This window comes from Sinohyriopsis cumingii, chromosome 3 (assembly GCF_028554795.1).
Source record: "Sinohyriopsis cumingii isolate HCF-2022 chromosome 3, ASM2855479v2, whole genome shotgun sequence".
NCBI classification, from domain to species: domain Eukaryota; kingdom Metazoa; phylum Mollusca; class Bivalvia; order Unionida; family Unionidae; genus Sinohyriopsis; species Sinohyriopsis cumingii.
The window spans coordinates 7388926-7647419 of NC_142963.1; the positions used below are offsets into that span (position 1 = coordinate 7388926).

Below are 258494 nucleotides of genomic sequence, written 5' to 3' on the forward strand. Positions count from 1 at the left end.
ATTGGACGAGCGATACCAATTTCATTTAGGACAAACTAAACATTAAAAGAAGTGGCAATCCCACGTCATTTTGATTCAGCACCAAGTAGACCAAGGGACAAATGTGTGTGTAAAGTTTCATGACAATCCTTATGTGGTTTAGTAATGGATAATAAACTTGTGCTAATGGACAAAAGGCTGTCCTATAAGTTCTTCTAGTCTGTAACCAAAATTAAATCTATTCCATTTTTGATTTATTATACTGTAATGGAGCCAAGCCTGAAATTTTAAACTGACTTCAAAGGTACCGATTATGATGTAAATATCTGTAACGGCTTTCCCTCTTTCAGGACAATTACAAATATTGACTGTCATTGAGTTTAGTTATTAGGTCAACAAAGCAAAACTAAATACAAACACGGGCAAAGAGACAAAAAATGGTGTAAACAACATTTTTGCACCTGTTTATTTTGCTTGACACCAGCAGCAGAGAGGGTGAACAGACCACTTAGGGGAATGGTCACCCTTGTGTTTTACCCCAAAAAAATAGTGACCACTCATAGAGGTCAATTACCACGTCTACGATTATTGTTTGTCCCAAACAGAACCGTAGACGCCCCTCTCTGCTGCTATCAATATTGGGAATCATCGTCTGAATCATGGGAATCTTCATCTGTTTCATCTTCATCTGAATCTTCGGAATTTGTTCTATGTTTCAAGTAATATTCAAGTTCTGATGGTGGTTTTTCTATTTTGGGATTTATGTTTTTTCTTTTTCTGTAATAGTTCATCAAACTTCTGTATTCCTCTTCTGCTGATATTAATTAAATTATTATGTTATAATAAAAATGGTACATCCAGAATCTCATACTGCAAGAACAGCTCGAGAACGATTAGAAGCAATTAAAAAATTTCTTCCTGTCAAAGACTCATTTAGAAAAAATCTACAAGCGCAACAAGAAGCAAAAGTTGAGTATGAAGAAGACACTAAAAAACTGTTTAAGCCCGTCACCGCAGCTACTGAACAAGTTGCAACTGTCATCAAAGAAGATCTTCTTCCGGTATCAAAACAAACTGCAGTGCAGGCTGAAAAAACAGCAAGAAGAACCAAACAAACAAAAAAGATTTTACGAGACCTTCCAACTAACATAGCCGCAGCTCAGCCTCCACCTGTTGATGAGGAAATACTTGAAGGTATTGGAGAACTTCGTGCTGAAGTCGCCGATGTGAGAAAAAAACTTGCATCTAAATCCAAACCAGCAGGAGAAAACGTAGAATTAATTGCAAAATTTAACGAAGGAGTTGTTGAGGAAATTAGAAAAACTGAAAGAGAGAGATTACCTGAAGCAATATTAAATAGTTTATCTAATAAATCTAGTATTTTAAAACCCCGTTATGAAAAAACAAATGATGATAATTTCATTAAATGGATATATCGCGTATATTACAACAAAAAACAAGCTAGAGGTCCAGAATTTGAAGGACTTAAAGAAGAAGTAAAAAGACTTTATAGAGAGAGACGGGAACAACCAAAACAAGGAGAGTCCTCCCAGTATCAGCTTCCTCCACCTCTGCAACAAATAGAACAACAACAACAATCTTCTTCGCCACAGCAAAGGTTGATGTCGGAAATTAAAAAGGCTAAAGAGTCACTTAAATCACCCTCCTCGAAGAAAATTTCTTCACCTTTACGTAAAATTTCTGCACCGGATATAACATTTACACCGACAGGTTCACCACATGGATTTCGAGAAGGTTCACCCCCGGCCACCACTGAAGTACTTGCTCCGGTAATGCAACCACCAGTATTTAAAACACCTCAAGATGAACCTAAAACAGGATCTGGTTTATGTCCTGATAATATCATCAATGACGTATCACGGTTAGAAGTTCTCATAGGAGGAAAACGAGCTGGAAATAATTCACCAGAAATAACCAATGAAGCAGCTGATATTTGTCGGCGACTATTTCAAGGTGGTATCATGGATATCGGCGTTTACCGAGAACTTATTGATGAGCTCGTTGATGACTAGTTGTTAGATAAATGGTAAATAAAATAAGATGATTGTCATGATAATCATCGTAAACCCACACAGGTTAGAGCGGTAAACTCACGATTACCAATCTATGAAGCAATTTACGGAAATGGACTTGGTGATGTCATTCGGGGATTATTCACGAGGATAGCTCCCAAAGTAGCACCTGTAGCAAAACAATTATCGATGAAGGCTATTGATATTGTTCGTGATAAAGCTCCTGGTGCAATTGTCAATGTTGCTGGTAAGGCGTTCTCGGCGATCAAAGAAAGACTAGCACGATTATTGCGACGAAAACAACAACCACCGGTGAAACTGGCAAGTACTGAGGTGATGCCTGCAGATGTTAGTAAAATAATAAATCAGGCTGCAAATCAAAAACTAGCGGCGATATCTGAAGAAGCAGAAAAAAATATAACAGCAAATTTAATAGCAGGAAGCGGTCTTCGTCGACGATGATTATCATTTGGAAAAATGGTAACTATAATAAAAATGTTCAGGCGCGAATCAGACCCAGCATTTGATATGGAGGCGCCTGTCCTTAAGTACGAGTCAGTACGTGATTATCAGTTTTATTCTTATGACGCAATACAACCAAATCATCAGGGGAGAATCGAATTACAGGTTCATGATACAAGTAGATATTTCTTGCCCGCTGAGGCGTTTATTGAAGTAGAAGGTAGACTTGTAACGAATGTTGTAGCTGATACGGCATATGCTGCTAATTTACGTGTTGGTTTTGTCAACAACGGGATTATGGCACTGTTTGATAGCGCCACATACATGATTGATGGAAAAAATATTGAATCAATTCAGAAGGATGTCGACGTTGCTACAACAATAATTGGTCTGGCGAGATATTCTGACGACTTTACAAGATCAGCTGGTCCAACAATGATGTTTGCTAAGGATATCACCGACAACGCTGATCATATCAGGTATGCTAAAATACGGACACCGCAAGGTACTGCAGTTGATCCACAACCAGTTGACTTTGAACACGCAACCAGACCAGCTGCTGAATTTGATATTGTAAAGGGTGATAGCGCGACTTTCAACTTAGGATTTGCAACACGCCAAGCGGCGCTGTCAGGAGATAATAGAAATTTTTCGTGTGCAATTCCATTATCTCATATCTTTGGATTTTGCAGAAATGTTAGAAAGGTCATCTTTGGAGCTAAACACACAATTGTGCTCGTAAGAAAAGGTAATGATAATGATGCAATCTGGCGAGGTGGTGGTATTGCCGATGGTAAAGTAAATATATCAAAACTTTCATTGTGGATGCCAGTAATGACACCATCTATTACTGAGGAACAAAAATTACTATCTTTTATGGATCAAGGCGGTAAATCATTGCTATCATGGTTAACAGTAACCACAGATGCTGCTCAAAGCAATATTAATGGTTTATTTACATGGCATATAGCATCACAACAGGGTGTTTCTGCACCACGACATATTTTTATTCCATTACAAAATATTAACCGGATAAATAATCAACAACGTTCACATATGATATTTGACAACCTTGGAGTTAATGAAGTTTCTTTACGGATAAATGGACATCAAGAACCAGCCGAGGATATACAACTAAATTTTGTTCAAAATCATGTAGCGCGCGCATATCATCGTTTAATGTCATTCATGGGACGTGATCAAAATATAGATACCGGGTTGCAAATATCACAACTAGATTTTACAGGTCTATATCCGATTTATTATTTTTCACTAGAACATCTTGATTTATCCAAACAATCTGTTGTTGATATACACTTTCGAGCTCATGTTACTAACCCTCCTCCTGATATACCCGGTCCACCAGTTGTTCCCGGCTTCTACAGAGCGATCGCGGTCATACTTAGCGACAAGGCCATGTTACTTGAAGGTGGTAGTGGTCGAATGAGGGTTGTTGATGCACCGGTGGAAAATCTTTAATCGTGCTATTTAGAAAAATATATTTTATATAAAAATGTCGTATGGTCATGTTAATGTTACTCTGACCCCGGGTCAGGTAAAAAAGCTTCAATCAAAAACCGCCAACAAATGCGGAACTAAAATATCACTAAAACGAGATCAGATTAGTGGTGGTCCAAACAAATTATCGTTGACAAATAATCAGATTAAACATTTCAATAAAGCCCTGGAATTAAAAACTGGAGTTCAATTTCGTCTCTCCCCGAGCGCCATCAAAGACATGGTTAAAACGGGTGGTATATTTCCACTACTTGCGGCCATTCCGGCATTAATAGCTGCTGCTGCTCCAGCCGTAGCAAAAGCGGCCGCATTAGGTGCTGTTGGAACAGCCGCTGGAATGGCACTAAAGAAAGCAACAGGGCAGGGATACAAAAAAAAGGGACGCGGTCTAAGATTACCGGGATCTCGTTGGGGGAGAGGCCTAAGGCTTCCAGGATCATTTCGTTAGACGCTCCAGCATCAAATTTTGATTTACTTGATGCTGCTAAAAAATTAAAAATATCCGCCTTTAGAGGTGTTTTTATGCGAGATCAATTACCGAAACAACCAAACAAACTAGAAACAGGTATTATTAATCTTGACAAACGTTCCGGACCCGGTACTCATTGGGTATCATACGCGGTTGACCCGCGTGGAATTGTTTATTTTGACTCGTACGGGTTAGCTCCACCTGTTGAATTTATCAAGTATGTCGCACCACTCCACGCAACAACTAGCGGTTATAAAGTTTGGTATTCAACGCTACCCACACAAACAATGACAGATCCGCCAATATGCGGCCGTGAAGTAATTAATGTACTCGACGCAATATCAAAATCATCCAGGCCGCCACATAAAGTCGTGCACGATTATACAAGCAACCGATTTGTTGCGCGTAAAGCATTTTAAACAACGGATCTTATTATAATGGTTGACATTTACGGAAGATCTTCTACTAGTAAGAAAATAAAATCCGACGTTGATCTGTCAAAGTATGCGACTAAAGATGACCTCGCTGATATTATGAACCTGGCTGGAGTTGGCCCAGATGAAGTTGTTATTTTTCAAGATCGATATGGTAAACTAAAAACCAGCAATATCAAATGGAATGATATAGTCCGGCGAGTACTCGGTGCAGTTACAGATAATATTCCCGTGTTTACTGATAGCGGCAAAATCAGAGATTCAAGTGTTTCATTAGCAACCATCAGAGATGAAATTGCAAAAAGTGTTGCTAATCGCGTGAGAAACACCGGTGACACAATGACGGGTGAACTCAGCATGAACGGAAATAAAATAGTAGTTTTAAGAGATCCAACATCTGACGAAGACGCAGCAACAAAAAAATACGTCGACGTCAACTATGGCACCGTAGATAATAAATTATCCACGTTACGGGCCGAATATGATGTTCACGTAACCGGTTTTTCAAGATTCCGAAGAAATTTTCAAAAAATCGATGAATCTATAGATAAATTCTTCGGTACTCCACGCGCCATTGACATGAAACTCGTTGATATCAAAAATAACCTAGACACGATCAAACAAACACAGCAAGACGTCGTAGCGGGAATTCCTGAGATTGTCAGTAAAACCAATTTGATTAAAATTCCAGCTGCAATAACTCCCGGGCATATTACAAACATCGTATGCACGGTATCATCGGGATTTGCAACATGGTCGCAGCAAAATAATACTATCAAATATACCGCAACAGTCACTGGCGTGTACAGGCTGTCTGTGTTTAGTGCTGCAAAATTTGAAATATTTACAACGTTTCCATGGCGTCATTCCACAGACAGGTTTTCCGGGGTTGTATCTGTTGTATTAAATAGCGGAACCGAAGAAATATTTATTCTGGAAGCAGATGATAAGAAATTAACCGCAACATCCTTCTGGTGGTGTTTGGAATTTGTAGCTGAAACACCTCAATTGGTTACGGCATAAAAATATATATGGACCGGTGCACAATACAGATACAATCAAGCGCGTGAATGGCAGGCGGCGCTAAAAGATCAAGTCGATCAATATACAGTAAAAGTAAAAAAATATCGACGACGATTGGTTATCGTTGATGTGATTGTTTATTCAGTATCCGCTGTTGTTGCTGGAACCGGTGTAATATTATCAGCGTTGACAACGATGGCACCAGTAGCTGTAACTATCTGTATTTCAGCAGCAACAACTATTGCAGGTGTGCTTAGTATCATCACAAAAAAAATATGTACTTGTACGAACGAAAAATTATCCGATTACAAAATAAAATTACATACAGCGACGGTAGCATACTCGAAATTATCCTCGTTGTTATCAGCGAGTCTCAGTGATGGAATTATATCTGATTTCGAATTTTCAATGATGACCAAAATATACGACGAAGGTATTAAAGATACAAGTATCAATAATGACAGAATTACTCCAGCAGATCGTGACCAACACAACTCCGCCAAAGATAACGATGATCTCGGTAAGTTCAATTAATCCTGAATTTAGTGTTAATTTTCCTACTGCAATTCCAGTAAAAGAAATAGCACTAGCACAATTACGGGTATATTACAGCTGGCCAAATATCAGATCAAAATCATTTAATGGTACACCAGCAAATAATTCGCTTGTATTTACTAACAAGAACAAATCCGATGGAACACCTGACTGGGTTGTTGTTGGAATACCAACCGGCAGTTACGAGGTCGAACAAATCAGTGAGGAATTTGCGCGTAGAATAAAATCAATAACGGGAAAGGAATCAAAAATATCAATTAATGTTCATGAGCCGACGTTGTCCTCGACGGTTGAAATAAACTCGCCTGATTATGCCGTTGATATTTATCAATCTTCAATCAGATCCGTGCTAGGATGGCCTGAAATATCACCACTGATAACACCGATACCACCAGAACCGAAAAAGTCTGATTATGTCACGGATAGACAATCATATCATGAAATTAATCCATCATACGGGGAACAACTACGTATTATAAAAAATAAATCAATGCTTCACAATTTTTCCTTCTTCGGTGAAATTGAGTCATGGACTTTTAAAAATCCGGGAGAAACAGGATATTTTTGGGGTTTTTATCGAGAAACGATTATTGAATATTTTCAGGAAATCAATCAAGAGTGTAAAAAACAACTAGATCAACTAAATCAATATTTTAACGAACATATTTTTGACATATCAGCGTCATCGCGTGAAAAAATCATCACGCGTGTGGAAATATTAAATCAGCTTATATCAGATATGGAATATATTAATAACCGAATAGTTCAGGCCACGGTTAGTCTTTTAAAATCACCTGAAAATCCTGATGTATATAAATGGTTAGAAAAATATAAATTAACAGAAGCCGATGTACCAAATTATAAATTTCCCGGGTATAGTGTAACCGAGTTAAGAAAATCTGTCAGTGATGTCATTGATGAGTTTTTTCCTAAAATACTCGATGCGTGGAAAAAATTAATTCCACCTCCAACTGTTCTCAGATATGATAATGATCCACATGGCGGCGGAAGACACGTATCTCCGCGGATCGTTAATATAACACCGACGGTCGCGGTCAATCTGGTTTGTGACGTAATCGATGGCAGCTATCAAATAGATCTCGGAAGATCAAATCAAGCTCAACAAGGATACATCCTGTACACGTTCACACCACAAGTTCCCCCTGGAAGTTTAATCGTGCAAGAACCAACTAATCCCGTGTATTTGCGGTGTCACAATAATATGTTAACGCGAATCAATTTTAAACTCACAGACCACCTTAATCGCTTGATTGACATACGTGAAGAAGAGCTTGTAATAAATCTGTATGTAAAGTCGTAAGGACTTTTGTCTTAAGGATTTCTGTCTTAAGGATTTCTGTCGTAAGACTTTATCGTAGATCTTCATGTGGAGGAGGGTTTTACACGCGAGGATTTCTTAACAGTTAGAAGAACATTTGTAACAGAGATCAGAATCAAATTCGATCAACTTAAAAAAAATAATATTTATTAATTTTCCTGATTTTTACTGAAATTGTACAAATTACTTGATTTTGACTACCAACTACCCCCTCAGAAACATAAAAATGCACGAATTACTTGATTTTGACTACCAACTACCCCGTCAGAAACATAAAAATGCACGAACTACTTGATTTTGACTACCAACTACCCCGTAAAAATCAAGAAAGTTCTAACCTTGTCAAATTGTTCCTAACAAATTTTATTTATTATAAATTAATTTTATTTATTAATAATATTATTTTTACTGAGATTTTTATTTTTTCTTTTACTAAAATACAACGAAATTGCTCAATTTTCCTGATTTTGACTACCAACTACCCCGTCAGAAATCAAGTAATTCGTGCATTTTTCTTTGATTTTGACTACCAACTACCCCGTCAGAATCAAGTAATTTGTGCATTTTTCTTGATTTTAGTAAAAAAAAAATAAATCCTCAGTAAAAATAAAATTTATAATAAATAAAATTTATAATAAATAAAATTTATTAGGAACAATTTGACAAGGTTAGAACTACTTGATTTTGACTACCAATACACGTGGTCAGCGTTGACATGGACCCCAGTTACCAAAACTTTCATTTTCATTATCATCAGTAACGAGGTTACCTTGGATCGTTTCATCAGTAACGAGGTTACCTTGGATCGTTTCATCAGTAACGAGGTTACCTTGGATCGTTTCATCAGTAACGAGGTTACCTTGGATCGTTTCATCAGTAACGAGGTTACCTTGGATCGTTTCATCAGTAACGAGGTTACCTTGGATCGTTTCACGATCTGACATTATTTTTCTTAATAGTCTTATACGGGTACTAATCGTTTTCTTTGCCTCATACTCGTGGGATAATAACGACTTAATTCTTTCTACGGCGGTAGAAAGAGGAACGAACTCCTTCACATGATCATCTTCTACGGTAGCTAGCGACTGAAACATTGCCGATTGAATCCGTTTCATGAGACTGTATTCAGATGATAGTGTGTGTGTCCCCATGGTTTTACGTTCTTGTAAAATCTCAAAGTCAGAAACTATTTTTTCAGGATTAAGTTCATCAGATATATTAATTCCATCTTTTTTTAATTTTTTAATGGCGACAATTACATCATTGATATTTTCATGCTTCATTATATAATATATAAATCTTTAAAATAAAAAAAATATCCCTAGAACACCTATCGAGTGTTTAGCGAGTTCGTCGGGATGTTTCAGGGACAGCACAACCAAGAACTCGTAGCTTGCCACCGCAATCTACCAAGTTCATTAGGCAAATATTCCCTCTACGAGAGCCCCTAACCCGCCAAACAACGGTCTAGAGGCCCAAGAGGGAGGACGGCACAACCCTCATTAAACTCGTAGCTTGCCACCGCAATCTACCAAGTTTAGAGGATATACACATAACATATAACTAACTAAGGACAGCACAAGGACAGCACAGTCCTCATTAAACTCGTAGCTTGCCACCGCAATCTACCAAGCTTAGAGGACATACATATAACATATATACAATGAATGAAGAGCCCCTATCGAGTGTATTAGCGAGCTCAGATTATGAATGAAACGGCACTAACTAAGGACAGCACAGTCCTCATTAAACTCGTAGCTTGCCACCGCAATCTACCAAGTTTATCGGACATACATACAATGAAATGGTTATATACAATGAAATGGTTATATACAATGAATGAAAGAGCCCCTATCGAGTGTATTAGCGAGCTCAGATTATGAATACGGTACTAACTAAGGACAGTACAAACATATACGCTCAGCAAAATCACACCCACAATAATTAATCCAGTGGGTGATACGAAAATATGTATCAACCACAAGTCAATATTGTGGTTGTGAATTTGCTGAGCGGAGGGGTTCTTGCGGTTCCCTCCACTATTATAAAAATCGCAATTATGCGCACCACCGACAAATTGTCAGCCATGGGGATTCGACCCTGGACCGCGAGCGCCACAGTCCAATACCATACTGATCGAGCTATCAAACATTGTTACGAACATATGTTTCGGAAGTTAATATATAGCTAAGGAACCAATATTTACACTAAACAGCGGTTTCTGAATAATAACAGTTTCTGTATTTATAACAGTTTCTGTATTTGTAGCGGTTTCTGTATTTATAACAGTTTCTGTATTTATAACAGTTTCTGAATAATAGTTTCTGTATTTATAACAGTTTCTGTATTTGTAGCAGACCGAAAATCAATAATAACAGTAGCATTAATGCACCAGTCAAAGAACTTTCCAGAATTGTAAGTTCAGTGAACACACAACTGCAGGTCGATTACAATGAGTAACGGTTTCTGTTTCACACACAGCTTCCTACGGATCAATAATATTATCTTTTGTATGATGGGAAAATATTTAAAAACCATAAATAATACTTCTACGAGTAATTAGTTACGATGTAATTAGTTACGATGTAATTAGTTAAACTGACTAATTACGATCATAAAAAACCAACCATCTACGAAGAAAACTATATATTACAAAGTAATCTCCCCTTAAATAAAAAATTCAGTAGTGTATGGAGGACCTACTGTGACATAAATTAAAAAATTAATTCAATGTGGTGATGATAGTTAATAATGTGGTGATGATAGTTAATAATGTGGTGATGATAGTTAATAATGTGGTGATGATAGTTAATAATGTGGTGATGATAGTTATTGATACTGAAATGTAATTTTCTGCTTATATTTTTTCGAAAAAGCAGATCTGGTTATATTATCTGCGACGTATTTTACCACACGCGAGTCAATATCAAAATATGTCGCAGCAGCGTTCATAGACTGAAACATAATTTCTTCACCGGTTTCTATGTTTGTAGAAATTACCGCCCTCTTTCCGATTGTCTTACATCTTCCTGTATTACCACATGCAGAGTTCACGCTTCGAGTGACAACACGAAGGTTGTGTAGGGAGTTATTTTGAGTGTCCCCGTCAATATGATCAATAACAAGACCGTCTTTGATCAAACCCCTGTGACACTCGTATGTGAAACGATGACAATGATAATTTTTCTTTCCAACTACAAATCCAAGATAGCCAGTATTAGAAACATAACCAACTGGTTTTTTTAACTTGCAGTGTCTGATGATACCATTAATATTTGATTCATAGTTTGTTATGACAGGATGTGGGACAAATATATTTTGCTCCATTATAATAATATTATATGTTTAAATCATTGTTTGTCTGAAATCTTGATATATAATCCCTCACGGATTTTATAGCGTTTTCACCGCTATTATTTTTTTTGTCATAATATCTTTTAAGTTCTCTGAACCGTTTCCCGCCGCACTTTCCACATAATTCTGTCTTTCCACGTACTCCAATACCACACCGTAGACATGGTATTGGTCCTAGACTTCCTCGTCGTATGTTTTGTGAGTGCATCCAACAAAATTCCTTTCTACAGGATTTGTTGCATCGATTTACTGAGCCGATCATCAACCATCTACATTGGGACATTGTGTATATATATATAATTTTCTTTATTTAAATATTTGTTTTAATTATATGAACGAGTTTGAGAGATTATCCCAAACTAGGCCTGTTAAGTATAAATTCAACCTTGACAGATTATCTTCTGACTTGCCAGTACGAGATCTGGTTGATCCGAAAAATAAAAGTTTGATCTCGAAAATTCATGACGCTAAGAAAGAATTTTACACGGATGGTGCATCTCATACATGGTCAACGTTCAAGATTATACGAAACACTGACTTTGTCACGGACGCCACAATGAACGACAAGCGAGCGGCAACTATCATTAACTACATCGCTGAATACGAGGGCAATCAAAAATATTTCTTCAGAGTAAAATTTATTGTATTAACAGAAACAGATAGTTGGATTATCCGTGACAAATATGATCCTGTCCTTGGTAATAATAAAACTATCATATTAAGTAAAAATTCCAGACCGGGTCTATTGACTGGTATTGATAAACCGTATTATGAACGAGCGTATCCTGTAACGGTAGTTATTTATGGAATTTATGAGATAAATAAAAAACCCAACGTTGATAAACTAGCGCCGATGAAATTATCATCCTTGACCTTGTCAAGGTTAAATTGTGTAGCTGAACGAGTAATAGAACACTTTACAAACGCGATGCGTGGAAATGGATTAACTGATTTAAGGCGTGAAAAAATAAACTCGTGGGCTGATTCAGTTAAGGATACTGGTGCTACAATAAAAGATGTTGCTGAGTTAGGAAAAATATTAAAATTTCCAATAACTGTGGCGACAATAACGGGAGAAGTACTGTACCAATCGAAATATAAATCGAAGGGAGCTCCAATAAATATTATCGATCATAACGCGCACGCATGGACTAACGCAGTAACAATATTTCCACGTGATCGAACTGTTAGATTTTACCCCACAGAATTATCTGTGGCAGATATGAGTATGTTTGATTTTATCAACGAAATAAGTAAAACCGATCCTGTATCGGTATGGTTATTCAAAAGTAATGAGGAGGGTGAATTTGATCAGTTTGTCAAACCGAACGGTGAAATATATCGCACAGAATCCCTCCATGACGAGATGAAAAATCTTGCGACGTTTTTACAGTGCAAGCACGCGGAAAATACTGACAAATTACTAACTAATTGCTTTACCGTTCCATCTGTTGCGGCTCATTTCGCCAGAGAACGAAATTCATGGAAACCAACACGATTTGATTTACTCGAGGACGTACGTGCAAGTTGCGTCGAATATGGACATGGCGGATTATGGAATACCAAATACAATTACAATGATGTTATTTCGGTTGATATGGTTGCATGTTATCCAGGAAGTTTTCTGGGATACGGAGATTGTTCTACGTACTTTGAAAGATTTGGTCACCCTACAAACGAGATGACGCGGGTGGCAATTAATGGACCATTACCTGATTTTGATCTGACTGGATTCGCCTGTATTGAGTCGTTCGAGTTTAACGAAAATCTTCACAAGATTTGTTATGTTTGGTTTGGCAGACATTTTTGTGAAAAACGTTGGGCACCTATAGTTTTGTTGCGATATATGCTAGATTGTGCGATACTGACATCGTTGGTGGTCAGTGAGGCAATTATATCATATCATGCACAGACCAAAGTTTGGTTGCCCATGTCAGATTCTGAAGTTATTAGCGAGTTTAAGGATGATATTCCTAATAAACTCAAAACCGCAAAAGATCTCGGTAGAAAAATTATAGGTAAATTTACTCAAGGTGGTGCATATGATTATAAAAGACATCACGCACGATTAATTTTAGATGATGCCGAGTACGATTTTATAATCGCTGATACAACGGCGAAAAATACATTTGTAAATCGAGAGAGTGTTTATTTATCCGACGGAACAAAATTAGGTACGATCGTTAGTTACATAAATGACGTATCCCCGCAATATACTCATCTAAGATCTTCCATGTTGGCTTATGTTTCTATAAATTTATTATCGATGATTAATAGATTTCCCAAGACCGCAGTCAGAGTCGCAACAGATTCGTTTTATATTTCAAGTAAATATTTAGAACCTGTTATGAAATTTACAAGTAATGATGAACGATGGGGTTCGTGGAGAATAAAAAAGGAACTATTACACAATTACACAGAATCAGCAGATGTTCCAGTGAGAGATGTTTATCGTGGGGGTAATAAAATATCAGAAATGTCGAAAGCACCATCGTTGAGTGATCCAATAACCAGATATAAGACAGTATATCTCAATGGACCTGGTGGATGCGGCAAAACAACTCGAACGATTAATGTTTTTAGAAATTCAGATATAATCGTGCTGACACCCACACATAGACTCGCACGTGAGATGAAACAGCGGCAAGTACAATCGTGCACGTATCATAGTTTCTTTCGGTGGCGCGGGGATACATGGACTCCTCAACGGATGGGGGAAAAATATATACCTAAAATAATTATTTGGGATGAGATATGCACGGTCTCATTGGATACATTAAAAACGTTTCTTGATTGGTTGTTGACAAAAAATACCGCCATAATAATGTGTGGCGATCATGGTCAACCGCCGCCCTTTGTTGGACCATCTCCACATGATTGGTTAAAAAATTTCGTTGATTATTACGAAGAAATAGATGATGATCATAGAGCTCTTGATGCAAATTTGAAGGAGTTTAAAAAATTAATCAGATTACAATCAAACAAAATTCAGTGTGAAATAATACGTGGAGTGATCTCAGAGACATCAATGAGTGATTTTTTGAACTCATGGAGACCCACCGATTTGATCGTAGCAAGTAGAAAAATAATCAGAGACGCTTTACAACAGCAGTTATTTCAGCTACATAAAGAACAATATTCAGAACTATCCGTACCGTTATGTTATAGACCATCAGATACACGAAAACAGAATATTAATGTTGATATTCCAGGACAGACAGAGTCAAGGAAACAGATTCTCGTATTAAATGATATTGTCGCCGTTGATATCAGTGTGGTCGAAGATGCATTACACGCTGACAAATCTCCATGGGTGTTGGGATACGCCATGACGATCCACTCGTCTCAGGGATTAACTATTTCTGATACACGAGTCTGGATTGTAGACGATCACATCGAGTGGTCAAATTTAGTTTATTTAGCGGTATCGAGGGTCAGAAATATATCTCAATTACGTAGAATCATAATTCCTGAAATCGTTGATAAATTTAACATCATCGATGATGATATAATAAGAAAAAAATTAATCGGATACAAACAATCTGACAAAAAAAATAAACGCGACTTTGATCTTGATGTTGAATTTATTATTGAGTTAAAACAGCAGCAGAACAATCATTGCACCAGTTGTAATTGTATAATGTTATGGCGGTATTCGAGTAATGATTCAAGACAATTTACCGTAGATAGAAAAGATAATAGTCGCGGTCATACACGAGACAATACCATGTTAACCTGTCTTGAGTGTAATCGATGTAGAGGCGCTAGCGCCTTGGGTGCAGGCACTAGTGCTAGTTAAGTGATCGAAATCACCGGAGTGATCGCGGTGGTAGTTGTGTATCCGCGGGAATTATTTGTAGTTGTTCACGTGTAAATCCACGTTGAGGAGCAGCAGAATCTAATCTGTAGATTGCAGGTCTGGAAACGCCTACATTTCTTCCAGTGGATCTTGTCACGGTAGATATTTTGTGTGTGGTAACACTCCAAATAGGATCAGTTGCTCTCGCGCTACCACCTTCAAGTTCACCAGGCTCATATAAATATCTGACTGTGACATCACCTAATATTTTTTGTTTTCCAGCATCTTTTCGTTGTGTTGGTATATTTTTTTTTGTGACCGCGCTAATGGGTTTCATGTTGGTTGTTCGTGTGATTTCATTATTTAATGCAGCTATCACGATTGGTAATCTTGCAACCCATTCACGAGATCTTTTATCCTGAATAAATTCCCTCGCGTATTGATATCCAAATAACCGTTCAGCAAGTGTTCGATTAAATCGCTCAACAATTGCTTGATCACGGTGAATTGCAGTATGACCTCGTCGTATTTTGGTATTATGTTGTTTCATCAGCGATGATACTGGACCAAGAAATTCCTTACCAGGATCAACCTGTAGTAGCTGTGGCCATCGTAGACCACCTTGTGGTCCAAGTCCTCGTTGATAAATTCGTTCAAACGAATCAGCTACTTCAGATGATGTTTTCGCTGATAGCGGCTCTGCTTCTTTATATCTACTTGCAACATCAACTACGGTTAGCGCGTACTTGTAAGTTTTTCCACGCACAGTATCATGCGGTAAAAACAGAATATCAGCTTGATGAACTTCATTAGGAACACTGACATCGAAATACGAGTACTGAATTTGTTTAGGACGTGGTAGATAAATTTGCCATATTGCTTGTTTAGATAACCACGTTTTAGCAGTAGAATGTTTAACCGATGCTGCATCAGCGAGTTTACCAATTGCTGCTTTGCCTCTCCAGTATCCTCTCGGTGAATAATAAATTGATTCCATTATTAATTACCAGCCCCAATCGCTAATTTACCTTTCATCGAGGATCTTACTAACCAATTAGCTAATGATTCTCTAATATTTTTATTTTTTATAGAATTTAATGAATGAATTAATTTTACATCTGCAATATGCCTATCTTGTAGATTTTTACTTTTATAAGCTACATCATGAGCATGACAAGCTCGATCAATAGCATTTATTGGTTCCTCGCCTGGTTTTGGTTGATCTTGATTATCGAGCCTGATATCAAGTCTGGTACCAGGACCGCAATAATTATATCCTGGTAGATGTTTTTCTCTGCTGTATTTAGCCCATGGAGCACCTGGAAACTTTGACATCAAATTAGCAATATCACCACCGCGCTTATTAGGTAAAAACGAAAATTTCTTTCTACAGCATACAGAACATTTTCCACCGTACGCTATTTTTTTATTTTTTGTTGTAACTGTAGCTAAATCAATAGTTGGAGTTTTAACTTTACAGCGTAAACAATATAAATTCATGTTATAATATATATGGATATAATTGATTTCTCAGCAACTCGGCAGCGAGAGCCAGTTAAGCATCATCCTGCGCTACCGAACTCCATCAGAATGATTATCATAGGACCATCTGGATCGGGTAAGACGCAATTATTACTTAATCTGATAATGAGATGGTTGAAATGGGATAAGTTGTATTTAGTTGCACCATCCGTTGATGATCAACGATGTTATGATGTACTTAAAGATTTCAATGAAAACGCGCGATTACTGGATGAGGATAATGATGTTATAGAGTTTATAACCGATATTGATGAAGCACCATCCGTAGATTCCATAGACGGATTTATTAATAATTTAGTTGTATACGACAATGTGATGCTAGATAAACAATCAAATCCAGCCAGAATATTTTCCCGAGGGAGACATAAAAATACAGACGTGATCTATGTTACTCAACGATATACACAAATTCCGAAGGTGATCAGAGACAACTGCAACATTTTAGTTGTGTTTAATGGCGTAGACACACACACGTTGCGAAATATTCATCAAACTTGGTGTGGTGGTGACATGGATATAATTAAATTCAAAAATTTCTTCTCACGAGCGCAAGCTACTCCACATGGATTTATAACAATAAATTTACATGATCCAAGAACAAGATATCGTGTGGGTATTGATAAAATATTTGGGTAACAGGGGTGATGATAAAATTAAATTGAATTAAACAGATATCATTAATATAATGAACAACTGTGCGTGGCTGCGTCAAGGAACAACAGATAAATGCAACAAAAGGTGCCATGGAGAATATTGCAAGAAACATAATTATCTTATAAAGAAAAATCCTCATGCTGGTCCACGAAGATGTGTTGGATGTAACAACGGCGTTAGAGGATTATATCAGATTTGTAAAAATTGCGGTGGAGATCGATACAGAAGTTTGATGATATATTATAAACACAGAAAGAACATAAATCCCAAAATAGAAAAACCACCATCAGAACTTGAATATTACTTGAAACATAGAACAAATTCCGAAGATTCAGATGAAGATGAAACAGATGAAGATTCCCATGATTCAGACGATGATTCCCAATATTGATAGCAGCAGAGAGGGGCGTCTACGGTTCTGTTTGGGACAAACAATAATCGTAGACGTGGTAATTGACCTCTATGAGTGGTCACTATTTTTTTTTGGTAAAACACAAGGGTGACCATTCCCCTAAGTGGTCTGTTCACCCTCTCTGCTGCTACACCTATCAGTTTTCCAGAAAGGAAATTTGTGAGCAAAAATATTTACTTGAACACATGGATATTTTTGCTGCGACTACTGGGCATGCCCCAAATTAGAAGACAAAATAAATGGGAATTTATGACAACACACGGATAATACCATTCAAATGTTGCATTATAATAGTGTTACATGTGTTTGCAGGTGTTTTTTTAGGCTGCCAAACATAGCTGTCTGGTATAATTATCTTATGAGATTCTCATAGTATCAATTAGAGCTCACTCCTTTAGAACCTCAGTAAAATGGAACATAATCTACAAAAACACATACTTTAGACTAGTGTTCTTTTGGTCATTTATAACACCATGTTGAAAATTATATTTGCCAATAAACAAAAATACCTTTCCCTAACCAAAGATGAAAATGTCCCAAGTATGGATTTGTTAAGCACAAAACCACAAAGTATAGTGCAAAGTGAATGTCTATGTGTGGGCAGTCTAAGTACAGTCATATGAATTTTGTTGTAGTACATGTATATATTCTCTTTGCTGGGTCAATTGTAATGAAACACAAGTGTATCACAACAATGCAGTTATAGCAACAAGTTTATTAAATATCTGCAATATCCACCTTGGAGATTAATGCAATGTACATAATAATAAGCAATTATAAACAAGCATAGGAAACAATGTAAATTCATCATTATTTAGAAACATTACATAATACCAACATTGTACAATGATTACATGGCACATCATTAATTAAAAATGAACAAAGATTTTGTTATTTTTTAAATGTTCTATTATTTATCAAATCATAATATTTCTTGATAGTCACAGAGGATGAGCACAAATAGTTACTCAAGCAAATATTAGGATCATGTAAATCACATAAAATAAGCAATCCTGTACCATTTGACACATGTATACTTGGACATAAAAAATATGACTGTTTCAGGAATTTACACATTTTATGAAAGTCAGCATGCCCCAGACTAGTGACTCAAAAACTGAACTTGCCATCTGGAAATCTAAGATTGCCCCAGACATAATATCCCAACATGAGTAAAATAAAAGATAAAATAAAATATGGGGTATTTTAAGGAAACTGTGTTGTATTTATGTAAGTTTTCTTTTCAACTATTTCTGTTGGGATCTTAGAACCATATGCTGATAATTACAGTTATCAGAAAATACATATGTAAATAATACTGGTAGGCAGATGAGAAAGGCTCAGAATGCTGATATGGTTACAAGATAAATCAGACATGTACATAGATAACTGGATTGGTAGAAAAGGGTTTGGACATAGCTACAAAAAAAAAACTGAGAGGGAGAGAGAGACGTTTAGGTAAAACACCTTGAACTAAAAACTGAACCAGTACAAATATTCTAGCCCAGGATACTCATTAATACTCCACTATGTTTGGAACTTTATTGCATGTCTTGTAGCATCCTACTGGTTATTTTTCTTTAGAATAGGTTCATTAGAGCTTCAAACTTCATCAAGTTTTGCCTAGGTAAGATAGTGGATTCCTCATCAACTACACGAACAAAAATTTAAAGCAAGACTGTTTGTAATTTTTATATACTCGCAACTGAAAGATCTGGGAATACTTTGAATATTCTCTAATTATTATCATCTAGTCACGTTGAAATCAGCAACATGCATCAATGTATTTGACAAGCTGACTCATGAGATTGAGACACCTTTTTTATCCATATAATTGTTTGCCAAGCAGTAAGTACCAATTATTGACATAAGAACACTTTTTTTTCTTCCATTTAATTGTTTATCAAGCAGTAAGTACTATAAGTGATTCAGTAGTTAAAGCTCATAACAGTTTTGCTTGCTTTTTCTATAGTAAACAAAAATATTGAATTTCTTCACTGGATACTGTTTCTTGGTATCTGGCAAATAAACAATATCACATGTAAATTAAAATGCAATCATTATTAAGAAATACTTGACATGAAACCAATGACAAATCTGTAACAAACATCATGATTTGTACAACAGCTGTTCTTGTCCGTTTTATATTGCTTGTTTCTCTTTATCTTAAGGATGGAATGGTCAGTTTGCTACCATGGTTACCATGGCTATGCTGTTCATATTCTTAGCAGCAGCATTTAGAAATGGCAGATTATTACCAAAATTTGTTTCCAATGGACATTGGTGAAATGATATGTACCACATATTGATATGTATCAAATTACACAGCTTATGATAGAAGGATTGTCAATGGTAGGGTGGTGCAGTCTCAGATTTGTCAACATACTGTAATTACTACCTTATGATAGAAGGATTGTCAATGGTAGGGTGGTGCTGTCTCAGATTTGTCAACATACTGTAATTACTACCTTATGATAGAAGGATTGTCAATGGTAGGATGGTGCTGTCTCAGATTTGTCAACATACTGTAATTACTACCTTATGATAGAAGGATTGTCAATGGTAGGATGGTGCTGTCTCAGATTTGACAACATACTGTAATTACTACCTTATAGGTCAAACTGCAAAGAACAATGATACTAATCTACCCTAACATATTGTGCCTATAAATCAGGGTCTATGTTGTTTGTTCTAATGATCACTCTTAACAAATTGCACAGACCTAGATCTGCTGGCGCATTATGCAATGGTAGATCTGGATCTGTGCAGTTTGCAGTTGGATTTGTCTCAGAAGCAAGTATATGTGGTATTGGTACTATGCAGACTGACCTCCCCTTATCATCTGTTCATATACCATTATATTTCCAGTATGCAGACTGACCTCCCCTTATCATCTGTTTATATACCATTCTCATCCTTGACAAGATACAAAATATTTCCCTGCTATAGTGTTTGGGACCACCTGATGACATCAGGTTAAAAATTTATTAATTGATGAATGAAATGGCCATGTTTTGTGCATTTTTTATATCCCTGATACATTTCATTGGTAAAATTGGTTTTTGGGTAAAACAAATGGAAGGGTATGCAAATACTATATTTGTCAGTGATTCTAATTCAACCATTTTGGTCACTTCAGTCTGCTTCATTTGATGAATGCAGGACTTGTCTTGATCATCATGCCATTTTCTTTGCATTGATGAATGCAGGACTTGTCTTGATCACCATGCCATTTGCTTTGCATTGATGAAAGCAGGACTTGTCTTGATCACCATACCATTTGCTTTGCATTGATGAGTGCAGGACTTGTCTTGATCACTATACCATCTGCTTTGCATTGATGAGTGCAGGACTTGTCTTGATCACCATGCCATTTGCTTTGCATTGATGAATGCAGGACTTGTCTTGATCACCATGCCATCTGCTTTGCATTGATGAGTGCAGGACTTGTCTTGATCACCATGCCATTTGCTTTGCATTGCATAAATGCATTAAAACTTTCTTATTACCAATTTCATGACTTCGCTTGGATTTTGGAAGGCATTAAGATGAAATCTTAAAACCAGAAGCAACAGTGCAATTTCCTCTCACATGGAAAATTTCATTATAACAGGGATGGGTGCAGAAGCTGAGAATTAACAAACAAATCTCTTGCATTGTATTTCCTGCAGATGCAAAACAACTGCCATGGCAACAGACACTAATTTCTGTTTGTGAAAAATAAACACTATTAACAAACCCACTCCCCTTCTAATTTCTCTCTGTGAAAACTAAACACTACTGACAAACCCACTCCCCTTCTAATTTCTGTCTGTGAAAAATAAACACTATTAACAAACCCACTCCCCTTCTGCAAATTAACATCAGGTGACTAACTCAAAATCTGCCACATTGCTGGTTCCATGTTAATTTTTATCCTATTCAGTCTCTGATAAGATGTACCAATATAAGGAGACAGTCCAAACTTGTATGATTTAAGTACTTTACTGTATCTGCATCTTCTTGGATTGAGTTTGGATGCCAGCACTTCTGGTGTGTCATGCAGTGAGTAAGCTACATCCAGTTCTGATTGGTATTTATTGTTTGTCCTGGACTGGAATAAATAATAACTACCAATCAAAATTTAATGTGGCACACTTCAAAAATTGACAAACCGGAAGTCTAAACCTCTATATTTGATCCAAGTATACAATATACAAAGCAACAGAAACACTTTGTGTAAAAATTGCTACTAAATGATCAGTGCACAACTTAAATTGGACAGGGGAGCAAGTTTGGAATGTCTGCCTTATGTCAGTATATGTTATCAGACTTGGTGGCTGTACATGCTGATGGTAAAAAATTTTTAGCATGGCATTGGTGAGGGACGTTAATGTGGAACCATGTGAGTTAGTCACCTTCTGTTGATTTGTAGAATCTTTGATTGGTTGTTTTCAATAGTTGCTCTTTTTTTACTGACAGAAATGAGCGTCTGTGATCACAATGACTCTTTGTGTGATAAATTCTCAAATTAAAGAATAGAAATGTGAACATGTTATAAATTATTTATGACTGCTGAATATTAAAGTGACTTGCAGAGGATAGGTATAATTTTGCATTGAATCTTTACCTTGTGTATCATTATATGGCACAATTATTGACACAATGATGAATCATTTCACTACTAGAAAAGAATGAATAAGCATACATATTATGCATATCCAAATGAAATGCTTTACAAGGGAAATAATCAACAAACTGTGGCAACTTAACCTGCAAGAGTTATATGACCTTACACTTTGCAGAAATTGTTCACAAACTCAGCCATCTATGTTGAAAAGTTTCTACGCAACTGAAAGGTATGAAGGACAAATGCAAATAATTGAAGATAAGTAAGCTACACTATCATAATGGAAATACTGAAACATACATTTTTCTCCTTCACTAAAAAAACCCCATAATCTCATTTTGTCATAGACCAAGAGGAGACAAATATGATGGCTTTGAAAAGTTGATTTTATCACTATATACAATGTTTATTTTCATTATTTATCAGCTATCAGCGTCTTGAAAACTCTAAACAAAGTTATGCTCTTTAAAATACAAAAACTAGAAATGTGTTCACTGAACATGAATGCCCCTCCACAGTGCCTGAAACTGACCTCAACACAAAACCTAATGTGCAATGAATACACAAGGTAAACAAATATAGGCCCTATCAATACTTCAGCATAAAAAAAATAACTTGCCATACAAAATACTGCAGCAATCATGACTCACAAACCCAATACAAATGTACATTACAAATCAATATTTTACTAAGAACACTTGATACTGCAGTCATGCTGGAATAATGAGGCTGTTATATAACTGTCATATACTTAAAACACAGAATACTGTAAATCAAATACTTTTAACTGGATAATGGCAGATTCCCCCTGAATAACTAGGTACTACAGATATAACATTAACTCTGCAATTTCATGACCTGTGATATATCAATTACAGACTCAATAGTAACTGCCCTTTTTCAAACTGCAATGCAACAATGAATTTGATACAAAGTGGGTGTGGGTAACTTCAGGAAGCAGATTTAACACGTGGAATGACACTGTAGCTCTTGTTACCATTATCATTTCCCTCTGGGCTCAAGAATCAACAGGGAAGTAGTTCACCCCCTGCATTGACTATCTATTAAGTTTCATGAAAACTGCATCCACGAGACTTCAATGGATACCAAAACCAGCATGTAATTGATGATTACATAGCTCGCCTATACTTTTAGTAGTCCCCAGCAGCCATTGCAAACATTATCATGCAGAGAATAAACATCTGATGAATGAACTTTTTAAAATAAAAATTTCAGGAAGTCACTGAAGAATGAAGTAAAGGTCACAGAAACCTCTTTCTTCAAAAAGAATGTACAACTTGTCAAGATGAATCCATACGCCAAGTTTTATTATTTTAGGTATATAGCATGCCAAAAACTCAAATGGCCATGAGCGTGATGCAAAAACCAAAGCCATTGAAATAAGGGTCAAAATGAGACTTCTGTTGCAAGGGTTTGGTAGTAACAGTATCACCAATATGAACATGGGAAATGAACATCAAACAGCAAATTTATCCAGGTCAGTGAAGTATGGACCATAATGACCTACTGAAATGAGGAAGTAGTGCTGATTAAGATGCATCCCCAAATTTCATGATTCTTCATAAGACACCATGTACAAAGAATGCTAAAAACTTAATCTAAGCAAGCAAAATGTTAAATATAGGTCACCATGACCTTTTTTGTTATAGATGTATTCCTAAGAGACACGTACATATCTAGTTTAATGACTGAAGCATAAACAGTCAAATTATCAAACTGAACCAAAGTCAACAAAATGTGAAATATTGGCCACAGTTGCCTACTTTTAAATGAGGATACATCTACTTGCCAAGTTTCATGATTTCATGTACAACAGCAGTATGCTGTAGATAAAAACCAATCTAGTTATGTACTAAATGCAAGAATGGAACATAAGCCAGTAAAATGTGACATACAGATCGCAATGACCATCTGCTTAACAGTGTGGTAATAAAAGATATGTACACAATTTCCTAGTTTGATGATTCTGGCATGAACAGTGTTTTAAACAGGACCCAAGTCAATGAAACCTGAAATATGAGTTAAAATGACCTACTTCTGTAATGAGTCCTACACTCTTCAAGGTACATCCCCTCAACAAGTTTCGTTTTGTCAAATGGATGTGGTACTTATCAATGTGCATCCCATCATCAAATTTCAGGATTCCAGGTACAACAATGCATAGTGTGCAAAAAAACCTGAGCTAAATACAAAAACCTGACCAAGACTGTACAAACACTTGACCAAGATTGTACAAACACTTGACCAAGATTGTACGTCTAATTTACATATATGTACTAAGATATTCCTGTCCTCTGGGGTTGCTAGAAAACTAACTCCAAGCTGTTGCCTAGTCAACAAAGAATGGTTGTCATACAGTGAGGTTTATTTATGCATATGCTGATGCAGGGAGTAGTACAACAGAGGTGAAATAAAAAGTACAGTGTACACTGGGATTACTGTACAGTAAAAATCAAAATAATATCAAAAGCAAGAAAAAGCTCAGAAAAAGTAATAAGGATTCATATGAAACAGAGGTTTGACAGAATATACATAATATTTTAATACTGTTCAAGACCAAATCTTGGTGTATACTTTAAAAATAAAAATGGAAATCAGCAAAACAAACACATCAACTAGTAATTGTAAACACTTTTAAATTAATAAATAACAAATATTCTCAAAACAAAAACCAAACTCAACAGTACTTATATTTTGTATCTGGCTATCATTGTGTGCATCATGTTCCCACTCTATGATACTGGGTTCAGTCTTTGGACCCAACACATGCTAGGCTGAGTACTTCCTTATTCTTGTTCTTGTGTTTTACATCTCTCGTTTTCAACATAAAAGACCTTCCCTAGATGCTACCTGTTGTCAAAAGTGATTTATACAATTTGTCAGACTATTTTTATTCCATGTTACAATTTACTTTATCCAAATAAACACAGAAAAAAGAAATCACATGCTAAATGACTGCAAATGAATTAAAAAAAAAGAAGTAACATTTATTAAGTCAACTTAGTGTGCAAAATCTGAATTTTTACTGTGAACAAATGAAATTCTACTTTGAAATAGAAGTATTTAATGCATATGGGTAATCTCAGAACAAAAGTACTGCAAACTCCACATAAGACACCTTTTCCCACTAATGACCTTGACATTGACAAATGTATGATTAGGCGTGGACCTAAGAAATGTACTTTTTTCAAAAGGGTTGCTAAAAGATTTTTCTGTTTTTAGTAATGGCAGCCATAATACCATAGCATCACAAAAGAATGTACAGCATTAGAATTTACAAAACAGATCCCTTTTTGATAATTCCACCTTACATGTATCTACAGAGTAAGAAACTTTCATGCTGACCTAACAGCATCTTCACTAGCCAAGGTTAACCCTATCTACACCTTGATGGATCAAGCAGATATTTTAGTGCTTTGTCCTAGCAATATCTATTGGATTTAGTATGTAATACAAACTAACCAATAGCATGTAACAGCGGTGCAATGTACATCGGCTGAAAATGGTGGAGGCAACTGACTTCAAAATCATACTTTGTAAGTTTAACATTGAAATTATGATTATGTATCAGAGGGAAGCCATTACTGGTGTATTTGAGTGAAAGGTTATTTGCACAAACACAGACTGGCAGTAGAAAATTGCTTATTGTATTTACACAAAACATGGGCTGGCAGTAGAATTTTTTTGTTTGATTAGTCCATTCAAGTTGTGCGCTCCCTTGCCTCAATCATGTTGGAAGTGTTTAAATTTGAACAACTTAAGTCTGATTGGCTTGCTGCCATATCCAGTGAAATTCACAGATCTAATGCACAGAACTATATGCTTGATCCACCAAGGTGTACATAGGGCTAACATACTGGAACCTTGGCTAGTGAAGGTGACCTAACAGAGGATATGGATGAATGTATGGACATACAGACATGCACACTGACACCAAAATGATTGCTGTGTCTAGTTTCCATCATGCTTGACCATACGCTGCACAAATGGTCCTACAATTAGCACCCATCTTAAAAACTTTCCAAATATTATGTAATGGAATTGCCCAAACTTGTATCACTTTTACAAATTGAATAAAAAATAATATCAGGAAGCAATGTGACCTAACTGAAGACTCCAGTGATCTATGAAATATACTCTTATTAATCATTATCAAATTAATTACTGTAAAATCCAAGATTCTCTTGAACACTTTCAGTGTAAAATTAATGTATCAGATTAATTATTGTCAAATCCAAGACTCTCTTGAACACTTTCAGTATAAAATTAATGTATCAAATTAATTACTGTAAAATCCAAGATTCTCTTGAACACTTTCAGTATAAAATTAATGTATCAAATTAATTACTGTAAAATCCAAGATTCTCTTGAACACTTTCAGTATAAAATTAATGTATCAAATTAATTACTGTAAAATCCAAGATTCTCTTGAACACTTTCAGTGTAAAATTAATGTATCAGATTAATTACTGTCAAATCCAAGATTCTCTTGAACACTTTCAGTATAAAATTAATGTATCAAATTAATTACTGTAAAATCCAAGATTCTCTTGAACACTTTCAGTATAAAATTAATGTATCAAATTAATTACTGTCAAATCCAAGATTCTCTTGAATACTTTCAGTATAAAATTAATGTATCAAATTAATTACTGTAAAATCCAAGATTCTCTTGAACACTTTCAGTATCAAATTAATGTATCAAATTAATTACTGTCAAATCCAAGATTCTCTTGAACACTTTCAGTGTAAAATTAATGTATCAGATTAATTACTGTCAAATCCAAGATTCTCTTAAACACTTTAAATATAAAATTAATGTATCAAATTAATTACTGTCAAATCCAAGATTCTCTTGAACACTTTCAGTAGAAAATTCAGCAAAAATCTGTTTGGAAATATCGGGCAGAAATGGTTTCATATTGTGTGAATTGATATGCATATAGTATTCAGAGATGACAGCCTACTTCTGTCACCATGAATTAATGACTGCCTATGAAAATTCAACAAAAAAAAATCGACCTCCACTTATAAAAAAGCTGACACATTTCACGCTCATACAACTTACCACTTTGATAGTGGTTACAAAAATATAATAAATATACCCTGAAATGAAACCAATCTCAAATAACAAGTTTGGTCATTCCCATTTACTTTCTTTAAAAACAAAACTTATCCACAGAAATCCGACCACATCCCGACTCAAACCACATTCCTGTTTTTCATCAGTAGTTTTCACTAATAAGTTTAACTGTCTATCACTTATTATCATTTCTAGAGTTATGTAAAAGATTCAAACTTTGATAAATTAATCTCTTGAGAAAGTAATCAACAGGCATTTTATCTGCTTTAAATAAAAAAAACATTTCATTCTTTTTATTTTTTTTTACATAAGGTCATTTTCACACATACTAACACATGCATATGTTTTACATAATCATGAACAGGGCACAAACAAGTATGTACTTTATTAGACAATCAAGTACACCTAACTGTACAAGGAACACTCATATAAATATACCATGTATATCATAGTATTAATTGCACTTTGCAAACATGATCAAATGTGAACAGTTGAAAACATTACAATAATCAAAATATCAAGCATTTATTCTTAGTGTAAAAGGAAAGACCATTTAAATGCTAGACAATACTGAGACCACTGGTAATACCACTCTGAATAGCTTGTTACAGACATCAAAAGCACAAAATATACAAGATAACAAAGTCAATGCTACATGTAATATTTTCATATTTATAAGCAACAGTAAGAATTTTGATGAGCTGTTACCTTATGAAAACATAGGCTTGTTTAGAAATTATTGCTCTATTAGGTAAATGTACTCAGTAATTATACAGACAAAACTTGAAATGTACTCATTAATTATACAGAAAAAACTTGAAATATACTCAGTAATTATAAAGACAAAATTGGGCTGAACATCTCTGGACATCGGTAGTAATTTTGAGCTATCTGGTTGAAATTGTTCCTATTTGACATGTTGTTTTTTCTACTTTCAAATAATTTAGCTGAAGTAAATGTTGTATAGGACGGAAAGGTGTTTTTCCTTCGACTCAGTCTATCATATGTACTTGCTTGTAAGTCAAGTCCAACTGCAAACAACATAAAACTGGAGCATAAAGCACCTGCAAATCAGGCTCTATGTTGTTTGTTCTACTGATTACTCCTTACGAACTGCACAGATGCATTATGTGATGGCAGATCTGGGTCTGTGCAGTTTGCAGTTGGACTCATCTTATAAGTGAGCATATAATTTATCAAATTTGGTATGATATACATGTACTCAGAAATGTAGCTAGAAAGTCATACTATGAAGTGTTTTGCTGTGTATTTCAACCTGGTTGCTAATGAACCCACATTGTTGCCACCCTGGATGCAATTTTTGATACAGTGTATCTTGAAAAACATTCCATTCAAGTTAGATCAAAATTTGCTCCACCGTTCTAGAGAAAACAGGTTTTTCATAGACTTGCTATGGAAGCCACACCATTGCCAGGGGAGCTTAGCTGAACATTAATATTTTGATGAAACATGTTTGAAAAGTTAAATAAAACTGCTCAGGCCATTATAAAGAGTGTTTCGTGTGTTCTTTTATTTTTAACGTAGCTTGAACAATCTGAGTTATATCACTATGATGTCTGTAGTGTGGCAGTTTATAGTGATGTCTAGCACTGGGGCATCATGCTGCAGACAGGTAGCATGTTGTCCCACCCAGTCACATTATCCTGACACCGGGCCAACCAGTCCTAACACTAACCTCTTAATGCTGAGCGCCAAGTGAGGCAGCTGCCAGTACCATTTATATGTCTTGGTATGACTTGGCCATTTTTTGAACCTGCAACCTCCTGCATCCAAGGCAGACACTCTAACCACTTAGGTCAATGGAGCAGTCCCATTATAAAGAGGATTCAAAAATAGGTTTTCCATTTGCTTTCTAAGAAGAGACATACTGTTGTTAGAGGAGCAAACCCTGACAAAATTTGATAACACTTGTTTTAAGAAACATTTCTATCAAGTCTGTTCAAAACTGACCCGCGGATTTTTGAGAGGATGAATTAGTAAATGTGGTCTGATGGAAATACCTGTAGATGTTGTTAGTTGTATGTAATTTTACCAAGATGCAAGGTATGTTGCCTTTATCTTGAACCCCATACACCTTATGGGTGGTCATAACATTCTGTAAACTCCAGTAAACTAACATGGAATTTATTACCTTACAAAGCTTACATAAACATTTGTTCTGAACATTAGACTCTTCTCAGCTGCCATTGCTGGGCGTGCTGAAAATTGTGTACAAACAGTTCACTAATTGTAGCAGTTACCTCCCCTGCACTCAATGAAACCTTGTCAAATTACCAATGAATCAGTATTGATTAAATAAAGTGTACCCTCTTTTGGGGGATATAAACCACACAGTAACTCAATTCAAGATATATTAAAAGTATTTGCATTTTAACTTCTGAAGTGGACACTGTATATTGTCAGTAGTCATGTCACTTACACTCTGCCTACAAGTCATATGATCTAGTTAAGACCCTGTTTGAGTTCTTACACCCACAAGAACAGTTTTAAAATATGCCTGGTTTTATATCTTACTAAATGAGCAATCATTCCAATAATTTTGTTTCCAAGGTAATGCAAAATCTTATCGACATCTACGCTAACAACAATGCCTTTATATGCTGTTCAAGTGATACCAATTCATTAATCATATAAACAAAATCTCCTGTGAAGGTGACAAATTCAATAACTAATGAAAACAATATCAAATGCAGCTAAATCTGACAACATCATACTTGGAAAAAAAACAATTTACCTGTCTTGATCAAAGATGAATGAGATTCTAAAATGGCCATATTTGCTGGACATGACTGACAAGTTAGCTCAAGTAAATATTTGCTAACTTTGAAACTGGACATAAGATGTCCATTAATATCCATGGAACTGTTTTGTTTTATTATGTTTTTCCAGTTGTTTAAACAATCTACAGCTATAAAGCACATGACAAAAGAGGCGTGAAAGCTTATTTCCTGGACTTATCAAACGCTTCAGCCATGTAATTAAAACCAATACTGTGCAGTAGTGTGTCACTGCCATTAGAACAAATTGTGTAGCTTAGGCCCTAATTTAAAAGAAAAAAAGATACACCACTCCCTTGATAACTTGCAGACCTGTTTATAATGCAGAGTCAGGAATGGATCCCATTTTTAAAACTGAAAAAATACATCTCAATATAACGAATATCTCAACTTTTTAATAAGTCATAAATTTTGTTTCCAAACAACATTATCAGTACACTGTAAATAACAATATTAAATGAAATTTTGATCAATGAAAATGTCAGTAACACCTACTAGTGACAAGACTTTAATAAATAAAAACCAATCCAATAAATTTTGTCAAGTGAAATTCAAATTTTAGTTCTATCTTTTAATCTGATTTCAGTGACATCATCATAAATGCAATATCCCCACGTTTTCAAATGTGAAAAATGTAAATTTACCATCAATGTTACTCCCGTCAGCATTTCTGTGAGAACCTAGTTAAGTGCTGACTGCTTTGATCTATGACTTATGTAAGTATTTGCTGTACAACTTATGGAACTATTTGCTGTATTACTGCACTCAGTTAAAAGAAGAGCCATTTTGTATTACAATGTTAATTATGTCTTTTGTATCAGTCCAAAAAAATGGGTAGAATAAAAGAAAAGTTAAAATGCATGAAATCCAACCTGTATAAGAGCTAGCAGTGATGGTCATGTGTCAACTCATTTCAACTGATCAATGGAAGATTATTATAAACATTATTATGTAAGTAATATAATTCAACTACCTTAAATATATTAACAACTCATTTACAACTGTATACAAAATAAGCAAGGCAAAATGAGCACTTGGTGAATAAAACTCTGTTTCACAGATGGAACTGATTATGGAGAAACATGTGCCAGAGTTTGTAATGAACTTAAAATTCTGAACTGGCACAGAGTTTTCCTCAAGGATGGGAAGAAGGTCACTATAACTTGCAATGAAATCATGGCATCAATAGTTTACTAATAGAACAATATAAAAAAATTTAATTTTGACAAAGGAATCTTGTTTTGGCATGAATCAACAACAACAAAAAGTGACATAACACACAATGGAGTAATGTTGTTAATGATCTTTTAGAGGTTAAGTATATTGAAAATAAAGGTAATTTATTTACAAAAGTAAACACTTTTATTAGAAATAGCTCTGTATTAAACAGGTCCTGCTATATCTCCCCACCCCATTTCCCTCAGTTTTCTTAATATCCAGCAGGGATGGCATCTCTTCTGATTTTTTGTGAGGTCCCTCGATAGATCATGCTCTCACATATAGTGCAGTCTGTCTTTTTGGAGCCCATTGTGAGCAAGAAAGGGAGAGGTGTACTATCAACAATAGATAGCTTTTTTATCATCCTCTAACACATGCTTAAGAACTCATCAAACCGAATTTTACTGCCGAACTTGACCAGAATTGCATGTTAACTGAGCATATATATATTTTCAAGGCATCAAGTCTGTTTGTTCCATCTATTTTTACAAATAGTAGAGTGGAGTATTCTTTACCATACATAATTGTTTAAATAAATCATTTTGGAGAAACCTAATTGCATGTGGAAGGAAATACTCAAACTGAAGCAAAAATAAATCCAGAAATGAAAATGACACATTTTTTGGGGTACATTTAATAATTAATAAAATAAACATCTTCATTTTTGTTATAACAAAGTATGCCTCATTGGAATGGTTCCATTTAAATTTCACAAATATGTGGCTAAATTTTATTTCCGGAAAGACGCCGGGAAGAACCATTACAAATGGGATTTCCTGCTATTTATATGTTACAAATAAACCGTAAAAATTAACCCTGTTATACAAATATAAATAACAATCTTGTAGACATTATGGTTATTGATCACATACAATATTTCAAATATGTATTGTTGTTGTGATAGGTTTCTTTCACTACTGGTAGATAAACTTGCAACTTGGTATACAATCATGAATATGCGTATTAGACCAATCTCACATTTAGCATGCAAATATTCAAACAAAAACGAAACATAATTAAAAATATCACCAAATATATTGGCAGGCCTGAGAGCCATACTGCAATTCCTATCAATTCTATCAAAATTTGCTCCACCATCCTAGAGAAAAATCAAAACAGGTTTTCATACCATTGCTATGGAACCACACCACTGCCACAGGAACTTGGCTGGACATCAATACATGTATTTTGATGAAATATGTTTTAAAAAACACTCCTACAAAGTTAAGTAAAACTGGCCAAGCCAATGTAGACCTAAATCTGTTGATGTATTAAGCATTATCCACCAGCAGATCAGGGTCAGTATTGTTTATTGTACATAAGATTCCAAGCTAACATGGAAAACCCTGATCTGCTGGTATATTGTTATTGCAGCCATGGGTAAAATCGTTCAATTTCTGTGGTTTTCTAAAAATTGACACTTTTATTAGTACTTAAATTTTTTTGTTTGAGGTTCCACTGTTTCCACTATTCATTGTATCTTTAAATTTGTGGTTTGCATGAATGACAAAAACGATGACAATTTTTGTTCCCAATAAAAAACAGTGAACTCAAAGGATGATGAGTATGCAATCCCGTCTCAGTGATCTACCACTATCTCCAACATATCAGGCTCTATTCTATTAATGAAAATTAAAGACTGGGGGAAGAATTATTTATTTTTCCCCTTGATATGAAAAAGGTTGAATTTTCTAAACATGGCGGTATTTAATGAAGTAGGGCTTGAAAAAATTAACCATGATATTTGTACATTTAGTTGATTTTTCGGTGCAATGTTTTAGAACTAGTATGAATCCGGCATTCTGAAATATAATTGCTTGCAAAATGTTAAAGTAATTGCCTTTTGAAAAATTCACACAGTTAAAGGTCCAAGCAATCTAAAATCATTTAAAAGTTTTTCAGTTACTGTCTATTTTTTATGCATTATTCTCAGCTGAATATCTAACCCAGTGAAAGAGTCATTACATATAAATGTAAGACTGTCACCAACTGTCCACAAAATCTGAAGTTACAACTAATAAAATTTACACAGGATGAAGATCGTACTGTCTTATTAATAAATACAAAAAGACAAGTGTACATTGGAGAGAACATTTTTTTGAATGACACAATTATTAAAATCACATCATCAGAAAGCCTGCACGTCTAATTTTACAGCAAGTTCTAAATTGATAATTATTATTTCCTAAATTCTTGTCTACTTTTATTGACCTAATCACTTTCATTGACTGGACTGTGTGGTTGTTAATACTGCAAAGCACCATTTGTCATTCGTTCCAAGACTGATGTTGCAACCATGTAATTTTATGTCCAATGTCTCCCCGAGAAACAATAAATGTAAGCAATAAGTGACATCATAAGGAAATAATCATGTCACATCAAACTGCATTGTACATCACTATTTTACTGCCTCCCCAAGTAACAATACATGTAAGTAATAAGTGACAGGAAATCATGATGTCACTTCAAGCTGCATTGTACATCAATGATTTTACAAAAGCAGATATTCTGAAGTAGCAAAATTTGCAAATTCTTAACTAAAAAGATCTCTGTAACTAAAAATTACAGTTATAAAGTTTAGTGTGACTTTTATATATTATGGTGTATACACCTTTAAAGCATACCAAACATTTGGGACAAAACAGCAAAAATAGTGACAGTAATGTAAATGTTTTCAATGACCAACTGTACATTGTTCTCATTTCTAATACCCAATCACAGTAAAATACTGATCAACAGAAGGCAAATTAATTAAACCTTTTTGTAGTTTATATGGTTGTTTCTTTGTGTTATGTGTTGTGGATGTGTCTGTATGCATGTTGTGGGATTTGCACAGAAATTGTTGTAATTGTGGTTAAATATGGTTGACATGGTGGGTCATACTTCAGAGCCTTTGGGGAGTACAACATCAGGCACATGACTGGCTGAGATCCCAGGTGTAAGAATTGGAATGATAATGTCGTCCATGTTGGGCATCACTAACACATGCTGAAACAAAACAAAAGTAGACAAATAATCAACAGTCAGAGTTGATTAGGTAGGATTCATGCCTTTCTGAATTAAGTAGAATTCATGCCTTTCTGAATTAAGTAGAATTCATGCCTTTTAGAATTAAGCTTTGTTCTCAGAGCCTTTCTAAGGTGTTGCTAGCTTGGTCAGGTGATAAGACCAGTTTTATTCACCTAGGTGAAAGAGAAATATTGTGGATTTATGATCTTTACTTCTTCATTTGTTTGGTTGTCTCAGGCTGTCATGACATTTTGATGACATCAGAATAAGCTTTTACAGACTTTCATGGTATCATTAAAATATTAAATTTTAATTATTTTTTCTATCTTCTTTCAAAAACAACTGGATAAAAAAAACAATCAATAAAGGGATTAGCACCATGACAAAGAAACCCAATGGCAGTTCTAACCCCAACCATGATATCCCATGATACAACTCTTTTGCAAATATAGCTGCCAGCTTGCAACCATGTTCTCTTTTCAGTGCTTGCTCCTGCCAAACTGAACAGTTCCAAGATATTTCTCATTTCCCACACACTCTAATATTCCATCAAACACAATGTATCTAGTGTTATTGCTTGCAAGTACATGTATCTCTAAAGTTCCACCAATACACAATGTATCAGGTGTTATTGTAAGTATCTCTAATGTTCCACCAATACACAATGTATCAGGTGTTATTGCATCTCTAATGTTCCACCAAAACACAATGTATCAGGTGTTATTGTAAGTATCTCTAATGTTCCACCAATACACAATGTATCTGGTGTTATTGTAAGTATCTCTAATGTTCCACCAATACACAATGTATCAGGTGTTATTGCATCTCTAATGTTCCACCAAAACACAATGTATCTGGTGTTATTGTAAGTATCTCTAATGTTCCACCAATACACAATGTATCAGGTGTTATTGCATCTCTAATGTTCCACCAAAACACAATGTATCTGGTGTTATTGTAAGTATCTCTAATGTTCCACCAATACACAATGTATCAGGTGTTATTGTAAGTATCTCTAATGTTCCACCAAAACACAATGTATCAGGTGTTATTGCATCTCTAATGTTCCACCAAAACACAATGTATCTGGTGTTATTGTAAGTATCTCTAATGTTCCACCAATACACAATGTATCAGGTGTTATTGCATCTCTAATGTTCCATCAATACACAATGTATCAGGTGTTACTGTATCTCTAATGTTCCACCAAAACACAATGTATCTGGTGTTATTGTAAGTATCTCTAATGTTCCACCAAAACACAATGTATCAGGTGTTACTGTATCTCTAATGTTCCAACAAAACACAATATATCAGGTCTTATTGTAAGTATCTCTAATGTTCCATCAATACACAATGTATCAGGTGTTATTGCATCTCTAATGTTCCACCAATACAAAATGTATCAGGTATTATTGTATCTCTAATGTTCCACCAAAACACAATGTATCAGGTCTTATTGTAAGTATCTCTAATGTTCCACCAATACACAATGTTATCTGGTGTTATTGTATCTCTAATGTTCCACCAATACACGATATATATGGTGTTATTGTAAGTATCTCTAGTGTTCCACCAATACTCAATGTATCTGGTGTTATTGTAAGTATCTCTAATGTTCCACCAATACACAATGTATCAGGTGTTATTGCATCTCTAATGTTCCATCAATACACAATGTATCAGGTGTTACTGTATCTCTAATGTTCCACCAAAACACAATGTATCTGGTGTTATTGTAAGTATCTCTAATGTTCCACCAAAACACAATGTATCAGGTGTTACTGTATCTCTAATGTTCCAACAAAACACAATATATCAGGTCTTATTGTAAGTATCTCTAATGTTCCACCAATACACAATGTATCAGGTGTTATTGCATCTCTAATGTTCCACCAATACAAAATGTATCAGGTATTATTGTATCTCTAATGTTCCACCAAAACACAATGTATCAGGTCTTATTGTAAGTATCTCTAATGTTCCACCAATACACAATGTTATCTGGTGTTATTGTATCTCTAATGTTCCACCAATACACGATATATATGGTGTTATTGTAAGTATCTCTAGTGTTCCACCAATACACAATGTATCTGGTGTTATTGTAAGTATCTCTAATGTTACACCAATACACAAAGTATCTGGTATTATTATAATGTTCTAATACCACTGACACAAAGAACTCAACTAATTCAAACATTCTTTTATCCTTGACCCCTACATTCTCACTAATAAGGGGCCCCAGATGGCTGAGTCGTATAAGGCACTTACTTTTACAGATCACTGACATACCAACACTTTTAGCATAGGAAACTGGAAAATATGCAAGGTCACCATTGACATTTGAGAAAGCTTTTCAGTAGTTTCTTATTGGTTGTTGCTAGGAGTTTTCATCGGTTATTCCTTCACCAAATAGGCTGGCTATCATGCATAGTGTATCATGAGATGAAAAATGGTGTTAAGTACAACAACAACAACATTTCACCAGTAAAGTTACTGTCATAACAACAGCTAGTATGCATCAGAACATAGGCATAGGATATTTTGGAAGAAACATTTGAGTCTGGAAGCTGCTATGGTAAAAGGATATGCTGAAGGTCTTAGGCTTTTTTAACCTCCATGGACATGTGGTATTGGCAATAATGTCATCCTTGAACCATAGTTATTGTTGCTAGTTTTTTTCCCCCATGTGTGATGAGCTTGTGACAGATGGTAAAAGCTTTGAGGAGTAAAGCTAATGGAAGAAAAGTTTTTCAATGTAAATTTGTTTTTAATTGTACATTATGGCATGGTAAGGTAACCATTCATTCAATGGATCTCAAAGGCTCTCTGCCTTATTTGTAAAACAAGCAGCAAATTCAGTAAATTTTGTCTCCTGCTTATCATGGTGAGGTCATAAACATTCACCATAATGAAATTTATGACCTTTAACACCGAGCTGTACATTTATTATGCAGATCAAGGAAATAACCAAGCTTCACTGCCCTGCCTCCAAAGGCATTATAGGAAAACTGCAGAGAAGGGGTAAATATATTTTAGCAAGAGACCTACATATAAAATCTTGACTGCAATATATGAGATACCACCATCAGTATGAAAAGCATATATGTACCATAATTCATCCCTGTACCACAAACAACTTTTACGAAATAAAGTAGAAATAAAAGAAGCCTTAAAATAGCTACCTGCGACCTTGACCTTGAGAATATGACATCAAACATTCAATGCAAGAAATCTGCATGTTGCAATATATAGGCACACCATGCTTCATCCATTTTCCTTAAACAGCTTTTATATTATAAAGCAGAAGGACAATGTGACTGATACCTAAAATATTGACCTCTGACCTTGACCTTGGAGTTAGGACCCCTATCCTAATTTCATGGCAGCAGTCATGTTGCACAATTTTTGTACAGAAATGGTAGGGAAAAAATATGACACCTTTTCTTATGCATGTAATAAATACCATCTCAGGTAAAACTGACCCTTTCAATTAAAAAAACAAAACAAAATAGTTTCTCAGGGTGCCGTGGCATCCAATGGCAGATCTTGAAGAAAATCCATTAAGGCTTATGATCATGGAGAGCATAAACGATGTAAAATGATGCCAACCTTACAACATAAGACAGGTCCTCCCCCACAACTTAACTATTATACTGCTGCTGCTGCTGTTGTGGGGTTAACGCCATTATTCAGCACACGGTAGGCTATACATGGCGGCCAGTATTAATGGTGGAGGAAGAATCCGGGAAAACCCTGGAAAGAACCACTGTCCCACGAGAAGCTACTGGCAAGCTTTCTCACATACCCACATTGGCCGAATCTGAGACTCGAACCCACGTAGACAGAGGTGAGATGGCAATGATCCATAATGGAGAGCACTTTAGACCACTCTGGGCCCTGAACTATTATAATAACATGCATTCTGAATCCCCACATTTTTCATAAGATATTACAATACATTTTTCTCCATCCAATACTCAACCAAAACGCCAAGACTGACTCAAGGGTCATAATTCAAAATCTGTAACCCAAAACATCCAGACTAACCCAATGGTCATAATTCAAAATTTGACACCCAAATGCCTAGACTGATCCAAGGGTCATAATTCATAACCTGCCAACCCAAACACCTAGACTGACCCAAGGGTCATAATTCAAAATTTGCCATTTATGAATCATCTTCTTGCTGTGACTCCGTGTATGACCTTCAGTCAGAAACTATTTGGAAACATCACTATCTGACCACTGACACCCTACTAGTGTCCTCAGGAGGAGGAGCCAATAATAACTCCTCTATAAAAATGGTCACTGCTGGGGTAAAATAAAAACAAAATTTTGTAAATTTTCTCCCAGTGGTTTATGAACAGATGTGGTACAAACAGATGGATGGACAGATGAATCAATGGAGAGTATAAAAATATCCTGGATGCTTTTGAAACTAAAGGCCCTCAGTGGGAGTAAAATGCTTTGCGCACAGTGCCAAAGTAATGGGAATAAAATGCATTGCCCATAGTGCCAAGGTAATGAGAATAAAATGCATTGCCCATAGTGCCAAGGTAATGGGAATAAAATGCCTTGCCCATAGTGCCAAGGTAATGGGAATAAAATGCCTTGCTCAAAGTACCAAGGAAATTGAAGCAAAGTGTCCTACCCAGGGACACACCATGACATAAGTCTTTCATCTAAACAGGATTTAAAACTAGAATAAACAGAGTGTGAACCTGGTACCCTAACTACAGAGTGTGAACCTGGTACCTTAACTACAGAGTGTGAACCTGGTACCTTAACTAGAGTGTGAATCTGGTACCCTAACTATCGAGTGTGAATCTGGTACCCTAACTAGAGTGTGAACCTGGTACCTTAACTAGAGTGTGAATCTGGTACCCTAACTACAGAGTGTGAACCTGGTACCCTAACTAGAGTGTGAACCTGGTACCCTAACTACAGAGTGTGAATCTGGTACCCTAACTAGAGTGTGAACCTGGTACCTTAACTAGAGTGTGAACCTGGTACCATAACTAGAGTGTGAACCTGGTACCCTAACTACAGAGTGTGAATCTGGTACCCTAACTACAGAGTGTGAACCTGGTACCCTAACTAGAGTGTGAACCTGGTACCCTAACTACAGAGTGTAAACCTGGTACCCTAACTAGAGTGTGAACCTGGTACCCTAACTACAGAGTGTGAATCTGGTACCCTAACTACAGAGTGTGAACCTGGTACCCTAACTAGAGTGTGAACCTGGTACCCTAACTAGAGTGTGAACCTGGTACCCTAACTACAGAGTGTGAATCTGGTACCCTAACTACAGAGTGTGAACCTGGTACCCTAACTAGAGTGTGAACCTGGTACCCTAACTACAGAGTGTGAACCTGGTACCCTAACTACAGAGTGTGAACCTGTTACCCTAACTAGAGTGTGAACCTGGTACCCTAACTAAATAGGAACAATTGATCATGTTGCTGCTAGCAATCACTTCAAGACTAGTCATGTTTCAGTCATTTTCACTTTGATTTGCAAACAGTTACATTTGATTAACATTCACGTGTACATTAACAAATTCCATAAGGGTTATGTTCTTACTGAATTATAAGTGAAAAAATACACTTGAACCAAAACTGTCCTCGCATAATGAAACAGAACCATGGACAATTCAAACACCTGATGGCACCATTTCCTGGATATTGAAGAAAAAAGACAGAAAGGATCTGTTTTAGGTTTCTAATGGCTGATACAACAATGATAAAAACATAAGGAATTAAAAAAAAGCAAAGTACAAAAAGTTTCAAGCTAAAAATTAAATATTTTCAAGCATTTAGTATAAGACTACCTTACTATGAGTTTTTTTTACAATGGCATACAATTCAGCAAATTTGTTAAAAAAAGAGGTTGTAACTTTGGCTAGTTATATTTTAGTAGTTCTGAATCTAAATCGGTTACAATATTCAAGGTTGTAAATTTTGACTGAACATATTTTAAGACCTCACCCTAAAACCACCTAATTACTAAAATTTACATTCCCAATCAACAGCATTTTTAAAAAAATATAAATTAATCTTTTGAAGAACAAGCCAATATGAAATCACAATTTTTCATGTGTTACTAATTTTCATGGGCTACCAATTTTGTGCATTATATTGTTGATACAAATCACAAATTTAAGACCACAACAAAACAATGATCCATAATGGGACTCCTTCCCAAACTGCAATTTTTCAAAACCACAAATATTAACATTCATAAATAAAATAGATTTCAAAATTTGTTTCCTATTGTTTTTCAAATTACTTGGTCAATAAATCAAATAAATTTACTTCTTTTGACATAGCATATGTCAAGATATGTTGACAAGTTGTCATAAATAAGACATGAAAGATATGGATTACCTGATGATATTGATTGCTTAATCAAATCTGTAACTTGTGTAGTGAACTGATGTAATTAGTTACCTGAAATTCCTGAGTCAGTTTCTTCTCTATCCATTCTGTAATATGACTCACTGTGACTTCACGTTCTCCAACTTTTGGCCTGGCAACCAGCCAAAGTTGTGGATTTCCACGGAAACCATACCTATAACATGATGCCAATAACCTTATCTATATGCATGATTACTGCGAATGAAATCTGGCGGTTCTAAAAATGTACACATTTTTACCATGGCAATATTTATATTATCTACATGGCTGATTAATACAAATGGAATTATGTCAGTAGGTTCCTATTACAATTTAACATAAAGCATGCATTCTTTTTCAAAGGCAATCTTATTGATATGATCATGGAAACCATATCGATATGCATGATTACTGCTAAAAAAATTATATAATTCAGCAGTCTTACTGATAAGCATAATCATATTGATCTGATCAAACTACATGATTCATACTGCTATCTCTCAATGGGTAAATTGCAAAGGGCCCTGTTCACAAACATCTGCTCCATGTGGCCTTAAAGAGGGGAAAACCCAAAGTTAGGAGAAGATGGGCATTCTGGGGCAATGCCTGAACTCTTTTATGGACTCGTCAATACAAGCAACATCCAATGTAAGCATATGAAGCTGATCAACAAGGGCCATAACTCTATCCAAACTGGATCAACAAGGGTCATAACTCTATCCAAACTGGAATAAATTACATAAAAGCTCAAGAAAGGCATATCCAAGTCTCTGAAAAAATGTTCAAATCAAGCTGCAACAGAATATATAAAAAGGTTCTTGAACATGATTACAAGCAACATCCTGTGTAAAGATAAGATATGGATTAACAAGGGCTATAATTTTGTCCAAAGTGGTGTAGATGAGACAAAACCCAAAACAGGTACATTGAGGTGTAAGCGGCAACACTTTTAAATTCTATCAGAATATGTTGAGTAGTTTTTGATTATGCTGACTGCAAGCAATATTCCAATTTTCCAAGTGATGAGAAGAATCTGGTAGACAAGGACACTGCTGTCCAAAACGAGGCTGACAAGACTAAATCCATAAAGGTCTATGAAACAATGTTTATATCATACAGGCTGACAAGACTAAATCCATAAAGGTCTATGAAACAATGTTCATATCATACAGCATCAGAATATATTCCACGGTTATTGTGCCATGTGAGTCATAAGTATGTGAACATATGATGTTCACTGTCAAGGGCCATCACTCTATCGAAAATGAAGCTGATGAGACAAAAGCATTAAAAGGCACATCTTGGCCTATGAGACAAGGCGCATAGCACATTTCTTCAGAACGTGTTCAATGGTTCTTGAGCTATGCTGGTTACAAGCACCATTTAATGTGACGATATCAAGTTAATTTGGAGCAGCCAAAACTCTCCAAAAATAAAGTTAATAAGGCAAAAAGCCATAAAAGGTACATCCAGGGATATGACATGATGTACATACAATTCAAACTGCATCAAAATAAACCTATCCCTCGATAAGTTGCACACATCAGGGTCCAAAAACATCGACCGCACTATAACCGAGGGATCAAGTTACCGAGGGACCTCCCAAAAATCTGCCAGACAAAAGACATCCAGAAAACCGTAAGGTTGTGGGGGGGGTGGTGGAACTGGGTTGTTTACTGAGCGAATCCTCGTTTTATAATCGCATCAAGAATAATTGTCAATAAAGCACTTTTTCTGAAGAAGTTGTTCATTATTCCGTATAAATCACATTTATTTAATAAATTTCCAACATCTGAAAGATTGATAACATGTTTCCAACTGGTTTCAACAACCAACACGGTACGTGAAAACATTCGTGTATTACGTTATGTCTTTTTGTTTTTTGTTGATTAGTCTGCAAAACAAAGAGAGTATAAAGCTGGGAATCAGATTAACTGTTGATACACTACCAAACAAGATTCCTTTTTATAAAAAAAGCAACATTTCGTGAGACAATCATCTATGTTGAAAATGAAGTTTTGAATTGTTCAATTAGTAAAATATTGATGCCGTGATTTCATTGCAAGTAACAGTGAAACTTCTTATTATCCTTGAGAATATCTCTATGTGTGAATTCAGAAATTCTCTGAAATTTTATTTCCCCAAAATGGTCCATATCTGTGAAACAATGCTTGTTATTTTACGAAGTACTCATTTTGCTTGCTTGCCTTGCTATCTTTAATCACAGTTATGGTTGAGTTGCTTAATTTAAGGTAGTTTAATTAGATTACGTACACAATAACATTTATAAGTGTTCGGTTGATCAACTGAAATGAGTTACCCGACATATGACTGGAGCCGCTGGTTCTTAAGCATGTAAGATTTGTATACCTTTTAAATTTTTTGTTTATTCCACCTCTTTTATTTGTTTCAAAAGACATAATTAACTTGATAATAGAAAAGGAGGCCCACTTTTTATTTAGTGCAGCAATACAGCAAATGTTTCCGCTAGACCGATATCAAAACACGGTTGGCACTTAATTACAGGCCCGGCCCTAGGATATGCGGGGCCCAAGGCAGCAAATGATGAGTGCAGGGCCCCAAACAAAAAATGCATTGCGAAGAAGCGCAGGGCCCAAGGTGGTTGCCTCATTTGCCTTGTCCAGGGGTCGGGCATGCTTAATTAGGTTCTCAGAGAAAAGCTCGTGGACAGAGCTGTTACGGTAGATTCACACATTTGACATTTAATATAACAGAACACATTGCATTTATGATGATTACACTTAAATGGAACTAAAAGATAGAACTTGAACTCAAATTTCAAATGATACAAAAAATTATTTAATTGGTATTTATTTAGCGAAGTTCTGCCTCCACTAGGTGTAAGCGACATTTTCATTGATCAAAATTTCCTTGAGTATCGTTAATTATGGTGTACTAAGAATGTCGTTTGGAAAGAAAATGTAACAAATGTTATGACTTCTTTTTAAAGTTGATATTTCACAATGTTGATTAATATTTCCAGGTCCTATCTACTGTTTTCGATGATAAAACAAGCCATTACTTTCACTGGCCTTGATGCATACAGTCAATTGCAAATCTCCTATTCTCATATCTACAAGCAAATATGGTGCTGAATCCCCCTCCCAAATGTTATACAATGACATGATTTTGTAGATATCGTTTCAAATTTATCATCTATGTAGTACTTATTTAAGCTTTGATAGATGCGCATTGTATAGTTAGCATGGCAGTCAAAGGGAGTCACTTCATGCATGAAAAGACTGGAATTTATCTAAAAGTATGGCAGTCAAAGGGAACCACTTCATATTTAAACTTTGATAGATGTGCATTGTATAGTTAGCATGGCAGTCAAAGAGAGTCACTTCATATCTGAAAAGACTGGAATTGGTCTAAAAGAATTTTAGTGAAAGTGAATCGTTTCATGCCTGAAAAGACAGTGGAATTGGTCCTAAATCATGGCAGTCAAAGGGAATCACTTCATTGTTTGAAAAGACAGTGGAATTGGTCCTAAATCATGGCAGTCAAAGGGAATCTCTACATTGTTTGAAAAGACAGTGGAATTGGTCCTAAATCATGGCAGTCAAAGGGAATCACTTCATTGTTGGAAAAGACAGTGGAATTGGTTCTAAATCATGGCAGTCAAAGGGAGTCACTTCATTGTTTGAAAAAGACATTGGAATTGGTCTTAAAAGCAGAAATTCACATTGAGGACAGCTGGACTTTAAGGTCAGGGTCATTTTTCAGTAATCTCCAATATCCTGACATGCCTGTCTAGCATGAATGGAGGATGCTTACTTTTGTCCCAAATAGCTAGACCACTACATATAAATGACACTCTGCCATGACATAAAGTAATAACTATAAACTTCTGAGTAATGTTTTGTGCACCTATTCAATTCCTTTTAAATTTTATTGACAAAATCTAGGAAAACTGTTGTACTCTGTAATAAAAATTAAGACGTTCTAAAACCAATATCATAACTTATAAATCCATCAATTATTCATACGTGTTTGGGATTGTTCTGGCCGGTCTGATATCATATACTTTTTATGTGACATCAGCTGTACTCAAACTTCAGAACTTCATGCACTGATTGATTTGTAAGGATTTGGTATATAAGTGATGTACTCAAGTAACTGATCATGTAGTGATAGTTTTTTCAGATCACTTGAACAGGACTTAGAACCATTGAGATCAAACTATTTCCTTGAGCTCCAGGAAATGTTTTGACAGTGAATCTTGTATTAACCCTGTATTCTTTGAGAAAATAATATACCATCTATACTCACCTATAAGTCGAGGAAAACTGCCAACAATAAAGATACTGATCTGCCATAATGCACCAAAAGATCAGGGTCTATGTCGTTTGTTCTACTGATTACTCCTAACAGACTACACAGATCCAGATTTGCCACTGCATTATGGGATAGCAGATTTGGGTCTGTCCAAGAAACAGTTGGACTTGACTTATAAACGAGTACATATAGTACCAATATGTTCATTAACAAGAATTCTTTGCAATGCTATGTCTTGCTTGCTCCAATGTGGCATAATAAATGGTCTCTAGAATGTGAAGAGCAGGTCTCTGCTTTGCCTTTGGTGCACAGTATGCTCAAAATTCATTACATCCAACCAGATTCATACAAAGATTCCAAAGAAACTGAACTAACTTTTAAAAAAACTTAACTATCACTGCAGTGTGAAATCTAGGTCATTGTGACCTTTTTGTTTTGTGGTGATTAGTACTCTCCAAGATAAACAGACCCATTAAGTTTCAAGACCATGCACCCAACAGTGTGCGTGAAATGGAGCTAAATGTGAAACTTAATGCAATCACTGGAACATGAAGAGTAGGTCAATGTGATCTATTTTTTGCATACCATGATGAATATGACCATCAAGTTACATACTGTACATAACACAGTGTTAGAAAAAACTGAGCTAAATTAAAAAACTTGACACTGATACTGATGTTATTGGGGAATTGATTTCTAAAAAATACTGCAGAAGGCTTTTGGAAAATTCCTCCATTGAAAGGGCACTTGGCAATAAAGCACCGTCTTTTCCTGTTCTTGACTGTCCTTTACATGCAGGTCTCAATGTACTGTACTTTGTGATACTAAATAAATCCATCTTACCATAATCTGTCTGATGGTGGAGGAGGAATGTTGACTGCAAGAGTTCCATTTAGCTTCTGGAGCTCCACAGTAAGTTCTAATGGGGTGTTAGATACCCCCTCCATGGCCTTCTTGATGTACTTCATCTCTGTAGCCTTCTCAAACAAATTCGACTGAGTAATTTTACCAATGTACTTCATGATTTTCTTGCTGGCCCCACCACTTTGAGCTCCAGACCTGGAAACAATAATGAATACGATAAAGTCTTGATAAAATTTTACTGTTCCTTCATTCTAGAATGACTTAGTAATTCTCAAACTCACTTATAACATGGAGACAAGTTGGATCCCAGTTATTGCTGATAGACAAGGAAAAAAAGGCTTAACATTTAAAATCATGATCAAAGTTAGCAGACAAAAGTTTGATATATTCCTCATTTTATTGTTTAAAACCATGCTAAGTATGCTCTAACTTGGAATCAACACAATGAAATTTGAACATTTAATAAGAAATCATATATTTTGCATTATTATCTTTTACAAGAATATTTTCTCAATAAACAACCCAGCATAATATGATGTAATACAGATCAATAAAAACTTTGGGAATTGTCTACTGGTGGCAGCAGTCAGAAATAAATATCAAATAAAGAAAAGTCTTTTCAAATAAAATTCATGTTTTCATTTTTCATTACTTCAAAAGTAAATTTCAATCATGTCCTCTTCTGTACAAGTGAGGGCTTAATTAGGTACAAGTGAGGGCCTATTTAGCTACAAGTGATGGCTTAATTAGGTACAAGTGAGGGCCTAATTAGCTACAAGTGATGGCTTAATTAGGTACAAGTAAGGCCTAATTATGTCCAAGTGATGGCTTAATTAGGTACAAGTGAGGGCCTAATTATGTCCAAGTGAGGGCTTAATTATGTACAAGTGAGGGCTTAATTAGGTACAAGTGATGGCCTAAATTAGGTACAAATGAGAACCTAATTAGGTACAAGCAAGGGCTTAATCAGGTACAAGCGAGATCCTAATTAGTTATAAGTGATGGCTTAATTAGGTACAAGTGAGGGCCTAATTATGTACAAGTGATGGCTTAATTAGGTACAAGTGAGGGCTTAATTAGGTACAAGTGAGAGCTTAATAAGGTACAAGTGAGGGCTTAATTAGGTACAAGTGAGGACTAATTAGGTACTTATTCAGCAGCTAAGCTAGATTTATTTGACAACTGTTGAAAACTTAATTGTCATTTGGCATGAGAACATAAGATAATTAACAGACTAACATCTGATTACAATACAGGAAATGAGTTGACATAACAGTAATAACTGTGTCAAGGTACACCCTAATTTCTTGCTAAATTCACACACTGTCATCAACTCCCATGATCTTGCCTTTGATTTTTGTAATGGTTTTTTCTCCAAAATTTGCAGTGACTTTTGAAACCAAAACCTTTCAAGTTCTAATCAAATACAATCCGTGGGGTCTTTTGTCTTTCTTTTCTGTCCATTTGTTTTTCAAAGAACAGCAGTAGTAGTGTACTGGGACTGTGCAACTGTTGTGTGCTACCAAATTGTTTTCATTATTACAAACAATATGTTTTTTTATTTTTTGCAAACAATATAGGTTGTTTTTATTATTACAAACAATATAGAGTTGTACTAAGTCTCTGTCATGTGATATTGATGAGGTGTATATAAAGCACCAGTGCCAACATAATGATGGGTTTGGATCCAGCAGTGGTGTTTGCTTAAAATAGATACATGTGTATTGACATTATAAGGGAAGTAACACTAGCTTTACTGATATATGATTTTGTGAGTACTGAGTGTCAGCTTCATCTATTTTTAAAATTGTATCATCAATTTCTTGATTTCAAATGACTTCTTCCGATGTAATAGCCATAAAAATTTAAATCAATTACATGAATATTTGTGTAGGATAGTGGAGATTAAAGTACATTACATGAATATTTGTGTAGGACAGTGGAGATTAAAGTACATTACATGAATATTTGTGTAGGACAGTGGAGACTAAAATACATTACACAAATATTTGTGTAGGACAGTAGAGATTACAATACATTACATGAATATTTGTGTAGGACAGTGGAGATTAAAATACATTACATGAATATTTGTGAAGGACAGTGGAGATTAAAATACATTACACAAATATTTGTGTAGGACAGTGGAGATTAAAATCCATTACGTGAATATTTGTGTAGGACAGTAGAGATTGCAATACATTACATGAATATCTGTGTAGGAGAATGGAGATTAAAATCATGTCATGCATATTTGTGTAAGACAGTGGAGATTAACATACATTACATGAATACTTGTGTAGGACGGTGGAGATTAAAATCCATTACATTAATATTTGTATAAGACAATTGAGAATAAAATACATTACATGAATATTTGTGTAGGACAAAGGAGATTAAAATCAACACTCTCCTTTCTTAAGCATTTTAAATGTAGATACAGAGGCATAGAGAAGTCAATGTAAAGCATTTATCTGTATGGGGGAAGCCATGGTAACTAAACTGGTTGAGTGTCAGACTTGTAATCCAAGAATTGTGGGTTCAATACCTGCCAAGTCCAGTCTTGTCAGCTGCAAACATTGTGTCTAGGAAAAAGCACTTTGCTCCAATTTCCATGAAATGACATAGCTAATAAAAATATATTTTAAAGTGCTGTTAAAACCAACCAACCAACCTTTTCTACAAACAAACAAAATCATACTATTTTTGAACTTTAAAATTTCTGTAAACTTTGTAAAGCCACTAAATCTGTGACATTTTTTAAAATTATTTGCTAAATGACAATACCACTACATTTATTTTTGTTAATCACATTGATAAAACTGTCTTAATTTAAATGTAGACCCAAATATGCCACAAACTGCTGAATAACAGCAACTCCTAGTGACATTAGAATTAATCCACAAAACTAATACTGACCCCTCTTCTGTTATTTGGACAGGTTCATCTTCTTCATCTGTTGAAGATTCAGCACTATCTTCCTCATCTGAATTTATGACAGCGGATCTGCAAACAAAAGCCATCTAGAGATCAAATATCTGCCCAGTCCCAAGCTTATTGTCTAGCAACTCAATTTATATACCTCTTATGCTACAACTTGTTTCCATGGTAACATAAAAAAATATTGAATAAGGAAAATTACAAGCATCAAGGCACTCTAACTTTGTCTGAAATATCTTGTAAGGTTTAAGAGCTATCCTCTTTAAATGAAAACAAACACACTTAGATGTAACCAGCATAGACCCAGATCTGTCACTACATGATGTACCCAGCACAGACCCAGATCTGTCACTACATGATGTACCCAGCATAGACCCAGATCTGTCACTAAATGATGTACCCAGCATATACCCAGATCTGTCACTGCAAGATGTACCAAGCATAGACCCAGATCTCACTACATGATGTATCCAGCATAGACCCAGATCTATCACTGCAAGAGGTACCAAGCATAGACCCAGATCTGTCACTACATAATGTATCCAGCATAGACCCAGATCTGTCACTACATGATGTACCCAGCATAGACCCAGATCTGTCACTGCAAGATGTACCCAGCATAGACCCAGATCTGTCACTACATGATGTACCCAGCATATACCCAGATCTGTCACTAAATGATGTACCCAGCATATACCCAGATCTGTCACTGCAAGATGTACCAATCACAGACCCAGATCTGTCACTACATGATGTATCCAGCATAGACCCAGATCTGTCACTGCAAGAGGTACCAAGCATAGACCCAGATCTGTCACTACATAATGTATCCAGCACGGACCCAGATCTGTCACTACATGATGTATCCAGCATAGACCCAGATCTGTCACTACATGATGTACCCAGCATAGACCCAGATCTGTCACTGCAAGATGTATCCAGCATAGACCCAGATCTGTCATTACATGATGTATCCAGCATAGACCCAGATCTGTCACTGCAAGATGTACCCAGCATAGACCCAGATCTGTCACTACATGATGTGTCTGATTGTCAGTACATTATGTGATGGCAGCAGATCTGGGTTTAGGTTCCCAGTTAGGTGGGAGTTCTACATGGGGGAATACAATATTTACAGTGGATGCATGCATGTATGTTTAATGCCACATAAGCCTAATCCTGCTATTGCTTCTTCTGCCAGCTGAAATATGTCAACATATTTAGGGGACATGGCATTGGAATCAAAAGGGGGATGGCTTAAATCACCATCAGTCTTCATTGGCTACCATGATGGGGCAAAACAACTTACTCTACTTGTTATAGCAAAATAAAATCTGTAAAGTATTACTGTCATAAATCAAGCATCCCCCACCAAAGATTTAATTTTGTAAATTAGGTCTGATGACAATAGACCAAAACATTTTTTGTGCTAATAAAAAAAAACAGTGCCAAGTAAGCATTCGAATGACCAGCAATAATTTATTTTGTTATGACATCATGCAGGACGTAAACCTAGAAAATGAAGACAGCACTGGAGAAGGTGAGGAAGGACCTGAAGTACTTGAATTGGAAGTGAGAGGTGCAATCAAAGAAACATAGCTGAAGAAAGCAGAGTCGATGGCATTCCAGAAGAGTTCTCAAAAATCACAGAGAGAAGGCCAAAAGAGAGCTTATAACACTATGTAAGGACATGTATACAACCAAGTGGCTGGCTGGAAGATTTACAAGGTCAATAATAGTCACCTTACCAAAGAAAACTAAATGCATTATAATGTGCAGACAGCACAACAATTAGCCTAATGCTGCATATATATATAAAAAAATTCATGCTAAAAGGGCTAATAAGACAAACCACTTCATTGGTGAGACTCAGTTGTGGATTCAGGCATGGTTGTGGTTCTTGAGAAGCTACAGTTGTGGTGACAATACTCTAGAACACAATTCAGAGCTTTCCATTTGTTTTGTGGACTGAAGAAGATCAGAATTGACTGAGAGACAGGAGACTCATTGCCAGGAGACTTATTGCATGGAGTCTCATTGCCATTATCTACATGCAGCAAGAGACAGTAATGAGAGTAGGAGAGTTTAATTCAGAACCAGAACAGATGGAACATGTAGTCAGGCAGGGTTTCTTATTATCACCCTTACTATTGTCTATATAGGTAGAAACTATGATGGTTGAGGTGATGGAAGAAGCAGAAGGAGTACAAGTTGGAGGACAACTGATGAAGGATGTAAGTTGACCAAGGTATGGTTGCTGGTTTGGAAGATGGATTACAAAAACCAATGGACTCTGTAAACAAAAATTGTAAGTGGTATGACATCAAGATAAACATGAAAAAGACCAAAGTCATGAGACTATGTATAGAGGGAAACAAGCATCTCAATATCACAACTGATGGTGACAAGTTGAACAAGTGAGAAAGTTCAGATATCTCGGATCTCTTATTATGGAAGATAGCAAGTGTGAAGAAGTGGTGAAAAACAAGAATTGGAATTTGCTCTAATGCGGCAAATGGAGGAGAAGGTAGTGTGAGACCACCAGAAGGCATCTCAAAATAACAAAGAGGGGTGATTCAATAAGGTCCAATTTGGAGCAAAAGCCCTAACTTCATGAGTTTTAATTCTCATGAAAGAAAGGTCTCTCAATGAAAGACTGATGAGATCTCTTAATAGTGAGAACAAACCACCTTAAAATGGTGTTTGCCAAAAAAGGAAACCTTACGAGGTAAGAAGAGATGATTCTGACCCTTTCTTCTCCTTTCAGAAAAATCCAATAAAAAAACTTAAAGACTTAACTGGGCAAAGGAGTCCATCTTGATCATCCTCAGTACAGATAAAAACTGAGACTGGATCTCAATAGGAAATGGAGTTAATTCTTAGCCAGAAACCCAGGCTGACAAAAAGAAACCAAATCATAATTACCTTTGAACCATAAATAACCCCATTCTGCTGTCAAGGCATGAACCTTGCTCATTCTTGTTGATGCCAAGGACCGCAGGAAAACAGTTTTAAGGGTAAGGTTCTTGAAAGAAGCTTCACTCAAAGGTTTATAAGGCCCCCAAAACACATGATAGATTCCATCTAGGCATTAGTGAGCAAGATACCAGACTCTGAAGCTCAAAATACCTGGTGAGATCAGAAAGATGAGGGCCTAACACTATGGCAGAACCTCTGAAGAACTTAACAGTTAGAAAAGGATGCCATATTGCCCATAAAAGTGGACACGGAATATTCTATTTCCTTAAAAAGGAAGAAAATCTGCAACTGTATTTTAAAGGGGGACAGTTAGGACTAACATGTTTCCTACTGCACCAAATGCAGAAGATTCTTCACTCTGCATAGTAAACTCTGAAAAGAGATTGCCTCCTAACCTGGACAAATCAGTTTGCAACCATGTTTGAAACTGGTTCTGTGGATTGATCATCAGAGATGAACCATGTGTGAAGGTGGTGACTCTGTGGGCAGCTCTGGAGGAGAGACTCCCTGCGATGTTACAATAGGTCCCTCCTCTGTGGTAATCTACAGGGCTTGCCTACCAAAAGTATGAATAGGTAGTTGAACCATGACTGTTGGGGTCATGATGGGGAGCTACCTTGGTAGCCCAATAGTGGAGATCCTGACTTGGTGGAGCACCTGCAGAATTAAGTTGAAAGAGGAAGGTGTATGCATACAGAAGAGTCCACTTTTGATTGTTTTCCTTCCATCAAAAGGGTCAAAGGATCAATCACTAACTGATAATGATGGCATTATAATAAGTGGGATCCTTTGGATCTGTCAAACTATGATGTGTTCCTGACCCACAGGGTCAGTAGTCTTTCCCAACACAGGAAGAGATCCAGGCCTCTCTTGGGAAATGGGGTGCGGGTGGGGGGTGGGGTGGTCATCCAGTGAAGACAAGGAGGAAGAGGAGTCTTCTTCCTCCCTCTGTATGTGTTGTGATTTTCTGTGAAGTCACACACTTGGTCATACCAAAGACAACAAAACATCTGTGCATGCACAACCAATACACACCTAGCATAGATGCATGTCCCATAGGATCTTCCAGTGCCCACAACCAATTCACACCTAGCACAGACAGTGCATGTCCCATAGGACCTTCCAGTACCCACAACCAATTCACACCTAGCATAGACAGTGCATGTCCCATAGGATCTTCCAGTGCTCACACTTGCCCCAACCTTGTGAAATAAGAAGCTGTGGAAAATCAAACTACACCCAAAACATAAAATCTGAAAACAAAAAAGGGTAGACAATACTTATCCAAGCACCAGGACTATGAATGGGAATTCAATTCATGAAGCACTGTTCTTTTCATTCTGGCCAAGAAAAACTTATGTGAGCAGGGAATAATTAGCTGGGACTGGCACCTAGATTGCTAGAAGAGGAAAGCAATGCAATAGTAGCAGGTAATGCATCATGACTTTTAAAATTTAAATGCTATGTCGATTAGTCTCTCAAAACCATGATTTTAATTAGTGCTTAGAGTTGCATCTAATTTGCTTTAAAAAATCTTAACAGGGCAGGCTGAAGTTTTTAAGCATTAACTTATTCCACCTTGATCTGGCTGGTTCATTGGTTTCATTGGCATCTCTGAAAGGCTTTCTCTTCAACTTCATGAGATTGATTTTAGTCTCTATTGTCATTTTGAACTTGCCGCTGTAAGTGACATCAAGGTCAACCCAGAAACCAGTTTCATCCAGGTAGGGCTTGTTTGCACGGCGTATCACAGGTACTTCGGACCCAAGGTCAATTGCAGTCACTTGTAACTCTTGTATAATGTAGGGGATCTGAAAAGATTCCATAGAATCTGAGTTTAAAGTGAAATCATTTCAATAAAGTTACAATAAACACAAGTTACATAGTATTTTATAATTTAAGACAATATATATTTCATGAGAATACATGCAATAGCTGACTTGTCGATGGACAACACTGATTCACACATACATGTCCATGGACGACACTGATTCACACATACTTGTCCATGGACAACACTGATTCACACATACTTCTCCATGGACAACACTGATTCACACATACCTGTAGATGGACAACACTGATTCACCCATACTTGTCCATGGATGACACTGATTCACACATACCTGTAGATGGACAACACTGATTCACCCATACTTGTCCATGGATGACACTGATTCACACATACTTGTCCATGGACAACACTGATTCACACATACCTGTAGATGGACAACACTGATTCACACATACCTGTAGATGGACAACACTGATTCACCCATACTTGTCCATCGATGACACTGATTCACACATACCTGTAGATGGACAACACTGATTCACCCATACTTGTCCATGGATGACACTGATTCACACATACTTGTCCATGGACAACACTGATTCACACATACCTGTAGATGGACAACACTGATTCACACATACCTGTAGATGGACAACACTGATTCACCCATACTTGTCCATGGATGACACTGATTCACACATACCTGTAGATGGACAACACTGATTCACCCATACTTGTCCATGGATGACACTGATTCACACATACTTGTCCATGGACAACACTGATTCACACATACTTCTCCATGGACAACACTGATTCACACATACCTGTAGATGGACAACACTGATTCACACATACTTGTCCATGGATGACACTGATTCACACATACTTGTCCATGGACGACACTGATTCACACATACTTGTCCATGGATGACACTGATTCAAACATACGGCTGCATGTTTATGTTAAACCTTATGCTGAACAGCCAGAGAAAAGTTGAAAATATTGCTGGGAAAATTAATTTATTTGCTACATGCCCAAAGTTACATATAAAAATAAAGGAAACATTTTGAATTTTGTGCATTTTCATAAAAATCTTAGCAAATACAAAGAACTAAGATTTTTCAAACTGTGGAGACTAAACTCTATTACCCACTTACAATTACAGACAAAGGTTTTACAGAATTCCATCTGTAGCCTATGAACAGAAGTGATGCATTTCATATGAATTCAAGACTCTTAACATCGTCAGTAATGCTGCCACTGTCACACCTGATATGTAATACATGTACTTATTCTTGCTATCTACTTTAACATGTTTAAGCAGATGCTACAACACTGTAATAACTTCATACTTGGAATACCTGTAGTGGTTAATACTATATCATTTGTAATTTGGTAAGAGTCACCATAGCAAAAAATCCCCTCACTTACATGAATTTTTAGTAGTTTATTCTGCAGTTTTTCCTTCACCTTGTCCGCCCATGTTTGGTTCCTCAAGAAGTCCCAAAAACACCGACCCAGCAAAGCATTCAGCCAGGCCAACTGTGGATCACAAATTATGCCACGTGGCATACTTAATGTCTCCTTCCCTTGAATTCCTTCCCTGTTCCCCAACTCCTTGCTACCACGATTCGCTGTATGGACTGGACTTGAGGAATGTGACTCTCTGCCATCCCTTGGCATGAGACGTCCCATGTATGTGGCAAAGTCAGTCAAATCTTGTTGGCTACTTAAAAATGTTTTATTCTCAGTCGAAGGAGAGGGAGTACCAGAAGAAGTGGATTCCAAAGAATCTTGTTTGTATTTTGAAATACTGTCTAAGCTACAGGACCGCTTATGATTCTGGAGAGGTCTCGCGGACAGAATTCTCTTGATTTCAAGTATATGATTTTTCAGGGGGCATCCTCTTGCGGCAGCGTCCAATCTTCTGAACCAATCTTCTTTTTCTCGATTTGTTCGAGCAAATAAATATAATATACTAGATTCACATTTCTGTTCATCAATCATTTCAAATCCAGGCTCAGAATCCGTTGATCCATTGGTTGTGGCATGTTGCATATTTTCTTTCCTGGCAAGAATGATGCAAATTGGGTATTTTTTACTCCACAGTCTTTTCTTAACTAGGCCTGGGGGAAGTAGTAAAATTTTTGATCCTTTTAGACAGAAATATCTCTGATGTATGAACTGATGAGCTGGTTGTGTCTCATCCCACATGGCACGACGAGGAATGTTTACTTTTGGCCTCCTCAGTCGAAGATCTGTTCCATCCAGAAGCACATGAATAGAGTACGTTTGATTTATCGAGTATGTATCAGGGTTGTAATCAGCAACCTCATTCATCCATCCCTAAAATATGAAAAATAAAATCTTATTCTGATGCCACCCAATTTCTTAGGTTTTTACAGGTGAGTAAACTGGATTCTGTGAAAATTCTAAGGATAAATCAATTAAAACATGTGGTTTCCATGTTATTTTTCTTGTTATGGTAGAAAGATTAACAGAGGTCTGCAGATTTTTCTTGATAAGCTTACAGTGCTGTATCCAGGACTTTGTAAAGAAAATATATTAAAAAAAAGGGGGGGGTCCACTCTTCAAAAAAATAGGTTTAGCAGTAAACATTTAAACATGATACACTAATGTAATAAAAGAGTTACTCATAATTAATTATGTTTCAGCATCAAAGCTACTCGAAATAACTGCAGTTATCACTGCCCAAGCAGAAGTTAGTAACCTGCCTCAGTGCCAATTCATGAACACACACTAACACAATATAAAAAACAGATTCTAAACAACAGACTGTGCTGCAACCACAGTTATAGAAATTATCTGGAAAAAAGCTACAGCATGCACGTGCAAAACTGCTTCAGTATTGCTTTCATGTTTCATTGATGAAATATCATCACTGAATTGGGCAATTACTTAATAATTTCATTTTTTCACAAATATGTCAGACCTAATTAAAATGTGTGGGAGTATTACAATTTGTGCCATCTTGCTCTGTTGTCTATATTAAACTGAAATTTACAATGTCACAGGATATTTTGAAGCAAATGTATGTATCCAAATGAATTTTGGGGTCATATTTGTCACTGAAATTGGATCTGGTAGTCAGCAAGAGCTTACAAGATACTAATGGCATCTATCATTATATCTAAGCCATACAATGTTAAATATGACCTAAATTTTGTAACCAACACAAGATACCTATGGCATCTGTCAATATATCTAAGCCACACAATGTTAAATATGACCTGACTTTTGTATCCAACATAAGATACCTTCGGCATCTGTCAGTATATCTAAGCCACACAATGTTAAATATGACCTATCTTTTGTATCCAACAAAAGATACTAGTGGCATCTGTCAGTACATCTAAGCCACATGATGTTAAACATGACCTATCTTTTGTATCCAACACAAGGTACTGATGGCATCTGTCAGCTTCGTTAAACCATATAATGTTAAATATAACCTAACTTTTGTATCCAACACAAGATACTGATGGCATCTGTCAGTATATCGAAGCCACACGATGTTAAACATGACCTAACTTTTGTATCCAACACATGGTACTGATGGTATCTGTCAGTTTAGTTAAACCACACAATGTTAAATATGACCTAACTTTTGTATCCAACACAAGATATTGATGGCATCTGTCAGTGTAGTTAAACCATACGATGTTAAATATGACCTAACTTTTGTATCCAACACAAGATACTGATGGCATCTGTCGGTATAGTTAAACCATACGATGTTAAATATGACCTAAGTTTTGTATCCAACACAAGATACTGATGGTATCTGTTGGCATAGTTAAACCAAATGATGTTAAATATGACCTAACTTTTGTATCCAACACAAGATACTGATGGCATCTGTCAGTATATTTAAGCCACACATGTTAAATATGACCTAACATTTTGTATCCAACGAAAGTTCATCTTGAGATGTACAACATTGCAACTTTAGTGGCAATAGGTGAAAGAGTATCAGAAGTAGTGTCCAGAAAGCCATTCTCAGACACATGTTAAATAGATGTCTTAAAAGCAGTCATATAAACTCAGTTTTAGCATGTAAATGTTCTTCTTTTGGGGTAGGGTGGGGTGGGGGTGGTGTGTGTGTGGGGTAAAACAAATTTTAAGAATGCAATACTTACCCATCCCTATTGCATAGCTTTTACATTTTCATGTAGAAAACACATAAACACATGATCCCTTCCATGTGAATGCATCCTCCCCCAGAGGGAGACTTGTCAATAAGATAGTCCACCTCACATGCCCATATGCAGAACAGTAATCTTCTTGACAGATGACGAATCCGCCATGATACCAGAGTGGGGTGGGAGGAGGAAACCTGGCAACATCACTGGGTAAGTATTGCACAATTAAAATTAGCTTTACCTGCAGAAAACAAATACATATTAATAGCAGCAATAACTTACCCATTGCTAATGTGCAGCTGAATTTGGGTAGGCTGAGGTGTTAACTTATCAAAACCAGAGAAAAAATGGAATATACTCACCATTAGAGGGCGAGATCAACTTACAGAATGTTGGTGTTCCTCTCTAGGCCACATGTTCTGCAACTATTGGTCCCAGAGAAAATAAAAAAAATGCCAATGCCTTTTGTGTTAACAAGCAGAGGTAGAACAAGGTAGTATGTGATCGCCAAATTGCTTCCTTCATAATTTCCTCCAAGGAAGGAAAAATTCATAATTCTCATTAAATGTGACACTGCCAGTGTCAACAGAAAATGAACGAATCTTGCTGCATCTTCTTGCAGATGCCAAAGTGAATAAAAAGGTCTTGAGCAGGAGATTTTGGCTAAAGAACATAAAACAAGATTGGTTCATATCTGAGCATAAGAGTGGGAGACAGGTGTCTGTTGCACAGAATACTTAATGAGCAAGGTGCAAATCCCAACAGACTGCCAGTTCCAGAGAGAATTTGGAAATGGCAGCTATATAGCCCTTGTTAATTAACACACTGAACATTTTTAATGGGCTCAATTAAAAGGAACAAAGAAAATCAGCCACAGAAGTTACACATGGACAACTAGAAACAAAGTGTTTCATACTGCACCGATCACTGAAAATTTCCCCACCTGGCATCATAGACCTTGAATTGAGAGGTTCTCCATGCCTGAATAATGCATTTGGCAACCTAGCTCGAACTTTTGCTCTGATGGGTAGACTGCTTGAGATAAGCCAAGTGTGAAGCTGGAGAATGTGTGGGCTACTGTATGTGAGGGAGCCCCTCTGTTGCAACAAAAAATCAGTCCTATGAGGTAGGGAGCTTGGTTCATTGTATGTGAGGAAGCCCCTGTGTTGCAACAAAAGATCAGTCCTATGAGGTAAGGAGCTTGGTTCATATATCAACAGGTCTAGAAGAACAGTGAACCACAACTGTTGATACCACTATGGGATATGGGCAGTGGAAGTTCTGAATCTTGCAGAACCAAGGTAGCAATTGGATCAGTGAGAAGGCATATATAAACAAATGATTTCTCAAGAAGTTGGCTGTGTCCTCTGCCATGCCCTCTGGTTCAGGACTGGAGAAATGTAAAAAGGGAAGTGTGTTGTTGAGCCTTGTAACAAACAAGTCCCTTGGTTTTCCCTATAGTGACAAAAGTGTTCTTGATTCCAGTTAGTTTGACCTGGACAAACTGTAGAACATACATGAGGACCCTAGTCAAAAATCTCTCCCTGTTCATCCATGAGTGCAAATGTTGATGAAAATCTGGTCCTTGAGAAATAACAGCAATAGAGAATCTCTGTGTGGTTCCCTAAGGTAACCATATCAGCGGCGACATTACCAACTGGGAGAGGTAAAGACAAGCAGATAACAATGTTTTTACTCATATTATCTCTAGAAATGCCAGGATTATATTTAGTTGACCCCGTGTTACCTGGACTAAGTTCTTGTTTGTGAGGATGTTCATTCCCATGTAAAAGAAGTCCTGTGATGCAATGAGCTCTTTTTTAGGTTGGGAAAGAGATCCAACTAAGTTGCCATAGACCAACAATGGAACAGGTCCTGATGGAATGACTGAACCTGAAGGATGGAGATCAGCCAGTAACCAAAGTACTGGGGAATTGGTGTTTCCAGTAACCAGAGAAAAGGCACTAATATTCCCTTAATTCAGGTGAATACTCTGGGTGCAGAACCAATTCCAAATGGTAGAATCTAAAATTAAAAACATCCAGAAAGAAATTAAATAGTTCTCTTAATTAATATCAGAATTGCTGCATATCATGATAGAAATACATGTTTAATATTGTAATATTTTTTATCCAATTTTTTTTACAGATATAGTAAAACCTGTTATGAGAGACTGCCCTTTCTGCCAACAAAAAAACAGTCTCTAAAGACAGGTGGTCTCTCTTTGCAGGTTTGTACAAAAAGACCAGTTTCCAAGGTCCAGTTTCAGAACAATTTAAAGAAAAATAACCACAATCACTGTACATATATTCTGTTCTTTATTAATAGTTCTTGCTAAAATATTGTATGCATTCATCTAAAACCAAAATTATATAGCAATAAAGATATACTTCTATCATGAAACATGAAATCACATTTACATTTGAAGATCACATATATCAGCATATGAAATCTGTATAAGAACCTAAATTTGTTTTTGTGAGTGGTCTACTCTTTTTCACTTCACTCATTTACAATAATTATTTTATCAGCCTTAAAATTTGTCTTTTTTCAGTTGGAGGTGCATCCATTGTTATTAAGGTTATTGGTGTTAACATTATTAGTGCTCAGTTGTAATATCGACTGTAAGGACAGTTTTGACTGGTCTTCGAAAATGTGAAAAATATACACATGTGTATTGCATATGTAACAATTAATGAAATAAAAAGAAACAATTATCTCATCCAGAAACAGAAACATTTACTCAGAGACAAAAGTGAATGGCTTCATTCAAAGAAGACATACTCCTCGTTAACTCAATAAACAAAGTGTTATCTGGTCACACCAACTTGAATAGACAACAGCTTTGATTGGGATGTAATCAATTAACATCAGGGAAAAAAATAACAAACATCATAAGTCTTGAACACTATCAACTGAATACCATAAATGATTCTCTCTTGCTGGTTTAATAGACAATAAATTTATTCACCCTCAGGTAATATGGATTAACTCTAAAGATGCACAATATAAGCAACCACTATGTCAACTTCAGCAATACAAAGCAATTTGTGACATGTACATTAGCCTGGTTTACGGACTGTAGCATCTATTACTGGTAGCCACAAACCCCATTTTTATAAATTTTTAATATTATTATTTATATTCTTTTTCTGTTTGTTTTTTATCAAAATAATCGTTACTAATCAAGCGGTTGTTGTAACAATTAATTACATATAGGTCAGTGGTGTCAATGTTCTCGTGATACGGTCGTTCATAGGGATGCTGGGTCCTACTCATACATAAGATCTATGATAAGGCCAGGAAGCAGGCTAAGAGTGGGAATAACTAGTCTGGTTCCCTGCTTCGTATGCTCCCTGCGTTGCTCTCCCTTACATGAACAGCAGAGAACAATGCAAGGAGCATACGAAGCAGGGAACCAGATTAGAAAATAATCTACATGTACTTTAGTTTACAACAGAAACTACAAAATTCTATAAGAATACCTACAAAATGTTAGATATTGGTAGCCAGCCTATTTTTGTTTTAGAACATTATGAGCAATTGTTGTACCAGGGATAAAATAAAGGTCGGTGGATTATATCCTTGTTTTTGAGATGTGGTCGTTCATACCAGAGGTGAAATGCATATTTTGCCAAGACATCATGATCACTGGTCGCATTCAGCAGGTGGTCACTCATGGCAGAGCATTTATATAATAAAATTGATTTCTGCATTACAACTGTGGTTGGAAATTACCGGTGGTCGCATAGCAGTTGTCGCTCATAGCAGTTTTTACTGTACTAGGTAAATTAATAACTTCTGTTTTCATCTTCGTTGTTTGTGTGTGCCATATAAGGGCATTGCTGCTTTAGTTGCAAAAGTAATTACATGTAGATCATAGTAAATATGGCATTCACTCAATAACGTATCGTAGAATATCCATATATGGCATAGCAATTCGAATTTGGAAAACAAGTTACTGCAAGAATATTGTGCCATCTGTCATGGTGGACAAAGTACAGTTAGGGTAAGCATACTAATATAATTTACCTGATAGGTTGGTACTACTATCCATATGGTTTATTAGTGACAGGCTGGTATTACTAGCTATACAGTTTATTAGTGACAGGTTGGTATTACTAGCTATACAGTTTATTAGTGACTAAGGTTGGTACTACTTGATATACAGTTTATTAGGGACTAAAGTTGGTACTACCGTATTTCACATTATTTTTCGTACATGCAAAATTAATTATTAACTTCTGTGTATGAACAATTATATGTAAAATAAATCATTATCATTTGGTGGTACTGACTGTATACGAAAAAAAGGGATCGTACCTGAACAAGTTCTACGGAAAACGCACTACTCAACAACCTAATGGTACAAATGTACAAAGTAAATGTATATTTTCTGTCTCATTCTGCTCTCAACTCAAGAATCTAATTACAATAAAAAATAAAAGCAATTAAAAAAGATTTTTGTTGTTATTAGTGAATGAGAGAGATAGAGAGAGAGAGAGTGAGAGAGAGAGAGAGGATTATGTCTCAATGTACAAGTTCGTCTACATTTAGAGCATATGTAGCTGTTATGTTGTGTAATGTTGGCAAAATGATTAAGATGGTTTGAACATGTATTAGTTATGGGTATTATTTATTGATAAATTGTATGCAACAATATGAGACCACGTTGTCAAGAAATTAAGTGCAACTTGTATTTTTACAGCAACAATCTCATTATCAAATTGCAATAAAAAATAAAGAACTTGAAATCATTTTATATTTAATGCGTGCAAGCGCGCGCTTGTATGTGAGAGAGAAATGAAACAAAATTTTGTCAGTGTACAAGACCATATTTATTCAGGATGGTTTTTGTTTGTAGCATTTGCAAAGAGAAAAAAAAGACTGTTACCTGACGACTGTGATAATTCTCATGTATTATGACCCTACTATATTCCATTATCAATAAACACCGATAAATCAACAATTTATTCTTGTTTTAATTACGATGTACATTGTCACAACAACCACATGGCTATGCAGTGTTATTTACACAGTAATTAAACATGCTTAGCGCTTTGAGTTATTCCAGTTGAAACCAGACTGAGTGCAAGAATTGACAAAAGAGGTCTAATCAGCGAGGCTTCCAGTAGGGAAATGAGGCTCTTTTCAGGGAAACGATAATCTGTCAATGTGCTATTGAAGCCATTGTCCATACAGCAGATGTTATAAGGACAAGTGATCATATGCATTACTTATTATTCGAACTCACCAATAATGATAATAGTGGTGTATCTCGTTAGATTAGATCTGCAATAAAATGTTAATCATATCCAAGTCAAAACAGAACAAGTACTTAAAAGATAGTATATGTACAAATTGATTTAATGGAGTCCGTGACTTTCATATTTACGAGAGATAATGACTAGGTTTTTATATGTTATATTGGTATGACTATAATGAAACAATAAGACTAGTTGACCAAAGGTATGTGGTCTTCACTTTAGCATCTACTGATATGTAATTTATGTTGAATAGGAAAATATTATAGGGCTAAATTTAGTTATTTCAGGTGCTATGGTATTTATATTAGTTTTAGAAGGAAAGATATATTTGTGTATAAATTTTCTAAATTCTCTACATAAATTTAATAACAGTATGTCTAGGATAGAGGAGTAACTCTACAGTCACTGTTAGATTTAGAGGCAGAGATTTGGGGTCAATACTAGGTTACCAGCAGCTATTCAAATGCTATGGTGTCAAGTTACAGTCCAGAGAAATTGAAACAAAGGAGTCAGTAGAACAGTTGGAAGATGTGTTTGTAAAGCTAATTAAAATCAATTATAGCAAGTTTGCCATAATGCTTAAACATTAAAATTAGTGACCATTTGAAGGGAAATTTGAATCTCTTTTAGTAGGTATAAGGTGCTTAAAATAGAGTTGAGTAGTTTTAGTTTAATTTTGAAGTAATTTGCTCAAAAGGATAAAGTTTACAAGTAATTTCATATTCAAAATAATATTTTTGTAAATTCTAACACACAGCATCAGTGGAAAAAGAGTGTGTATGGAGAGTACATATATGGCTTTATTTTGGATTACAAAATTTAGATTCTGTGCATTTTGATATGTAGATTAGAGTTAGATAAAGGGTCTGCACCTAACACAGTCAGACCAGAATATTAGTTTAGAATAGGTCTTCAGGGAATGTTTTCTCTGAAGTCCGCTAGGATTGTTTAAATAACCAGGTCAAACATAGTGCAGGGAGTCAGCATGAAGAACTAGGGGCAACATACATCATTAAAGGTAGAAAAAGAAGAAACCCTCTTGCTTGTGACTAATTCCCCATAGCGCAGTGACATCAGAAAGGCGCTACTACAGTTTGGTGGAGAATTTAAAATGGAAATGTTGTGTTAAATTGTATTCTAAAACTTTTACTGGATTTTGGGGAATTCCATTTTATTTTAGACTGTGCTGACTCCATATGAAAGTTAAGTAGCAAAATATTTGTATATTCATCTTTAGGACCTTTCTTTACACTTTATTCTACAATTTTACGAAGTGATCTGTCAGGTAAAAATTTGTCATTAGAGATCTATATGTGCCTTTGAGTCTTGTGATTCTACTGCATCAAAATGGATAGAAGCTGCATGGATTTCAGTCTCATGCCACCTTTTTCGGGTGATGGAAGCCAAGATGCAAAGTTATGGTTGACACGTTTCCAACTTCTTACAACAACTAAGGGACTAAATGACAACAAGGCAAAAGCAACCCTACCACTACTGTTAACAGATAACGCATTGCGCTGGTATATGTCACTGGCACAAAATATAAAGGATGACTTGAGCTTGCTCCAGAAAGAATTTATCATTCGATATGGGCCAGATGAAAGAGTGCAGTGGCAGAGAACTGCAGCTCTGTATCAAACATTACAAGGTACAAACGAGAAAGTGGAAGATTTTATTGCAAATATAGTTGCTAAGGGAACTGAGCTAGAACTACCACAGACACAAATCAAGCATATCATAATCAATGGACTAAAGCCACATATACGACAATTCGTCTTACAACAGAATCCAGAAACGATTGATGATCTCCGTCAAAGTGCAAGACTCGCTGAAGTCACTATGACAGACAGCACTAAAGAGCAACAAACACTTGTAGCAGCTATTCAGAGACTGGAAGAAAAACTTGAAGCAATGTCAGTGGCAGTGTCATCCAAGCCGGAATTCAAACATTCATTGAAAGAAAGGGGACAAGGGAACAACCACACCAGGCAGCAACCAGAGGTTTGTGGATGGTGTGGAAGATTTCCTGGTCACGCAAAGCAGAGATGCCCAGCAAATGGCAAACAATGCCATAAATGTGGAAAATTTAACCATTTTGCAGTAGTGTGCAGATCAGCTTCACGGACTTAGTCAACAACATGACTAGAGAAATTAAAATTCCATCACAGTCAGAAAATGCTGCAATCAAATCTCAGTAGCATACAGGATACAATCACATCTGACATTAACAGAAATCACTTAGCACTGATTATCAATAACACAAAAACAACAGCACTAATTGATACAGGAGCAGCACTTTCATGCATTTCATGCAGACAACTGCAGTGTTTGGACAGTAATTTTGATTTGGAACCACCCAAAATTCCCTTCATCATTGGGGTTAATGGCGATCAACAAAAGCCTGTTGGATGTGTAACTCTAGACCTCAAAATCAACCGACTTACAGTTCCACACAGTTTCCATGTTTTTAAACATTTACATTGTGACCTTATTCTGGGCATAGACTTCTTAGAAAGCAAGAGAGCAACAATAGACTTGAACTCTAAAACAATATCCCTGTATGATGGATTAACAGTGTCTGCCTTAAAAAGTGAACGTAAGCAGAAAATAAGCCTTGCTAGAACGGTTGCCAGGATTGTAGTGCCGACACAATCTGAATGTGAGATTCCAGTGGAAATTAAAAACTGCCCAAGGGACAATATATTGTTACAACCTGTGTCACACTTACCCTCCACAACCCAGTTACTTGGTGCAAGAGCGATAGATAAAGTTCAAGGAGGCAGAGGACGATTTCGTTTACTAAACCCCACAAACAAAGATATAAGCTTAAGACCTGGTAAAACAGTAGCAACTGTTGAAATTCTTGAAACTGATGACATTACACAGCCTGATTATGAACCTAATATATTACCAGAAGAGCCTTCTACTGTGAACTGCACACACACAGCTGACAGTTCTGAAAGGGATAAATTTGTAAAACTTGCACAAGACCTTGGCTTTGATTTGTCAGACTCTGATTTGACTTCAGATGAAAAATTGTATTTCCAGGAATTTATTGGGAGAAATAGAGATGTGTTTGCGGTGGACTTGTCAGAATTAGGATGTACAGATATCTATCAACATAAAATTGACACCGGCAATGAGAAACCTGTTAGGCAAAGGTTCTACAGAACCAACCCCATACAAAAGGCAGAAATTGACAGACAAGTTAAAGAAATGTTAAAGTACGATATCATTGAACCATCTACATCACCATGGCAAAGTCCAGTGGTTCTTGTGAAGAAGAAATCAGGAGAATACAGATTCGCTGTTGACTACAGGAAACTAAACAAGCTTACAAAACCAGAAGTATTTCCTCTTCCACGTTTTGATGACATGATGGATAGCATAGGCCAATCTTCCGCAGTATATTTTTCAGTGCTGGACATGTTTTCTGGCTTCTGGCAAATCAAGCTTGATCCAGAAACTAGAGAAAAGAGTACATTTGTCATAGCCGATGGTTGTTATGCATTCAAAAAGCTTCCGTTTGGATTGTCCAATTCACCCATGAGTTTCCAGCTTACCATGACAAAACTATTGCAAGGTATAGCCTATAAACATGTTCTGTGTTACATTGATGATGTGCTGGTGTATAGTCGCACCTTAGAGGAACATTTCTCTCATTTGCAAGAAGTATTTGATAGACTGCGTAAAGCCAATCTTAAATTGAAACCCTCAAAATGTCGGTTTGCAATAAAAAGAGTCAAATATTTGGGACACGTTATTTCCAAAGATGGAGTAGAAGTGGACTTGGATAAGACCAATATAGTATCAGACTTTCCAAGACCGAAAAATGCACGAGATCTCAGAAGTTTCCTGGGTTTATGCAATTACTACAGACGGTTTGTGAAAAACTATAGTAATATATGTGCACCCTTGAACAATCTTCTCAAAAAGGATGTAAAATTTCAGTGGACTGATAAATGCGAATCAGCTTTTAACAAACTGAAAACAGCTCTGACTTCAACACCTGTCTTAGCTTACCCAAACATGGACAAACCTTTTATTCTCTCAACAGATGCTTCGGGACAAGCCATATCTTACATTCTCAGTCAAAAAGACGACCGGGGCAAGGAACATCCAATTTCTTACGGAGGCAGAGCACTTCGTATATTTGAAACAAAATGGGGTGTATCTGATAGAGAAGGTTTAGCCCTAGTGGAAGGAGTACGGTATTATAGACACTTTCTTGAACACCAGAAATTCACTGTGGTCACGGATCACGCAGCCCTAAAATACCTTAAGGACATTAAAAATCCAACAGGACGCTTGGGTCGCTGGAGTATGTTATTACAGGGATTTAATTATGAAGTCATTCACAAAAGTGGTGTCAAGCATACCAACGCAGACTCTTTATCAAGGATTCCATACAGAGAAGCAATAAACAACAATGACACTGCTTATAGTGACGATGAAACTGACTTGAGTATTTTATTTATAAACAACAATGAACCTTCAATGGTGACCTTGGAATGTGACCCTCCATGCTTCCCCAGCAGGGTACAATCTCAACCAGTCTCTGTGTACAGTATAGTAGACCAGACAGCAGATAAGCAGCTAGTATCAGCTTTCATTTCCAACAGAGGGGAGGAAATCAAACAGGCTCAGTCCCTGTGTCCTGACTTGGCCCCAATTAAGTGCTACCTAGAAACAGGCCAACTGCCTAGTGACTCAACAAAAGCAGCAAGGACAGTGGCTGAAAGTGAGCAATACACCATGCTTGATGGACTTCTTTACCATTTATGGGACAGACGGGCAAAGAAACTTCCTAAAGAAATCCGCATTAAACAACAGTTAGCCATTCCTACCGGATTACGCCATGAAATTCTACATAACTGTCATGATTCCTTAACTGGAGGAGGTCATCAAGGCTTTGACAGAACTTATGCAACAATACAGTCAAGGTACTATTGGCCAAAAATGTATGCACAGATAAAAGACTATGTTAAAACCTGTGAGGAATGCCAACAAGCCAAACAGCCATCTCACTCTACAAAGGCACCCCTACACCCTATGCCATCAGTTGGAGTATTTGAACGCTGGCATATGGATATTCTTGGTCCATTAACAATAAACAAAGAGAAATACCAGTATATCTTGTTGTGTGTGGACAGTTTCAGCAGGTTTGTGGAAGCATTTCCATTACAATCGCAAGAAGCGACTGAAATAGCTGATATTTTGTACAAGGAAATAATTTGCCGTTATGGAGCTCCTACAGCTCTAGTATCTGACCGTGGCCAGAACTTCCTGTCGCATATCATATCGGAACTCTGTAAGAAAATGAATATTAAACGCTTCCATACATCAAGCTACCATCCAGAAACCAACTCTACATGTGAGAGATTCAACAGAACATTAGCCCAATCTATGCGTACCTATATTGACAAAGCGCAACAAAACTGGGTCGATTTGTTACCAGGAATCCTAATGGCTTACCGCAAGACACCATGCACCAACTCAACGGGATTCTCTCCATATGAATTAGTCTTTGGGAGAGAAATGAGAGCTCCACTAGATGTTTCTCTTGCTGATCCTACAAATACAGAGAAGTCAGTAAAGGACACAACAGCAACCTATTTACAAAAGCTAAAAACACTGATGGAAATAACTAGACAAGTCGCCCAAGACAACATCCAGAACTCCCAACAAAAATATAAAGAATATTATGATACGCATGCTCAAGAACCCTCTTTCCAACTAGGACAACAAGTATGGATGCACAATCCAAAAGTACCAAAAGGGAGATCATCTAAATTACACAAGAAATGGACAGGACCATGGTATATCAGTGACATTGGGCCCAATCATACATACAAGTTACGTGATTGTGATAATCACAAACTACAAAGATCATTGGTCCATGCAAACAGACTAAAACAATATTTCAGCCCTGACAACAGAAACGAGTTTTTGGACCATACTACACAAATAGCTACACATCAGGAGACCACAACACCAAAGGACACACAAACATCTTTACAGACTGAAACATATGGTAGCAAACCCTCAATTAAACCAGTCCACAACAAGACAACTGATATTCCAGCACCTACAACAGATTCATCTTCCAAGCACTTGGCATCAGATGAACCTACAACAGCGCAGTCAAAAGAAGAATGGGGTATTGTTGATCAAATTCTAGCCTGTAGTCGGCATCATGGCAAGCGTGTTTATAGGGTTAAATGGCAAGACTTCCCCAAGACTACATGGGAACCTGAGGAAGCTTTACCGCAGTTTTTGCTCCGGGAATTTCATGTAACAAAGACACAAAAAGGAAAGAGAAGAAAGTATGCAAAGTGAAGATTCCAAAGGGACTTGATCAATTAGTTCTTAAAGGTGGACTCATTATATTTGTTTTGCTGTGCTATACTTTCCTATCAACCTTTTCTTCCATATCTATCCTGCACATCTTCCTTCCTATGGTATAGCAGAACAGATGTATAAATCCCACACTTGGACAATTGACAGCTATGTTGCACATTCCAAATGGATTATTCTTTGCAAACAAATAACTACTGTAATTTTAAAAGCAGTCTATGGCACAATGTTTGTGCCAGTTCTTATTCAGTTCAAGAAAATCTTGAAATCCTTGTGATACCTGCAGATTACATTCAAAGCGAAGTGACATTCATGGAACATTATACAAAGTACTGTAGATTGGTGAGAAGTCAGACATTTATGGAACTGTTGTTCATGTGACTTTTGGTAGACAAAGATGATATATAAATTATTAGTGTGATTAATAATTAAGTGTTTGAAATTATTTTACATATACAAGTATCAAGATATTTACATAAAATTAGCATCCATAAGACCTCTTGGGATTATAAAGTTATTTCTGTTTCTAATTGAAAAGATTGTAATAAATCGCAATATTTTTGTACCTTAATACCCTGCACTATGGAATGTAAATTCTATTTAGGGAGTAGATTTTGTAGGTTTGTAGTGTGCAAGGAAGTGTGTGTGAACACTGATGCCACATAAAACATTATGAAATACATGCCTAAATCCACTTTATTCAATAATTTGACAAAAACAATAGTATGTTATAAAAATTTGGGGACCAAATTTTGCTGGGCCGGAGGGACATATTATAGGGCTAAATTTAGTTATTTCAGGTGCTATGGTATCTATATTAGTTTTAGAAGGAAAGATATATTTGTGTATAAATTTTCTAAATTCTCTACATAAATTTAATAACAGTATGTCTAGGATAGAGGAGTAACTCTACAGTCACTGTTAGATTTAGAGGCAGAGATTTGGGGTCAATACTAGGTTACCAGCAGCTATTCAAATGCTATGGTGTCAAGTTACAGTCCAGAGAAATTGAAACAAAGGAGTCAGTAGAACAGTTGGAAGATGTGTTTGTAAAGCTAATTAAAATCAATTATAGCAAGTTTGCCATAATGCTTAAACATTAAAATTAGTGACCATTTGAAGGGAAATTTGAATCTCTTTTAGTAGGTATAAGGTGCTTAAAATAGAGTTGAGTAGTTTTAGTTTAATTTTGAAGTAATTTGCTCAAAAGGATAAAGTTTACAAGTAATTTCATATTCAAAATAATATTTTTGTAAATTCTAACACACAGCATCAGTGGAAAAAGAGTGTGTATGGAGAGTACATATATGGCTTTATTTTGGATTACAAAATTTAGATTCTGTGCATTTTGATATGTAGATTAGAGTTAGATAAAGGGTCTGCACCTAACACAGTCAGACCAGAATATTAGTTTAGAATAGGTCTTCAGGGAATGTTTTCTCTGAAGTCCGCTAGGATTGTTTAAATAACCAGGTCAAACATAGTGCAGGGAGTCAGCATGAAGAACTAGGGGCAACATACATCATTAAAGGTAGAAAAAGAAGAAACCCTCTTGCTTGTGACTAATTCCCCATAGCGCAGTGACATCAGAAAGGCGCTACTACAAAAACATCAAAGGTCTTTCAAACTCATTTTAAAATGCATGTGGTGTTTTGTTACAGTGATGGACTTAATGAGGAGAAATAAGTAACGATAATATTTAAAGGTATGGTCTGTGAAGTCCTTTGTCCATTTGTTAATAAACACCAGTAGATCTAATGACAATAAGAGAGCTTATGAACATGGGCGCCCGCAGGATTTTCTGCAAGGGGTGGAAGGTCAGTCAGTCACGTCCAGGAGAGTTAGGATAGTACTAAGCAGTATGAAACTAAAGCTATTATTTACTAAGCATTTTGAACAGAATCTTGTGACATATTTACAGCTTCATATGCATGGTTAAACTTGTTGGAATATATATATATATATATATATATATATATATATATATATATGCAGTATGATTTTGGGGGGTCATGTGACCCCCTTGACTTATGCTGCAGGCACCCATGCTTATGCATCAATCATTGCATTTTCTCACCAACAATTAATTATTAATTTTGTGAAAACAAAATGGCAATATGCTATTTTGATCTTTATTGCAAACGTAAATTTTCTTAGTAGAAATTTTATGTCCGATAAAGAAAAAAAAATTGTTGAAAAATGCAAAATGAAATGTATGAAAAATTATGATACATTGAAATAATTTTTATTCTGATAACTGGATTGTGTACGAAAATTTAAAGGGTACAAAAAAATACATGAAATACGGTACTAGCCATATGGTTTATTAGTGACTTAGGTTGGTACTACTAGCTATGATTTATTAGTGATTGAGATTGGTGCTACTAGTTATATGGTATGTTATTGATTAAGGTTGGTACTATGTACTAGCAATATAGTTTATTACTGACTTAGATTGGTACTGCTAGCTATACAGTCTGTTAGTGACTTAGGTTGGTACTACTAGCTATACAGTTTATTAGTGACTAAGGTTGGTACTACTAGCTTTACAGTTTATTAGTGAATAAGGTTGGTACTACCTGATATACAGTTTATTTGTGACTAAGGTTGGTACTACTTGATATACAGTTTATTAGTGACTAAGGTTGGTACTACTAGCTATACAGTTTATTAGTGACTAAGGTTGGTACTACTAGCTATACAGTTTATTAGTGACTAAGGTTGGTACTACTAGCTATACAGTTTATTAGTGTCTAAGGCTGGTACTACTTGCTATACAGTTTATTAGTGAATAATGGTTGGTACTACTAGCTATACAGTTTATTAGTGACTAAGGTTGGTACTACTTGATATACAGTTTATTAGTGACTAAGGTTGGTACTACTAGCTATACAGTTTATTAGTGACTAAGGTTGGTACTACTAGCTATACAGTTTATTAGTGAATAAGGTTGGTACTACTTGCTATACAGTTTATTAGTGACTAAGGTTGGTACTACTTGATATACAGTTTATTAGTGACTAAGGTTGGTACTACTAGCTATACAGTTTGTTAGTGACTAAGGTTGGTACTACTAGCTATACAGTTTATTAGTGACTAAGGTTGGTACTACTAGCTATACAGTTTATTAGTGACTTAGGTTGGTACTACTAGCTATACAGCTTGTTAGTGTCTAAGGCTGGTACTACTAGCTATACAGTTTATTAGTGAATAAGGTTGGTACTACTTGATATACAGTTTATTAGTGACTAAGGTTGGTACTACTTGATATACAGTTTATTAGTGACTAAGGTTGGTACTACTTGATATACAGTTTATTAGTGACTAAGGTTGGTACTACTAGCTATACAGTTTATTAGTGACTAAGGTTGGTACTACTAGCTATACAGTTTATTAGTGAATAAGGTTGGTACTACTTGCTATACAGTTTATTAGTGACTAAGGTTGGTACTACTTGATATACAGTTTATTAGTGACTAAGGTTGGTACTACTAGCTATACAGTTTGTTAGTGACTAAGGTTGGTACTACTAGCTATACAGTTTATTAGTGACTAAGGTTGGTACTACTTGCTATACAGTTTGTTAGTGACTAAGGTTGGTACTACTAGCTATACAGTTTATTAGTGACTTAGGTTGGTACTACTAGCTATACAGCTTGTTAGTGTCTAAGGCTGGTACCACTAGCTATATCATACAGTTGTGGATCTATGATGGACAAATGTGCTAATAAGCTATTCTTACCCAGCAATCTTTCCTTTTTTGAATATTTTCAAAAAAATTGATCAGTGGAATCAAAGAGATGACAATATAAATAACAAGCTAAACTTTTCATTGCTTTAAGTATTTTGTAATGTGCAGGAAAAGTGTAATCAATATAAGGCAAGCACAATAATTAATTTGTTGAAAAAAAGTATAATGATTTGATTACATCGAAAGTGAAATGCTTGGCATTTGTATATGTATCTAGTGAGTGATTGGGCATAGTCTGGTAGAGCATTTGACTCGTAATCAAAGCCAGCTATGATCGGTGCCTTCAGTGTGTCTTTCATGAAAGGCACTTAGCTCCCATTTCCTCTACTCTGTATGATGTAGCTAACACATTATTAAAAATGATGTTATCCCCACCCCCAGATTCAAAGTTAATAGGAAACTTACCAGAAAGAGTACCTGGGTCAAGCCCATGTAAGTTTTTTACAGCTAGACTTTACAGTGTAATGTGTGTATCAAATCAATACTAAACCACGTAAGTTTTTTACAGCTAGACTTTACAGTGTAATGTGTGTATCAAATCAATACTAAACCATGTAAGTTTTTTACAGCTAAACTTTACAGTGCAATTGTGTATCAAATCAATACTAAACCATGTAAGTTTTTTACAGCTAGACTTTACAGTGCAATGTGTGTATCAAATCAATACTAAACCATGTAAGAAATTAACAGCTAGACTTTACAGTGTAATGTGTGTATCAAATCAATACTAAACCATGTAAGTTTTTTACAGCTAGACTTTACAGTGTAATGTGTGTATCAAATCAATACTAAACCATGTAAGTTTTTTACAGCTAGACTTTACAGTGTAATGTGTGTATCAAATCAATACTAAACCATGTAAGTTTTTTACAGCTAGACTTTACAGTGTAATGTGTGTATCAAATCAATACTAAACCATGCAAGTTTTTTCCAGCCAGACTTTACAGTGTAATGTGTGTATCAAATCAATACTAAACCATGTAAGTTTTTTCCAGCCAGACTTTACAGTGTAATGTGTGTATCAAATCAATACTAAACCATGTAAGTTTTTTACAGCTAGACTTTACAGTGTAATGTGTGTATCAAATCAATACTAAACCATGTAAGAAATTTACAGCTAGACTTTACAGTGTAATGTGTGTATCAAATCAATACTAAACCATGTAATGTGTGTATCAAATCAATACTAAACCATGTAAGTTTTTTACAGCTAAACTTTACAGTGTAATGTGTGTATCAAATCAATACTAAACCATGTAAGTTTTTTACAGCTAGACTTTACAGTGTAATGTGTGTATCAAATCAATACTAAACCATGTAAGTTTTTTACAGCTAGACTTTACAGTGTAATGTGTGTATCAAATCAATACTAAACCATGTAAGTTTTTTACAGCTAAACTTTACAGTGCAATTGTGTATCAAATCAATACTAAACCATGTAAGTTTTTTACAGCTAGACTTTACAGTGCAATGTGTGTATCAAATCAATACTAAACCATGTAAGTTTTTTACAGCTAAACTTTACAGTGTAATGTGTGTATCAAATCAATACTAAACCATGTAAGTTTTTTACAGCTAAACTTTACAGTGCAATTGTGTATCAAATCAATACTAAACCATGTAAGTTTTTTACAGCTAGACTTTACAGTGCAATGTGTGTATCAAATCAATACTAAACCATGTAAGAAATTAACAGCTAGACTTTACAGTGTAATGTGTGTATCAAATCAATACTAAACCATGTAAGTTTTTTACAGCTAGACTTTACAGTGTAATGTGTGTATCAAATCAATACTAAACCATGTAAGTTTTTTACAGCTAGACTTTACAGTGTAATGTGTGTATCAAATCAATACTAAACCATGTAAGTTTTTTCCAGCCAGACTTTACAGTGTAATGTGTGTATCAAATCAATACTAAACCATGTAAGTTTTTTCCAGCCAGACTTTACAGTGTAATGTGTGTATCAAATCAATACTAAACCATGTAAGTTTTTTACAGCTAGACTTTACAGTGTAATGTGTGTATCAAATCAATACTAAACCATGTAAGTTTTTTCCAGCTAAACTTTACAGTGTAATGTGTGTATCAAATCAATACTAAACCATGTAATGTGTGTATCAAATCAATACTAAACCATGTAAGTTTTTTACAGCTAGACTTTACAGTGTAATGTATCAAATCAATACTAAACCATGTAAGTTTTTTACAGCTAGACTTTACAGTGTAATGTGTGTATCAAATCAATACTAAACCATGTAAGTTTTTTACAGCTAGACTTTACAGTGTAATGTGTGTATCAAATCAATACTAAACCATGTAAGTTTTTTACAGCTAAACTTTACAGTGCAATTGTGTATCAAATCAATACTAAACCATGTAAGTTTTTTACAGCTAGACTTTACAGTGCAATGTGTGTATCAAATCAATACTAAACCATGTAAGTTTTTTACAGCTAAACTTTACAGTGTAATGTGTGTATCAAATCAATACTAAACCATGTAAGTTTTTTTACAGCTAGACTTTACAGTGTAATGTGTGTATCAAATCAATACTAAACCATGTAAGTTTTTTACAGCTAAACTTTACAGTGTAATGTGTGTATCAAATCAATACTAAACCATGTAAGTTTTTTACAGCTAAACTTTACAGTGTAATGTGTGTATCAAATCAATACTAAACCATGTAAGTTTTTACAGCTAGACTTTACAGTGTAATGTGTGTATCAAATCAATACTAAACCATGTAAGTATTTTACAGCTAGACTTTACAGTGTAATGTGTGTATCAAATCAATACTAAACTATGTAAGTATTTTACAGCCAGACTTTACAGTGTAATGTGTGTATCAAATCAATACTAAACCATGTAAGTTTTTACAGCTAGACTTTACAGTGTAATGTGTGTATCAAATCAATACTAAACCATGTAAGTTTTTTACAGCTAGACTTTACAGTGTAATGTGTGTATCAAATCAATACTAAACCATGTAAGTTTTTTACAGCTAAACTTTACAGTGTAATGTGTGTATCAAATCAATACTAAACCATGTAAGTTTTTTACAGCTAAACTTTACAGTGTAATGTGTGTATCAAATCAATACTAAACCATGTAAGAAATTTACAGCTAGACTTTACAGTGTAATGTGTGTATTAAATCAATACTAAACCATGTAAGTTTTTTCCAGCCAGACTTTACAGTGTAATGTGTGTATCAAATCAATACTAAACCATGTAAGTTTTTTCCAGCCAGACTTTACAGTGTAATGTGTGTATCAAATCAATACTAAACCATGTAAGTTTTTTCCAGCTAGACTTTACAGTGTAATGTGTGTATCAAATCAATACTAAACCATGTAAGTTTTTTACAGCTAGACTTTACAGTGTAATGTGTGTATCAAATCAATACTAAACCATGTAAGTTTTTTACAGCTAAACTTTACAGTGTAATGTGTGTATCAAATCAATACTAAACCAAGTAAGTTTTTTACAGCTAGACTTTACAGTGTAATGTGTGTATCAAATCAATACTAAACCATGTAAGTTTTTTACAGCTAGACTTTACAGTGTAATGTGTGTATCAAATCAATACTAAACCATGTAAGTTTTTTACAGCCAGACTTTATAGTGTAATGTGTGTATCAAATCAATACTAAACCATGTAAGAAATTTACAGCTAGACTTTACAGTGTAATGTGTGTATCAAATCAATACTAAACCATGTAAGTTTTTTACAGCTAGACTTTGTAATGTGTGTATCAAATCAATACTAAACCATGTAAGTTTTTTACAGCTAAACTTTACAGTGTAATGTGTGTATCAAATCAATACTAAACCATGTAAGTTTTTTACAGCTAAACTTTACAGTGTAATGTGTGTATCAAATCAATACTAAACCATGTAAGTATTTTACAGCTAGACTTTACAGTGTAATGTGTGTATCAAATCAATACTAAACTATGTAAGTATTTTACAGCCAGACTTTACAGTGTAATGTGTGTATCAAATCAATACTAAACCATGTAAGTTTTTTACAGCTAGACTTTACAGTGTAATGTGTGTATCAAATCAATACTAAACCATGTAAGTTTTTTACAGCTAGACTTTACAGTGTAATGTGTGTATCAAATCAATACTAAACCATGTAAGAAATTTACAGCTAGACTTTACAGTGTAATGTGTGTATCAAATCAATACTAAACCATGTAAGAAATTTACAGCTAGACTTTACAGTGCAATGTGTGTATCAAATCAATACTAAACCATGTAAGTTTTTTACAGCTAGACTTTACAGTGTAATGTGTGTATCAAATCAATACTAAACCATGTAAGTATTTTACAGCTAGACATTACAGTGTAATGTGTGTATCAAATCAATACTAAACCATGTAAGTTTTTTACAGCTAAACTTTACAGTGTAATGTGTGTATCAAATCAATACTAAACCATGTAAGTTTTTTACAGCTAGACTTTACAGTGTAATGTGTGTATCAAATCAATACTAAACCATGTAAGTTTTTTACAGCTAAACTTTACAGTGTAATGTGTGTATCAAATCAATACTAAACCATGTAAGAAATTTACAGCTAGACTTTACAGTGTAATGTGTGTATCAAATCAATACTAAACCATGTAAGAAATTTACAGCTAGACTTTACAGTGTAATGTGTGTATCAAATCAATACTAAACCATGTAAGAAATTTACAGCTAGACTTTACAGTGTAATCTGTGTATCAAATCAATACTAAACCATGTAAGAAATTTACAGCTAGACTTTACAGTGTAATCTGTGTATCAAATCAATACTAAACCAAGTAAGTTTTTTACAGCTAGACTTTACAGTGTAATGTGTGTATCAAATCAATACTAAACCATGTAAGAAATTTACAGCTAGACTTTACAGTGTAATGTGTGTATCAAATCAATACTAAACCATGTAAGAAATTTACAGCTAGACTTTACAGTGTAATGTGTGTATCAAATCAATACTAAACCATGTAAGTATTTTACAGCTAGACTTTACAGTGTAATGTGTGTATCAAATCAATACTAAGCCATGTAAGTTTTTTACAGCTAGACTTTACAGTGTAATGTGTGTATCAAATCAATACTAAACCATGTAAGAAATTTACAGCTAGACTTTACAGTGTAATGTGTGTATCAAATCAATACTAAACCATGTAAGTTTTTTACAGCTAGACTTTACAGTGTAATGTGTGTATCAAATCAATACTAAACCATGTAAGTTTTTTACAGCTAGACTTTACAGTGTAATGTGTGTATCAAATCAATACTAAACCATGTAAGAAATTTACAGCTAAACTTTACAGTGTAATGTGTGTATCAAATCAATACTAAACCATGTAAGAAATTTACAGCTAAACTTTACAGTGTAATGTGTGTATCAAATCAATACTAAACCATGTAAGAAATTTACAGCTAGACTTTACAGTGTAATGTGTGTATCAAATCAATACTAAACCATGTAAGAAATTTACAATCGATGAACTTTATGACTTCATTGCCCATTATTTTCAATAATTTTCATGTGGAAGAATAGGAAAGAAATGTTAATGAATTTCATGACAAATAGGACCTCATTGTGAAGCAATGTCACAAAGACCTCGAGTTTTTCATGTGACTCATTTGACAAATTAAAAATGCAAGGAACTAGTCAGACGTGAGGTACAATTTTTGCACATACCTTGTAAACTCCATCTTCTGATTTTGGTTCCTTAAGCTCTGGGGTAGGCAGAGGAGGTAGGTCCTCAAAAGGGATTTCTGGGATTGTCTCCTTGGGTGGGGTAGGCTGAATTAACCATAAGTAGACTAACCAGCCCAATGATGCTAGCACCAGTCCTATTACCATACCATTTATGAAGGAGGGCAGTGGAAGAACTAAGTACAGGAAGGTTACAAGCCCTCCAGCTACAAGCTGACGAACAGGAAGATGAACAGCATTCAATTTACTGGAAACAGCTTGGGAAGGTGACACTGCATTTCCACTAAATGTCGGTTCTTCCCCTTTTTTAACAATTCTTCTTGGATGTGATTCAGTGGATGTAATTTTTCCTTTCTGGTTCTCGTTTACTAAAGCAGACATAACCACCTTTGGCAAAGATGTAGGCTTTAGTTTTTCTTCCTTGCCTAATGGCTGTCTTTTTCTTACATAGGAATCCTGAGGAAGATTAGGACTTCCTGTAAAGTCTTCTACTGGTTCTACTGAAAAATACTCATCATCACACTGGAAACCCTTAAATCCAGAACACAGGTCTCCTGGACAACTTACAGTATCTGCATCTGCAATTTTATCTGAGATCACAGTGACAGAACCCCCTAATGTTCCTGCTTTCTGTTCCTCTGGGTTACAAATGGAATTAGATGAACTCTCCTTCTTCAATTCTCGCAGAGGTGATGAACTTTCCTTCTTTGAATGGTCAGATGAAAATTCATCTAATTTTTTGGATATGGTATCCTGGATTTTCTCTTTGAAATCAGTAAATGTTCGCTCCCAACTAGATTTAGATTTTAGTGGGGACTGTTCAACATCTGTTGCTTTTGCATTTTGTAGCTGACTAGTTTTAGTATCAATGCTGCTGCTGGTAGTTGTAAGATCTTTTTTCTTGGCCACTGTTGCAGAGATGGTGAGGTCTTCCTGTTCCTCCACCTCCTCCTCAAGCGATCTAAAGCTGAAGGCTTTTTCTGTCAGCCGTGGTGCTGGAGGGCGGGGTGGTGGGTTTGGATTCTTTTTTACACTCATCTTGGGTTTTCTTCCCTTATATCTTCATTTCTGATGAAGAATAAAAAAATATAATGGTATGCATTTATATAAAATTCATTCCGTGTTCCAAGTAATAAATGTTGCATGAAACAAATGCATAAATATGTAGTAACTGTGTCAAAAGTTTAAATGCCAAAAATGTATATACAGAAAAAAAAACTGATGTGTTCTGCTTGGAAAATTATCTTTGATGGTATCAGATCAGGCAAAATTTAAACAATTACAAAGTTTTCTGGTCATGCGAACATATTGGCTATTTACTTAAATTTGACAGAATTTATTAAACACCTAAGAAATATCCTACTACTTTGAAAAATAAGCATCCTAACATAACATAACGAGAAAGCTCATACATGTTTGCAGGTATATATATCCACAGAACATCAGCATAAACAAAAATTTACATACATCCACCATCTACTTCAGATATTACTTTCAACTCTTTGAAAGTTTTTTTTAACAATCTGAACCAAAAAAAACAAGCAATGAATGATATTAATTAAAATATTGCAATAATAATAGTAATAATAATAATAATAATAATGACCTTATTTAAAGATGGTAACACAATTAGCTAAGAACTAATCTACCTTGAGGCCCTCATACAAAGGAATTTATTTATTTTAGCTGCATCTCTGAATCCACTGGATATATTGGGTTTGGAAGAAGGAAAAAGAGTGGGCATTTCTCATCTCAACTGGAATACTATTCCAGAGCAGAGATCCAGAGTATTGGAATTTAAAAAAAAAAAAACTCCTTATTTTGTTTGGGAATTTTATAAACATAAGGTTGAGTATAAGTTTAGCAATAGGGTTTTATTGTACATCAAAGCATGTAGTTGCTGTCAAGTCCGAATTGGTTGATTCTACCACAGAATAGTAGCACTCAGTCACTAATCTTGTAAAACTCTGTTTTTGTTTTGCTTCAACAGTACCAAATCATTCATCTTGAAAGTCTCTCTGTGTATTTGTTTTGCTTCAACAGCACCCAGTCATTCATCTAGCAAATCTCTGTGTTTTTGTTTTGCTTCAACAGTACTAAGTTTTCATTTAGCAAATCTCTCAATGATTTTGTTTTGCTTTAACAGTGCCCAGTCATTCATCTTGAAAGTCTCTCACGTTTTGTTTTGCTTAAAACCTAACTCACTTCAAACAACAACCATAATAAGATTTCTAAATCATCTGCAGATTTAAAAGCTTGTTATAGGTCTATGACCCATATTTGATGAAGCAATGGCAGTCATTTGGTATGTGATGTTATGTGTGAGAAACAAGAGTCCCTAAAAGGGACAAACTCTCTAGTGGTCAAAAAGAATTTCAAGGAATCCAAGATAAATCTGTTCCTTCATTTCAACTGCCGACTACAAAAACCATCTCCGATATTCTTGAGAACCTTGAACAGACAAAACTTGGCCAAAAATATGTGTCTTTATTTTAGTGTCAACATGTTCGCAAGATACCTGTACATGCAGTATAGAATTCTTTATGATGGCCTTTGACCGTGAAACTGAAATATGGATCACTGAACTTCAGACAATGTCAAGACACAACCCATTCAGAGTTTGGTTAAAATGTTTATTAAGTGGTATCCTTCAATATGTTTATCAGATATATCCACAAAATGAGTTAAACGATAAAAATCCATCAGACTGGTTTCTTTTATCCAGCTCACATACTGGTGCAGTTAACACACTGAATCAAAACCTTTGACCTTAAATATAATGAAAGAAGCAGACTATCAATATCTTCACCGAAATACACTATGAACATTTTTTGTTGAATTCAGTAAATACATCTATGCACCATGCAAAGTTTTTTGTTGAATTCAGTAAAGACAACTAGACATCATAAAAAGTTCTTTTTAGAATTCAGTAAAGTAAACTTGACATTAAGAATTTTTTGTTGTTAAATACTCCAATGAAGATATAACCATCCGGTTAGAAGAAGTGATAACATGATTTTCAAGATGGCCACAATATTGACCATACCTGACTTCTCTAGAGCACTATCCTCGTTTAATGTTTTGGTTTTTTTTGTTGCTTTGAATGGCACTTTTAACATATTATTGGCTATATCATACCAAGTAAATTGGAGCTAAGAGCCTTTCCCAAAGACACACTGGTGGCCAACCCTGGCAACTACTGAATCTGCTACTCTTGGATAATGAATCTTACCCATGAGCTACTGAACCTCCCCTATTGTCCCGTAAGACCAACTATGCATCACACAAAATCTTTTAACGAAAACCCATGTCAATACGACCATCTATTCAGATGGCTAACATGCTGATGTCATATCAGACAGGTATCATTTACATTCAGAGGCAATGATAATAAGCCTTTAACTGAAAACATATGTTGTCACAAGCATCCATTCAGGATGACTAGTGAAAACATTTTGGATGGCCACTGTGGTCTGTGTAGATATCGGATAGGCACCATTTCAATCTGAACCAACAAAACATTGTAAGAAGCCTTTTAGTGAAAGTTCATATTGATGTGACTCTCTATTCTGACAGAATGGAGACAGCATTTTCAAGACAGATGCTGTGGTAATAATACTGGATGTCAGATCATCACCATTTTCATGAAAGTCCATGTGGAATCATCCATTCAGGAGGAGAAGCTATACAAAAAAATTTCAAAGTGGCTGCATTGGTTGAGATACTGGTTGTCTGAGTTGTACTATTTGTGTTTTTGACCAACTAGACATCATACAAAGTATTTCACTGAAATGTTGTTATGATCAGAAAAAGTTGCAATAATATTTTCAAGATGGCTACTATGGTGGCCATATCAGCTGTCAGATCAATACCATTTTCATTTAGGACGAAATAGGCTCCATAAAATGTATTTTAGAAAAAACTATATTGATATGACTATGCATTCCAGAATAATAGTAGTAACCAGACAGCCACTATGGCACATTTTCATTTATAACCAAAAGGAGTTTGTGATGAATGTCTGAAATATTTAATGGAAATCTTCTCAGTAGTTTACAAGCAATACTGACAACAAGTGTGTCCTAATGGAGACTGGATGGTGGGCCATCAGGTAAGCTCTATGAGTAATACAGCTAATTAGTACATCATGGTCTTAGTTCTGTGAAAGCAGACCAAGTCTCTTTCATTCTCTATAAGCAAAGTGTGCTGAGTGTATAAGGCATCCAGATTAAAAGTCTGATATTAGTCTGTGTTAAATAAGTATTACACATACCAGTAACATTACTCTCAACTTAGTAATCAGTGACCTGAACTATTTCCTCAGCTAAATACCAGACATTACCTCATGCCAATTGCCTGCCTTGATTAGATCCTAAAAAAGATCAGCCCTGTCATTCTTATCTACTTAGGTTCCATCTGAAAAAGGCTTTACTCCCTCATAAAATAGCTCAATGTTTAACACACAACAAAATATCTAATTAGCATAGGTTTCAGAAATCAATATTCAACCACTGCACTCCTACATTAGTGTACACATGTATTAGCAGGTATTCTTAAATTTCCTTCTGGAGGATAATTAAGCCAAGACTTACAGTGGAAAAATGAATTTAGATACAGAAATTTAGAATTTAAAAAATAAAATAAAAAATATATTTAAAAAAGGATTAACTGAAAACTGATGCATATATCTACTGTATCAATAACACAGCTTCCAAAAACAATATTGTTAAGCTGTACAGTGCAGCCTTGATGGCAAATTACAGAATGTAGTCTACATTACATAAATCAACTAAAGTAATTCCTCATTTTAACACCATCCAAGGAAGTGACAGAGTATACTGCCTAACAGTGACACTCTTTAATAATAAGGTACATGATGCATACAATATTATTATAATTTAATGATATAGGATCCATGCCACACATGTCTTATCACAGGAACTTCATTATTAAGGCCATATAACAAAGGAGTCTAGTATATGCAACTGGCTTTAATGGGGGGCCCTGAGTTGCTGAGTGGTCTAAAGCACTCTCCGTTATGGATCACTGCCAGTAGCTTCTCGTGGGTCAGTGGTTCTTTCTGGGTTCTTCCTCCACCATTAATAATGGCCGCCATGCATAGCCTATCATGTGCTGACAAATGTCGTTAAACCCCACAATAACAACAACAGACTTTAATAGTACTATTACAATCAATGCTAAACACTGTTTAAATATGTTTTATGATTTTTTGTGATAACTACTTCATTTGTAATCTCAGAGAAAAGTGCTGGTAAAAATATTGTATCCAGGGTGATTGCTCTTGGTAAAATATAACCTTATGACACTGATCAGAACTTTCTTGCAATTCAAAACCATAAACCGTTTCCAATCCCAACATCATGTCGAATAAATTAATATAATTATATATACTTGTGATATGACTGCATATGAGAACATTAACATAACCATGCTGGATCAAGGCAGGGATTCATCCAATTGAATATCACCTCACTGGTTTGTTTTTGTTAATGACTGCTACTAAATAGGACACAAGAGCAAGCAGAAAGATTCATGAAATATTACAAAACATGAACATTTAATCTTTTAATGGAAATTTTTTCCAAATTGTGAAATGAACTTAATTACTATTATGAGAAAGAATTCAGCAATGTGTCACAGACAGAAATGAGTTACTCAAGGTTCTTGAACTAAAACTTGGGCAAGAAATTACTATATTTGAGAAAAAGGGGAAAATGTTCTGAATATAGCACTTAGCAGAGATTTAATGAAGAAAACAATAAAGCTTGAAAATACAATGCATAATCTTCATGCATTTGTTGATTTTTCTACACATTTTTTTTAGAAACAAGCACGAGTCCCACAAGCACACATTATAAAACAAACCATGTTACTACTAACACAAACACAATTCTCAAACATGGGCAGATAACTAAAAAAGTATTAATCTGACAAAGCTCAATCCTAAAAGAGGGACAACTCTTATAAGGTCACTAATGCATACCAAGTTTCAGGAAGATCACTCAAACAGTTGAGGAGATAACCAGAGAAATGTGTGATGGAGCAAAGAATAGAAGGATTCAATTTGTAATAAAATTGGAGATAACTTAAAATGCTGATCAGACTGACTAAATTATTTTACTGTACAAGAAGTCTAGTCATTATACACTGTACACAATTTCTAGTCATTATACATTGTACACAATGTCGAGACATGACAATGTATACAATGTCTAGTCATTATACAATGTACACAATGTCTAGTCATTATACACTGTACACAATGTCTAGTCATTATATAATGTACACAATGTCTAGTCATTATACATTGTACACAATGTCGAGTCATGACAATGTATACAATGTCTAGTCATTACATACTGTATACAGTGTCTGGTCATTATAGACTGTACATAATGTCTAGTCAATATACAATGTACACAATGTCTGGTCATTATAGACTGTACACAATGTCTAGTCATTACATACTGTATACAATGTCTAGTCATGATACACTATATACAATGTCTAGTCATTATATAATGTACACAATGTCTAGTCATTATACATTGTACACAATGTCGAGTCAAGACAATGTATACAACGTCTAGTCATTACATACTGTATACAATGTCTGGTCATTATAGACTGTACATAATGTCTAGTCAATATACAATGTACACAATGTCTGGTCATTATAGACCATACACAATGTCTAGTCATTACATACTGTATACAATGTCTAGTCATGATACACTATATACAATGTCTAGTCATTATACAGTGTACACAATGTCTAGTCATGATACACTGTACACAATGTCTAGTCATGATACACTGTACACAATGTCTAGTCATTATACATTGTACACAATGTCGATTAATGTAATGTCTAGTCATTACATACTGTATACAATGTCTGGTCATTATAGACTGTACACAATGTCTAGTCATTATACAATGTACACAATCTCTAGTCATTATACATTGTACACAATGTCTAGTCATGACACACTATGCACAATATCTAGTCATTATACATTGTACACAATGTCTATTCATGACACTATACACAATGTCTAGTAATGATACACTGTACACAATGTCTAGTCATGATACACTGTACACAATTTCTAGTCATTATACAATGTACACAATGTCTAGCCATTACATACTGTATAGAATGTCTAGTCATGATACACTGTACACAATGTCTAGTCATTATACACTGTACACAATGTCTAGTCATTATACACTGCACACAATGTCTTATCATTATACACTGTATACAATGTCTTATCATTATACACTTTACACAATGTCTGGTCATTATAGACTGTACACAATGTCTAGTCATTACATACTGTATACAATGTCTAGTCGTGATACACTATATACAATGTCTGATAATTATACACTATACACAATGTCTAGTCATTATACACTGTACACAATGTTGATCATTATACACTGCACACAACGTTGATCATTATACACTGTACACAATGTTTTATCATTATACACTGTACACAATGTCTTGTCATTATACACTGTACACAATGTCTAGTCATAATGTGACACATATTAAGCTTCTGTAAGAGATATTAAGAAAAGAAAAGTGTCACTGATATGCAAGCAGATTCCAGTTGCAAGGGGCATAACCACATCATGAACTTCTCTAACCGGTTCAAATAATTACGACAGAGGCACAACAACATTTTTTAACCAGAAAGCATGTGTATGACCATATTTGGATCGAGTTTGTGTTTGAGTGAGGCCCAGTCTGATTTTATTCTAGGCACCTAAAGAATTACAAACTCAAAACAGTGAAAGTCTGATGGTCAAGACTGATGTATGGCTGGTGGAATCAACTTGTAGAAGGCACCAAATGTAGGAAATGGAATGTTTATATAAAATCTGGGGATGGACGATAATAGTAAGCAAGAGTCGTAGAATGATGCAGGAATTACATTTTGGATATCTATTCTGTTTAAACTGCATGTAATAAATGATTGTACAACACACAATAAACTTCCTTTATTATCTTGCCTACATACTTTAATAGATTCACCTCATTCACCACTTAAAAAATAATGAAAGCCTGATTTTTAAATTATCATGATTTTGTAATGATTTATTTCTTTATGCAATTGAATGATTTGAGAGCACTTGTTACATGTGTCAAACAATTAAGTAACTACTATAGATGATAAACATCAGTGGTATATGTTTTTGTATATTGACTGTGCTTTCACACAAATCCACATGACTTATGTTAGAGGTAAGTGCCATTTATTTCCAAAACACACCTGGAACAGAATTCTTGTGAGTTATGTCAATAACAATTATTACAGTGACCTTGAAATTGCTGATGGATCCCGAAAATCTCTGACCAAATAATTTTTGATAATCAGCATATTTAACTGAAACAGAATGCTGGCCAGGCAGTTTCATCTGCCAGCATAATAATTAGTGAGAAGCCTATTCACCCACTACTCTGTCTATGTTCTGACCTGAAAGTCCGTAAATCCTGTATACTTACAAATATTACAATTAATACATAACTGATAACAAGTCAAAAAGAATATTTATTCAATATCTTTTGAAACCTAGTAAGCATTTATATTACCCTATCTGTGTAAGATACGATGGTACTGGCCTTGACTTTAAGAAGGAAGGGATGGACTTTGACAATATATCATGAAATAAGGATTGACATCCAAATGAAATTGTAGGCATTCATAAACTCTTAGAAAGGTACTATGGCAAGTTCTCTGAAAAGAAAACTTACACAATAAAATTATTGCTAACTGAACATGACTTCTCCATCTCCAGACATGTTCTTTCAGTTTCTGTGACTTTTACCTTGACCCTAAACAGACAAGTGCCTTTCTTGTCTTAATGCAACCCATCCACAATGTCTTGTCCTGATTTGCGGATATGGTTAGGAGTTATTCTATGAAAACCATTTACCCCCTTGACAGCTCTCTGACCTTGACCTTTGGTCTTCTAAAACCAAAATGTAATACCGTAGGTGTCTAACTTGTCTCTAATTCAAGTGATCTACAAAGCTTAGTTAAGACATGTGGTACAGAAGTTACGTATTTTGTGGCAAACGTTTTACTTCTTCTAGTCTATGACCTTGACCATTCACTTTTGATCCCAATCAGTGTCTTTTAAAAAAAATCCCAGATGCAATCCATTTACAAAGTCTGGTCATGGTATGTGGTATTGAAATCAAGTTCAAAGTGTGGAAAGAGCTTTCTTTTTTTTTTTTCAATCTCCATGACTTTGGTCTCACTTGAGACTGAAATTTCTTACATGCTCAAAATACAAAGTACTTACAAAGTCTGAAAATGGGAGATGGTGGAGAACTCGAGGTACTCTGCAAAAATGAAACTGGGAACAGATAGCAGGACAGAAAACATAATACTCTGTGACTTAGGGCAGGATTATAAAATTGAAGGGAAAACAAAATGTATATATAGTTCATTATGACTAGATGATGAGCTGCAAGTTGCTGATAGAGATTTGATATAAACTATAATACATTTATTAGGATGTACCTTATATTGATGACCATATTCACACTGATTTACCTTGAGCTGTTTAAATTATACAGTTCAGTCTTGATTACCTGCATATCTATTAACCAAATCTAATGTTCAAGCACCAACATCGAGTATTCACTATACATGATATATACATGTACACAAGCAGAGCTTATTGCCATATTTATTGGATGATAAGTCTATGCTTGACAATGAGCCCCCAGCCCAACTTTCTTAAATGTATTTTGGTCAGATATATAAGTCCACCCCTTACTTTTTAAAAACTTTTTATACCTTGCCTCCCAGGGCTTATCACTGGAGAAACATTGTAAAAAAATTCCTGATTATCCAAATGATCAATACATTCCCTGCTAAGTTCTATTTAAGTTCTACTAATTGTGAAAGGAGTGGGTGCTGACACTTTCAATCCCTGTGAAGTAATTGCTCATTACTCATTACATGTACTGCATTTTGTTCATCAGAATCAAAATCAGCTTGATTTGTGTATACTGATAGTGTGTGTGTGTGTGTGTGTGTGTGTGTGTGTGTGTGTGATAAATCTTAATGACTAAATGATTGTCATTACAGAATTCTGAAACTTATAAAGACCTCTGACAACCGTGTGACCTGGCTGAGTAATTTTACATGAAAACTAATGATTCATCATCATTCTATACTCTGATACTGATTGTAACCTTCATTGAACTGCATGAAACTGGTTTTTTTCTGAATATGGAATCAAGCAAAATGACTCCAACCATACCAACACTGAAGGCATGGCAATTGAATATGGCTGGAATAAACATGTACAACAGCATTTGCATCAGACTTATTTTTTTCTGTAGACAGCATATAATCTAAGTAAAAACTGTAAAAATTAGTCCAAAAAGAAAGGCATTAGTAATCTTTATCAACTGAAACTATGTAAAATATAAATATTCCTATTAAAAATGCATACACACGTCTTCCCTCATTTACTTTTTAAAACAAATTTGATATTGTTTAATGCTTTTATGTTATGTTGCTGTGACACAGATTTGGTAGCTAAAGTTCAAATACAGTCCAATCTTGGTGATCCAATATCTGTTTAATCCAAATCAATTAAAATCAAATTTGTAAACAAAACACTCAATATGATAGATTTTCACTTTGTTTTAATATCAGATAGCTGATTTGAATAAGATTAAGGACTATTCTGTACCAAAAAAACATTCAAAATTCTGTTGCTGGACACCTGAATCATCATGACTAATGAAATCTCCCCTTGGATCTATAAGCTACGGACAATTGAATCATCCTAACTAACAAGACCCTCCTTGGATCTACAAACTATGGACTCTTAGATCATCCTAACTAATAAGACTCTCCTTGGATCTACAAACTACAGACACTTGGATCATCCTAACTAATAAGACTCTCCTTGGATCTACAAACTACAGACACTTGGATCATCCTAACTAATAAGACTCTCCTTGGATCTACAAACTACAGACACTTGGATCATCCTAACTAATAAGACTCTCCTTGGATCTACAAACTACAGACACTTGGATCATCCTAACTAATAAGACTCTCCTTGATCTACAAACTACAGACACTTGGATCATCCTAACTAATAAGACTCTTCTTGGATCTACAAGCTATGCACACTTGGATCATTCTGACAAATGAAGTCTCCCCTTGGATCTATAAGCTATGGACACTTGGATCATCCTAACTAATGAAGTCTCCCCCTGGATCTATAAGCTACAGACACTTGGATCATCCTAACTAACAAGACACTCCTTGAATCTACAAACTACAGACACTTGGATCATCCTAACTAATAAGACTCTCCTTGGATCTACAAACTACGGACACTTGGATCATCCTGATGAATGAAGTCTCCCTTTGAATCTATAAGCTACAGACACTTGGATCATCCTGACTAATGAAGTCTCCCATTGGATCTATAAGCTATGGACACTTGGATCATCCTGACTAATGAAGTCTCCCCTAGGATCTACAAGCTACGGACACTTGGATCATCCTAACTAACAAGATATCACCTGGACTGACAAGCAACGGATACTTGCATCATCCTGACTACTGAAGTCTCCCCTTGGATCTATAAGCTACAGACACTTGGATCATCCTGACTAATGAAGTCTCCCCTTGGATCTTCAAGCTACAGACACTTGGATCATCCTAATTAATGCAGTCTACCCCTGGATCTACAAGCTATGGACACTTGGATCATCCTGACTTACTGAAGTCTTCCATGGAACTACAAGCTATGGACACATGGTTAGTTGACTAGCACTGAACAGCATTTCCAACACATTACTGGCTATATCATGCCTTACCCAAGAACACACCTTAGCAGCTGACCCAGGATGGCCTAGAGAGATACTGAACATGTAGCCCTTGGATTATGAATCCAATGCTCCACCAAATGAGTTAACATGGCTCCCTAACCAGCAGAAGATGAAGTTGTTGGAGCATACAGAACATGGTATCTAAACCTCTGAACAACATTATGATGATGAAGTCTGGAACTCCATGCATATTATGGTATGAATCTCATACATTTAGTAATATTATCCCTACAACATCATGGAATAAACCACATGCATTTAGTAATATTATCCCTACAACATCATGGAATAAACCACATGCATTTAGTAATATTAAGCCTACCACATCATGGTATAAACCGCATACATTTAGTAATATTATCCCTACCACATCATGGTATAAACCACACACACTCAGTAATATTATCCCTACCACATCATGGTATAAACCACATGCATTTAGTAATATTATTCCTACCACATCATGGAATAAACCACATACATTTAGTAATATTATCCTTACCACATCATGGAATAAACCACACACACTCAGTAATATTATCCCTACCACATCATGGTATAAACCACACGCACTCAGTAATATTATCCCTACCACAACATGGTATAAACCACATACATTCAGTAATATTATCCCTACCACATCATGGTATAAACCACACACACTCAGTAATATTATCCCTACCACATCATGGAATAAACCACATACATTCAGTAATATTATCCCTACCACATCATGGCATAAACCACACGCACTCTGTAATATTATCCCTACCACATCATGGAATAAACCACATACATTCAGTAATATTATCCCTACCACATCATGGTATGAACCACACGCACTCAGTAATATTATCACTACAACATCATGGTATAAACCACATACATTCAGTAATATTATCCCTACCACATCATGGTATAAACCACACACACTCAGTAATATTATCCCTACCACATCATGGAATAAACCACATACATTCAGTAATATTATCCCTACAACATCATGGTATAAACCACATACATTCAGTAATATTATCCCTACAACATCATGGTATAAACCACAAACATTCAGTAATATTATCCCTACAACATCATGGTATAAACCACATACATTCAGTAATATTATCCCTACAACATCATGGTATAAACCACACACACTCAGTAATATTATTCCTACCACATCATGGTATAAACCACACGCACTCAGTAATATTATCCCTACAACATCATGGTATAAACCACATACATTCAGTAATATTATCCCTACCACATCATGGAATAAACCACACACACTCAGTAATATTATTCCTACCACATCATGGTATAAACCACACACACTCAGTAATATTATCACTACAACATCATGGTATAAACCACATACATTCAGTAATATTATCCCTACCACATCATGGAATAAACCACATACATTGAGTAATATTATCCCTACCACAACATGGTATAAACCACACGCACTCAGTAATATTATCCCTACAACATCATGGAATAAACCACACGCACTCAGTAATATTATCCCTACCACATCATGGAATAAACCACATACATTCAGTAACATTATCCCTACCACATCATGGAATAAACCACATACATTCAGTAATATTATCCCTACCACATCATGGTATAAACCACACGCACTCAGTAATATTATCCCTACCACATCATGGAATAAACCACATACATTCAGTAATATTATCCCTACCACATCATGGTATAAACCACACGCACTCAGTAATATTATCCCTACCACATCATGGAATAAACCACATACATTCAGTAATATTATCCCTACAACATCATGGTATAAACCACACGCACTCAGTAATATTATCCCTACCACATCATGGAATAAACCACATACATTCAGTAATATTATCCCTACCACATCATGGTATAAACCACACGCACTCAGTAATATTATCCCTACAACATCATGGTATAAACCACATACATTCAGTAATATTATCCCTACCACATCATGGTATAAACCACACACACTCAGTAATATTATCCCTACCACATCATGGAATAAACCACATACATTCAGTAATATTATCCCTACAACATCATGGTATAAACCACATACGTTCAGTAATATTATCCCTACAACATCATGGTATAAACCACACGCACTCAGTAATATTATCCCTACAACATCATGGTATAAACCACATACATTCAGTAATATTATCCCTACCACATCATGGTATAAACCACAAACATTCAGTAATATTATCCCTACAACATCATGGTATAAACCACACACACTCAGATATATTATCCCTACCACATCATGGTATAAACCACACGCACTCAGTAATATTATTCCTACCAAATCATGGCATAAACCACACACACTCAGTAATATTATCCCTACCACATCATGGAATAAACCACATACATTTAGTAATATTATCCCTACAACATCATGGTATAAACCACAAACATTCAGTAATATTATCCCTACAACATCATGGTATAAACCACATACATTCAGTAATATTATCCCTACAACATCATGGTATAAACCACACACACTCAGTAATATTATTCCTACCACATCATGGAATAAACCACACACACTCAGTAATATTATTCCTACCACATCATGGAATAAACCACACACACTCAGTAATATTATTCCTACCACATCATGGTATAAACCACACGCACTCAGTAATATTATCGCTACAACATCATGGTATAGACCACATACATTCAGTAATATTATCCCTACCACAACATGGTATAAACCACACACACTCAGTAATATTATCCCTACCACATCATGGTATAAACCACACGCACTCAGTAATATTATCCCTACCACATCATGGTATAAACCACACGCACTCAGTAATATTATCCCTACCACATCATAGTATAAACCACACGCACTCAGTAATATTATCCCTACCACATCATGGTATAAACCACACGCACTCAGTAATATTATCCCTACCACATCATAGTATAAACCACACACACTCAGTAATATTATCCCTACAACATCATGGTATAAACCACAAACATTTAGTTGTTGTTGTTGTTGTGGGGTTTAACGCCATTTTTGCAGCACATGATAGGCTATACATGGCGGCCAGTATTATTGGTGGAGGAAGAACCAGAGAAAACCCCGGAAAGAACCACCGACCCACGAGAAGCTACTGGCAAGCTTTCTCACATACCCACATTGGCTGAATCTTAGACTCTAACCGCTGCAGACAGAGGTGAGATGGCAGTGATCCGTAACGAAGAGCGCTTTAGACCACTCGGCCACTCGGGGCCCCTCTACAAACATTTAGTAATATTATCCCTACCACATCATGGTATAAACCACACGCACTCAGTAATATTATCCCTACCACATCTTGGTATAAACCACACGCACTCAGTAATATTATCCCTACCACATCATGGTATAAACCACACGCACTCAGTAATATTATCCCTACCACATCATGGTATAAACCACACGCATTCAGTAATATTATCCCTACCACAACATGGTATAAACCACAGACACTCAGTAATATTATCCCTACCACAACATGGTATAAACCACACGCACTCAGTAATATTATCCCTACCACATCATGGTATAAACCACACGCACTCAGTAATATTATCCCTACCACATCATGGTATAAACCACACGCACTCAGTAATATTATCCCTACCACAACAGGGTATAAACCACACGCACTCAGTAATATTATCCCTACCACAACAGGGTATAAACCACATACATTCAGTAATATTATCCTTACCACATCATGGTATAAACCACATACATTCAGTAATATTATCCCTACCACATCATGGTATAAACCACACGCACTCAGTAATATTATCCCTACCCCATCATGGTATAAACCACACGCACTCAGTAATATTATCCCTACCACAACAGGGGTCCAGAGTGGCCGAGTAGTCTATGTGCTCTCCATTATGGATCACTGCCATCTCACTTCTGTCTGCATGGGTTTGAGTCTTGGATTCTGCTAATATGGGTATGTGAAAAAAGAAACGTTGTTTCAAAGCTGGCCGGGGTAGAACACGAAGAAGAATTCCAGTTATCTCCCTTATTTCAGCCTAACAATTTAAAAAAATTTGACCATTAATTTAGATAACCTAATTCAAATCCCTATTAATTCGTCAACCTTTGTGTCAACTATCCAAGAGATACCTCTGTGTATTGCATTATTCAATGCCTAGTCAGTAGGACCAATGGAAAATTAAGCGCAAAGAAATAGTTAATTTTATCAACAACCAGAATATTGACGTCTTTTTCCTGACAGAAACATGGCTAAAAACATCCAACACCCACTGGTTACTCCATCAAGTTGTTCCCCCGTAATTCTCGCGGAGGTGGAATTGATGTCATCACAAAGAACTCCATGATCAAACGTCTTAACCACACCACAACATTCAATTTTGACCAGTTTGAACAAGTCCAAACCACACTCACACTGGAGCAAAGGTCAGTCCATTTTTTCTGCCTATACTGCCCTCCTACTAGTAGAAAAAACAAGCTTGCTGACTCTCTCTTTTTGAAGCAGTTTCCAAATCTCCTGGACTATGGAAATTCGACAGGTGGCAACCTGATTATTCTTGGAGATTTCAACTTTCACTTGGACTGTCCCGGAAACCCAAATACATGTACACCAAAACTCATAGATTCCATTAATGTTTTCAACCTTAAACAGTCAGTTAACCAACCCACTCATAAACATGGTCACATTTTAGACTGGATTCTTCATAGGCCTGATGATAACATTCTACGGTCCTCCCTGGTATCCCATGACCTTGCATCAGATCACCTCTGCATTATATGCCATCTTGACATATCAGTCCCTAACCCTCCACCTTTATCTGCTACTAAGAGAAACCTCCGTCTGATAAATAGAACCAAACTAATGCATGACATCCAAGCTAACCTAACAACTTGCTTACCTCCTTCCGCAGAACAACTCAATAACTGCCTGCATTCATTACTTGACAAACATGCCCCAGCTACCAAGTGCAGAGTATCAATTCAAAAGTGTTCTCCATGGTATAGCAGTGTTAGGGACCAGCTTTGCACTGATAAGAGAGACCGCTGTAAAGCTGAGAGGCTTTGACTTTCCACCAGACTCACTATTCATAAGCAAATCTACGAAGCCGCTAAGAAGAATGTCACAAATATAGTCCATCCAGTGAAATCAGCCCACTACACTACTAAGATCATGGAAAGTTCCAGCTGCAAAGAGCTCTTTGAGATTACTAACAAGCTAATGTCAAGGAACAAATCTACACCACTTCCAACTACCTTCTCTCCAGTCGACCTTCTGGACATATTTGCAAATTTCTTCCATGACAAAGTACAAACCATTAGAGACAAGCTTGACACCACAATTTCAATTGACTCGTCGTCACCATATATTTGGGATACAGAATTTGAGAGGCAACCATTAGCAGCATTTGAACCTGTCTCTATGGATTTTGTACGTACAATCCTGATGAAGAGTGCACCAGTGTCATGTGAACCTGATCCAATTCCAACATCACTGCTGCTTGAGTGCTTAGATCCAGTATTGCCTTCACTAACTGATGTTATTAATACCTCCCTCTCATCTGGGGAATTTCCATCATTTTTCAAAACTGCCATTGTAAAGCCTCTGCTGAAGAAACCAACACTAGACCATAATGATTTAAAGAACTACTGCCCTGTTTCTAATCTCCCATTCATATAAACAAATCTTAGAAAAGGTTGTTCTATCCCAGCTTGTATCTCATCTGAATTCATAGACTTTTTAGCAATGTACAATCTGCATATCGCCCTTGCCACAGTACTGAAACTACTCTTCTAAAAGTAGTTAATGACATTCTCTCTGCTTTGGAAAGCGGAAAGATTACAGTCCTCACCCTCCTTGATTTGTCTGCAGCATTTGACACAATAGATCATGATATATTACTTCACCGTCTCCAGCATGTATTTGGTATTCATGATACAGCCTTAATGTGGTTCAAGTCCGACTTGGTCAACAGGACACAAATTGTATGGAATACACTTGAGCCCCAGTTGATCTATGTTGTGGTGTTCCACAGGGGTCTGTTCTTGGACCTGTTCTCATCATTCTGTACATTCAGTCACTCTCAAGTGTCATAGATCATCATCCAGTGTCTCACCAATTGTATGCTGATGACACCCAAATATACAAATCTAGCCATCCAACTGAAGTTGATGCCACCATCCAAGGTGTAGAGAGGTGCATTTTTGATGTGAAATCATGGATGACATGTAACAAGCTGCAGATGAATGATGATAAAACTGAGGCCATTCTGATCACAACACAAAGACTTTCTCATTCACATCCTTTACTTCAAACAATAAATATCAGCAACACCAACATTAAATTCACACAATCAGTACGAAACCTAGGTGTTACTCTGGACAGTACTCTCACATTGCACCAACATGTCATGAACATATGCAAGGCTGCGTATCTTGAGCTGAGATGCATCAGCTCAATTGCAAATATCTTTCAGTTGATGCCACTAAAACACTTGTGTGTTCATTAGTACTTTCAAGACCGGACTATTGTAACTCAATTCTGTATGGTTCATCTCTATATCTGTTCCAGAAACTTCAAAACACAGCTGCTCGGATCATGCTTAGAGTACCACGATCAGAGCACACCTCCCTGCTGCTCTGTACCCTACACTGGCTATCCATTCGATCCAGAATCAAACACAAAATTTGTTCTCTGTGCTACATTTCACTGTCAGACTCTAGTCCAACATACCTATCCGACCTCACCCATGTGTACACACCAGCAAGATACTTATGCTCCTCTTCTGACAATCATATATTCATTATTCCCACTATGAAAACGAAGTCATATGGACAGCGTTCTTTTGCATACCAGGGCCCAGCAAAGTGGAATGAATTGCCCACTGAACTTAGACACAAAGACACAGTGACCACATTCAAGAGGGCTCTCAAAACTCACTTATTTCGACTGCAAAAACAAACTTAAAGACCTAAGAATGTTTCCTACCTTAAATATTCTCAGCATGTTTTTTAATGTTTTCTAATTTCATGGTGTTTGTTTTTGTAATCATAGCATTATATGTTTTTTATCTTATAGGTGTTGTCTAATGTTGTAACGCGCTTAGAGCTTCTAAAGATTAGGCACTATACAAAATCCTCATTATTATTATTATGTGAGAAAGCCTGCCAGTAGCTTCTTGTGGGTCTGTGGTTCTTTCCGGGGGTTTCTCGGGTTCTTCCTCTACCATTAATACTAGTTCCCATATACAGCCTATAGTGTGCTGAAAAATGGCGTTAAACCCTACAACAACAATAACAACAACCTACCACAACATGGTATAAACCACACACATACAAAAATATTATCTCAAAGTTTCAGTTGAATGCAAAAACTGATATGACTTTCAAGAACTGTAACTTGTCAACTTAACATCATAGTAAATGTTCACAAGAATGCCACCAGTTGTTTGCTTATCAAGTAAATAAAGGATCTTCAAGTAAGGAAATGTAGGATCTCCAAGTAAGGAAATACAATAAAGGATCTTCAAGCAAGGAAGTACAGGATCTTCAAGTAAGGAAAAACAGGTTCTCCAAGTAAGGAAATACAAGATCTTCAAGTAAGGAAATACAGGATCTTCAAGCAAGGAAATACAGGATCTTCAAGGAAAGAAATACAGGATCTTCAAGTAAGGAAATACGGGATCTTCAAGCAAGGAAACACAGGATCTTTAAGCAAGGAAATACTGGATCTTCAAGCAAGGAAATACAGGATCTTTAAGTAAGGAAATACAGGATCTTCAAGTAAGGAAATATAGGATCTTTAAGTAAGGAAATACAGGATCTCCAAGTAAGGAAAAACAGGTTCTCCGAGTAAGGAAATACAGAATCTTCAAGCAAGGAAATACAGGATCTTCAAGCAAGGAACAACAGGATCTTCAAGTAAGGAAATACAGGATCTTCAAGCAAGGAAATACAGGGTCTTCAAGTAAGGAAATACAGGATCTTCAAGTAAGGAAATACAGGATCTTCAAGCAAGGAAATACAGGATCTTCAAGTAAGGAAATACTGGATCTTCAAGCAAGGAAATACAGGATCTTCAAGTAAGGAAAGACAGGCTCTTCAATCAAGGAAATAGAGGATCTTTAAGTAAGGAAATGCAGGATCTTCAAGCAAGGAAATACAGGATCTTCAAGCAAGGAAATACAGGATCTTCAAGCAAGGAAATACAATATCTTCAAGTAAGGAAATATAGGGTCTTCAAGCAAGGAAATACAGGATCTTCAAGTAAGGAAATACAGGATCTTCAAGTAAGGAAATACAGGATCTTCAAGCAAGGAAATACAGGATCTTCAAGCAAGGAAATACAGGATCTTCAAGTAAGGAAATACAGGATCTTCAAGCAAGGAAAAACAGGATCTTCAAGCAAGGAAATACAGGATCTTCAAGCAAGGAAATACAGGATCTTCAAGTAAGGAAATACAAGATCTTCAAGTAAGGAAATACAGGATCTTCAAGTAAGGAAATACTCCTTTAAGCAAGGAAATACAGGATCTTCAACCAAGGAAATACAGGATCTTTAAGTAAGGAAATACAGGATCTTCAAGTAAGGAAAGACAGGATCTTCAAGTAAGGAAAGACAGGATCTTTAAGCAAGGAAATACAGGATCTTCAAGTAAGGAAATACAGGATCTTCAAGCAAGGAAATACAGGCTCTTCAAGTAAGGAAATACAGGATCTTCAAGGAAGGAAATACAGGATCTTCAAGTAAGGAAATACAGCTCTTCAATCAAGGAAATACAGGATCTTTAAGTAAGGAAATGCAGGATCTTCAAGCAAGGAAATACAGGATCTTCAAGCAAGGAAATACAGGATCTTCAAGCAAGGAAATACAGAATCTTCAAGTAAGGAAATACAGGATCTTCAAGCAAGGAAAAACAGGTTCTCCAAGTAAGGAAATACAGGATCTTCAAGTAAGGAAATACAGGATCTTCAAGCAAGGAAAAACAGGTTCTCCAAGTAAGGAAATACGGGATCTTCAAGCAAGGAAATACAGGATCTTCAAGTAAGGAAATACAGGATCTTCAAGCACATTTGACTGCAAACTTGACACATTTCAGTTAGATACAGTATATAATGATATGTGACTTTAAAGTGTTTTCTTAAACACAATCTAGCATTGTTGAAGTGACCATATGAAAAAATGACTCCTATGTTTTGTCATTTGCAGGAAAAACAAAAATCATTACCTTTTTGTATACTCCTAGTACAAGACTGTCCAAGGGTAAATAACACTGCTTTTTTCTATTCATTTAACATCTCTCGAATCCATATGCAGGCATTATTTTGTGGAAGTTGGAAAGGTGGTGCTCTACAGTTTCATATTTTGTTTAGGGTTAGATTTTAAAGATAAAGAATTTCCCTGTGTTTCCTCACTGGTTAAACTGGCTATTTAAAAAAGACCTTGTATATCTCAGATACTGACTAAAGAACTTTTAAATCTCTTGATTTTGGTGTATGATTGATGTGTGTAATATGAGTTATTGAGTATACAGCATGGCCTTACTTCAGATGTGCACCTTTCAAAAATGGCTAGCTCTACTTGGTCATTTTCACTTCCTTAACTTCAGATGTAATATTGTCAAAAAAATGCCGATAATAATATTTGTTTACATTTTATGTATTTGATGATTCATTCCTTGCACTTTCAGAAGCTGGTCAAGTCTAGTCTAGCAAAATTTGTTTCACTATTTTAATAATTAATAAAGACTGTGTACTTTAGACTAAATAAGCCTGATCTGTTTAGTACAAGGGAGCAGTCATTTTAGTTAGCTGTGTGCTTAGATGATTTACAATTTCCACAAGTATAATATCCAAAGAAATTTCAGCCACAGTACAAGGAAGTAACACAGATGTATACCAACATTCTCTCCATTGTGCATGTTGTAAATGCAAACAACTTCACCTTACAGCCACCACTCTCTGAAAAAGTTCATACTATCTGTAGAGTGCCCTCTAATATTTCAGTCAAAGATTGTTATATAGAACAAGACATTTGGAGAGCTTTTCTGAGGTGAAGGAAGACAAAGTTATGAAATATTAAATTACCATATATTACCATATATGCTCGCTCATAAGTCAGATCTAACTGGAAAATGCAGAGACTATGATCTGTCATTGCATAATGTACTGGCAGATCTTGTACCATACATTTGTTAGGCATAATCAACAGAACAAATAACATATTCCTTGATCTGCCTACACATTATGCAATGGCATATTAAGGTCTGTGTTGTCTGCAGTAGGACTTGACTTATAATGAAGTGTATATGTTAACACAGGCATTTACTGTAAAGATGTACACTGGTAATATGTTACTCTAATGTATCTTCAACAGCTGACAACAATCAGACATGGTTCTAATTCTGCTGTTCTATTACTTAACTAAATGAACACAAGACACAAGTGGGTGGGGTATCACTCACCTGGCTCATTTTAAAAAAAAGACATACATGTAGATGCCATTTATATTAAAACTCACCCTAGATCTTGATAATGTAAGCTTATATACAAGATCAACAATAAAATCTGATGAGAATATTGCTTACAAAGTAGTAAAGAGCTGAGCTAATCAGATGATGAAATGCCTCATCAATGTATTCATCAAAGTCCGACTGGAACTAAAGCATTTAGATTGGCAACTAACTAACCAATCACATGCCAGACTGCCTCATTAACATGGGAAGAAGTCTTTCATTATTAAATCATAAATCTTTATTATAAAGCTTACTTGCCAAGTTTTATCAAAACTGGATTCAAAATATATCTTGTGCAGTGGTAAAATTTTTAGCCAGTCATTTATTATATATAAAACACCTCTTTCATTTCAACGGCAGTCAAGAACCCCTCAAAACAGATACCTCATTTACATACATTTTAAAAAAGGCTATGAAACCAATGTAGTCCTACAATGAAAGGCATCGACCTGATATTTATGTTTTTTTCCAAAATGTAAATATCAGGGTCAATGTATTACATTTGTAGGACTAGAAACCACTGCAAAGTATGACAGAGTTATAGTACGATGTACTACTTCAAGTGACATATCAGGGTCAATGTACTACATTTGTAGGACTAGAAACCACTGCAAAGTATGACAGAGTTATAGTACGATGTACTACTTAAGTGACATATCAGCAGGTGAGTATGGCCACAACTAAATCTGTTGAGAAATAGAGAAAATTTTGGCATTGCAAAGCGTGTAATTTTTCAGTTAATTTTGTATGATGTTTTGGCATTATATGGGTCTATTTCTTACTTACCAAGATCATAGTTAATACACTAAGGTGTATTGAGAGTTTCTGTACCTCTATCAATCAATTATTAACTTCTCTGAAATCATCAGATTTCTATATTACAATCCTCATGGCCAAAAGCATGGATTCCAATACTGAAAATTAAAATCTCATATTTCACACAGATATTTCCAAACTTGCATCCGTATGTAAGCTAAAACATTTATTAACAGTCAAGTGTCCAGACATATAAGAGTTCCATTTATCAATCGTCAAGTGTCCTGGAATACAGAGTTCCATGTTAGAGATAATCCCATGTAAATGTACCTTTGGCACAAACATGATTAAATTTGGTTTGATTTCCACCTTGATAACAGTCCCCTTATGACATATTATCATAGGCAGAAATGTCTCCAATGGCAACTTTGCTGAAATGCACAGATTCTACCATACTGTATTGATCTCTCTAATCATGTGAAAATTGTGGGTTTGACATTTGCTGATCAATGTCACATGCAGCTGATTATTCTTTTTATAGTGGCGGAAACCATTAGTAGCAGTTCTTTTGTTTTCTGTTACATGTGAATGTTAGAAACAGACTATGAGTCAGAACAGGAATGACATCATGGCTATGAAGAGTGTGCGTGTGTGTGTGACTAGGATTTTTAACATAGCTTTAACAATATTTCAGTCATATTGCTATGATGTCTGCAGTGAGGTAGTTTAAAGTGATGTCTAGCACTGGGGCATCATGCCGTAGACATGTAGCATTATGTCCCACCCAGTCACATTATCCTGACACCAGACCGACCAGTCCTAACACTAACCTCTTAATGCTGAGCGCCAAGTGAGGCTGCTGTTAGTACCATTTTTGTAAGTCTTTGGTATGACTCAGCCGGAGATCTAACCCATGACCTCCCACATCCGAGGCGGATGCTGTAACCACTAGGCCACCAGGCTATGAAGAGGGAAAAAGAATATGATTTACTTTCTAAATAAAACATTTAATTTAATTAAGTTTTGTATGGGTTGTTACTATAAATCAAGAGCATGTAAGATACAAATCCCAATTTCATCTTGATCCATATCAGGATTTGAAAAATGGAATACATCAAAGGCTGTAAATACTTATTAGATAACTATGCGTGTCACTGGCATGTACTATTTTAATATGATTGGAAAAGTTAATCCCTGATGGTTGAGATGGATAAAGTGTGTGTGTGTCTGTGTGTGTGTGCAATTTGGATTTTTAGCATAGCTTTATATAAAAAATCAGTCATATCGCTACGATGTCTGGAATGAGGCAGTTTATAGTAATGTCTAGCACTGGGGCATCATGCAGCAGACATGTAGCATGATGTCCCACTCAGTCACATTATCCTGGCACCAGGATGACCAGTCCTAACACTAACCTCTTAATGTTGAGCACCCAAGTGAGGCAGCTGTTAGAACCATTTTTAAGTCTTTGGTCTGACTTGGCCAGTGATTGAATGCATGACCTTGTGCATCGGAGGCAGATGCTCTTACTATCAGGCCTCCGGAGAGGTCAAGATGGATAAAAAGGCAGAAATTCATGTAGTTATTTCAATACATTCTAATGAAAATAGCTAGTACCTTCATTTACACACTGATTTTTGAGGCAAATTCTTCAAATAAATATACACACAAATTTTGGGTAATGATTAAGTGATGTATGGAACAGATTTGCAGTATAAATTTACTTGATTTCTGCAGTTTATGTACAATATTTGCATACTTTAATTTTCAAAACATGCTGATCTTCCAAGTTTTGAATAAGTTGTATGAAAACTTAAAAATGTTCAATAATAAAACAAACTTTGATGTGCACAAAACTTTAGCCCCCCCCAAAATATAATTATTTTATTTGATCAACTGTGTATGAAAATGACAGGGGTACTGAAAATGACACGAGTAACCATGGTAACCAATTTTTCAGCCTGACAATAACATGCATTGGATTAGGACATTTTTACTGTTATGGTTCCAAAATAATGCTGATTGCAAGAATACAAACTGAAGAAGAAAAAAATAATGTCTAGATAATATCTGAAAAGGGCTGCAACTCTGTCAACATAACTTGTCTATATAAATTATAACCCCTGTCCAAAATTTCCCCTTTATTTAAAGACTCCTAATGAAAGCAACAAATGGTCCATTTTTAAACCACTTATGGTAGTATCATATGTTCTAGCACTTCTAATATTATACCATGATCAGTTTGAAAGTTATGCCTGGGAAATAAACAGGATTTTACAGATAGACTGCACAGACAGACTTAGTAATGATGGAGGAAGAAAATGGAGTTGAACAAATGGGACCATCAAAAAGCAGATTTTCATGAATAATATAGTTTACCATCCAAACAACATTTGATTCTGTCATATCCAGTTTCCAAGCCATGCCAATTTAATACAAAAGTGCTCCAGGTCAGGATTTCCATCAGAGAGGGTTACTTTTGCTGAAGGATGGGACAATTTCAGTACAATGTGGCAATTTTTGTAAGAAGGGGCAAGTTTTGTAAGAAGGAGCAATTTTTGTAAGAAGGGGCTTTATTAAAGTCAATAATGAAATTGAGAATTTAATTTTTTGGGAAGTAAAAACAGACACAAGCACAATCATAAGTTTATCCTAAACATAATAATAAAGTGGAATACATAGAAAACAGCACACATTTAAGGTCTTTAAGTTGTTTGGAGAGAGGCAGAGGGTTGGACAATGATGGTACAGGGGAAGGAGGGGAAGAGATTCCTGCACTTATTCTTTCTAGCTGGATCAATGTATAAGCGTGAGTAGACATATAGGGTGGGAAGATAAATGGCTCAAATAAGTTTACCTGCAAAAAATCATAATAATTGCTGCAGAATCATTTACATAATGGAAAGTTTGAAATGTTACTCTACCTTCAGTTTCATTTTGTAAAATCCACAAAAGAAGCAATACTGTAACTGTTTGAATTGATTTTAACTTAAAATGAAAAATAATTAAATGCCATAATATGACAGAAACGACAAAGCATGAATATTAAGAATTCCACTCCTGCCATTCAAAGATGAATAAAAGGTATTCAAAGCATGAGGAAATAAAACTGCATGGACAGCATTGTAACTAATCAACTCTACTAAGAAGTAAAACAAAAATCAACACATAATTCAACAAATTCAAAGTAGGTTTTTCTTCTCATACCTAAGCAAAGAGCAGCTGAAGCCATCTGTGGGGTAATATGTTAGATAGAGTGTTGATAATCCATCATTTAAAGCTAGGTCCAGGGTCTAGAAGAATCTTACATGATCCCACAACTTATCAGCACGAAAACTAGGACCATCAACAAGTGTCAGATAACAGAACAAGGAAATCAAGTGTGCCTGAAACCACTCACCTTGGAAGTTGACATATCTTAAGCTTGGTGAATGCAAATTCACACACATACTGAAACTACTGAGGGGAAGGAAAAAAAACTTGGATCACATCGTTGCTACATTATCTATTCATGTTGGTGTCATTATCTTTTTTTCCCTGTACTATATACATAAGTTCTCTTTCCTGTATAAAACAGACCAGTCAACTAGGTTTGTCTCCTGGAGTTGCCTGCTCCTGGGGACTTGGCTCTGAGTCATTCCTTAGAAACTGCTCATAGCCCTACCCTTAAAGTTCACAAACTTACTTAACATTGCAAGGACAGTCAATGTGTGCAGAAAGCCTGAGTGGATGAGTGGTTAAGGACACTCGGTACTAATTATATGGAAGAACTGTGAACCAGTCTAGAAATGGGTGAAGAAATAATAGAGTATTTACAGGTTTGGTGGTCCATAATTGGTTAATAATGAAAATTAAAATTTTAGAAAAATATCTTTTGAGAGCTTATCCTATATGTAATGTAAAAAAAATATTGACAAATTTCTACTGATGTAATTTTAGCATTTTTACAGGCTTGAATCAGGAGTACTCAGTACTGAAAGTGGCACCTGATTCATTTGGTGCAGAATCAATAACACGTGTTTCATGCACATGTATGTAAACAAAGTGCCGCGGGTCATATGGTGTTCTCCACACATAAGCTTGCACCAAGGTTAGATGTGCATGAAGAATTATAGGTGTCATTATCAGCACCCATAAATTTTAAGTTACTGAATTTTGAATATGATAGTGTTTCCATATGTTTACCATTGGAGTGGAATTAGTACTGTGAGTCCTATATGCGACCTATACCATAATAGGAGCTTGTTGTTTCCATGGTTACCACGTGCATCCAGGGTATCAATTTGGTGGTTTTTACATATGACAATCATAATGGAGTCTTTTTATCATGGTTTGCGTGTGATTTTGGAGAAAAATTCTATACAAAAGACAGATGGGGATGGTTTTATACACTGAAGAGTGAAAGTAGATAGCTCAGGCCATAGGGAAAAGAGCATAGTATGGCCTGATGGCAGAATTTCATATGATGGTACCCATAGATTGGCCTATATGGTTAAATACCATTTAACACATGCAACAATTCCCCAAAAGGGGGTGGGGTGGGGGGGGAGATTTTATATGTAAACCACTTATGTCACAATCACTTATGTATCAGTACTGATCATTTAACTTTAAAGACACACTCAGCAGATCAAAGCAGAGAACATTGTAAAAATAAGGACTGTACACAAAACTGCACATGCTGCATTGCCTCAACCTGTAAATTGAATTATTATATGTCGAGTCACATTGAATATCAATTATACTGGTCTTATTTCTTATCCTAGAATTAAACTCCTTGACACCTATTCTATGTTCAGCATGTTTCTCATATTGGTATATTACATTTTTGGGCAAACAGTATTGGAACTTTTCTGCATCCATTTTGTTGAGGGAGCAGGGAGGGATATTTTCACTTAAAATAATAGTTTTCAACCCTTCATTCCCAATATAAGTCTGCAAAAGTCCTATCTGTATTGCATTCTTTACACAGGCAGTTTTTCTTCCCCAACCTCTCTTCATACAGTTGAAACATTCTTGATATAACTGCATGGTGAACATACTGCTCTTTCCCACCAAACCAGATCTCTTTTTTATTCATGTACCAAGTCCCATGATAGAAAACCTTTATATTCAGGGTGTTGCAACTTGTGGTCTCAGAACACATTATTCCAAATCTCGGCATTTGATTACTGCATGCACTAAGCGATATGTGTTTTGTTCACCATATATGTTGTTGTGAATACATGAAAACAAGCTTCATGTCAGAAATATGGTTTCATATTTGAAACAAAAGCTATTTATAAAACCTACATTGCTCTGTTCTTACCATCAAGTAATAGTAAGGAATCATTTAGCTGTAAATTAGAGCTTCCCATTTGGTTTGCCAAATCAAGGTGTATTACCTCCCCTTTGACTGTAATTGGGTGATTGCAATGTTTGCTTTGTTTCTCTTTTGTTCAATAATGTATACATTTTTTCAGCTTTATATTAAAAAGTAAGTAATTTAACACTGCTTATAGTGGAAAGTAGCCACAGTAATGATTTTGAGACTTTTTCTTAACTTTTTATGGGCTTTGGGTAAATGTAGGTATATATTTATGTATTAGACAACTTCAATATGCAATTCAGTTCTATTACTTAAATTTAACAAGTAGTGTATTCAGTGACAAGTTTTATCAGTGTCTGCATATTGCATAGAGACATGAACTTGTCTTGGCATAGCAAAGTTTTTCACACATTTCTCCACCTCCGGCATACTTAATAGCCTGAGTCATAACAGTTTGTGCATACACTTTCTGTCTCCAACATCAATGTCAGCATTATAGGAACTTTGGATAGCTTTTTCAAATTTGTCTCTTGCTGTCCTTATGTAACATACCTCATGTTGATGTGTTATTTGGGTTGATACACATTTCCCCCCTTGTTGTGGAGAACATTACCAGGCTTGAAGAAATTACTCTGTCTATTCTTTGCTTATTCACCCTTCCCCATAGTTTTATACAAAAAAGTAGCACTATGTTATTTAATTATTCAGTATAATAAAGCTTAGGAACTCTTCCTTGGCTTTTATACCTTTTTATCAACATTTGAGGGTCATGAATCACATGTGATGATAGTTTAAATAAATTTGGAATGTCAGCATCTCTTGATGCTTCATGGGTGTGTGTATTTGTTTTAGTCACAAAAGGGCAATGGCCTCTTATCATTTTGACCTGTCATGTGGCACACTTATTTGTTTTGTTTGATTGATGTGAATAGGGATGCACTGTATCTTATTTCTGTGAGAGTCAGCAAGAAAAGAAATGCAATTTTGAAATTCAAAACATTTAAAACTTGTCATATAGGCAGTGAGAGATGAAAATACAATGCGTCATGTAATTTGATACCCTGTGATGTCATAGCTGCTGATGTCAGCATGCTTGTGTTTCTTTTGTGTAGCATGCATGCCATAGAAAGATAACATGAAGATACAAAGGCAGAAAACAATTATTTTAATAACAAGAATAAGCCACTAATAAGTACAATACAACACAGCAACATGTAATGCAGATGCAATTTAACTATAGATATTGGTATCACATAAAATGCTATTGCACTATTATCCATGCACAAGCATGGCCAATTCTTTCTTACAATTATGCTCTAATATCAAGGAGTCAAATACAACTTTTTCTAAAAATTTTAAATCTGGTTATAGGACACACGGTACTAATTATACGGAAGAACTGTGAACCAGTCTAGAAATGGGTGAAGAAATAATAGAGTATTTACAGGTTTGGTGGTCCATAATTGGTTAATAATGAAAATTAAAATTTTAGGAAAAATATCTTTTGAGAGCTTATCCTATATGTAATGTAAAAAAAATATTGACAAATTTCTACTGATGTAATTTTAGCATTTTTACAGGCTTGAATCAGGAGTACTCAATACTGAAAGTGGCACCTGATTCATTTGGTGCAGAATCAATAACACGTGTTTCATGCACATGTATGTAAACAAAGTGCCGCGGGTCATATGGTGTTCTCCACACATAAGCTTGCACCAAGGTTAGATGTGCATGAAGAATTATAGGTGTCATTATCAGCACCCATAAATTTTAAGTTATTGAATTTTGAATATGATAGTGTTTCCATATGTTTACCATTGGAGTGGAATTAGTACTGTGAGTCCTTAAGGTGCTGGACTCATAATCAGACGGTTGTGGATTCAATTTTCACCATCTGAACAGCTTGAATCAACTCACAAATTTCTCATGGATTTCTTTGCTCTTATCTTGGCAATTAAATCTGAAGTGTTTCAACAGGAGAGAACATTCAGTTAATTTTTAAAACTTATTTTTGATTAAAACCTGATCATACAAAATATACATTTGCAATTATTTGCGGGAACTGGCACTGTCTGAATATATTAAATGTCTTACTGCATAATACATGTAGCAACATAGAAATGTTTCAGGCATGGCAATACTAGCATCTGTCAAACTGTCAATCAAGTTTTAAATGCTGTCAAGACTTTTGCAATAATACCTTTGAACTAAATTTGAAAATTTGAACATGGCTTTTATGAGAAATATATACTTAAAGCAAAATCTTTTTTTGCAAACAATTAAATGATCTATTTGAAGAAAGTGTCAAGCCTAGATAAATTTATTGATATGCATCATTCTGCATTATCAGCAAATTCCCACAATGCTTCTTTCCTTAGTAAACTTAACAGTGTGCATCAGACACACATAGATCACTGCCATCTCACCTCTGTCTGCATGGGTTCGAGTCTCAGGCTCGGCTAATGTGGGTATGTGAGAAGGCTTGCCAGCAGCTTCTCGTGGGTTGGTGGTTCGTCCCGGGATTTCCCAGGGTTCTTCCTCCATCAGTAATACTGGCCACCATGCATAGCCTATCTTGTGCTGAAAAATGGCGTTAAACCCTACAACAACAACAGACGCACATAAGTATTTTGATTTGGTAGGACCAAGCTTGCATTATATATTTTTTACAATAGTGTATAAAGTTCCTGTTGGGCAGGAAGATGGGGATATATTAGTATATGGAGATCATCTATGCATTCATCCTTATAACATTCATGACTGATGTCTTCATCCTGAAGAGTTGTTCCTAAATAAATCTGTTAATTGGAAAATGATCAATGTTGTGTCAAATTTCCCCCTTCAAAATCTCGAAGATCTGGGAACAGAATAACACTATTTTGAATATTTACTACCCTTTATACTGACACATATTTAAGAATGATGTATACATTTTCCCTTTGGGATGCTAAATTTGGTCTGGTAAGACTAAACTGAGGTATGTGATTGAGGTTGAAGGTCTAAGAAATGAAGCTGGTAATCCTCTATTTTGTGGAAAGAACACATGCATAATATGTAAAGTCCATTCAGACTTCTAAAGAATGGGCAAATTTGGCACTCAAAGGGACACTGGGGAGGAAAGGTAGGGTTTGGACTTGGCAGGCAAGAGTGTGGCTCCATAGGTAGTGAGAGGAGTCCAAAAAATTTCTGTCATGACCCTTCTGGTAACCCCATTTAATCAAAGAAGGTTAAGAATTATTTTTTAAGGGGGGTTGGATATAACAAAGTAAGAATAACAGTTAATGCAATGTTAAACATGTCTGTTTTTTTTTTTCAGCTTAGCAACCAATTCAAATTAGATTCTAGTGATAACCTACATGTACATACACGATTATCCATAATATAAACATGCCATCACTTGTATTCCACTAATTAGGAACTGCCATTTCAATTCACCTGTTAATATAAAGTGATTCATTAACACGGTGTTTTCTCTAACAGGATGTCCTTTGATAATGGAAAGAATTTTTTTTACAGTGTCATTTATGTGCCTGGAAAACTAATGACATTTTTACGTTTATTTAAGGGACTCTGGGTGGTCTAAGGTGCTCACCTTTACAGATCACTGACATCTCACCTCTGTCCTTGTGGATTGAGCCCTTGGCTTCGTACAATATGGGTATGAAAGAAAGCTTGCCAGTAGGTTGGTGGGTCTTTGCCAGGATTTTCCCAGGTTCTTCCTTCACTAGCGTCCATGTATAACCTATATACTGAAAAATGGCAAACTCATAACAATAACATTTATCCAACATTAATACTGACAATATCAATAATGAGAAACTCGATGCTCACATCATTGAAAAATTTAAAACTATCCTAAAAGGTTGGACCTGAGCAAACCAACAGACTAAAAGAAAATTAGCTAACGACAGACCCTGTTTTCTTGTCCACCCTATATACGTGTCAATCCATAAAAAACATACCCTCAACCTCCAAATAAAGGCCACTGCAAAATTCTGGATTTGTCATTCTTGTGAGTCAGTAAGACTTCAGTAGACAATAGGTGTTGCTAGTCCCTCATAGCACTGCTGCGTAAAGCCAGTTACATAGGTAATGTGTACAACCAACTACAGCCTTGCATAGGTTGTTGTCGTTGTTGTAGGGTTTAACGCCATTTTTCAGCACACAAAAGGCTATACATGGCGGCCAGTATTAATGGTGGAGGAAGAACCTGGGAAAACCCCAGAAAGAACCACTGACCCATGAGAAGCTACTGGCAAGCTTTCTCACATACTCACATTGGCTGAATCCAAGACTCGAACCCATGCAGGCAGAGGTGAGATGGCAGTGATCTGTAACGGAGAGCACTTTAGACCATTCGGCCACTCGTGGCCCCCCTTGCATAGGTGATGTGTACAATCAGTTATAGCCTTGCACAATGTGTACAATCAGTTATGCCTTGCATAGGTGATGTGTACAACCAAATGTAGCCTTGCATAGGTAATGTGTACAATCAGTTATAGCACTGCATAGGTAATGTGTACAACAACCAGTTATAGCCTTGCATAGATAATGTGTACAACCAGTTATAGCCTTGCATAGGTGTGTGTGTGTGTGTGATTTGGATTTTTCAGTCATATCACTATGATGTCTACAGTGTGACAGTTTATAGTGATGTCTAGCACTAGGGCATCATGCTGCAGACACGTAGCATGATGTCCCACCCTGTCACATTATCCTGACACCAGGCAGACCAGTGCTAAAACTAACCTCTTAATGCTGAGCGCCAAGCAAGGTAGCTGTTAGTACCATTTTTGTAAGTCTTTGGTAAGACTCAGCCAGGGATCGAACCCACGACCTCCTGCATACAAGGCGGACACTCTAACCACTAGGCCACCAGAGCGGTCATGAGGAAGTTCATCCCCATGTAAACAAAGTCCTGTAATGGAATGAGTTCCAACCTCTCAAGGTTGGGTAGGAGACCCAAATGAGTTATGGTGGACCAAGTGCATTACAGATCCTGATGAAGGGACTGAACATGAACATGGTGAATCAGCCAGTCGTTGAAATACTGGAGAATCAACATTCACTGTATTTGAAGGTCTATGCAAAAATTAAGATACTGCGGTGTGGAGGAAATATGGGTATGAGTAATTAGGCATCCTGCAGGTCGATGTAGATTGCCCAATCAGACAGACAAAGAGTGTTCTGGATTGAGAAGGTTGTCTCCATCTTGGTTTCCTCCAACAGAAACTGGCTGAGTGGGGAGAGAGTGATAATTAATGATTAAAAATTTCCTGCTTTTCTTGGTGACCAGGAAGATTTGGGAGTAGAAGGCAGAAAACCCTCTTAACTGCCTCTTTCTGCAAAAGGGCATGCACCTCTTTCCTTAATTCCACCAGACTGGACTGGAGAAAGGAAATGGGGGTCCTTGATAGTGGGGGTTGTTCCCAAACTGGAGTTGATAACCCTTATTTACAAAGGAGAGGACCCAACCATTGTCCGTGATGCTTGAGTCAAGCCTCCAAGAAAAGGCCTATGTGAGCACCTGCTGGAATGTTTAGGTAATGGATGCACAGCAGGAGATGGGGAAATTTGCTAGAGCTGCTCCCGCCCACTACCTGCCCTGGTAGAAAAGGAAGGTGGGTTAAAACACTTACCCTTGGATCTGCAGTGACATGGGCACCATGGACCTGATGAAGGAAGAGGTAGTCTAGCAAGAATTTGTGGACTGGACTGGGGTTGTGCCTGCTTGAAAAATTTGGCAGATGGTCCCTGAGGATGATTTGCCTGACCTCTTTTCCTTGTCGATTGTGATGGACCAGGAGTGGAGGTAAATGATCGATGTTGGTGACTGTGTAAGTCTTGAAACGCCAAGGTAGGTATGAGGCCCCCAAAGAGGGTCTTGGCTTCTAAAGGATCAGCCCTTAGAAGGTCTTTACTATGGTTAAGCAAGAGCATTGATGAGTCCAATGCAGCATCAAGGCAGATGTGCAGATATCCCACCTATAATGCCATGGCAACAGATAGCGTATGCCAGGAAGTTTTGGCTATAGCCTCCAGCACATAAATGTGGCTGGATTCATGGAGGCCTCTCAGCATACTAAAGGAAGTAGCTAAGAAAAGGTCAGTATGCGAGGCTATTGTTATAAGTAACTTGTTTTTCAATTCCGTGGCATCAATTGTTTTGATGGGAAGGCATGCCCAGGATCCCAAAGAAATACCCACTTTGGCTGAATCAGCATCCAAAGGAGGAGGATTAACAGGCCACTTTGGCAAATGTACCCAGGAGCTTGAAGGAGATAAGGGGTGTCAGAAGAGAGGGAGGATCAGACCACTCTCTATGTTGTCAAGCAATATTTTGGACTTGTAAAAACCTCCCTGATATTTCCTCAGTTGTAGATGAATGTTGGAGAAGTAAGAGGTCTGGTTAAGGTGGTACACCAGAGATCTTTCCCAAACTGGAAAGGATCTTTTTGGACTGCATGCCGGATGGCTTGGGGCACAAGGAGTAACAAACGGTAAACCTTGTTTACTGCCTTATCAAAGAACCAGACCTCCTCTTCTTCCTCATCCACCTGATATAAGGGAGTGGGCCTGAGAGAAGGTGTCACTGCCACAGCTTCTGTCTCAAATTCATTGGAGTCAGTGAGGATGGAGAGAGCATCATCATCCTCATAGTCAAGGACATTCTGAGTTGGAGAGTGGCTGGGTATCAATATGTCCCTTGTTGGAGGGGCATAGGAGTACTATGTGTCTCAGGCCCTGGTTGATCTGGACGTGTGGAGAGGAGACGACAATGTCTAAATACCTTCAATAATGTAACACCTGTAGCCTTCCGAAAAGAAAACCACTTGGTGGGGTAATGGTGGGACAAGAGCTGCAGCATCACTTTGATTGGTATGATAAGGTCCAGTAGTTCATGGGGGCATAATGGACCAAGTTCTCTGAGGTGGAAGGCCCCACATCACATAAGGGTTCATAGGTATAAATGGATAAGGGGGACACCGAAACGGTCCCATCACTAGCCTCAATCCTGTGTATGGATTGTAAATCCTGCACAGTGTGGGATGGTGGAGGGTGGAGAGGGGGAAGCTTGGTCCTGGCCCTATCCCTGTACCATGAGGTCGATGAGTGACAGATGGAGAAGACCTCATCTTCACTCTGTGCGTCATGTGTTGTCTTCCTAACAGAAGGGACCAACATGCTGCCAGATACACAATATGTATTGTGGTGATCAAACCCCCTGATGGGAGGGAGCAACCCGCTATTGTGGTGCTCATCCTCCCTAGAGGGAGGATGCAACCCACTGTTGTGGTGCTCAACCATAGCTGCCAACCTTCCAGGCTCACAATTAGTGAAAATAGGGATAAAAAGTCGTGAATTTGGACATGAATTCGTGAAAAATACCATGACAATAACTCCATCCACTCTGACCACTCCGACTGTCAATACTACACTATATCAAGTTCGCAAAATAAATATAAAACACTACACATATGCAGAAATATTTATTTATCAAGACATTTTACAGTGGCAGACTTGAACCTCCTCAACTGCTTGATCGTAAATTTGTTTTCTAAACAGTTCCGACTTATTGCCTGCAGGTTGATCTTGGGGACTAAAATTGCTGACAAATTTTCTGTAGCTAAGAAGGCCCTAAAGTCTGTCTTATTTTTCCTCACTAAAGAAAATACTCTTACGCTGTCACTGTTGCTGTGAGTAATGCACAGGAACTGCAGCATTTTCGGTTCTTCCACGGAAAAAAGCGATTTTTGAGTCCGGGAACATCTGTCAGAACAAATGTTTAGCATGGTCTCCAGCTGATAAAGGTAGATTGCGTTCGACAAGAAAACTCACAAATAATGCTTCAGCGTTGGTAGCCTGCAGGTCTTCCGCAAATGGTTTAAAATATTCCAGAGACGAAATCTGCAAATTCTTAATTTTCCCAACTTCTACGTGTTTTTTTGCAACCGACATTCTTCCTCACATCGTCTCTGCGTTGACACACTGAGCGCAAAAAGCATGAACGAATATCAATGTTTAATGGCAGAATACACGGCCAATTTTTGATATATTCCAAATTAAACTTCACTTTTTGAGTAATACATTTCTATTTCCTTGGTGGTGAAGACATTTTCAAAATCTTACATGCGAGGCTGAACAGTAACTCAAATCAGTGTTTTGACGCATGCGCGGAGCAAATTTCCGGTTAAGCCCCAGTTTCTCTCAAAAGCATTTGTAAAACTACTCTTATACATATAGATTAAAAGAGGCTAATATGCTTGCTACCGGGCCAACTGTACTAATCGGCTGTAGATCTACTAATATCGTGACCAGCAGTACCAGACCGTTTCAGCAACTGCGAATATCACGATTAGCGCTTAACGGGAAATCGGTTATTTTATTAAAGATTGAAAATAATTGAGGATTGGAAAATTCGTGAATTTTTGGCTTACGGTGTGAATCCATGAATTGCTAAAATAGTCGTGAAATTCACACCAAATTCGTGAGGGTTGGCAGCTATGCTCAACCTCCTTAGAGGTAGGGCACAAGCCAGTATCGCAGTGCTCTTCCTCCCCAATGGGAAGGCACAACCCACCTTTGCGGTGCTCCACCTCCCTAACGGAAGGGCGCAATCCACAGTCATAGTGCTCTACCTCCCCAACAGGGAGGAGCAACCCACTATCTGAAGCATGAATGCTCTTAGGGACATGAGAACTTTCTGTCCTCTCCCTACTGGGGAAGTTGAATGGCTTCTCGAATGTCGAGACCCTCCTTCTGGAGGGGCTTCAACAGCCACTGAACATGTTTGTGCTAACATATGAGATCTGGAAAAAATGCCAGAAAAATCAGATGAAGAAAAGGGAATCTTCTTCCCTTTATTCTTTGATAGGTATGCCTGGAATCTACTAGATTCCGTGTCCTGGAACACCACAAATCACAAATGGTGCAATGGTTTTTCCAAGTGCACCTGGAGCACTTGATGCAGTCTGTGAGTGTATCCCATGAGGTCTTTCTGTAGCTACACTGTCCCACATGCTGTTTTGTCTCTAAATTTTTTAAACATTTTTTTACTAGTGGTGTGGTCCCTTGCTGTTGTGAAACTCAACTTACACACGAATATTTATTGATGAAGTATTTCCTTATTTATTGAAAGAAACAAGATATTCCAGTTCTGATGATTTGTTTATTGAGGTAACTGAGAATTATTAAACACTGTAGAGAGAGACTGCTAACTGTGGTATAATAGTTGTCCATAGGCATAACTTCTCGAACACAAGGGCTTCAGACATATATACAGCATGGCATTTGTGAAAAGAATGGCATATAGGTACATCTACCTTCTGGGCATCAATGAATGAAAAGAATGGCATACAGGTACATCTACCTTCTGGGCATCAATGAATGAAAAGAAAGGCATACAGGTACATCTACCTACTGGGCATCAATGGCGTGCAAAAGGTCAAAGGGACATATTGACTTTTCTCCACTCTGGTAGGATGTTTTCACATCATATAGATGGTATATTTTCTGCATGAAAATAGATAGCTAAGCAATAGTGACAGGATAAGTAATTGCTGCTATTAAATGGGATTTCATTGAAGGATGCAACCCACAGTTAGGACATGCTGACTGGAATTTCACTGAAGGATGCAACCCACAGCTAGGACACAGTAATTGAATTTCACTGAAGGATGCAACCCACAGCTAGGACATGCTGGCTGGTTGTTGTTGTTGTTGGGTTTAACGCCATTTTTCAGCACATGATAGGCTATACATGGCGGTCAGTATTAATGGTGGAGGAAGAACCCTGGAAAATCCCGGAAAGAACCACCGACCCTCGAGAAGCTACTGGCAAGCTTTCTCACATATCCACATTGGCCGAATCCGAGACTCGAACCTACGCAGACAGAGGTGAGATGGCAGTGATCCATAACGGAGAGTGCATTAGACCACTCGGCCACTCGAGGCCCCGACATGCTGGCTGGAATTTCACTGAAGGATGCAACCCACAGCTAGGACACAGCAATTGAATTTCACTGAAGGATGCAACCCACAGCTAGGACACAGTAATTGAATTTCACTGAAGGATGCAACCCATAGCTAGGACACAGTAACTGAATTTCACTGAAGGATGCAACCCATAGCTAGGACATGCTAACTGGAATTTTACTGAAGGATACAACCTGCAGCTAAGACATGGTAAATGGAATTTCACTGATGGATGCAACCCATAGCTAGGACATGCTGAGCATTTAATTGGTGAATGATGCAACCATGTCTGATATTTATTAGTGACATCTGTCCAAACAGATCTAGCTTACAGAAGTTAGAACTAACAGATTAAAACAAAAAGTTGATGTTGAAAATTGCTTGTAATTATCATGTCAATCTGTGTGTAAATAAATTCAAAAAGACAAATATGAATCAATATCATAAAGAATAAAAAAAATTATAATTGCTCTATGGGTAAAAAGACTAAAAAATTAATGGCATATTGATACTGGAAGTCATGTGACAAATTGATGTGTACTAGACTTGAAAAAAACAAACCAAATATGAGAACTGTTTATTGTACAAATGACTATATGGATCAATTTGGAAGAGATACCAGTGAGATCCCATGAGCAGTGAAAAAAGTGCTGCTGATTTATCTTGAGGTGCTATTAAACAAGATAATCAGGAATGATAATGATACATTATATTTGCCCTTATGGTGTTTCCTAGTCCTCTGTGTAGGCATTAGTAGACATGGCCGATTCCAATGATTACTCATCAGGGGGTTTCACTGATTTCAGACAATGTAGGAAGTTTTAGCTTAAAGTCACTGGGCAGACAGCATTATTTTCTTATTCAACTATGACCAGACCGTTTAGTTTTAGAACCCTCTGCTCCAATCTTTATCGGTTTTCCCTAAGTGCAAGCCATTTACAGTTTGGTCCAGGAACTTAAATGAGAACACACATTTGTTAAAAACATATACTTCTTTAAATGGCCTGACCTTCAATATTTTCATCCAAAATCATTAGTTCATATCCTGACTTTAGTGCAACTCCTCCTAAAACATGGTCATGGTGAGAGCTCAAGTTATCATGAAAGAAGAATTTCTTCTTTCGATATGTATATTTAATTTGTATTGTTTGTTGGCTCACTTAATGATTACATGTTCATCTGTATTCTGTACTTATCCAAAATTAAGTTAAGGTGTACTTGATCAGTGACAATTATTTTGAAAATAATACATAGCTAATATTTCCTGATGAAAATAGATTAAATATTCAGATCAATATTAATAGTAAACGCGTTTACTTCAATTTAAGTTAACAATACAGACTTTATTCTGACCTTAGAAACTACCAGAATGGAAATTTCCTGTTAGCTGACAGTATTTTCAGAAAATGGTAATTGCATACTAGGTCAAGTAGAGCGGTATATAATCTTGTTTACATTGGGATTGTTCATTCTTGCCTTAACAGCCAAAGCACAATTATTCTTATAGTTGTGTTCAGTTTTTAATCTGGGTGGATTTATTTATTCAAATAAACATTCACTGGAATTACAAAGTGCTCAATCATAATGTTCTTTTACTAAAACATTAATTTGGAATTATAGTGAATTCAGACAAGGACATTTTGGATTATATTATTGTGATACATCAAAAGACTATGAGCACATCACCATACTCCAGGTCATTGACACATTAGCATGTTCGAGACTATAGTCACATCAACACATTTGTTATCAGACATTATTAGCTCATCGCCACATTCCAGGCCATTGGCATACTGCCACATTTGAGACTATATACACATCAACATGACCACAAGCTGAAACTTTTGTCTACAAACCATTTTAATTTTAATTTTGCAACTAAAATGATCTTCACCATTGACCTTTAAACTGCTCAAATCAGTAGGCTTCTTCCTTACTCCAAGTGCAAGCCATTCTCAAAGTTTAGTTCATGCCTGTGATACAGCACTAAAAACATTGCGTGGAATCGATTTTTCTTCTTTCAGTCAAAATGACCTTGATATTAGAGCTGGGTACCATAGTATACAGTGGTATTTCTAAACATACCACAGTAGGTACCATAGTATACTGCAATTATATCAGGGACCAACAGATGTATGTTCTTATACAGGGCCCTGACACTATTTTAAAGAAAAAATTGTCAGTTAAAGCTGGAAAAATATCTTGCTTTGATTTATGGCAAAATAACACCATATTATATATATATATATATATATATATATATATATATATATATATATATATATATATATATATATATATTCACAGGACAATAAATCAATATATTGTCTTGAGATAAGAGAAAATGAAAATATAAAATTTTCAGAATTTCCATAATTCCTTATCAAAGTACCAGTGCAATGAAAAAGTACCATGGTGTGTACCACCTTAAAAAATACTGTGGTAAACTGGTAAAACTGTGTAACTCTAATATATATATATATATATATATATATATATATATATATATATATATATATATATATATATACAATTTTGTAAAATTCATAAGTTTTTTTCCCCTAAAATACCAAATGAAATATTAAAAATAACTTGCAGTATGGTCAATGAAATGCTAAACAGTCTAAATGTTCTATCACAAGCCCAAATGTATTGAGTAATCCAAATCAGTACCAGTATTATTCCAAATGATGATCATTCTGATGTGCTGATGAGCCAGTAGTCTTGACGTATCACAATGATATAATCCAAAATGTCTTTGAATGAATTCATAGTAATTCCAAAACAGCTATTAAATCTCAGAGTCTGTGCGCTGAAGAATTGAAATAAATAAGTAAATGAACAAATAAATAAATAAATCCTTGAATGATCACAACTAAATTACACTTTAAGACTGGTGTTTATGATAGGAACAATAACTCTCAAGTCAATATCTCTTATATTAAATGCTAAGATGCTAACAGAAATTGAGGAGAACTGAATATTCATTCTAGATCAATCTAACTTTGTCAACAAGGTCAAGCCAGCTAGGCAATCAGGAAATAGGTCATCATCATTTTTCAAGTAAACCAATGGCCTGAACTAAAATTTTATCAAAATGTTTACTTCAATAAGATTACACCTTGAAACTATGAAATGTGTTTAATAAAATGATGTCTAAAGAGAAGTACAAACTCAAAATCATAAAGAGAATTTGTATTTAATGTTATTTACTAAATGACCCTTTCAAGCTATAATCATGAAAATTAACATACATAATACAGATATACTTAACATACACACTCACACATTATAGTGGCATTACAAATGGAGTTAGTTTATAATGATCTCCCTTGGGTCATTACTTGGAATACATGTGATCTTCTACCCAAGGTAGCCATTATGGCTCAGTGGTTATGGCATGGGTCTGGAGATAAAATGGGTAGATTAATCAACCAGCCTGCATTGGCTACCAATTTTTCAGGTTTTTGTTATAAGTCATGGGTTTCTTTGTTCTCAATAATTAAATCTGAACGTGTTTTACAAGAAAGACAGCTGGTTATTTTTTTTATGAAAGGCTATAATAATTTTTTTAAACATTTGTGTCTGCTGGCAATGTATATATGAAATCCCATAAAATAATACATGTAAATGCCATAATATAAAAACAAATATTTCTTGCATTTTAAGACAGCATTACCTTTTTAAAGTGTTTGGCAATAAACGTAAAGTCCGTATAATCACTGGTGTGAATCAGAGACATACAACATGTCAGACCTGGTTGGGCTATTTCCACTCTTAGATGAATTGCATTATGGCTTACTAAATAAGAGTAAAGTACTTTGCCCAAGCCTGCTTTAAGGTATTTGGCCTAAAAGAATTGTTGTGTCTGAATCAAGCAATAACATTTCTGGTTTACTTGTGTAGCCTAAGACTGGTTTTAAATTGTTTTACCAAGTAGATTTAGTCAGTTTCTGTTTGGCCATTAGAGTAATATAACAGCTAACTCAGCTTGGTCATGGAATCAAAACTTGTAATATTGCATAGGAGTCCGGCATACAATCCAAATGCAATAACACTCTCTTGCCTAAATGTAACTCACGAAATTGCGTAGATTCTATTGATGTTCAAACTCATTTTATTCAGTTATTTGGACCTACTGTGACTGTTGCATTTCATATATTTTGTCTTCAGATTTACAACACAGATTTCTCAGTTTAATCCCTAAAGTATCTTATTTTTTATATTTATTTTTTTATTTTCAATTTATACATCCTGTATTCTACATTTTTTCTGCAAAAGAGAAAACTTTGCATAACTTCAGATGTGAAAATTCTCAACACACCATATAATAAGTTACTTCCCCTGCTTTAATGTGCACAATGATGTGTATAGCAGTCAAATTTACATTCTATTCAACAGCTTCTGGAGAAGTCATTTAATGTTTTATATTGCATGTTTTGTAACAGCTGTATATTTGATGGCAGATTAGCATCTCATGTAAATTTCACTGCAGGATCCAATCTCTCAAATTTGGTCAGAGTTGGTTGAACATTTTTAAAAAAAAGGTAACTTATGCTTTTAATATTTTTAGTAATGGTGGTCATATCAGATGGTGGCTCAGAACAACTGCATGGATACTCTTTATCAAACAACTGCATGGATACTCTTTATCAAACAATTGCATGGATACTCTATCAAACAACTGCATTGATACTCTTTATCAAACAACTGCATGGATACTCTTTATCAAACAATTGCATGGATACTCTTTATCAAACAACTGCATGGATACTCTTTATCAAACAACCGCATGGATACTCTTTATCAAACAACTGCATGGATGCTCTTTCTCAAACAACTGCATGGATACTCTTTCTCAAATCTGATCAAATTCTAATTCTATTGAGCATTTTTTGATCCTGAAAATAACAACTGTGAACATATGTTTGACTATGCACACTAGACAAAAGACAGGTCCATAAACTCATTAGGCTTATGGTCAGACGACCTATTAACAAGCCAAGTTATGCTACAGTTACTGAGTTCATCATCGATTCCACAACAGAGAAAACTTTAAACAAATATACGCATCTTTACAAATGTAGAAAGTACATTTATTTCCAATAACTATGTAATTATCAACAATATTTAAAAAATATAAAGGGACTACTAACAAAAATTGAAATAAAAGATAGTTATTTTACAGAAAGGCTAATATAACTTCAAGTGGAGATAAAATTACTGGAATCTTGATATAACAGTAATATGTCTAAACAAGTATTGCAAGTTGGCCTCACAGTGTACCGGTTTGGACATGTGTTACTGTAAACCTATAAGACATCTCAATTTTCCCTATCACAAACTTTTTCATCACTTACCCCTAAAACATTTCACATAAGATGCAAACAGGAATAGACAAATGATAGAAAGTCATGATCATGGGCTGATCATATTAGATGATTTTTTTAAATTGCATATCACACATGCCAACATAAAAAAGTCCATTCAGAAAATCTGATGCAATCAGCCTTTAACTTCATACTGCCCCTCTGTATAATCAGGTACAATCAGCCTTTAACTTCATACTTCTCTTTGAATATTCAGGTACAATCAGCCTTTAACTTCATACTGCCTCTTTGTATAATCAGGTACAATCAGCCTTTAACTTCATACTGCCTCTTTGTATAGTCAGGTACAATCAGCCTGTAACTTCATATTGCCTCTTTGTATGATCAGGTACAATCAGCCTTTAACATCATACTGCCTCTTTGTATAATGAAGTACAATCAGCCTATAACTTCATGCTGCCTCCTTGTATAATGAAGTACAAATCAGCCTGTAATTTCATACTGCCTCTTTGTATAATCAGGTACAATAAGCCTTTAACTTCATACTGACTCTTTGTATAATCAGGTACAATCAGCCTTTAACTTGATACTGACTCTTTGTATAATCAGGTACAATCAGCCTTTAACTTCATACTGACTCTTTGTATAATCAGGTACAATCAGCCTTTAACTTCATACTGACTCTTTGTATAATCAGGTACAATCAGCCTTTAACTTCATACTGACTCTTTGTATAATCTGATGCAATCAGCCTGTAACTTCATACTGACTCTTTGTATAATCAGGTACAGTCAGCCTGTAACTTCATACTGCCTCCTTGTATAATCAGGTACAATTAGCCTTTAACTTCATACTACCTCTTTGTATAATCAGGTACAGCCTGTAACTTCATACTGCCTCTTTGTATAATCTGATGCAATCAGCCTGTAACTTCATGCTGCCTCTTTGTATAATCAGGCACAATCAGCCTTTAACTTCATACTGCCTCTTTGTATAATCAGGTACAATCAGCCTTTAACTTCATACTTCTCTTTGTACAGTCAGGTACAATCAGCCTGTAACTTCATACTTCTCTTTGTATAATCAGGTATAGTCAGCCTGTAACTTAATACTGCCTCTTAGCATAATCAGGTACAATCAGCCTTTAACTTCATACTGCCTCTTTGTATAATCAGGTCAAATCAGCCTTTAACTTCATACTGCCTCTTTGTATAATCAGGTACAGTCAGCCTGTAACTTCATACTGCCTCTTTGTATAATGAAGTACAATCAGCCTTTAAATTCATACCGTGTCTCTGCATAATCAGCTGCAATCAGCCTGTAACTTCATATTGCCTCTTTGTATAATCAGGTACAATCAGCCTTTAACTTGATACTGACTCTTTGTATAATCAGGTAGAGTCAGCCTGTAACTTCATATTGCCTTCTGTATAATAAAGTACAATCAGCCTTAAACTTCATACTGCCTCTTTGTATAATGAAGTACAATCAGCCTTTAACTTCATACTGCCTCTATGTATAATCAGGTACAATCAGCCTGTAACTTCATACTGCCTCTTTGTATAATCAGATACAATCAGCCTGTAACTTCATACTGCCTCTTTGTATAATCAGGTACAATCAGCCTTTAACTTCATACTGACTCTTTGTATAATCTGATGCAATCAGCCGTTAACTTCATACTTCTCTTTGTATAATCAGGTACAATCAGCCTTTAACTTCATACTGCCTCTTTGTATAATCTGATGCAATCAGCCTGTAACTTCATACTGACTCTTTGTATAATCTGATGCAATCAGCCTGTAACTTCATACTGCCTCTTTGTATAATCAGGTACAATCAGCCTGTAACTTCATACAGCCTCTTTGCATAATCAGGTACAATCAGCCTTTAACTTGATACTGACTCTTTGTATAATCAGGTACAGTCAGCCTGTAACTTCATACTGCCTCTCTGTATAATGAAGTACAATCAGCCTTTAACTTCATACTGCGTCTTTGTATAATGAAGTACAATCAGCCTGTAACTTCATACTGCCTGTTTGTATAATCAGGTACAATCAGCCTGTAACTTCATAATGCATCTTTGTATCATCAGGTACAATCAGCCTTTAACTTCATACTGACTCTTTGTATAATCCGATGCAATCAGCCTTTAACTTCATACTTCTCTTTGTATAATCAGGTACAATCAGCCTTTAACTTCATACTGACTCTTTGTATAATCTGATGCCATCAGCCTGTAACTTCATACTGCCTCTTTGTATAATCAGGTACAATCAGCCTTTAACTTCATACTACCTCTTTGTATAATCAGGAACAGTCAGCCTGTAACTTCATACTGCCTCTCTGTATAATGAAGTACAATCAGCCTTTAACTTCATACTGCATCTTTGTATAATGAAGTACAATCAGCCTGTAACTTCATACTGCCTCTTTGTATAATCAGGTACAATCAGCCTTTAACTTCATACTGCCTCTTTGTATAATCAGGTACAATCAGCCTTTAACTTTATACTGCCTCTTTGTATAATCAGGTACAGGACACACGGTACTAATTATACGGAAGAACTGTGAACCAGTCTAGAAATGGGTGAAGAAATGATAGAGCATTTACAGGTTTGGTGGTCCATAATTGGTTAATAATGAAAATTAAAATTTTAGGAAAAATATCTTTTGAGAGCTTGTCCTATATGTAATGTAAAAAAAATATTGACAAATTTCTACTGATACAATTTTAGCATTTTTACAGGCTTGACTCAGGAGTACTCAATACTGAAAGTAGCACCTGATTCATTTGGTGCAGAATCAATAACACGTGTTTCATGCACATGTATGTAAACAAATTGCCGCGGGTCATATGGTGTTCTCCACACATAAGCTTGCACCAAGGTTAGATGTGCACGAAAAATTATAGGTGTCATTATCAGCACCCATAAATTTTAAGTTATTGAATTTTGAATATGACAGTGTTTCCATATGTTTACCATTGGAGTGGAATTAGTACCGTGAGTCCTACAGCCTTTAACTTCATACTACCTCTTTGTATAATCAGGTACAATCAGCCTTTAACTTCATACTACCTCTTTGTATAATCAGGAACAGTCAGCCTGTAACTTCATACTGCCTCTCTGTATAATGAAGAACAATCAGCCTTTAACTTCATACTGCCTCTTTGTATAAAGAGATACAATCAGCCTTTAACTTGATACTGAAACTTTGTAAAATCAGGTACAGTCAGCCTGTAACTTCATACTGCCTCTTTGTATAATGAAGTGCAATCAGCCTTTAACTTCATTCTGCCTCTTTGTATAATCAGGTACAATCTGCCTGTAGCTTCATCCTGACTCTTTGTATAATCAGATACAATCAGCCTTTAACTTGATACTGACTCTTTGTAAAATCAGGTACAGTCAGCCTGTAACTTCATACTGCCTGTTTGTATAATGATGTACAATCAGCCTTTAACTTCATACTGCCTCTTTGTATAATCAGGTACAATCTGCCTGTAGCTTCATACTGACTCTTTGTATAATCAGGTACAGTCAGCCTTTAACTTCATACTGCCTCTTTGTATAATCAGATACAATCAGCCCGTAACTTCATGCTGCCTCTTTGTATAATTAGGTACAATCAGCCTTTAACTTCAGACCGACTCTTTGTATAATCTGATGCAATCAGCCTTTAACTTCATACTGCCTCTTCGTATAATCAGGTACAATCAGCCTGTAACTTCACACTGCCTCTTTGCATAATCAGGTACAATCTATAATTCTGCCTGATGGATTCTAATGGGCCCACTGGCCCATCAAGATTTCAAAAGGTGCCATCAACAATTTGACACAGGTCATTACTTTTCTTTGTGATGCAGAAAGTGGTTACATAAGGATTAGATAATAAATGTATCCCTCAATATACTCAGAATGTTGACTATTCCTCCAATAGCAGAATAAAGTAATATTTTGTACACAGGGTAAAAATAATAAAAACAAAAAAATTCTTATTGATGATAAACCAATGAATTTAGGACATTGTTTTAAGATGGCCATTTTCTCATGGACAGGTTTCAGATAATGAAAAATAAATGAATTAGGCATATGTGACTCTAGCATAATAAGTATTATAAAGTCATTACACTTATCATTTTTTAATACTGCCATGTATGTTCCTTGCTTGTGAGTGAATACATTTGTTACCATGTGAATTTTGATAACAATTCATGTTGGAATTTTTTCCAACAAGATTTTAATTATGTTCAACACAATGAATGCTAAATAATAATAATAATAATAACGAGGACTTTGTATAGCGCCTAATCTTTAGAAGCTCTAAGTGCTTTACAACATTAGACAACACCTATAAGATAAAAAACATATAATTATATGATTACAAACGCAAACACCATGAAATTAGAAAACATTAAAAAAAACATGTTGAGAATATTTAAGGTAGGAAACATTATTAGGTCTTTAAGCTTGTTCTTGCAGTTGAAATAAGTGAGTTTTGAGAGCACTCTTGAATGGGATCACTGTCTTTGTGTCTGAGTTCAGTGGGCAATTCATTCCATGTTGCTGGGCCCTGATATGCAAATGAATGCTGTGCATATGACTTTGTTTTCATAGTGAGAATAATGAGTATACGATTGTCAGAAAAGGAGCATAAGTATCTTGCTGGTGTGTACACATGGGTGAGGTCAGATAGGTATGTTGGACTAGAGTCCATCAGTGAAATGTAGCACAGAGAACAACTTTTGTGTTTGATTCTGGATCGAATGGATAGCCAGTGTAGGGTACAGAGCAGCAGGGAGGTGTGCTCTGATCGTGGTACTCTAAGTATGATCCGAGCAGCTGTGTTTTGAACTTTTTGAAGTTTCTGGAGCAGATATTGAGATGAACCATACAGAATTGAGTTATAATAGTCCAGTCTTAAAAGTACTAATGAACACACAAGTGTTTTAGTGGCATCAACTGAAAGATATTTGCGAACTGAGCTGATGCGTCTCAGCTCAAGATATGCAGCCTTGCATATGTTCATGACATGTTGGTGCAATGTGAGAGTACTGTCCAGAGTAACACCTAGGTTTTGTACTGATTGTGTGAATTTAATGTTGGTGTTGCTGATATTTATTGTTTGAGGTAAAGGATGTGAATGAGAAAGTATTTGTGTTGTAATCAGAATGGCCTCAGTTTTATCATCATTCATCTGCAGCTTGTTACATATTATCTATGATTTCACATCAGAAATGCAACTCTCTACACCTAGGTTGGTAGCATCAACTTCAGTTGGGTGGCTAGATTTGTATATTTGGGTGTCATCAGCATACAATTGGTGAGACACTGGATGATGATCTATGACACTTGAGAGCGGCTGAGTGTATAGAATGAAGAGAACAGGTCCAAAAACAGACCCCTGTAGAACACCACAACATAGATCAACTGGGCTGGAGTGTATTCCATTTGCAGACACAATTTGTGTCCTGTTGACCAAGTTGGACTTGAACCACAGTAAGGCTGTATCATGAATGCCAAATACATGCTGGAGACGGTGAAGTAATATATCATGGTCTATTGAGTCCAATGCTGCAGACAAATCAAGGAGGGTGAGGCTTGTAATCTTTCCGCTATCCAACGCAGAGAGAATGTCATTAACTACTTTTAGAAGAGTAGTTTCAGTACTGTGGCAAGGGTGATATGCAGACTGTACATTGCTAAAAAGACTGTATGATTTCAGATGAGATACAAGCTGGGATAGAACAACCTTTTCTAAGATTTGTTTATATGAATGGGAGATTAGAAACTGGGCAGTAGTTCTTTAAGTCGTTATGGTCTAGTGTTGGTTTTTTCAGCAGAGGCTTTACAATGGCAGTTTTGAAAAATGATGGAAATTCCCCTGATGAGAGAGAGGTATTAATAACATCAATTAGTGAAGGCAATACTGGATCTAAGCACTCAAGCAGCAGTGATGTTGGAATTGGATCAAGTTCACATGACTCTGGTGCACTCTTCATCACGATTGTACGTACAAAATCCATAGAGACAGGTTCAAATGCTGCTAATGGTTGCCACTAAAATTCTGTATCCCAACAATATGGTGACGACGAGTCAATTGAAATTGTGGTGTCAAGCTTGTCTCTAATGGTTTGTACTTTGTCGCAGAAGAAATCTGCAAAAATGTCCGGAAGGTCGACTGGAGAGAAGGTAGTTGGAAGTGGTATACATTTGTTCCTTGACATTAGCTTGTTAGTAATCTCGAAGAGCTCTTTGCAGCTGGAACTTTCCATGATCTTAGTAGTGTAGTGGGCTGATTTCGCTGCATGGACTATATTTGTGACATTCTTCTTAGCGGCTTCATAGATCTGCTTATGAGTAGTGAGTCTGGTGGAAAGCCAAAGCCTTTGAGCTTTAAGGCGGTCTCTTTTAGCAGTGCAAAGCTGGCCCCTAACACTGCTATACCATGGAGAACACTTTTGAATTGATACTCTGCACTTGGTAGCTGGGGCATGTTTGTCAAGCAATGAATGCAGGCAGTTATTGAGTTGTTCTGCTGTAGGAGGTAAGCAAGTTGTTAGGTTAGCTCGGATGTCATGCATTAGTTTGGTTCTATTTATCATACAGAGGTTTCTCTTAGTAGCAGATAAAGGTGGAGGGTTAGGGACTGATACGTCAAGTTGGCATACAATGCAGAGGTGATCTGATGCAAGTTCATGGGATACCAGGGAGGTCTGTAGAATGTTATCATCAGGTCTGTGAAGAATCCAGTCTAAAATGTGACCATGTTTATGGGTGGGTTGGTTAACTGACTGTTTGAGGTTGAAAACATTAATGGAATCTATGATTTTTAATGTGTTTGGGTTTCCGGGACTGTCAAAGTGAAAGTTGAAATCTCCAAGAAAAATCAGGTTGCCACCTATCTAATTTCCATACTCCAGGAGATTCGGAAACTGCTCCAAAAAGAGAGATTCAGTCAGCTTGTTTTTCTACTTGGAGGAGGGCCGTATAGGCAGAAAAAAATGGACTGACCTTTGCTCCAGTGTGAGTGTGGTTTGGACTAGTTCAAATGATGTATGGTCGAAATTGAATGTTGTGGTGTGGTTTAGACATTTGATCATGGAGTTCTTTGTGATGACAGCAATTCCACCTCTGCGAGTGTTATGGGGGAACGACTAGATGGAGTAACCAGTGGGTGTTAGATCCGCACACTTGGGCTCAGAGCCTGATGTTTTTAGTCATGTTTCTCTCAGGAAAAAGACATCAATATTCTGGTCGTTGATAAAATTAACCTGTGTGCTTTTCCAGTGGTCCTACTGATTGGGCATTTAATAATGCAATATGCAGAGGTTCATGATCGCTACAAGGAGAGGCTGTTTAGAATCAGCTGTATTATCAGTGTTACCATCATTGTGCAAACTGAAAGAGGGTCTTGCCTGCTTCATGCTAAAGCTTCTATGATGTGCATTCACCAACTCTTTATTTTGGATATAATCTTGTGTATATAACAGCTCTACTTTGCAAGTAAAATGGAGCTAAAGCATGCAATATCTTAGAACCAGACTGCTGTAACTAGGCATCTTGCTCTTGTCCATTTGACATGCTTTAATTGTACAATATTTTGATAAGATATGCACTGATGAAGAATGTTTGAAATACATATACATGTACTGGTAACTGTACTGTTCAGAAATTATTTTAAGTCATGGTTGCATTCAAGTGTCACATTTATGGGTGAACTTAATGATGTGACAGTTTGAGGGATAAAGTCTGCATGTCACTGATGACAAGAATCAATAAAGTTCAGAATGGGAATAAAGGATTTATATGCATAGCAAAGATAAGTATTGTATGGGATGTACATGTGAATGTTTTCAAAGGAGATAAACATGTCAACTTCATAAAAATGCACACAGCTCTCATACAAATATGTCTGCATTGTTATTTCCAAAATAATATCCAGAAAATCTGGACCATTCTTGAAAATAAACCTGTGCTATCTTACACCTTAAGGCATATTTAATATAAGCATAAAGAAAAATGTTTATTCTTGCAATGGGCTGTTTGATTGGGTTCCAAATCTATTTACACTTGAGACGGTAAGAATAAAACTTGATAAAATCTGCTGCTGACAGGAACTGCATACCTTATCTCAATATATACTATATACATTAGACCTGAAAGAGATAACTGAACATTTAAGCATGAACACTTTACTGTGCCAATATTTGAACAGAAAAATGTAAAATATGTTTGTTTACCTAATGAGTAGTGACTCTTAAATCAGACTCAGCAGTTGACGAAAAACTGACAGTGTACTGTCACAGCTGACCATGCTGACAGTGCACTGTCCAAGTTGCCTGGCAGTAATTGATCATGCTGTCAGTGTATTGTCACAGATGACCATGCTAGCAATGCAATGTTACAGTTGAACATTCACATAATGCATTATCACAAAGTTGTTTGGTTGTATTTTGAAAAAGAAACAAACAAGGGAAAATGTGATCTATGCAATCCTGAATTAGTTTACAAGGAAACAACTTTATTCCTATTGATCATCTGAAATTCAAACACCCACCCACAATGTGATCATAAAGACCAAATTCTGCCAGATCAGCATTTATGTTCTGTGTTGTTTTAAAAGATATTTTGTAGATGTACCATATGTAAGAAGTTTCTGATGCTACATGTTTAGTAGTTTGTAGTCTCGTATACAAGTTTGCTTTTTATAGATTTTCCTCCCTGTGTTAAATGTGTATCAGTTACTTTAGCTCTAATACAGGTGTAGTGTCTTTATATATATTATATATGAATTGTCAAAATAAATGTTAAAAATAAATACTTGTTAAAACTATTGTCAGTTGTATTATAAAATTGGGCCGAATTGTCTTTCGAGTTGGGCCGAATTGTCTTTTAAGTTGGGCCGAATTGTCTTATTTTTGTTCCAAGTTGGGCCGAATTGTCTTTGGGCCGAATTGTCCAATAGCCATTTAAAATCTGTACGTTCCCTCGCTTCTTTATCGATGACTTTCACTTCTATATTTAGCTTTACACCACTGGGTATAAGTGACTTTGTGGTGGAGGATTAGAATTTTCCCCGATATATAAATATTAGTTTTCAAGTATTCCTGGCTTGCTTACAACAGAATATACACTGACAATCTGGCTAAAATCAGATTGCATCCGGCAGTCCACAATTTAACTTTCTGACATACTGTGTTGATATCGTGATTTGTTATTTGAGGTCCCTCTAAACAGCGCACTTCGATTGTTTTCAGGCATGGTAACATCTTGCAGAACTAATAAATTTAATTGTCCCCAATAAATCAATAAAAGATCATAAACTGTACTTTAGTAATATAAAAATTACCTGAAAGTATTGCATATTCCGACTTTGGACAAGGATGTTTACTGTCTGCTTTCCGTAACTTCCGGCTTTACATTCAGAACACAGTAAATATTTTTGACCAATGAAAATCTTAAACGTACTACCAAATAATAATAGAAACTGTTTAGGATGTTTATTTATTATATTTTAACATTAACATCTTTAAAAAATTATAAATTTCATTAGAACTGTTTATTACAATTTTTGTTCAATACAAAGAAAACTCAAAATTTATTTTCATATGAAATGCAGTCCTACTCACGAAAATCAAAACATGGAACCAGCAGGGACAACATTTTCCGTGTTTAGAACTAAATATAGAAATTGTGAAAAATTATATCTCAGAATCATAAAGGAAAACCAAAATTCACGGCAAAAATGAATATATATGTGGCTATTCGTTGTGTCTTTCTTCTACTTGGTTTTCTAAGCGGAAATCTTAATGTGAACGCCAAGCTCTTGAGGAGACAGGTGACAACTTGGCTAGGCCTATCTTAACTGTAGGGGGAGAGTTTGAAAACTGAAATTATATATATATATATATATATATATATATATATATATATATATATATATATATATATATATATATATATACAATTTTTTTGTATCACACGTTAAAAAGTTATTGCGCAAAGATTTTTACAAAGACTGGTCCAAAGACGACTGTTAATTGTGCTATGACGGGGACTTAGTGGACAACACGAAACCTAGCCAAAAAGTACCCAAAACCATTAAAATATATTCCAGACTAATGTGATATTACCCAAAGCTTGATGTGAAAACCAAAAAGTATGTTATATGTCAATCCTGAGAATAATGGCAATAGTATTTTCTCGCCATCCTATTTGTATCCACCAATCAATTGTAAATCAGAAGGCATCAAGAATATAAAAAAATGCACAAAACTTAGTCATTTCATTGTTATAATTTACATTTTTAGAAGTTACTATTCTGCATAATTTTAGAGTCTGCTCTGTTCATGAGATGGAATTTTGATTCTCAAACTTTTTTTCTCACAATTTGATTTTTTCAGGGCTTTTCCATATAGTTTTAGGTTAGGTTTGGGCTGGATTTTGTTTGTTTTTTTGTATTTTGTGAGTGAGATTTTGGTAGTTTTTTGTATTTTGTGGGTGAGATTTTGGTAGTTTTATGTATTTTATGCTGTCTCCTATGACAAATTCTGGCAACCCATGGGTAGACCATGCTCAAAGTCTAGCTGATATTCCACAGATTTGTGATGTTGATTAATGTTGTGTCTGGTCTAATTGAGTTATATCACTATGAGTGAAAATTCACTAAATTGAATAGCCTAGCAAAGAAGTGAAAAGGTAGATGTTAAGATTTATTGTGCCATCCTGTAAATAAACAGTAAAAGAAAATATGAAATTGAAAAAGTGAAAAATGAATCAGTGGAAGGAAATTTTTTGTTTACAGTGAGAAACAGAATACAGTTTTGAAATAGAAGCTGCATATATAATGAAATGATGGAAATTGGCAAATAATTGTATTTATCATGCAACCATGTAAGTGAATAATGAAAGGAGACATCTAATTTCAAAGAGACAGAAAAGACTCAAAATGGACCCCCCCACTTTTCTTAGCCATCGATCTACCGATACATCACATTTCATGGGGCAAGAGTCCACAATATGGCTACCTATGCATTAATTTCCTTGTTTTTCATGAGTACACATAAACAAAAATATGTCGTCAGCAACACAATGTAACAGTCTTCTACACATGAAGGGAAGTGACCATATTATTGATAATTATGTGACTGCATTTGAAAAAGAAATTTTGATTGGTTCATTCACACAGTGTTTATGCATATTCATGTAAACATGGAATCTCCACATAGGTAACCTCCAGTGATAAAGGAACATAGTGGATTGTGGCCCTTGACATGAGATGATGCATCTACCTACCCCCATTTTAAATATAAGCAAGTGCCTACCTTTGACTAAGATATATGATATACAGGAATGAAGTTTTAAAAAAAACCAGCTTGTATCTTTTAAGTATCCCTTTTTACGTGCAAGATAGCTGAGGACAGACAAATTAAAAACAAAACTTGACTTTGCAGGTACCATGCCAACTTGGTACTTTGCAGTTCTATTCAGTCAGAATGTACATTTTGGTAATATAATGACATGCTGTGTTTAGTTCTCAGATCCCCAAGTAATGTTTCTGTTTTTGTGCTGAGTGGACATGTCTGCTGCTGAGAACTATAAAATACTGTATTTACCAGCCTGAATGACGATACTTTTTTACCAGAAAATCTTAGCTTCATCTGATACTCTGAATCAACTTATATATGGATTATATCATCCGAATCACTTTATCGTATATCTTGTAATTTTTCATATGGAACAAATTCTCTAAAAGTATGCAAAATAATGTATAAACAGTTTTTCATTTTGGGGAAGATATTGTGTATGAAAAAATATAGGACCTCACACTGAAATGGATTTTTGAACAATTATGTGATTGTCAGTATTAAAAATTAAAATACGTCATATGTAATTGTGCTAAAGCAGCATGCACTAGTAATATATGTTGTTTAAATTTGATTACATATATCTAAGTTAGAATTGACAAGTTAGAAGATGGGTAAGCATGACAAAGACATATTCCATCACATATTCTTGCATCTCATGGTCATATAAAAATTATCCCCCATTATGAGAGAGAGTGTCTCTTGTTTATTGTTCACTTAACTGATTGTAATCTTACTCATGTACAAGTACAGTACCATATTCCATTATCATTTAATACCACTAGGTAAGCAACTCCTAGTTTTAGTTGTAGTAACTATTGTCCAAGAATCAAATGTTTTGTAGTGGTATTTACATGCAAATTAAATATGCAGTAACAGCTGTATTCAGTCATTTCAAGCTAACACCTGTTTGAGATCAAGTGATTCAGCGGACCAGATCAGATTAGTGAGGCTACCAACTGGAAAATGAGGCTACCCGTGTATTATAAATATGGTACCATATAATGAAAGGAAATGGCAGGTGGTTACTCCTGTAAATTTCTCAGCCAGTGACATCTTTTAAACTTGTGAATAGTACTTGACAGCAATTTAAAGTAACCTCTAGCATGAGCAAAGATTAAAAACAATCGCTGCCTAAGTGCAGGAAGAGTACATGCACTTAAAAAATAATTTTATTTGTTGTGAATAGAGAGGTCATTATTGTTGTAAAGAAAATTAGATGGTATGTGAAATGGTCTTTCTTGGGATTGGCTCTAGTGAAGATATTGTAATAATCTATAAGTTTTGATCATATTGCCTTAAATGGGAATAAGGGTAGTTTTGACAAAAATACATTCATTATTTGAAAATGACTAATTATGTAAATACAGAATGAAATCATAAACTATCTTTTTTTCATGAATTTTCCAACTATTTACTGCTGTTTTACTTCAAATATAATGCAGACATTTGTTTGATTGGTAAAGGTTAAAGGCAACATCACTTTGTATCCTGTTGCATATTAATTTGTGCTGCAAACTGGAAAAATGTCATGCAAAATGATGTCTTTGTGAAATGAAATCATTAAACAAAACTTTCATTTATTATTTAAAACTGAGTCTGCTATGTTACTAATAAATATATCTACTTTATGCAGAATAATAAAACTAATTACAGGCATAATTCCATTTTGTACGCTCTAATTCAATGCTGACTTGTTTTGTGAAACATAATTTACTTAGTTATTTAACATTTATATTTGTTTTAAGAGTGTGCTTTCTTGAGGTTACTTGTTGCCCACCTAAAACATTTTCTGAGATCCCAATTTTTTGAATGCTATCAAACTAAATCACTATGCTATGAAAATTATAAAGAAATCTATCACCACAGAAGAGATTTAGTGGGAGTGAAATATTTAAAATAGTGGTGTAGACTAACAAGTATCCCATTTTATGAAATGCATTGTATGCATAAAAAAGATTTAACATTTTCCCAGAAGAAAAAAATTGTATAATTAAACAAAGTTAAGGTTTTGTGAAACAGAAACGTGCTTGTTTTTTATTGTACTAATTAATAGTTTGCTATTAAATTTCTCCTAATATTTTCATGGATTGCATGGCTCTGTTAAAATCTGGTACATCTCAAATGAAAATGCATGTTTGCTGTATCACTATGGGACCTAACAGTGTGTGTGCATCAATGGGACAACAGTATCTGGTTTTGTATGTTGATTGACCAAATTAAGAAAATCAAAATTTCTCCATTGTTATTGCTTTATTAAAGCTTCTGTCATGTTATTTAACTCGATATTTAAAAACAAATGTTTTATACATGTAGTGTACATGTTTTTTTGACATAAACAAATAAAGCTAGAATATTCTATTAATCTCCCAGCAGTGAGCGACTTACTTTGGAATGTAAAGAATTTTGTGAGACAACACCACATTATTATTTTGAAGTATTGTAAATGGGACCCATTGCCAAAATAGACCTGCAAATTACAGACATAGACAGGTGGAACAGATTGATGAATTGCCAAATCAGAGATAACACACCTATTAGTTAGCACAGCAGTTTCTTAAAAATGAAGGATTTTCTCTTGAATATTTGATCACTTATTTGATAGTAAATTTTTGGTATATGTTGATTTTTTGGGTTGTTGTTAAAACTGATTTAAAGATTGTTAAGATATAACAATTTGAATTTGTACATGATATAGGTATACTTGGCCTAGGTTGCAGACTAGCTGCTAACCAGACTGTTTTAAAAAAGTTCAGGACCCTAGACATTTTTTTACATAATAAATTAAACTGAGCCCAACTTGAGAGTTGGCAGCAGTCCTTTGGAACGTTGATTTGATTGACTGTTGGTAGGCAGATGGAATTTGTACATTTGCCGATTCATGCAGAATCATTATAGAATGTACAAGGAAATTCTTATAAAATTAGAACAATCAAAAACTGTTAGGGTGGTCCATCTAAGGTTAAACAAATTCCTGTGACTAATTGGAAGCATTTACTTGCCTGATATTGGGAAGCAGTTATGCAACATATTTTAGTATTAAAATCAACTAAAAACATTATTTACAGCAGTAAACAATGTTTTTTTAAATACGTTTATATATTTCAGCTCAGCTCACTTTCACTGCACGAATCTCCCAATCTGTTTGTGTCCACCTTGAATGGTTCCTTTTATGCCCTAGCGAGAAACTCAGGCAGAGTGTTATGGAGACTCAAAGAAGGTCTGATTTATTATTTCTGTTTCTATTATAAAATTTACATAGCTTTATACACAGATCAATAGAATCTATGCTATGCAATGGATGTAAGATAGAAAAATTCCACCGAAGGATAAGAATTTTGCATCCAACAAGAGCCTTTGCAAAATGAAGATTTACTATCCATACTTATTCATGACAAAGAATTGTTTATCTCACATTCCTAGTGACAAGCATATGTTATAATGGCACCCAGTCTGTACAGTTAAAGCATAAATTAATAGTACCCAGTCTGTAACAGTTAAAGCATAACTTAATAGCACACAGTTTGTAACAGTTAAAGCATAAAATAATGGCATCCAGTCTGTATGGCACCCAGTCTGTATGTTTTTGTAAAGGAATGTACAGTATTGTACAGTATTGAGCATTAAAGAATTATTGATAATTTGCTTCTGCCCAGTATCTAAAAATGGAAGTGCAATAACTTACGCATGATAATATATTATTACATTCAATACTTATTAATTTTCAGCTTTAATGGTCATAGACCAGAGGAGCTATGGGATGGCCATTTGTCTGTTGTGTGAAATTCATCCATCTATTAGCCCAAATTTGTTATCACTACTCCCACTTGACTACTTGGACGATTGTTAGGAAACATCATACACATTCATCCCAGGGTCTACAGGTCATAAATGAAAATAGTTATGCTCAGACATTCAATATGGCCACCAGAGTAGCCATCTTGAAAATCTTATTATTACTCCTTCTGATTGGATGGTCATATCAACATGCAGTTCTCATTAAAAGACTTCTTGTTGGTCCTAAATGAAAATGGTGCCAATCTGACATTCAATATGACCAGTGTTTCCCTTTGCACACATTTGTGCACGCTGGAGAAAATTGATGCACACATTTTGTTGCCATATGTTTTTTTGATGCAAAGGATTCGCATAATGCGATCAGGATTTATTTAATATCCAATGCATTGGACGATGGGTGGCATCGTGTACACTTCGAGCATAGGCATTGACTGGTTCCCTACTTTGTTTACTCCCTGTGTTGCGCTCCTCTATTCGTATAGCGGAGTGCAATGCAGGGAACATACAAAATAAAGAACCAGACTGGCATAGGCAATGTTATGACGTAGTAGCTTCCCCTAATCTCGCTATCCCTCACGTGATTTCCATTGAGCTCAGCAAGATATCATCTTGATGTTTAACCTCAGTGCTTGTTGCATTAGAAAGTAATCTCTAGATTAGAACGTCGTGCACTAAGAATCATTAGCAAAGAAAGTGAAAGAAGCAGAACACGGAAGAGTAACTGTGGATCTAACTTTAATGAAAAATGGAGAAAATAATTCCCTTGACTGGAATACAGCACATCCATTAGGATTACCAGTGTGGCTTCTGATCACATGATTGCAAAGACTGCAAAAGTGAATACTCCTTTTGTGGCATGGTTTAAGAATTTTTAAAAATCTGCCCTCGTTCGCCACAAGATATCTGGAGAAAACATTATAACCCAAGACATTCTTTCACAACAAAGAAACCAGTAAACTTAACGAGACAAATGTGTTCATTTGGATTATACAGTCATGGGATCATTGCAGATTTTGTTGGTTTTTAACTTTGCTGCAATAAAAGAAAGATCGTAAAGTTCAGGTGTAACTTAGAAACAAGATGAATCATTAGCCTCCTTGATTTTTGGATAAATTTGTTCTAGGATGAAGTACAATGAAATCGATGATAATACACATTTTATTACAGGCAGTAAATTAACTGCCATTTGGTTAAAAAGATTTATTAGGCTTTTTGTATTGGCTTGTATGTAATGTGTTGGCCTATAATATTGCTTCAGAAAAATTATAAGGAGAGTAAGACTTAAAATGAAAAATGAACTAATGCGATTATTTTTGAATGGACAACACATTTGTTTGTTAGTTTATTTGTATGTTTTAGAGAGAGAGAGAGTATGTTGTGCAAGTTGCAATATCCTATTTCAGGCTGAAAAAGTATGAGTCAGATGAAAATTTGTCGTACATTTTTGGCCCCCACATTTTTTATTTGACCCCCAGTTCTGACACTAAGGTCTTTTTTTACCCTCAGTTTTAAACCCCTGGGGGATACACTGAATATGGCAACCATAGCAGCCATCTTAAAAATCATATCACTGCTCATTCTGAATGGAATGTCATGTTGGCATGTGGTTTTCAACAGATGTCTAGTTGGCCATAAATGAATATTTTGTGGCCTAGATTTTTTAATGTTACTCACCTGAATGGAAGGTCATATCAGCTTGAGGTTTTATCTAGAGTTCTTATGATGTCAGATGGTCCTAAGTGCTGCACTGACATTTAATATATCTATCACAGCAGCCAGCTTGAAAATCTTATCAATAATCCTCCTGAGTGGAAATTCATATTTGCATGGAGTTTTCGCCTGAAGATTTCTTATGGTGTTTTGTTTGTCCTTGATAAAAACTGCTGACCTGATGTCCAAAATGTCTAGTACAGTGGCCATCTTGAAAACCTTACTGCTAATCCTAGATGGAAAGTCGATTTGATATTGGGTTTTCACTAGAAGACTTCTTATGATGTATAGGTAGTACTAAATGAAAATATTACCTTTCTGACATTCAGTACAGCTACCATGTCAGCCATCTTGAATATCTTGTTATAGCTTCTCCTGTCTACATGGGACTTTCACCAGAAGACTGGTTATGATATCTAGTTGGTCCTAAATGAAAATGGTGCCAATCTAACCTCAAATATAGCCACATTAGCAGCCATGTTGGAAGTCTCTAACTGCTCTTGCAAAATGAAAAGCCATAATGACATGGAGCTTTCACCAGAAGATCTCGTATGATGTATTGTTGGTCCTAAATGTAAAGGAGACTGATTTAACATCCAGTAAAACCAGCATGATTGCCATCTTGAAAATCATGTTAATGTTAATCCAGAATTAAAGGTCATATCAAGATAGGATTTCCACCAAAAGACTTCTTATGATATCTAGTTGGTCCGAAATGAAAACAGTGCCCTGCAGACATTCAATATGGCTGCCACAATGAACATATTGAAAAGCTTTTCACTCTTTCTCTTGAATGGATTGTCATATTGGCATGGATTTTTCACCAGAAGTCCAAAATGATGTCCAGTTTGGCTTAAATGAATTGTGCCAATCTTACATCCAGTATGACTGCCATAGCAGCTAATTTGAAAACCATTTTGCTCAAGAATATCAGAGATGCTTTTAACACACCAGTTTGAAATAAGAAATGGTCTTGTCTTAAAGCTCTGTATGTTCTTTTGGGACAGTAGAGTGTCAGTCCCTTTGAGGAAGTCTTGTTCACCATTAAGATCTGAAAACGTGACTTTAGTTGGAGATTGACTTTTAATTTATCTTACTTTCATTTCCCTTCCAGATCCAGTTATTAAAGTTCCAGTAGATGTCAGTGCAGGGTATGTTATCTGTAAAAATGTACTGCTTGCTGATAGAAATTATTGCTTTCTTTAGTAATTTTTCGAAATAATGTTTTTTCTTATCCTTATGTGACACAATAAAACTTATTTTGTCAAATCAGGCTAGTTGTTGTTGTTCTAGGGTTTAACGCCATTTTTCAGCACAAGACAGGCTATACATGGTGGCCAGTATAAGCGCTTTAGACCACTCGGATACTTGGGGCCCCAATCAAACTGGTTTTCATAACAAATGATAAATTCTTTAAAAAAGTTAATCCCTTGAAAAGATAGATTGAAGAAAAAAATTTGGAGAAAATATTTGAGCATTGTTATTTATTTATAGTAGTTTGATGCAGTGTATCATATTTTCACTGCTTCAAGAGAATGCTGCCAAAATTATTTGGTAGATTTCTGACACGGCAGTAGACATTTTACAAGAGAATAGAAATCATCAAAATAAATAATTATTTCATTGCTTGTAGTCTGCTACAAGTCTATCACAATAAAAGTTTGAATGTAATATTTATATTCTTTTATTGTTCAAATTTTTGTTTTATCCCGAGTTATGACTTTCATCATATTCTGACATTTGTAAGACGTTAACAATGGTATATTTTTATCCAATTAAAACATTTTGAACCTTCACACTTTTATTGGTCATAGAGTGCAGATAAATTGTATGTATGGATGGATGGATGGACGGACAGAGGTTGTGGGTTCGAACCCTGGCCAAGTCATACCAAAGATAGTACTAACAGTTGCCTCGCTAGGCGCTCGGCATTAAGAGGTTAGTGTTAGCACTGGTCAGCCTGGTGTCAGGATAATGTGACTGGGTGTTACATCATGCTACATGTCTGGCATAATGCCCCAGAGCTAGACATCACTTTAAACTGCCACACTGTAGACATTGTAGCGATATGACTGGAAAATTGTTAAAGCTATGTTAAAAATCAAAATCACACACACACATACATACATACATACTGTATGTTGTGGTGCACCTTTATATTGATGAGACCTTGACTGAGTTGGGTTTCCAGCATTTCATGTTGTTATTTAGAGTTTTTGGTCTAGAATGCCCATCTTCTGTAAAATTCAGCTGAGATTCTGTTTAAAGCCCTGTTAATGAGATTGTAGATAGTGGGGCTTTTCATGATGCACTCATTAATACCAATTTTAATTTTGGATGCTTTTTAAATGCTGTTGAAATTGGTGTCCTAGTGTATCTGTTGTCTGTGTTGTTGCATGTTGGGAATATTATTGAATGAGTATCTGTGCAATTTAGTTCATTTTACTTCAGTGCACAATTTGATAGCTTTGTTAAACTTTATCTAAACTTTTCATTCTTGTTCTGCTATTTTTTAGTTTCAGCTATTTGCCAGACCCCAAAGATGGCAGCCTTTATGCTATTACTGACAATTCAGGTGGCATTAAGAAGTTGCCCTTTACCATACCAGAACTTGTTATTGCCTCTCCATGTAAAAGTACAGAGGGTATTTTATACACAGGTATGGTTTGACTTTTACTTGGAACAAGTAATCATGGTATTTTTGTTTTGTTGCTGAAAAGTACCTTAAAAGTTCACAGTGGATGCATTGTGTTGTTCTCTTTCTTCCATTGAGAGTTAAACATAGTAAAAAGGCAGTAAATTCCCTATTGTTTTGTTCAGAAAATCATCTTCAGACATGACACACAGATGAGGAGAATCTTGATATGCAGCTAGCTGGAAGAAGTGGGGGGGGGTATATTCATTACACTGATGTAGGTAGGGAAGAGTATGAAACATGTACTAAAATAGGCCATTGGACATATATGGAATAGTATGAAACATGTACTAAAATAGGCCATTTGACATATATCTAATAGTATGAAACATGTACTAAAATAGGCCATTGGACATATATGGAATAGTATGAAACATGTACTAAAATAGGCCATATATGGATACATTACATGAAAGATTTCAGTGATGATTGTCATCTTAACATTTTGCATCCAGTTAGACTTAATACGCAACACATTAACATGAAATACAACATGAATGCAACACTTATTGTAACAGCGTTAAACATTAATCCAAAGAACTGATTTACAATTTAAAGTTTTTAACTTTTTTAAGAACATAGTTTTATAATGTAGTTCTACAGTATATTCTAGCTAGGGATTTGCACACACCACAATATGTTATCTTAAATCGATTTTTTCTGTTGTTAACTTCATTGTGTGTATTATTATAAAACATCATGTTTGCTTTTTCTTTATTATTTTAAATAGAAATTTCAAATAAAGAGATAATCATGTAATTAAAGAACTATGAACTTATTTAAACGGTTAAATATGGTTGAATATCGATATCAGTGATCCTGCTGACTCTGCATAATAATTGTTTTATTTATTTAATTGAATGGAACCCATCTGATCATCACAAAAGTAAACTTCAAGAGATATGAATTGTTCATATATATTTTATCCAAAAATTATATCATACAAAACAAAAATATTTAAAAGTAAATTTCACACTTCTGTCAGAGAGATAGTCAAACTTGTTGATACACCAAAACCATTTCAGCTCCCTTATCTCCCAACAAAGGCTTTGTCCTCTGAAATCATCACGGGGTTTGTCCCCCTCCCCGTCTCCTCTCTAATCTACCCTCCCAATACTGTTTTTCCAACTTCTACAACTTTATTTCCTATTATAACCCCTGATAGTTGGTTTTCATTGACAATCGTGCTAACATAAACTAGCCAGAATTTTAAAAATATAACAGCTACTTCTCATTAGATGGTCATACCAACACTAAAAAGATCCTAATGCAATATTTAGTTATTCCCAATGATGCTGATTTAATCTCCAAAATGACTGCCTTGGTGGCCGTTCTGAAACTTTTTTTTATGGCTGCTTCCCCTGAATGATGGTCTTATCAACCTGAGGTTTTCACCCTAACATTTATTATAACAAAATGAGCTGGGTTTTTTAATGAAAGTTATGTTCATATGATGGCATTTGCATGGTTTTCACTTAACACTTTTTACAGTATTTTATTGGTTCAGAATAAAAAATGTTGCAGATCTACCATTAAGATATTTCTTCGATTCTGAGATTTACTTTAGAAAACATGATCTAATTGGCATTAGGGTAGAGTGAGAGGTCTTTACATTTTTATAATTGATTGCATAATGAACACATTGACTTTTACATATACAAGTAAATATTGTATTTAGTTCCATTCCATTGACAAACAAATTGATAATCATCTCTCTGACAATGCTTTGATGGTCAAAGCCTTTTGACTTTGGGTTGTATCTGTACTGGCTTGTAAGCATGATAACTCAAACAAGTTTGTTGATATGTTTTATGCCACTTAAAGCTGTTATCTTTCTATGGAAAGTGTTTAATATAGATTAAATCAACCTTAGCGCATGGCTGTATCTTGACATTGTCTAAGACTTTCTGTCCATGATTCAAGATGATAAGACATGACAAAGAATTTGTCTTGTACTAATACAGGTGTATTGTAAACATGTTAATTCAGACCTGTAAAAAAATATTTTTGTTACTGATTTAGGTATATTGGAGTTTTGAAGAATATCAGACAGTATCAATACTCAGCCATTAGAAGAAAAAAACGACAGAAGAAGTAGTCTTATCTTGTAGATTTTTGGTCAGTTGAGCCCTTTGAGGGACTGTTTGTCACAAGATCACATTGGGTTTATTTTCACCCATTTATTAAACTAAGTACTGCACAACTCCCCAATTTCTCCAAGAGGTCCAAGAAAATTGTTTTTCATTTTTTCTCATATTTCTGTTTTCTTTTAGGGACAAAACGAGATTCATGGATAGCATTGGACCCCATGACTGGTGAGAAGCTGCAAACTCTAACAATGGATGGGCCCCAAAAGGTCTGCCCATCTAACCTTGAGAATGTTTTGTACATAGGAAGGACAGGTACCTGAATTACTAAAAGTTGTTTGAGCAGTGTTTAATTTGTTAATACATTGACCTTTTCCTTGCTCATATTCTCATGACTTGAATTTCATTAGATTTTTCCCTTTTAGTGAGACATAGCATGATTCATTTTATTCAGTGATACTTTATTTAGCTCAAAAGGTCATAGACCAGAAGAGCTTATGGGATTATTTTTCATCCATTGTCTGTTTGTTAGCACAACCTTGTATTCACTACTTCTCCTAAATTGCTTGGAGGATTGACATGATACGTATTCATCCCATAACCTAGTTGGTCAGAATGAAAAGGGTGCCACTCGGACATCCATTCTGGTCCCCACAGCAGACATCTTGAAAATTTTATTGTAACTCCTCCTAAATGGATGGTCATGTCAGGATGGGATTTCTGCTTCAGATACGTTCCCGAATCACATTATGTTAGGAATTACGTTTCACTGATGGGCTCCAGTCCAACATACCTATCTGACCTCGCCCATGTGTACACACCAGCAAGATACCTACACTCTTCTTCTGACACTTCTTTGTATACTCGTTATTCCCACTATGAAAACGAAGTCATATGGACAATGTTCATTTGCATACCAGGGCCCAGCAACGTGAAGTGAATTGTCCACTGAACTTAGACACAGTGATCTCATTCAAGAGTGCTCTTAAAACTCACCTATTTCGACTGCAAGAATAAACTTAAGGACCTAATAATGTTTCCTACCTTAAATATTTTCAGCATGTTTTATGTTTTCTAATTTCATGGTGTTTGTTTTTTGTAATCATATCATTATATATGTATTTTTAATGTTTTTATGTTATGTTTTTAGGTGTTGTCTAATGTTATAAAGCACTTAGAGCTTCTAAAGATAAGGCGCTATAAAAAGCCGTAATTATTATTATTGGCCTGCTACCTTGCAAATCAGGGGCCCCGAGTGGTCTAAAGCTCTGTATATTACGGATCACTGCCATCTCACCTCTGTCTGTGTGGGTTCGAGTCTTGGATTCAGCCAATGTGGGTATGTGAGAAAGCTTGCCAGTAGCTTCTGGTGGGTCGGTGGTTCTTTCCAGGTTTTCCTGGGTTCTTCCTCCACCATTAATACTGGCCGCCATGTATAGCCTATCATGTGCTGAAAAATGGCATTAAACCCTACAACAACAACAACAACAACAAAAACCTTGCAAATCCAGCCCAAGTAAAAGACGAAAATTGTCTTTTCTATCCATTTCAATAGACAAACGGCAATAATTCTTGCCCGTTCCCTCCACTTGGCACTGCCAGGTGTTGCTAATTTTTAGCTTTGCTACTGTACTGGATCACATTGTCCTCTGACAATCCAAGCCATTTTTGTGTTCTAATTGACTCAAACAACTTTCCTTTTGATTTTATTATATATTAATCAATTTGCTGCAGGTTTTATTAATTTGTTTTACAATTTTTGCCAAATTTGAGTGATTTTGTCAATGTTAGGGACTTTGTCCTTTTAAGGCCACACCGCACCATGCTTTCATTGACCTCTGCAAGGTCATTACAAGTTAGCACGACTTTGACTTTTTCATTTGCTCCATTTGTAAAGGAGTTGGTTTTAGCGAGTTTCTAACATGCTGCATTTGTAATTTATGCTTTGTTTATCCCTTGTGTAGTCTCAGTAGTACAGTCAAGTTATTACTTGAATTGCATAAGTTCAAAGCATAGTCTATAGGTTTCGAATATGACTTGTGACTTTTTCGATTCCTTCATCAGTAACAGGGATTCAATTTCTATTAGCAAGTTATTAACTTGTTGAATTACAGATTTATGCTTTGCTTTCTCTTCTTGTCTCTTATCATCAGAATGTCATATAAATGCTATTTAGTCAACATCAAAGTACACTGTCTGTAGTAGGGGGGGCTGAGTGGTCTAATGTGCTCACCATTACGGATCACTGCCATCTCACCTCTGTCTACGTGGGTTTGAGTCTCGAATTTGACTAATGTGGTTATGTGAGAAAGCTTGTCAGTAGCTTTTCGTGGGCCATGGTTCTTTCTGGGTTTTTCTCAGGTTCTTCCTCTACCATTTATCCTGGCTGCCACGTATAGCCTATCTTGTGCTGAAAAATGGCTTAAACCCTACAACAACAACAACAGCCGTCTGTAGTATGCAGCATCTGTAATAAGTGGTTAAGGGAAATCAGGGCTACTGGTTTAGCTTGTTAGTCGCATACTGATTTGATCGTATATGCTTTTTTCTTGTGTTGTTTCAGGAGAAATGTTTACTAAATCCATAAAATGCAAGTTTAGCACTAGTCCATTCATCATTGAAGGGAAGGAACGATGGAATAAGTCAAGGGAGACAATTTATGATTCATTGTTTGCGATACTGATTCACTGGGGAGTATGCCCCAATTTTAGGCAACTCAGTGGGCTTAAGTCCCCCCCACATTGCCTTCGGGTCTGTAAATCAGGGAATATGGGGTGCATATCGGATCATTTGGATCCACCTCCTTATACCACTGCACTGTTAATGGCCATCCGGCTGTCACCGACCATCCAGCACAATAGACCTTTTGAGAAGAAGGCTCAGCCACCTCTGACTCATTTCATTTAGGCAGTGTTCTCCAATTTTAGGTAGACCAGTGGGTGTAAGTCCCTCTACATGTCCAGGAATGGTCTTCAGCCCTATAAGTCCGGACACATGGGGTTTGAACTGAATCCATTGGGTTTAATACATAATACAACTGCAGCATTGCTGACCATCCAGCCTTCACTGCCCATCCAGCCATTCCAACATGGGGACCTTTTCACAGAATTGGTACAGCCAAATATGATTTATGGGGATCTTAGTGACAGATCCATCCATCTAACCATACTGTTGGCAACATGCCCTCTCAATGACAGAGATTTAATTGAGAAATCTGTCCAGCCAGCCAGGCTCATGGAGCGGTTGGTACTCATGATAGCCAGACCATCTTCTATGCTGCCAGCTTCCAGATCGATCTTTCGCTGGGCAAACCAACTGGTATTCTAGCACTGCTGAACTTAACTGCATGTCAACAAATGGAGCTAGTGACGTTTTCTTAGGACTGGAATTGTTTTCATACTGCCTGGTATGTCTTCTCCAAAGCAAGTAGACTCAGTTGGGCCTCAGTGAGTGCAATGGAACAAATCCTGTACCCTTTGCATCTTAGATTGGAATGGACTGAAGTTTTGCTTTCAAGCTGCGGTTGAGAACATTTATAGGGTGTTGGCTACTTCAGAATGTCCTCCACCCCCTACCATACTCAAAAAGAATTGGTAGATCTCGATGAGGAGGAAGAGAAAGACTTACGGTGACAGACGCCTTCAGTACTGATTTCATGGCATTTGACAAGAATATAGTAGCTATTCCTATGTCCGCTTGTCTGTTTTGTAAGGTGGAAATATGTCTCCATGTCCATCAGAGTTGGTTCAGGATGTTGTTGCATCTTCTTCATTGTTGGAATTTTCCTCATTAGCACCTTCCAGACTTGATGGAGAAACCCGGCAAGCGCCATGCTTGGGAGGTGATGGCCAGGATTGCTAAGGTCTGCTCACCATACCATGGCCAATACTTTGATGGGTTCAGTCAATTTGCTTTGCATATGACATGTCGCATGTCTGCGACCCATGGCTCTCAAACCTTGTCATACCTTTCCTTTCTGGACGACCCTGTTCTGGTCACCATTGTGGTGGAGGAAGAATAGGTCTAGTTCAGAGGCAGGCAACTTAACCCAGACAGGTGTTTGGAAACCACTTAGCCCCCACCAGTGTAAAGGGATGTTAAGCAGCCTCTGGACAGGGGATCATCTCAGCCACATGTGCACCAATATTGATCCCTAGGAAGCAATAGATCAGAGGTGATCACTGGATCTTCTTATTCCCACAGAACAGGTGTGTGTGTGATCCAGCTCATTTGGAGGGACTGCAGGTTTTGTTCATCAACAGTCCCCTCCCCTCTCCTCCTCTACCCTCATCATGGATGCACCATCAGATCTGGAGAAGGATGCCTTTCTACAGCAGAAGATATAGTCACTCATCAAAAATAAAAAAAGACAGAGTTTGTGCAACAACCACAATCCTCTGGGTTTTATTCAAAGCTGTTTCTTTTTCAGAAAGCACACAGCAAGTTGAGACCCATCGTTGACTGGATTCACCTCAACCAATTCAAGATGTAGACAGCGGGTTCAGTCCGACACCCTGTTTGATGGGACAAGTAATCTGTCAGTCTCAATCCAACTGACACATATTTTCACATCCCTATCCACCCTCTGTCACGAACATTTTCTCCGTTTTTGCTTACCGCGACACACTTTATGAATTTAAAGTTCTCCCTTTGGCCTCAACATCAGCTCTTGAGCTTTTACTGAGATTATGGATTATGTCATCACCCTGATCAATTTACATCATCTTCAGCAATGGCAGCATACCTGGATGACATCCTCCAGTAACATATGGTAACTTCTATTCTACTTCAAGACATAAATGATCTCCTCTCTCTTTTAGATAATCCAGGCTTTCCAGTGAACTGGGAAACATCAGACCTCTGTTCATCCCAGAATTTTGTCCATCTGGTGCAACTTCCTTGTATTCATGCATTCAGAAGCGTCAAGCACATTGAATCCATTTCCAACTAGACTTGGATTTCAGCACCTCCTTGGTTTATTCAGCGTGGCAGCTGGCTTAATCCAGCTCAGTCATCTTTTTGATGTGGACATTGAAGTCCCCAAGATCAAACAGTCATGATCACACCCAAGTTTCAGTCATCCGTGTGTCATTTGGCTGACCATGGAAAGCCCACTGGAGAAGCCCCCTTGTGGCAATCAAGGTAGGTGTCTACCTGTTGCCGACCTTCTCTATCATTGACATGTTGGAGCTAGGGGAACAGCCTCTACATGTCCTAGAAATAAAGGTGTCATCAACACTTTCACTCTTCAAAAGATTACTCAGAGGCAAAAATGGTCCTCAATAGGTCCGACAAGTTCAGAAGCTTTGAGCCATATCTGTGAGCCTCTCGTTTGAACACAACATTTCAATCTGAGATATAACAGAAGCTGTTGGCATGCATGCAGAGTGAACCTTCTTGAGCCTTCATCTCAAAGATTTAGCGTAACAGAGACAAATCTTGAATCTGGTAGGTCCAGTGGCAGTAGCAGAGATTCCCACCAGACCCATCTAGATCAATCAACAGCATGTTAGATTTGCTGGTGAAATTTTGTAAGTGGGAAGGTATAGCTGTTCATCTTCTTAACAACATGTTAGGATCACAGGTCAAGTGGCCCCATTCTGTGTTGCTTATGTAATTAGAGAATGGATTATCATTCACGTGGGGAATCCAGCTAGTTTTCCCTAGTAGGATACCCAAGGTAGAAGTCAGATGCTCATCATCCCTTCCTCCTATTGCTTATTCTCCCATTATAATGTGATTGGGAATGTATTTGAAGGAGAAAGCAAATTTTTAAGTAAATTATGTTTCTCAGAGAATACTTTGCCAATCACATTACTTAAAATTCCCTCCCAACCACAACACCATGTCAGCATCCTCACTGGTTCCTTGCTCACCTTGAAACTAACAAGATCTGGCAGTGTCAAGGGGAGATAATGAGAAAGAGTTATTGCCCTTCGTCTATTGAAATGCACAGAAGAGACTACTTTTTGCAGAAAAGATTTTTAGTAGGGCAGGATTCGTGAGGTAGCAGGCTGATATTCCAAATGTAATGTGATTGGGTAGGTAGTCTTGGAGAAGCATTGTTTATTTAAAAATCTGCTTCTCACTAAGAGACCTCGTATGATGTCTTGTTTGTCTAAAATGAAAATGATGACAATCTGAAATACAATATGGTCACCACAGGGGCCATCTTGAGAATCTTATTGTTACTTCTCCTGAATTAAAGGTCATATTGACATGGTGTTTTCACCTTGGTCGTAAATGAAAATGGTATCAATCAGGTGTATGTCATGGCAGTGTCAGTAGTCAGCTTGCAAATCTTATCACTACTCCTCCAGAATTGATGGTCATATCATCATGGAGTTTTCATTAAAAAAGACGTCTTATGATGTCTGGTTGGTCCTAATGAAAATGATGCTGATCTGACATCCAACAGTTATCTAGAAAATCTAGTTATGCTACTTATGCAGAATTTATTCACACAGAGTTTTCAACAGGAGACTTATTATAATGTCTTGTTGGTTTGAAATGAAAATGGTACTGAGCTGTTATCTAATATGGTTAAAACAGTAGCCATCTTGAAAATCTTGTTATAACTCCCCTTGAATGGATAGTCCTGTTAACATCGGGTTTCACTTCCTCTGATGTCTAATATTTCCTAAATGAAAATGGCGATGATCTGAAATTGAATATTGCCACCACTGCAGCCATCTTAAAAATCTTTGATACAGTTACTTCTCCAGAAGAAAGGGTCATTGTAACATGGGGGTTTTACAAGAAGACTTCTTATAATGTCTAGTTGGTCTAAATGAAAATGGTGCCACTCAGACGTTCAATCTAGCCACCACAGTGGCCATCATGAAAATCTTGTTATCACTACTTCTTCTGAGTGAATGATTATAAGTATGGGGTTTTCAATGAAAAACCTCCTCTGACATCTAGTTAGTTATAAATGAAAATGGTGTAGATCTGACCTCAAATATAGCTACTACATGAGCAACTGGAAAATCTTTTTATCACAACTTCTTCTAGATGATTCTGCCTTCACTAAAAGATGTTTTGTGTTGTCTAGATGGTCCTAAATGGAAATGGTGCAAATCTGATGTTGAATACATGGCCACCGTACCACCCATCTTGAAAATATTACCATTACTCAAAAACTGGAAAGTCATATCAACGTGGGGTTTTCAGCAGAAGATATGATACATCTTTTTTGTCCTAAATTAAAATGCTGCTGATCTGACATGGAATATGGCCAACATGGTTTTTTTAACCAATAGACTTCTTATGATACCTAGTTGGTCCCACATGAAAATGGTGCTAGTCCTACATTTAATATGGCTGGAACAACAGCAGTCTTGAAAAACATTTTGTCACTTCTCCCTGAGTGGATGGTCATTGATGTGGGTTTTCACCAAAAGACTTCTAATGTTCTTAATGAAAATGGTGCCAATGTGACATCAAGTATGTCAGTAGTCAATAGGTAAAAGGAAGAAATAGAAATTCCAGGAAATTCTGTTTGCCCAGTAGATTGACAGTCCCTTTGAAGGACTCTTGTTCAACTTTGGTGCAAGAAAGTTCCCACAATGGTTCCTGAGGTGAGCATAAGAAAAAGAGTGACAGGTATAAGGTGAATTTGTATTAACAACATGCACATTAGAGAGAATACTGGTACTTTTCTATACTCTCTTGTGTACAGTGATAGTTCTTGATATGTTGTAGTTGTGGAAATCATGTATGAACTAGTACAAACTATGCTAACTTCAGAAGTTATTAAAATAGGGAAAATGAATTTAGCAAGATTAGGCAATAACAACTTCTGAAAGTGGAATGAGTGAATTACAGAGAATATAAAAATTAAAAAAAATGTTATCTGATTTTATTTTAATACTTTCTCATTGAAATCCAGGAACTGAAAATTGCCATGTGAAGCTATCATATGTTTTCATAACTGCATATCTAAAAAATAGCAAAGCTTTATAATCTATAACCAGATTACCCAAACCATCAGTAATACACCAAAATAAAAGTTCTTTCAGCAATACCAAACATTTACGAGATCTTTTTTAAATAGCCAAGTTAGCCAGTGAGGAAAACCTTGGATTTTGTTTTGTTTCTTTACAAATTAAAACCAGTGCAAAGTACGTAACTGTAGAGTGCCATCTGAATAGAGTGCTTTCATTGCCAAAGAAGCATAAGATAGTCAATTTCATTGGCTAGCAGAAATGTCTTAATGATTTTGATTAGCTTGGGCAGAGCATGATATATAATCACTGATATTAAATGCAATGAAGTGAACATGGTGGATGGTCACTGTTAGGAAATGCAGTGAAGAAAACATGATGATGATCATTGATAGGAAATGCAAAGAAGAGAAGATCAAATCATTAGCAAAACTCTGCTGCATTTATTTCCAAAGTTGCATAAAGGGAGGAAATAATGTTGACTCAGATGACCAAAATATAGACAGGAATGGTTACTTGAACATGAGAAAATTTCTAGCCTTAATATGGAAGGTTCATGATGTGGAATGTTCATGATTTGGGAGACTCATAATGATTACAAGCACACTGGTAGTCCAGTTATTGATTTCTGTAGTGATAATCGCTTTTCCAGCATTATATACTTTAAATTAGTGGATGTTTAGTCAGACTATACCACAGTTTGCTACAGTCTCCTTGTCCAACAAAATAACAGTTACAATAAAAATCCAATACATTTTAAATGAATAATAATGAAAACAATGATTGCATAATTAATATTTGACTTTTTTTGCAAAGAACCATGTGTTGGTACATACATGTATGCCATCAGTAATAAAAGTATTGATACAATAGCTCACCATTTTATGTAATTGCATTTATAACAGTGATCCTTAATATTTCCTTCAGAAATATGCCTAAAGGAGCATATATTTTAAGCTACTTCAGTATTGATAATTATGAATCTGAATAATCCAAAACTAATATAAAGAGCAATAAAAATTATTTGCACTTCATTAAGTATACATATTTAGGTGCCAAGGCCATTAAAAGTTGTCTATAAAATCAAACTGCTAGAAGTTTCTCTGCTTGATTCCATTTGAATCTGAAAAATGTACATAAATCCTTTAACTACAGTATGATTCCATATGAATCAGAAAAAATGTACATAAATCCTTTAACTACAGTATGATTCCATTTGAATCTGAAAAATGTACATAAATCCTTTAACTACAGTATGATTCCATATGAATCTGAAAAAATGTACATAAATCCTTTAACTACAGTATGATTCCATATGAATCTGAAAAAATGTACATAAATCCTTTAACTACAGTATGATTCCATATGAATCTGAAAAAATGTACATAAATCCTTTAACTACAGTATGATTCCATATGAATCTGAAAAATGTACATAAATCCTTTAACTACAGTATGATTCCATTTGAATCTGAAAAATGTACATAAATCCTTTAACTACAGTATGATTCCATTTGAATCTGGAAAATGTACATAAATCCTTTAACTACAGTATGATTCCATATGAATCTGAAAAATGTACATATATCCTTTAACTACAGTATGATTCCATATGAATCTGAAAAAATGTACATAAATCCTTTAGCTACAGTATGATTCCATTTGAATCTGAAAAAATGTACATATATCCTTTAACTACAGTATGATTCCATATGAATCTGAAAAAATGTACATAAATCCTTTAGCTACAGTATGAATGATTGTTAACAAAGAACAGTAATTTTTGTTGGGGGTAGGGGTGAGCAGTATGCACTACATGTCAGTTGATCATGTGATGATACTGTATGGCAGCATGGGTTAGCTTTCATTTTTTTATGTTTTTATAAAGCAGTGCCCAATAATTTTAACACCTTTAAGCTGTCAGGTTGACATTGATGATTAGCAATTGCTTAATTAGGTGGGTGTATTAATTGATCGATTATTTTGGGTGCAAAAGTTTTTAATGTCACTGCACTGCTTGACGCTTGGTGGTGTATGCCGATTTTCTCAGCAAACACCTATTGGTGGTTGTTTACTTTGGACCAATCAATATTGTATGCAGTATGCATTGAAAACATGCCCAAAGAAGGCTTAATGGTTTCATTTTGATGGTTCTATAATTAGATTAACACTTATTAGCTTTTTAAAGATTTGTTGGCTTTCAAATTAAACTATGATCAAGATTCAGTGATTGATAATTGACATACATGTAGTTGAAATGAACATTCACAAATATTAACTTTTAACATCTTTTCATGTAAAGAAGCATTGATAAAACATTTTTATTGAAATGTTTAATTAGAGCAAGAATTTGGACACAACATGATTGCGGCATGGCAAAAACATTTTGTAATAATTTCACTAATTTATTGAGGAACTAAAAAGCTTCAGAGCCAAAATAAATAGGAGTTTGATTTAATAATTTTGCAATTTGTGTTAAATTATTGAAGAAAAAATGTCTTATCAATGCTTCTTCTTTATATGAATAAAGTCATAATTAAATTCTAGTGGTATTTCAATGCTGAAGGTGTTGATGTGCATGTAGTTTTGAATGTACTTAAGTGCTATGTGCCAAGTTCCTGAAGTGTGATGATGTGCTAACAGTCTTCCAATTAATCACAACAGTATAACCCAAGCTGTCTTTGCCTTAATTCACCATAATTCACAGTTAATGTCTATGTCCAATAAAATTATTGAGCACTTTGTAATTCCAGATAATAATAATTTGAATAAATAATTCCAACCCAAATGAAATAATGAAACAACAGTAAGACTGATTACTGCTTCCGGTTGTTATTGCTGGAATAAATAATTTTTCCAGTAAACAAGATTATAAAACCCTCTACTTGACCTAGGTCACAATTAACATTTTTAAACAAAAATGTATTACTTAATGGAAACTTTGATTCTTGAAGATTCTGTTACTAAAATTATATTACAGCATGTGGTAAACATCAGGTGGACTATGTATTTTTATGAGGGGATTCCAATAACAATGACCCAGACTCTAATAAATATGTTTACTTCTGTTGATAATGATCCTCATATTTAACCCACACTCAGAGAGAAAATATTAGCTATTTATTAGTTGTTTACAAATATAAAATGAAACATGAAATTGATTTTGGACAAGAGCAGGTAAAAAACATTATAACTTATAATAATGGAGAAAAAAAACAACAAATGCAAATTAAATAGACATAACTAAATATGTTCAGACATGAATTGTATGTCCTTGGCATGGTTGCAGTGTAGTTTGTTTACAGACACTGCACTGACCCCTCTGGTGGCCTAGTGGTTAGAGTTTCCACCTTGGATGTAGGAGGTGGCGGGTTCAAACCCTGGCCAAGTCATACCAAAGACTTATAAAATGGTACTAACAGCTGCCTCACTAGGTGCTCAGCATTAAGAGTTTAGTGTTGGGACTGGTTGGCCTGGTGTCAGGATAATGTGACTTGGTGGGACATCATGCTACATGTCTGTAGCATGATGCCCCAATGCTAGACATCACTATAAACTACCACACTGCAGACATAGTGATATGACTGAAAAATTGTTAAAGCTATGTTAAAAATCCAAATCACAGACATATACAGACACTGCATTGAACTTTGGATGATCACTTGATTTTGGTTTGCAATCAACATTTAACCATGCCCAATTTCCCTACTGTTTTTAGATGTGATTATGAGTGTGATTTAAGATCTCTTATTAAAGCTAGTTTAAGTATATAATTGAGAATTTCCATTTAAAAGCTTTTTACATTTACCAGAGGGTTACTTGTTTGGGTAACACAGAATATTAAATAGAAATAAATAATGTACATTCAGTTGGTGACAACTTACATGTAGAGAACTATTTTAAATTAATACTTGAAACCTACTTTTATATATTTTTGGAGTTATTACTTTGAAGAGGGAGGAAGAGAGAAAAAAAAGAATATGGTTTAAATGTGGAAATATACCATATGGTCAGGGCAGGAATATTTTGCTAAATAGGGAAAGAAAGTAGTTCCACTGAGGTGATATTTGTTCTACTGCTGATGTATTCCAGTATCTTATGAAATATATATAAAATTGTGTTCCCTTAATTTGGATTAATTACCTAAAATCGTTAACATGGGGCCCAGAGTGGTCAAGTGACCTTGCTTTTACCAGTCACTGCCATCTCACCTCTGTCCACATGGGTTTGAATCACAGCCCAGAAATGTGGGTATGTGAGAAAGTTGCCAGTAGCTTCCCTTGGGTCAATGCTTCTTACAAAGGTTTTTCTGGGTTCTTCCCCCATGAATTATACTGGCCACCATGTACAGCCTATCTTGCACTGAGATATGGCATTAAACCCAAATCAACAACAAGAACATAAAATCAACAGAAAATGATGATTTCATTGTTTTAATCTTTTACTTGCAGAATATACAATCAGTATGTTTGACATGAAGACTCATACTAAAAGGTATGTATGAGATGGGTATGCAATTATAATACAATTTTAACTTTATTTTAAATTAAAGGACATGAAAAATATATTGCACCTTTTATGTAGCATTAATTATTTGTGTTAATTTATAATTATCAATTATTAATATTGTTGCAGCATAAATAATTTGTATTAATTTATAATTATTACTGCTAGCAATAAATTCTGCACAGAATTAAAATACTTTGAATTGTTGCAGATGGAATGCCACATTTGCAGATTACTCTTCCCATGTTGCAAGTGACATCAAAGATTATGGTAAGTTTGTCACTGTTAATCTAGAATGTCATGAGAATGTGTCCCTCAATTAAAGGTGATATCAGATGCATTCATTTATCAAATAAATCCCGTTTTGGTCACTGTTATTGTTAGTGCGTTATATTAAGTGAAGGTTACATAAATAGGTTACATAAATATGGGTTATTTCCCCTTTGATTTGTAATTGAAGTTTCTTTCGATAATGATCCAGAATTGATCGTCAGTTTTCAAGAACTTCATTTACAATTCCCATACGTTGAAAAAAAGAAAGTTAAATATTTAGGACTGTTTCATGAAAACACCTGTACCCAGTTAAGTCAGTTTTAACATGCAGTAGTTACATGTAGGTGCAATTTAGAATTTTGTGTCACTTTCATATAAATTGTTTGAATAATCAGATTTGTATGTTTAATTTAAATAGCCGTTGTATTTTATGTACAGACAAATTTTGAGGGATCATAATCTGAGAAACATTTGGGGCTTTTCTTCAGGAAATTTTGAGACATTTTATGATGTATGTCATTGGTTTGAGATCTGATTTGTGATCTAGAGCAAAGTTACCATTTTATTAAGTTGGATCATGGCAATCAATTTCCATGTACATGAGTTGTGTTTTATTATTTATTGGATTTATTGACACTGAAGTAAATTTGAGAAAGACATGGAATGCAGTTGAATTTTTCAAAATCAGGTTAAGTTTTGCAAATAGTGCATGTCATTCTTTAGGAAAGTCAGAATTATAAAAACTCTCATAAATTGGATCCAGCTGCAAAAAACGTAGATCCTGTGATCACATGATGCATGGGCAAGTCAGGGTCTGTGCTGTTTGTTTTACTGATCACTATTAATAGACTGCATCGGCCCAGATCTATCGTCACAAAATGCAGGAGCAGATCTGGGTTTGTGCAGTTTGCTGTTGGATCCAACTTATAAGCAAGTATATACGATAGCAGAAACTAGTCCTATATGCTCTGAAACAAGTCCTATGTATACTGTGAAACCAGTCCTGTATACAGTAAAATCAGTCCTATATACTGTGAAACCTGTCCTGTATACAGTGAAACCAGGTCTACATACTGTGAAAACAGCCTGTATACTGTGAAATCACCCCTGTATACTGTGAAACCATTCCTATATTCTGTGAAAGCACTCCTGTATATTGTGAAACCATTCCTATATACTGTGAAAGCAGTCCTGTATACTGTGAAAGCACTCCTGTATACTGTGAAACCATTCCTTTATACTGTAAAACCAGTCCTATATACTGTGAATTAATCGTAGGTTACCATTTTTATGGACTTTATACTTGCTACAACAACGAATTTAATGGTTCAACAAACAGTGACCCATCCATGAAGATGGTATGGACTTGTTACCCAGTTCACAAATTAATGTACAGTTAATGGTTCAACAAACAGTGACCCATCCATGAAGATGGTATGGACTTGTTACCCAGTTCACAAATTAATGTACAGATAAAAATGTCTTTTGTTTGGTGCAAAATCATGAAAATTAATCCTATATATAAAAAAAATGAATTTGAAGCATTAACAAGCGATAAAACTTAAACTGTAACTGTAATAATTTTTTCTTCTTTTTTTTAAAGAATTTCTTCATTGCACAGCAAGTTCCACAGGAGTAGCAGTAACCCTGGATAGCAGAACAGGTGGGATATACAGCAGACTTTTTTTTATCTGCTTCCACATCAAGCCAGAAAAATTCTGAAATAATATATATATTAAGAAAAAGAAAAAAATGAGAGTAATGTATGGGTGATAACTTTATTAAAAGAGAAATGTCATCAGCATAAACAATGCTGTGAGACTTAAAGGTCAGTTTACATTTCAGACTAACAAGATAACCGGGTTGGATTTCTAAGAGAACACTTTTGTTGGTGATACAAATACAAGGTTTAATGATGAATGACTTGAATGAGAAAAGAATTATGATTAATATGTGCGTTTATAAGATCCAAATATTAGACAAATTAACATAATCACACGAACCTAATAATGCAACAAATGAAAATATAAATAAATGACCTTACACAGTACAAGGACAAAAGTGAATGATTCACAGTAATTTCACACAACGAAAAGAATGATTGTTTTACTCTAATAGCAAAAATGATGTACTTAACTCTAGTAAAATTTATTCACTCAGTAGTGAAAAATGAGGTATTTTACTCAAATAATAAAAATGATGAAAGCAGAGGAACATATATCATACAAAATATCTTTACAATCCCCAAAACACTGGCTATTACAATCCCCAAAATTAGCCCACAGCTAAAAGATTACATGTATGGAGTTACACACTCCATCCTCAGCACACTTGGCTGCCAGTCACACTGGTCATTCAGTCCAGTATTCCAGTTAGTCACCAACCACCATTCAATTTCTTGGTCAATCAAGCAATCAGTTCCCACCAATCGGTCAGCAACACCCGATCATCTGCTACTTGACCAGCAACACTGTTCACTCAGCTCTATGGCTGCTATGGTTCAGCTTTACAGCTGCTATGGTCAACTTCTCTGGTTAGCTCTACAGCTGGTATCACATAAATTCTGATCAGCTGAAATTAAATCTAACACCGTGTACTATGAATGACATGGGCATATGCAATAACATGTAATAATGTTATAGATGGTAAGCTATAGAAATTACATTATCAGCTAAAAACAGGTTCAGAAGTGAACCTACCTGTGTTCGATAAGAATCCTATGGTACTAAATGTTTCTTTAAAAAATGCAATTTTATTGCTAATATAAATCTCATGCTAAGTCACAAATAAAAATAGAAAGTTTTTTCATTATCCTACGTCAGCCAAAGGTACATAGAAAATATGCAAAAATAAATATAGTAGTAAAATAGTTATAACTTATACACAAGAAATAAATAACTCACATACCTCTACAGCTGAAGATGTGCAAGTCCTTAAGTAGACTGCTCACTGACAAGATGTTCCGTAATGTAAAGATTTAGTCTTACAATGAGGCATTTATACACAGACGATGCAGCCATTCACTGTCTGTGGTCTGGAACTATTTGGTTTTTCCCATCAAAAGCACTTTGCACGTGTGGCATTACATGAACCAAACTCACTATTTTTAAATATTGTACAATATATATAAATCACCCTTGGGTATCATTATACACAAAAAATGAAACCCAAGTATATGTTTTTAATAAATAAAGGGATTTATGCAATTCCACAACACAGAATAAACAATGTTGGATGCCAGTTCATAAAATATTTGCTTGTAAATGATAAAATGGATTTAGATTTTCCTGTATAGAAGTTTCATCAGTGGCATGGGCATTGGCTTGATTATGTATCCATAGCAAATATCTTTATATCTATCTGCTTTATTTATCTAGAACAAAACCCTATGTTCATAAATGCATCTGATTTCTAATTTGGCAGCTTTGTCTTCACATAAAATAGGCCTGGAATTTGTTTTCTATTTTTGGGTTGCTTAGCTTGACATATGCTACACAAAACTGTTGTAATTTTTTAACATTAATTTGTAATTTATAGGAGAGATACTGTGGCACCGTCAGTTTGATTCTCCAGTTGTAGCAATGTATACACTGAACAGTGACAGCAGTCTGCAGAAAGTCCCCTTCACCAGTTTTGCACCTGAGACACTGGAACATTTGACCGGACAGCTGTCATCGATGTGGTGGCGGGATAGGTTTCTGGAGCACAAAAAAGAACCAAAATTCTAGTAGGTATTTTTGATTTGTCTGTGAAGCATAAGACAAAATTACCATTTTACTGGTGGTACATAACTGTTATTATTACCTCATAAACAAAATTATTGGTTAGATACATTACTTGATCACATTACATTAAGATAATTTTCTCTGCTTCCACTATGTGTGTGTGTGTGTGTTTTATGTGCCTGTTTGTTTCTCTTCTTTATAGAAATTATAGCCAAGTGCAGTAAGTGTACACAGTTTATGTCATGGATGATGGATAGGAGACATGTACATGTACAATAGCTTGTTGGTACACGCATGTAATGTTTGTTTTGGTTGGAAATACTTGGTCCATTGTTTTGAAGAAGCAGCTCAAGAGCTGCAAAAATGAACAGGCTTCAGTAAATCAAAGCAAGAATTTTTAAACCTACACCTCTTGTCCACATCGCTGATTAGTCTCAAGGGGGTGATTGAGATGTACATTCCACTTCCCCCACCCTCCACTGAAACAAGACCAGAACATACCGTATCAGTAAAAATGGGATAAATCATTGATTAGCCTCATGAATGATGTTGAGAGACCCTTTCCACCACCACCCATACCAGAACATATTGCATCTGTAAATGTAGTAAAAACCTCATCAGTCAGTTGAATCGTGTATCATTAAAATATCTCCAATGATTTTTTGTCGATATGCTTATGAATAGAAATGATAATTCTATATTGCAGTCCCATAAGCCTATGACCCACCAATTAGGCATGAGGACTTACAAATAGGACCTCACCCTTGAGGCGTGAGGGCTTGCAGATAAATATCATGGGACAGAAGGGTTTATAGTTAAACTTGTCCCCTTCCCCGTCCGTCGTGACCCAGTACAAGTAATATTTACCCCATCAGTCATGACCTTGTTCAAGTACCATTTACCCCATCAGTCATGACCCTGTACAAGTACCATTTACCCCATCAGTCATGACCCTGTACAAGTACCAATTACCCCATCAGTCATGACCCTGTACAAGTACCATTTACCCCGTCAGTCATGACCCTGTACAAGTACCAATTACCCCATCAGTCATGACCCTGTACAAGTACCATTTACCCCGTCAGTCATGACCCTGTACAAGCACCATTTACCCCATCAGTCATGACCCTGTACAAGTACCATTTACCCCATCAATGCATGAAAATATTTAGATGTGAAGGTTTGCAATTTAACCCAATATGGCTGGCCAGTCACCAGAACTGACCAGACCACACTAGCCATCCAGACCACAAACTATATCAGTGTATCCCCTAGGGGTGCAAGACTGAGTGTAAAAAATCTCCTTGGTGTCAACACTGGGGGTCAGATTGAGTAGAAAACAAACTTTGATATCAAAATTAAAATGAGTGTAAAGGGAAACACTGTATATCTTGTCTGTGATATGTTGTTCTGAATGCCAACCAACTGGTCCAGATGTATGAATATGCTATATGTGATTACAATGGCCAGGAGTCTTTTATCCCTAACTGGTGAGCTGGCTGACCAGATGGCCATATCTACTGACAGCAGTGATGTTTTGCACCAGACAGACTGCTCCACTGGACCTACCTTATTCTATGAAATTCTTAGTGAACTGGCATTACTTGTAGGGCCTTCCGACGGAGCTAAACTGACATTTCTGTACCAACATTCCATAATGCAATATCTACTGATGTCATATCCAATAGGCTGTATCCCTGGACTTGAAAATGCCAGAACATGCTGTTCTGACCATGGAGTGGACAGAATTTAGATTAAAGCAGTGATGGAGAATATCTATAGGAATTTTTCTCTTTTGTAATGCCCTCCACCTTAAATCAATTCTACCTACAATGTCTTTATGGATGTATACTATGATGACTAGAGTTTGTCATTCAACATCTTGTCAGGATTGTTAAAGATTGCAAAATTACTGGGCATCACTTGGAGCTTTCATGATCCCAGTAGCACAAGAGCATTCATTATTGTGAGTCATTTGCCTGCAGCTTTTTTGCTCCCACCATAGAAAGGCACATGCTTAGACATTTAATCCAGATGCATTTTGTCTAGACATTAATAAAGTGCACAGACAAGTCATTAATACCACATCAGAGTTAGTCAGGAATATCATTTTGGCTTCCTGCCACCTTTGTGTATATGACAATTTTGATGTAACTGATAAAGCTGCTAACAATCGTATTGGGGTTTTGATGCATCCCCTTCCTTTCAGTTCTCTACTATGGTTAGAATGTTGAATTAAGAAGGTGAGAAAGCAAGAGGCACAAGGGTTACCCCTTTAGCTTTCAGTGCAAACTCCTATCTCTGCACAACCATATCAGGGAATGTGCAGGAGACAGGACAGTCGTAACCAGAAAAATTACCAGGACGATTTGCAACAATGGCCAGCGTTATCTTTTGGCCAAATGAATTACAGGCAGTCATTTGCTCCTATTTTCCCAGGCCTTCTGCCATTTGTCAGTGACAAGCCATATCAGAGTGTCTCAGGATTTAATTATCTGACCTCTTTCCACATTCATTATCCTCCCTTCAGAAATATAAAGTTGATGTTTTACAGAATAAAGTGCTTGTAAATGGTAGTGCAGATAAGTACAAAAACTGCATACAACAGGCAGCTTCCACTCTAGAACATTTCTGGATATGAAGTCCAATGGCAAATTGAGACAAGCAAGAGATCTAATTAGGCTCATTTAATTTATTCGGCCCCATTTCTAGATGGAGGTGGCAAGTACATCCATCTCTCAGTGCGACTTGATGAATATATGAGCGGTCTTGACATGTCTGATGTGCACTGCCAAACACTGATTCATGAATCTCAGAAATTATTTTGGCACAGGTTGTCAGTACTCTTTTTTTTAAGAAGGAGGTATTTTAGGAATGCACATTTCCTCCAACAGTCTTGATTATAACAATGATTCAGAAATAAGAGGCACAGACTGCCAATAGTTTTGACTGCCCCTCTAGGATGAAAAACATCCTGATCATCAATCTGCTTGATTTAGCAACAGATATATGTAGCCAGGTTGTAGCAACCTGCACTCCACTCAGGCAGTCAAAATTACCACTAATCTATCCAGACTTCATGCCTGGCTCATTTCATGTACGTCCTCATTGATACTGATCTTGGAGCTTTGATCATAGAGAAGATTGCAAAAGCTGAGGATCCACTTGGAAGACATACAGGTGGAAATAGTGTATTGTTGATGTCAGATCACTCCCAGCACTGATTCCCTTCTTTTTCTTTCTCACTGATGACAATAAGTTAGTCACTATCACAGTCAAGGCATACTGTTCCATGACATCAGACATGTTAAGACTTAATAGAAGAGATGATTTTGGCTGCAAGAAGAAAATCTTTGATTTGCAGTGTAATATGAACCCTAACCCAGACCATGCTCACTCACAGTATTCCCAAACAGAATTTCTCCTGGGTCTTGACATGGCAAAACTCATCTAAATTTAAACCAGTGTCATCAGCCTCACTGAACTAGCTATCATACAAGACCTTTAACTTAGGATAACTCTGGCTTTCACTTGCAGAGTGAGTGAGCTACTTACAGTATCCATAGATCAAGAATATTCCATTCTGATGGTTCATTTGTTCTAATGACATGAACTGATTTCCTTTCTAAGACCAGGCTTCTGTCACTAGTCAGTCATTAAATAATTGTTCTCTCCCTCTCCATGATGGATCTGTTGTAGGACTGTATACATGCCCTCCGATGAAACCTGAGACTCGTGGGCAATACCTGCAACAAGAGACTATTACGATTCAATCCAAAAGCACTAGCCACTGGATGAAGGGAGTTATTATACCATTGTACTCCGAACTCTCACAGGATCAGGTATAACTAATGATGATTTCAGCTCATGAAATATGAGCAACTTCCAAAAGCCTGGCCTTGAATATCTGTTTGTTTTAGGGACATAGCAGTGACAGCCGATTGGCAGATCCATTCTGCCTTCTCTCTCTTCCATTTGCATGACATGGCCTTGCCAAGGAGAGAACTGACTCTCAGGCTAGTGGTAGCTGCATATACAATGACTGTTCATGAAAGTACAGCATTATACCCGTGGATGAATTTACCATTCTCACTGGACTTTCATGAAAAACATTTGATGGTGAGACAAAAATTTGTGCAGGGTCCACAGGGATCTCCATTGCACATGTATCAATAAATTGCCCTACCTTGTGCTAAACTAACATTAGGAGAAGTTTATCCTTTTACTAGAGCAATGTTACTCCTACTGGATGACATGGTAGAGGCAGGATGCTCCTCCACTGACCTATTCTTGTAATATGACCAGGTAATGTATTTTACAGAAAGCAAATGTTTTAGTAAATTATATTTCTCCAGTAACACTTAACTGATCATTTTACAAATAATCCCTGAGGCCCTTCTCCACAATGCGAGTATCCTTAAAGGTTTCACTTGAAAGTAAAAACTTGTGGCATGTGTACAACATTAGTCACCCAGCAGAAAAAGGTATCAGCCAATAAGAGTTGCTTCCCTTTTCTATATCCTGTATAAAAAGGACATTTTACATCTTTCCAGTAAAACTGGATTTGGATGTAGCAGAGAAAGTTATCTTAATGTAATGTGATCAGGTAATTATTATCCAAGAAATATAGTGTACTAAAATATTTGCTTTTTGGGAATGTCATAGGTCATTTGCTATGGCTGAAAATCAGTATTTCTCTTAACAATTAAACTGTAGGGTTGTAAGAATTCCAGCAAGGTCATAACTAGATCATGTGACATACAAGCAGGATGTAAAGCATGACAACTGGCAATAAATTGCAAATATCCAAGTTATTAATATATATGAAACTATTGTAATATATAGAAATGTCACCCTTTGATATATTATTAGTGGAAATTATATCCCAAAATAATGCTTGATTTTAATTACTTAGTGTTCATTTATCAGTCACTTGAGAGGACTTTTGATATGCCCACTATCACATAATGATGTTATCTCTTCTGTCTGTTGCCAGTTTTATTTCCACATTATAACTTGTGTTCTCTGCCATTGACAGTTACCATACAACATTGCACAAAACTGTTTAACAGAATTTGGTCAGAATTAATTTTATTTTGCCTGGATGGCCTTTCACGGTTTGTGCAAATGATGCCCTTGCCTGGATGGCCTTTCAGGTTTGTACAAATGATGTTCAGATTTGGAACGTACTTTCTGAAAGAAGAAAAAAAAATCAGATGGCTTCGTCACCAAAAAAATGATTGAACAATTATGATCAAATGGGATAGCTAGCATGAAGGCCTGTAGCCTTATACATATGATGCAGATCCATTATTCAATAAAGCAGTTGTTACTAACTATAAAAAAAAATTGAAAGACTGATCAATACAGAGTTCACAGAAAGCATCCAGCATAACATTTTTCATGTTTGCAAAAATAATCTGGTCTGTCATCCAGCCTTGCTGCCATTACCGAAAAAAAAGAAAAACCTTTCAATGTCGAAAAGTATCATAGTGTTTAAGTTTTCTTGGCCAGTTTACGCTGCATTTGGATTGTAGGTTCATTTCAGTTTGGTGAGCATTTTGAAGACCTTTTTTTTCTTCCTGTGTCATTGTGCATTTTTTGTGTTTAGACATAATTTGATTTTTCAAAAAATGTAATACATTTTCAAGGGGACCCTAAAAATCTTAGTTATTGAAAGTCACAGATTTTTGGCATTTTTCAGCGCTTTCTTTGCAACAAAATGACATGTGCTGTAGCAGGTAGACATATTTTAATTGCAAAAGTCTTTAGAAGTTTCATGGCTTTTTTTGGTTGGACAATCTGTTTGTGTAAGATGATTATATCATCAGTTTCAGGATGTTTAAATTATGCTTTACAAACATACAGTATGCCAGTATATAAAACTACTTGCACATATGTAATATTCACTTCTTGTACATGTGTATTATTCACTTATTGTACACATGTATTATTTACTTTTGTACATATGTACTATTCACTTCTTGTACACATGTAATATTTACTTGTACATATGTAATATTCACATCTTGTACACATGTAATATGTACTTGTACATATGTAATATTCACTTGTACATGTGTATTATTCACTTATTGTACATATGTATTATTTACTTCTTATACATATGTAATATTCACTTCTTGTACACATGTAATATGTACTTGTACATATGTAATATTCACTTCTTGTACATGTGTATTATTCACTTATTGTACATATGTATTATTTACTTCTTGTACATATGTAATTTTCATTCTTGTACACGTGTATCATTTACTTCTTGTACATATGTATTCATTTCTTGTACACATGTGTTATTCACTTCTTGTATACATGTAGTATTCACTTCTTGTACACATGTATTTTCTCTTGAACACGTAATATTCACTTCTTGTACACAGTCATGTAATATTCACTTATACACATGTATTATTCACTTCTTGTATACATGTAATATTCACTTCTTATACATATGTATGATTCACTTGTACATATGTATTATTCACTTGTACATATGTATTCACTTCTTGTACATATGTATTATTAATTTCTTGTACATATGTAATTTTCACTCCTTGTACATGTGTACTATTCACTTCTTGTTCGTATGTACTATTCACTTCTTGTACATATATAATCACTTTTTGTACAAATGTAATATTGACTGCTCCGGTGACCTAGTGGTTAGAGCATCCACCCCAGATGTGGTAGGTTGTGGGTTTGAACCCTGGCCTGGTCATACCAAAGACTTTTAAAAATGGTACTAACAGCTGCCTCGCTAGGTGCACAGTATTAAGAGGTATGTGTTAGGACTGGTCAGCCTGATGTCAGGATAATGTTACTGGGGGGACATCATGCAACATGTCTGTGGCATGATACAGTGCTAGACATCACTTTAAACTGCCACATTGCAGATATCATAGCGATATGACTGGAAAATTGTTAAAGCTACGTTAAAAATCTAAATCATACACACACACACACACAAATGTAATATTGACTTTTTGTACATATGTAATATTGACTTCTTGTACATATGTAATATTCACTTGTTCACAATAGATTTGTTTGGTTTTGTGGCCATTTTTCAGCACATGATAGGCTATACATGGCAGCCAGTATATTTGGTGGAGGAAGAACCTGGGAAAACCCTGGGAAGAACCACCAACCCACATGAAGTTACTTGCAAGCTCTCTCACACACTCATGTTGGCAGAGCCAAGACTCGAACCCACATGGACTGGGATGAGGTGTCAGTGGTCTGTAAAGGTGAGCACGTTAGACCACTCAGCCACCCAGGGTCCCTGTACACAAAAGAAGGTAATGAGTCAAAACTTTTAGGAAATGCTTAAGTGTGTGAACAAAATTCATACAATTTTTATTCACCTTATGTGGGTTCAAGAGATTGGAATGGCAGTGGTGGCAAAATTGAAGATATGAAACAAGAAAATTATGTACACGTAGCTTCTTGCTTTAAAAGTTTCAGTTTTGGAATCTTTGATTTCATGGTTGAATGTCAGCTTTTAAAAGCTTTACTTTTTTTAATTGCTTAATTTTACATGTATAAATTATTTCAGTAGTAAATGTCATCCTTTTCTTGTTTTGATTTATATTGTGTTCTTTGTTTCCATTTTAGCCCCACCCTGTATGTAGGAGAGTATGAGAATGGCCTTTTTGCTACAGCATCTTTTGTTGATGAAAAAACTGTTACAATTGCAGTGAGTACAAGTTTGTTATGATTGAGTAGATGACTTTTCACCCTAGATGGGAAGAAAACTGTTACAGTTCCAGTGAATTCATATTTATTACAATAAAATAGACTGACTTTTCACCCTAAATGGGAACAAAATTTGTACAATTGTATTGAGCACAGATTTATTATGGTAGAATCGACTGACTTTTCAGACAAGGAACTAAAATGAATGGTAACTGTCACACTAAGGACACATAAAGGACTATTAAACATAGGTGAGGAATGTAGTGTGACATTTTGTTTCTGTGATGGGCCCTGTGTGATGACTGTCACTCTTTCTAATTTCTAATTCTATTTTAACATTTCAGCCTCGTGACAAAGGGCTCAAATTGCTGGAAGGTCCAAACCCTACAACACCTGTGGATCAAAAACAAAACCAGAACATGTATGAGGAAAGGGTTACAGCGCACACAGTCAGAAGGGGTGGAATTGTTCTTTTGTTAGGTATGGTTTGAAGGTCCTTTAAGCAGGCACTTTTTGTGCCTCAAAGATGCATTTTTTGCCTCTCAATTTAGGTATTGAGATAAAGTATATGAATTTGACACTAAAATAATAAGTGTGTACACACGCCTGCATGTTTGTGTGTGCGCATGTGCACGCATGCATGGGTCAGAATGATGTCCAAACGTTACTAGATAGCTATAAAGATGTACACATACGAGAGATCCTAAACCCTTGTATTTCCTGGACATATCCAGTAGATCATAGGTTTTCACCTGCACATATTTTTAGCAGCCAGACATTGGTCAGAGGTGTTTTCAGTCAGACATTGGTCAGAGGTGTTTTCAGCCAGACATTGGTCAGATGAGTTTTCAGCCAGACATTGGTCAGAGGTGTTTTCAGCCAGACATTGGTCAGAGGAGTTTTCAGCCAGACATTGGCCAGAGGAGTTTTCAGCCAGACATTGGTCAGAGGAGTTTTCAGATATTGTTAGATCAAGCTGTCTTTGATTTATCCATTTAACTGCCAAATAAACACCATAGTAAATTCAGTGTCTTGTTTTCAGCTTCTTTCTTTGTCGAATAATCAATAAAGACCTTGCTTACTAAGTTCAATTTAGAAAGGTGGCTATGTATAAATTACATTTTCTTTGTTGAATAATCAATAAAGACATTGCTTTCTAAGTTCAATTTAGAAAGTTCAATTTAGAAAGGTGGCTATGTATAATTTACATTTTCTTTGTTGAATAATCAATAAAGACCTTGCTTACTAAATTCAGTTTAGAAAGGTGGATATGTATAATTTACATAAAGACTTTGCTTTCTAAGTTCAGTTTAGAAAGGTGGCTATGTATAATTTACCTTTTCTTTCTTGAATAATCAATAAAGACCTTGCTTACTAAGTTCAATTTAGAAAGGTGGCTATATATAATTTACATTTTCTTTGTTGGATAATCAATAAAGACATTGCTTTCTAAGTTCAATTTAGAAAGGTGACTGTGTATAATTTACATTTTCTTTGTTGAATAATCTTAGAGGTGTTGTCAGCTGTGTTTGTTTGGTTAGTGTGTTTTCTCAATTGCTTAAACACTTTATAACCACAAAACACAGGACAAAAGCCTGTCTCCATGACTTATAAAAATCCTTTAACTGAACAATTGCCCAGGGGTCAGTATTGTACAATGGAGATTAGATCAGTCTCTTATACCATGTGTGTATATGACTTATTTAGAGCAAAGTATGTGAAGATTAATCCTGAATTAAGAACAAAATATTCTAGCCACAAGAACTAATTTGTATTACTACTCTCCAAGATTTATTTGATGATCCTGATTAAAAAAAACATCCGAGTTTGCCAGAAATGCATGTTAAGGAGGTGTTACCTATTTTCAAGGTAGCAAGACAGCTTGTCATCAGTTATTAATTTTCATAAACAGAGTGAAGTAAGATAATGTTGATCAGTGAAATTTTATGGTGCAGTTCCTGAAAGAAAAAACGAGTTTTATAAATCAGTAATTTTAGGGTTGTTCCATTTAAAAATACATGTTGCCCTGGGAAGGCACTGTTTTAAAAAAATATGTCAGGATACTTTGATTGCACAGAGTTCATATTAAATGATAAGAAAATTCTAAATTGCATCTATGGTTGGGTAAGTGCCTTCCCTAGGTCCCAGGTATGTGGAAACCAGTTAATCATGGAAGGATATTACTAACACTTAAACAGCAGAAACCAAAAATTACATTTTTCAGTACATTTAATAATTAGGTATATCAGTGTTTTCTCCTTTGTCACAACTTGTCATAACTCCTTTTGAATTGGTTTCTTTTCAGTTTAATTGGTATGTGCCTGCCATGCAAGTTTTGGGGAGAAAATGTAAAGTAAGAGCCATTAAAATTGCAGGGTCTCTGATTGATTAAAACATAGACCTACCTTCATACCTAGCTATCATCTTACCTTCAGTTCAGATAAAAAATGTGGATAATCAAACTTAGAATAATAAAGGCTGTTTTGTATGATCTTTGATGGCTCCATAATCATGTTGTGGACTCTTTCTTAGGATCCTTTTTGCATATTTCAGAATTATGACTAAATATTTTTTGTAATACTGTGAGTACTATTTCTTTTGTTGCTAGGTTACCATGAAGTTCCAGAGCAGGATATGTCCCGAATCCACCCAAGTTATCAGATCACAGACAAGTCTGGCAGCACAGAGAAAGTGATACCTCACCAGCCCCGTCAGAAACCCATCCCATCCTTGGACAACAGGGATGGGGCTGCTGACAATACATCCACAATGGGGGAATCACAGCCTGGCTTTCTATACAACTTGGACCTGAAATTTATCACCACTATCATACTCTTATTGCTCACTATTGGAGTTGTGGTCATATATTTTCCTAAGGTACGAGTTTTTGTGATCCATGTCTGACCATCACTCTGTTTCTCTATCCAACCTATATTTCCATTTAAATATTTATCTTTTCTCTCTCTCTCTCTCTCTCTCTGTCTCTCTCTCTCTCTCTCTCTCTCTCTCTCTCTCGTATTATTGCAGCTTTTAAAGAAACACTGAAAACTTAACAGGGATATGAACTGCACATCTACTAGGTCAGTCTCTTGTCCCTTTGTAAGTTGATCATTCTTTTACCTTTGTTAAAGCAGGTAGGCACCCTGAAAGCTTATTCATAAAAAGAAAATTATGTAAGTATTTTGCATCATGCAGTGTCTTACCTGAAAAGTATGCTTTTTTTATCATTAGTAATTTCCCATACTCAGAGCATAAAATTCTTAAGAGTTTGACAATATCACTCTCGATCAGTGACTGATGTTGATCATGTGACTTATAATGGTCGCTTGATACAAGGAGACTGGTGTAGATGGGTGGTAATTCAAATCCCTTGTCCCTGTTTAGTGTTGGCCTCTACTGTCATATTTCAATTGCCTCCATTTTCATTTTCCATGTGTTGTCCTCTGATATGACAATCTTGGTCTGATGATGGAATGTTCCATATTGCTACAGTGTTCATGTATGACCAATGACTCTTTACTGATGTTTTTCTTAATCCTTATTAAAACAGTGTCTGTTTCCCTGATGTAGTTATTCTCATTATCACTACATTGGATATAATAAATAACACCATATTTTTTCAAATTTTCTGTTTTGTCCATCAGATGTGTAGGTTTTTGTCTTAAAGAGTTGTATGGTTTATCTAAATACTCTAGCTGGGACATGTGATGTACTGCGGATATATGGCATACCGATGCTGGTTCTGTTTGGGCCACTACTTGTTTTGTTTGGTGTTTTCTTTCACCATTAAAAGTCATGTGATCAGCATCAGTCACTGATGAAGGCAGCATGATATTGTCGAAAATTTATAACTCTCAAGATAATTTTGCTCCGACATCATGAATTATCGAGATCAAGGAAGCAACCTTTTCAGTTCTATGCTTTTTGATGGTTTTAACAACCCTTTTTACACATTATTGGCTATATCATGCAGAGGAAATGGGGTCCCAGAGTGGTGGAGTGGTCTAAAGGGCTCACCGTCATCTCACCTCTGCGTGGGTTCGAGTCCAAGGCTCGGCTAGCATGGGTATGTGGGAAAGCCTGCCAGTAGCTTCTCATGGGTTGGTGGTTCTTCCCTGGGTTTTCCAAGGTTCTTCCTCCACCAGTTATACTGGCTGCCATGTATAGCCGATCTTGTGCTGAAAAATGGCGTTAAACCCTAGAACAACAACAACAAGAGCAGAGGAAATGAGAACTAAGTGCATTTCCCACTGAGCAGCCAATGCAGGCTGACCTTCACAAGTATCAAAGCAGCAACCCTTAGATTATAATCCCCATCTTGATGACATACATACGGTCACCACATTCTACCCTTATCTCAGATCCTGGTAGGAAGAAGATCCCAATTTTTCATGGCTCATTGGAGAAGATTTGCCATGATGACATGGGGATCCAACAGTAATCCCTTTTGACTCCGGATCATGTTCAGCTCATGTACTAAGCCTTTGGTCACAATTCTTTCAGCTACAACATGGCTCTTTTCAGTTGATTCTGAACTTAAATGCATTTAATCAACTCTGTTATGCTCTTAGATTTTATGATGGAATAAAAAATTGGTTCCTAATGTTGTCAATTGTGCAGACTTCACAATAAGCGTAGACTTGCAAGAGATGTGATCTCATGCTCCGCTCAGAAAGCTTTTCAGAAATTCTGTGACTGATGTACAACAGGCTACAAAAAACAGACTCTTTATATTTTATTAGCAAGACATGATTTTATGTGTTACTTTCCTTTCATTCTCAATCTCTTGTCAGCAAGAACATCTAAGACCTCATATCCTTACATGATTTGACCAACTAGGTCTGGACTCAATGTTAGACCTCATATTCTTACATGATTTGGCCAACTAGGTCTGGACTCAATGTTAGACCTCATATCCTTACATGATTTGGCCAACTAGGTCTGGACTCAATGTTAGACCTCATATCCTTACATGATTTGGCCGACTAGGTCTGGACTCAGTGTTAGACCTCATATCCTTACATGATTTGGCCGACTAGGTCTGGACTCAATGTTAGACCTCATATCCTTACATGACTTGGCCGACTAGGTCTGGACTCAGTGTTAGACCTCATATCCTTACATGATTTGGCCGACTAGGTCTGGACTCAATGTTAGACCTCATATCCTTACATGATTTGGCTGACTAGGTCTGGACTCAATGTTAGACCTCATATCCTTACATGATTTGGCCAGCTAGGTCTGGACTCAGTGTTAGACCTCATATCCTTACATGATTTGGCCGACTAGGTCTGGACTCAGTGTTAGACCTCATATCCTTACATGATTTGGCCGACTAGGTCTGGACTCAGTGTTAGACCTCATATCCTTACATGATTTGGCCGACTAGGTCTGGACTCAGTGTTAGACCTCATATCCTTTCAAGATTTGGCAGACTAGGTCTGGACTCAATGTTAGACCTCATATTCTTACATGATTTGGCCAACTAGGTCTGGACTCAATGTTAGACCTCATATCCTTACATGATTTGGCCAACTAGGTCTGGACTCAATGTTAGACCTCATATCCTTACATGATTTGGCCGACTAGGTCTGGACTCAGTGTTAGACCTCATATCCTTACATGATTTGGCCGACTAGGTCTGGACTCAATGTTAGACCTCATATCCTTACATGATTTGGCCAACTAGGTCTGGACTCGGTGTTAGACCTCATATCCTTACATGATTTGGCCGACTAGGTCTGGACTCAATGTTAGACCTCATATCCTTACATGATTTGGCCGACTAGGTCTGGACTCAATGTTAGACCTCATATCCTTACATGATTTGGCAGACTAGGTCTGGACTCAGTGTTAGACCTCATATCCTTTCAAGATTTGGCAGATTAGGTCTGGACTCAATGTTCAAGTAAGAAGAATGTGTTCCTTGGTAAAAGAGATTTGAATCCATCCATTGGTAAGTTCTATGCCTCTTTGGAGCAATCAGTCTGATAGAATATTCAGTTGCCAGCAGAGTTTTGCTCATTCCATGGTCCAAGTGGAGACCGACCCTTGACAATTGGACTAACTCTCTCAATAGGCAACCATTTGAGGTTGCATCACAAATTCACTTTGGACTTGAATCAGCAATACATTTACAAACCCATCCTCTGACAATCACAATTGCTACAGATGTGAACATAGAGGGCTAGGGGGAGCAAGTTTCCTACCTTCTCGGACTAACATAGAAATGTGGCCCTCCGAGGATCATTAGTTATAGGTCCATTATCATCAGATGGATGCTATTTTTGATGCCTGTCATTGGTGGCTGATGAATTTACATGGGAATTGAGTTCTCATTCTGTCCATTAACTGTGTTGCCTGATCTCAAACTGCAAAGCAGAACAAGAGCTCAGACCTTTGTTTTCTTGTTTGGGATTTTCTAATGTGGTATCCTCAACAACAATCCAGGTTTCAGTTCAACATATCTTAGGCTGGCTAATGTATTGGCAGACCAATATTTCTGGTATGACTTTTCATCCCTCAGTTTCATATGACACATGCTTGATGTGATCAACTTATGATGCACATTAGTGACATGGTGGAATACCAGCAGTCCCAACCTTTGTGACACCAATCCTGGACCCAGAGACCAGACTAATTACTGCTTCCAATACATTGAATTTTGGCCCCCCTCCGATTGTTAAGCTTAATTCATTTAGGCCAAGAGACACAGTTTAGCATCATGATGTCATTACAGTTCATGATCGATAGACCCAAGTGGATATTGTTAGAGAAAAGAAGAAATACATAACTTTACACTGCTGTCAAGTAATGTAGACCTTCTAAGCACGTTAGCAAATCTGTGAACCCCCACCAAAAACCTAATTATTTTGGAGACCCAATTTTCATTACTCAACAAATCGGTGCTTGCATGATCACAGTTTTATTCCAGATTTAACATGACCTACCAAATGTATACACATCTAAATAGTTTGGATTCTGAACATGATACAGGAACCAACAGTAAGTGTCTCTTCACCCTAATTACTCTGCTGAAGTAGGGAATAAAGGTCCAGGCAGATCAGTATAGGAAGGCAATGATGAGAGGATATCACATGAAACAAAGACCTGGATTTCACGTGGCGAGTGGCACTGGACCCTTGCCCAAGTGGACTTTTCATAGAGAATAACCTGTCTGAACAAGCCACCAATTGCACTGCTCTCAAGAACTTAACTAGTTTACCTGTCATACAAGTCCTGCCTCTTCACTACTTTGGCAGACAGAAATCAGGAATACATTTCTTGGTGGGCTTACAGATCCAACATAATGGATCTATATCGCACATGAAGCCCCCCCCCCCCACTTACAAGGGCACCATTGACTCACCATTAATACAAGACTTGCTTCCTCATTTACTTTAATGACAGCAGGCAGAATCAACGTAATACATGCTTTATCAGTGGACCCAAATTACATGCAAGATCAACAAGAAGGGTCAGTTTCACTCATGATGGTACCCTCTTTTACTTTCAAGAACAGGCTGCATTCATGGGTAACCAGACTTTTATAATGAATCGCTGTCTACTCTAGGCACTTGGCTCAAGACCACCTGTAAGATCCAGTAAGAGCCTTGATGTGGTTTCTTAAAATATCAGAGCCATTGTGTTCAGGGAAATCACGCTTATTTTTACCTCTCAAAGATGGACAGGATAAAATAACAGCACAGACCCTTTTGTCCTGGGTTAAGTGGATTATTTGCTCTGCATATTGAGAAATAACCCCAGCTCAATGAATTTTTCATGCATTTTGACTCACAAGGTTAGAACAGTTGCTTCAAGCATAGCCTTTGACTGGAACTATTCTCTGACATTATCCATGCTGTGGGACAGAGATCCAAGTCTTCATTTTCCAGTTTTTACCTCCGAGATCTTTCATTCCAAAGGTCTTAACTCAGTCTGGCGTGACCTGTAGCCAGGGTGCAATGGTCCACATTTCCAGGTCATTCAGCAGCTTCATAAGATGTGGCTTCACAACTTGTGCAGAATTTGCTGGTGGGTGAGGATGTTTCCCTTTTGGAAACTGCTTCCCAACAAATGGAGTCTTTTCCAGTCAGGTACAGCTACAGCCTTGTAAATCCAACCTAATGACTTTGCTGGCTCAAATGAAGTATGTTAGAGAACTCTGTCAGGTTGACTTACCCCCTCAAATGGAGAGGGGGCATCAAATCGTCTGATCTTTGTGTGCTGATTTGGCAGTTTCTTTGATTCATTAGTGTACAAATCAGACACATTCCCAGCAGGGAGCATCAGATCGCCTGATCTTTGTGTGCTGATTTGGCAGTTTCTTTGGTTTATTAGTGTACAAATCAGACACATTCCCAGCAGAATCAATGTTCTGGCCAACATTCTCCCAAAAAGTTCAGGTTATCCATACAGATTGGTCTCTTCACATTTTTCTTTGGATTTATGCACTTCTGGAGCATCTGATAATGTTTTTGCAACAAGGAGGAACCACAAATGGCCTCCCATTATCTCAATTGTTCTGGACCTTGGGCTGTGGATGCACTGTTAATCAGCTGGGAGGGTAATTGCCTAACCCCCAAGAGTCTCAGTCCTGAAAATAATTCAAAACATAAAGGGTCAGAATTGCAAGATAATTCTGATAGCTGTATTTGGGTTGGACAAGCCCCGGTTCGATGATTTACTTGATCTAGCTATAGACCTACCCAGGAAGATTATGGCCAAAGCAAATCTTCACAACCAGCCATGGTTACAGGTGTTCTACTCCTGCTCAGGTCATAACATGGCTTAATTTAGAAAATTTTTGAACCAATTGCCCAGATGTTGCTTAAGCTGTATTTGTACAGGAATGATGTGGGTTGGGGTCACATTATATCAAAGACATTGAATCAAATTTATGTAAGATGTTTATTTATATTATTATTAAAAAATGGTTCAATCTGACACCAAACTCATTCATGCACATAAATCCCAACAATGGATAAACTCATGCACATAAATCCCAACAATGGATTTAACAAAAAACTTGCTCAGTGAGTTAAACTGATAAAAGGCACTAATATTGTTCCTAACTGGAACAAATCATAACAACTAATGAACAAGAATTAATGAAAAGAAATTATAAACAAAATATGATTGACTTGTGGATATGCCACCATGGATGATCAATGTTTTAGAAATTACCATGAAACAAACAGTATTGCCTCCACCACCAAGGCTATCAAATTATGAATTTACACAACTATAAATAAATGATGATTATTCACCAAGGGTGAATAAAGTATGGAATTTGTACAAATACAGATAATATTTGATCTGCAATACAAATATATATGATTTTCACTCAAATAGTGATACTGAATACATTTACAAATAAAACAGAACAAATAACCTTTAGTGTCCAGTTGACAACCACATAGTGTTTTTTGTCCCTTTTGAACCTCCACTATTCATTTCTTGTGCAAACTTGCATCTTAATAATTCTAGCAGACAGAATCCACAAATTGCAAGTCTTGTCATGTACCCCAAACTATCTGCAGTTCTGCTGTGATAGTATGGTTAGTTTCACTTACAATGGCCTCTGCTTTCACTGCCTTGAACAGGCTACCCACTTATGAAGAATTAGTACTTTGTTTTACAATCAGTGCCTTCATTTAACCATTTTCCAAAGGGCATCTACAGGACCCCATCAGGGCTCCATTGTTGTTGCTTTGATGAGTTGTCTGGGTGACACTTTTTCTACTTCTGTCCCCTAATAGTGAGCAATCTATGGTTATTTGTTTAATATAGAGGGGCATTGGCAGTTTGGGTTGGGATAATGCCCCATGGGCTTTTGCTCATGGTGCAGCAGTAGTGCTGTGAAGTAGTACTTGAAGTGAACAGAGTCAATTTAAAGAGGGAAAATTCACGTGCTTTTACAACTGTATTTCTTCTAAGGTTCTGTCATCCTGGATGTGATAAGTTATCTGCTCAGCCTGCAAGGAATTAACCCCTCCACAAGGAATTAACCCCTCCACTAGCATAGCATTTGAGTGCAGTTGCTACCCATCCCATTTGATGGAAGTCAGAAACAACATTCACTAGTTTTTTCTTTTGGAGACTTTATTCTAAAGGTTTTAGTTTGACCTGGTGGAACCTACATAGCAGCACAACAGGCAACCTTACCAGGTCATTCAGCAGCATTATAACAACATGGGTTACAATACTTCCAGTGATCTTAAGAGAGTGAGAATGTTTTCTCCAAGCCACTTGACATGCATGAATCTGCGTGGGTTTGAGTCTCGGATTCAGCCAATGTGGGTATGTTAGAAAGCTTGTAAGTAGCTTCTCGTGGGTTGGTGGTTCTTTCTGGGGGTTTTCCCAGGTTCTTCCTCCACCATTAATACTGGCCACCATGTATAACCTATCGTGCGCTGAAAAATGGCATTAAACCCTACAACAACAGCAACATGCATGAATCATGTGCTAACCCAAGCCTGTAGTTCACTATACTCAAAGGTATTTCCTGTACATTAGAAGACCAGAGACAGGTACAACTTCAGGGTAAGGGTATGAACTCCCTCTTCTTACCTATTCTCCTAATGTATTACGATCAAGTGGTGCACCCCACCGATGTCTTCCTGTAGTTGCATCTTTGGAAGGGCATGCATATCTGCTAATGTTGATTGATGCCAATTATCTGTCCAAGGTAAACCTAATTTTAATTTCCACTTAAACAAACAGACTTTTTAGCACATCTGTGGCAAGCATATTTTTTAGATTGAGAAAACTGATTTTGAAATGTAGCATTACTGCATGTCCTCCTAAATGGATAAGTTATCGGACAATCGTATTTTACTTTACAAAATTGGTGTCTCATTGGAGTTAAAATGACAGACACTGAGTAAATCATCTTATCATATGTACAAGATAAATGCAGTATTGCTTATTCCATTAATAACATCAAAGAAACTTATTTATACTTTCAGAGAACAGAAGAATCCATAAAGATTATGTTGAAAAAGCAGATAGAGGAGAACAGACTACATGATCAGCAACAGCGGTCAGCACAGACTTCCCTTATTAGAAAGAATGGATCAGTATCTAGCATGGAATATGAAGGTCAGTTTTGGACAGGCATCAGGTTCATCAGAATATTAAACTCGCTCATTTCCAGCTTTTGTCTTGGTCCTGTAGTTTTAACTGTTTCAGCCTTTGTCATTAGCAGAAAATAGTAGGTAGTTATCATTTTTTGGAATACAGGATATTTTTGAGTCAAGTTTTGTCAGATTTCTGTATTTTTTTTTTTCTTTCTATGAAATCACAATATTATGCCATTTACTGACCAGCAGCTTTAAGGCTAATGGTATGTTGACCAGCTTTGCTGACCAGCACTTTTAAGTCTTGTGATGTGTTGGCCAGCCATGCTGGTCTGCACCCTTAATTCTAATGGTATATTGACCAGCAATACTTACCTACACCATTAAGTCAAATGGTATTTATATGTATTTATACGTGTATTGAAGTTGACAGACCAGTAGAATCTCAGTAGTTCAGTAAATTTATAAACTTTCTTTATGGCCTTGAAAACAAGTCAAGCAATTCAGTGTGTTTGATGAAATCCTTTTGTAGCTTCTGAGAAAGGAAACATAATCCAAAACTTTTGACTTTAAGCATGCAGCTGAGGTAAAACCTTTGATTCTCCAAAAAGAATTGCACATGCTACCAGTATTGTGTAGCAGAGTAATCAAGGGAAGACAATTCTTACTAACTGAAACAGTCTAGTTGCTTGAGTAGTAAATGATTTTTACATCTGTGAAAAAGGTATTAGAAGATCATATTGTATTTTAGCTGTCTTTAAAATTTTCATTAAATATTTCTGCAACAATAGCCCCTCACAACCCTGCTCCAAATACACAAACATAGCAGCTAACCCTCCAAAACAAAGATCTGTGAAAAACTATTAGAACTACCTAATTATAATGATTTATTGCATTGACTGCACTGGAGGAGTTTGACATAGTTATTACTTTTCCATGGTGACACTGACATTGTCAAGGACTTTAAGGTTTTGTGTTAATGGTCACACATGTTTGTTATGTAACAATTCATATAAACCTTTCATATTTTCACTTTTAGAGGTGCCACAAGGATTTTTCCAAGTTGGAAAAATCTTCTACAATCCCAAAGATGTGTTAGGTCATGGCTGTGAAGGAACGTTTGTATATAGGTGAGTACTATAATCTGTATACAGTCTAAATTGTTATCCCATTGAAAATCGCTTGAAGGTTTGTATGTTATTTTTTCTTCCTGTGCAATGTGTTTGTGGACCTCTGATGTTTGCTGGTAGTTTCCATTGAAAATATAGTATAATGCAGACAGAATTATAACTAGGATCTACATGTACATAGTGTGTGTGTGTGAAATTAAGTAATTATATTATTTATGATCTGTGACTGGAATGATATTTGCTTACATGTACATTTATCACTGTATGGGCATATAGTATTGCAAAAAGAGAAAAACAAAACATGAGAGCTGCAACTTGAATTCTTTATTTGTGAAATGAAACTTTATCATATAAATGTTCTATATTAGCAAGTTGGTATACAATACAGCCTTGTTAATTTCACCCACTTTTGCCCAGCATTGAATTTTCCAAGTATGTCAACACATTATCCACACAAAAGCCACCTTTTGCCTAGCATTGAATTTTCTGGGATTGTTGATACACTATCCAGATAGAAAAGATATTCATTTTCCATATAATATATTTGGGATGTTGTGTATATTTAATTTGTATTTATTAGTTTTTATTCTCCATGATTATGTTATGTATAATTGTATTTTGGACTTGACCTTGTCCAAAATCAAATTCATCATGGAGGTAAATGTTTATTTGGCTCTGGATCTAGGACACTGGAATTCTCCTATGAAGAACCAGTTGTACCTAATGTCTCCCATATTCTTTATTATAATTTTAGTAATAGACCTTGTCTTGTTGACAACTTAAAATATTCTAGAAATGAATGTTTGACCCTCATCCTGGTTCTACTTTCGTGTCAGTTTTTATTAATGTTTACTTGAGAAATTACTCATTGATGCCATCTTGAAACAGAATCAGTCTTATCATTGTGTTCAGTATTTCACTTGGGTGGAATTATTTATTCAAATTATTATTCACTGAAAATATAAAGTGCTAATCTATAATATTCTTGGACTGGAACATTAATATAGAATTATAGTGGTTTGAGAGAAGAACATTTTTGGAGTATATTATTGTGATACATCAAAAAACTAAATGATCACAATTCAGACCATTGGTAAATTGCCATGTGCAAAATTACAGACACATCAACACGTTCAATATTGGTACTTATTTGGAACACAACTGGAATTCATTTGGAATTTTATACATTTGGACTTGTGATAAAACTTTTAATACTATTTGGGATTTAATTTGCAATACTGTTAGTTATTTTAAAAAATTGCATTGTATTTTCTAGGAAATAATTAATTTTTTGAATTTTACAAAACTTGTTGGTTTTTACTCCTTTCAGTTACTTAAAGCCCATAGAGTCATAATAGGAAACATTGATAATTTTCATTAGCACTAAAATTATCTGTATAGAGTAAAAATTCATCAGTTTATTATGTCCAGATATTTACATTAATAATAATAATGATAATAATAACAATAATAATAATAATAATAATGATAATAATTTAGGGTGAGGGGGAGAGAAGATGGCTGTTATTCAGTATACTCATTTTAAAGCTAGAATAAACATTCCAATGAAATGATGTTGACCAGTTTATAATAAAAACATCTATGAGAAACTCTATTAATAAAAATGTATTGGAAGCTGAATTGCATAAAAACGGACATTTTATTAGATAATTTTGTATTCAAGTACAGCTCATCTGTTTACTTCTGCAGTTGAACTAAAATAAGCTACACTGTGAAGAGTCTTTTCTCTGGGTTGAGCCACTGGAGTGTCACACTTTAAAGATATATGAATGTTATAATTATTTCTTTTTATGATTTTTTTTATGTTGCCAAAAATAATTATATTTGTCCTCTACAGAAAATGTACACTCTGTATATATTGTAACTTTTTAATTCTTACTTGACTCTTGCCAGGGGACGGTTTGATGGAAGAGATGTAGCCGTGAAGCGACTACTACCAGAGTGTTTCAGTTTTGCTGATAGAGAAGTGGAACTGTTGCGAGAATCAGATCAACACCCAAATGTTATCAGATATTTTTGTATGGTAAGTGTCTTTGCTATATTGACATAATTTGCAAAATATGGAACTGATGGATATGACGTAGTTTACAGTATATGGAACTGATGGATATGACGTAGTTTACAGTATATGGAACTGATGGATATGACGTAGCTTACAGTATATGGAACCGATGGATATGACGTAGCTTACAGTATATGGAACCGATGGATATGACGTAGCTTACAGTATATGGAACCGATGGATATGACGTAGCTTACAGTATATGGAACCGATGGATATGACGTAGCTTACAGTATATGGAACCGATGGATATGACGTAGCTTACAGTATATGGAACCGATGGATATGACGTAGCTTACAGTATATGGAACCGATGGATATGACGTAGCTTACAGTATATGGAACCGATGGATATGACGTAGCTTACAGTATATGGAACCGATGGATATGACGTAGCTTACAGTATATGGAACCGATGGATATGACGTAGCTTACAGTATATGGAACCGATGGATATGACGTAGCTTACAGTATATGGAACCGATGGATATGACGTAGCTTACAGTATATGGAACCGATGGATATGACGTAGCTTACAGTATATGGAACCGATGGATATGACGTAGCTTACAGTATATGGAACCGATGGATATGACGTAGCTTACAGTATATGGAACCGATGGATATGACGTAGCTTACAGTATATGGAACCGATGGATATGACGTAGCTTACAGTATATGGAACCGATGGATATGACGTAGCTTACAGTATATGGAACCGATGGATATGACGTAGCTTACAGTATATGGAACCGATGGATATGACATAGCTTACAGTATATGGAACCGATGGATATGACGTAGCTTACAATATATGGAACCGATGGATATGACGTAGTTACAATATATGGAACCGATAGATATGATATAGGTTACAATATATGGAAGTTGCTGAGTGGTCTAAAGCGCTCTCCATTACGGATCACTGCCATCTCACCTGTGTCTGCATGGGTTCGAGTCTCGGATTCGGCCAATGTGGGTATGTGAGAAAGCTTGCGAATAGCTTCTCGTGGGTTGGTGGTTCTTTCCGGGGTTTTCCCGAGTTCTTCCGCCACGATTAATACTGGCCGCCATGTGTAGCTTATCGTGTGCTGAAAAATGGCGTTAAACCCTACAATAACAAAACATTTCAGAGGTCTTCCAGACCATGTTCACTGCCCCGCCCTCACTATCAAAGGTTACAATTCTCTATAGACATCTCAACAGACCAATACATTGCAAATGCTATACAGCGAGACTCCAAGATTTAAACACGTTCATCCTTTTATTTCAGCACCACACTGAGATAAGAAACACTGAGATTTTGGTTCTCATTGCTGGTCTGGAGAGCATTCTTACAGTCAGTCATGAGCAAAACACATATCTTCTTGTACCCTTTCATGTATCTACCTGGAAGTCACAAGGTTTATGTTAAAGGATACCTTTTAATAAGGGCAATGCTCGACCAATTCACACTGAATGGTGGTCTAATATTCTCTCAGAAAATCTTTCTTCATTTGGGCAACCTCCACAGTCCTGGTTCTCTTCAGTGTAACCTCATATCCCCCCGTGTGGGCCATTTGCTTATGAAACCCCTGCAGATGCTCCTTCTCCTAGGAGCATTCATTCCATGCCCACTAAGACAGTAATATAGTTTTGGATGGTATAGGGTCTTATATTACCAATGAGATGACCATGTTTGAGTTAGGGCAGACATCCTTTAGTGGGAGCAGCAGTTGAAATTATGATCTGCTTAGATACCAACCTGACAAGTAAGGAGTCAAGACCCCTGCACCTCTTTCTAAAGCGAGTGGGTTGTGACTTTCATAAGTAACTGTTTTGGAAGGCTTCGTTTACATAGAAGACAAAATGGGAAAACAAGTTCCCAGACCTCTGGAGGAATATTTTTTAATGCCGACACCATCTGTGAAAGCACATATCAGACGATAAATGACTGCGAACTTCATTCCCCGTTTTGCTGTCTGATATAAATGAAGACTGTTGATTGTTGAGAGAACACTCAGTATATACAGAACTAACCAGATACCAAATAAGCTTTCAAATAGGTTTTAGCAGGAGTAGGGTGGTTGACACAAGTTTGGTATTCAGGAAAGACTGTTCCCTTACCTCTCTATCCCAAGTCATTGTGTTCCATGTCAGAGTCAACCATTTTCAGATTTAACTCAGAGGCATGGCAAAGAACTTGGTTCCACCTAGTGGGTCCAATAGCAGCAGTGCAATAAGAAGTCATTCCCTAATTGCCAGTAGCTGGATTATTTACCTGGCAAAATCCACCAGAGCAATCGACTACTTTTTGCTGCCCCTTTAGCCTTGGTGGTAGTGCACCCTCAACCCCACTGTTACCTTAAAACCTTTACCTGTTAATTCCACTAAAATGAAATGCCAAGAACAAGTAACCAACCCTTGTTTGTCTTTCAGCAGTTTCATAAAAATGCGGATCATTTACCCCTTAAAGTGCTAGTCGTGACAATAGTCACACTGTCGGTCGATGTCTTGTAGTGCTTGTCGCGTCTTATATCATTTTCCAGGTAAGCAACATTATACGTATCCTACCACTTCATCTAAGCATGACTGCTTGTAAAACTATATGTGATTGGTTCATAGAGGCCTGGAACAAGCATTCCTTTGTACTTTATATGCATTTAGTGAATAAACTTTACAAATACTTGCTTTTGAGCATGTGGTACCAGGAAAAAATTAAAATGGCTGACACTGAATGTGATGGTGATTTCTTGCAACAAATACTGACTTCTTATAGTAATGATGACAATGATTTTGAAGGATTTGAGGAGGATGAAATTACTGGAGCTGGCAAAGTGTTGATGGAAAATATCCATGAGTGATTTTGAGCTAGGAATTGACTTGGAACTGGAGTCTGATGTACATGTTGGCTGGAGGAGAAAAGATGGCTCGCCTGTCAACCCCGCATTCACTGGTAATTCAAAATCAAATGTTGAGATGGCGAATACTGAACCTATGGACTATTTAAGACTTTTTTGTTGACAAATTATTACATCTGATAGTAGATCAAACAAATTGTTATGCAGATCAAAGAGTTCTTGGGGCAGACTTGAAGGAGAAAAGTCGCATGAAGAAATGGTAGCCTGTCACACCTGAGCAGCTAAAACTCTTTTTCGCATTGATTATAGCAATGGGTTTGGTACATAAATCTGATCTTGATTCCTACTGGGCTACTGTTGATGTGATATCAACCCCATAATTCAGCAGAGAAATTAGTTTGGGATAGATTTCTGTCTATTCTAAGCAATTTACACCTGGTAGACAATGAGAACAATCAAGGTGACCCTTTACACAAGATCCGCCCAATGATTGAAAACAAAATGAAGCATTTGCTGAGGTTTATTCACCAGATATGAACCTCAGTTTTGATGATATTAGAGTAAATTACAAGTGAATTTTTTTTATGAACATTTATTACTGACTCTGGGGATCTACACTTACCTCTGACATTCATGGAGTGGATGTTTACAAAACTTACCTTTCTTTCCTGTGATTTTCACAATGTAGATATAACATTGTGACAGATATTACATGTACATGGTTGAACTACTAAAGAATCTAATATTTCTTAGATATATTTGAACTTTTCCATCAAAAATACAGATGAAATATAATCATAACTTGTCATCTTACCTGTATTTGCACCTGTACATGCAAGTATGTTAAACTTACACATGTGCTTTGATGCTAATCTTAAAGTTTAGACATCCACCATCATTTTTCATATAGGGTTTGTGTATTTATTGTGTATATTTATTGAAATACATGCAATTTAAAAGCTGTGCAGTTTTCTTTTTTTTTTCAAACAATTCAACACTGTGGGATCTTGATCTGCAAAACAATATAGCACCTTAAGGGTTAGCTTCGATGGATTTATGGAAGCAAAGATTTTCTCTTACAAATGACTCCCATTGCCTTATACATGTATAACAAGAACAAGCCCTGGCCTTGAGGTTATTCATTTCAAACTGTTTCATATATGTTAGGAGACTAAAATTTGAGCCAACTCTAGGGTAAGGCGATGTTACTCCCAGTTCTTAATTTTTCTCCTATTATGATCACATAACATATTTTAAGAAAAAAACATTTGTATTTGTGTAAAATATGATTCTTTGACAACACTTACCAGGATAAAAATATTGGTACACCCTCGAAAGCCATCCCCAAAATTAAATCCACGCACCTCTGCTTCAGTAATTACTGTTCTTTAGCACCATTGTTACTAAGCAAGCCAAAGACAATTCTAGCATCTCTTTTAACTTGGTTTCACTGGATTTGCAAGGTAGTGGACATGCATCTATCATATTATGATCAGTTAAATAAGTATTAATGAAGAAACATTTTACCACCTAAAATTTGGTTTCAGTATAAAATCAACATGATCATGTTTTACATTAGACATAATTAGTATTTCATCATTCTGTATGAATGTTTAAAAATTGAATTTTACGTTACATGGCTTTGTTCCTTAAAAAGACCATTCACTGGCTATATGATCTTATTCAATTTTGGCTGTATGGATTTCATTCTAATACAAGCTTGACATTTGGGACTGAAAATGTTTGGTAGGTTTTAGAGCAGAGTGATTAGGTTTAATGAGGTAAAATTTAAAAATATGAAGCAGTTTCAAGAGCATTTTGTTTTACTAAGGTTTTGGTCGTGACAGATTTCAGTATACAAGATTTATAATTTGCTTACCATATATACTTGCTTATAATTTAAGTCCATCTGCAAGCAACATAGACTGTGATCTACTATCATATAATGTACCAGCAGATCAGGGTATTTGTTTCGTCTACTGATTACTTCTAACAGACTGCACAGACCTAATTATGCAGGGTCTGTGTAGTTTACAGTTGGACTAGACTTATAAGTACATATTTACAGTTCCCTGTAGTTGGGCTTTAGCTGCTTAGTTTCCAGTAAAAGATATTGATAGAATTTCCCAGGGGAAGATGGTTTATTGGGCAACAGTTTTCCCAAGGAAGGGTAACAATAACTGCCTGTGCATATTGTCAGAAGTACAGTGGGTGAGAAGTATGTGTTAAATATGTTGAAAGCCTAAATATTGATTGAAAAAAAATTCAATGCTCACTTACAACTTGTGTTTCAGGAAGCTGACAGTCAGTTCCGTTACATTGCCTTGGAGCTGTGTGTAGCTACCATACAGGATTATGTGGAAGGTCGATGTGAATATGCCAGTGACCTAGACCCCATTTCATTACTGCAACAGGCTATATGTGGCCTAGCACATCTTCATTCATTAGATATAGGTAAGTCTGCAAGTTCTCTCACTCATTGGCGACTGCTTTATCACCTATTGGTATCTTTGTTTTCTCCATTTATCCATGGTCTTGGCACATAGTTTCATATGAAGGATGACATTTGATGCCCCACCAGGTGGTCACTTGACTGATTATATACTTCTAAATGTGAGAGTGACAGGTGTAAGGTGAAGTTGCTTGCATTTGCAACATGTACAATGAAGAGGATGTTGGCATAGCTCTATGTTTCTGTGTGGCTGAAACTTCTTTGGCTATTGTGCTTGTGGAAATTGTACACGATCTAAGCACACTGGTAACCAAAATGATTGCTCTCTTGTGCTCAAAAAATCAGTTTGAATTAGTCTAAAGTACACTGTCTTTAGCAGTTATTAAAATAGGGAAAACAAATTTTGCCAAAGGAGACAATACCAGCTTCTGAAAGTGCAATAAATGAATTAAAAATATATTAAATGTTTAAAAGTCCAGGAAGTGAAAATGATCAAGTGGAGCTAGTATTTTTTTTATATAGGTGCACATCTAAAGTAAGACCAATCTGTATACTCCAATTACACCCATCAACTCTACCCCATAATAAAGGGAATTAAAAGTTCTTTGAACTATACCTTATTCTGTTGTTTTTTTTAAATAGCTAGTATAACAAGCAAGGAAAAGCTGGAAAAATCTTTTTCTTTAAAAATCTAACAATATACAAAATACAAAACTGTTAACTGCCACCTAAACAGTTATTATGCTTGTGCCGATCTTTTCTTAGTTGCCTTCAACTCATTTGGAATTCTTTGCCTAAGAGAGGGCTAGTCACATTACATGAGTGTTTATTGCTCTTGATGGAGCTTTTCTGTTATGTATATTGAATTTGTAGTCTGTAATTGACCTTTGTCCATAATTGAGGGTAGGAGTTGGGCTTACCAGACTAATGACTGTTTTTTATAAACAAAATATTATGTAGCCAGTTCTTGACTATGATTTTAGATTATATTATTAAGGTTATTATTATTTGGTAGTAAACATGTTTACTTGAGTTTGAATTCAGGAAGTTGATATTCCCCTCTGCAAGCCATGGTCTACATGCCCTTTCCCAGGTAGCTTGCAAAAATTGAAGTAAACACACCTGACCTTGTTTATGAATTTGTTGGAAAATTTCCTTCAAGAGGACAGAGTATTTTCAGAAAATGATTATTGTGACTTAGTTCAGGTGGAGAGATGTATATAAAGTTAGGGACCACTCCAGTGACCTAGTGGTTAGAGCATCCACCTAGGATGCAGGAGGCACTCAGCATTAAGAGGTTAGTGTTAGGGACTGGTCGGCATGGTGTCAGGATAATGTGACTGGGTGGGACATCATGCTACATGTCATCGGCATGATGCCCCAGTGCTAGACATCACTGTAAGCTGCCACACTGCAGACATAGTAGTAATATGACTGAAAGATTGTTAAAGCTACATTTAAAATCCAATCACACACACACATAAATACACACACTCACACACACACTTGAGAATTACTCATTCCATGTCTTAGCTTCATTATTAGTGGAATCAGTTTTGTATTCATTTGAGAGGATTTAAATTTTTAAATCGTTCATTGGAATTACAAAGTGTTCGTTGATTTAGGACTAATGATTTCAGAATTATTTTGAATTCATTTTGGATTATATGAATGTGATACATCAAGACTGTTAAATAATAATAATAATAATAATAATAATAATGACCTTATTTAAAGAGGGTAACACAATTAGCTAAAAACTAATCTACCTTGAGGCCCTCATACAAAGGAATTTATTTATTTAAGCTGCATCTCTGAAGCCACTGGATATATTGGGTTTGGAAGAAGGAAATAGAGTGGGCATTTCTAATCTCAGCTGGAATACTATTCCAGAGCAGAGTTCCAGAGTATTGGAAAATTTTTTTTTAAATAACTCCTTATTTGGTTTGGGAATTTTATACTGTTTGGTAGACATGGATCGCAGGTGGGGAGCATTACCAGGTAGCCTATACTGGAATAGTGACTGTAAATATTCAGGAGCACTATTCTGAGATATCCTGTACATTAATTTGGCTTTTCTCAAACAGATTCGGTCTTTAATAGGTAATATTTTTAACCTATCAGCTAAACTTTCCTTGCTTTCTTTCTGGATTGATATTAGCCCAAATGCTCTTTTTTGAAGATGTGCCAGCTTTGCTATGTTTTTATCATTTGAATTACCCCATACTGTACTACAGTAGTCCAAATAGGGTTGTATGTAACTGTTATAAAATAGTTTCCTGTACCTTTCAGGGAGAAAATGTCTTATCCTACTGAGAAGCCATAAACTTGAATTGACTTTTTTACTGGTATGTTTGATATGTTCAGTCCATGATAGGTTATTATCTACCAGAACACCAAGTAGCCTATCATGACAGACTATTTGCAGATTTGTATCCTTCCATGTCAGACATAGTTCATCACTATCAAGATTTGTCCTTCTTTGCTGTGTTGAGATAAGTAATATTTTAGTTTTACCAGTATTTACCACCATGCCATTACATGTGCACCAGTTTTCCAGTTTGTTTAGTGCATTCTGTAAAGAAATTTCGAGCTCATGCTTTGTGTTTTGGATGTCTGACAATGTTGTGTCATCTGCATAGAGATCTGTAGATGATATTGAGTCTCTTAGTAAAAGTGGTAGGTCATTAATAAATAAAATGAATAGTAGTGGACCTAGAATTGAGCCTTGTGGTACTCCATATCTAATTGTTTCAGGTTCAGACAGAACATTATTTATGTAAACATGTTGTGTTCTCTCATTTAAGTATGAAGTAAACCATCTAATTGTTCTTTCATCACACTGGTAGATTTTCAGTTTCTTCAAAAGGATTTCATGATCCACCATGTCAAAAGCTTTCCTGAAATCTACAAATACAGTTCCTATTATTCTACCTTGGTCAAGTGCTTGAAGCCATTTATCAGTTAGGGAGATCAAGGCAGTCTCACAGGAATGGTTCTGTCTAAAGCCTGATTGATTAGGGTGTAACAGAAAGTGTTTGGTTAAATATGACATGAATGAGTCATGGACATGTTTTTTCAATCAATTTTGACAAGTTTGGTAGTATTGAAATTGGTCGGTAGTTATCAGCATCATCCTTAGAACCAGATTTGTGAATAGGAGTTACTTTTGCAGTTTTCCATATTTTGGGGACAGATGAGGTTGCAATACTTAAATTAATTATGAATGTTATGCTATCTACAAAAGCAAAGGCAGAAGATTTAATGAGTCGTGGACCAATCTGATCAAGTCCTGTAGCTTTCTTGGTATCAAGTTCACTGAGACATTTTTTAACAAAGTTTTTTGACACTGGTGGGATAGAGAAACATACCTCCTTTGAGATTTTACTGCTGCAGAACTTTTTCAGTTCATTAAAGTTGTTTTCTATCACTGGCTCTTTTAACTTTGTGGTAATGTTGATGAAAAAATCATTGAAAACATTTGCAATGTCAGTTTCATCAGTGACTATGGTGTCATTTACCAGAAGTGAGTGAATTTTATTTGTCTGTTTTTTGTGCATTCCTCCAGTGAGTTCATTGAAGACTTTCCAAATGGAGTTTGTGTTGCTCTTTTTGTTTTCAAGCAATGATTGATAGTAAGTTTTTTTAGCTTTTTTGATCATACTTGTTATTTTATTTCTCCATACTTTATATTGTGCATGGTTTTCCATAGCCTTGAATTTGTCTCGTGTTTTCATAGCATCTAGGATTTCAGTAGTAAGCCAATTAGGTTGAATATCAGTCTTTACTCGATGTACTTTCAGTGGTGCATACTTAGATACTACATCCATAAATAAGTCAGTCCACACCCTCATGGCTTCATCTATGTCATCCAAATTTTGGATCATACTCCTTGGAACTTTATATAGGTCATTGAGAAATTGTTCTTCATTAAAAGTTTTGAACGATCTGTAAGTGGTCGTTTTATGTGTATTTTTCTTATTTTTCTTGCATTTAACCTTTCTTGTCAAAAAAGTAGGATAGTGGTCACTAAGACCAACATTTGGTACATTAACACAAGCCACATTGTCTGGTAGGTTAGTATAAATGTGATCAATAAGAGTGCTTGATTTTTCTGTTACCCTTGTAGGCTCATTTACCAGCTGGTCTAGGCCTAATGATTCAATAAATTCCATCCAGTTGTTCCTTATTTGAGTATTGAGAAGGTCCTTATTTATATCTCCGAGTATATATGTTTCTTTCTCCTGTGCTAGAACATTTTCTATTTGTTTCAAAAAGTTATCATTCCAAAATGCTTTGGAGGAAGGTGGTCTATAAATGAAACCACTTAGGAAAGATTTTGCATTATTTTGAAAAATTTCCACCCAGATACTCTCAATTTCATGTGACTCCAAGTCAAGTCGCCTTTTTACATTTACATCTTCCCTAATGTATACAACAAGACACCCCCCCTGCTGTCTCTCTGTCCCTACGAAATGGTTTATTGTAGCCTTGACAGTGAAATAGATCATAATTGTGGTTAGCATTTAATTTGGTTTCAGTGAGTCCTGAAACATGAATATTATTTTCCATGGAAGACAACATTAACTTAATCTGGTCTATCTTTCCCACTATACCTTGTACATTTAAGTGACCTATGTTAAAACCTTTTGTATTTAGTTTCATATCAATTACATGTATGTCATCATGCAATGGGGTACTCACTGAGATTGTCTCCATACTGCTTTTATCATTCTGACATCCTATTTCTATATTTAAATGTTCATATATATTAGCATCTTCAAAGTCACATACAAACCCTGAAAATCCATTTACATTTGCATCTACAGTAGTGTCCATTGAATAGTTAGAGTCAAGAGTCCCACTGGGTACATTTAGTTTTTTTGTAAATGAAGCGTTGGCATTCTCCTCTTTGCCATCTTCCTAATATGTATACATTGATGGACAAAGTCTTTGTTTGTGTCCATATTTATGGCACCTAAAACACTCTATCTGTTTGTCATGATGGCATACCTGTGTCATGTGCCCAGTTTCTCCACAGTTAAGACAACACTCTTCATTAAAGTGCTTGAAAATAGGGGCATACATGTTAATATTTCTCAGTTGCTGAGAGGTTTCTTTTCTGCTTAGATGAATTTTGTCTCTGTGGTAGAGACTAAGGTTGACATCCTGATTCTGAATGAAGAAAGATTTGTATTGTGGAATGTACTGTAGGTTGAGTTAGCAACTCAACTCTGTTTCATGCTATTTGCACATCAGCACATTCACAATATATTAATTCATTTGGAACACCACTGGAATTAACTCTACACTTTAGAACTTGTGATAGAACTTTTAGGACTGTTTGGGATTTAATTCACAATACTGTAAGTTCTTTTTAAATTTTTACTTTGTACTCTTGGAAAATAAATTATTGGTTGAATTAGTTTTCGCTCTTCGATGTTACTTAGTTTAAGACCATAGAGTGGCAACACAGTATTTAATATATGAAATATAAATACCACACACATTTGTTAGTTCTAAATCGATATTAAACATGGATATCCTCTTTATGAAGTACAGTTTCCTGCATTGCATTGTTTGTGATATGCCTGTTACTTCCATCTTTCTTCTTTAAATATGTTACCCATTTAATATTTTAGGAGTACATCTACTACCTCACAAATCCAGCCCTCCAGGCTTGTATTAGCAGTAAAAGTGCCAATTAAATTCTCTGTATCACAGAGTGGAAGTCAGAAGAGAGTGGGCTTCACATGAATATAGAAATTGGCTCCAGATCTGGTTCATTCATCAGTTACTACTTTTTGCACTGCTAGGAAGTACACTATTTTTCAAGATGTGGCAGAACCAATATTTATTATTGCATCTTCACTGTTTGAGCATTTCTGAAAGCATGCTCCAGCTATATTTTTGTCTGTTTATCACTTTCTTCATCAGAGACAAATATTTCAGACTTCATTTGTCTAATTTTATTGTTTTTAAGTGTATTGGTGCCATTTTATTTGTTTCCCATAGGGGCCATAGTACTTAAATCAATTAAGCTACAGTATTCACTCTTGTCTATGAAAAAGCATCATGCATGTAACTTCCAATGGGAAATTTTGGTTATCATTAGTATTCTCTTCACACAATACTTCACTGATTTCACATGTCATTCTCCGTATTTACAGGTGTCAGTATAGCAGGCAGGATTAACTGTGTGGCATATAAATGTCTCTAGCTATTCTGATGTCAACTACCCTTCCTGTATATCTATTGTAATAGGTGCAATTTGGGTTTAATATGTCAAGTGCATTTGCTGGCCTGAGAATGTACAGGCAGCCATCATTTGCACTCACTAAAAGCAATGAGAGAGTGAAGAAATGTACAATCATGGATGCAGACTCCATCACTCTTGCCACCACTGATGCCTGTGTTGATGCTTCACTGCTTCTTACTGTAGCCATTTAAAATTTGTACAGCAATACAGTGAGCCAGGACCAGTATGATGGCCCATCTGGACCAGCAGTATACAGTCAACACAGGCTTACTTAGTACAGTGATCTTTTCTGGAATAGCCTGTACTAGACATGGGCAACAGAATCTACATGGCTACAGATTACACTGGCCAAGTCTTGACCTATGTTTTAAACTTCTGGGACTGAGTGTACTGATACATTTTCTGAGCATACCCCATTCCCATCTTCAAGACGCAGTTAGTGGTCACCACCCAGCCATGACAGTTCCAGCACAGACTCAGACCTGGATGCCAGTCATATTAAGTGTATCTAGCACTAGAATCAGGCATGATGTTTGATTTTCCCTGGTATACCCATTCTCAGCTTCAAGACACAGCACCTAAGCCCTGTTCCCCGTCCATGACTATCACAGATGCATAAAAAAAATTAAGCATATCCAGGACAGAATCAGTGAACTACCTCATGCTAACCATTACTGGACCTTTTACAGTTCCATCACTAGTTCCAGCTCCATCATGAAGCAGTACCTTTATGGCAACACTCCATTCCCAAATGTCTGGTACCAGCTAAGAACAAAGGTGATAATTGTGTCCAAATATGAAAAGTCTTCCAGACTTTGTTCACTGTCTCATAGAACTGCTTCACCAGTTAGGTTGTTGCACCCCTCACATGGGACACCTATCATCCCAATTATCCATTTGCAATGATTTCACCCCTCACCAGAGACACTAATCATTCCACCTTTCAATTTGCAATGATTTCCCCCCATACAGGAGACACATGTCATCATCCCACTCTTCCATTTGTGATCCTTGACAACAGGGACGAATCTGACTTCATCCCATCCAAGCATTTGTTTAAAGCTTTGAGGAAGTTTGTATCCTGCCTTTCATCATGTCTCTCCAATAATGACTGGATAATTGGAGATTTTTCATCAACGTTTTTTTGCAGCCTAGTGAGCACAACTTCCCCCACATGTCCACAAATAACCAGAATGCCTGTAAGTCAGTATGTCTGCAGTTTCACCACCCATCTGTCCCAGCAATAAAACCCATGTCATTTGCCCATCTGCCACAAACTCCATTCATTTGGTCTGATATTGATGGAGTATCCATTAGAGAGGGATAACCCTACTGGTATTGCATCCACTCAGACACGTGTCATACAGAGGTTCTGTGTCATTATAACGATATTTCTATGGTGCGAATGAACCCCCTCCAGTTTTATAGGGTTGATCACCATGTCTTTTATGCAACATCCAAACTTTTGTGGAAGACAGTAGCCAATCCTTTGTGATAATGAGCATAGTCATTAGTCAACTTCTCACAATGACAAAAGTCACAAAAGATCCAGTCTTTTATATAGACAAAACTATTTATGTTTTTTATCTGAGTCAGCAGAAATATATACATTGTACAAAATAAGTCAAGACCATCAGACCGAGACTTATATTCTTACACCACATCAAAAGTTCATTCCACAACTTGGGACAAAGCACATGACTTTTTGTGTGGTTTTGAATTTATTAGATATCCCATCATATAAACACATTATTTTAAATTTTATGAAATGTATTCTTTAAAAAAATTGAATTCAAGGATATGGAGGTTTATGAAAGATAATGTAAAACCAAACAGCTGAAAAACCCACATCATGCATAGGCCCATACCAAATCTGGAAAGGCTCCAATAAATATTGTACACCTACTCTTTGGATTCTCAAAATGTTTTGTATAGGATAAATGAATGGATTTAAACTGTAATCACAGGCAAGTGAATTTTTTTGTATTCGTCCATAGAACCTTTAGGTCTTGAACCAGCACGTGAAGCTATTTCTTACACCCTAGTTACTGAATACACACTCTACTTTCCAAATAATTCAGGGCAAATTTAATAGACTGACAGTAATTAAAAACATTAAGTTGTGCCGAAAACTCATCAATTTACGTTACTTTAAAAGATTATTTTTCATTTTTGATTCATTAGAAGAAATTATTGGTGTGACAATTGATGCATTTTTAATTTAAAAAAGCAAGATGAAAGATTCAATCTCTTTCTAACATGCAAGTTAGTGTGGATTTGTAATAATCAGAAACTATTTTTAATAAGAAAATTTTAAACGATATTGTTCAGTTCTTTTAATTTTCTATCTGAAAAGTCGCAAACTCTGTTGAAGATGAATGCTGTAGCCAAAGTTATTGCACAGTAAATATTTTAATATAGCTCTCTGGTGACTGTGAAGAATATCTAGTTCATAGTTTGAACCATCTGGTTTCATCAAAGTGACAAGGTAGGCACCTATGTAAGTGTCTAATTAAACCGTTCATTTTGATGATTTCCATTTTCTCTGAAAAAAGGGACATTTCTTACCATGCCTTGATACTGGACATCATTGAAGGAGTCCTTTTTACTGTGTCTGGATTTTTTCAATATTTTCAATTCAAGATTTCAGTAGTGAAGTTCTTGGCCTCCTCCTCTCAGTCATGTGTTATGTTGCTTTGGATGCAGCTTCATCTGACAGTTGTCAAACATTCCTGTCCAAAGTATTGTCAACCTTGACTAAAACTTCATGGTGGTAGGTACTGTGAAATGCCCATAAACTCCATGATGCTACTTATGGTACTAATCCACTAGGCCTTTGTAGCAAATTGGACCAATTTCACCAGTTACATTATACAACCTCCCCCTCCCCATGAGAGATTTTAAAAACATTAACAGTTGTGTATGTGTAGACATGTTTGAAATTACACACAACCTATGCAGACCATCAACTGCATTGCTACCTTCTTCAGGTCAGTCTCATCAACATTAATTTTATCTGGATGACATTCTTTAGGACATCAATTGCCTTTTTTCCCATTTCTCCCAGCAGGGATTTCTTGTGAACTGTGAGATGTCAGGTCTCGCTTGCTCTATGTGCTTCATCCTTCTTGGCATGGACTATTTTACTCACCCTCCATCTTGTTGACATCCTTCTTGTATGCATTATCAAGCTCACAGAGTCCATTTCCAACATGGAGTAGATTTCTGCAAGGGAGTTTTTGTAATTCCTTGTTTGCTGAGTGTAGTGGCAAACCCACTCCACCTCAGCTGAATATTCATACATCTGCTGCAAATTGCCTTCCTTATCCAATAGGACCTTTTTTCTGTTTTCTTGGATCATCAGGTTTACAGTCTTGACCAGGACAAAACAGTTCTGCATCAGTGACAATAATGACCAAAAAAAAATAGTTCCTGTAGTAGAGGCAAAATAGGAAACAGCAGGAATTCTCAGGAGAAGCACCAACCAGAGATTATAGTCATTATGGACACCAATTGATTATTTAGGGGGCCCACCTGTTGCTACACTTAACCACAGTGAGTGTCAACTGGAGGCCAGAGTAGAGTGCTCTGCATGTCAATCTTCTGAAGGTCGTAATCAACCCCTTTCATGCCAGGAAGGATCATTTTTGTGGGTAGGCTAATCCTAATAATGTCTATCAATTTTGTGTTGGTGACTTACCCCATCAAACAAGTGAGAACCAAGCCACTTGACCACTATGTCCTTGTCTGGGTCTTCATGCACATGTTTTCAGAAGGCTCATTGTCCTGGCTAACTTTTTTAGAAGTGGTCAGAGACTTTATACTGAATGGTCATTTCATCTATCACTCGTTCATCAGATCTACTTACTTAGTGATTGTCCAATCACTGATCTCATTCCATCAAGGTGGATCCACAAAATGCTCACATGCATCATACCATTACCAAACCCAGAGGCCTTCAACATGGATGTACTGTAGGTTGTTGTCTGTGGGTTCTGATACCAAGAATAACCAAGAATATAAGGGGTAAGACCTGCAAGGTGGTCCTCATTGCTTCTGTCTTGGGTGTACAGTCTACTTTATCTTGAAATAGATTACCTGAAAAAACTAAGGCAATACCCAACCTCCTCAAGCAATCCTGGCTGCAGGTTTTCCATCCATGCTCAGACAGGCTTTCCAGATTTGGAGAAGAGCACATGAGTAGATGCAGGTTTAATTACATACCCTTTCAGTAGATGCGGGTTTAATTACATGCCCTTTCAATAGATACAGGTTTAATTACATGCCCTTTCAGTAGATGCAGGTTTAATTACATGCCCTTTCAGTAGATCAGATTTAATTACATACCCTTTCAGTAGATGCAGGTTTAATTACGTGCCCTTTCAGTAGATGCAGGTTTAATTACATGCCCTTTCAGTAGATGCAGGTTTAATTATATGCCCTTTCAGTAGATGCAGGTTCAATTACATGCTCTTTCAGTAGATGCAGGTTTAATTACATGTCCTTTCAGTAGATGCAGGTTTAAATACATGCCCTTTCAATAGATGCAGGTTTAATTACATGCCCTTTCATTAGATGCAGTATAATTACATGCTATTTCAGTAGATGCAGGTTTAATTACATGCCCTTTCAGTAGATGCAGATTATCTTCAGTTTCTATCTGATGGTTTATTTTACCTAATGATGCAGCCACACTTCATAGCCAAGAACAGGTTACTATTTTTGGACAATAAAAAGGTGGTAATTTGCTTGCTGTTCTTAATGATACATCAAAAGAAGCAATGCTGCAAGACCAGTCAGTGCTTGTATGCACTACTTGAAATGTACAGAAAATAGTTATGAGGCCTCAGATCTCTTCCTTCCTTCCATTAAAGGTTGGAAAACATGATGACTTCTCAAACTTTGCTTTAAGTGGGTAATACGTACATTGTACTGAAAGTTTAGCACACAATGTTTAAGTTATTAATGAGATCATTCAATTAAGATAGGATGTTTCAACCTTAGAAATCATTGCAGTCATCTGCTGGCCTACATGGTGAACCTTCTTAAGATTATATCTTTGTGATCTAGCATCAAAGAGAAGTGAATTGAATTTTTTCTTTATTCTATTATATATTCTCCTGTTGTTAATGTGAGTGGGCATTGTATTTGATTGAGAAAGGAAATTGTATTGTAAATATGTCTCTCTGAGATCACTTACTTGATCATAGCACTAAAAAGCCCCCCCCCCCCCCTTACCTTAATGCAAATACATGGAACCTCAAGCTGAAATGGAATATCATCCTGTATAAGAAAGTCCACTCAGAATTTTCATGGAAAGGCAGTATCTGAAATATACTCTTTTCATAGATGCTATTTGCATTATCTATATGGACAGTAAAGACAAGGCTTTTCATCTTGATGGGAGGGTTGGATTCAAGAGGCAATGTTATTTCCTGAAATTAATGTGATGGAATAGGTATTCTTGGAAAAACATTATTTATTATATATTTTAAAAAATCGGTAATTTTTAATTATTAAATTGCTTTTTCTACCCAAAGTCGTGTCTTTTTTGTTTAAATCAGGATCATTTAGGTGTATTTACACATAACTATTGCCCCCTTGTGTAAATATGATCTGTTGATTAACAACTATTTTCAGGCATTTTGGATTGAAACCTCCATTACCTCCAAGAACACAGCTAAAACCAGCTAAGAATCCAAGCCAGGTTTTTCACCTGGTTAATTACAGGCTAACAGAGGCATAATGAAGGTTCTCACTAGGCAAAATACTGGGTACCAGTGGCAAGCATTGACTAAAATGCCTAAATCAGACTAACACCAGCTAACATTAGCTATACAGCGTCAAATAGCAGCTAAAATCAGTTATACAACACCAAATTCCAGCTAACGTTTGACTAACCCAATTATTTGCCCATTCTAATTGGTTCCTTTTGATCATGTGACCCATTGCCAGCCATTACCAGCTAATCATTGGTATATAAAGGCACATACAACCTGCAACAACATATTACAACTCCCACTAACAAGTTGTAATAGAAAAGGATGGTCAAGGGTTTGTACAACATGTAATTTAACAGCCTGCTGGAGAGGGTATTTTAACTTTGTTCAAATCCCTTTAGCTTTTATACCTTAAACTGCAGCCAGGAACCCTCTTCCAGAGACCCACTATTGTTGAATCATATAGAATGCCTTACCAACATCATCACAAATTTCAGACAACAAGACTTGGTCCAAAATTAATACACATACCAATCCAAATGTACCACATCCATTTGTTAATAAACTTATTAAACCTACCAATCCAAATGTACCACATCCATTCCTGAATAAACTTATTAAACCTACCAATCCAAATGTACCACATCCAATCCTCATCAAACTTACTAAACCTACCAATCCAAATGTACCACATCCATTCCTGAATAAACTTGTTAAACCTACCAGTCCATATGTAACACATTTTTAAATTCCAACATACTGTTGATTTTCTATGCATTTGTATTACTAGACTCTGTGTTATCTACCCCATTATATGTTCAGAATGCATTAAATAATATGTAGGTAAAACACAATGTATATTTCAGATCTTTTGCAAACACATGCCATAAAAGAGACTGAAAAACAGAATCTAGCACACATATTGTAGAAACAGAAAAGTGGATTGCATATATCAGTTATACACACTTTTTCTTGTTGGGATCAGTAGCATGGGTAATTTGTGAAGTTTTGTAGTTATTTCTCTTGCTGTCTAGCTCTCATTATTGAAACTTAGTGGTGTGCTTGAGATACAGACAGTGGACATCATCTTTTTTGTTATACAAGTTACTGTCCAGGCAGACATTGAAAATATACTTGTTTTAGAAAATTGTAATTTTGTGAAGTTTAGAGGTTTGCTTTTTCTGATAAAACCCTTCAAAGTATAGATTTTAGCTCACCTTTTGTAGGATGTGTCTATCAACATTTGCTATTTTAAAGTGCTATATTGCTTACACTTCTTGAGTACATTTGGCAGAGAGCATCATGACATGAGAGCTTTAATATTTAAAAAAGTGGTGCTGATACACCATCAAATAAGACCACCATTACTGAAAATAGAAAGCTTTAAATTTACTTCCTGAAAACTACTGAACACATTTTGATGAAATTTGACAGGAAGCATACTGGCATGAACTACTGGACACACTGTGATGAAATTTGACAGGAAGCATTCTGGCATGAACCACTGGATCCATTTTGATAAAATTTGACAGAAAGCATACTGGAATGAACCACACGATGCATTTTATAGAAATTTGACAGAAGTCATACTGGCATAAACCACTGGACACATTTTGATGAAATTTAACAGGAAGCATCCTGGCATGAATCATTGGACACATTTTGATGAAATATGACAGGAAGCATACTGGCATGAATCATTGGATACATTTTGATGAAATTTGACAGGAAGTATATTGGCATAAACCACTGGACACATTGTGATGAAATTTGACAGGAAGCATCCTGGCATGAACCACTGGATCGATTTTGATAAAATTTGACAGAAAGCATACTGGCATGAACCACACGATGCATTTTATAGAAATTTGACAGACGTCATACTGGCATAAACCACTGGACACATTTTGATGAAATTTGACAGGAAGCATACTGGCATGAACCACTGGACACATTTTGATGAAATTTGACAGGAAGCATACTGGCATGAACCACTGGACACATTGTGATGAAATTTGACAGGAGGCACACTGGCATGAACCACTGGACACATTGTGATGAAATTTGACAGGAAGCACACTGGCATGAACCACTGGACACAGTTTGATGAAATTTGCCAGGAAGCACACTGGCATGAAGTCCTTTCAATGTTATACAAAAAAATGATCCTGATCCATCTTCAGATATGGCCTCAGTTAATAACAATTAAACAAGCCATCCATTGTTGCCCATCAGCAATTGCTATATTCAAGTTTTAAAAACCCAGGAGATCAATTTCAGCTAAACATGGCACAGAACATCGTCATAAAGGCCTTTAAGATTTATACAGATGGTGCTAATATGCTATTATATGTGGCCACCATTACTAAAAACAGAAAAACCTATAACTTCTTCAGAACTGCTGTACAGAATTTGACCTCACCTGACAAAATGAATTCCTGTATGAAGACCTTCCAGGTTTATGCAGATGAAGCCAATTTGGCATCAGATATAAGTATCACACCTAAACATAGAAAAACCTTAAGCAGATAAAATTGATCAGACTTTATGAAAAGTATCTTGGCATTAAGACCTTTGTAATTTTTGCAAATTATGTCAATTTACTGTCAAACATCATTACTGAAAATAAATGACCTTTAAGTGACTTCTTCACCAAACTTGCTCAACAGAATCTGATGAAACTTGACAGAAAGCATCTTGGCATAGAGGGCTTTCAATTTTATACAACCAGTTCATCATCAGATATGGTCACCATTGATAACAATGAAAAAAACATTTAAACAGCTGAAAAAGTGATCAGCAGAATTTGAATAAATTTGAATGCATCCTGGTAGTGCATTAAAATTAATTTGAACAATGCTGGTCGACCCTCAGCTGAAACAACCAATACTGAAAATAAATAAACTTGAAATGACTACGTTTCAGCAACTGTTCAGCAGAATATGACAAACTAATTTGATATTTAGAGCTTTCAAATGATGCCTATTCACTATCAAGTGTGACTGTCATTCCTAAAAATGGAAGATACTTTAAATAACTTCTCAGGAATCACTTTAAAAGATTTAACTGAATTTTACAGATTGCATTATGGCATGGAGGGCTTTAATCTTGTACAAACAATAATGCCAATCTGCCATCAAATATGACGGTTCATACTGAAAATAGAAAAACTTATAAAAACTTACAAAAATAAACACTTTACAGAATGAGATTAGCAAGAAAGTGTCATCAAATATGGATGAAAATTTTTGACACAAAACATCCTGGCATAGGGACTGTTTAGTATTGGACATAGATTGCTGATGTACTGTGAGATACGGATGAAAAACACTGACACTAAGCATCCTGGTATAGGGACCGTTTAGTATTGGACAAATGTTGCTTGGATAAAAGTTTGCTTATGTGACATCAAATATGGATGAAGAGAACAGAAACTGGAGAAACTTGAAAGAGTTGTTTTTTTAAAATATAAAATCAACAGCATTTGAAGAAATTACAACATGTTGCATCCTACTGTCCCAGAATTTCTTGCCCAACTTCTCTTGGATTTGACTTTTTGGTAGATGTCAGCCTCGTGAGTGATTTCAGGCCCACTTGGATCTGTTTTTAAGTTACAACACAACATTTCTCACTGTCCTTTGACTTTGACAATAAGTTTGTACTACAGAAAAATCATGACATCTTACAGGATGCTTTAATTCCTTGTGACTTAAAGTCTGTAATATAGGATTATTTCAGTCCCATATTAAATAGGCCAGGAATCATTACATTACTGTATTAATGAAGTGTAAAGAACTTGTCTAAACTTACTCAGATTTGGTTTTTAATACAATTCTGCTTTAATTCAGAAATTCTATCTGTTCCTGGAAGTTATTTAAAAGTAGACTTGGTTGTTGCTAATTTCCATTAATTTCCTCCAAGGCTCAAATGACTCATTTTATTGTGAAATAACATTGCATAAGCATCACCAAGCATAAGAAATGTGAAGTAACATTGCATAAGCATCACCAAGCATAAGAAATGTGAAATAACATTGCATAAGCATCACCAAGCATAAGAAATGTGAAATAACATTACATAAGCATCACCAAGCATAAGAAATGTGAAATAACATTGCATAAGCATCACCAAGCATAAGAAATGGGAAATAACATTGCATAAGCATCACCAAGCATAAGAAATGGGAAATAACATTGCATAAGCATCACCAAGCATAAGAAATGGGAAATAACATTGCATAAGCATCACCAAGCATAAGAAATGGGAAATAACATTGCATAAGCATCACCAAGCATAAGAAATGGGAAATAACGTTACATAAGCATCACCAAGCATAAGAAATGGGAAATAACATTGCATAAGCATCACCAAGCATAAGAAATTGAAATAACATTGCATAAGCATCACCAAGCATAAGAAATGTGAAGTAACATTACATAAGCATCACCAAGCATAAGAAATATGAAATAACATTGCATAAGCATCACCAAGCATAAGAAATGGGAAATAACGTTACATAAGCACCACCAAGCATAAGAAATGGGAAATAACATTGCATAAGCATCACCAAGCATAAGAAATTGAAATAACATTGCATAAGCATCACCAAGCATAAGAAATGTGAAATAACATTACATAAGCATCACCAAGCATAAGAAATGTGAAATAACATTGCATAAGCATCACCAAGCATAAGAAATGTGAAATAACATTGCATAAGCATCACCAAGCATAAGAAATGTGAAATAACATTGCATAAGCATCACCAAGCATAAGAAATTGAAATAACATTGCATAAGCATCACCAAGCATAAGAAATGTGAAATAACATTGCATAAGCATCACCAAGCATAAGAAATGTGACATTACATTACATAAGCATCACCAAGCATAAGAAATGTGAAATAACATTGCATAAGCATCACCAAGCATAAGAAATGTGAAATAACATTGCATAAGCATCACCAAGCATAAGAAATGTGAAATAACATTGCATAAGCATCACCAAGCATAAGAAATGTGAAATTACATTACATAAGCATCACCAAGCATAAGAAATGTGAAATAACATTACATAAGCATCACCAAGCATAAGAAAAGTTTCTGAAGCATTCATAATGACTTACTGTCAGCATAAGGTTTATCATTTCACAATACAGTAAAACCTTTCTTCTGACCACAGTGAGATACTGTATAAATATTTTTCAATGACAACATCAGAATATTCAGATTTACTTTGTAAATATGAAAAATATAATTTAACATTTAAAAAACTCCCAATTCAAGACACTTTTGCTTATGTATTTATTTTCAATAATGAAACTATTCTATTGCATTTGTCTGTTTGTAGATTGCAGAGGTGAGTTGTTGGTTTTATAGACTAGTTCTTTTGAAGGACCTAATTATTGTCAGAACTGTTGAATCAGAGAAACAGAAGACCCATAGTACACACCTGCTATCTGTACAATTAGTATATGGTGAATTCCATTGGGAGACTCTTTTCCTGAGTCTGGTTAGTCGTCTTGCTAAGAGTAGTTTTTGCTGTACTTGTCTTAAGTATCAGTATTCAGAAATTTGAATGTGCAGTATGCAGTATTGGGTTGTTGAAATTTGTTTCTAAAGTAAACTACATGTATATGCCATACATGTACTTTTTTCTAGCATGTGTTTATTTTTCAGTTCATCGTGACATAAAGCCACACAATGTGTTGATATCCAGTCCCAATGCTCAGGGCGAAGTGAGGGCCATGATATCAGATTTTGGTCTCTGTAAGAAACTGGCAGCAGGCAGAATGTCTTTTTCTAGAAGATCTGGGGCAGCAGGTACAGAGGGATGGATAGCTCCAGAGATGCTGAATGAAGAACAGAGGACAGTAATGAAATTCATTTAATTGAACTTTGTTTGTTGATAATCACACAAGTCTTCAGTTTTATATAAGAATTTTTGACAGCTTGGGCTTGGTATAAATGTGCTCCCTGATAGAGAGAAGAGTGGAAAATTTTAAGAATTTTTGGATGGGCAATCATCGTCCCATGCTTATATCCGAACTGGGGATTTAGCATGGGCTGCAGAGGTGAAAAGCAAGTACTGCTTTAACCAGAACCCTATTAATAACTTTCTTTATCTTCAAAATAGTTGAATTAACATTGTAGATCACCCATGGCAGTTCACAGTTATTCACAGACGACCAAGGAAAACTTTCCTGTAATTAGTGGCACAAAATTTACATTGTAAATCTTTTCAGTGAATCATTACTGTTGGCTCAGTTCTTAAAAATTATTAATTTTATGCTGTCGACTGTTTTGAGAATGAGCACTATGGTTCTCTTGGGTACTGTAGTATCTTTTCATATAAAAAGACTTTTCATGGGTACTTAAATTCATGGTTTTGCCTGTCAAAGTTTTCATATTTGTAGTTACATTTATTCCATACATTAACCTCTACAAATAAACCCTGATAAAATATATAAACAGGGTTCTTACACTACCGTGAATTTTGGGAAAAAGGTGGAAGAAATGAAAAAGTGAAAAAGAAGTGAAAGTCCATGAATTTTGCCATTATTGATGAAAGTTGGGAAAACCCAGGAAATTTCTGACACTACTTGACAGCAGAAAGAATTGCATAATTGAGTCATAACTGACTGATTGGGAGTTGAATTTATCGAGTTCTGACCAGAATATTAAAAGATTTATGTATGGATCATTTGGGTGTGCTTGCCTTAATAGTCAGTCCAAATGCTCAATGAATTAGATACATCTAGTAGACTGGTTATTTCACAGACACATTGATATCATTATCTTTTCTTACATGAAAGGTATGAAAACCGGTCTAGCATCTCAATAAGCAGGTTTGGTGGTTGCAAAGAGTAGCCACTTACCAGATTGCCTAGCAAATTTCAACGCTGTTACATCGAGTCATATCTGCATAAAATCAAAATGCAAATTAATTTATTTTCGTACAAATTGTGAGTGTTACAATCATTATGCCCTTAATTTGCTGACAGACAAAATGAAAGTACAGCATGGATTGAAATTGATCTGGTACTTGCCATTTGCATTGCTGGTCGCAAGAGTATGCAAATCTTGCCACAAATATCTTCATGACATCATAGGTCTATTAATCATGTGATATTAATAAAAACCCATATCAGATGTTGTTGACAAATTAAAGAATATCAAATGCAAGGCATACATTTTTTGTAATTTAAATAATCTCAAAACCAAAAAATGCAGAATTTTTTTTATATTCCGAGAACAACTACCCAGGTTTTCTTGTATCACCTTACTACAGCATTGATATGTGCTCTCTGCTTCATGAATCTAGCTCTGTCCAGATTGCTGTGACAGTAACAGGTTTCTGGTCATTGTTCTCTAAATAAATATGTTGAGAATTCTATGACCTTTTCAGGTTTTTACACAAGGTATGTGATTTTTATTTAAAATATTAAAATATTTGTACAGTATCATTTGAAAGGGGGTTGTTGATATCATGTGAGTATTGGACTTCCAACATCATAAGTTGAGATTTGTGTAGTCATATGACTAGCAATGTCAGATTTCATTTATGATATAGTTTCATCTAGTCTCTTAGTGAATTAAATACGTAATGATTATAATACTTACAATTTTGAGAAAATAAATAATTCCCTATTGATTTCATGGTGCTATGACTCAGTGAAATGATAACAGCCCCTGTGAGTATCAGTTTAGGTTGTTTGAAAAATCTTGTTAGTTTGGGATTTTATTGGCAAAGATTAATTCAGTGTTTAAAGTTTTCTTTACAATACAAGATTCTAATAGTTTGGATTTTTTTTTTTCTACTATGATAGGAAATGTTTTCTTTGTATAACATGGATATAGAATTGACCATTCTGATTTCTTTTGAATTAAGGGTTTGAAAGGAAACTAGATTATGCTGGTTATATTATTGTTTCCTCAAACCAACATAATGCAGTTCAGCAAAGTTAGAATTTGTATTCTATAGATTGAAATGAATGTACATGTCAATTTATATGAATTTGCAGATTTGTTTCTTATGACACATTTTGTGGTTTAGTATAAACTGAAATGAATGTACATGTCAGTTTATATGAATATGCAGATTTGTTTCTTATGACACATTTTGTGGTTCAGTATAAACTGAAATGAATGTACATGTCAATTTATATGAATTTGCTGACTTGTTTCTTATGACACATTTTGTGGTTTAGTATAAATTGAAATGAATGTACATGTCAATTTATATGAATTTGCAGACTTGTTTCTTATGACACATTTTGTGCATGATCCTATATCTGACTGATGTTTTTGGAGAATCTTGAAATAGAAACATCTTTTGATTTTAAAAATGTATGTTTTATATACTAAAATATACGCTAATTCCAGTGAATGGTCATATGTGAACCTTGAAAACATAAATTTCATTCAGGAAAAGCCATGGAAATGACCTCAAAATTTATCTTTAAAAAAGCATGGGAAACATGTATAAAAGAAAGAAAAAACTATGCCGATAACAAATGACAGTTGCTTTAATGGTTAAAACCATATAACTACCTGTATGAGCACAAATCAAAAACTATCAAAATAAATCACTTATACTCAGCTTCAAAGGAAGCTGACACAGCCAACAACACTAAGCTAATCGGTTATTAAAGTACAGGTGCTTCCTTAAAACACAGTTCATAAAGCTGCTTTATCAATTGATGACTATGGCATTAACACTGTGGCATAAGAGTGGTAAACTTGAACTGAGATCCCCAGTGATTAAGATCATTCCACATACAAATTAAATATGTGACCAGTTGCCTTCTTGTTCAATGAAATCAGTGATGAGTATCAATATTTAATTTATTCAGAGCCTGTCAAAGTTTAAATATGCAAATTAATTGAAAAACAATGTAATCACCTGTTGTTTGAACCAACCTCATGTATGAACCAACTTGAACCACTAGAACTTACTTGAAACTTCATCTATCAAGTTGATTATTATCTACTGTTTAACTAGTAATTGTGTGTGTGTGTGTGTGGTTTGGATTTTTAATGTAGCTTTAACAATTTTTTGGTCATATCGCTATGATGTCTGCAGTGTGACAGTTTATAGTGATATCTAGCACTGGCGCATCATGCCGCAGACATGTAGCATGATGTCCCACCCAGTCACATTATCCTGACACCAGGCTGACCAGTCCTAACACTAGCCTCTTAATTCTGAGCGCTAAGCGAGGCAGCTGTTAGTACCATTTTTGTAAGTCTTTGGTGGACGCTCTAACCACTAGACCACCGGAACGGTAGTAATTGTGCTTCTAGCAGTAGTTCTAGTGTTTCACAGCCATGTTGTTCATTGGGGATTAAGCATGCATGGATAAAATCAGACATGTTTTCATGAGGATTTAAACTTTTCAACAACAGTTTTACTTGAATGAAGAATCGATTTGAATAAGTATTGAAACCAATTTTCCTTTATTTGTATCATGTGAACTAATGTTGAATACCTTGTGATTTTTCTTATGCTCTTTCCTTACTTGTGTCACAACATGTAGATTTAAGGCATTGAGTGGAAATCACAGTTGCAGTAACTGTTTAATACATTATGTTTCTTTTCTAAAGGGTGAAAATAAAACAAATGCATGTAAGTACTAATATTTTAGTGATATCATCCACACTTTTATTTCATACTTTTTTTCAGACATGTTCTGTAGATATATTTTCATCAGGGTGTGTGATCTACTATGTACTAACAAGGGGGAAGCACCCATTTGGAGAGGCGCTAAAGAGACAGGCAAACATTATGAATGGGGAATACAACTTAGATAGTCTACCCATCACAGGTGAGTCAGAAAGCTTTTGACTATATTGAGTACAAATGTATGGTTTTATACAACGTTGAAAAATCATTGAATTTGAGGGGTTGCTTTGGAATCTTCATGAACTTGAAAAAATTTAGGTTTTTCCTTGAAAAGACCATGAGTTTGTTTTAAAAAAAAGAAAAACAGATCTATGAATTTTTCTCAGAACTTTTGTTAGTTAATGCAAATTGTTGTAAGAACAATAAATAAGTCATTAAAATAGGATAAAATTGGGTGGCTCAAATGTCATATGACATGGGTAATTACCAGCTGGAGTAGTATCCCTTTTCTGTAGTTACATCATGGTTAGTCACATGCTTTTTCTTCTTTTTTTGTACCTTTTGATGCAGTGATATACACAAAGTAACATTAAAAGTTGTTTCCACAGGGAAAATACTTCTTGAAAACCTTTGAAAGTCTTCAAAAATATTTCTTGAAAAGTCCTTGAAAGTCAAATCTTTCGGTCTGTATGAATAATGGATATATAAGCCCCATCACCTTCTCCATTGGTCAGTTTGTACAGTTATCCATCCATTCTTCTGTCCATTGGTCAGTTTGTACAGTTATCCATCCATTCTTCTGTCCATTTGTTTCACAATTTCAGTTAGAACAGCTTAGTGATTATTTGTCTTGTTTCAGTCAGTAAAGCCATTATGTGAAAGGATTGTCTTGTTACAGTCAGTAAAGCCATTATGTGAAAGGATTGTCTTGTTACAGTCAGTAAAGCCATTATGTGAAAGGATTGTCTTGTTACAGTCAGTAAAGCCATTATGTGAAAGGATTGTCTTGTTGTAGTCAGTAAAGCCATTATGTGAAAGGATTGTCCTGTTTCAATCAGTAAAGCCATTTGTTATGTCAATTAAAGTATTCAAAAAAGCTGTAACTGTGATAAAGATCTTTTTTGTTTTCCCTCCTTTCACCCCACCTCCCTTTCTTTTTTTCAGTCAAGTCATGTGTTTGTCAGTTAGGATCCTGATTTCATTTTCGCTTTTCATGTCACCATATTAGAATGCCTCCTTAGATTTGGTTGTATATAGGTCTATGCCTGTATTCCCATCATGTCACCATATTAGAATGCCTCTATAGATTTGGTTGTAACTAGGTCTATGCCTGTATTCCCATCATGTCACCATATTAGAATGCCTTTATAGATTTGGTTGTATAGAGGTCTATCCCTGTATTCCCATCATGTCACCATATTAGAATGCCTTTATAGATTTGGTTGTATAGATGTCTATCCCTGTATTCCCATCATGTCACCATATTAGAATGCCTTTATAGATTTAGTTGTATAGAGGTCTATCCCTGTATTCCCATCATGTCACCATATTAGAATGCCTTTATAGACTTGGTTGTATGTAGGTATATGCCTGTATTCCAAGGATGTTAGGACTCTTGTGCGATATATATACCTCTCATAAATTCAGCATTCATCATGATTTTGAGTAAGTAGTATATATTTACCTGTCAAACATGTTTATGTGATTTTCCTTCAGGCCATGTAATAGTACATGATGTTTAAGTTTACATTTCATTGTCTTCTATTTCTTACCTACTCTGAGTAACTTTCCTTGTGAACTCACACCCACCTGCCCACTCACACACACCCCATCATCAACATTATTTTTAAATGCCTGATTCTTGAATAGAGTTAGGATATCCTTACGCTTTCATCCTAGTTCATTATTGTCTCCGTGTGGGTTCCTACATGACTCTTGTCATGTTTAAAACATTTTCAGTGAAATGACATTGACCCTATTGTTTGTGCAGACAAAATCTTCTTGGGAAGATTTAAGTAAAGCCAATATCACTAGCTTTTTCTACAGTGCTACAGTAAGAGTCCTATCACAATTGTTAGAAAGCTTGCTTATGTTAATACAAGTTAAATTATTGGCCTTTCTTTCCCATTTAGATGGATATGTTAGAAGAGATATCATAGAGAAAATGTTGTCCTTTGAGCCAAGTGCGCGACCAACTGCTAAAGCAGTATTAAAACATCCCATCTTCTGGAGAAAGGAAAAGCAACTCATGTTCTTCCAGGTGAGTTCTCTCCCTTATACTTACATTGCTATAATGATTTACAGAAAGAGTATTTGACTTGGGTTTTGTTTCTCAGTTAGTCTGGTTTGTGTAAATGTCACTCTTACATAGAAATACATATAAATATCTATATTATTCTACAAAATGGTCAATTTTCATAAATAATATATTACTGTAACAGACCTTAACAACTAGCAACTAAATTTTACATGATGGTAAGAAAATGCATCAAGAAAACTCTTTGATGCATTCATTTTTTTTAAATTAAAAACGTCTGGGTTCACTTTCTATTTTTAAATAGATTTTGTGTAAAGGCATATTGATTTGATTACTTGTGTAAAGGTATATTGGTTTTTGATTACTTGTGTAAAGGAATATTGGTTTTTGATTACTTGTGTAAATGAATATTGGTTTTTGATTACTTATGCAAAGGAATATTGGTTTTTGATTACTTGTGCAAAGGCATATTGGTTTTGATTACTTGTGTAAAGACATATGGATGTTTGATTGCTTATGTAAAGGCATATTGTTGTTTGATTTCTTGTGTAAAGGCATATTGGTTTTTGATTACTTGTGTAAAGGTATATTGGTAATTGATTACTTGCGTAAAGACATTGGTTTGATTATTTGTTTAAAGACAATTGTTTATTCCTTGTTCAAAGGCATATTGGTGTTTGATTACTTGTGTAAAGACGTATTGATTTGTTTTCTTGTTTAAAGACATATGGATTTGATTACTTGTGCAAAGGCATATTCCTGTTTACGACAAGTATGTTTGTTTTGATATAAAAAGTAGTACATATACATGTGCGCACACATTTGTCCACCCTGAATCAGTGTGCTTGGGGATGTAAGATAGGCTGACCAAATGTGCCTAATAGGGGCAACCTTTTTGCCCTGATACGCATCACAAGATGATGTTCCAGCTGAGAAGGCTGGACATTTTTAAATTAGCTGATTTATATAAAATATTTGATATTGTATTTGAAGGATTTGAGCCTGTTTTGCTTTTATATGTGTTGTTTGTCTTTTTTTAATACCTAAATGTAACATACATACATACACACACACACACACACACACACACATATGTACATACATACAGACAGATTAACTAGTAATCCCAAATAACAAATCCATTCAAATTATTAATTAGGGAATGAGTTTGAATAATTGTCATTAGGATTTGAAGACATTCAGATAATCATAGTATGTATTAGCAATGTTTCATTATGTATTCTTAATGTAAGGCTCTACTACTTCTCTGTTCTTGATCAAATAACGACAATACTAATAATATGAAGCATATGCTTATGTAATAATGATAATACTAATAATATAAAGCACATATTGATGTAATAAGGATGATACTAATAATATAAAGCACATATTTATGTAATAATGATGATACTAATAATATAAAGCACATATTGATGTAATAATGCTGATACTAATAATATAAAGCACATATTGATGTAATAATGATAATACTAATAATGTAAAGCACATATTGATCTCATCATGATAATACTAATAATATAAAGCATGTATTGATGTAACAATCATAATGCTAATAATATAGAACACATATTGATATAATATTGATAATAATATAAAGCACATATTGATGTAATAATGTTAATACTAATAATGTAATGTATATGTTGATCTAATAATGATAATGCTAATAATATAAAGCACATATTGATGTAATAATGATAATACTAATAATGTAATGTATATGTTGATCTAATAATGATAATACTAATAATATAAAGCACATATTGATGTAATAATGTTAATACTAATAATGTAATGTATATGTTGATCTAATAATGATAATACTAATAATATAAAGCACATATTGATGTAATAATGATAATACTAATAATGTAAAGCACATATTGATGTAATAATGATAATACTAATAATATGAAGCACATATTGATCTCATCATGATAATACTAATAATATAAAGCATGTATTGATGTAACAATCATAATGCTAATAATATAGAACACATATTGATGTAATAATGATAACACTAATATAAAGCACATATTGATGTAATAATGATAATACTAATAATATGAAGCACATATTGATCTCATCATGATAATACTAATAATATAAAGCATGTATTGATGTAACAGTCATAATGCTAATAATATAGAACACATATTGATGTAATAATGATAACACTAATATAAAGCACATATTGATGTAATAATGATAATACTAATAATATGAAGCACATATTGATCTCATCATGATAATACTAATAATATAAAGCATGTATTGATGTAACAGTCATAATGCTAATAATATAGAACACATATTGATATAATAATGATAATAATATAAAGCACATATTGATGTAATAATGTTAATACTAATAATGTAATGTATATGTTGATCTAATAATGATAATACTAATAATATAAAGCACATATTGATGTAATAATGATAATACTAATAATGTAAAGCACATATTAATGTAATAATGATAATACTAATAATGTAAAGCACATATTGATCTCATCATGATAATATTAAAAATATAAAGCATGTATTGATGTAACAATCATAATGCTAATAATATAGAACACATATTGATGTAATAATGATAACACTAATATAAAGCACATATTGATGTAATAATGATAATAATAATAATATGAAGCACATATTGATCTCATCATGATAATACTAATAATATAAAGCATGTATTGATGTAACAATCATAATGCTAATAATATAGAACACATATTGATGTAATAATGATAACACTAATATAAAGCACATATTGATGTAATAATGATAATAATAATAATATGAAGCACATATTGATCTCATCATGATAATACTAATAATATAAAGCATGTATTGATGTAACAATCATAATGCTAATAATATAGAACACATATTGATGTAATAATGATAACACTAATATAAAGCACATATTGATGTAATAATGATAATACTAATAATATGAAGCACATATTGATCTCATCATGATAATACTAATAATATAAAGCATGTATTGATGTAACAATCACAATGCTAATAATATAGAACACATATTGATGTAATAATGATAATATAATAATAATAATATAAAGCACATATTGACCTAATAATGATAATACTAATATAATGTATATGTTGATGTAATAATGATAATACTGATAATATAAAGCACATGTTGATTGTTTGGTATCTTACTGTTCAGGATGTCAGTGACAGGATAGAGAAAGAGAAAGAAGACTGTGAAGTCATCCAGAGGCTTGAAAGAGGAGGGACCACAGTTATCAAGGGTGACTGGAAAAAACATATCTGTTTAGAACTACAGAATGGTATGTTGTAGAAGCAATCCATATATTACTTTTTTCAATTAAATGCCATAAGGTGGAGCATTTTATTTTACAAAATCTGTCCGTTGTTTTGACTCTATGGTCTCAGAGTATGTAACAGAAGAAGCAAAACCAAGAGGTTTTATAAAATTCAGCAAACATTATTCCGTAGAATACAACATTAAAATTTAAAAGGAACTTGTAGTATTTTGAATTAAATCCCAAATAATTAAAAAAGTTCTCTCTCAAATCCAAAATTGTAGTGTTCTGAATTAATTCCAATATTGAATATGCTGATGTACCAACAATTTTGATGTATCACAATGATATAATCACAAATGTCTTTAAATGAATCCACTATAATCCTAAAATACTATTTTTGTCCAAAAGTCAGTGAGCACTTTTTAATTCTGATGAATAATTTAATTAAATGATTCCTTTCAAATTAGTTTTGAACACCAGCTAAAGTGACATAGGTTTGTGCATTTTTTATATCCTTGATGTTTTTCATTTTTAAAATCGGTGGACAGGTAGGCAGATACTGTAGTTCTGCATCACAGATCTGGACAGAAATTGCAGATCACTTGCACTTACTGTTTGAGTGTGTGTGTGTGTGTGTGTGTGATTAGGATTTTTAATGTAGCTTTAACAATTTTTCAGTCATATCGCTACGATATTTGCAGCGTGGCAGTTTATAGTGATGTCTAGTACTGGGGCATCATGCTGCAGACACGTAGCATGATGTCCCACCCAGTCACATTATCCTGACACCAGGCCGACCAGTCCTAACACTAACCTCTTATTGCTGAGCACCAAGCGAGGTAGCTGTTAGTGTCATTTTTGTACGTCTTTGGTATGACTCGGCTGGGGATCGAACCCACATCCTCCTGCTTCCGAGGCGGACGTTCTAACCACTAGGCCACCGGAGCGGTCCTTAGTGTATGAAAGAAGCTGATTGATTTGGGGCTGAAAAGGTTATGGTAACTATGACTGAAAGAAGGAAAATGGTATCCATGAAGTAACTTTTGTTCTATATTACAGTCCTGGACTGAACTTTGTGGATGGCTTGAACTTGGAGTAAGGTAGAAACCTACCGATTTTGTGGTCAAACGTTTATAGACTGAATCAGTGTGGATGAAAAATGATTTTTGTAAAACAAATTCCGTTTTTGCTTGTGTAACTAAACCAGTGTTTTCGGATGACTTGTACTTTGGGCAAGGAGGAAGCCTGTTGTTTTTGGGTGTAACTGGACCAGTGTTTTTGGATGACTTGTACTTCGGGCAAGGAGAAAGCCTATTGTTTTGGGTGTAACTACACCGGTGTTTTTAGATGACTTGTACTTAGGGCAAGGAAGAAGCCTATTGTATTGGATGTGAAAAATTAAAATGTCAAGGTCATTGTGTCTGAAATTTAAAAAATTGTTTTTGCTTAATAACTTTAGTTGTTAACCATTTTGTTAAAACATTGTGGAGGGTTTGCACTTAATGTATGTCCTGTTGATTTGGGTATCAAAAAGTCAAAGGGTTATGGTCATTTTAACTCAAAGGTGTTCCGCAGAATAGTTTTGTTTTGAGTAAGTTCTTTGACCAGTCTTTGTGCATGGCTTGCACCTATTACACTTAGGGAAATACAGAAATCTGTAACTGTGTGGTCAGAGATATCATTATGGGGCAAATCTAAAAAGAAAGTGGTTTTTGCAGTGTAAATTTAGTTCAAGACCAGATACATGGACCAAAGGCCAAGGACACTGAGACATGTTGGTAAATAATATCTAGTATCAGCCATACCCAGCCAGTATTTACAGAAAGGACTGTTAATCTGCTTCTTGAAAATAAATAAGGATTCTTTTTTCATCAAGCAGTGGGTACTTCAGCAGTTATGGTTTTGGTCAAAGGTTTTGATTTGTATATATTTCCTAAACCCACTGACAGATTCTTCTTAGGATAAGTCATAATGAAGCTGATTTCATGAATGAGACAAATCCTAATGAAACTGATTTCATGCATGGGATGAGTCCTAATGAAACTGATTTCATGCATGGGATGAGTCCTAATGAAACTGATTTCATGCATGGGATGAGTCCAAATGAAACTGATTTCGTGCATGGGACGAGTCTTGATGAAACTGATTTCATGCATGGGACGAGTCCTAATGAAGCTGATTTCATGCATGGGATGAGTCTTAATGAAACTGATTTCATGCATGGGACGAGTCCTAATGAAGCTGATTTCATGCATGGGATGAGTCCTAATGAAGCTGATTTCATGCATGGGATGAGTCCTAATGAAGCTGATTTCATGCATGGGACGAGTCCTAATGAAACTGATTTCATGCATGGGATGAGTCCTAATGAAACTGATTTCATGCATGGGACGAGTCCTGATGAAACTGATTTTGTGCATGGGACGAGTCCTAATGAAGCTGATTTCATGCATGGGATGAGTCCTAATGAAGCTGATTTCATGCATGGGATGAGTCTTAATGAAACTGATTTCATGCATGGGACGAGTCCTAATGAAGCTGATTTCATGCATGGGATGAGTCCAAATGAAGCTGATTTCATGCATGGGACGAGTCCTAATGAAGCTGATTTCATGCATGGGATGAGTCCTAATGAAGCTGATTTCATGCATGGGACGAGTCCTAATGAAGCTGATTTCATGCATGGGATGAGTCCTAATGAAACTGATTTCATGCATGGGACGAGTCCTAATGAAGCTGATTTCATGCATGGGATGAGTCCTAATGAAGCTGATTTCATGCATGGGATGAGTCCTAATGAAACTGATTTCATGCATGTGATGAGTCTTAATGAAACTGATTTCATGCATGGGATGAGTCCTAATGAAGCTGATTTCATGCATGGGATGAGTCCTAATGAAACTGATTTCATGCATGTGATGAGTCCTAATGAAGCTGATTTCATGCATGGGATGAGTCCTAATGAAGCTGATTTCATGCATGGGACGAGTCCTAATGAAGCTGACTTCATGCATGGGATGAGTCCTAATGAAGCTGATTTCATGCATGGGACGAGTCCTAATGAAGCTGATTTCATGCATGTGATGAGTATTAACCCTTAAAGTGCTATATTGTTTTGCATCACAGGATACCTCAGTGCTGAATTGTTTGAGAAAAAAAAGGAAGAAAACTGCACAGTTTTTAAACTGTGTACATTTCAATAAATATACACAATAGATAAACAAACCCTATATGAAAAATGATGGTGGATGTATAAACTTTAAGATTAGCATCAAGGTACATGCGCAAGTTCAACATATTTGCATGTACAGGTGCAAATACAGGTAAAATTACAAGTTTTGAATGTATTTCATCTGTAATTTTCTTTGTTTTTTTAATGAAAAGGGTCCAGTATATCTAAGAAATATTATATTCTTTTGTAGTTCAACCATGTACATGTTATGTCTGTCACAATGTTATATCTAAATTGTGAAAATCACAGGTAAAGAAAAGGTAACAGTTTTGTAAACATGCAATCCATGAATGTCAGAGGTAAATTTAGACCCCCAGAGTCAGTAGTAAATGTTCATGCAAATTTTTTACTTATTTATTCTGATATATTTCATGTCAACTTGTGCACTTAAAGAGTCACCCATTGTGTTTATTACCTGTTCAGGTATTATTCTAGCTCATCTGAACTGCTACATTCACTCTGTTGGTAATTTACATGAGTGTGGAATAACCTGAAACAATCAGGTACACAAAGTGCCACTTGGCATGTCTCACATCTGAAAGATGTTTGCTTTCTTTTGAATCCCTCACGGTCCTTTCTTCTCTTATTACAAGCAACACAATCACGTGCAGGGTGTGCTCGTTTAGCTCCAGGTGTAGCTGGAATAAATTCAGGGAAATGCCTCCCAACAAGGCGTTCAGGTTGCTCACCAGCAAATTTTCATCCTCTCCTTGTAGGGTCTGACACATCTCCTGCTTTCAGAACCAATGACTTCACTATTGAGACACGGAAATCATGGTGACTTAGTTTCTTCTGCACATGTGAGAATTTCAGATACAACTGATAGGCATTTACAGTACATGCATTCAGTAGATGAAAAAATAGTTTTCTCCACCATTTCTTGGATTTCCTTACTACAGGATTGTACTGGTTAAATTGGTCACTTAAATCTACTCCTCCCATGTTTTTCACATAATCCACAATACATGTGGGTTTCATCACAGGTGTGTTTGTAGCAAAATTTGTTTTATTGATTACTGCTACCTTAGCTTCATGAAAACTTGAGATCATATTTACATCTCGTTTGTCATGATATTTCACCAGTAGCAAATTGTCTTTTCTGCGAAAAATACACTCACCCTGGTTTATTTTTTTTTAACCTTCATTGCCTCTGCAACACCTACTCTATTTGTTCACAAGGTTCCACATGCAGAGGTATTTAGCAACTCAAGTTCGTTAAAAAGTTCAGGTGATGAATAATAGTTGTCCATATATAATCTGTGTCCTTTATCCAAAAGACTACACTTGCAAAGCAAACCAATCACAATTTTTGTTGTTTTACTCAGCTCATCAGTGTTTAGTTCTAGTCCTTCACAATAATTGTCAAGGTCTGCACCTGTTTTACCAGCATAAATGTGGTAGCCAATACAATATCCACAGCTTGCCTTGCACACCTGGAACAGCTTAATGCCAAACTTGTTAGGTTTGGCAGGTTATAAACTCGAAATTTCAGACGACCTTTCCAAGGGCAGGTAGCTTCATCAAAACTGAGGTTCATATCTGGTGAATAAACCTCAGCAAATGCTTCAGTTTTTTCAATCATTGGGCGGATCTTGTGTAAAGTGTCACCTTGATTGTTCTTGTTGTCTGCCAGGTGTAAAAATTGCTTAAAATAGCTAGAAATCTATCCCTACTCATTTTTTTGCTGATTATGGGGTTGATATCACATCATCAGTAGCCCAGTATGAATCGAGATCAGATTTATTTACCAAACCCATTGCTATAATCAATGAGAAAAAGAGTTTTAGCTGCTCAGGTGTGACAGGCTGCCACTTTTTCATGCAACTGTTCTCCTTCAAGTCTGCCTCATGAACTCTCTGATCTGCATAACGATTTGTTTGATCTACTATCAAATGCAATAACTCGTCATAAAAAAAAGTCTTAAGTAGTTGATAGGTTCACTATTTGCCATTTCAACATTTAATTTTGAAGTACCAGTGAATGGGGGCTTGACAGGCATGCCATCTTTTCTCGTCCAGCCAGCATGTACATCCAACTCCAGTTCCACATTGATTCCTGGCTCAAAATCACTCATGGGTATTTCCATCAACACTTCGCCAGCTCCAGTAATTTCATCCTTCTCAAATCCTTCAAAATCATTGTCATCATCACTTTCAGAATTCAGTATTTGTTGATAGAAATCACCATCATATTTTGCGTCAGCCATTTTAATTTTTTCCTGGTACCACGTGCTCAAAAGTGAGTATTTGTAAAACTTCTTTGCTCAGTGTTTAGTAAAGTACAACAGAATGCTTGTTCCGGGCCTTTATAAACCAATCAAATATAGTTTTACAAGCAGTCCTGGCAAGTTGAAGTAATAGGACGCGTACATTATTGCCTACCTGGAAAACGACTTAAGTCGTGACAAGCACTATGAGACCTCGAACATCAGCGCAACTAGTCATGACTAGCACTTTAAGGGTTAAGTTAATCTCATGCATGGGATGAGTTCTAAAATAAAGTTTCCTACAATCATATGCAGTGACTTAATACACAATGTTTTTGCAGGTATGCATGTGATGTATGTTGAAACCTCAAGGAATATTGTTTTCAATGATTTCTAAGAGGTTGGTTATCTTGATTAGAAAATGCTAAATTTTGACACTTTTTCCTGATGCAATTATTAAATTCAATTATGGAACAGCCTATCCCTCATCCCCTACATTTTCAAAGTTCCCATGGTAGTTCACATCCTTGCTTAGATTACTGATCTGTGGTTATTAAGGGAGAGGTGTATGTGCCAATCTGAAAACGTTCCATATATAGAAGCATATGATATAACCCCTTCACAAGCTCTCAGAAATGTACCCCAAAAAGCTTGAACCATTTACCTTATTACCAGGCCCTTTGACCCTTCAATTTTCAAAGGATGTTCTGGGTTGAAATTATGTCCATAGTCATTTTACAAAGAACTTTAGTAAATGGACCCCTTTGACTTTGACCTTTCGACATCCATATCAACAGCAATATTTCACATTCCAAGGATAACATTGCTGTGTCTAAGGAGGGTTCATTCATGGGAGTAGTATTAATTCACAAACTTCAGCCACTGATTACCATCCTATACTTTCAACAATTGTTCCTTATGACCATGACCTTTGACTTCCTTGCCTTCAATCTACAGGGAATATTCTCCAAACCCCTTTCACCCCACCTCTTAAACATTTAAAATTAATCCAAAGAATTCAAAAGAACTGGATTAATAGATATGACTACTAGTCTTGTGTTTTGGGACACTCAGTGCTGGCAAAACAAAACTGAATCATGACATTTTTACATTGAGCTCAGGCAGGCAGTGATATGACATTTTTACATTGAGCTCAGACAGACAGTGATATGACATTGTTACATTGAACTCAGGCAGACAGTGATATGACATTGTTACATTAAGCTGAGGCAGACAGTGATATGACATTGTTACATTGAGCTCAGGCAGACAGTAATATGACAGTTTTACATTGAGCTCAGGCAGACAGTGATATGACATTGTTACATTGAGCTCAGGCAGACAGTGATATGACATTGTTACATTGAGCTCAGGCAGACAGTGATATGACATTTTTACATTGAGTTCAGTAAGACAGTGATATGACATTTTTACATTGAACTCAGGCAGACAGTGATATGACATTTTTACATTGAGCTCAGGCAGACAGTGATATGACATTTTTACATTGAGCTCAGGCAGACAGTGATATGACATTGTTACATTGAGCTCAGGCAGACAGTGATAAGACATTGTTACATTGAGTTCAGGCAGACAGTGATATGACATTTTTATATTGAGCTCAGGCAGACAGCAATGATATGACTCTTTAGACTAGTAGCATCATGTTGTATATTTATTTTTCAGATCTTAGAAAATTCAGGGCATACAAAGGATCAAACCTTCGAGATTTGTTACGAGCAATGAGAAACAAAGTGAGTGTCTTTTAATCACCTTGTCTTGCATAGCACATCATGTATGTACTTTCACTCATAATGGAGCTTAATTAGCATATCTCATAACCTACAGGGGCAATTGGTTAGGATATTATCTTTGGTTATGATATCCATAAAATTAGAATGTAAAATGAAAGAATATTATTTGGTGTCACATTTTTTTGTGTATTTTGAACATGGAAGACATCTGCTGAGCTTTTTCATCACACTGTGCCCTCCTTGTCATTTATATCTATGGTTTGAAGCAAACCAGGTAACCCTGATCTTACAATTCAGACCAAGTCACCCTGATCTTACCATGCATTAAGTGGTTGAATATTTGGGTCAACTCTCTCCACAGTAGGGTATGATTCATACGTCAGTAAATGTGGTACTTGCACTAGCTAGGGTCCCAAATCGAGACATGAGAGTCCATTAGTAATCATCCTTGACATATTTCTGTATATCTATCTATCTATTTGTCTGTTCATAACTCTGCAGCCATTGCACATAATTGAATGCTGCTTGGTAGGTGAATTGCTTATTATGAGTATGAGTGCCTTTTATCTTCTCAAGTCCTGCTTTCTTGGAGATTGTGCCATTTTTCCACCAGTATTACACGTCCATTGTAACAGATCTTGGTAACCATCATATCTCAGGAATGATTCAACATATTCTGATGCTGTTTGGCATGTACATTGTCTTGAGACCTAGAACGTTTGGATTTTGTCTCAGCAGCTCCATTTGGAAGAGACTTATAGCCCTTGACAAGTAACTTCATATTTTCACTTGTCCTATGTGCTTATAACTAGCATAGCTTTAAGAACCATTCAGCATGTTCAGATGCAACATGACATGCAAGAGCCTTGAAAGATAAGTTGGTTTTTGCTAGATAACTTCACTAAAGTTTGTTTTCAACCAAATTTCTAAGAAATATTGCATTCCAGTCAAAGTTATCATGTTGGTGAGACCTTGAATGAGTTGGATTTCCAGCATTGCACCTGATAATATGGAAGAGTTACCTACAAATGATGTAGACCCTGATCTGCCATCTCTTAATGCATTGACAGATCAGATCTGTTTTTTTTTTTTTTGCTGAATATTTCTGACAAACTGCATAGACTGAGATCCACCAATGCATTATGCAATGAAAGAGTCAGGCCAGTGCAGTTTGCAGTTGGATTGGACTTGTAAATAAGGTAATATAGCAGTTAATACATAATTTAAATTGATATTTTAATTTTATTCTAACTAGCAAACCACACTCTTGTTTGGTACTTGTTGCTAAATCCAGTTCATTAATCTCTCTCACTCAGACCAACAAATGTAGTTGATGCCCTTGAGTGTGGTCACTATATATAATCAATCCAAGATAAGATCAGTGTATTGCATGTTATTTAAAATTTGTATTTGTTTATGCAGTACCTTATAGTAGGTATTTGCAGCCTATACACAGGTAGTATGTATTACCATATAGCAGGTATTTGCAGCCTATGCACAGGTAATATTCAGTACCATATAGCAGGTGTTTGCAGCCTATACACAGGTAGTATGTAGTAAAACCTACTTAGATCTACCATCTCTAAAAAAGTTTTTGCCTCTTGGATGAAATCGCTGAATTTAATATCCATGAACAATATGAACAATTCCTGTTATAGGGTAGTTCATGTCAGGATTTTATATAACAATCAGACAATGAACAGTGGCACCTAAAACTAGTTTTTAAATGGTCTAATTACTTCCAACACTCATTGAGTCTTTGTCAAAAGGTAAACACAAAACAGATACAAGGCAAACAGTAAATACAAAAAAGTATAGAAATAAAAAAAACTTAAGTGACTGTTAGAACTCTATGGTCACAAACTTAAGTAACAGAAAAAAAGCCAAACCAACAAGTTTTTTTTAAACTTCACAAACAATTTAATTATTAAGTTGATAAATGAAAAATGTGAGAGGAACTGACAGTATTATGAAGTGAATCCAAATTAGTCCTTATCAAGGTCTATGAAAGTCCTGAATGAATGAAAAATCCCTTATAATTTTCAATACAGGAAATGTACTGGTCCTGCAAGAATCTTGACATTGTCAAGATGGCGTTGTCCAGAATTCTTTCGAATAATTTATAACAGTTCCGTGATAATATTTTAGTCCAAATAATGAGCACTTTCTATTTTCACTGAACAGTCCAAACAAATGTTTTTCCTCTTGAAAAATATTTATGTATAACATAAAATACAGATGCAGACTTACAACAGGAACACAATAAGCGTGAATGTCTCAAAAAATTGGAATGAATCTTGATAGCTGAACTTTCTCTTTATATACACCGTATATTGTGACTGTACTTCATAATAGACCCAACATGACGTCATACACTATTGATTTTTGACGAACTAAGCGTGTTCCCATGACCTCACGCAACCAGTGGGAAACCACAGAATTATTCTTGAAACTTCCATAACCCATCGATCACTGAGAAACTATGCCATAGGTGCCATTTTAAGTCTTATTATTAAGATTATTATTACTAATTTTCAGCACATACATAAACATCTATTTATAGATCCTATGCAGTTTGCATTCTTAACAGATTGAAATCACTTACACAATTTATAACTAAAAATATTCTATACAGTTTACAACCATGATAAAATTTACAAAAATTAATTAAAATAATGTACTAGGAGGTACAAAAAATATACATAACATTGACTATTTCTAATAGAATTACAACTTGAAAATGTTTGATGTTTTGCTTAGGTGGTTTCATCTTGACTGATGATATGGTAAACTGCTTGATATTGACCTAGAAATGGAGGAGCAATTGTGCCATCAGTTTCTTAATGTGAAGAAGTGTAACCAGAAATTATATCATGGATATTTCATTGTTTCTATAATGCAAGTAATAACCATATCAGTATTAACACCATGGATAACTACAAAAAGCAGTATTAATTACAGGTTTGTGGGTGAACAATTAGCAGAATAAACTATTTTATTGAAGAAGTGATGGCTATAAATATGATCTTTTTTAAAAATACTCTTTTATTGTCTTTTTGGAGTCTTGGTCTTAGCATTCTAAGGCAGCATACTGGTAAGATTCCTTTTCTTTCTTGGTATGTGTCCTTTTGTGTAGCTAATTTCTCTCTGATTACTGGAGGTCATAGATCTTACATGTGACAAGATAAATTGCATTCTGTTTTGCACAGTCTCTTTGGACGATGTATATGTATTTTCATTTGTTCACAGGTTTTGTACCTTTTATCACCACAGTACCATATAGCAGGCATTTATAGTAGTGGAGAAATTTATTATTCTTTATATATGTAGCTGGTAGTTGATTAATGAGACCAAACTGTACACATTCATATATCTGGTATTGGATTTATTAGACCAGATTGTACATTTTTATGTAGCTGGTATTGGATGAATGTGATCAAATGGTACATTGATAAAGACTTGGTTGTGAATTAGTGGGACCAGACTGTATATTTATATATAGCTGGTAGTGGAATAATGAAACCAGATTGTACATTTATATGTAGCTGGTAGTGGAATAATGAAACCAGATCGTATATTTATATGTAGCTGGTATTGAAATAATGAGACCAGACTGTACATTTATATGTAGCTGGTAGTGGAATAATGAAACCAGATTGTATATTTATATATAACTGGTTTTGAAATAATAAGACCAGATTGTACAGTAGCTGGTAGTGGAATAATGAGACCAGGTTGTACCTTTATATATAGCTGGTATTGGAATAATGAGACCAGTCTGTACATTTATATATTACTGGTATTGGAATACTGAGATCACTCTGTACATTTATATATAGCTGGTATTGGAATGCTGAAATCAGTCTGTACATTTATATATAGCTGGTAGTGGAATAATGAGACCAGTCTGTACATTTATATATTACTGGTATTGGAATACTGAGATCACTCTGTACATTTATATATAGCTGGTATTGGAATGCTGAAATCAGTCTGTACATTTATATATAGCTGGTAGTGGAATAATGAGACCAGTCTGTACATTTATATATTACTGGTATTGGAATACTGAGATCACTCTGTACATTTATATATAGCTGGTATTGTAATAATAAGACCAGATTGTACATTTATATGTAGTGTACATTTATATATAGCTGGTATTGGATGAATGTGACCAAATAGTACATTTATATGTACCTGGTAGTGAATCAATGGAACCAGACTGTATATTTATATATAGCTGGTATTGAAACAATGAGACCAGATTGTACATTTCATTGTAGCTGGTAGTGGAATAATGAGACCAGACTGTACATTATGTATAGCTGGCAGTTAAATAATGAGACCAGATTTTACATTTCTATGTAACTGGTATTGGAATAATGAGACCAGTCTGTACATTTATACGTAGCTGGTATTGGATTAATGAGACCAGATTATACATTTATATATTGCTTGTAGTGGAATAATGAGATCAGACTGTACATTTATACATAGACATTTATACATAGCTGGTAGTGGAATAATGAGACCAGACTGTACATTTATATGTAGCTGGTAGTGGAATAATGGGACCAGACTGAGAGATTTATATGTAGCTGGTATTGGATTAATGAGACCAGATTGAACATTTTTATTTAGCTAGTATTGGAATAATGAGACCAGTCTTTATGTTTATATATATTTGGTAGGGGAATAATTAGACCAGATTGTAAGTTTTTATTTAGCTGGAAATGGAATAATAGGACCAGATTGTACATTTCTATGTCAATAGTATTTGAATAATGAGACCAGTCTGTAGATTTATTTATAGTTGGTATTGGAATAATGAGACCAGATTGTACATTGGAATTCATGAGACCAGGTTGTACATCACAATGAAAATATCAACTTTAGATGCAGTTCAGAAAGTAAAGAGATCAATATTTTTTCATATTCACAGAAACACCACTACAGAGAATTGCCTGAGGAAGTCAAGAATTCACTTGGCAGTGTTCCAGACCAGTTTGTGCATTATTTTACTTCCCGTTTTCCAATGCTGTTAATACACACATATCATGCAGTGGAATGCTGTGCTGCTGAATGCATCTTCAATCAATATTATGACCTTGACTTGATAAAATTGTCTCAGTCAGCACCTATGGGAGAAATCACATGATGTTTCTGCTCTTCTAGAGAAGAAAAAATTGAGCTTCACACATTTGGATGTTGATGTTTCCCGACCTGGATTTCACCAATAGATCTTATCTCTGGACTTGAAATGTTAATATAGAACCCAGCAATCTGATTGCTTGAAATTTAAATCTGACTAAGATTAGACCAGTGTGATGTTCTGTTTTGAGGCAGAAGTTGTAAGAAATTGGGTTTTGGGTGTACTGGCATTCCCATTGAGGCATTGTTTTTAGATGCCTTTATCCTGAGTCTCCTATAAGCACTTGTTCCTTAATAATAATAATAAAAGAACTTTTTCATTTCCAGTGTTTGAAAGCACATTTGTAAGAAATTGTTACATTTTATTATGATATTCATTGTAAAACATTACAGTTTGTTGCATTTCATTATCATCACTGAAACTTTATTTGTTACATTTTATCATCATCTTCACTGTAACATAATTTGTTATATTTTAATATCAGTGTCACAATATTATAATTTGTTACATTTTATTATCTACACTGGAACAACAGAATAATTGTTAAATTTTATTATTTTCACTGTAACAACAGAATAATTTGTTCTTTATCTATCATCTCCACTTCTAAGTATTATATTACCTCAGTAGACCATCACATGTCTGGACAGTCAGTCATAATTTCAGAATCCCAGTCTGGATCAGTCAAACTAATGACCGTATTTGTATAACCCACGATATAGGTTGATCACCATGTAACCATGATGGGAGGTGGCACAGAGTAGATGAAAAGATTATCTCCCATGGAAAACACATTTGCTGAACTTATTAATAGTGTCTAACAAGAACAGGATTAAGGAGACAGATTGTTTCCATGATTTATAGTCCACAATGTCGAAATCAGTCACTTTTGAAGTTGGTTCTAACATTTGCTTGGTATGAACAATTGTATCCTATCATATTATTATTATGTGCTGTCTTGATAAAGAAATGTTGTAATAATGAAATGCAATTTACAAATAATATAATCTGATAATCAGTACACATTTATCATTGTTCATGACATCTTTATTTTCATGAAGAAGTAATAAATTTTAAAAAACAATAAAATTAGACCTTGTTCTCATCTCATACCTACATGTATATAAAGCATATGTGTTGTCTAGTTTTGTTTTAGTTTCTGTAAAAGTTGTGCTTTATGTAAATGTAAGCATGAAATGAGAACAAGATACAAATCCACATTTTGTATTTATTTAACATGTGAGAGGGGATTACCTTTAGCTAGATTTTATCTAATTGCAGTATAAAATGATGTAATGATGTAATACTGTATTAATGATATGATGTAATGAAGTAATACTGTATTAATGAAATGCAGATGATGTGAGAATCATAAGATTGTCAGACTGTCAGCATTGATTTCTACAGCACTTGAAAAAATATGTGAATAACTTTACTTGCAAGGCACTTATTTGAAATTCTGCACATGAATGTCCTCAAAACATGGATTGGACACACAAGTCATGTTCATCTTTGTTGTGGAAATCATTGTTTGAAATCTAATAATGCTTGAGATTTATACTGAGTTGTATATCCCAATCCAAACTGACACCTTGGATCATAGCCTTTCAGAGTTCCACAGTGACAGTACTTTAGGCAACATGTTTTCACTTTTTAAAGATAATTAACAAATTAAAATAAATTTCCCTAAACTGTAGGATAAATACATTGGCTGGTTTACAGAGGTGGCTCTGTCATAGAGGTTTGAAAAATACTCAAGTAGCTGAGTGGGAATAAAATATGTTGCCAGTCAAGAGAGGAATGTGACATACAGAGGGGCTGTTGGATGAAGTTTAGCTGTATATCATATTGTAATGGCACTGTTAAAACAGATCTTTTACAATTACCATATAATGTATTTTCTTAGCTTAAAGATTTTGTCAAATGGCAATCATGATCCCATTTTTTAAAGTTCCTCAAGCAGTATCAGAATTTTGGGGAAATGTAAATATAAATGCTGGCATGAATCAAAAATTCTTCTTAAAAACTGTTAAATTTTAAATGATTTCTGACAGCAATTACTTCCCTGGTGCTTCCCTTTTAACATACATCACTTTTAGTTCATTATTCTGCTACCATCAACTCTGTTGTCCACACACAATAGCATCCATGTATTTACAGCCTCACTGCATCTAGACCATTCTTTCTTCCTAGGATAAGGCAACAGTTTTTAATGGGTTTCTTGGCACCAACCCACTGGGGGAGGAGGCTAACTTTGTTTGATGATTGTGTATTTTAAGTTTATTTCTTAAGTTCTATTTGTGCTAGAATCATCAACCTAAATAATAGCATGCATCTTTATTAGTACCATGCTCCTTACAATAATAGGAGGTCACTATGATCTATATTTGATAATTTTCTGCCCTGGGTTAATTTTTTATATGTAGCTCATGACCACATTTTTTGGTATCCTTTATAGTAACCTATATTTCATGCTTCACTGACTTGGGTCAGCTTTCATTAAACTAGATGATTGTTACATCTCTGGAAGTATCACACCTGTACAGAATATGTCACTATGCCTTAGATTTCGTATTTTACTGGTTCAGGTAAATGTTTGGAATTTAGCTCATGATGAAATATGTTCTTTGAATTCTTGGTACATACTATGTTATCTAGAATCATGCAGTGTGGTGAGGGTATACATCTTGATAAGTACTGCTCCCTTACTGCAGCAGCTGGTTATTATGACCAGTATTTTACTCTCACTGACTTGGGTAAATTAATTAATTAATGTATTTTGGTGCTCATTCTCAGACACTGGTCATGCTACATTTGTGATATCGATAGGCATCTCTGTTAGTACCTTACTCTTGCATGACCTAAATTTCATCTTATGCTTCCTTTAGTTAAGATTCTTCATTTAGTGGATGATCACAGATGCTTTTGGAATGCTATCCTTCTTTGAGTGAATCTGCATTGTGATAAGTGCTTCACATGAATTGCCAGAAGAGGTCGCTATGGCCGCATATTTAATGCTTCATCTGCATTGTGATAAGTGCTTCACATGAATTGCCAGAAGAGGTTGCTATGGCCTATATTTAATGCTTCAGTGAATGTGTTTAATTTGTATGTTTAAAATTAATTCATTGGTTGCTGGTTATGTTCCAATTATGAAACTTGATAATTGGATGCATCTCTGTTAGTGCTACACTCTTACAACCAAAGAAGATTACTGTAACCAGCATTTTATTCTATAATAACATGCATTATGTACTTATATCCAGGGGTCATGCAACAAAGTTGCCTAAAAAGTATAAACTTCACCTTCTTCTGTTAATGGCTTTGCCCTGGGATTTTTTTATATAGAGGAACATTGAATTTTTGAGATGCTCCCTCACCTTGGCCAGGTTAGTTCCAGTGTTATGTTATATATAGCTCAAGGCGAAATGTACACTTCAAGCCAGCAAATAGTTGGTGTTGATACCAATTACACCAACAAACAAATTCTTCCACATTCACAGCATGTGTTTTGATAGCTGATTGACCATGAACCAGTTCCAGACTAAGTTAGCAACTATTAGTGCCAGATTTCTGCAAGTTATTCTCTGATGATAAAAGCATACAAACTCATGTTTCAAAACTCAAATTTATTTAAATAGCAATTTTAGTTTTAAGAATAAAATCGGTAACATTAATATTTTGACAGTCGCGTGTACATTATTTTCTTGATAAAAATAGTTTGGAACCGTAATGGTGGACATCACTGTTCTGGGAAGTACTGTTTTATTAGATTGTCTCTTTTCGTAAACCATTGGGAAAATATATTCAGGAAACTATACAATTTGTAAGAAAGCAGAGACTAAATATTATGCTATTAAAGATTTAGCTTTAGAATGCAATTATGTAGGTCTTAAATATATCAGACAGTGCTATGTTGTGGAATTCGACGAGTTGCTGTAAGGTCAAGGTTATATTCTGAGTTGTCTAATTTTTGTGAAAATACAAAGAAAAAAACAAAACAACAAAACAGCAAAGCAAATACTATTGAACCAATGCCTAATTTTACACCAAGTACTTAGACAAAAAATAAAATCTTACATTTGCAAACCTATCAATGGACTGTTGTAAGGGAGATATAAAGTGAGTGGTTACATTTAGAAAACCCCTCTTTCTAAAAATAGATGCACTTGAATGTTGGCTTTTTGATTCGGTTGAAAAAAGGTTTAGTTCATTCATATACTGACTTTAATTCTTAGGTGTGTTGTCTATGAACAGTTATGGTAAAGTTTTATTGGCAGCTAAGAAATTAAGATGAACAGTATGATCTGAAAGACATGTACCTTTTCTGTCATGTGCATTGTGCAGGGGTTGTTTCAAACAAGTTGAGAAATCTTTTCAAATGCCATCTTATAATGAACTTTCAGAAAGTAAAAAGAAAAAAATTCTTGACTAATGGTAGTTGATTAAGCATTTATACTAACTTGCAATTACAATACTGTAATCTAGTTACTCAGTTACAATTCATTGCAATGTATAGCTTCTGTTGTTCTCTTTTTAAGTTGTATTGCCTAATACACTGAATATGAATATGATAGTTTTAAACATTCACCAAATGTGTTTATAATGTAGATAGAACTCGGAAAATTATCTACTTGAAAATAAAGTTTTGCTTAAAACCATTGTTAAATGCAAATATGCATACTGGAAAATAGATGGCATAATTCAGATAAGAGAATGAAAACAACATACATGCACACAACACACACACAGATAGAATATGTGACTGGTTTCGATTTATTGCTTCATCAGACTGAATATATTGCGTCTCACTTTGCTCCCACTTCTCTGTGTTCAGGTTCCACTTCTCCCTGTTCAGCTCTCACTTCTTCCTGTTCTGTTCAAAAGGATAAGTCACTTCTCCCTAAAATTCAAGTATAGCTTGACTCCTGATATGTAGCTCATGACTGCACAGATTTTTCCATGCTTTGTACATTGCAACCTACATAGAGGGCCCTTTCTGACCAGTGTAGCTTGTAGTAGGAAAGATATATTTATTTATTGGTAAAGTTTCCATAATTTGACTATCAGTTGTATATTGTGACTGGTTACCCTCAGTAGATTAATTCTATATTGTATATATGAATCAGCATAGGAATTAGATAAGTGGACAGCGTGCTTGTCATGTGATGCCTAAGCTGTAGTGGCTAATCATATTAATTACTTGTGCATAAAATAAGCTTGTTATAGTGGTTATACTGGTTGTCACTCCAAGGTTACTCAAAGTCTTGGACTTTCACACAGTAAAATCTGGCTTTTTTAGAGATGGACAATGATAATAGTTTCTGAATCAAATTTTAAGAACAAAGATTTTTTATTCATAAAAAAAAAAACAGAACAAAATTAATCTCTGGTTTTTAATTCTACTGGTCATAGAACAGAAGATCTTGTGGGATGGCATCCATTAGCACAAGATTGTTATTGTTACTTCTCTGAAACTACTTGGAAGATTGCCTTGAAACTTTATACATATATTATTCCCATGGTCTAATTGGTCCTAAATGAAACTGTTTGGACATCCATTAGAGCTTCCACAGTGGTCATCTAAAAACGCTACCTGTACTCCTCTTGAACAAATCAATTTATTAACATGATTTTTCACAAAAGAATACTTCTTATGATGTGTAGTTGGACCTAAATGAAATGTTGCTGATCTGACATTCAATATGGCCACCATACCAGCCATCTTGAAAATCTTGTTATAGTTACTCATTCTAAACAGAAAGTTTTATAAACATGGGCTTTCAACCAGAAGACTTTTTGTGATGACTGGTTGGTCCTACATAATGGTGCTGATCTAACCTCAGATCACCATGGTGGCCTTCTTGAAAATAATTATTGCTACTTCTCCTGGAAATCTGGTCATATTGACATGGGACCCTCACCAGAAGGCTTTGAATGATGACTATTTGGCATCCATCTTGAAAATTTTGTTACTGCTGCTTCTCCTAAATGGAAAGGTCATATCAGCATAGAGATCAGCCTAAATGAAAATGATGCAGATCTCACATCCAATCTAGCCACCATGGTGGACAGGTTGAAAATCTTGTCTTAACTACTCCTGAATTGATGTCCATATCAACATGATCTCTAGTTGGTCTTAAATGAACATGGTGACAGTCTTATTGACAATGTGGCAGGAACAGTCTTGATGTCTTGTTATTGCTACTCCTCCTGAATGGATGATCATACTGACCTGGGGTTTTCACCAAAAGACATTATGTCAAGTTGGTCATAATTGAAAATGATGATGATCCATTATTGCCACCATGATGTCCATCTTTAAATGCATTTTATCATTAAAAAATATCTGATTACTCAGCAGTTAAAAAGAACAAGTGGTCTTACCATGATTTGTGGAGTAGCCAATGGAGCATCAGTTCCTTTTAGGGACTCTTTGTTAAAGGATTGTCATTACGGTCATCAGCTGAAGATGATGGTATAAAGAAATCACTTTCCTTCTTTAAGTTTTGTCAGGGTTAGAGCCTTTCTTTCTTTGTAGCATTATACAACACTATATCATTGTTGCAGCAGTTTTGATTGCCATGTAACTTCGTACATATTATTATCATCATCCAGAGAGGCAGACTTAAGTAAATTACACTGTTCTCGCTTTTGTTCCATTAATTTTCCTTGTTGTCTTCTAGCTTAATTAAACAATCTTGTTAGGGGGCCCTGAGAGGCTGAGTGGTCTAAAGCGCTCACCATTACAGATCACTGCCATCTCACTTCCGTCTGCTTGGGTTTTAGTCCTGGGTTGGGCCGATATGGGTATGTGAGAAAGCTTGCCAGTAGCTTCTCATGGGTTGGTGGTTCTTTCTGGGGTTTTCCCCAAGTTCTTCCTTCACCATTTATACTGGCTGCCATGTATAGCCTATCTTGTGCTGAAAAATGGCATCGAGCCCTACAACAACAACAACAATCTTGTTAGTACAGCTAGTTACACCAGATTCTTTTATGGATTGTTGTGGGACTTGGTAAATGTTATGATCATCAGTTGAAAATGTGCATATGAAGAATTCACTTTGTTAACACAGGTTTCATTAAAATTACTGCCCTTTTATCTTGTGGAATAATGCATGTATCATCCAATTTTGTTGGCACAAAAAAATATGTGGTTTTTGATGGATTGCCCTGATACGTGCAAAAAGTATTGTCATTATATGAAAATGCATATAATGAAAAATCACTGTTTCCAAATAATTTCTTTTCAATTATTGCCAATTTTGCTTTGTAGCATAATACATTGTATGACCCAACCTCATTAATGCACCAAATTCTGCAGTTTTCATTCAGTATTATGGATTGCTGTGATACTTGCTGTATATTACAATCTTCACATGAAGATGGGCATTTTGACAGACCATTTTACTCCAGTGATTTTTGTAAGAGTGACATAACAGCTGGGTGGATGCCATAATTTTCTGAATTCAGCCTCTCTTGCAGTTTTAGTGGATTGTAGTAAAACTTTGTGATCATCAAAAGGTATGCATGTTGACCAGTCACTGTACTCTCGCTTATTTCAGAAGTGTTATGCATTTTTTATTACTGTAGATTTACCTTCATCATGATGTAAGGATGGGATGTGTTGGAGGCTGAGGTATATTTATGTGGGTTGCTTTGTGTTTGTACATAACTTTACACTTCTTGTGCAATATGTTCATACATTACATTTTTAAGTGTCAACTGCACACAACTATTGTATGCTTCATCTAGTAGGAATTATTGCTTTGATCAGGGGGACCAAACTTCCACGTCATGCATTCTTTATATGTAAGGGTCAGTTTTATTGCAGTCTGATATCTTTTTAGCAAACATTATAGATAAAGATTCTAACCAACATATTTACATACAGGATCCTATGGCTTCCATACCGTTTTTTGTTATTTATTTCATAATATGGATTTTTAGGAAATATTCATGCCAGGGAAATAAATTAGTGAAGATTTGTATGACTCGTGTTTTTCTGGATGCAGCATGACACACAAGAAGTATGAAAAATACAAGTGTTACATGCAATACAGAAAAACATAGCTTTTTATATGCCTGTCAAAAGGAGGTGTGCATAATATCCATCCATTCCTATTTCTGTTTGTATGCCCATCTGTTACTTTTGTCATTTCCACACAATAACTTTTGTTTGAACCATTGGTCTTTAACAAAACTTTAGGGATGCTGTGCACTTAGGCTAAGGAAAAACCGAATGGATTTTTAGGTCAAAAGGTCAAAGTTCAGGGGCACTGTCACTGAAGAAAAAATTGTTTTTGCCCAGTAACTTAAATTCTATATCACAGACATGGAATGAAATTTGTGGATGGCTTGCACTTGCTGCAAGTAAAAAGCCAGTTAATTCTGAAGAAAAAGTCAAGGACAGTAGCTTAATAATGAAAGATATTTTCAGCACAAAAACTGTTCTTAACTAATGTACCTCACCAGAGTTTGTGAATGGTTTACTCTTTAGGTGAGGGAGAAGTCTATTCATTTGGTGTCAAAAGGTCAAAGGTCAAGATCAATGTAACTAAAAAAAATTAATGTTTTTTTTTTATGGAATCTTTAGTTCTAAACCTTTACCATGACCAAAGTTTTGTGATTGTCTTACAACCTTCGGTAAGGAAGATGCTTGTTGATTAGGAGACCAAAAGGTCAAGGTCAGTGTGGATCAGTAAAAGGTTTTATGCACAGTAATATTTATTCTAGAGCAAGTTCCTTGACCAAAATGAGAGAGAGAGGTCTTAATGTTTTGTGTATGTGAACATTACGTACAGTAATGTGAAGAAGAGAGACGTAAGATGAGATGTTCATCTTACTGCAGGTATTCAGTTCAGCATTTTTCTATAGCAGTGTGCCTTATTATTGAGCTGAATATCTTTGGAATTTGGAATGAATGTATTTATACATTGAAATGAATGAATAATTGGGACTTTGCCAATTTTTTATGACATGTTGCTGTTTTTTACACAATAATGTGACTGATTTCTTGATTGGCATTTTTGTTTCAAACTTAGCTTTTGCCATTGTGAGACACAGTCACGTTCAAAATGTTTTGCTTTCAGTGTATTATTCATAACATTTATAATTTGTATCAACTTTTTACATCATCTCACTATTCATGATCATCCATGTTATCCCATTTTGAGTCTTACACCACTGTATGAACTTTTTTATTGTTCATAGAAAGGTTTATTTTATGAACATTTTAAATCTACCTAACTACAAGTTTAAAAAGAGTTATTGTAAATATCAGACTGTATGATTCATGTGTTGTACATGTATTCATGGTTGATAAAAATAGATTTCTAAATATCATGGGCTTCCTCATTATTGTAACACAGTGAAATCTGTCTTAAAGGACACTCTTCTCTTCTTCTTCTTTTAACACCATTTTGCAGCACACGATAGGCTATATTTGGCAGCCAATATTAATGGTGGAGGAAGAACAAGGGAAAACCCCAGAAAGAACCACCGACCCATGAGAAGCTATTGGCAAGCTTTCTTACATGCCCACATTGGCTGAATCCGAGACTCGAACCGCCGCAGACAGAGGTGAGATGGCAGTGATCCGTAATGGAGAGCGCTTTAGACCACTCGGCCACCTTAAAGGACACACATGTAGTACATCATTGTCCTTAAAGAACATGCATATATAAAACATCCTTTTCCATACAGGACACCCATATACACATTAAAAGCATAGATACAGTTGCTGACAGTTCTGTATAAAGTATGTATACAAGATACAAACTTAGTCTACACCATGACTCTCTTGTGAAGACGGGTTTCACTTAGTCGACATTTTGGAGAGAACTATGAATGACAAAGATCTGTACTGACTTTTATTATGATCATCAGATATGTTCTGTTGGTGTTCCCAAAATGTATATCTACAGGTATTTAGGTTACCTAAATGTTGCTTTAACCACTGGTCCTTCTCTAAAATAATGTAAACTGCCCAGAATCTGCCCTTCACCACCTAACCTGCCTGGAAGTTGCTCTTCTCCAACACAGCCTGGGCTACAAAGAGACTGCCTTTCTCCACTGGTGCTTGGCTATTTAAATTTTGCCTGTTTCTTTTGTACCATGGCATCCTGGATTCTGCCTTCTCTACTTGTACCAAGTCAGCCTAGATTCTGCCTTCTCTACTTGTACCAAGTCAGCCTAGATTCTGCCTTCTCTACTTGTACCAAGTCAGCCAAGATTCTGTATTCTCTATTTGTACCAAGTCAGCCAAGATTCTGTCTTCTCTACTTGTAATAAGTCAGCCTAGATTCTGTCTTCTCTACTTGTACCAAGTCAGCCAAGATTCTGCCTTCTCTACTTGTACCAAGTCAGCCTAGATTCTGTATTCTCTACTTGTACCAAGTCAGCCTAGATTCTGTCTTCTCTACTTGTACCAAGTCAGCCAAGATTCTGCCTTCTTTACTTGTACCAAGTCAGCCTAGATTCTGTCTTTTCTACTTGTACCAAGTCAGCCTAGATTCTGTCTTCTCTACTTGTACCAAGTCAGCCTAGATTCTGTATTCTCTACTTGTACCAAGTCAGCCAAGATTCTGCCTTCTCTACTTGTACCAAGTCAGCCAAGATTCTGTCTTCTCTACTTGTACCAAGTCAGCCAAGATTCTGCCTTCTCTACTTGTACCAAGTCAGCCTAGATTCTGTATTCTCTACTTGTACCAAGTCAGCCAAGATTCTGCCTTCTCTACTTGTACCAAGTCAGCCAAGATTCTGTCTAATCTACTTGTACCAAGTCAGTCTAGATTCTGTCTTCTCTACTTGTACCAAGTCAGCCAAGATTCTGCCTTCTCTACTTGTACCAAGTCAGCCAAGATTCTGTCTTCTCTACTTGTACCAAGTCAGCCAAGATTCTGCCTTCTCTACTTGTACCAAGTCAGCCTAGATTCTGTATTCTCTACTTGTACCAAGTCAGCCTAGATTCTGTCTTCTCTACTTGTACCAAGTCAGCCTAGATTCTGTATTCTCTACTTGTACCAAGTCAGCCTAGATTCTGTATTCTCTACTTGTACCAAGTCAGCCTAGATTCTGCCTTCTCTACTTGTACCAAGTCAGCCTAGATTCTGTCTTCTCTACTTGTACCAAGTCAGCCTAGATTCTGTCTTCTCTACTTGTACCAAGTCAGCCTAGATTCTGTCTTCTCTACTTGTACCAAGTCAGCCTAGATTCTGTCTTCTCTACTTGTACCAAGTCAGCCTAGATTCTGTCTTCTCTACTTGTACCAAGTCAGCCTAGATTCTGTCTTCTCTACTTGTACCAAGTCAGCCTAGATTCTGTATTCTCTACTTGTACCAAGTCAGCCTAGATTCTGCCTTCTCTACTTGTACTAAGTCAGCCAAGATTCTGCCTTTTCTACTTGTACCAAGTCAGCCTAGATTCTGTCTTCTCTACTTGTACCAAGTCAGCCAAGATTCTGTATTCTCTATTTGTACCAAGTCAGCCAAGATTCTGTCTTCTCTACTTGTAATAAGTCAGCCTAGATTCTGTCTTCTCTACTTGTACCAAGTCAGCCAAGATTCTGCCTTCTCTACTTGTACCAAGTCAGCCTAGATTCTGTATTCTCTACTTGTACCAAGTCAGCCTAGATTCTGTCTTCTCTACTTGTACCAAGTCAGCCAAGATTCTGCCTTCTTTACTTGTACCAAGTCAGCCTAGATTCTGTCTTTTCTACTTGTACCAAGTCAGCCTAGATTCTGTCTTCTCTACTTGTACCAAGTCAGCCTAGATTCTGTATTCTCTACTTGTACCAAGTCAGCCAAGATTCTGCCTTCTCTACTTGTACCAAGTCAGCCAAGATTCTGCCTTCTCTACTTGTACCAAGTCAGCCTAGATTCTGTATTCTCTACTTGTACCAAGTCAGCCAAGATTCTGCCTTCTCTACTTGTACCAAGTCAGCCAAGATTCTGTCTTCTCTACTTGTACCAAGTCAGCCAAGATTCTGCCTTCTTTACTTGTACCAAGTCAGCCTAGATTCTGTCTTTTCTACTTGTACCAAGTCAGCCTAGATTCTGTCTTCTCTACTTGTACCAAGTCAGCCTAGATTCTGCCTTCTCTACTTGTACCAAGTCAGCCTAGATTCTGTCTTCTCTGCTTGTACCAAGTCAGCCTAGATTCTGTCTTCTCTGCTTGTACCAAGTCAGCCTAGATTCTGTCTTTTCTACTTGTACCAAGTCAGCCTAGATTCTGTCTTCTCTACTTGTACCAAGTCAGCCTAGATTCTGCCTTCTCTACTTGTACCAAGTCAGCCTAGATTCTGTCTTCTCTACTTGTACCAAGTCAGCCTAGATTCTGTCTTCTCTACTTGTACCAAGTCAGCCTAGATTCTGTCTTCTCTACTTGTACCAAGTCAGCCTAGATTCTGTCTTCTCTACTTGTACCAAGTCAGCCTAGATTCTGTATTCTCTACTTGTACCAAGTCAGCCTAGATTCTGTATTCTCTACTTGTACCAAGTCAGCCTAGATTCTGCCTTCTCTACTTGTACCAAGTCAGCCTAGATTCTGTCTTCTCTACTTGTACCAAGTCAGCCTAGATTCTGTCTTCTCTACTTGTACCAAGTCAGCCTAGATTCTGTCTTCTCTACTTGTACCAAGTCAGCCTAGATTCTGTCTTCTCTACTTGTACCAAGTCAGCCAAGATTCTGTATTCTCTACTTGTACCAAGTCAGCCTAGATTCTGCCTTCTCTACTTGTACTAAGTCAGCCAAGAGTCTGCCTTTTCTACTTGTACCAAGTCAGCCTAGATTCTGTCTTCTGTACTTGTACCAAGTCAGCCTAGATTCTGTATTCTCTACTTGTACCAAGGCAGCCAAGATTCTGCCTTCTCTACTTGTACCAAGTCAGCCTAGATTCTGCCTTCTCTACTTGTACCAAGTCAGCCTAGATTCTGCCTTCTCTACTTGTACCAAGTCAGCCAAGATTCTGTATTCTCTATTTGTACCAAGTCAGCCAAGATTCTGTCTTCTCTACTTGTACCAAGTCAGCCAAGATTCTGCCTTCTTTACTTGTACCAAGTCAGCCTAGATTCTGTCTTTTCTACTTGTACCAAGTCAGCCTAGATTCTGTCTTCTCTACTTGTACCAAGTCAGCCTAGATTCTGTATTCTCTACTTGTACCAAGTCAGCCAAGATCCTGCCTTCTCTACTTGTACCAAGTCAGCCAAGATTCTGTCTTCTCTACTTGTACCAAGTCAGCCAAGATTCTGCCTTCTCTACTTGTACCAAGTCAGCCTAGATTCTGTATTCTCTACTTGTACCAAGTCAGCCAAGATTCTGCCTTCTCTACTTGTACCAAGTCAGCCTAGATTCTGTCTTCTCTACTTGTACCAAGTCAGCCAAGATTCTGCCTTCTCTACTTGTACCAAGTCAGCCAAGATTCTGTCTTCTCTACTTGTACCAAGTCAGCCAAGATTCTGCCTTCTCTACTTGTACCAAGTCAGCCTAGATTCTGTCTTCTCTACTTGTACCAAGTCAGCCAAGATTCTGCCTTCTTTACTTGTACCAAGTCAGCCTAGATTCTGTCTTTTCTACTTGTACCAAGTCAGCCTAGATTCTGTCTTCTCTACTTGTACCAAGTCAGCCTAGATTCTGCCTTCTCTACTTGTACCAAGTCAGCCTAGATTCTGTCTTCTCTACTTGTACCAAGTCAGCCTAGATTCTGTCTTCTCTACTTGTACCAAGTCAGCCTAGATTCTGTCTTCTCTACTTGTACCAAGTCAGCCTAGATTCTGTATTCTCTACTTGTACCAAGTCAGCCTAGATTCTGTCTTCTCTACTTGTACCAAGTCAGCCTAGATTCTGTCTTCTCTACTTGTACCAAGTCAGCCTAGATTCTGTCTTCTCTACTTGTACCAAGTCAGGCTAGATTCTGTCTTCTCTACTTGTACCAAGTCAGCCTAGATTCTGTCTTCTCTACTTGTACCAAGTCAGCCTAGATTCTGTCTTCTCTACTTGTACCAAGTCAGCCTAGATTCTGTCTTCTCTACTTGTACCAAGTCAGCCTAGATTCTGTATTCTCTACTTGTACCAAGTCAGCCTAGATTCTGCCTTCTCTACTTGTACTAAGTCAGCCAAGATTCTGTCTTCTCTACTTGTACCAAGTCAGCCTAGATTCTGTATTCTCTACTTGTACCAAGGCAGCCAAGATTCTGCCTTCTCTACTTGTACCAAGTCAGCCTAGATTCTGCCTTCTCTACTTGTACCAAGTCAGCCTAGATTCTGCCTTCTCTACTTGTACCAAGTCAGCCTAGATTCTGCCTTCTCTGCTTGTACCAAGTCAGCCTAGATTCTGCCTTCTCTACTTGTACCAAGTCAGCCTAGATTCTGCCTTCTCTACTTGTACCAAGTCAGCCTAGATTCTGCCTTCTCTACTTGTACCAAGTCAGCCAAGATTCTGCCTTCCCCACTTATACCAAGGCATCCTTGATTCTGCTATTCACCACCAGTACCTATGCTACCTAGATGCTGCCTTTCTCCACTGGTAACCTAGATCTTCTCTACTAATATCTTGGTTGGCAATGCCAAGATGATGCCAATCTCCACCAGTACCTAGGCTGGGCTGCCTAGATGATGCCAATCTCCACCAGTACCTGGCTACCTAGATACATCTCATTTGCTGACAGGTCAGAGACTACATTATGCACTTTGTAAGTGGAATGAAGAGAATAGATCCCTGTATGTTGGTGCGTAACCGACAGTGGATCAGGTGTATTCTGTTCACAACTGTGTGTGCATTATACACAGATAGACATGGCATGTTTACTAATTTGATACTCTTATTTAACAAGGGATGTAACTCTATTTTCCCATAGATCATCAAATGGTAGTAAGAAATTCATTTGCTTGTATGCATCAGATTGGAATTCAGAAAGGGGTTCAGAAAAGAATAAAAAAATTATTTCAACATTTGCAATTTCTTTCCTACCGTAATGTTACAAAATCTGATAACTGATACTAATTATAAATTAGAGCGTATAATTAACATAAAAATAAGTGTGTACAAACTATTTACATATTTAAAACTCCTAGAATGAACAAGTAATTGAGAAATCTTAAAATTTAATTTATTTGATACCCAAGTTACTGAAAATTCATAAAATGACTAATCCAAGCATGTCAGATAGAATGTGCTGATTTCAGCTAGTTCAATACTTATGAAACACAGGCATTGCAGCTTTAAATTCTTACATCAGGCTTGTATTGTTTTCACACAGAGATCCTTGTTTCCCTCAAGTCTATGACACTAACAAAACTGACTCACAGATTGGATGGTCTCGCTTATGGGTATAAAATGATGTTTGTTTTAAGGGTATGATGTTTCTTGGTAATTATTTAAGTGTTTCACTCCTCTGCATACAAACATGAGGCTAATTAAAATTCCTCACACAACACCATGTAATTTTCACTTGCCCAGCAAATGGTCAACTTGTCATTGAAAAGATTCAAATACATGTACTGCAAACAATGAAGTAACCGAGTTACTTGAAAGCTCCCTATAAAAATAATTTCCTTATTCAGCATTATTTTGATTTTGTTGGAATAAATAAAATGTAGGCTTACAGTGTAATCATTTTCCTCCTTGACTGTTCTGTCTTTTAGAAACCAAAGTCAATACATAATTCCATTTTAGCACAGTGCTCCTCACTAGAAAGTGTCTACTCTGGTACATTATAGCACTGTCCATCACATGACACTGGTCCATTATAGCAGTCTCTCATATAACAATGGTTTAGTATATCAATGTCCATCATATTTCTCACCCATCCTTTCTTAATATTCTTAGTCAATGAACCATTTTGTCAAAAACAGGCCATTAGCAGTCTCAATTATTATGCATAAATCCTGCAAGATTTTTGCTTGACATGCAACCACCTGTCCACCTCTTTCTTCCTCATCATAAATACTATTTTGGACTAAAGATTTTAAGCTCATACATCTACGAGGGTTACCATAGTTACCATGTTACTTCTCATGTATATTATATTCATTGTTAATGTTTCAAAAGTAGACTTACTATAATGGGCAGGAAATCTAACATCAATTATTTTGATATTTCAAATTAAGTTTATTAGTCATAAACTCCTTGTGATAAAGCAGGGTGGGTGATAGTTCTAATGCAAGTACATCTACTTCTTGGAAGGAGCACTGACATCGTAGCTAGGTGGGTGGGTGTTGCCAACATTTATTATTGATATTATTTGTTAATACCTATAATTATCCAATACCAAACGATGATTGGTATGATTTAATGGTATTTTTCATATTCGTATATAAATTGATCAATTTAATCATCCTCTGAATTCTTGATGTTATGTATGATCCTCATTTCCTGGTTTTGTACATTTGGATCACTGCCAATATTATCTTGCTTAATGTTTAATGGTCACTTTACAGTATGAATTGGGGCCCTGAGTGGCCGAGTGGTCTAAAGCTCTCTCTGTTATGGATCACTGCCATCTCACCTCTGTCTGCACTGGTTTGAGTCTCGGATTCAGCCAGTGTGGGTATGTGAGAAAGCTTGCTGGTAGCTTCTCGTGGGTCGATGGTTCTTTCCAGGGTTTTCCAATGTTCTTCCTCCACCATTAAAACTGGCTGCAATGTATAGCCTATCGTGTGCTGAAAAATGGCATTAAACCTCACAACAACAACAACAACAACAACAGTATCAACTATTTTAAAGCTAAACATTTGTTTCTGTTACAAACTTTGACCATTTAGACATGTATTCATTTTATGCACCCTTAGCTAATACATTAAGTAATCTAGGTTTTTCATCACAATTAATTAATGTGTGGTTCTGTTGTTATTGGTAGCAAAGTATGGTTACCCCTGCAAGCATCTTTCTTGGGTTCTTCCTCCACCAACTATAATGACTGCAAATGTTCAGCCTGTTAATTGCCGACAATGTTGTTAAACCCCACAAAACCCCAAAACAGCATTCTTCATACCAGAATCATCAATCTTTATGATTCTCTGCATTTTAAAACAGTTCATTGTGCTCTCTATTTCACATTTTACTGGCTTTGGTTGTGTTTTTGCATTTTGCTTATGTCCTAATAGTCATTTATGCACCATGTATATTTGCTGTTAATAGAGATGAAGAAGATGAGACATGCTAAGGAGTCCTTCACCTTCTAAAGTTAGACACTGTGACCCATATTTCACTCGCTTTCGTTACATTTTGTGTTTCGTGTTTACTTCTACTAGAATCATCAAACTGCATTATTATCACAGTCTGCAGATTGCAAAATGCAGTTACCCATATGGACACAAGCCTTATCAACTTTCGGCACTGGTCCATTTACTAATTTATTTTACATTAATTGTTACTAAATCCCAAACAAAAACCAATTTCTTTCATCTGGTATGTAAACATCCAGTAGAAATAGCAAATGGTTCAACAAATGATTGTCTGTAAAAATCTTGTCATCTTTGTTTACAAGAAACACAGCAATTATTCACCAAACTCTACATTGTAAAATTTCACTTTGTTCATGAATCAATTTTATTTCTTGCTTGCCTCCCACTATTTAAAAATCTACCTGGCTAAACAGTTTTACACCCTTTGATGCATACACTCATGTGCATCCTGGCTACAACAGTTTTACACACTTTGATGCATACATTCATGTGCATCCTGGCTACAACAGTTTTACACCCTTTGATGCATAAACACATGTACATCCTGGCTACAACAGTTTTACACCCTTTGATGCATACACTCTTGTGCATTCTGGCTACAACAGTTTTACACCCTTTGATGCATACACTCATGTACATCCTGGCTACAACAGTTTTACACCCTTTGATGCATACACTCTTGTGCATTCTGGCTACAACAGTTTTACACCCTTTGATGCATACACATGTACATCCTGGCTACAACAGTTTTACACCCTTTGATGCATACACTCATGTGCATCCTGGCTACAACAGTTTACACCCTTTGATACATACACATGTACATCCTGGCTACAACACTTTTACACCCTTTGATGCATACATTCATGTGCATCCTGGCTACAACAGTTTTACACTCTTTGATGCATACACTCATGTGCATCCTGGCTACAACAGTTTACACCCTTTGATACATACACATGTACATCCTGGCTACAACACTTTTACACCCTTTGATGCATACACACACGTACATTCTGGCTACAACAGTTTACACCCTTTGATGCATACACTCATGTGCATTCTGGCTACAACACTTTTACACCCTTTGATGCATACACTCATGTACATTCTGGCTACAACAGTTTACACCCTTTGATGCATACACTCATGTGCATCCTGGCTACAACACTTTTACACCCTTTGATACATACACATGTACATCCTGGCTACAACAGTTTTACACCCTTTGATACATACATTCATGTGCATTCTGGCTACAATAGTTTTACACCCTTTGATGCATACACTCATATGCATTCTGGCTACAACAGTTTTACACCCTTTGATGCATACATTCATGTGCATCCTGGCTACAACAGTTTTACACCCTTTGATGCATACACTCATGTACATCCTGGCTACAACACTTTTACACCCTTTGATGCATACATTCATGTGCATTCTGGCTACAACAGTTTTGCACCCTTTGATGCATACACTCATATGCATTCTGGCTACAACAGTTTTACACCCTTTGATGCATACATTCATGTGCATCCTGGCTACAACAGTTTTACACCCTTTGATGCATACACTCATGTACATCCTGGCTACAACAGTTTTACACCCTTTGATGCATACACTCATGTACATTCTGGCTACAATACTTTTACACCCTTTGATGCATACATTCATGTGCATCCTGGCTACAACAGTTTACACCCTTTGATGCATACATTCATGTGCATCCTGGCTACAACAGTTTACACCCTTTGATGCATACATTCATGTGCATCCTGGCTACAACAGTTTACACCCTTTGATGCATACATTCATGTGCATCCTGGCTACAACAGTTTTACACCCTTTGATGCATACACTCATGTGCATTCTGGCTACAACACTTTTACACCCTTTGATGCATACATTCATGTGCATCCTGGCTACAACAGTTTACACCCTTTGATGCATACATTCATGTGCATCCTGGCTACAACAGTTTACACCCTTTGATGCATACATTCATGTGCATCCTGGCTACAACAGTTTTACACCCTTTGATGCATACACTCATGTACATTCTGGCTACAACACTTTTACACCCTTTGATGCATACATTCATGTGCATCCTGGCTACAACAGTTTACACCCTTTGATGCATACACTCATGTGCATCCTGGCTACAACAGTTTACACCCTTTGATGCATACACTCATGTGCATTCTGGCTACAACACTTTTACACCCTTTGATGCATACATTCATGTGCATTCTGGCTACAACAGTTTACACCCTTTGATGCATACACTCATGTGCATTCTGGCTACAACAGTTTTACACCCTTTGATGCATACACTCATGTGCATTCTGGCTACAACAGTTTTACACTCTTTGATGCATACACTCATGTGCATTCTGGCTACAACACTTTTACACCCTTTGATGCATACATTCATGTGCATTCTGGCTACAACAGTTTACACCCTTTAATGCATACACTCATGTACATCCTGGCTACAACAGTTTTACACCCTTTGATGCATACACTCATGTACATCCTGGCTACAACAGTTTACACCCTTTGATGCATACACTCATATGCATTCTGGCTACAACAGTTTTACACCCTTTGATGCATACACTCATGTGCATTCTGGCTACAACAGTTTTACACCCTTTGATGCATACACATGTACATCCTGGCTACAACAGTTTTACACCCTTTGATGCATACACTCATATGCATTCTGGCTACAACAGTTTTACACCCTTTGATGCATACACTCATGTGCATTCTGGCTACAACAGTTTACAGCCTTTGATGCATACACTCATGTACATTCTGGCTACAACAGTTTACACCCTTTGATGCATACACTCATGTACATTCTGGCTACAACAGTTTTACACCCTTTGATGCATACACATGTACATCCTGGCTACAACAGTTTTACACCCTTTGATGCATACACTCATATGCATTCTGGCTACAACAGTTTTACACCCTTTGATGCATACACTCATGTGCATTCTGGCTACAACAGTTTACACCCTTTGATGCATACACTCACGTACATTCTGGCTACAACAGTTTACACACTTTGATGCATACACTCATGTGCATTCTGGCTACAACAGTTTACACCCTTTGATGCATACACTCATGTACATTCTGGCTACAACAGTTTACACCCTTTGATGCATACACTCATGTACATCCTGGCTACAACAGTTTTACACCCTTTGATGCATACACTCACGTACATTCTGGCTACAACAGTTTTACACCCTTTGATACATACACATGTACATCCTGGCTACAACAGTTTTACACCCTTTGATGCATACACTCATGTACATTCTGGCTACAACAGTTTTACACCCTTTGATACATACACTCACGTACATTCTGGCTACAACAGTTTTACACCCTTTGATGCATACACTCATGTGCCTCCTGGCTACAACAGTTTTACACCCTTTGATGCATACACTCATGTACATCCTGGCTACAACAGTTTTACACCCTTTGATGCATACACTCACGTACATTCTGGCTACAACAGTTTTACACCCTTTGATGCATACACTCATGTACATCCTGGCTACAACAGTTTTACACCCTTTGATGCATACACTCACGTACATTCTGGCTACAACAGTTTTACACCCTTTGATGCATACACTCACGTACATTCTGGCTACAACAGTTTTACACCCTTTGATGCATACACTCACGTACATTCTGGCTACAACAGTTTTACACCCTTTGATGCATACACTCACGTACATCCTGGCTACAACAGTTTTACACCCTTTGATGCATACACTCACGTACATTCTGGCTACAACAGTTTTACACCCTTTGATGCATACACTCACGTACATTCTGGCTACAACAGTTTTACACCCTTTGATGCATACACTCATGTCCATCCTGGCTACAACAGTTTTACACCCTTTGATGCATACACATGTACATCCTGGCTACAACAGTTTTACACCCTTTGATGCATACACTCATGTACATTCTGGCTACAACAGTTTTACACCCTTTGATGCATACACTCATGTACATTCTGGCTACAACAGTTTTACACCCTTTGATGCATACACATGTACATCCTGGCTACAACAGTTTTACACCCTTTGATGCATACACTCATGTACATCCTGGCTACAACAGTTTTACACCCTTTGATGCATACACTCATGTACATTCTGGCTACAACAGTTTTACACCCTTTGATGCATACACTCATGTACATTCTGGCTACAACAGTTTTACACACTTTGATGCATACACTCATGTACATCCTGGCTACAACAGTTTTACACCCTTTGATGCATACACTCATGTACATTCTGGCTACAACAGTTTTACACCCTTTGATGCATACACTCATGTACATTCTGGCTACAACAGTTTTACACCCTTTGATGCATACACTCATGTACATTCTGGCTACAACAGTTTTACACCCTTTGATGCATACACTCATGTACATCCTGGCTACAACAGTTTTACACCCTTTGATGCATACACACATGTACATCCTGGCTACAACAGTTTTACACCCTTTGATGCATACACTCATGTGCATTCTGGCTACAACAGTTTTACACCCTTTGATGCATACACTCATGTGCATTCTGGCTACAACAGTTTACACCCTTTGATGCATACACTCATGTGCATTCTGGCTACAACAGTTTTACACCCTTTGATGCATACACTCATGTGCATCCTGGCTACAACAGTTTTACACCCTTTGATGCATACACTCATGTGCATCCTGGCTACAACAGTTTTACACTCTTTGATGCATACACTCATGTGCATTCTGGCTACAACAGTTTTACACCCTTTGATGCATACACTCATGTACATCCTGGCTACAACAGTTTTACACCCTTTGATGCATACACTTATGTGCATTCTGGCTACAACAGTTTTACACCCTTTGATGCATACACTCATGTGCATTCTGCCTACAACAGTTTACACCCTTTGATGCATACACTCATGTGCATTCTGGTTATAACAGGTTACACCCTTTGATGCATACACTCATATGCATTCTGGCTACAACAGTTTTACACCCTTTGATGCATACACTCATGTACATTCTGGCTACAACAGTTTGACACCCTTTGATGCATACACTCATATGCATTCTGGCTACAACAGTTTTACACCCTTTGATGCATACACTCATGTACATTCTGGCTACAACAGTTTTACACCCTTTGATGCATACACTCATGTACATCCTGGCTACAACAGTTTTACACCCTTTGATGCATACACTTATGTGCATTCTGGCTACAACAGTTTTACACCCTTTGATGCATACACTCATGTGCATTCTGCCTACAACAGTTTACACCCTTTGATGCATACACTCATGTGCATTCTGGTTATAACAGGTTACACCCTTTGATGCATACACTCATATGCATTCTGGCTACAACAGTTTGACACCCTTTGATGCATACACTCATATGCATTCTGGCTACAACAGTTTTACACCCTTTGATGCATACACTCATGTGCATTCTGGCTACAACAGTTTTACACCCTTTGATGCATACACTCATGTACATTCTGGCTACAACAGTTTTACACCCTTTGATGCATACACTCATGTACATTCTGGCTACAACAGTTTTACACCCTTTGATGCATACACTCACGTACATTCTGGCTACAACAGTTTTACACCCTTTGATGCATACACTCATGTGCATTCTGGCTACAACAGTTTTACACCCTTTGATGCATACACTCATGTGCATTCTGCCTACAACAGTTTACACCCTTTGATGCATACACTCATGTGCATTCTGGTTATAACAGGTTACACCCTTTGATGCATACACTCATATGCATTCTGGCTACAACAGTTTTACACCCTTTGATGCATACACTCATGTACATTCTGGCTACAACAGTTTGACACCCTTTGATGCATACACTCATATGCATTCTGGCTACAACAGTTTTACACCCTCTGATGCATACACACATGTACATTCTGGCTACAACACTTTTACACCCTTTGATGCATACACTCATATGCATTCTGGCTACAACAGTTTTACACCCTTTGATGCATACACTCATGTACATTCTGGCTACAACACTTTTACACCCTTTGATGCATACACTCATGTACATCCTGGCTACAACAGTTTGACACCCTTTGATGCATACACTCATGTGCATCCTGGCTACAACAGTTTTACACACTTTGATGCATACACTCATGTGCATCCTGGCTACAACAGTTTTACACCCTTTGATGCATACACTCATGTACATCCTGGCTACAACAGTTTTACACACTTTGATGCATACACTCATGTGCATTCTGGCTACAACAGTTTTACACCCTTTGATGCATACACTCATGTGCATCCTGGCTACAACAGTTTACACCCTTTGATGCATACACTCATATGCATTCTGGCTACAACAGTTTTACACCCTTTGATGCATACACACGTACATTCTGGCTACAACAGTTTTACACCCTTTGATGCATACACTCACGTACATTCTGGCTACAACAGTTTTACACCCTTTGATGCATACACTCATGTGCATTCTGGCTACAACAGTTTTACACCCTTTGATGCATACACTCATGTGCATTCTGCCTACAACAGTTTACACCCTTTGATGCATACACTCATGTGCATTCTGGTTATAACAGGTTACACCCTTTGATGCATACACTCATATGCATTCTGGCTACAACAGTTTTACACCCTTTGATGCATACACTCATGTACATTCTGGCTACAACAGTTTTACACCCTTTGATGCATACACTCATGTGCATTCTGGCTACAACAGTTTTACACCCTTTGATGCATACACTCATGTGCATTCTGCCTACAACAGTTTACACCCTTTGATGCATACACTCATGTGCATTCTGGTTATAACAGGTTACACCCTTTGATGCATACACTCATATGCATTCTGGCTACAACAGTTTTACACCCTTTGATGCATACACTCATGTACATTCTGGCTACAACAGTTTGACACCCTTTGATGCATACACTCATATGCATTCTGGCTACAACAGTTTTACACCCTCTGATGCATACACACATGTACATTCTGGCTACAACACTTTTACACCCTTTGATGCATACACTCATATGCATTCTGGCTACAACAGTTTTACACCCTTTGATGCATACACTCATGTACATTCTGGCTACAACACTTTTACACCCTTTGATGCATACACTCATGTACATCCTGGCTACAACAGTTTGACACCCTTTGATGCATACACTCATGTGCATCCTGGCTACAACAGTTTTACACACTTTGATGCATACACTCATATGCATCCTGGCTACAACAGTTTTACACCCTTTGATGCATACACTCATGTACATCCTGGCTACAACAGTTTTACACACTTTGATGCATACACTCATGTGCATTCTGGCTACAACAGTTTTACACCCTTTGATGCATACACTCATGTGCATCCTGGCTACAACAGTTTACACCCTTTGATGCATACACTCATGTGCATTCTGGCTACAACAGTTTACACCCTTTGATGCGTACACTCATGTGCATCCTGGCATATTAAAGTTATAAGACAAACATTTTGATCTCTTTTTTATAATAAAAACTTTAATGAAAAAATAAAACCATCACCACAAGATAAACTTGACATGCAAATATCAAAGAATGTATACGTGCATGATTAAAAATATTATTTGAGAATTCATTTTTAATTTTCAAAAAACATCCTCTGAAGCACATATCATGAAAATGATTAGATGTAATCATAAGCTTGTAAAAGCCAGTAATTCCCAGACATCAAGTATATTAAATTACAAGGCAAACATTTTGATTTTTTTAAAAGAGAAAACCTTTTATAAAAAAATAAAACCAACATCACAGTATAAAACCAACATTATAATCTCATAGAATGATATGTACCAGAATACATCCATGATTTAAAAAAATCTGTATCAGAAATGATTTTTAATTTTCAAAAACATCACATTAAAACATATCAGGAAAAAGATGATCATATGTAAACATTAGTTTGTTAAGAACCACTAATTGTTAGACATCAGGTAAATTAGAGTTACACAGCAAACATTTTTTAAATTTTTTTAAATAAAAATAAAACCAACAACACAATATAAACCAGACATGATAATCTCAAAGAATGTTATGTACTAGAATAAATGCATTTAAAAAAAAAACTTTTACAGAACTGATTCTGAATTTTCAAGAACATCATATCATCCGTAAATTAGACTACAAAACCAGGTAGATCTGGTCAGTAGATCATAATATTTTAGTGTTGTTACAGGCAATTCAGTATTTTAACAGCCTAAAATTATTAACAAAAACTGAATACTTTATAACTTTCATCAAAATTATTATAAATTCTGACTAGCTGAACAAGTTACACACATTTCATAGTAACATGGCATATTGGTTTTCTCACTGATTTCAGCTCACTTGGTGATTTTCTTAGATCATGGTTTGAAAGTAATAAAATTAATGTATGGGTTTTTGTTTTGCTTAATACATTGTTTTATTGAGCTGTGTCATAAAACAATTAAAAACTGAGTTTCTTCTCCACTGTCGGAGCTATGCTGTTGTTGTTGTTGTTGTTGGGTTTAACGCCATTTTTCAGCACATGATAGGCTATACATGGCGGCCAGTATTAATGGTGGCGGAAGAACCCAGGAAAACCCCGGAAAGAACCACCGACCCATCGGAGCTATGCAGTAGTTGTCCATACAGCATTGCATCATATTGTATTATATGCCACCATGTCTGCAGTACCATGCCCATGTGATCATATTTATGTTGGGGGATTATCTGGGTGTTTTTCATTGCCAGGATTAACAGAAATAAGAGAAGTGTGCTTCTTGTATATTTTCCTTTTCACTATTTGATCAATAATTAGTTAACCAGAAATAGCCATATATTTCAATTCATAAAATACTTGTTTTCAATATTACAATTTTTAATGATCCTCTAGTGTATCAGTGATGACATTAAAACATTACATCATAATGATTGCTACTGTTTGCGACACACGTTCACCTCAAAAAGTGGCATCTGTTGTGACAATTGTGAAAGATAAATGGCTGTTTTTATGCATCCACTGAATGGTTTCATTTAATAATCACTTCCTGATATATATAACTAAAACTATAAAACAAATGTTGCTACAGTTTATTGGGGAAGATATGAATTTGTTTTATCTGATCAATACTGCACTCCTAACATTGTGCAGTATCTCTCAGAAAAAATCTTTCTTCATATTTCCCAATACAAATGAAGTAATTTCTAGGTACTTAACAAAAACCCATAATTATATTTAATTTTTGAAGAAAATGTCTTCACAAATAACTGTGTTCCAAATCTGCACAAATGTGATCACCAGTAATGCCATCTTGTGTTAAGGGCACACTATCTGCTGACATAATAACTGGAAAAGTTACGAAAACAGAAAACAAACCAATCATTTCATAGTTTACAAAGTATCAAACAGAAAAACAAACCAATCATTTCATAGTTCACAGAGTATCAAGGAAAATGAAAATGTAATGCACCAAAAAAATGCACCATTTCTACTAAAAAATACAACTTTGAAACTGATATTTTAATAATTTGAAAGTACTCACCAAGTTAACTCTTTACACATACTTCATCTAAATATGACATCATGCATGATTTGTGATCAAGGTGGGAAAATACTGATTCCGTTACATGAAATAAAACCAACAAACTATTGCCCTTTAAAAGTAGGACACATGACATGAATATCAGTCATTGTATTAAAATTGCAATTCACCCATAAAGATTTTGTCAATATATATATATATATATATATATGTTCAGTTGAGAATGAAATAACTGATTAATTTGTTATTTGATTGTTACATAAATTTTGTCAGTTTTATAGCAAAAAACAGGTTTGTGTAGATGGTCAGTTTTATAGCAAAAAACAGGGTTGTGTGGATGGTCAGGTTGAGATTTACGACAGAAAAGTGATTACCATAATTACCATACATATAGTTTTTGTTCTTGTTATAATATTGCATACATACTGTATAACACTAAAATTACTTCAATCATAAACAGACCTTATACTGATGTTTATGTGTAATATACTGGCATTATGGCAAAATTTAAGTCAGCCACAATATATGGATCAAGTCAGTAAACAAAAAGATATAAAAGATAAACTATGGTGAACAGATATTGAGATCTCTGACAGTTGCACTTTCAGCACTAGGTTTCTATATCAATTAAACAAGCAAGAATACAGATTTTATTGTAATAGAGGCCTTGCTGACTCATCATCATCAAACCCTGAACCCAAGAGGTCATTGGGGCACCACAGTTGACTTTACAACCAATTCTCTCCATCATTCCCTGTTCTCTACTGCCCTCTGGGAATCTCCAAATCCCATGCCTGTCCACTCCTTAATGCTATCTTCCCACCTCTTTTTCTGTCTGCCTCTTTTTCTGCACCCTCGCACAGTGCCTTGCAAGATTGTTTTTGCCAGTCTAGATGATCTTGAGACATGACTGTACCACTTCAGTTTATGCTTGGTCAAGTGGTCAAGAGGGCTTTATGTGGTCTGATGGCTCATTCGATCCTGTTGTGGACTTCAACATTGATTATATGGTCAATGTATGAAATGTCCAAGATCTTGCAGGAACAACTCATTTAGAAGGTTTGAATCTTTCTTTGTAGATCTGATGTGAGTGTCCATGTTTCACAAGCGTACAGAAAGATGGATATGACAATCAAGCACATCTGTCTCATTTTGGAACCAAAAGCAATGTTGGTATCTTTCCATATTGGTTTCAACCTTGTTATTCTGCTGTTGTTTGGGCAATCCTGCAAAGTAGTTTTGATCTGAAGCCCTCATCTGTGATAACTGATCACAAGTACTTAAAGCTTGTGACTCTTTCCAGCTTCTGTCCACTCACCTTGTTTTCTGCACTGATGCCATTGGTGTTGTTTGTCATCAGTTTGGTTTTTCCAGCACTAATCTCCATACTGTATGCTGTGGAGGTTGTGTCAAGGCACTCAACCAAGTCAGCCAGTTATTTTTCCTTTCCTGCTAAACCATCAAAACCCTTTTATTATGGTTAAAAATGTTGACCAATAATCATCTTCAGCAGGTGGTTGCTCACAACATTGCACTTAAATAATAAAATTGATCCATGCTGCATTGCATGACAACTGTGGTTGTAAATGACAAGATGTCACTCATAGGTCACTCAAATAGGGCATTACTGTCCTATATATGACCACCATGACAATTATTCTAGCTGTTTGCAACTTGCCAAAGGAAACATTGTTTTGATTTGCTCAATAACTGAACTTTCTCACAGATTAAATTATTATATGTTAAGTGTTAGGAAATTAAAATTATCTTTCTGTGAAATATTTCACTTGCACAGTGAGTTTGTGAAATTATTTAAACCTTGATGCAATTTTGCTCCATGGATTAAGAAATCACATACATGAAACAAGCACTACATCATAATACATTTTCAGTATCAAAGTAAATGTTCCAATAACAAGAGAATACAGCCTCCACTAATGTCAATAATACATGTATAAGCTTCTAGTAAGATTTTAGAGTATCATATTTATTAAGCCAACCTGATATGTTTTACACTGTTTAAGAAATTCAGATGCATAAAATGTATGTAGAATGACATATCAAAACAATATAAAAAGTAAAAAACAGTCAGGCTTACAAAGTGTTATTCTCTATACATCAAGAAATTACTTAAAAAATGACATGTCTTGTATAGACGATATAAAGAACTTCAAAATATATACAAAAATAATGGTGGAATACAAACTATACTGAAAAAACCCCACTAATCCTGTAAACATGTTACAAGTAACAGATACCGAACCCTTCACAGTGCATACATGCCCATGTAACACATACCGACCCTTTGCAATACACACAAGCCCATGGAACACATATTCAAACTTCTGCAGTACACACCTAGCCACAAAATACATACCCAACCCATGGAACATATACCCAACCCTTTGCAGTACACAGGCCAAAATGTACTGTCATATGATGTGCTGAGAGGTCTGGGCAATGTCTATATTTTTCCTTGTCCATGTTATTTCTAGTAGAGAGCATAGACCTTGACCTGCAGATGCAATTTGTTGCACGGGCCATGAACCTACAGTATGAGTTACGGAGTGGGCCATATACATACAGTATGTGAGTTGCTGAGTGGGCCATATACATACAGTGAGTTGCTGAGTGGGCCATATACATACAGCATATGAGTTTCTGAGTGGGCCATATACATACAGAAAGTGAGCTGCTGAGTGGGCCATATACATACAGTATGTGAGTTGCTGAGTGGGCCACATCAATATAGTTGCTGAATGGGTCATATACATACAGAAAGTGAGTTACTGATTGGGTCATATACATATAGTATGTGAGTCACTGAGTGGGCCACATTAATAGAGTTAGTTGCTGAATGTTCCAGATACATACAGAATGTGAGTTGCTGAGTGGGCCATGCATACATAGTACATAACTTTCTTGCTGTATGGACCATGTATTGAGTGAGTACCTGAGTGGACCATGTATAGAGTTGCTGAGTGGGCTATATATAAACATTATGTGAGTTGCTGAGTGGGCCTTATACAGAAAGTATCAGTATGTGAGTTGCTGAGTGGGCCATATACATATTGTGAATTTCGGAATGGGTCTTGTAATACAGTGTTTTGCTGAGTGGGCCATATACATACTTTTCTTTATATTGTATGTGAGTTGCCGAGTGGGCCATGTACATACTGTGAGTTGTTGAATGAGCCATATACATAGTGAGTTATTGATTGGGCCACATACAGAGTATCTGAGTCAATGAGTGGACCATATACATAGAGTATTTGAGTCAATGAGTGGACCATATACATAGAGTATGTGAGTTGCTGAGTGGGCCATATAGATAGTCAGTTGCTGAGTGAGCCATATACATACAGTGAGTTGCAGAGTGGGCCATATACATATAGTGAGTTGCTGAGTGGGCCATATAGATACAGTATGTCAGCATGTTGACAGTATCTGGTTGAAAGACAATACTGATATCACCCCTCTCAGAATTTATACAACATGGTTGTCAATTTCTAGTAATGATAATTGATTAGACCAAGGATATACAATAATTGGCCCAATGGACATGTTTTTTTTTTTTACTTAATGGATTTGTATTTATATTGTATTATAGACACAAAACATTTACAGTGGGGACTCCTTAGTTTTAATCAAGGTCGAATCTGGCCAAAATAACCATCCAAGTTGTGTACCACTTGGTTAGACTAACAAAAGGTGATTAATGAACTTAGAAGGATGCATACATTCTTTAGGTAGGAAAAGCTCTAATTAGTAAGAAAACACTAGTAGGAAAAACATTTAGTCAGGAAAACATTAATTAGTAGGATAAACACTATGTCTTATAAGTCAGGAAAACACTAACTAGTTGGAAAAAACACATATTAGTTGGGAAAATCCTAACTAGTAGTAAAAACACTTATTAGTCAGGAAAACACTGATTAGTAGGAAAAACATTTGTTATAGT

At 35.9% G+C, this 258494-nt stretch overlaps 2 protein-coding genes across 3 annotated transcripts; one reads left to right on the forward strand and one right to left on the reverse strand.

The window, feature by feature from the left end:
* Window positions 1–18270: 18270 nt before the first annotated feature.
* On the reverse strand, window positions 18271–132140 carry LOC149802429 (testis-expressed protein 2-like). Its single transcript, XM_089951643.1, has 8 exons — window positions 132070–132140; window positions 78835–79920; window positions 55025–55939; window positions 53373–53605; window positions 48795–48881; window positions 45855–46070; window positions 40767–40887; window positions 18271–34290 (listed from the first exon to the last, which is right to left on the reverse strand). Exons 2-8 carry the CDS (start codon window positions 79888–79890, stop codon window positions 34180–34182), a joined length of 2739 nt encoding a protein of 912 aa, XP_089807769.1. The 5' UTR covers window positions 79891–79920; window positions 132070–132140; the 3' UTR covers window positions 18271–34179.
* Window positions 132141–132353: 213 nt separating this feature from the next.
* On the forward strand, window positions 132354–237018 carry LOC149802430 (serine/threonine-protein kinase/endoribonuclease IRE1-like). Of its 2 annotated transcripts, XR_016420031.1 has the most exons (23): window positions 132354–132558; window positions 137195–137306; window positions 140709–140745; window positions 142111–142253; window positions 144563–144691; window positions 156773–156815; window positions 157039–157097; window positions 158704–158763; window positions 160638–160827; window positions 168464–168545; window positions 168889–169024; window positions 171153–171421; window positions 179515–179647; window positions 180665–180755; window positions 182670–182799; window positions 187973–188132; window positions 205789–205982; window positions 209795–209936; window positions 211867–211994; window positions 215227–215350; window positions 222454–222521; window positions 227467–230669; window positions 230740–237018. XR_016420031.1 is itself a non-coding variant. In XM_089951644.1 (22 exons), the coding sequence occupies exons 1-22, from the start codon at window positions 132466–132468 to the stop codon at window positions 227680–227682; spliced, it is 2739 nt and encodes a 912-aa protein (XP_089807770.1). In that variant the 5' UTR covers window positions 132354–132465; the 3' UTR covers window positions 227683–237018. The 2 variants fall into 2 exon arrangements, 1 of the variants encoding a protein (XP_089807770.1); XM_089951644.1 differs by having other exon boundaries at window positions 227467–237018.
* Window positions 237019–258494: the final 21476 nt, after the last annotated feature.

Bases quoted from the DNA above. Each gene is read 5' to 3' on its own strand.
- LOC149802429 (XM_089951643.1), bottom strand. From the start codon at position 79,890: ATGAGTGTAAAAAAGAATCCAAACCCACCACCCCGCCCTCCAGCACCA. The intron at 53,606-55,024 runs GTAAGTGAGGGG...GAATCTTTTCAG, and splicing joins ATAAACTACTAAAAATTCAT to ATCCCCTACATTATACAAGA. The intron at 34,291-40,766 runs GTAACTAATTAC...GTTTTGTTTCAG, and splicing joins AACTGACTCAGGAATTTCAG to CATGTGTTAGTGATGCCCAA.
- LOC149802430 (XM_089951644.1), top strand. From the start codon at position 132,466: ATGAATATATATGTGGCTATTCGTTGTGTCTTTCTTCTACTTGGTTTT. The intron at 140,746-142,110 runs GTATGTTATCTG...GCTATTTTTTAG, and splicing joins CCAGTAGATGTCAGTGCAGG to TTTCAGCTATTTGCCAGACC. The intron at 169,025-171,152 runs GTATGGTTTGAA...TTTTGTTGCTAG, and splicing joins TGGAATTGTTCTTTTGTTAG to GTTACCATGAAGTTCCAGAG.